The sequence below is a fragment of the Microcaecilia unicolor genome, chromosome 3 (assembly GCF_901765095.1).
Source record: "Microcaecilia unicolor chromosome 3, aMicUni1.1, whole genome shotgun sequence".
Classification (NCBI taxonomy): Eukaryota; Metazoa; Chordata; class Amphibia; order Gymnophiona; family Siphonopidae; genus Microcaecilia; species Microcaecilia unicolor.
Window position 1 is genome coordinate 512,323,768 of NC_044033.1, and position 246,799 is coordinate 512,570,566.

At 45.3% G+C, this 246,799-nt stretch overlaps 2 protein-coding genes across 9 annotated transcripts; one reads left to right on the top strand and one right to left on the bottom strand.

Moving 5' to 3' along the window:
- Window positions 1–9,776: 9,776 nt before the first annotated feature.
- Window positions 9,777–213,739, bottom strand: USP45 (ubiquitin specific peptidase 45). 8 transcript variants are annotated; one of them, XM_030199155.1, is made up of 18 exons: window positions 213,718–213,739; window positions 203,727–203,839; window positions 198,426–198,595; window positions 191,524–191,627; window positions 177,023–177,123; window positions 149,461–149,609; window positions 117,093–117,188; window positions 116,308–116,438; window positions 89,234–89,321; window positions 68,287–68,368; window positions 56,011–56,102; window positions 47,469–47,525; window positions 44,514–44,660; window positions 41,499–42,156; window positions 35,374–35,471; window positions 30,743–30,829; window positions 19,298–19,451; window positions 9,777–10,502 (listed from the first exon to the last, which is right to left on the bottom strand). In XM_030199155.1, the coding sequence occupies exons 2-18, from the start codon at window positions 203,827–203,829 to the stop codon at window positions 10,372–10,374; spliced, it is 2,448 nt and encodes an 815-aa protein (XP_030055015.1). In that variant the 5' UTR covers window positions 203,830–203,839; window positions 213,718–213,739; the 3' UTR covers window positions 9,777–10,371. The 8 variants fall into 8 exon arrangements, 7 of the variants coding, with proteins under 7 accessions (XP_030055015.1, XP_030055014.1, XP_030055011.1 ...); XM_030199154.1 differs by lacking the exon at window positions 213,718–213,739 and adding an exon at window positions 213,408–213,506; XM_030199151.1 differs by lacking the exon at window positions 213,718–213,739 and adding an exon at window positions 213,336–213,506.
- A 6,888-nt stretch (window positions 213,740–220,627) lies between these two features.
- On the top strand, window positions 220,628–241,647 carry TSTD3 (thiosulfate sulfurtransferase like domain containing 3). Its single transcript, XM_030195656.1, has 4 exons — window positions 220,628–220,758; window positions 224,422–224,595; window positions 236,715–236,874; window positions 241,519–241,647. Exons 1-4 carry the CDS (start codon window positions 220,656–220,658, stop codon window positions 241,583–241,585), a joined length of 504 nt encoding a protein of 167 aa, XP_030051516.1. The 5' UTR covers window positions 220,628–220,655; the 3' UTR covers window positions 241,586–241,647.
- The last annotated feature ends 5,152 nt before the right edge of the window (window positions 241,648–246,799 follow it).

A 246,799-nucleotide genomic window follows, 5' to 3' on the forward strand; every position in this document is an offset into this window, starting at 1 on the left:
ATGGTGTGTCCTGTACTCTAATATGGGTTTCTTGCAGCATAGCTATGTCCCAGTTCATTCTGCGCAACTCTCTAAAGATAACACTCCTCTTTTTCAGGCTATTTAAACCATTAAATATTCCACGATCCCACCCTCAGCCCACCTCCCACCCCTCCATAGGTTTATCCCACAACTGGCTTCCTCCCTCTCCAGCCAGTTTCACCCCTTAGGAAGTGAATCCTCACCCAGATCCCGGATATGCAACCTTTACAAAGAAAACAAAGTATATTCAACGCTCCCCCTCAGATTTCCCCTCCAAACACAATCCCCTCAACTCATAACTAAGAGATTTGTTTTTTTGTTTGTTTTTCACTATATTTTGTTTGTGTATGTTGAGCACGGTCCAGCCGGCCATTTTTTTGCTCAGATGTTTTTCGGCTCAGCTGTTAGCCGTAATTAGGGGCCGGGATGGATGCACAAGGGGCCGTAAAGTATATAACATAGTAGTAACATAGTAACATAGGCAGAAAAAGACCTGCACGGTCCATCCAGTCTGCCCAACAAGATAACTCATATTTGCTGCTTTTTGTGTATACCCTACTTTGGTTTGTACCTGTGCTCTTCAGGGCACAGACCGTATAAGTCTGCCCAGCACTATCCCCGCCTCCCAACCACCAGCCCCTCCTCCCAACCACCGGCTCTGGCACAGACCGTATAAGTCTGCCCAGCACTAACCCTGCCTCCCAACCACCAGTCCCGCTTCCCACCACCGGCTCTGGCACAGACCGTATAAGTCTGCCCAGCACTATCCCCACCTCCCAACCACCAGCCCCGCCTCCCGATCTTGACTAAGCTCCTGAGCAGCTGATTGTTTGCGGCTCTTTTCACAGCAACCCCATTTTGAGCCGTTAGCCTCGTTGGCTATGTGTAAGTGCAGGGTTTTTTTTTTCAGTTTCTTCAACGCAGTTTTGTAGGGTATGTGGGACACTGAACTGTTATTCACTATATGTTTTGGGTTTTTTTAGGACTGTTATTATCGGCCACTTCAGCAGTGATTCTTTATTGGGCGTCCTTTTCTCCTGAAGAAGCCCCTCTGGCGAAACGGGCCCGTTGGGCGGGGAAGCCCATTCACGATGCTGCTTTGAGCTAAGTGGTTGTTTTGTACTGTATGTTTCTTAAAGTTGTTGGACACACAGTGGATCTAGCATTTTCTTTACAAAAATGTCTTTAAAAAATATTTTTCCAAACTAAGGAAGATGGTTTGGTAAAGACCGATGATTGATTTATGGTGACCCTCTAGGGGTAATTCCAGCAATCTTGCTGTCTGTCACCTGTCTGAGGTCTCTTCCCCCCTTCTAAAAAAAATCCTACACTCTGCAAGAGTAAACTCGCTTGTACATGACTGTTGGATACAAATAAATAAATTGGACCAAATCGTCCACCAATACAGGGATTTGAGAAAACTCGTGGACAGGTGGATCACGTCTTCTAGATCCCCAGCAGCCTGAAACCACTGGGAAGCTAGGGTCCATTGAGCAGATCGCATGTGAAGGCGGGCCATGGGAGTCACATGAACTGTGGAGGCCATGTGGCCCAGCAATCTCAATATCTGCCGAGCTGTGATCTGCTGGGACGCTCGCACCCGCGAGACGAGGGACAAGTTGTTGGCTCTCGCCTCTGGGAGATAGGCACGAGCCGTCCGAGAATCCAGCAGAGCTCCTATGAATTCGAGTCTCTGCACTGGGAGAAGATGGGACTTTGGATAATTTATCACAAACCCCAGTAGCTCCAGGAGGCGAATAGTCATCTGCATGGACTGTAGAGCTCCTGCCTCGGATGTGTTCTTCACCAGCCAATGGTCGAGATAGGGGAATACGTGCACTCCCAGCCTGCGAAGCGCCGCTGCTACTACAGCCAAGCACTTCGTGAACACTCTGGGTGCAGAGGCGAGCCCAAAGGGTAGCACACAGTACTGGAAATGACGTGTGCCCAGCTGAAATCGCAGATACTGTCTGTGAGCTGGCAGTATCGGGATGTGCGTGTAGGCGTCCTTCAAGTCCAGAGAGCATAGCCAGTCGTTTTCCTGAATCATGGGAAGAAGGGTGCCCAGGAAAAGCATCCTGAACTTTTCTTTGACCAGATATTTGTTCAGGGCCCTTAGGTCTAGGATGGGACGCATCCCCCCTGTTTTCTTTTCCACAAGGAAGTACCTGGAATAGAATCCCAGCCCTTCTTTCCCGGATGGCACGGGCTCGACCGCATTGGCGCTGAGAAGGGCGGAGAGTTCCTCTGCAAGTACCTGCTTGTGCTGGAAGCTGTAGGATTGAGCTCCCGGTGGGCAATTTGGAGGTTTGGAAACCAAATTGAGGGTGTATCCTTGGAGAACCCACTGGTCGGAGGTTATGAGAAGCCACCTTTGGTGAAAAACTTTCAACCTCCCCCCCGACCGGCAGATCGCCCGGCACGGACACATTGATGTCGGCTATGCTCTGCTAGAGCCAGTCAAAAGCTCATCCCTTGCTTTTGCTGGGGAGCCGAGGGGCCTTGCTGAGGCGCACGCTGCTGACGAGAGCGAGCGCGCTGGGGCTTAGCCTGGGCCGCAGGCTGTCGAGAAGGAGGATTGTACCTACGCTTACCAGAAGAGTAGGGAACAGTCTTCCTTCCCCCATAAAAACGTCTACCTGTGGAGGTAGAAGCTGAAGGCTGCCGGCGGGAGAACTTGTCGAAAGCGGTATCCCGCTGGTGGAGCTGCTCTACCACCTGTTCGACCTTCTCTCCAAAAATATTGTCCGCACGGCAAGGCGAGTCCGCAATCCGCTGCTGGATCCTATTCTCCAGGTCGGAGGCACGCAGCCATGAGAGTCTGCGCATCACCACACCTTGAGCAGCGGCCCTGGACGCAACATCAAAGGTGTCATACACCCCTCTGGCCAGGAATTTTCTGCACGCCTTCAGCTGCCTGACCACCTCCTGAAATGGCTTGGCTTGCTCAGGAGGGAGCTTGTCCACCAAGCCCGCCAACTGTCGCACATTATTCCGCATGTGTATGCTCGTGTAGAGCTGGTAAGACTGGATTTTGGCCACGAGCATAGAAGAATGGTAGGCCTTCCTCCCAAAGGAGTCTAAGGTTCTAGAGTCCTTGCCCGGGGGCGCCGAAGCATGCTCCCTAGAACTCTTAGCCTTCTTTAGGGCCAAATCCACAACTCCAGAGTTGTGAGGCAACTGAGTGCGCATCAGCTCTGGGTCCCCATGGATCCGGTACTGGGACTCGATCTTCTTGGGAATGTAGGGATTACTTAAAGGCTTGGTCCAGTTCGCCAGCAATGTCTTTTTTAGGACATGATGCATGGGTACTGTGGACGCTTCCTTAGGTGGAGAAGGATAGTCCAGGAGCTCAAACATTTCAGCCCTGGGCTCGTCCTCCACAACCACTGGGAAGGGGATGGCCGTAGACATCTCCCGGACAAAGGCCGCAAAAGACAGACTCTCGGGAGGAGAAAGCTGCCTTTCAGGGAAGGGAGTGGGATCAGAAGGAAGGCATTCAGACTCCTCATCAGAGAAATACCTGATGTCCTCCTCCTCTTCCCACGAGGCCTCACCATTGGTATCAGACACAAGTTCATGAACCTGTGTCTGAAGCCGTGCCCGGCTCGACTCCGTGGAACCACGGCCACAGTGTGAGTGTCGAGAGGTAGACTCCCTCGCCCGCACCGGCGAAGCTCCCTCCGCCGACGTCGTCGGGGAGCCTTCCTGGGAGGCGACTGCAGTCGGTACCGCAAGCGGCACCGATGTCGGAGACCTCACCCCGGGCAAGGGGCCAGCCGGCGCCTCACTCGACGGTACCGGTGGCGCAAGCACCCCCGGTACCGGCGGGGAAGGGCGCAACAGCTCTCCCAGGATCTCTGGGAGAATGGCCCGGAGACTCTCGTGCAGGGCGGCTGTGGAGAAAGACATGGAAGCCGATGCAGGTGTCGAAGTCAGAGTCTGTTCCGGGCGTGGAGGCTGTTCCGGGCTGTCCAAGGTGGAGCGCATCGACACCTCCTGAACAGAGGGTGAGTGGTCCTCCCGGTGCCGATGCCTACTGGGTGCCGACTCCCTCGGCGACCCAGAGCTCTCGGTACCGACGCGGGAAGGAGACCGGTGTCGATGCTTCTTTGACTTTTTCAAACGAAGCACGTCACCAGAGCTTCCCGGTACCGACGAGGAGGACGTAAAATCCAGCCGTCGCTTCCTCGGGGCCGAAGCCGAAGAAGGTCGGTCTCGGGGGGGCTGTACCGCAGGAGCCCTCAGGGTAGGGGGAGACCCACCCGAAGGCTCACCGCCACCAGCAGGGGAATGGACAGCCCTCACCTGCACTCCAGTCGAAGCACCACCATCCGACATCAGCACTAGTGGAGGTCCCGGTACCACCGACGCCGACGCAGCCTTCCGATGTCTCGGCGCCGATGCAGAGGGCCGATGCTCTGATGCACTCGATGCACTGGCAGCCCAAGGAAGAAAGGTCTGGACGCTGATGACGGCGATGCACACGATGACCCCGGTGCCGATGCCGACGAAGAGAGCCCGAGGAACAAAACGTTCCCCTGGGCAATCTCGCTACTTGAGTCCGCCTTTGTAAGAGGGAACACAGACTACAGTTCTGGGGACGGTGCTCGGCCCCCAGACCACTGAAGACACGAAGAGGTGCCTATCAGCGAGCGAGATTACCCGGAGCGGCACTGGGTGCACTTCTTGAAGCCGCTGGAAAGGCTTCGATGTCATGGGCGGAAAAATCACGCCGGCGAAGTCAAAATCCGAAATGGACGAATTTGGAGCACCAAAACTTTAAGGGAGAAAAATCTCGACCGAGGCCGAAAAGAGGCCTACCCCGACAAACCCGAAAGAAAACTTACCGGGGCAAAACTGGAAATACGGGAAGGGGGCAAACGAAACCCAAGGGGGTTTCCCGGGACCCTTCTCTGAAATCCCCTTTTTTTTTTTTTCAAAGCGAAAAGTCAAAAGACACGCGAGGGTCAACTTAAGGGGCGCGAACGGCGCAAACACGACCGTACCGAGCGCGGACAAAAGAAGACTGACCAACACGAGCCAGTTCAGGCGGGAAGTCGGCCGTGCATGCGCGGTGCGCATGGGCGCGCGAGGACTAGCAAAGGCCTTTGCTAGTGAAGTTCCGATTGGAGGGGCTGCCGTGGACGTCACCCCATCAGTGAGAACAAGCAGCCTGCTTGTCCTCGGACAATATTGAGTTTAGCCCAGGGTGGGATCAACCTTTGTTCTTTGTTTCAGATGTGGGAAAGTGGGGGTTTGATTTGTATGTGATTGGTTTTTTTTGTTTGTTTATTCAGCGGGGGGGGGGGGGGGGGGAAGAGATGAGTTTTAAGGCTTTTCAACAGAGCTATGGCTTATTACCAAGAGATATTTTACCATACTTACAGGTTAAGCATTACATGCACAGTTCACAATCATTGACTAATATGTGTCAGGGGAAAGGTTATTTTGAATATTAGTTGGGGGTCAGTATACAGAAGGAAGTAATCTCTCAAATTTACCACTGTTTAAATAGTAGGGGTGCTAGGAAACTCAAGTCTTTGAAGACACATCTCTTCAACAAGGCCTACAAAGAGAACTCATAACCTTACACAACTATCTCACCAATCCACCCAATCATTAAAGTCCACCTTCTATCCTGCCTAACACCTTCCTCTTCTCTTACTCAATCTTTGTACATCACCAATTGTATCTGATATCATGGAATGATTATGTCATAAACAAACTCTGTAAGCCACATTGAACCTGCAAGTAGGTGGGAAAATGTGGGATAAAAATGTAATAAATAAAAATAAAAAGTACATGCAGGAGTGAAGAATGAGTATTGAGCGTGGAGGAATGGGAGGTAATTTGGCAGTGTACCAGGGGACTCAGCATATCTGCTCTAATAGTGGAAAATGGGTACAGGATACTATTGCATTGGTATTGTACACCTGTGATGCTTAAGAAGATGCGTCAGAGAGAGCCTGATAGATACTGGCATATTTGTGGGGAGTGAGGGATATATTGTCATATGTTGTGGTCCTTTGCTGGTGTGCAGCCGTATTGGAAACAATTTTTTTGGATGTTCTCCCAGATGTTACAGAGGGAGATCACATCCACCATGGATATTGCACGGCTCAATGGGTCAGTACAACAGTTGGACACTGCTGAGGCCACCCTGCTACTTTTGGGGGTGATGGCGGTAAAGGTGGTGTTGGCTGCTCACTGGAAAGTCAACCACTGGATTGGACACAGGCTATATTTAATCCTGAACAGTAGTATATGTACAGACTGACAGCACTCTGGCGTTATAAGGTGGGCCTTTTTGAGACGAAATGGTACTGCTTTCAGAACTGGAAGTGACACTATGGTTCCTGGGGGTGGTTTTATATATTTGTTTTAGTATATAGGGGGTGGGGGGAACAGTGGGAGGGATGACTATAATTATGGTTGTGAAGGGGTGGATGTATTGAAGAACCACTGTGCATCACTGTTTAGATGAAGATGTCACTTTAAAAAACATAGAAAATGACAGCAGATAAAGGCCACATGGCCCATCCTATGCTTTCTTGAATGTAGGTACAGACCTCATCTCCACCACCTTGAGCATGAGTTCGTTACATGCATCCACCACCCTTTCCATAAAGAAGAATTTCCTTAGATTACTTTTGAGTCTATCCCCCTTCAACTTCAGCTTATGCCGTCTTATTCTGGAGTTTCCTTTCAGTTGAAAGAGACCTGTCTCTTGTCACGATTGTGACTGTTTTCCTTGGCTGTGCTCACCTCGCCCTCTGGTGGCCAGAACTGGTGGCTGCCATAGACTGTTTTGCCGTCTCCCTATACATTCCAGACTTTCTTTCCGGTCCGGTCCAGATATTCTAGCCCTCCAGACTTGGTTTGAAGTTTGGCAGCTAGCCTCACCCTTAGTTGCAGCTGAGCCTCAGCTGCTGATGGGCTTTATTAACCACCTGGAAACTTTCTGCTTGGCCTTTGCAAACGCCAAAGGTCGTGGTTGTTTAGTACTGTTAGGAACACTTCTGCCTGCTTTGCTTGAGCTTCACTGATTTACCCTTTTGGCTTCCCTGCTTTTGCCTTTTGGTGCGGTTAGGAGCACTTCTGTCTTGTTGGTGTGCTGTTAGCACTTCTGTCTTGAGTTGTGCTGTTAGGAGCACTTCTGCCTCGCTTTGTCTGAGCTTCCCTGCCTTTCCCTTTTATCTTCCCTGCTTTATCCTTTTGGTGCTGTTTGGAGCTGTTTGTTGAATTGAGCACAGGCTAGTGTTTTTTTTTTTTAAATTTACAGTTCTACAAGGCCACTGCACTAACCATTAGGCCCTCATCTTTTCTCATCCCCTACTGTCCTCGTATTTTTCTAACTTCTTTGGCTAATTTATTTGTGATTCCATTGTTTTGGCTAAACATTTCACATTCCATGGTCTTTATTTGGCTCCCTTGTTATGGGAACTTGCTACCTTTGGAGCATTGGAGTCTGCTTATCATAAACTTAAGCTAGCTCTGAAGAATGGCTATCCTTACAGGTCTTCCCAGATTCTAACCCTATTATTTAATTTAGTGGCTGTTTTCTTGATCAGATTACATTTATCAGCGTTAATATTCCTTTAATTTCTTAGTATATCTTGCTATTCTGATTTGGTCTTTAAGGATATTATTGTTATGCTATGCACTTCCTTCTCTTATGTATGTTTGGTTTTGCACATTTTTGATTTTATTTTTGTTTTTAGTAGAACAAGACTTCTTTTAATGTTGTTTATTTAAATATTTAGGAGCCCTTTTACTACAGCATAGAAGCACTAACAGAGATTAGTGTGTGACAAGTGTCATGTGGACCATAGGTATAAAATAGGACACACGGCATTTAGAATGCACTACGCCATAGTAAAAGGGATCCTTGGTTCTGTGATTACATATATTTTTTTAACTATTTGGTTCTGTAAACTGCCATAATGGCTTTTGGTGATTGAGGGTATAACCAATCAAACATATAAACGGCAAGTGACCGACTCACCTGCAAATGCGCAGTAGAGTCGGAACACTGAGAGTGTAGAAGTCCGCCTCCACCAGCAGTACAGCCCAATAGGGAGGAGGGCTTGGACATGGGTGTGGAAATCAGAGGAGGGAGCAGGGAGGGAAGGAGGGGGCGGAACTAAGGGAAACAGACACTGGGGGGAGGGCAGAGGAGAGAGCAGGGTTGGTGGACAGTGGGGGGGAGGGCCATAGGAAAACAAAAAACTAGCCCATTGTTATGGGCTTAACGGCTAGTAACAAATAAATAAATACCTGTGGTCACTCCAACTAAACTCAAACTTTCCACATCTTTACCCTCTTAAGTCCCACCCCTCCTACATCCCATGGCTGATACCACTAGTCCAATGGGTCTGAAAAACAATACAAAGGTAACATGCAAACATCTTATTTCATGACTGTACTTTAGTGGCTATCTGATATTTGCATTGGAAGACTTTGAGGAGAAAGGGGTTTTGACCTGGTGGATCCTGCTGTTGCAGTGCTGGGTTGTTCTTATATCACTATCCTTTCCTCACCATACCTGTAGAGAGGTGTGGTAGCCGTGTTAGTCCACTCTTGAAGGTTATCAATAGAAATCAAACAAAATAAAACATGGAAAAGAAAATAAGATGATACCTTTTTTATTGGACATAACTTAATACATTTCTTGATTAGCTTTCGAAGGTTGCCCTTCTTCGTCAGATCGGAAGTAAGCGCTTATTTCCGATCTGACGAAGAAGGGCAACCTCCGAAAGCTAAATCAAGAAATGTATTAAGTTATGTCCAATAAAAAAAGGTATCACCTTATTTTCTTTTCCATGTTTTATTTTGTTTGATTTCTATTGCTCACCATACCTGTAACTGCATTCTAATGGCCAGGGAACATATGTCATTAAGGGGACCTTTTACAAAGGAGTGGTAATGTTTTTAGCGCGTGATAAACACTAGAGATGCCCTTAGGAATATATGGGTGTCTCTAGCGTTTAGCCTACATATATTTTTAGCGAGTGCTAAACACGCTAGTGCACCTTTGTAAAAGGGACCCTAAGTAAGTTCCTTTTTTTTTTTTTTTAAAGTGTACGTTAAAGGCAACTTTTAACAAGGCTTACAAAACTGATGTATTTGCAAATCACGCTTCATAAACAAAAAAAAATCAACAGTAACCAAAATTCTTGCATCACATGTTTTATTCCATTCGGACCTATGAAACATACCCTTAGCGGGAGGGTCCAAATTAGAAGAGCATGCACTTACAAGACGAGGTACCTCCCAGCAGCCTGATCAGAACACAACGGGGGCCTCTAATTCAGTGTACTGTGTCCAGCGCAGTCAGGAACCATCATGCTAACCTGAACTAAAAGTAACAAGAATATTCTCATCTCTACCATGTCAAAACAGATCAGCCAGCAGCCACCAAGAATACAAAATAAACGTGTGATGTTAAATGCCAGGGATCAAAAGATTTAGATGTTCCTTGAGACTGTGCATATATTAAAAACTCTACACATGAAGGCCTTAAAAAGATGGCTGCAATCAAGGAGGTATAAAGGTAAAGCTAAAATGTCTTTGGAGGCTGTAAAGGACAGCTCTAAGGAGCTTCTGGGACCATTCAACATCATAGCACAGGTGCCAGCAGTAATCTAGGTTTTGGAACATGGATTTTTCCACAGTTTTATTGCTTTCTCATGACTTTTGCATGTTATTTTCCATCTGAGACTTTCTTGTACATATGAAGTGAAGCTCAAAAAGAATGTGAGAAAATATTTATTTCAAGGCAGTATTCTTTGATGAAGAGTGGTAAACGACACTTGGAAAAAAGACTTCCAAAGCGGAGACTACAGGAGCCAAAATAGTGACACAATTCAAGAATACAAAGGGACCTTAGTGGCAGAGCAAGAGTGGAGGAGACAATGGAGAAGAGGATTGACTGGATGGGAAAAGTTGTCCATGTCTTCTGCTCTTCTATATTGTTATATTTCTGCTACTGATAGTAACCTGGCTTTTATTGATCAGCCAGCCATGTTTTATTTTGTGGCAAGTTTGTCAATGATGTAACATCCTGATTGACTCTTTAAATATTCCTGGTGTACAAATATTGCTGAGAAATAGCAGTTTTATCAATTAAAAAAATACATCCAAGTAATTTTTAAGGAATTCCACAGTTCCATTAAGTCCAATTTATTTCACCATGATCTTTTCCAAGGCTGCAGGGTCGAGAGTTCATTAGTTGGCAAGTTTGGCTGGACAAGGTCGGAAGATTGCATTCTGTTAAGCTTTAGGTGAAAGGCAATGGCCGCCTCATCATGTTTTTACTAGCTTTGCCTGGTAAGCTGGTGACTACTGCTATAACAGTCTTTCATAGAAGAGTAGATATGCCTGTGAGCTAAGCACTCTGGACTCGGGTACTGTCTGCACATGAGTGTCACTGACATACACCCACTGACCAACTGATGCTGCCATCGTTTCCCTGAAACCTGCAATGAAAGCACACAGTATCGCAATTATTAAGTATCAACATGATTCCTTATTGTATGTATGGGTTTTGGCCAGATGCTAGGATAAAGCTTTGATAAATTTACCCCTTCATTTGTAAAACCCTGGCTGTTTTCCAGTCCCAAAGTAACTTCCAAGCAGATAATGGAGAAAAGAGAAATATTTATAAAATTTGCCTCAGGAGCAGTGAAACACCTTTTTGTTAGGGTGGGTACATGTGACTCCCAGGCCCAGCATTAGATCCCTTTAACAACTCCTATCCTCAAGTCCTTGTGTTACCTCTAAGCTCCCATCTCCCATCCCCAGCATCAGGGCCCTTCTGCCCTCTCCTGTGTCCATATCCCTCCCCTTCTGTCCAGCATCGCCCTTCTCTGTCCCTATTCCTCCCCTTCTGTCCAGCATCACCTCTCTATGTCCCTATCTCTACCACTTATCCAGCATCACCCTGTGTCCCTGTCTCTCCCCATGTCCAGCTTCTCCCTTCACTCTTCCCTTACTCCCACACTGTCCTCTCCACTCCCCTGGGGCCCAGTATCTCTTCATCTCTCTTCCTTCCATCCTGTGCTCCCCCCTCATGGTCAGTATCTCATCTTCTTTCTACCCCCCCCCCCCACCCCCACCTAGGGGATCCAGCAAGTGTCCGTCTCGCTTTCTTCTCTACCACAGTTCGGCATCTCTCACTCTCTCCTTTCCCCAAGGCCCTTCAAACTTGACTTTGAGCAGCAGCAACAGTACTAAGGTCATGCTGTCTCCAGCCAGCCCAGTGCTTTCCCTCTGCTGCGTCCCATCTCCTCTGATGCAACTTCCTGTTTCCGAAGAAGTGGGATGCAGCACAGACCTGTAGATGGCATTTCTTTAGTGCTATTCTACCAAAACATACTTGGGAAAAATTAAACTAAATAACTATTCATACATCTAATCGTTAATATAATTATTTAAATTTAGATTGTGCTCAGTCCATATCCATTACACCCAAAGCGATCCCAGGGAAAGCATGTGGTAGTGTTTAGATGGAACCATCATAGCACAGCCTGTGTTCCACCTCCTCAAAATGTATGCGCACACACCTACTGTTACTTATAATGCAACTTGCAGTTAATGATGTTTCAAATTTTTTTTTATTTTTAAAAAAACAGATCTTATTAAGTCAACTATGCATTCAAACCATAAAGCAGTTAGTTCTTATTATACCCCACAACAAATAACTGCAGTTATAATATGAAACCTAATTATAAGTAACACTCACTTGTAAATCTCATACAGCTTGTGGTTACCACTAAATTCTACACATACCACAAATACATACTCAAAAAAAAAAAAAAAAAACCTGATTAAGTAAAAAAGAAAAATAACTTCCCTTAGGAACCCAGTGTGCTCGTGCAGGTGATTTAAAATTTCATCAAAAGTTCATTCGTGCTCTTCAACACCATCTCTCTTTTCCCTTTAGTGCTGCCAGCCAAAAGCGAAGTGAGAGAGGGAGTGAGAGAGCGAGAGGCCAAACTGCAGGGGCAGGGAGCCAATAAGTGAGGGGAATATTTTGGTGGGGCCAGGATAAGCCCCTGGTTCTAAAACCTATGATTTGCATTCTGAAATTCCCAAAGCATAATGCTGAAATGATATTAAATGGCAGGGGAGACAGGGCACACGATACCCTAAACAATGCAGAGAAAGTAGCATTATATTTTATCTTGACATTTTTTCAAATCACTTAAAAGTAAGCATTTACTACTAGTTATCGTTTCTATAATGCTACTAGACGTATGCAGCACTGTACACATTATATACAGGTACTTTCTGCCCTGCTTTTCATTCCTAATAATAAAATATTTTTTTGATTACTTAAGCAACACATTACATATGGTTACTCCACCATTCCTTTCTTTTGCTCTCATCACCTGGAAAGATCATTCAGACATTTTCCCAGGCAGAGAAAACTTATTTCCTCGCCTTTTCAATATATTTACCTGTATATCATTTGCTTGAAGCTCTTAGGCCCCAATGCTCAAAACTCCGGCGCTGTCCCGAATAGTGCTGTAAAAATATTGCTGGAACAGTGCAGAAGAACAACACCCTAACACTCAACACTAATGAGATGCAAACATAAGCACGCTCATAGCGTTGAGCATTAGAAAGTTCAGTGAGAGGACTGTGCTTTGGAGTGGGAGGATTGTGCTTGGCGCATGCACAGAAGAGTTTCGTGGTAAGCTCAGCTCCTGTGCACATGCGCCTGGTAAAACCCCAACGTCAAGCACACATTTTAGAATGGACACTTTAGACGCGAGAAACAGACACCAATGTGTGCTTTCACTTGGGTCTGCTGTTTCTCATGACCAGCGCTTAAGGGCCTGCATGGGCTTCCTTCTGCTTCCAAAAGCAATCAAAACCAGCAGATTTTGCAGAAAGAAGAATGAGAATCATGAGAAATCCTCTCTTCCAAGGTGCTCTGACCTGGCATTATTTTTTTGCACCAGGCTGTTTCGGGGGCTCTTTTCTGAGCATTGGGGAGGAAAACGAAATGACCTCATTAACATAAGCATGCTACTCTTCTGTGTTCGTCTGCGCACTCCGGGCCTCTGAACATTCTGTGCGGGTAAATGCAAGTGCTAGTACAGCACTAATGCCTCTAACGTTTTGAGCATCAGGGCATTAGGAAGCTAGTTTATCAGAATTTATCAGATAAAGACAAATATTGCACAATGTTACTCCATACAAATAAATTCCTTCACTTGACTGAGAATTTTAGGAGACATCATTCCTGGGAGAATCTTGGAATCTTTGTAGGCTGTGATACCTTTAATCAGACCAAGAGAAAGAGGTCATTTGTGGAACCTGAGCATCTTTTATTCTATTTATTCCCCAATAAAAGAGATCATAACCCACAAGGTGAAATTAGATCTTACCTGCTAATTTTCTTTCCTCTAGACCCTCCAGACCGGTCAAGACGCGTGGGTTATGTCCTCCTACCAGCAGAGGGAGACTGAGAAAACACTAAGCTTTTGAAGCCTGTATATATAACCTGTGCAGAACCTCCACTAGCCAGTATACCCCTGACAAAGCAGAGAAACAAAAAACACTAACAACAACTAGCAACCCTGTACGTGGTCACAGTAAACTGCAAAAACAAGAAACATCTTCCGCTTGCTCTTACAGAAACATGTTCCTTTGCCTTTGATAAAACAGTTGGGCTTCTACAGGTGGACTATCAAAGAAGAGCCCCACCTGTCCCGGACTCCTATCACAAAACAGAAATAAACAGTCTGCAATTAGAGAAACAACAATTTACAGCAGCCAAGAATTATCCAACAAACACACCTCCTGGCCTCCAATACAGACAGGGCGGGCTCTTGACCGGTCTGGAGGGTCTAGAGGAAAGAAAATTAGCAGGTAAGATCTAATTTCACCTTCCTCAGCGACCCTCCAGACCGGTCAAGACGCGTGGGACGTACCAGAGCAGTAACTAACTTATGGGAGGGACCTACTAAGGCCAGAGGTCAAAATTGCTGCGCCAAAGCGCACCTCGTCCTTTGCATGCACAGGAATCCTATAATGCTTCACAAAGGAATGCAACGAAAACCAAACCGCAGCCCGACAAATATCTAACAGAGAAATCATACTATTCTCCGCCCACGAGGCTGCCATTCCCCTAGTGGAATGAGCAGACCAGCCCCTAGGCACCACAGGACCCTTCACCAAGTAAGCAGATGCAACCGCCTCCTTCAACCACCGTGCTATGGTCACCTTAGGAGCCGCTGCACCCTTCTTTGGGCCACCATGAAGAACGAACAAACGGTCAGAGGCTCTGAAGTCCTGAGTTCCAGAGAGATAACAACTCAAAACTCTCCTGACATCCAGCTTGGCAATACCACGCTGCTCCGAATCTCCAGCCATATCACCCAACACTGGCAGAGAGATGACCTGATTAACATGGAACTCGGAAACCACCTTGGGCAAAAAAGGAAAGCACCGTCCGCAACGAAACCTTTCCCTCAGAAAGGACAAAAATGGTTCCCTAAAAGACAAAGCCTGAAGCTCTGAAACACTCCGTGCTGAAGTAATCGCCACCAACAAGACCGCCTTTAAAGATAAATCCTTACAAGATGCCGATACCAGAGGCACAAACGGAGGCCTGATCAAAGCATCCAAAACTAGCTTCAAATCCCACGGAGGCACCATCCGTCACTGAGGCGGACGCAGCAACTTAACGCCCTTCAAAAAACGCACTACCTCAGGCACAGACGCGAAGGACTTTCACTGAAGCTTCCCACGAAAACATGACAAAGCTGCCACCTGAACCTTCAGTGTAGACAAGGCCAGACCTCTATCAACACCATCGTGCAAAAATTCCAAAACTTCCGCCACCGAAGAGTGAAACGGCCGAACTCGATGGTCTTCACACCAGTGCTCAAAGATTCTCCAAACCCGGACATACGCCAAGGAAGTGGATCGTCTACGGCAACTCAACATCGTAGCAAAGCCACTGGACGAAAGCCCCTTCTTCTTCAACTTGTGCCGCTCAAGAGCCAAGCCATAAGCGAAAACCGAGCCGGATCCGGCATGATTATCGGGCCTTGACACAGAACTGATCCCAACAAAGGCAGGGCCGCCGCCCCTGCCAACCGCACCAGGTCTCCATACCATGGTCGACGCTGCCAATCCGAAGCTACCAGAATCACTCGACCGACTAACAGCCACAGAGGAAACACATACAGTCACTCCCGAAGCCAAGGCAACAGAAGAGTGTCGATTTCCTCCGCTCAAGGGTCTCTTCAGCGACTGAAAAAAAAAAATCTCTGAACTTGCGCATAGCGAGCCGGTGCCCTAAGATCACCGAAAGTCCCCAGACCGACACAACTCACTGGAACACTGACCGAAGAAAAGACCACTCTCTGGGATCTAGAGTGTGCCTGCTGAGATAATCTGCATCTATGTGACCTACCCCGGCCACATGCGCTGCCAAGAGAGCCTGAAGATGAGTTCAACTGCGCCGCCAAGGCTCTTTGTTCCCCCCTTGACGGTTGACATATGCTACTGCCATGGCATTGTCACAGAGCACTCGGACTGCCTTGTGGCGAACCACCGACGTCAAGGCCTGGAGCGCCACCCAAATGGCCCGAGTTTCCAGCCGGTTGATGGACCACTCTGCTTCTGCCCGAGACCACCGGCCTTGAGCTACCTGACTGAGACAATGTGCCCCCCAACCTTGCAGACTGGCATCCGTGACCATTACCAGCCCCTGTGGGGACTCCAACGGCATTCCTTTCCCAAATTGCGCGGACTGAGCCACCAGCTGAGACTGAGACGAGGGGCCACCGACAGCGGACAACACATTTCTAAGTCCTGCGACAGAGGGGACCAACGACTGAGCAGAGCTGACTGTACTTGACGCATGTGCGCCCTGGCCCACGGAACTACCTCTATGGTCGCCGCCATCAGGCCCAGGACCTGACGATAAGTACGGGCCGTCGGCGCCTTCTCTGCAAGGAACCGACGAATCGGACCCTGTAACTTGGAACCAAAAGGCTGCACAAAGGAAAGTGAAGATAAGCTTCCGTCAAATCCAGGGAAGTGAGAAACTCTCCTTTCCTGACCGCACCAGTGACCGACCGCAACGTCTCCATCCGGAAAGAGGGCACCTTGAGTGCCGCATTGACCCTTTTGAGATCTAAAATGTGACGAAAAGTGTCCTCTTTCTTGTGGACCACAAAATAGATCAAATAGCACCCTGAGCGTTGCTGATCTGAAGGAACAGGAACCACGGCTCCCAACGCGAGCAGCCACCGCAGAGTGTCCCTCACTGCTGCCCTCTTGCTCCAAGACCGACAGAGGGATTCCAGAAACACTTCGGGAGAACAGCTTTTGAATTCCAGCGCACATCCGCCTCGAAACACCTTGAGAACCCACTGATCTGACCTGATTTGGGCCCAACTCTGGTAAAACAGACTCAGCCGAGCCCCAACATGCACCAGAGCCTGAGCCCGCACACCTTCATTGGGAATTGTGGCCTGAATACTAACCTCCCGCGGAAAAGCCACGCCCTCCACGACGACTCTCACGAAAGAACTGTGTGCGCTGGAAAAACCGACCCCTAGAGGTCCTACTACTATTAAACATTTCTATAGCACTACTAGACTTATGCAGCGCTGTACAAATTAACATGAAAAGACAGTCCCTGCTCAACAGAGCTTACAATCTAAATTGGACAAACAGACAGCTAGGGGTAGGTCCCACTCGATCTGCCCGGCCTATACCGCTGAGCCTCCCTAAACCGTCCCCAAGAGGAACTAGTTCTGGCCCCTGCCTTGAACCGAAAATCTGGAAGCCATAGAACCTTGGTATCACTAAGACCTCACACTAACTTGTCCAAATCTTCTCCAAAGAGCATAGCTCCCTTAAGTGGCAGAGACCCACAACCATAGCCATATTTTTTGTCTGAAGTAGGCAACAAATCATAAAAGCCTCAGACAAAAAGGATGAACCCATGTCCAAGTCGGCTAACTCCTGACCCCCAGAAGAACCAACATCTACCGAATCATCCAGGAGCTTCTCGGCCCAACGAAAACATGCCCGAGCTACCAGACCCCCACAAACCGAGGCCTGCAGGGCTAGAGCCGACAAAACAAAACTACGCTTGAGAAAAGATCCCAACTTCCTATCCTGAGGATCACGGAGAGCCGTTCCTCCATCAACCGGGATAGCCGTAGCTATAATTACTGCCGTCACTACTGCATCTACCGTGGGAGCCTTAAAGGAATCCCTATCGTCCTGAGGGAGGGGATAAAGCCTCGCCATTGCCTTTGCCACCTTACACGGCAAATCCCATTCCTGACAAATCATCTCCCGGAGATCCTTGTTCATAGGGAAGGATCACGCCTGACGCTGAATGCCCTTCACCAACGGATCCTGGACAGTTTCCCCCAACGCCACCTCAGGACCAAACTGAAGGGTGGACGACACCTGATCTATGAGTTCTGACAGCTCATCTCTATGGAAAATCCGCACTACTGAAGGATCCTCTCCAGGAATCCAACAATCCTGCTCCTGAGAGCCGTCAATTCCATCTGACTCCCCCAGATCACTAAGCGCAGCTTCTGCAGCTACAGGAGAAAAACATTGCCTGTCCTCTGACCACTCTAACCGTGGTCTCTCAGCCAAGACGGAAATAGCCCCCTCTTCCAATTGGGGGGGGGGGGGGGAGGGGGGGTCCCGATCTCCAGGCCTGATACCGCGTCCAGACAAAATCTGGAGGAAAACCCACCATTCCTGGACCGTCATTAGGCCCTTTTGTGCCAAAAACGGAGGCCGCAGGCCCAAAACCAGCCGGCTCCATGGGCCGCGTCAGACTCAAGATGGTGGCTGTTCCCGCCGAAACTGTTCCCGCTGACAGCGGCCCTGCCTACGCTCCCGCTGACCCGGAGACTCCCGACACCATCGATCCCTCCGCGGTCAAGTCGGGGGGTGCCGCAGCCACCTTTATAGGTGCACCGCAAAGCTACACTGAGCGCCCGGCGCCTCTACCCCTCGCCACGAGCACGCGCGACATCGGAGGAGCTGGGCCGCCATAAACCACGAGGGAAGGGAAAAGCTGTTCCGCAAACGCGCCAAACCAAAAACTCACTCACACTGCAAAAGCACTGGAGAAAGCGCTGCTCTCTCGTTCCAGCAAGGAATCAAAACCCCCGTTCGGTCCGCTGAAAATAAAGAAATAAATGCCCTTAAAGGCACAGTACTCCAACTCTGGCAGCTGGAAATTGTAAGGCACTCAAGGCTACAATACTGAGAAAGCAGCCGAGGCACAAAGCTGCCAAGCAAAACGAAATAGAATAACTGACCTTAAAGGCACAGTACTCTAATTCTGGCATCTGGAAATTGTAAGGCACTCAAGGCTACAATACTGAGAAAGCAGCCGAGGCACAAAGCTGCCAAGCAAAACGAAATAGAATAACTGACCTTAAAGGCACAGTACTCTAATTCTGGCATCTGGAAATTGTAAGGCACTCAAGGCTACAATACTGAGAAAGCAGCCGAGGCACAAAGCTGGCAAGCAAAATGACATAGAATAACTGACCTTAAAGGCATCGTACTCTAACTCTGGCATCTGGAAATTGTAAGGCACTCAAGGCTACAATACTGAGAAAGCAGCCGAGGCACAAAGCTGCCAAGCCAACAGAAATAGAGAGCAGCACAGGGGGAGGGACCCAAACATAGGTGTAACACCCCAGGGGGAAAAACTGGGCCCCACCAGACCCAGGGCCCCAAAGCACTTTTTTTTTTTTTTTACACACACGTACAGGGTACTGCAACAGAATAAAGTTTGGAAGGAAAAAATCCTACCACCCAATGACAAACTACCTCACCAGATTATTGGAGACTGCACAGGCTGTCAACTGCTACCTCTGCTGAGACTGAGAAAATACTGGCTAGTGGAGGTTCTGCACAGGTTATATATACAGGCTTCAAAAGCTTAGTGTTTTCTCAGTCTCCCTCTGCTGGTAGGAGGACATAACCCACGCGTCTTGACCGGTCTGGAGGGTCGCTGAGGAAGGATTCAATTGTTCTCCAGGACCAAAACGACCACTTGAGATCTATACTGAGAAAGAACCATTCTGCTTATTTTTTTCTCCTGGCCCAGCATTGTTTTTCTACACATGTACTGTATCAAATTTAACACAGAATCTCACCTGTCATCTTTCAGCACAGGCGCAACGAAAAGCACACTTAAGCTGCTATGCGTACGACTGCTATTTCAATCTGACCACTCTTTTTCTGTAAGTCTCACCTTGAACATGTCTGGTGCCAGTGATGAGTTCCGATAGTTTTTTGCAAGGCATTCGGACTTTAACATAGGCAGCATAGTGACCACCCCTCATCGAGCCACTGTGCTCCACGATCCCATATAAGCTGTAGAGGACTCTCTCACCTTCTGTCACATTCTGCACACCAAGAAGCCAAGAGAAAGGAGAAATAAAAATCCAGCAACACACTCAGAATCTTGCTCCATCGTCATAAGCCGTCTCATTCCCTCTGTTCTCAATCTTGAACTCTCCTGATAGCAAAAAAAACCAAACAAACAAATTACTTCTCACCTATGTGGCCTCTCTCTATCCTGATCCTTAAATTCTCCAGCCATTTTTCCTACACCTGTCTCATACTTTTGTGATCGTTGGAGTTTCTCTACTGGGTCAGACAGCCACGTATTCTGCCTATTCCAGGTCACAATTATCCTGCAAAGTCCTAAAAGTAGCAAAATTCCATGCTACTTAACCCAAGGGATAAGCAGTGGCTTTTCCTAGGTCTACCTCAATGACAGCTTATGGATTTTTCCTCCAGGAACGTGTCCAAACCTTTTTTAATCCCAGCCTCATTGACTGCTTTTACCACTTGCTCTGGTAATGCATTCCTGAGCTTAACTATACATTGAGTGAAATATTTTCTCCTATTTAGATCTCTAATTAGAAAATGAATGGTATGTCAGGTGGTACTTGACGGAAACTCTGGCTGTAAAAACTAAGGCCAGTGCTGGACTGGCTCATACAGTGTATATCTCGCATATAGCAATCCAGTGTAGGATGGGCTGGAGAGGGCTTTGACAGAGAGGGCACATCCACACCTCCTCACCTTATGAGTACCTGGGACACCATGACCTCTCCTCACCATTGGTGGCATCTACCTTCAAGGAGGACTCTGTTCTGAAGTCTTTAACGGCACACATTTAGGACTGATAAAGAGCACTAAACCCAACTGACTTAAACTAGCTCCAAAAGCTATCACCATGAAGTGGCTCACATGGATTTGCTTAGTCCTTTGGAGCACGTTGGGTGGCAACCTACCAGATAACTTAGTGCCTAATCCTATATCTGTAATGTATAACCTATCCAGAAAATCCTGTACTAAGAAACATCCTAATTATGTCAGATATCTGCTAGACAATGCCAATACATATCGTCAGAACACCACTATTGTTACAGACCAAAACCAAATGGCTAACATTCGATGACCTAAAAAACCATGCAACCTTTTGCAATTATCCAAACAATTCTCTCCTTTGGAACACAATTCTGAACTGTACCCGCCATTTAAATCAACGCCAGGGGGAACAAGGCTCTCTTACTCAGGAATCTGCTAGAATCTTCAAATCTGGGCTGTTTTATCTCAGAAACATGGCTCACAGAAGTTGATAGTCCGATACTGCCCCACATCCACCCACCCAGTTATGGTGCTCTTATCTTTAAGAGTTTCTTCCATGTGTCTTTATTTAGTTCTGGGGTTTTCCCTGAACTGGAATACAAGCTGTGCAAATTCTGTGATCATTCAAAAAGAGACAAATCAAATCGCCCTACTCCTCATTTACCGTCCGCTGGGAGCTTGGTCCAAGGCAGAACCTCTACTTGAAGAAATTACTTCCTCTGCCATGTCACAATTTTCAAGGATTATTTGCCTAGGAGACTTAAACCTACACTTGGAAAATGATGCAAACAACAATGTCCACAACTTCAAATCATTCCTGAAGAACTGTGAACTAACTACATTCTCTGAGGGTGCAACTGATGAAAAAGAACACGTTAGACTTCATGATGTCATATCCTAATAGCTTGATTAGTTCATTCCAATGGAAGCCAGTACCATGGTCTGACCATTTCCAACTGGATTTCATCATTGATATCTGTATGTCAAGCTTAACCAGACACAAGTCATCCAAAATCATCTCCACCAGAGGTGGAGGAGTGGCCTAGTGGTTAGGGTGGTGGATTTTGGTCCTGGGGAACTGAGGAACTGAGTTCGATTCCCACTTCAGGCACAGGCAGCTCCTTCTGACTCTGGGCAAGTCACTTAACCCTCCATTGCCCCATGTAAGCCGCATTGAGCCTGCCATGAGTGGGAAAGCGCGGGGTACAAATGTAACAAAAATAAAATAGATACTATTGAAGATTCTACATGGAATGTTGCTACTATTGGACATTCTACATGGAATGTTGCTACTATTGGACATTCTGCATGGAATGTTGCTACTAGTGGAGATTCTACATGGAATTTTGCTACTATTGGAGATTCTACATGGAATGTTGCTACTATTGGAGGTTCTGTTGCTACTATTGGAGATTCTACATGGAATGTTGCTACTATTGGAGGTTCTGTTGCTACTATTGGAGATTCTACATGGAATGTTGCTACTATTGGAGATTCTACATGGAATGTTGCTATTCCACTAGCAACATTCCATGTAGAAGGCTGCGCAAGCTTCTGTTTCTGTGAATCTGACGTCCTTCACAGAAGCAGAAGCCTGCACGGCCACATTGGTGATCTGCAAGGGCCGACTTTTACATGGAATGTTGCTAGTGGAATAGCAACATTCCATGTAGAATCTCAAATAGTAGCAACAATGGAGGAGTGGCCTAGTGGTTAGGGTGGTGGACTTTGGTCCTGGGAACTGAGTTCGATTCCCACTTCAGGCACAGGCAACTCCTTGTGACTCTGGGCAAGTCACTTAACCCTCCATTGCCCCATGTAAGCTGCATTGAACCTGCCATGAGTGGGAAAGTGCGGGGTACAAATGTAACAAAAATAAAATAGATACTATTGGAGATTCTACATGGAATGTTGCTACTATTGGAGATTCTACATGGAATGTTGCTATTCCACTAGCAACATTCCATGTAGAAGGCTGCGCAGGCTTCTGTTTCTGTGAATCTGACATCCTTCACAGAAGCAGAAGCCTGCACGGCCACATTGGTGATCTGCAAGGGCTGACTTCTACATGGAATGTTGCTAGTGGAATAGCAACATTCCATGTAGAATCTCAAATAGTAGCAACAATGGAGGAGTGGCCTAGTGGTTAGGGTGGTGGACTTTGGTCCTGGGAACTGAGTTCGATTCCCACTTCAGGCATAGGCAGCTCCTTGTGACTCTGGGCAAGTCACTTAACCCTCCATTGCCCCATGTAAGCCGCATTGAGCCTGCCATGAGTGGGAAAGCGCGGGGTACAAATGTAACAAAAATAAATAAAACTAACGAGGCCACTTTCTGCTCGGAAGCTAACAGATTCCCTCACTACCACATCTCCTACACATGGTTCGATTAAATCCCGCTGGGATACCAAGATGAAAGCTATACTAGACAAAATTGCTCCATTTACCATTAAAAAGGTCAAGACATTCAGAAATTTGCCATGGTTAACAGAAGAGCTATCCATCCTAAAAAAAAGAATGTTGACGCCCTGAAAAGCAATGAAGAACAAAGCGCTGCGTATGCCTTGTAGCGCTATAGAAATGCTAAATAGTAGTAATAGTAGTAAATAGTAGATACTACTGATAAATCCAAATGGAAGTCAGCCTTCTGATGCTACAAAAAGAAGTTAGCTGACTGAAAACACTAGCTTTCACTTATAAGGATGAACATTCACAGAAAACATGTCCCACCACCCAAAACCTAGCTGATCATTTTGTCAATAAGATCCTCCAAATTTATTTATTTATTTATTGCATTTGTATCCCACATTTTCCCACCTTTTTGCGGGCTCAGTGTGGCTTACAATACGATATGAATGATGGAAATACAATTTGTTACAACTTAGTTATGGATTACATTGTGAAGAGTTATGCGAGACAATCAAAGTGTTGTTAAGGAATATAAACACTGGAATAAAACCTTGAAACATTAGAAGGAGATAGCGGGAAGCTAAAAGGGCATTATGTATGGTATACATATTTCTGTGAGTCAAGGTATGAGTGAGGTGAGATTACGGGGGATGAGAGTTCAGAAGTGGATGTATTGATGCATTAGTGAACAGTGAGTGTGGACTTTATGTGTTTTGGTTAGGCCCGAACTATCTAAAGCTACACCAACAGAGGAAAATAGTCCAACCCATAGCTCAACATTAATCACTGGAGATCCTACAACCCAAGGACTCAAAACTGATCAAAAGATCAAAACTGGGAACCTTTTCAACCACTAACAGTTGAGGATGTAAGATCAATGCTGTTGAAATGCTCCCGAGCCAACTGCTCCCTGTATCAATGCCGAAAACACCGACTCAAATCCATCCCTATGGAAGCAGTAAACTGACTACTCGATAATCTCAATGAGCTGTTAAAAAGTGTCTCTCTTCTTTCTGACATGGGCAAACTTGTTCTCACTCCACTACTGAAGGGATCTGGCCTAGACATAACATCGTGGGCAAACTACCCTTTTTACCAAAGTATTAGAAACCTACATTAGTAAACATCTCTCTTTATATCTGGAAAAATTTTTTATTTTACACTGGTCACAATTTGGCTTCAGATCGTCACACAGTACAGAAACATTGCTGCTAGATCTAACTACATATGTCAAACAACATCTATGCAAAGGCGACCAAGTAATTCTCTCCAACTCGATATATTGGCAGCGTTCAATGTGGTTGACCACACATCGCTACTCAAACACCTGGATCAGAGAGAAGTAACAGGGACTGTGTTCAAATGGTTCAGTGAATTCCTTTCAAATCAAAGCTATTCTGTCGAGCAAAACAACCAACTTTCCAACTTCTGGTCTCCTAACTGCGGGGTCCTGTAGGGATCTCCCCCCCTCACCTATCCTGTGACAACATCAAACATAGATCCAACTAAGTCTGTAGCGAATGGTATTGACTGCTGTCAGCACCTGGGCCCTGACCAATAAACTGAAATTAAATGCGCAAAAAAACAAGGTCCTGTGGTTCCGAAATCAGGGAATTGAGGTCCCATCAGCAATATTCTTGACCAATGGGCAAATCTTTACAGTCGAATCTGAAACCCCAGTACTAGGGGTCTTGCTTGACTCTTCACTCACCTTTGCTTCCCATATTAACCAGCTATGGAAGGAAACACTATTTAAAATGAGACAGCTGCGTCTAGTCAGATCATTCTTCGACCAAAAAGCCTTTGCACTACATGTCCAAATGTTAGTCCTACCCTACTTGGATTACTGTAACATTCTACTTCTTGGTATTAAGTTTCAATATCAGAAAAAAACTGCAAATTATACAGAACACAGCTGCTACATTAATATACAGATTGAATAGATATACTAGTGTTTCAACTCATCTAAACAAACTGTACTGGTTTCCCGTAGCAGAAAGGCTCAGGTTCAAAGCTGTTTATTTAGTTTTTCAAATCCTACAGGGCTTCACCTCTGAACTGCTAGGACTGCTTCACTATGTCTGGTCCAGTCTAACCGACTGAAACAACAACTGATGCTAGCATCACCATTCCAAAAGACAATTAGAAATCAGAAGATTTTCAGCTCTATATTCCCGGTTCTTGGAGTCAAAATATGGAACTCTCTACCTATTCCCATCAGAACAGAAAACAGCTACCTCAACTTCAGGAAGAGGCTAAAAGCCTTTCACTTTACAAAGACTGCTTCATAATAATCCATCATGATTTCTATCTCCTAGTTATCATCCATTATTCTTTCCTTAATGTTTTTAGTCTCATGCATTAATCCAATGGTCTCTAATGTTTCTCAAACCTCACACTAACACTATTTGCTTTTGTCTCACCTAGAATGTAAACCGCACTGCACCCTGGAAAGGGGATATTAACGGATTGATTTGAATTGAATTTGACGGAGACTCCAATCATTTGAAAAGTGAGGACAGTGCTGGGCAGACTTTTACGGTCTGTGTCCCATGAATGACAGATTTGGATAGGCTGGAGTGGGCTTTGATGGCAACTCCAGTAGTTGGAACATAAGGACTCAGCCGGATGGACTTCTATGGTCTATGTCCCAGAAACACCAAAGAAAGACCATGATCAAGTACATAATCTTTCATTCATTGTTGATTTTAATCTTGAATTGATAATGAATGTGACTGTTGGGCAGACTAGATGGACCGTTCAATAAAAAAAATGTAGGTCCCAACATTCAGCCAGTGGTGCTCAGTGTTATGCTGAATGCTGCAGGCGTGATGCCCAGAAATTCAATGCCAGGCTGTGTTCAGGTTTCCAGCATTGAATTTCTGAGCGTGCAGAGCCAGCTGACGCAGCGTGTGGGATATTCAGCACTTAACCGGCTATGAGGCACCTCATACGATAGGACTGACTTTTCTGCGGTCCTTTTGCCTGATTAAGTGCTGAATATTGGCACTTAACTTGCCAAGTTTCGACTCCGCCTCCAGAAGGACCCAAAATAGCCCATTTTTAGTTAGGTGCTTATCGGACATTTTTAGCAGGAGTAACTGGTTTACCGCTGAACAGGAGCAGTTAGTCCCGAACAGGTGATTTAACTGGCCAGGAGCTACTTCTGGACCGTTAAATCACTTTAAATATCAACCCGATATACAACTGGTATTTACATATGGAATAAAAAAAATCAGTTCCTAAAAGCTTTTTTTTTTGCATCATATTTGGATTAGCTAAATGCACTACTCAGACATATTTTAAGACTCTATGAGGGTAATTTTATAACAGGTCACCTATGTGTGAAGGGAAAATAGATTCCTATTTCCAGCCTATTTTATAGAAACACATGGGCACCTATGTCTTTATAAGCTATTAGACCCAACGTGGCAGAAATCATGACTGAAGTCGTGGACATTTACACCTGCTTGGAAGTAAACTTTTGCACATATTTTATAAACACCTATAAGTCATGACTCCGCCCACACTCCATCCAAACTCAGCTCCTGAACATGCCTAGATACAGGTTGCTTATGTTTAAACTGTTTTATTAACGATTATCACAATACAAAGTAGTGTAGAATATGCATATAGCATTGCTTGATATACAAAACAGCACTCTTGCAACATATTCAACTTCGCCAAACACTTTTCGTCCCCATTTTTCTCCCCCCTCCCCTCTCAACGATTCCCTGGCCCATGTTAACATTAGGTTTCAAATGACTCATGTTCCTAATATCATACACTTGAATACTTCATTAGGTAAGATAGTGCTTATCACAAATATCAGAAAATGAAACATTAAAGCTCTAGAGCACTGCCAGGCTTTAGCCATATACATCACACTCAACCCCTCCAGCCCCCCACCCAATACCTCCTCCCCCTTGCAAGCAGATCCACTCTAGACTAATTTACTACTACATGGTGCCCTTACTCTCCAATACACCGCTATTTATCAGGCATTGACAAGCAGACTACGTCCCCTTGGGCTGAGTATCTGCAGGTATGGTGTCCAAATCTGTAGAAAGCGCACTCTACGTTTAGGCGATTGTTTTGAATCCCTAGCCTCCCAAGAGGCCAGAAGATGCACCTGATTGCGCCAATGCCAGTAAGCTGGTCCTTCCGATGAGACCCAGTATTGCATAATGCATTTCCGCGCTACCAAGCTCAGCTTCCTGCATAACATTATAGCAGGGGCGCCTAATGGAGCAAACGCTCTTGGTTGATCCAACAGAAACTGCCGCTCCGTTCCTTGAACTCTGTTCCCCAATCGAATCAAAAACCCTCTTACCCTCTGCCAAAACATGTGCACCTTGGGGCATTGCCATAATGCATGATATAACGAGCTGGGACCCCCTCCGCATTTAGAACACCCCGAGTTGTCCGGCCCCAACATATGAGCCAGTTGTGTTCTAGACATATACCCCCGTAGGACCACTCTATAACCACACTCCCTCAGCCTCTCATCTGTTACCAACGCCCGGATGCCCTTCAAGGTAGCTGACACATCCCATGTTGCCAGGGAGGTCCCCAGATCTTGTTCCCATTTTCGCTTAAGATCAACATATTGCCTCTGGGACCTACGCCTAGCCAGTGCCCCATACAATGCTGATACAGATTGTTTCTCTATCTGCAACTCCTCAAAAAAAACCCTTAGCAGCTCCCCCATCCGCCCTCTCAGGGGTACTTGGCTCAGGGATTTCACATAGTGTCGGATCTGTGCATAGGCAAATCTATTGCCCCAAGCTGATCCCACTTTATCTTGAAGAGCGTCAAATGTTATCATTTCCCCATTGTCCAATAATAGGTGTTCCAATCTTGTGATGCCCAGCCCTTGCCATCTGCCAAATGTCGGGTTATCTATCCCTGCTTCAAAAACAGGATTGCCTACGATTGGGATTTGATCTGTAACGTGTGGGTGGCCCCCCATTTGCCGCATCCACCACTGCCACGCCTCCCGAAGGGGCTGCAGTATTATACTTTTTTTAAATTTAGAAGGGAGCTGACTACGAGGTAAATGGAGCAATGCTAATATGTCATAGGGAGCAAAAAAAGCTTCCTCCAAGCCCATAGGTGTGTAATACTGCGTGGCATTCACCACATCTCCTAAGTGGCGCAGCAAACACGCCTGATTATATAGGAACACATCCGGGATACCCATTCCCCCCTGTCTCCAGCTCCCTATTAACAGGTTTTGGCTAACTTTGGGCTTTTTGCCTGCCCAACAAAATCTACTAAAAAGACGCATCATCCGCCTCAAATCAGACCGCGATAGGCGTATGGGTAAAGTTTGAAGAACGTACAACCAGCGCGGAAACAACACCATTTGTACTACATGTATCCGTCCCATTAATGACAGTGGCAAACTCATCCAAGAGTCCAATTTAGCTTTAGTATATTCCAGTAAGATTTTAACATTCAACTGATATAAATCTAATGTATTCATTGTGAGTCGGATTCCTAAATATTTAAAAGACTCTCTAGCCCATCTCAACAGAAATTCAGGAACCCAGTCCCTCTGGTTCACCTCTGGCGAAGCCAGCGCTTCTGATTTGTCTAGATTAATACGGAAACCTGAGTAATCGCCATATTCACGAAAGGTTTCCAATAACGTGTCTAAGGATTCCCTTGGGTTTGTGAGATGTACCAAAATGTCATCCGCAAATGCTGAGATCTTAAACATGTGGGTCCCTAAGCCAACTCCCCGGATCAAAGGGTTTGCCATGATATCTCTGATAAGGGGATCTAAAACCAAAACAAAGAGAAGAGGGGACAATGGGCACCCCTGCCTTGTGCCCCTCCTAATACAGAAACTTTCCGATTCTATCCCGTTTACTCTCAGGGTGGCACATGGGTTGGCATATAAAGCATGAATTGCCTCAACAAATCTCCCTGAAAATCCATAATGTTCCAGCGTATCAAAAAGGAACTTCCAGTGAACCTTATCAAAGGCCTTTTCCGCATCAAAGCTGATCAGCAATGATGCTACCTTCGCCTGCGAGCTGTGTTCTAGTGATGTCAATATTGCTCTCAAGTTTTTACTCACTGCTCTACCTCCCACAAATCCCACCTGACTTTCATGAATCAACCTTGGGAGCAGCCTCGCCAGTCTATTAGCCAAGATTTTTGCCAACAACTTGGTATCATAATTTAACAGGGAGATAGGCCGGTACGATGTCGGCTCTAAAGGGTCCCTCCCCGGCTTCAACAAGACTATTATTTGAGCCCTATTCAAGTCTGGGGGTAACCTCTGTCTCTCTATCAGTTGGTTCAAAAATCTAGTAATTGCAGGTATAACTCCTCCTTCCATTAATTTATAGAATTCTCCCCTTAAACCATCAGGTCCCGGGGCTTTTAGTCGCGGGCTGCGGGCAATAACTAGACTGACTTCATCCTCAGTAATTAATTGATTGAGACTGTCCAACTCTTGTATTGTAAGCTTTGGTAAAGCCAGATTTTCTAAATACATCTGATTTAACAGACCGTCTTCCTCTGGGGAAGCGTACAGCCCTTGATAAAAGGCCCGAAAAGTTTCACATATTGCTTTATCTGATGTGTGGAGCCCTCCCCCCCTTTGCCTCAGTGCCAAAATGTTCTTAGTCCCTCCCCGGGGGTTAATTATTTTTGACATTAACTTGCCTGCTTTATTACCATGTTTATAAAGCATATATCTATAGTAGAGCTGTGACTTGTGTGCCCTTTCTTGCAAAAGTACATTTAAGGCGGTTTGAAGCTCTAACACTTGTTGTTTATCACCTATCGCGTGTGTCTCCCCATATCTCCTCCGTGTCTTACAAAGTTGGTTACTTAAACGCAAGATCTTCCTATCTCGTGTCTTCCTCACAAAGTGCGTGTGACTTATAACTTCGCCTCTAAGAACCGCCTTAGCCGCTTCCCAAAACAAAACTGGGTTAGATACAGGTTGCTTTAAAAAAACACACTTTCTTGTCACAGCATAACATATTTAACCCCTGGGGTAATTTTATAAAAGGCCTTTATGCATGAAAAATCCTTTATAAATGTTTTCTGTATATGAACTACCATGGGTCAAAATCTTTGGAGGAAAAGTCCACTGCTTATCTCTGGGATCGATGGCATAGAATCTTGCTACTATTTGGGATTTTATCTGGATTGGTCACTGTTGGAAGCAGGGGCTAGATGGAACATCAGTGTGACCCAGTATGGCTAGTTACATAGTAGTTAATGACAGATAAAGACCTGAACATTTCATCCAGTCTGCCCAACAGTCACATTCATTATATCAATTATCCACACCCATCCTGTTAGAATATCCATGATATGGTTTGATGTCCCCATGCATACCTCCGACCCACCCTGTCAGACTGTCATAGTAATGCTTGAATGTTTTCACTTATATACACTGTCAGCTAGCACATTTGCTTATTTCCGATCTGAAGAAGAAGGGCAACCTTCGAAAGCTAATCAAGAAATGTATTAAGTTATGTCCAATAAAAAAGGTATCATCTTATTTTCTTTTCCATGTTTTATTTTGTTTGATTTCTATTGATAACCTTAAGAGTGGACTAACACGGCTACCACACTCCTCTGATTAAACCAACAATGAATGTGGTGTAAAATACTTGATTCTGGTTTTTCTTTGCCATTTCTGGGGCATAAACCGTAGAGGTCTGCCCCAGCACTGTCCTTATGTTTCAACTACTGAAGTTGTCGTTGAAGCCCACTCCAGCCTATCTCATCTGTCTTGTCATATACGGGACACAGACCATAGACGTCTGCCAGGCACTGGCCTTAGTTCTTCACAGCTGGTGTTGACATCTAAGCACCACTCAATATATCAACACACATGCAACCATTTAAGTTTTGTTTTTTATACCATCCATTTTCTAATTAGGGATCCCCTTGAGTTCATCCCATGCCTTTTTGAATTCTAGCACCATTTTTGTCTTCACCACCTCCCTTGGGAGGACATTCAAGGCATCGACCACCATCTCCATGAAAAAGAATTTCCTGATGTTACTCCTACGTCTACCACCCCGCAACCACAATTCATGTCCTCTAGTTTTACTGTTTCCCCATCTCTGAAATATTCTTATAGTATAACATACCTTGCAGGATGCTGAACAAAAGGGCGCCAGGTCTAGGGTAAGTGGGAAATCCACATGTCTGTTGACTTTCCGTAGACTGAAACCAGCCTAAAAGAAAAGAGTTGATAAATTTATCTTGTAAATAAGTGCAAAGCAAAGCTTGGATAGCATGTTGTAGAAATTAACAAATACTGACTCAATGTGGTACAGTAAAAATAAGGAAAGAAAGAAAGGCAAGCAAAGAACAGTAAATTGTGGTGTATAAAAGAGGGTCCACATGATTCAGTGTAAGGTACAAGACCGCTTTATTATCTGTCTGTGTGTCTTCACTTTCACCATTAATGACTAGGTCTGCCTTCTCACTCCTGACACATCCCTATATCCTTCCAGGATGAGGCAGTGTCAGTGTGAGGACATGCAGGATAAGGTTTGGGCCACTGCATAAGGGGGGGGGGAATAAATCCAGGTGTTCCAAGGCATTTAGCTAAAAAAAAAAAAATCCTTGGTGTCTTGTTGGATAATCACTTGCTACTGGACAGCCAAGCTAAACTCATCACAAAAAGAATGTTCCACACCATGTGGAGGTTGAGGCGTGTTAGGCAATTCCTCACAAGAGAGCTCTTCTGAACCCTTACTCACTGGTTGGTTCTATCACATATTGACTACTACAGTAGAATTTGCCGAAATTTCATTCTGAAAAAGTTCCAGACTGCTCAAAACACAGCTGCAAGGCTAATACTAGGCAAATCACGCTTTGATCATGCACAGCCTCTTCGTTTTAACCTACACTGGCTTCCCATTATAGACCTTATTACCTTCAAAATCTGCTCTCTGACTCATAAGATAATTTATGGGGAAGCCCCTGCTTACATGCTAGATTTAATTGATCTGCCATCCAGAAATTCTTCTGTAACTGCTCGATCCTACCTTAATCTACACTATCCAAGCTATAAATCAGTTAAATAGAAACTGCTTTTTTCTTCATCCTTCTCCTACGTCAGCCCAAAGTCCTGGAATGTTCTACCAAGGCATCTAAAGGAGATTGACGATCACCAACTATTCAAGAAATCATTAAAAACATTTTTATTCGAGAAAGCTTATCCTACCAATTAACGCCTAATCCCCGACTATCTCTAATTGTCTGTACTCGTTTACTACTCCACCCTATTCAAGCATTCTTGTATAATCCTCCTGTTCTTTCCCATCTTTCTGACTTGTCCTGTCATTGTCCTTGGAGTGGAGGAGTGGCCTAGTGGTTAGGGTGGTGGACTTTGGTCCTGGGGAACTGAAGAACTGAGTTCGATTCCCGGCACAGGCAGCTCCTTGTGACTCTGGGCAAGTCACTTAACCCTCCATCACCTGCCGCATGGAGCCTGCCATGAGTGGGAAAGCGCGGGGTACAAATGTAACAAAAAAAAAAATGCATCAGTGTTTGCAAATACTTCCTCTAAATAAATTAGCTGGTAGATAAACAATTTCTCTTCTGAGGGAATGATAGCATTTGAAGTTTTTGACCAATTCTCTGTTATTTAAGAAAGCTTTTGGGGAGCTTTGTGAGAGTTAGGTTTGGGGGTTGCCTCCCTGGGAGTGGTCTGCTGAGTATCAAGCATGTAGCCTTTGTGTGAATGAAATTATCTTGCCCGTCTGATAGCTGATTTTTTTTACTTTTCTGTTTTATGCTTTTAGATTGTACACCACTTAGTCCTGTGCATCAAACTGACCGTTCAGCAAATCTAATAAATGATATTCTCTGCAGATTAGAGGCCTGTGTAGCATTGGCTCCTCTGAACTTCATGTAGGCAGCAATATATCACAAACAGAGAGAGAAAATTTCAAAACAAAGACAGCTAGTGGGGACTATGATTAAAAAGTAATTCTAAAGTAAAATAATGTAAGTTTCTTTGATTAAAAAGTAACGTGCCCTCTTTGGGAGCTTTTTTTTTTCCTTCTTATATTTCTATACAAATGCTGTATTACCAATCAACAATCTCACTGTATATTTGTTGATCCTCTACAGTTGGAGAAGTTTATTTAGATTGACAGGGACAGAATGTGACTAATGAAAGCTGAAATTTTTTTTTTTTGGGGGGGGGGGGGGGGGGATTAAATAGGTTTCTTATCAAATTCATTGGAACTTGAATTTCCATATTTTCTTAAAGTTTATTTTTCTTCTTAATTGATGCAAGTCTTCCCCCATTAATGTGGAATTCAGATTACTATTTTAGATTTTTTTTTCTTTATTGTGTATTCCTTATTGTTATCATTGTACAAAACACTATGATTGCCTAGATTTTGTTTGTGTAACAATAATAAAAATTTACCAATAAAAAACAAATGTAGAAAAGCATAAGAAAATATATCAGGGAAAAAAATGAATATGCAGGATTAAAATGAAGAGAAGCCAAAAACGGGAGAAATCAAAGTTATGAACAACTCAGCAGCCAAAAGTTCTAATTCAGTCAACAGCAGAAAGGCAGCTACCTTCTTCCAAACATAGCACGGCACGATGCTGGCAACAGTCCTTGCATGCATTTTCATCCCCACAGCTTTCAAGCCCAGCCAAAGCCTGCCCCAACTCTTCTTACTGCAATCCTCTACAAATTATCTTATAGTGGTCTATGAGGATAATAATACAAAATTTGTCAACTTCAACAAAATCCTCCTGAGGGGGCTAAGGGAGGGGATAACAATGTTAATGTCAATTCTTTATGGAATGTAGTATAAGGTTCTGAGATGTGTGTAAGTGAAGTTGACTTGTTCTCTTATCTTCAATAAAAATAACAATTAAAAAAAAAAAAAAAAATCTTCCCAAGTATATTGATATTTTTTTTGAAAAAAAATTTTTTTTTAAAGTTTTTTTTCATAGATTTTTTTATACATTAAACATCATACAGAAAAAGGAAGGAAAAGGCCTCATCTGACTCCTTTATCAGGGGAAGGGAAATGGGACTTGATAAACCGCCTTTCTGAGGTTTTTGCAACTACATTCAAAGCAGTTTACATATATTCAGGTACTTATTTTGTACCAGGGGCAATGGATGGTTAAGTGACTTGCCCAGAGTCACAAGGAGCTGCAGTGGGAATTGAACTCAGTTCCCCAGGATCAAAGTCCACTGCACTAACCACTAGGCTACTCCTCCACTCATTCCACCAATAAGAGCCAACCTCATCAGTGATGTCACAATGGGTTGATTGCCCAATACTTGGCTCACTTCTGATATTGTGATGTCATAAGGGAAAGGGGGAAAGGGAAATGGGACTTGATATACCGCCTTTCTGAGGTTTTTGCAACTACATTCAAAGCAGTTTACATATATTCAGGTACTTATTTTGTACCAGGGGCAATGGAGGGTTAAGTGACTTGCCCAGAGTCACAAGGAGCTGCGGTGGGAATTGAACTCAGTTCCCCAGGATCAAAGTCCACTGCACTGACCACTAGGCTACTCCTCTTACCTTCTTCACCACGTTAAACTTTTGTTCCACGAGCCCTGAAGGAGGTCACTGAAACCTTGGCCACAGTTGGCTGTGGAATATCATTACGAGAAGGAGATCTGGCAAAGCGACATGAGCTAAAAGCTAAGTAGTTGCTTGTTGTTCTCTGTTTTGTTTGCTTAAGATTTGAAATAAACACATTATTAAGGAAGATGGGAAGCTTTTTAGCCAATGATGACATTTTAGGTGTTTTGCCTGATAAAGGAGACAGATGAGGCCTTTTCCTTCCTTTTTCTGCATGATGTTTAATGTATAAAAAAATCTATTAAAAAAACTTTCAAAAAATATTAAAAAATATATCAATATACTCACTTGGGAGGATTTTGTTGAAGTTGACAAATTTTGTGAAACTGAAATGCCACAGCTCTTCAATCTTACGTTATCTCAGCTATTGCCCCAACACCTCTCAGAGCCGAGAGATACAAGTATGCAGCTCCTAATGGAACTTGGCACGCGTGTGCCCTGAAACAGCGCTACTTCCAGTTGAGATGTATGAGCGCCACTTCTCTGAGTGCTCAGAATCCAAAGCTGAGCCTCCCGCACAACAGTAAGAGCCACCACTCTGCTGTGCTACATTTAATGCACTTAAAATTTTTTTTTTTAACTGGTGCTATTTTGTTCCTTAATGCCGAACGAAAGCCTAAGAGAACATTTTCAGCCAGCTAATAGTGCTGGTGAATAAAGCTTATTCAACAACCACAGGCTAATCTTCATTCACCTAAATCTAGCAGCAAGAATTTGTATGCCTAGATTTAGACTGGTTTTTTTTTTTTTTTTTTTAACCATGGGCCACTTAGAGGCATATTTTCAAAGCACTTAGCCTTCCAAAGTTCCATAGGTTTCTACAGAACTTTGGAAGGCTAAGTGCTTTGAAAATATGCCTCTTAGCCATCTAACTCTATAAACCACTGTTAAGCAGCTAAGCCTTGTCCACTACCTTTCTCTCCTAGATCCTGGGAATGCCTCTGGGGCTGCCTAGCGTATCCAGTAGCTACTTCTAGTCATTGTGAGGAGATAAAGTCCCCTATGACTATCCCTGCTGGATCTAGCTACCTAACTCCATAGTTAGGCAGCTAGATTCTGTTGTGCCCGTACACATGGCATGCAAAGGCATAAAGCAATTTAAGTTTCTTTTCATCAAGGTAAGTGTTCTGTTCTACCTGATGGAATCTCTTCAGATGGAGAATTAAAATAGCTGGCACTGTAGAGATCAGCAGCTGTTTCCTGGCATTGGTGTACACACGTTCCACTCTTTTCTCTGTGTAGGACAGAAACTCAGAATAAAACACTAGTACATGTACACAAAAATAAAAGCCCAAAACAAATTACATTCACCTAAAAACCTGACCCAGAGGACTTCAATATACATTAAACAAAATTACATAAGAACATAAGAGTAGCCATACTGGGTCAGACCAATGGTCCATGTAGCCCAGTATCCTGTTTTCCAAACAGTGGCCAAGCCAGGTCACAAGTACCTGGCAGAAACCCATATTGTTGCACTATTCCATGCTACAAATCCCAGGGCAAGCAGTAGCTTCCCCATGTCTGTCTCATAGCAGACTATGGACTTTTCCTCCAGGAACTTGTCCAAACCTTTTTTAAACCCAGATACACTAACCATTGTTACCACATCCTCCGGCAAAGAATTCCAGAGCTTAACTATTTGTTGAGTGAAAAAATATTTCCACCTATTTGTTTTAAAAGTATTTCCATGTAACTTCCTTGAGTGTCCCCTAGTTTTTGTACTTTTGGAACAATTAAAAAATCGATTTACTTCTACTTGTTCTATACCACTTAGGATTTTGTAGACCTCAATCATATCTCCCCTCATCCTTCTCTTTTCCAAGCTGAAGGGCCCTAACCTCTTCAGTCTTTCTTCATACGAGAGGACTTCCATCCCCTTTATCATTTAGGTCGCCCTTCTTTGAACCTTTTCTAATGCCGCTATATCTTTTTTTGAGATATGGCGACCAGAACTGAACACAATACTCAAGGTGTAGTTACACCATTGAGCAATACAGAAGCACAATAGTATTTTCAGTCTTATTTACATCACTTTCCTAATAATTCCTAGCATCCTATTTGCTTTTTTGGCCACCGCTGAACACTGAGCAGATGTTTTCAGCGTATTATCTACAACACCACCAAGATCTTTTTCTTGAGTGCTGACCCCTAAGGTGGACCCTAGCATCAGGTTACTATCACTCAGATTATTCTTTCCAATGTGCATCATCTTGCATTTGTCTACATTAAATTTCATCGGCCATTTGAATGCCCAGTCTTCCAATTTCATAAGGTCTTCCTGCAATTTTTCACAGTTCACACGTTTTAACAACCTTGAATAGTTTTGTATCATCTGCAAATTTAATCACCTTGCTCGTCGTTCCGATTTCCATATCATTTATAAGACCTGTCACTTCTTCCTCTATAACATTAGCAAAATCCGCCCTTTCCTCTCTGAGCACACCACCCGTACTCTCATCCACTCTCTCGTTACCTCTCGCATTGACTACTGCAACCTACTCCTCACTGGTCTCCCACTTAGCCATCTATCCCCCCTTCAGTCCGTTCAGAACTCTGTTGCACGTCTTATCTTCCGCCTGAACAGATACATTCATATCACCCCTCTCCTCAAGTCACTTCATTGGCTTCCGATCAGGTACCACATTCAATTCAAGCTTCTGCTACTAACCTACAAATGTACTCGATCTGCAGCCCCTCCTTACCTCTCAACCCTCATCTCCCCTTATGTTCCTACCTGTAACCTCCGCTCTCAAGACAAATTCCTCCTTTCAGTACCCTTCTCCACCACTGCCAACTCCAGGCTCCGCCCTTTCTGCCTCGCCTCACCCCACGTGTGGAACAAACTCCCCGAGCCCATACGCCAGGCCCCCTCCCTGCCCATCTTCAAATCTCTGCTTAAAGCCCACCTCTTCAATGTTGCTTTCGGCAACTAACCTCTACACCTCTATCCAGGAAAGCTAGACTGCCCCAACTTGACATTTCGTTCTTTAGATTGTAAGCTCCTTTGAGCAGGGACCGTCCTTCTTTGTTTATTTTGTACAGCGCTGCGTAACCCTAGTAGCGCTCTAGAAATGTTAAGTAGTAGTAGTAGTAAATAGCACCGGTCCCAGTACAGATCCCTGTGGCACTCCACTGTTCATCCTCCTCCATTGAGAGAAATGACCATTTAACCCTACCCTCTGTTTTCTGACCAATAACCAATTCCTACTACACACCAGAACCTTGCCTCCTATCCTATGACTCTTTAATTTTCTCATAAGGAACTTTGTCAAAAGCTTTCTGAAAATCTAGATACACTACATCATTCTCTGAAAATGGAATGGAATGGGATGAAACTTAAGCATCTGGAAAAAAAAAAACAGTAATTGAGTTTGAAAATGGGCCAAGGGTTCCAGAGGAATGAGCCCCCTAAAAATATAGTCCATTGCCCCTATGATCTCTAAACTAGTCTCACTCACAACTGCCCCCACAGGCCAGAAAAATACCCTCTGATACACCACTCTGCAAACTAATCCATCCTAACCCCCCCCCCCCCCCCTCGCGAACCGCCTCATCCCTAAAACTATCCCATGACTCCTACCACCAAAATTTACCCATTGCAACTGCTACACACCCCACAACTACCACTTGTAACTGCCACACCAGCAAACTGTCCACACCCCCTAAAACTACCCAGATGTAAACTGCTCCACTCCAAAAAACTACTTGTACTGCTTCATAGTAACATAGTAGATGACGGCAGATAAAGACCTGTACGGTCCATCTAGTCTGCCCAACAAGGTACACTCATTACACATAGTATGTGATACTTCACATGTATATCTTACACCTTGATTTGTCCTTGCCATTTTCAGGGTACAGACCGTAGAAGTCTGCCCAGCACTAACTTTGTTTCCCAATTACCGGTGTTGCCACCCAATCTCCACTAAGCTTCTGTGGATCCATTCCCTCTAAATAGGATTCCTTTGTGTTTATCCCACACATTTTTGAATTCCGTTACTGTTTTCATCTTCGTGAAAAAAAAAAATACTTCCTGACATTATTCCTGAGTCTGCCTTCCTTCAAACTCAATTTATGTCCTCTAGTTCTACCGCCTTCCCGTCTCCGGAAAAGGTTTGTTTGCGGATTAATACCTTTCAAATATTTGAACATCTGTATCATATCACCCCTGTTTCTCCTTTCCTCCAGGGTATACATGTTCAGGTCAGCAAGTCTCTCCTCATACGTCTTGTAACACAAATCCCATATCATTTTTGTAGCTTTTCTTTGCATTGCTTCAAGTCTTTTTACAGCAAGATACGGCCTCCGAAACTGAACACAATACTCCAAGTGAGGCCTCACCAACAACTTGTAGAAGGACATCAAGACCTTCTTTCTTCTGCTGGTTTTACCCCTATCTATGCAGCCTAGCATACTTCTTGCCATGGCCACCGCCTTATCGCACTTTCATCACCTTCAGATTCTGGGACACCATCACCCCAAGGTCCCTCTCCTGAGCTTACCAATCTCTCCCCTCCTATCTGGTAAACCGTTCCACCCCTAAAACCTACCCCCTCCCCCCCACAACTACCCCATCGTGTCATAAACTACCTCATTCCCAAAAGTTACCTTGCCAACATACAAACTGCCCCACTCCCATAACTAGTCCCCCACAACAACCCCTACACACTGTAGTTAGGGCCAGATTAAGCTACTGGCAAACACTGCACATACTTTGTGTGTACGTTTGAGAGGGGTGGGGAGAATGGGCTTGTGAAATATGCTGAGGACTCAGGAGGTTAGTATTGCCAACCGTCTAGCTCTTTTTAGACATCAGTAGAATTTTAGATTAATATTTAGAAGGATGTGTAATATGTCTAGATTTCCATTCTTACTAGCATTTGTCTTCTGCGGTCCTACTCCTTGCCCTTCATCTGAACAAAGAACAGAAATATTTGTTGAGCAATTCTGCTTTATCCTTATCAGCTTCTATGTATTGTTCCTCTTCACCTTTCAGCCTCACAATTCTACATCTGCACTTCATCCTATCACTTACATCAGGGGCGTAGCCACGGCCGGGCCTGGACGGGCCCAGGCCCAGCCACTTTCCTTCCAGGCCCGCCCATCCAACATCCTGTGCGAACGGCAGCACTTTGCGACGGGCGAACAAGTAAATGCAGCGAAGCCTGGGAAGAAGAATTATTTTAAAAGGCAGGCAGGCAGGCACGCAGGCAATGCTGGTGACTGGCCGCAGGGATGAGACTTCTCAAGCCTTGGGGGCCTCCAGAAGATTCTTCAGCTGGCAAGGCCCAGAGATCCCCGCCAACCCAGGTATTTATCTTTACAGGAGGGGGATGGACAGAGAGGAAATATGTGGGTCATGCCCACCCAGTCCACCCCCAGGCTCACCCAACAAAATGAGGTCTGGCTACGCTACTGACTTACAAACCTAAAGAATGTCTGATCCCCAATTTTACTCAGGACTCAGGAGGTTAGTATTGCCAACTGTCTGGCTCTGTTTAGACATCAGTAGAACTTTAGATTAATATTTAGAAGGAAGTTTAATATGTCTAGATATTTTTCTAAGTTTAAAACCTCTTATCTGCGGTTCTCTAGCCCCCCACCCCTATGAGTCTGCCCTGCTTTCTTCCATTGTAACTAGAAGCAGAGACGTAGGTACTGGATCTAGTCAATGGGAAGGAGAACTGGAAGGCAGCTCTAGTCATAGGAAGGGAGAAAGTTTCTGTGATGTTAAAGTGAAGTTCCCATATGGGTTGGGGGTCAAAACAGAAATGAACCCCCTTCAAAAAAACATCCCAATACATTTCTGTGAGAGAAATACATACACTGATTCACTGTAACACTGTAAGGAATTTCAAACTGCCTTCTCCTCTCATTTACTTATTACAGACACACATAATGCAAAAACACACATGCAAGTACATGCAAAGGGATGGAATTAATTCTATAAACCATGTTTTGATTGCTTTTCCTGCTTGTTTCTGCTAATATTCAGAAAGCTATAAAGGCAACTGGATTTCCCAGGAATGGTGCTCCTATTCCCATTTAGAACAGGCCTTTGGAATGCAACTTTACATTTCTATATTAAAAAAAAATAAGGAAACACAAACGGGGGGGGGGGGGGGGGGGGGGATATGGATGTCAAAGAGGCAGCAAGGCCAGATGACTGGCAAAGTATGTCCTCAAACACTGGCAGTGCTCATGGCTTAATGATTAACTCTGTAGTGCCCAGGTTGTCTCCCAACTCAGTCTCCTCCTCCTTGTGCAGTGTTCAGGGACTGATAGGTGAAGGCTACTTCAAAAACTGTACTCCTTGCATCTAAAGCATGGATTACTCCACAGGGAGACACAGTCAAGCCCAATAACATGAGAATCAGGAGATCTATGAAAAAAATAATTTTATCACAGCATTACTTGTGGACAATCATGCCTCACTTTATTTTAATCTTTGCCATTTAAAAAAAAAACAAAAATGTGAACCTTTAAGATGATTACGACATGCCACACTAAAACAGCATGCAAATAATGCGGCTAACTGTGGCAAAAGAGAAAAGATCTGCAAAGGGACGTCACCAAGAACGTGCTGAACAGTCCCCTCTGCTACATTGTCTTACGAAAACAAGGAATGTCTCACTCTCCCCCACTTCTACCATCCTCCTCCCTTGCCCTTCTCACCTACCCACATCCAAATGACCACCTCTTCTTTCATTATATTACAGCTGCATTCATTCTACGTAAGCCGCATTGAACCTGCTAGCGAGTGGGAAAGTGTGGGGTATAAGTGTTACAAATAAATAAATAAGGAAGAGTACAGCTGGCCTGAGCCACCTTGTAAGAAGCCGCCAACATGTTACAGGAGGCCTGGGAAACAGCAGAGGTTCAAGCAGAAAGGGGCTAATACCATTGCCGAATCAGTATAATTTTGCTGGTGCAGCATCATTTGTAGACAAATGGAGACAATTTTAAATTTGCTACCCTTAATGGTGCCACACACAAAACGCTCCCTTATAACTAAGACATAAGGGAAAGAGAGAGGCTGAATGGTTAGAGCAATACGACAGACGACCACACAGGGACCCAAGATCAAATTCTCCTTCAACCACCAATATCTGTTGTGACCTTTCGCAAGTCACTATCTCGGGCATTCACTTAAATTAAGCTCTTAAAGGCAGGGATTCGTTGTACCCATATGAAATTTCCTGTGCCTAACATAGGGCAACTTGTAAATATAAAGTAAAACAAACAGAGCAGTAGGTACCAGTGTGGTCAGTCTTTTTTTGATACTTCTGCCTCCTCTCTGTGCAGGTCTCACACAGCAGTTTGTTGTTCCCTACCAGGAGCTCCACGGATGTGAAGTGGTAGAGACAGGACTGAATGGAACATTCTTTGGAGCTGGTGACGTAGGCTTGGGAAAGTGTCTGGAAAGAAGTCTGAGGGCTTTGAGACAAGATGGGTCTGCTTGCAAGTCCTGGTGACAAATTCCCGGCACAGAACCCAGTGCTTTCATGAGAAGCCTGATGGATGCAGAGATTGGAAACAGTGTCGGCAAGCATCTCGCTACCACAGTCTTTCGCTCTGCCACTGACAGGCAGGTCGTTAACATTGCCGGCACAAGGCATGAACACGGGCATGGCACTCCTGGGAACAGTTTGTTTAGAGGTGCTCTCGCAGTCCGAGGCCTCACTGTCTGCATCCATATTGCTCTCCGAGTGACTACCCTCTCCTCGTTCACTGCCATCAGATTGGCTGCCCATCATTGCGGACTCTCGAATTCCTTTCTTGTCCACTGGATTCAGGGTTGCACAACCACCATCCGTTTTTTGTGCTTCACTACCCTCCTGCATTATAACGGGGCTTCTTTCTTCGTCACCACCAGAGGGTGTTCTCACTAGGCTCCTCTCATGGTTCAACAGATTCTGCAAAATGAGATTGACGTGTCAAACTATCATTGAAAACTCTCACCCAGTGACAAAATTATTCAGATATCCCTAAAGAAAGAAACATCTGCAGTACAAATTGCTCTGGGAGAAAACACATATAGGATAATTAGGTTAAATACAACAAGACTGATATTCAAAAGCCCTTACCATGGGCAGCAACCTCAGGGAACATGGACCTAACATACAACAGCTATGATGCATCTATGCCAAGCAGCCCATAGTATCAACAGCTGCTAAGGCTCTAAGGCGCTGTTTTACTAAGTTAGAACAGGTTTTACCACTTGATAGCCATTAGCTTGGACCCGGTCAGGCTGCTAGCAATCAATGCTGAAAAGATGTTTGACTGCATCCATGAAGCCTTCATATCAGTGGCGTAGCTACATGGGGCCCGAGGGGGCCTGGGTCCCCATAGATTTGGCCCTGGCCCCCCTGCCGACGATCCCCTTAAACCCCCCTCCTGCCACCAACCCTCCCCCGCCGTTGCCGCCGCCGCATCAGATACCTTGTTTGCTGGCGGGGGTCCCCGAACCCCGCCAGCCGAAGAGAGTCTTCTTCAGCGCCGGAGTAGCGCCTTCGTTCAACTAAGTTCCTGGTGCGATCAACTGTTTCTGACGCCTTACGTCCTGCACCGTACATGTATCCCCGTGCAGGACGTAAGGCGTCAGAAACAGCTGATCACACCAGGAACTTCGTTGAACGAAGGCGCTACTCCGGCGCTGAAGACGACTCTCTTCGGCTTGCGGGGTTCGGGGACCCCCGCCAGCAAACAAGGTATCTGATGCGGCGGCGGGGCGGGCAATGACGGTGGGGAAGGGTTGGTGGCGGGAGGGGGATTCAAGGGGGTCGTCGGCAGGCTGGCAGGGCGGTCCAATGTGGTGGTGGCTCGGGGGGGGGGGGGGGGCGCTAAACAGTGCCCCCCTCCCACTTCGGGCTCTGGCCCCCCCTCCCGGCGAGGTCTGGCTACGCCCCTGCTTCATATTCAAGCTACTATAGAAGTTTGGGTTTGGATCACAGTATTGTACCTGGATTAAGGCAATATGTAAGGATTCATAAGCACAATGTTACTCAGAGCTGTTTTCTTGAGGAGGGGAAGGGCTGACCACTATCCCTCCCCTCCCCAGGTCCTTTTTTTTTTTTTTTTGCTTCATGATGAAGCCATTAGCAGACATTCAGGCAGAATGTGGACATCAGGGACATACAGGTCAAACACCAATCCCTTAAAATAACATTGTAGAGGAGTAGCCAAATGGTTAGTGCAGTAGGTTGATAACCAGGGGAACCCATTAAGGACAAAGAAAGTATATAGAAACTGGTTGAGGGTGGGTATGAACGTGTGCGATAATCATAGCCACACACTGCACTAAAATGAATAGTAATGAGGCCATTAACTATTCTCTCACAAAGCAAACAAAAGACTTAAGTGAAATATGTGAGAAATTTTTTGGGATGCCCGGGGCAGTATAGAAGGTTTGGTTGAGAGGAATGGGTGTCTAGCGGCACCTCCCCCTCCCCCCAACCTGACCTGTCTGCTCCTGATAGCTTTCTACATCGGTCCCTGGTATCTAATGGCCCTCTAATTAAAAATAAATACAAAAATCCCTGGTAGCCTAGTGGCCTCTTTCCCACTCCTGACCCAACTCCCCCTTTCCAGCCAACTTAAAAAAAAGAATTCCCTGGTATCTAGTGGCACCTCCTCCTTCCCCCCCCCCCCCCCCCCCCCCCCCCACAATTTAATGAAATCCCTGATATCTAAGTTTCCCTCCCATCCCCCAGTGACTCCCCCCAAGGCCCTTCTAAGCTGCCTCCCAAGGTGTACCTTAAGAGAGGCAGGAGCAGCAAGGGGGCCTCTAGACTACTAAGGCTATTGGGAGGGAGGTCATTTTGGGGTCTGAATCAGAAAGCGATGTGTTGAGGAGGAGGAGTCAGACTGGCAGGTCAGATCAGGTAGGGCTGGGAGGCTAGACAACGGTTTTGGCCAGCAGCTTTTTTTTTTAATGTTCCCAGTCAGTACCTGGGGAAAGGGGGACCTCAAATAACTGTCAGCCCAGCCCAGCCACTCTGGCAACCTGCAAAATTAAAATGACCTTGCTCTCCATCTTGTCTCCATGCAATAAAACATGTCTGTCATGCCCAGCCCACCCTCCTCCCACGCTCTCTTGCTCCCATCACATCTCCATCTTCCCCAACCCACACACTCTTCCAATATGTGATCTCCTCCAACCTCACCTCAGTCAGTTATCAGCCCCACTTACCTGTCCTACCAGTCAGTCTTCACCATCATGTTTCCATATTTCAAACTGGCTGAATGTGAAACAATCTTATTCTGTCCTCACCTTGTCTTTCGCTAAAGAATGTTTCCTGTTCAGCTCTGGCTGTTGGTTATTCATGCTGGGAACAGTGGTACAGTTGTGGTGATCGATGTCTGCCTCTGGTACGTTTTTGCCTTTACTTGTCCTTCCCAAGGGCACAGGCTTTGAAACCTTCACAGACAAGACACACCAATTTAGAGGTGGGTTGGAGGGTGAAACCCGCATTTTCAGAACTTTCCTCGCCACTAATGCAGTACTTCTCGGGGCATACCCAGCCAGTTAGGCTTTTGGGATATCCACAATGAATATGCATGAGAGAGATTTGTATACCTAAGAGGCAATGAATGACGTTCTCTCTCATGCATATTCATTGTGGATACCCTGAAAACCCAACTGGCTAGGTGTGCCTCAAGGACTGGGTTGGGACGCATTGCACTAGTACATGTACATCTACACAAACTTTAGGCCAATGAATTTTCGATCTGAGTTGCAAAGGGAAAGACAGAGAATTGTTGGGGTCTATGGTATTAAACCAGGAATGAAAGTATGGATAATAGATAGTTCTTACAGACCTTATCTGTGTTTCTAGGCTACATGCAAGTCCTTTTATCCTGGTTTTGTTCTCTGTGTGTGCTGGTTCTTCTGCTACATACATGCAAAATACATTTGTCTTCCCTGGCAACAAGAACTACTAAAGACTAATAAACACTGTATTGCACAAAAGAACAATCTCAAATGTGCACAAATTAACCTCATTGTATGCTAAAGAGCAAAGCATGAACGATATCATCAGTGTATATTCCTGGGTCAGCTGAGCAATAATTTAAATGACTAACGGCAGCCTACTTAGGATACAAACAGATAATTTACTGTGGGGCTCATCAGTGATTTAACTCAATCCCTGGCAACATTTCCTCAGGCTTTCGTTGTATCTTCCTTGCAACTTCATAGCATGAACCCTGGCCCCTGACTCAATTTCTAGGGAAAATTTCACCTTCCTTGTTGAAGTTTTCCCAATATTTGGAATGTTTCTTTCATATTCTCCCTTCCCTTCTTTCGTGTATTTTGAGCATCTTAAGTCTTTCTTTCTAGGGTCTGGGTTGCAGGCTTTATACCATTTTAGCATTTCTTAATATTTGATATCCTATGATTTACAATGCTCCAGTGATTGTTACAACATAAAAATCAATTAGCATCATATCATTACAATATAAAAATATTCCGGTTGATATTCAAAGTGAGTTAACCAGCTGTAAATGGCTGCCAACCGGTTAACTCGCTTGGTTGTGGCTATACAGTCATTTTCAGCGGCACTTAACTGGTCATCCTCGCTGAGAACGGCCAGTTAGCACCAAACTTAAAGCTGATTATGTCGGGGGGCGTTCTGGGGACGGAGTCCAGTTAGGTCCTGATATTCAGACCTAACCAGCCAGGTTTAGCGTATAAACAGGACTGCATAAATAGCTGCTCTAATTTTATGCACTAACCCATGGACGGTTAAATGTGAATATTAATATAACCAGTCATGCGCTAGAATGCTGAAGCCTGCACAGGGCCCGGCAAAGAATTTCCGATTTTAGAGCCAGCGGCAGACAAAAAAAAAACAAAAAACGTTGACCGCCGCTGGCTGAATATCAACCAATTTATATAATCCTAATAAAGTACAAAGAATCAAGATACACAGCAAATAGAAACCACCCAGCTCATTAACCCCCCCCCCCCCAGGTACTCCGTTCTGTAGGTAAATTTCTCTTATCTGTCCCCTTCTCCTCTACTGCTAATTCCAGACTCCGTTCCTTTTATCTTGCTGCACCTCGCGCCTGGAACAGACTGCCTGAGCCTGTATGTCTAGCCCCGTCTTTGGCCGTTTTCAAGTCCAAACTTAAAGCCCGGCTCTTTACCACTGCTTTTGACTCCTAACCACTACTCACTTGCCCTGTCCTTTTATCCTCACCTCTTTATTCCCTTACCCTTATTGTTCTGTTTACCTGTCTTATCTGGATTGTAAGCTCTTTGAGCAGGGACTGTGTTTTTGTGTATGGTGTACAGCGCTGCGTATGCCTTGTAGCACTATAGAAATGATAAGTTGTAGTAGTAGTAAACTCCCCCACATTCAACTATAAATGGCTCTAATAAATCTCCAAACAAACAAACAAAAAAAAACAGCACCACGGGCCTTTAAAAATGGAACACAGTTCTTTCATGAATGAGCCTTGACAAAAAGACCCGACACGGGCCGTGTTTCGGTGACTAGCACCTGCGTCAGGGGTCACAGTGATGACGTGGAAAACTTGGGGAATAACTCGAATATATTCCTCTACAATATATCCATTTGGATACAGAAAGTGAAAGTGCCTTGTTGCTTTGTAGCTTTTACTATATGAGACGTGGGGTAAGGAATAATATATTGTAGAGGAATATATTCGAGTTATTCCCCAAGTTTTCCACGTCATCACTGTGACCCCTGACGCAGGTGCTAGTCACCGAAACACGGCCCGTGTCGGGTCTTTTTGTCAAGGCTCATTCATTAAAGAACTGTGTTCCATTTTTAAAGGCCCGTGGTGCTGTTTTTTTTGTTTGGACTTTAGTTTGTACTTCGTTCCCTCTCTTTTGTTATATCTAATAAATCTGATCATCATATTCATCTCATTTCTTTTCTGAACTACATCCATCCGCTCAATGTCCTTACAAAGGCATGGCCTACATGAAGGCAGTATTACCTTCTTTTTCCTGCTGTTACCTACCTTTATGCAACTGAGCATACTATCGGATTTCTCAATTGCTTTATTACCTTGACAACCTCTGAAATAATTACCCTCCTATCTCTTTCTAGATCAACAGTTTCCAGTTCTTTTCTTTCTAGTTAATATGTTGATGGATCTTGCATCCCAAAATGCAACATTTTTTATTTTGCATCCTTGATTATTTTTCAAACCCTTGACTATTTCTCCAGTTAAAAAAAAAAAAAAAAGTTCCTACCCTCTCCTCTATAATTGGAAGCGAGAGGTCGATGAAAGGTTCCTTTACAGTAGAAATCTTCAATTTGCAGTAGAGGAGGAAAACAGAGAAACAGAAATTACTTTTCATGTCAATGTGGTAATAGTTAATATGCTCATGTAAAAACAGTGACCACTAATTCTCACGTTAACTACTTCATGTGCTTAAGTAAAAGTTACGTCAATTACATCTTTAAAAGAGACGCTACATTTCATCCAGTCAAACCATTGAGAGACTGCCACAGTATTTTCTGGGATTGTAAACTGCCATGATGATATCTTGCATTATGAATGGCGGTATATCAAATTCTAATCTCTCTATATAAAAGGCAACACCAACGTTCTATGAAGCCTCCAGCCGGAAGTGTGAAGGGGGCAAGATATCCGGTTTCCCTATGAGTGTCTGCCCCGCCCTCTCTGTAACACAGTCAGTGAAGGAAAACAGCAGAGCACGAAATCAAATCGCTGGCTCTGAAACAGTGAAGGACTCAGTGGGGGGAGGGGAGAGAGGCCAGAGGGCAGGGACACACACACTCCCACATGCACACAGAAGAAAACATTGCTAGCCCCGTTTCATTTGCATCAGAAACGGGGCTTTTTTACTAGTAATAAATAAATATAAAAAAATATAAAAAATATAAATATAAAAAAAACATTAAAAAATATATAGTATACAGAATTTTTCAAACAGGTTTTCTAATAAAAATATACTGTAAACAAAATCAAATTTTATAGCAGATCATCTAAACAAGTGGCGGATTTATTTTTAAAATATTCATATTCGGTATCATCCTATCTTTTACCCCTTTTGGATATATTTAGACGCAGGTGAGCTTGAATAATATTAATGACCACAACACTATCCTTTGTTCTGCTAATATTTAAAAAATTTTTTATATGTTATTATATTACATTGCAAAGCATCTACTTCACAAATGAAAAAAAACAGAAGGGAAACAAACATAATACAAAACATAGCACACTGAAGACAATTCTGATACCCCATAATGTCCACATAAAAGAGGAACAAAAGTGTAGAAAAGCCTTGAAGCGAGCACAAAAAAAAAAGGAAAAAGAAAACAAGATTCCACCTCTAAAATTAAAAACAGTAAATATTGCTGCCTCATAACTTAATTGGCAGCGCTTATATGCAGGGGCGTATCTGGAATCCGGCGGTAGGGGGGGCCAGAGCCAGAGAGGGGGGGTACATTTTTGCCTCCCTCCCCCCCCCCCGCCTCTCTCCACCCCCCTCCCCGCCGTCAACCCTCCCCCACTGCTTACTTTTGCTGGCGGGGGGCCCCAACCCCCGCCAGCCGAGGTCCGACCCGCAGTCTCCATATTTCGTCTTCCTCCGTGGCCATGCTACAAGGAAGTAACGCTGCAGTGCTGATTCGTTGAATCCAGTTCGGAGTCTGACGTCGCAGTGGGGGTTGGGGCCCCCCGCCAGCAAAAGTAAGCAGCGGGGGAGGGTTGACGGCGGGGAGGGGGGCCAGGGCGAAATCTGCGGGGGCCCAGGCCCCTGTGGCCCCCACGCAGATACGCCCCTGCTTATATGTATAGGTTTATAAAATGGCCAGTCTACATGTGGAAGCCACACCACTTAGATGTGGAAGTAGTCAATTTTGTGCCACTTATTTTTTCAATGTGCATACTTGTAAAAGTATAGTAACCAAACAACTCACCAATTACCTAAACAAATTCACAATACTATATGAATCACAGTCAGGATTTCGATCCAACCATAGCACTGAAACAGTGCTAACCACTCTCGTAACCAAATTTAAACAACTAATTGCAACTGGAAACAATGTACTACTCCTACAATTTGATATGTCCAGCGCGTACGACATGGTCAGCTACCAAATACTCTCGAACATCCTAGACTACTTCGGGATTGGAGGAAACATACTAAGATGGCTTAAAGGCTTCTTAACAGCAAGAACTTATCAAGTGATTTCAAACTCAAAAACGTCAACACCATGGAAACCTGAATGCGGAGTACTACAAGGATCACTGCTCTCACCAACCCTTTTTAACTTAATGATGACACCTTTAGTCAAATCGCTATCCAACCAAGGACTCAACCCGTACATCTATGCAGACGATGTCACGATATACATACCGTTCAAACAAGACATAACCGAAATCACAAATGAAATCACACACAGCCTCCAAATAATGAACTCATGGGCGGACGCATTCCAACTAAAGCTAAACGCAGAAAAAAACACAATGTCTCATCCTGTCCTCACAATACAACACAAACAAACCCAATACCATAAACACCCCAGACTACACCCTTCCGGTCTCAGAGCCCCTGAAAATTCTGGGAGTCACAACTGACCGAAATCTCACACTCGAAGACCATGCAAAAAATACAGCAAAGAAAATGTTCTACTCAATGGGGAAACTTAAAAGAATCAAACCTTTCTTCCCAAGGGAAGTATTCCGCAGCCTAGTACAATCAATGGTGCTAAGCCATCTAGACTACTGCAATGCCATTTATGCCGGATGCAAAGAACAAATCATTAAGAAGCTTCAAACCGCTCAAAACACAGCAGCCAGACTCATATTCGGAAAAGCGAAATACGAAAGCGCCAAATCCCTAAGAGAAAAACTACACTGGCTCCACCTAAAAGAACGAATTGAGTTCAAAGTTTGCACCCTGGTCCACAAAATCGTCTACGGGGAAGCCCCGACCTACATGTCAGACCTTACTGACTTGCCTATTAGGAACGCAAAAAGATCATCACGCACATTCTTCAATCTCCACTATCCTAACTGTAAAGGGCTAAAATATAAATCCACATACGCGACCAGTTTCTCATACATCTGCACGCAGCTATGGAATGCACTACCAAAGGCCATAAAATCTATTCCATATGCCTGGAATAGACTTCCTGAGCCGGTACGTCAAGCTCCATCTCTGGTCGTCTTTAAATCTAAGCTAAAAGCCCACCTTTTTGATGCTGCTTTTAACTCCTGACCCTTATTCACTTGTTCAGAACCCTTATTTTATCATCCTCACTTTAATATTCCCTTATCTCTTGTTTGTCCTGTTTGTCTGTCCTAATTAGATTGTAAGCTCTGTGGAGCAGGGACTGTCTCTTCATGTTCAAGTGTACAGCGCTGCGTATGTCTAGTAGCGCTTTATTTATTTATTTATTTATTTATTGCATTTGTATCCCACATTTTCCCACCTATTTGCGGGCTCAGTGTGGCTTACAATAAGACATGAATAATAGAAATACATTTGTTACGACTAAGTTATGGATTACATTGAACAGAGTTGTACGAGACATTCGAATATCAATGGGAGTATAACAATGGGACATCAACATAGAAACATTAGAAGGAGACAATGGGAAAAAAGGGCATTGAAAGTATCATGGTACATTGTTCCGTAGGTAGGTGAATGATTGACTGGATAAAGGGATGTGGGATCAGAAGTGGATGTGTATTGAGTTGGTGAACAGTGAGTGTGGTTTCTAAGTGTTTTGGCTTTTTCCGTAAGTTTGTTCAAACAGGTGAGTCTTTAGTAGTTTACGGAAGGAGGCTTGTTCGTTAGTCGTTCTTAGGTTGCGCGGTGGTGTATTCCAAGACTTCGTGCTCATGTAGGAAAAGGTTGACGCGTATATCGTCTTGTATTTCAACCCCTTGCAAGTTGGGTAGTGAAGGTTGAGGTGAGTTCGGGATGATCTTTTGGCGTTTCTGGGTGGTAGGTTTATTAAATCAGTCATGTACGCTGGGGCTTCACCGTAAATGATCTTATGGACTAGTGTGCAAATTTTAAAAGTAACGCGGTCTTTGAGTGGAAGCCAATGTAGTCTCTCGCGCAGTGGTTTTGCCCTTTCATATTTAGGTTTTCCGAGGATGAGCCTGGCTGCTGTGTTCTGGGCTGTTTGAAGTTTCTTCAGTATTTGCTCTTTGCAGCCTGCGTATAATGAGTTGCAGTAATCCAAGTGGCTGAGGACGAGGGATTGCACTAGGCTGCGGAAGACGAATCTTGGGAAGAATGGTCTTATCCTTTTCAATTTCCACATGCTGAAGAACATCTTCTTGGTTATGTTGTTTGCGTGGGTTTCAAGTGTTAGGTGGCGGTCGATAGTCACACCGAGGATTTTTAGCGTTTCTGAGATTGGAAGTTTTAGGTTCGGTGTGTTTATCACGTTGTATTCGGTTGTGTTGTATTGGGAGGTGAGTATCAGGCATTGGGTCTTTTCTGCATTTAGTTTCAGGCGGAATGCATCTGCCCATGTGTTCATGATATGTAGACTTTGATTGATTTCGTTGGAGATTTCTTTGGTGTCTTGTTTGAATGGGATGTATATTGTCACATCATCGGCGTATATATATGGGTTGAGGTTATGGCTTGATAGGAGTTTCGCTAGAGGGATCATCATTAGGTTAAATATGGTTGGTGAAAGAGGTGATCCTTGTGGGACTCCACATTCAGGTATCCATGCTTTGGACGTGGTTGAGTTTGATGTCACTTGATACGAACGCAGGGTTAAGAACCCCTTGAACCAGTTCAGGACACTTCCTCCGATGCCAAAGTATTCAAGTATGTGTAGTAGGATTTCATGGTCGACCATGTCAAAGGCGCTTGACATGTCAAATTGTAGGAGGAGTATATTGTTGCCGGTTGCAATTATTTGTTTGAATTTGGTCACAAGGGTGACTAATACTGTTTCTGTACTGTGATTCGAACGGAATCCTGATTGGGCATCATGCAGTATCGAGTGTTTGTCTAGATAGTTTGTGAGTTGTTTAGTTACCATGCCTTCGGTTATCTTGGTTATTAGTGGTATGGATGCTATTGGTCTGTAGTTCGTTATTTCGTTCGTGTTTTTCTTTGTATCTTTAGGAATTGGTGTGAGTAAGATTTTTCCTTTTTCTTTTGAGAAGAGTCCATTTTGTAACATGTAGTTTATGTGGTTTGTTAGGTTTACTATGAATTTTTGAGGAGCAGATTTCATGAGGCTATTCGGACATATGTCTAGTTTGCAGTTGGATTTGGCATATCTTTTGAGAGTTTTAGAGATGAGGTCTTCTGATAATAGTTCAAATTCGGTCCAGGTTCTGTCTGCTGGGTGTGTTCCTTCTTCTGGATCTAGGCAGTCTAGGAGAGTGGTGTATTCTATAGGGCTGGCAGGTGTTTTGTGTCGCAATAGTGTAATTTTCTCCTTGAAGTATTTCGCAAGGTTGTCGACACTTGGTATATCTTTGCTGTTGTTTGTAACAGGTGTGGTGTCTAACAGTTTGTTCACGAGGTTGAAGAGTTTATGTGTGTCTTTGTAGTTTGGTCCTATTAGTGTTTTATAGTGTAGTATTTTTGTCTGTTTGATGGTGTATTTATATTTTCTCCGAAGTTGTTTCCAGTCGTTTAGTGTTTGTTCGTCTTTCTTTTTGTTCCATGTTCGTTCAAGTCTCCTGACTTGTGTTTTCAGTTTTTTCAGTTCTTCGGTGAACCATGGATTTGCATTTTTCCTGTGTGATGTTCTGGTTTGGACTGGGGCGATTTTGTTTAGTGTTGTTGTGCTTATATCGTCCCATTCTTGGAGGAATTGGATGGTGTTGGCGTTTATGGTCCATTCGCTCTGGTAAATCTGTTGCCAGAATGTTGTGGGGTCTATTTTTCCTCTTGTTGTGTAGGTTTTTTGTTCATGTTTGTTGATTGTGTTTAGTTGTGTTTTTCGCCAGTAAAGAGTGACATTTGCTTTATGGTGGTCTGACCATAGTGTAGGTGTCCATCTTGTGTTAGTAAGTGTGATAGTTGAGTCCGGTTCGAATCTGTTTGTTATGATATCTATCGTGTGTCCTTTTTTGTGGGTTGGTTGTAAGTTGGGTGTTTGCAGGTCCCAGAGTTTTAAGAATTCTTTGAGTTCCCGTGTACTTGTTAGTGTGTCGTTTTCTAGGTGTAGGTTGATGTCGCCTAGTATGAGGATGTTTGAGGCTGATACGCAGGTATTCGAGATGAAATCCATGAGTTGTGTTTGGGTGTCTTGCCATTTTCCTGGTGGCCTGTAGAATAGGATTGTGTTAAGGTGTCCTATTAGGCTTGGATGGCTGATTCTGGTCGATGCAATTTCAAGTTGTGGTGAGGTAGATTCGCCTGTGATTGTGATGGTGAATTCAGGTTTGTATATTATCGCTATTCCGCCTCCTCTTTTTTTTCCATTTCTTGTCCAGTGCGTGATTTTGTATTCTGGTGGGCACGCTTGTAAGATGGCTGGGTCTGTGGGACTGTGGAACCAGGTTTCTGTGATAAATAAGAGGTCTAATTTGTCTGTGATGATCCAATCTAGTATGTCTACTGAGTTTCTTACTGCTGATCTTGCATTGATGTATCCTAGTTGGATTGGGTGATGTGGTTCCATGGTGGGGTTTGATGTGTTTATTTTTATTAATTGTCTGTTTCTTCGGTGGTTGAGATTACTGTTGTCATTATTTTCCTTGTTTTGCCGGTGGTGTGCATATCTGGGGTTTATTCCAGTTGGTTGGTTATTGTGTCTTTGATTTGGTAGGTTGTTTAAATATTGTGCGTAGGATTGGTGATATGTAGTTGGGTTGTGATGATTGTTGTTTTGGGTGTGCATTGTGTGTGTGTGAGTGTTGTGCGTATTGTGGGTGGTGGGGTTGTTGCTGTCGAGGTTGTGGGTTGTGTTAGCGTGTAAGAATATAGTAAGTATGATGAGACTCTGGATGGTTATGAGTGTGTTGCTGGTGTTCATGTCTATGTGTTGGGCGCTGAGATAGTTAGGCGTCTGGTTTACATTTGAGTGATTCAGTTTACAATTGCATTTGAGCTTGGCTACAATTCAAGCAAGTTAGTGCTAACATTGTCAGTTGAGCTTAGCAATAATTAGGTTAAAGCTAACATTTGAGCGATTCAAAGTTTACAATTGTATTTGAGCTTGGCTACAATTCAAGCGAGATAGTGCTAACGTTTTCAGTTAGGCTTAGCAACAGTTTAGTTTAAAGCTGGCAGCGGTTCAGTGCTAGGCATGCGCAGTAGTGCTTATAATTGTATTTAATTATAGCAACAATTTAATTTAGAGCTTGGCATCGGATTATTGCTGGGCAAGCCTGCACTGAAAGTTTGGCAACAATTCTTTATTAGGCAAATGAGGTAATATTTGCATTTGCATTAATCTTAACGGGAGTTTGATTTAAAGCATGGCAACAGTGGCTTTCAGTAAAAGTAAGCATAGCAAAACAGGATAAAGCGAGGATTTTTAAATTATGTTAAAGCTAAGCAGTGCATGCATGCAGTTAAAATGAGCAGGTATTTTATACTCAGTTCGGCCACAGCAGGTAGATCTTGTTCGGGCGGTTGACCCTCACAGTCGGTTTTGATTGTCAGCAGTCGTCCTTGGCGGCCCGAGCGGCGATCAGTAGCACGGTCGTTTGGTCAAAGGAGAGCTCGACCTGTTCCCCGCGATCCTCTGAGCTCGTTCCTGCGTCTCGATCAGTCTTCGGCGTTGCGTGGCCTCAGGTCGCCGGTTGATCATCTGTTTGCGTTGGGCTCGGTGGGTCAGGTCGTGCGGTCCCACTGGATTCAGCAGGGTCAGCTCTACGGCGAATCAGGCTCTGCAGCTCCGTTGCTCTGCGTTCGGCGGCGTCCTTTTCGGCAGATCACTCGGAGCCGCCTGGTCAGCCTCGGCTTGCTTGTTGTCTTCCCGCTGTTGGTCGTTCCTCGAATTGATAAGTAGTAGTAGTAGTAAAAACAACGCAAGACCTAACCATCTTCCGAAGACTACTGAAAACAGATCTTTTCAAGAAGGCATACCATAAACATTCATCTTAAATACTAAATAATATTATACACGATCTATACAAAACCGAACTCTTATCACATGACTGATTAACCTCTTTGCTATTAATGATCAAGCACAACCACTTTAAACCTTATTTCGAATAGGGTCTCTCTATAGTTGATGACCTAATGTATGCTACAATCCAATTTATTACTCAGGAACCTTCATGCAATACCATAATGTATTCTTCTTTACCATGTATGTATGCACATGATATATATATATATATATATACACACCATGATTTATTCCATATATGTTATGTTCCATGTATGTTACCATGTATGCATGCACCTTAACGCAATACCATTTGTAATTCTGTTACCCGGAAATGGCAACTGCCACTACGGCAAATGTAAGCCACACTGAGCCTGCAAATTGGTGGGAAAATATGGGATACAAATGCTACAAATAAATAATAAAATAATAAATAATAAAATCCCTGCTCCCACTGCACATGTAGGGAAATACAGGTTCACTCCTGCAAATTCTTATACATATTTTACAAAATGCAGAGCCTTTGCAAAATTATCACCAGAATTGATTATGTCCTGAACTGACATCTCAAGTCCTATTTTAACATTTATCTAAAATGGGCATTAAAGTATACTAGCAAACATTACAGACTAAAAACATAACATGTAGACAATGTGAAGGGGGGGGGGGAAGCAGCCACCGGGTGAGTGGTTCATACACAATACTCACATGTTCACATTCCTCACACATGACAGTACTGGTCAGTTCGCCAACAAAGATTCTCTCAATGAAGTTCATTTTCACACCCTCTCTTCCATAGGCTGAAAAAGAAATTGCATTTCTTTACAAAAGAAAGCCAAGGGAAGGTTGGATTCTTTGCAGGCTGAAACATGAACCAGAAGAAACAGCAAAACCTTTTCCCTATCTTTCTAAATTGGCTTGAGCATTATTCTAATTCTTCTTCAGATGCCTCTCTTTTTAATGGGTTGCATCCTCCAAGGTTTTATTTGGGTACCATGCTCTTCTCTATGTGGCTCTGGTCTTCTGATCTCTGCATTTCTTCTTGTGGATGATAAACAAATCATATCTCCTCCCCTTCCTTTGCCTCTTCTCACTTGATTTCTTGCCTCTCCTAATTTTCACCCTGGATGGTTCACCCTGTCTTCCTATGAAATCATCTTAGATTTTGTTTTCTCTTTGAATCAGACACACACACACATTATATATATATATATACTAGCCGTTGAGCCCGTGTAAACGGGCTCATTTTGGAATGGGGGGGTTCCGAGGCCCCCCCCCCCGAGGTCGCTGCTGCTCCGCCCCCCTCCCCGGCCCGAGCACTGTCTGTTATTGAATTTACATCGCACCACGCAGACGGCACATCAGCAAAGCTGCCATCGGGACGGCCTTCCTTCTCTGCCTGTGTCCCGCCCTCGTGTGACGTAACGCGGCGAGGGCGGGACACAGGCAGAGAAGGAAGCCCGTCCCGAAGGCAGCTTTGCTGATGTGCCTGCTGCGTCTGCGTGGTGCGATGTAAGTTCAATAAGAAAGACAGTGCTCGGGCCAGGTGGAGGGGCGGCGACTCCGGGTGGGGGGAGTGGTAGCAGTGACCTCGGGGGGGGGGGGGAGGGCGGAGCGGTTGCGAGTACGTCTGCGGCATGCACAGTAGAGACTTCCCGCTCTGTCCCGCCCCCCCCCTCATCACGTATTGATGCAGGGGCGGGGCAGAGAGGGAAGTCTCTACTGCGCATTTGCGAGTGAGTACGACACTCGCCTTTTATATGTTTCATATATATACCGTATTTTTCGGACTATAAGACGCACCGGACCATAAGACGCACCTAGGTTTTAGAGGAGGGAAATAGGAAAAAAATTTCCCTTCTCTAAAACCTAGGTGCTCCGGTGCGTCTTGTCCGAGTTCGGGATCGCCCTCCCCCCGAGTTCGGGATCCTCACGTCACGCGATGTTCCCTGGTGGTCTGGTGACGTCGGGGCAGGAAAGAGCCCCCTCTTTCCTGCCCAGCGCGCTGCTCTCCGAGTCTCCGTCCTCCTGTATGCTGCCTGACGGTCTCGGCGAGATTCAAAATGGCCGCAGAGACGTCAATTCTCGGCGGCCATTTTGAATTTCGCCGAGACAGTCAGTTAGGCAGCATACAGGAGGACGGAGAGCAGCGCGCTGGGCAGGAAAGAGGGGGCTCTTTCCTGCCCCGACGTCACTAGACCACCAGGGAACATCGCGTGACGTGAGTAGGGGAGAGCGATCCCGAACTCGGGGGGAGGGCGATCCCGAACTCGGAATTCGCTACCTTCGGACTATAAGACGCACCCCCCATTTTCCTCCCAAATTTGGGGGGAAAAAAGTGCGTCTTATAGTCCGAAAAATACGGTATATATATAAAAGTAGATGAAAAACAACAAAGCAGTGGAATACATATCAGTTCAGTTGGAAGTAGCAGATAAATGGAACTAGATTTTGGAACTACTAGTGTGTATGATATATTTACATACACTTTTGATAGTTTATACCCCTGACGCAGCCTGAGGGCGAAACGTGGCCACGTCGGGTATTGTTCCAATAAATACATTTGATTCCACTGCTTTGTTGTTTTTCATCTACTGTTTTGTAAGCAGTTGTGTGCCTTTTTGTTTTTTTTGTTTGATATATATAAAAGTTACAACCCTAAAGATCCTCCCTCGCATCTATGTAAACATTTCATGATCTCTACTCTAGTATGTTTATATGTATCAGTTTCTCTAATGTGATCCCATTTTAGAAGCTGAAAATTCACATGTCCCAGATGATGACCACAGCAAATCTCTGCTGCTGTTTTCCTCCACATGCTTGTGTGTTGCAGTGAGAGTTGAAATGCAAGTGAGGTGTATGAGTGAATTTCAAGTGTAAGTACAGGCTAGCACAAATTTTTCACTAAACCGGAAAATTTTTTTTTTTGGATGTAGCATCTTATCAAACGATCAGCCTTCATGGACTGCACTCCATAACCTTCCAAGTAGTAGGATCACAATGGTGGAATGCATTTCCCCTCGAACGACACAAGGCAGGATCACTGTTAATGTTTCGGAAGCAACTAAAAATATCTCTCTTACAAAGGTCGTCTCATAAATTTTTTTTTTTAAATTAAAAGTGATGTTATAATCTGTTTTAAGTCATTTGATGCATATATGAAAAAAGTTATTTAATGTTTTGTTATGTGCTATATTTTGTTTCTGATTATATGTGATCGTTCTCTGGGAAAATATGACTAAAGTCTAGTGACTTTATTCATGTTTTCCCAGAGAGGGTCACAAATGTTTTTGGTATTGTGCACGTTTAATTGTAATCTACAGAGAACTGTGGCTTAAATGTTTTTGGTATTGTGTATGTTTAATTGTAATCCACCGAGAACTGTGGCTTGTGCAGAACAGAAATGTCAAAAAAAGTAAGTTGGTAGGTAAGGTGGTAGGGGGGGATTGTAGGTAGTCAGGTGAATAAAAAATGGAGTACAGATGGAATGAAGGGTAGGCGAGTGGGGTGTCTGGGGTGTTTCACTGTCTGCCCCTTGCAGTCTTTGGTCCCTCAGGTTCTCTTTCCTCTGCACCATATCCCCCCTTCCCAGCTCCTACCTCAGTGTTAGCATGTAACACTCCACCACACTGTTGTGTTGTCCAGCCTGAAAGGCAGTGCATCCAGAAATGAAATTAAACTAAATAAAAATGTTCTCTTTTGTGGCCACTGAAAAGTAAACTCAAAAAATCTTTTTGTTCAGAAAAGGAGTGGAGGAGTGGCCTAGTGGTTAGGGTGGTGGACTTTGGTCCTGGGGAACTGAGTTCAATTCCCACTTCAGGCACAGGCAGCTCCTTGTGACTCTGGGCAAGTCACTTAACCCACCATTGCCCCATGTAAGCCGCATTGAGCCTACCATGAGTGGGAAAGAGCGAGGTACAAATGTAACAAAAATAAAATAGATACTATTGGAGATTATACATGGAATGTTGCTACTATTGGAGATTCTACATGGAACGTTGCTATTCCACTAGCAACATTCCATGTAGAAGCCTGCGCGGCCACATTGGTGATCTGTAAGGGCTGACTTCTACATGGAATGTTGCTAGTGGAATAGCAACATTCCATGTAGAATCTCAAATAGTAGCAACAGTGGAGGAGTGGCCTAGTGGTTAGGGTGGTGGACTTTGGTCCTGGGGAACTGAGGAACTGAGTTCGATTCCCACTTCAGGCACAGGCAGCTCCTTGTGACTCTGGGCAAGTCACTTAACCCTCCATTGCCCCATGTAAGCCGCATTGAGCCTGCCATGAGTGGGAAAGCGTGGGGTACAAATGTAACAAAAAAAAAAATGAGAACAGCACTCTACTGCTGTGCTTGCTTTCCTACTGATATTCTTTTAAATGTCAACTGCAAGTAACAGCAACTTCCCAGGCCTTTCCATGAATCTGTATAAGCAAAATGCTGTTGAAAGTTTAAATGCGTACTATGGTATGACTAAAGGAAGCAATTTCTCATTTGTACTAGGCCTGAGCTGAATTTGCTACCATATTTGTCCACTAGATGGCACTAGTATATCAAGCAAATCCTCTATGTGAGGGAGAGGGTACATGAGAAGAACAGACTGGCTGCAGAAACTCCCCTTCTAGGGTTAATGTCTCCAAATGGGTTTTATGCATCAGAAAATTAAATATAGAAATTAACCGAGAAAACTATCAAGCACCAAAATAATCAGTTTGTGCTCACAGAAAGGGTTTTGAGTTACAATGCGTACACAGAATATTAAACAAAAACCTCATGATGGTGCTCAAATTTTCTACCACATCTACCAGCTAACGAGGAACCATTATCATCATCAGTTTCAAGCAGAGGGGGAAAAAAAAAGGAAGAGTTGCAAAAAATTCCCAATGGGAGAAAAACAGCTATTGATAAATATCAAAAATAGGGCAGTGGGGCACTCAATAATCTCAAATCAACAAACCCCACTAGGCAAATTGATACGGTCAAATTCTTATCAGCAAAAAGTCACATCAATTAGTGTACACTGTGAGTGTTAAAGCAAATCAAAACAACTGTCAAAAATCTCAACAAAGGAGGAAAGGGAAATGGGACTTGATATACTGCCTTTCTGAGGTTTTTGCAACTACATTCAAAGCGGTTTACATATATTCAGGTACTTATTTTGTACCAGGGGCAATGGAGGGTTAAGTGACTTGCCCAGAGTCACAAGGAGCTGCAGTGGGAATCAAACTCGGTTCCCCAGGATCAAAGTCCACTGCACGAACCACTAGGCTACTCCTCCACTCAAAGAGGAAAAAGCCTTAGAACCCCATCAGGAGCTTAAGTCTCTAGCTCAAAGACTAGAAAGGATAGTTAAATCATAGGCTGAAAAAAAAGCCTCCTTCCTACCAGGGTACTTCACACACACACAAAAAAAAATTTAATTTAATGAATTATTTTTAACGTTCCATAAAAACACTTTATAGAGTCTTATGCAGAGACATGGACTGTACAAAATGAGTTATCTTGGTCCCACCGATGGTGGCCAGCGTTTCGCTTGGAGCTGCATCAGGGTGGGGACAGGATCAAAAATCAGTGTTAGTTTAAACACCAATTTGCTACATGTCTTCGCAAAGCCTATGACGTAACTACCCTTTCTAGTCTTTGAGCTAGAGATTTAAGCTCCTGACAGGGTTCTGAGGCTTTTTCCTCCCTTGTTGAGATTTTTTGACATTTGTTCTGATTTGCTTTAACACTCACAGTGTACACTAATTGGTTTGACTTTTTACTGATAAGAATTTGACCATTGCCTAGTGGGGGTTTGTTGATTTGGGTTTAGAAAAACAGCTATTCCCTAGAAAACCCTACTCCTTCTAAAGACCCAAAATTGTAATCACAAAAGCCTTTCGTAACACTCAAACCCAAAAAATGTTTCAAAAATCATTCCAAAAACACCGAGCACGATATTATATATCAAATCTTATGTAGCAAACACTTATCTTTTTCCACCCTGCCACTTAGTTTCCACTTGATCGCTTTAGTAACTGCAAATCAGAAAAGTGCACAGGTCACCCAACAAGGGGCCTTATTTCGTTTAGCTGCATCAGAAGGTACTCCTTTGGAACTTTCACTCGAAAACTGAAGCAAACAGTACCCAAAATAGCTACCGAGACTTAAAAGACGCCAACACATTCAGACCAATTAGCACACAGTTTGAAGATTTAAAGGAACCCTAAAAAAGGCATGACATTCAATCGAAGTATTCAGCCCATTAGGTTTCACAGTATTCAAATGATGTATCCAGGGTTGCTCCCTTCTCCTTAACATTTTTAAAATGTTGACACCTGTGATAATTAAATGCAACCGGTCAGTCACCATGTATCTCAATTGATTAAAAGTATGCTGGAACTGAACACAATGTTTAACAAATTGGGCTTTCCATCTTGCTTTTCCTTACAGGTGTTCGATAATCCTCATGTTAAACTGACAAGACGTTTAACCCACGTAGAGTATCTCATAAGGGCAATTAATAATGTAAACTACATTCGTAGACTCACAAGTAGTCAATTATTTCAAATATATCATCTGAATACCTGAGAAAGAAGAACCTTCAATAGTCTGTTCACAAAAAGCATTTTTCACATTTAAAATGTCCTTTCTCAGCCTCCAAATGTGTGGTCCATACGTCAGATTTACGTAGCTTGTCAGCCAAATTAGCATTACACGCATAAGACACCATACATCTCTGCTGGGCAAAAACATTATGAATCGATAACAGTGCCCAATGTCTTCTAATATCGCAGCCAGTTCGTTAGACGGTTTAGTGTATTTTAATATCCACACAAACTCATTCTCTCGGGCATTCCCGAAGTTAGCAGGTTCAAGTAATAACTTCCGATTAAAAAAGCTCTCTTATAAGCATTCTTAACTGTGTGTACAGGATACCCCGATCACTAAATTTGCCAGCCAAATCTCTTGCAGATTTCTCTAGTATAAAACCACATACGCTTCCACCTTTTCCAACTCTGCTGCCCATCTCGTCTTCCGACAGGGTCGCTTTACTCATACTACCCCTCTCCTCAAGTCGCTTCACTGGCTCCCTATCCGTTTTCGCATCCTGTTCAAACTTCTTCTACTAACCTATAAATGTACTCACTCTGCAGCTCCCCAGTATCTCTCCACACTCGTCCTTCCCTACACCCCTTCCTGTGCACTCCGCTCCATGAATAAATCCTTTTATCTGTTCCCTTCTCCGCTACTGCCAACTCCAGACTTTGCGCCTTCTGTCTCGCTGCACCCTACGCCTGGAATAAACTTCCTGAGCCCCTACGTCTTGCCCCATCCTTGGCCACCTTTAAATCTAGACTGAAAGCCCACCTCTTTAACATTGCTTTTGACTCGTAACCACTCGCCTCCACCTACCCTCCTCTCTTCCTTCCCATTCACATTAATTGATTTGATTTGCTTACTTTATTTATTTTTTGTCTATTAGGTTGTAAGCTCTTTGAGCAGGGACTGTCTTTCTTCTATGTTTGTGCAGCGCTGCGTACGCCTTGTAGCGCTATAGAAATGCTAAATAGTAGTAGTCTCTTGTAATCAGAGGTGATATTGTGATGTCATAATGCCTCAGGCCACCAATAAGAGCCAACCTCATCAGTGATGTCACAATGGCTTGATTGTCCTATACTTGGCTTACTTTTATTACATAGCTCTTTGAGCAGGGACTGTCTTTCTTCTATGTTTATACAGCGCTGCATACGCCTTGTAGCGCTATAGAAATGCTAAATAGTAGTAGTAGTAGTACATCAGCACTCATTTGTGGAATGCACCGTATAAATCTGTAAAAACGGTTCAAGATCATCTGACTTTCAGGATGATTTGGGCAAGCTACTTATTTGGGCAAGCTTACCCTAAAGATCCAGTCCTGCATCCGTGATTCCTCGTCTACAAATCCTATAAAGATTTTGTGAACTCAATTCTTACCCCCGTAACTTTATGCCATCCATATCACTTTCACTTTATTGTACTTTACTGTTTGTTTCCTAAATGTTGTAAGCAACATTGAGCCTGCCAGTGGTGGGAAACTGTGGGGGTATAAATGATATAAAATAAATAAATAAATAAATAAATAAATAAAATAAAATTGTTGTTGAGACCCACAGATCTGATGAAAGCATAAGAACTGGGAGAACGGTAGACTATTCCTTATATGATGCAGATGCATACTTTCATATCTCAAGAGGGTACTTCTATCAGTAGGCTTAGTACAAACACTAGGACCAAGTCCTTCACTTCTGCTCACTTGTACATCCAGAAAACTTCCGAAGGATGGCATGTACACTCAAACTTAATAGTCGAATGACGGCCATTAAGTTCTTCTACAAACTCAAGCTTGCCTAACAAAGTAACATAGTAGATGACGGCAGAAAAAGACCTGCACGGTCCATCCAGTCTGCCCAACAAGATAAATTCATATGTGCTACTTTTTATTTGTACCTGTCCTCTTCAGGGCACAGACCGTATAAGTCTGCCCAGCACTATCCCCGCCTCCCACCACCAGCTCTGGCACAGACCGTATAAGTCTGCCCAGCACTATCTCCGCCTCCCAACCACCAGCCCCGCCTCCCACCACTGGCTCTGGCACAAACCGTATAAGTCTGCCCAGCACTATCCCCACCTAAACTCGGCTAAGCACCCAAGGATACATTCTTTCTGAACAGGATTCCTTAATGTTTATCCCAAGCATGTTTGAATTCTGTTACTGTTTTCATCTCCACCGCCTCCCACGGGAGGGCATTCCAAGTATCCACCACTCTCTCCGTGAAAAAGTACTTCCTGACATTTTTCCTGAGTCTGCCCCCCTTCAATCTCATTTCATGTCCTCTCGTTCTACCGCCTTCGCATCTCTGGAAAAGATCCGTTTGCGGATTAATACCTTTCAAATATTTGAACATCTGTATCATATCACCCCTGTTTCTCCTTTCCTCCATATCAGAAAAATATTATTGATATACCGAAACCAGCAATGGACTTGTTGATAATGTGAAGACTTGTACACAAACAGGCATCCAAATTCAGCCATAAATAAATTGGCAATATAGGGGGCATTCTTAACTGTACGAACAGTTAAGAATGCTTATAAGAGAGCTCTTTTTAATAACTGGATTATTCTTTCAACCTGCTAACTTCAGGAATGCCCAAGATAATTTTAATCAATTGATATACACGGTGATTGACTAGTTGCATTTAACTATGAGAGGTGGCGACATTTAAAAAAAATGTTAAGGAGAAGGGAGCAGAGCTGGATACATCATTTGAATACTGTGGAACCCAATGGGCTGAATACTTCAACTGAATGGCATGCCTTTTTTTTTTTAGAGTCCTTTTAAATCTTCAAACTATATGCTGATTGGTCTGAATGTGATGGCGTCTTTTAAGTCTCGGTAGCCACCTTGGATCCTGCTTGCTTCAGTTTTCGAGTAAAAGTCCTAAAGAAGTACATCAATGATGCAGCTAAGTGAAAGAAGGTCCCTTTTTGGGGGTTTGTGACCTGTGCACTTTTCTGATTTGCATTTACTGAAGCGATCAAGTGGAGACGGAGTGGCACGGTGGAAAAAGATAAGTGCTTGCTACATAAGATTTGTTACATACCGTGTTTCCCCGAATATAAGACACTGCCTTATATTAATTTTTGCGCCCAAAAAGGCGCTAGGTCTTATTTTCAGGGGATGTCTTAATATTTCGGGGAAACACGGTTGGCCCGCCCACCTTCCCTCCGTCGCTCCTGCAACTACCGGTAACCCCCCACCCGAGGTCGCCCCCCCACCCGAGATGGCGCTCCCACCCGAAGTCGCCGGACCCCGCCCCCCTCCGTCGCTCAGAAACTAACCTGAACTTAAGCCTCCTTTCACTTTCCTTCCAGTTTGCAGGAGCAGCAGGGCAGGGCAGGCCTCTCCTTCCTTCCGAGCCCCACCCTCGCCTGACGTTACGTTACGTCAGGCGAGGGCGGGACACGGAAGGAAGGAGTGGCCTGCCCTCCTACTGCTGCTGCTTGCTGCAAACTGGAAGGAAAGTGAAAGGAGGCTTAAGTTCAGATTAGTTTCTGAGCGACGGAGGGGGGTGGGGTCCGGCGACTTCGGGTGGGGGCGCCATCTCCGGTGGGGGGGGGGGGCGACCTCCGGTGGGGGATTAGTTTCAGAGCGACGGAGGGGGGCCCGGCGATCTCAGGGGGGGGGGGACCCTACTTACCGGGAAAAACAAAACTTTGCTAGGCCTTACTTTCGGGGGAGGCCTTATATTTTCTAAGGGCACCAAAAACCTCGGTAGGTCTTATTTTATGGGGATGCCCTATTTTCAGGGAAACACGGTAATATCGTGCACAGTCTTTTTGGAACAATTTTTGAAATGATTTGTGAAACTTTTTGTTTTTGGGTGTTATAAAAGGCTTTTGTTTTTACATTTTTGGGTCTTTATTAGAAGGAGCAGGTTTTTATAGGAATAGCCATTTTTCTACCAATGGGTTTTTTGTTTTTTTTTGCAACTCTTCTTTTTTTTTTTCTGCTGTGATAAAATCACCTCCAGGATAGTTGGGTTAAGGCAGTTTCAGTCTGAAATACAAGTCCCAGAAGACATTGCAGGCAAGGAGCCAGAGGGGGAGATGAAGAACCCGGACTGGACTCCTAGCTGCAATCGGGGAAGACATGGGTGTAAGCTGGCAGGTTGTGTAGAGTGGCTGCCACTAGGCGGAAAGAGAGTTAGGAAACCCTGTGTGCAGGAGCTCATCATTGGTCTCATTAGTCTAATGCTTAACTCAGCTGGTTTGGGTGTGAGGAAGCTAATGGAAGGAAAATGATTGGTGGTGGTAGCTGAAGCCAGGGATTGATTAGGCAGGTGGGAAGGAGTCCCAGCGGTGGAGTTCAGTTCAGGAGAGAGAAGCAGTTGCAGGCTGAAAACCCTTGGGTGAGAGGAAGTCCCAAAAGTATTGAATTCACTGTGAAGCTGAGGCAGGGGAAAACCCTTGGGTAGAAGGAGTCCCTAAAATATTGAACTCTCCTGAAGGTAGAGAGGATAGAAGGTAGAAACTACTACTTGGTGACTGAACTGTGATGATGAACTGAAAGAACTGTTTGTCTTGGGAATTGAATTACTGTTTATTGGGCACTGGATAAAGAGCCCAGACTGGAGCCTGTAAGCCTGTATTGAATCCTGGTATGTGCTATGCTGCTGTGGGAACTGTGTACTAGAAATCTGCATGGAATAAAAGATCTTTAGATTGAAGTTACTGGTGGACATCTGTTTCTTCATTGTACCGGGAGCCTGTGGCTAGAGGAGATTGTTCTATCCTTGGCTGCACAAGAGAGGTACCTGTTTACACTGCTGCTTGAAACTGATGATAATAATGGGTCCTCCTTAGCTGGTGGATGCAGGGCCGTGCCTAGGGCCTCCGGCGCCCCCCCCCCCTTTGGCACCACGCCGCCGCCGCCGCTCCCCCCCATTGGCACTGCGCCGCTCCCCCCCCCCCGAAAACGATCGCTACACTGCCCGCCCTCTTCTCCCCAGATCCTTTTCCTTTTTTTTTTTGTTTAAATTTACCTCTGTCCGGCGGCGTAGCGTCAGTGAGAAGGAGGCGGCGCTCCCCCACCCCGACGTGTCTACTAGTCTTCTTCCCTTCGCTAAGTGTCCCACCTTCTTCTGACATCATTTCTGACGTCAGAAGGCGGAACACAGCGAAGGGAAGACTAGTAGACACGTCGGGGCGGGGGAGCGTCGCCTCCTTCTCCCTGACGCTACACCGCCGGATAGAGGTAAATTTAAACAAAAAAAAAAGGAAAAGGATCTGGGGAGAAGAGGGCGAGGTAAGCATGGTGCGGCGGGGCGCCCCCCCAGAGGATGGCGCCCTCCTGCCATGCTTACCTCACTTACCGTGTTGGCACGGCCCTGGGTGGATGCAGCAGAAGGTTTGAGCACCACCGTGATACTTTGAGGTTTCATTTTATTTAATATTGTGTGTATTCATTGTAACCCCTTTCTATGAACACAAACTGATTACTTTGGAACTTGTTTTGTGCATATCATGACAGGAATGTCAGGGTATGCCAGAGATTATCTTAATTTGTCAGATCCAGTGATAATGCTCATCTCAACATTTGTATAATACCAAAACGCCACCTACTAGAATGCAAAGTGTGTAATATTTACCAGCAATATCTCAGGGTGTGCTTGGAAATTCTTTTCGCACCATCTGTGGAGTCTCCTCCAGTCACTGCCTTCCACCAGCCAGAATGCCACCGAACCAACAGATTGTGGTTATGTGCCACAGAACACAGGAAGTATTGACATTCTTAGAAATGTACTCTCCCTTGTTTTTACTGTATTTTGAACAATAGTGCTGAAACCCTTTGAGAAGCATACACCAACATTTTCAGATTCTCTCTCTCCTAAATATAACTAGAAACACTCATCATGATAAAGGGCATGGGATGGCTTCCCTATAAGGAAAGGCTAAAACAGCTAGGGCTCTTTAGCTTGGAGAAGAGATGGCCGAGGGGAAATATGATAGAGATCTATAAAATAATGAGTGGAGTGGAATGGGGAGACATGAATTGCTTATTTACTGTTTCAAAAATACTAGAATTAGGGGGCATGCAATAAAGCTACTAAGTAGTAAATTTAAAACAAACCAGAGAAAATATTTCTTCACTCAATGTGTAATTAAACTCTGAAATTTGCTGCCAGAGAACATGGTAAAAGCAGTTAGCTTAACAGGGTTTAGAAAAGGTTTGGGTAACTTTTTAAAAGTCCATAAATCATTATTAAGATGAACTTGGGAAACTCCACCACTTATTTCTAGGATAAGCTGTACAAAAATCTGTTTTACTGTTCTGGGATCTTGCAGATACTTGTGACCTGGATTGGCCATTGTTGGAAACAGGATACTGGGCCTGAAGGACCTTCAGTCTATCCCAGTATGGTAATGCTTATGTTCTTATGGCCAAAAGACTGCTTACCTTTGACTTTTCTTTTGGTTTCTTCATCTGCCGTCTTAGTGGTTGGGTTATTGAAGGCTCTTAAGATGCCAGATTGGATACGCTGTAACACAAACCAATACACATTGGTCATTATGTAAACCTCACCTAACAGTGATATAGTAAGGAAAGATGGTGTCTGGCATCCACCCCCCCCCCCCTCGGTGATGGGGGGAGGGGTCTCTTAACTGCACTACCTCCAACCCCACAACCTTTTAAATAGGGTTACCATATGTCCAGTTTTACATGGACAAGTCCTCTTTTTGAGGACACTGCGGGGCACCTGGCCGGGTTTTGCCAGCCTGCCAGTTTGGCTGGGTTTGCGGGCGGGCTGGCGGACAGGCAGATGGGCCACAGGGTGTCCTATCCTCCCCTCCTTTATCTTATTATCGTGCACTGGCGGTCTAGTGGCCTCTTCGGGGCACAAAAGAGCCCCCTCTTTTCTGTCTGGCGTGGCTGCAGATCTCTTGCTCCCGGCGCCACTTCAAAATGGCTGCTGAGAGTTCAAGTAGCGGCCTCTTGAGACTTTGGCAGAAGTCTTACAAGGTCACTGCTTGAACTCTCTGCAGCCAGTTTGAAGTCGCGCCGGGAGCAAGGGATCTGCAGCAGCACTGGGCAGGAAAGAGAGTGCTCTTTCCTGCCCCAAAGAGGTCACTAGACCACCAGGGCACTACGATAAGGTACATGAGGGGAGGGGATGTGAATGGAGTCATGTGGGTAGAGGGAGGCTGGAAAAAAGATTGGGGAGGAGATATGCATGGGGGGAGAGGGAGGGAATCTGGTTTTTAGGGGCGGGGGGAGGGTTCAAGGTAACACTGCGGTGCAGGGGGTATGGCTGAATTATATTTTGTGTCCTTTTTTTCTCACAGCAAATATGGTAACCCTACTTTTAAATCCTTCTGTTCTTCACCAACACTGAGCAGGGGACTCCTATCTGCTCTTCACACCAGCTCGAGCCTTCCCTCTGACATAATTAAGGAGATTTGATTAACAGGAGATGATGTGACGTCACAAGGCTGAAGCCACTCCACCAAAGGAGATTTTCATTCTCCCGAATGCAGCTACCACCATCTTGATACACCCAAAACAATGTAATATGGTGACAAGCCCACCTATGAGCTTCAGGCCAGATAATTGACCAAGCCCGTCGTCTCCTGTTAATCAAACTTCCTTGGACATAACTTCCTGGTCCCACGAACAGGAAGTTACATCAGAGGGATGGCTTGGGGCCAGTATGAACAGCAGGTAGGAGTCCCTGCTTGCTGATGGCAAAGAATAGGATTTCAAAAGCACCAGGGGTGGGGGTGGGAGTGCAATTAAGAAACACTCCATGGCCGGGGGGGGGGGGGGGGGTAGGTGGGAGAGGAGAGATTCCGGGAGTCTTCAGCTGGCGGGGCTTCAGGAACCCCACCAGCCATATCGCTGCTGTGCTGTTGATGGGTGGCCTGCCCCCCTTACTATGTTACTGCCACCTAAAAACACAAATCAGCTTATTTTCAAAAGAGAAAGACGCCCATATTTCAACCCAAATCGTGAGATGGGCGCCTTTCTCTCATGGGCGCCCAAATTGGTATAATCGAAGGTAAAATTATGTATAATCATACCTGATAATTTTCTTTCCATTAATCATAGCTGATCAATCCATAGACTGGTGGGTTGTGTCCATCTACCAGCAGGTGGAGATAGAGAGCAAACTTTTGCCTCCCTATATGTGGTCATGTGCTGCCGGAAACTCCTCAGTATGTCGATATCAAAGCTCCATCCGCAGGACTCAGCACTTAGAGAATTACACCCACGAAGGGACACTCTGCCCAGCTCACCACCGCCGAAACGGGGGAGGGGAATTAACCCAGCTCATCCCCACACAAGTGGGGGAGGGGAATCCGTCCAGCTCATCCCCGCGGAGCGGGGGAGGGACACCACACCCGCCGATGCGGGGGGATCTGGCTTATCCTGCAACCGCAACCGCGGGAGGAGCTGACTGACCCTAACACCGCCGAAGCGGGAGGGGTACAAAGCTGCCCTACAGCCGCACGAAGCGGGAGGGAGTGCCGGCAGAATTTATGTCTCAATCCAGCCCCGTAAAACGGAGGGGAGAGGAATGCAGCAGCTCACTGTAACACAAACTCGTCTCAACTCTTGAAGAATCCAAGTGAAAGAAGAACTTGAACACGAAGTCCTCCTGAAGTAACTGAAGGCTAAACTTGAACCTAAAATTCAACCAGAATATAAACAGTACAGATATCTGGGAGGGGCTATGGATTGATCAGCTATGATTAATGGAAAGAAAATTATCAGGTATGATTATACATAATTTTACCTTCCATATCATCAAGCTGATCAATCCATAGACTGGTGGGATGTACCGAAGCAGTACTCACCCAGGGCGGGACATAGAAATCCCTGACCTCAACACTGAAGCTCCAAACCGGGCCTCCGCCCGTGCAGCCCCAGTCAAACGGTAATGCTTGGAGAATGTATGAGCCGAAGCCCACGTTGCCGCCTTGCATATCTCTTCCAAGGAGACGGATCCGGCCTCTGCCATCGAGGCCGCCTGAGCTCTCGTGGAGTGAGCCTTCAGCTGGATAGGCGGCACCTTCCCCGCGGCCACATAAGCCGCTGCAATGGCTTCCTTGACCCACCTTGCCACTGTAGGCTTAGCAGCCTGCAGACCCTTACGAGGACCTGCAAACAGGACAAACAGATGATCCGATTTCCGGAAATCATTGGTCACTTCCAAGTATCTGATGATGACTCGTCTCACATCCAGATATTCAAGAGCGGAGTACTCCTCTGGGTAGTCCTCCCTACGAAAGGAAGGGAGACAGAGCTGCTGATTCACATAGAAGCGAGAACCAAACTTGGGCAGGAAGGCAGGCACTGTGCGAATAGTCACTCCTGCCTCAGTGAACTGCAGAAAAGGCTCTCGACATGAGAGCGCCTGGAGCTCGGAAACTCTTCTGGCTGAAGTGATAGCCACCAAAAAGACTGCTTTCAACGTCAGGTCTTTCAGAGATGCCCTCGACAAGGGTTCCAAAGGCGGCTTCTGCAATGCTCTTAGCACCAGGTTGAGATTCCACGCAGGCACCACTGAGTGCAGAGGAGGGCGCAGGTGATTAACTCCCTTGAGAAAGCGCACCACATCTGGCTGCGAAGCCAGGGAAGCACCCTTCAGGCGGCCCCTGAAGCAAGCCAGAGCCGCTACCTGGACTTTAAGGGAACTGAGCGACAGGCCTTTCTCCAGACCTTCTTGCAGGAACGCCAACACTGAAGAAATTGGAGCAGTGAAGGGAGAAAGTGAGCCTGCTTCACACCATGCTGCAAAGATACGCCAAACCCTGGCGTAAGCAGTAGAAGTAGAGCGCTTCCTCGCTCTCAGCATAGTGGCGATGACCTTGTCCGAGAAGCCCTTCTTCCTCAGACGCTGCCGCTCAATAGCCAGGCCGTAAGACCAAAGGGAGAGGGATCCTCCATCACCACGGGACCCTGATGTAACAGGCCCTGCTCCACTGACAGCCGCAGAGGATCGTCGACTGAGAGCCTGAACAAGTCCGCATACCAGGGACGTCTGGGCCAATCCGGACCCACCAGGATTACCCTGCCGGGATGCTTTGCCACCCGGTCTAGCACCCTGCCCAACATGGGCCAGGGCGGGAACACATAGAGGAGCTCTTGTGTCGGCCACTGTTGGAGAAGAGCATCTACTCCCAGGGATCGAGGGTCCCGTCCTCTGCTGAAAAAGCGCGGCACTTGGCCATTGGCCGATGACGCCATCAGATCTAGGCTCGGCTGGCCCCAGCGCTTCGTGATGTCCAAGAACGCCTGAGCAGATAGTTGCCACTCTCCGGGCTCCAAGGTATGGCGACTGAGAAAGTCCGCCTTGACATTCATGACTCCGGCAATGTGGGCCGCTGAAAGCTGCTCCAGGTTCGCTTCCGCCCACTGGCAAAGACTCATAGCCTCCTGGCTAGAGGGGCGCTCTTGGTACCTCCCTGGCGGTTGATATAGGCCACAGCCGTGGCATTGTCCGACAGGACCCGTACAGGCTTCAACACCAGTACCGGGATGAACTCCAATAACACCAACCGAATGGCTCTGAGTTCCAGGAGGTTGATAGACCACTTGCCTCTGCAGGAGACTAGAGCCCCTGCGCTGTCCTTCCCAAGCAGTGGGCTCCCCAGCCCATCAAAGAGGCGTCTGTCGTGACGACAATCCACTCCGGGGTCACCAGAGGCAATCCTGCAGACAACTTGTCTGTCTGCGTCCACCAGCTCAGCGCCTTGCGCACTGCTGGGTCCTCGGGAAGGCGCACAGCATAATCCTCCGACATCGGAGTCCAGCGCAGCAGCAGAGATAGCTGTAGTGGTCTCATATGAGCCCTGGCCCAGGGCACTACTTCCATCGTGGCCGTCATAGAGCCCAACAGCTGCACGTAGTCCCAAGCCCAAAAGGAGAGGCTACTAGGAACTAGTCCACCTGAGCCTGAAGCTTGACAATCCGATTGTCTGGCAGGAACACTCTGCCCACTTGGGTGTCGAATCGAACTCCCAGATACACCAGGGACTGAGTCGGGCGCAGCTGGCTCTTCTTCCAGTTGATGATCCATCCCAGGGAGCTCAAAAGAGCAACTACCCGGTCCATAGCTTTGCCGCACTCTGCAGAAGAGGGGGCTCGGATCAACCAGTCGTCCAGATAAGGATGGACTTGTACTCCTTCCTTTAGCAGGAAGGCCGCTATGACCCCCATTACTTTGGAAAAGGTCCGCGGAGCAGTAGCCAACCCGAAAGGGAGGGCTCTGAACTGGAAGTGTCGTCTCAGGACTGTAAAACGCAGAAAGCGTTGGAGAGGAGGCCAGATGGGAATATGCAGGTACGCTTCCTTGATGTCCAAGGAAGCCAAGAACTCTCCTGCCTTCACTGCCGCTATAACAGAGCGGAGAGTCTCCATGCGAAAGTGCCTCACTTTCCAGGCCCGATTGACCCCTTGAGGTCGAGGATAGGCCGGACAGAACCTCCTTTCTTTGGAACCACAAAGTAAATGGAGTAACGTCCCTTGCCAATCTGATTTTTTGGCACCGGAACGACCGCACCCAGGCGGATCAGGTTGTCCAAGGTCTGCTGCACTACCACAGCTTGACCGGAGACTTGCAGGGAGAGAGTACAAACCCGTCTCTTAAGGGTTGGCAGAACTCTAGCTTGTAGCCGTCTCTGATGACTTCCAGCACCCACGCGTCTGAAGTTATAGTGGTCCACTCGCCCAGAAACGAGGACAGCCGTCCTCCAATCTGCACTGGGGCGTGGACCAAGGCCCCGTCATTGGGTACGAGACCCTGGGGGAGGACCGGAGGGAGCACCTCCGGGACGGCGGTCTCTGCGAAAGGAATGCTGCTTGGGGAGAAATTCCTCTTGAAGGAAGAGGGGGCAGAGGAACCCGACTTGCCCGGGCGGTACCGATGGGCTTCCTGCAACCATCCTCTGGAGGTATCGGGACGAGTACTAACCCGAGCCCTGACCTCTGGTAATTTCTTGCCCTTAGACGTGCCGAGATCGGTCACGATTTTGTCCAGCTCGACCCCAAAGAGCAGCTTGCCTTTAAAAGGCAATCTAGCCAGGCGGGATTTAGAGGCGTGGTCAGCAGACCAATGTTTCAGCCAAAGCCACTGCCGCGCAGAGACTGTCTGAGCCATGCCTTTAGCTGAGGCTCTCCAGACATCATACAGCAAGTCTGCCAAATAGGCTAAGCCCGATTCCAGGGCCGGCCAATCAGCCCTCAAGGAATGATCCGAGGGGGAAGCCCGCTGCACCATAGTCCGGCACGCCCTGGCCACATAGGAGCCGCAAACTGAGGCCTGCAAACTTAAAGCAGCTGCCTCAAAGGACGACCTTAAGGCCGCCTCCAATCTTCTGACTTGGGCGTCCTTTAGGGCCGTGCCACCTTCCACCGGCAACGCCGTTTTCTTAGTCACCGCAGTGATTAAAGAATCCACGGTAGGCCACAGATAGGCCTCACGTTCACTCACAGCCAAAGGATAGAGGCGGGACATAGCCCTAGCCACTTTAAGGCTCGTTTCCGGGACATCCCATTGAGCCGCAATTAAGGTGTGCATGGCATCATGCACGTGGAAGGTTCTAGGCGGGCGCTTCGTCCCCAGCATAATGGCAGAGCCAACAGGGGCTGAGGGAGAGACGTCCTCCGGAGAGGAAATCTTCAAAGTGTCCATGGCCTGTAACAACAGGTTGGGCAAATCCTCTGGGCTAAAAAGCCGCGCTGCAGAGGGGTCATCCGCTCCATCCGAGCGGGGATCTATCTCCTCCAAGGAATCCGCAAAGGATCGTTGGGAGACCTCAGACACGCTGCCCTCATCTACATCGGAGGAGACAAAAGTCCTCCAAGGCCTGGAAATCAACCCGAGGGCGTTTACCTCTGGGAACCTCAACCTCTTTATCAGAAGAGGGAGCAGGGGCAGCGTTTTGCATGAGGAAAGCCTGATGCAGCAGCAAAACAAACTCGGGGGAGAAACCCCCCAGACTGTGCACTTCCGCAGCCTGGGCAACAGCCCTAGACGCACTCTCAACCGGCTCGCAATAGCGGGGGAGAGACATGCTGCGCATCCAAAATGGCGTCCGGCGCGAAACTCCGTGAAGGAGCCGCGCGGGAAGAACGGCGCTTAACTTTAGCCGCTTTTGTGCCGTCGCCCAAATTAAGGGCGTTCATGGCATTAATGTCTCCAACCTCAAGGGCGGCCCCGAAGAAGCCGTCCGAGCCGCGTGGCCGGCCAAGATGGCGGAGGCGAGGAGCGGGGGATGGGCGTTTATGGCGGGAAAAAACCGCCACGCCGGAGGAACGACCGGGACATTCATCGGTCACTAAACTATCACCCATCAAGGGCGAATCAGGTTGTAAAACCCCCGCATCCCCTCTAGAAGCGCTCCAGCGATCCGGGGAGCGACCCTTTGCGCCCTCGCCCTCCGACGCCATTGCCACGAGGAGAAGAATCGGGGAACCCCCTGCCCGCTATAAAAAGGTAAAATTACCTGCTTGCCGCTCCGAGCTGTAACGAACTGGTGTCCCAGTGAGTAGCTGCAATGAACGTTTAAAGAAACGTCGAATTAAACGCCTTTAAAGACGTTTAAAATTTTTTTTTTTTTTTTTTTTAAACGGAGCCAGCGGGAGGGGGGAGAAAAGGAGGGACCTGGCACCACCAGGTTTGCACTTGCTCAAAAGAGCCCTCAACCCCAGGCCTCAACAAAACCTAAGGATTAGGCTTGGAGGCCTAGCCAGAGCTGCTGCTGTGTGTGACCACCACCTGCTGAGATAGAGAACATACTGAGGAGTTTCCGGCAGCACATGACCACATATAGGGAGGCAAAAGTTTGCTCTCTATCTCCACCTGCTGGTAGATGGACACAACCCACCAGTCTATGGATTGATCAGCTTGATGATATGGAAAGCCAATTTTGGGCGCCTCCAACTGCAGTCTGTCGTGGGAACGGATAAAGTTGACGGGGGAGTGTCGGAGGCGTGGTGAAGGCGGGACTGGGGCGTGTTTATCGGCCGAGAAGAGATGGGCGCGCTCGGCCAATAATGGAAAAAATAAGGGCGCCAGAAGCGAGAATTTGGGTCACTTTTTTTGGACCCTTTTTTTTCACGAACAAGTCCCCAAAAAGTGCCCCAACTACCCAGATGACCGCCGGAGGGAATCGGGGATGACCTCCCCTGACTCCCCCAATGGTCACTAACCCCCTTCCCACCAAAAGAAAGGGACATCAAAAACTTTTTTTTCCAGCCTGTATGCCAGCCTCAAATGTCATACCCAGCTCCATCACAGCAGTATGCAGGTCCCTGGAGCAGTTGTTAGTGGGTGCAGTGCACTTCAGGCAGGTGGACTCAGGCCCATCCCCCCCCCCCCCTACCTGTTACAGTTGTGCTGCTAAGTGGGAGCTCTCCAAAGCGCCCCCAAAACCCACTGTACCCACATCTAGGTGCCCTCCTTCAGCCATAAGTGCTATGGTACTGGTGTAGAGTTGTGGGCAGTGGGGGTTTTTTTTTTTGGGGGGGGGGGGGATTTGGGGGGCTCAGCACCCAAGGTAAGGGAGTTATGGACTTGGGAGGTATTTTAACTTTTTTTTTTTGTTACAAGTGCCCCCTAGGGTGCCCGGTTGGTGTCCTGGCGTGTGAGGGGGCCAGTGCACTACAAATCCTGGCCCCTCCCACGACCAAATGCCTTGGATTTGTTCGTTTTTGAGCTGGGCGCCTTCAAGTTTCCATTATCGCTGAAAACTGATACCGCCCAGCTCAAATCCGCCCAAATGCGATGCATTTGCCCGGCACAAACCATATTATCGAAACAAAAGATGGACGCCCATCTTTTTCGACAATACGGTCTGTCCCGCCCCTTCGCGGACCCGTCCTCGGAGATAAACGCCCATGGAGATGGGCGTTCGATTATGCTCCTCAAAGTGACACAGACATGCCCCATGACATCAGTTACAGTGATGCTATACAGTAGCACTTCAGCATTTCCTTCTTTGATTTTTACTCCTCACCTCCGTGTTCCTCTGAGCTCTCGCCTACCGGATCCACTTAAAAAAAACAAAAACCTTTAGCTCTTTACAGAAGAGCAAGGGGATAAAAGGCTTTTGAGTGTGCAAAGCCTGCTGGATTTTCAAAGCAAAGTATGTGCATGCTTCCACTCTTGAGACATGCAGTTTTTCAGGATTAAGTTACATGCATAAATACAGTAATCATAGTCTGAAAAGTATGCAAGTGAAGATCCCTCCCCAACCCTCTCCCTAAGTAACGTAAGGAACTTATATGCATACAAAGCTGTTTTACCTAAGAAAATGCTATTGAAAAATATCATCCCTTTGATTAAAATTACAAGAAAATATTTGTTCCGCAGCTGAGAATTCTTATTTATCCAACCCCCCCCCCCCCCCAAAAAAAAAAAAAAAAAAAAGTGTTTCAAAGTCCAACTGTAAGTCTTCACATAAAAGTCTCCTGGCAGTTTTCAAAACAATTTACATGGGTAAATGGGCCATTAAAAAACTGCCCTCCCTTGATACAGCTGAAAATATGAATAATACCACATACACAAAAAAAAAAGTATAAAGGGGCTGTGGGTATTTTATACTCGTATTGAGTTTCAAAGTATGCACGTATGTTCCCTTTGAATAATAGTGTGAACACTGCCTTTAAAATGTATTCACAGACTTTGCACCAGACAAGACATCACAGAAAAAAAAGACGACAGGCTACAATACCTGGGAAAGCTAAGAGCAGCTGGTAAAGTCGTCAGGTAAGCAAAGATGCAAATGGAAGAATAGCCAATAAGGTAAAATCAGGGATCAGACATTCTTTAGATATGTAAGTGATAGGATGAAGCGCAGAAATGGAACTGTGAGGCTCAAAGGTGAAGAGGAACAATACATAGAACCTGATGTAATGGGGCAATCTGATAAACTGAAGAGTAGCAAATCACCAGGACCGGATGGTATACAACCCAGAGTAATGATAGAATTGAAAAATGAACTTGCAGAACTATTGTTAGTAATATGTAATTTATCTTTAAAATTAAGCATGGTATCCAAAGATTGGAGGGTTCCCAATGTAATGCCGATTTTTAAGAAGAGTTCCAGAGGTGATCCGGGAACTTACAGACCGCTGAGCCTGACGTCAGTGCCGAGCAAACTAGTAGAGACTATTATAAAGAACAAAATTACAGAGCACATACATAAGCACAGATTGAGACAAAGCCAACATGAATTTAAGTGAAGAGAATCTTGCCTCACCAATCTATTACATTTCTTTGAAGGGGTGAACAAACAAGTGGATAAAGGTGAGCCAGTCAATATTGTGTACCTGGGTTTTCAAAAGGCATTTGACAAAGTACCTCATGAAAGACTCCAGAGGAAATTGGAAAGTCACAGGATAGGAGGTAGTGTTCTTTTGTGGACTAAAAACTGGTTAACGGATAGAAAACAGAGAGTTGGGTTAAATGGTCAGTATTCTCAATGTAGAAGGGTAGATAGTGGGGTTCCACAGGGGTCTGTGTTGGGACTGCTGCTTTTTAACATATTTATAAATGATTTAGAGACGGGAATAAATAGTGAGGCAATTAAATTTGCCAACGACACAAAGTTATTCAAATCGCAAGAGGATTGTGAAAAACTGCAAGACGACCTTAAGAGGATGGGAGACTGAGCATCCAAATGGCAGATGATGTTTAATGTGAGCAAGTGCAAAGTGATGCATATGGGAAAGATGAACCCAAACTATACCTACATGATGCAAGGTACAGCGGTAGGAGGCAACAACCAGGAAAAAGATCTAGGAATCATTATTGACGATACTTTGAAATCCTTTGCTCAGTGTGTTGCGGCGGCAAAGAAAGCAAATAGAATATTAGGTATTATTAGGAAAGGAATGGAAAATAAAAATGAAGATGTTATAATGCCTGTGTATCGTTCCATGGTGCGACAGCACCTTGAATATTGTGTGCAATTCTGGTCACCACATCTCAAAAAACATATGGTGGAATTAGAAAAGGTACAGAGAAGGGCGAAGAAAATGATAACGGGGATGGGATGACTTTCCTATGAGGAAAGGCTGCATAAAAGCCGGCTGAGAGGAGATATGATAGAGGTATATTAAATAATGAGTGGGGTGGACTAGGGGGTACACAATGAAGCTACAAAGTAGTAAATTTAAAACGAATCAGAGAAAATATTTCTTCACGCAACATGCAATTACAGGAATTCATTGCCAGAGAATGTGGTAAAAGCAGTTAGCTTAGCGGACTTAAAAAAAAAAAGTTTGGATAGCTTCCTAAAAGAAAAGTCCATAAGCCATTATTAAAATTAACTTGGGAAAATCCACTCCTTATTTCTAGGATAAGCAGCATAAAATATATTGAACTGTTTTGGAATTTTGCAAGGTACTTGTGACCTGGATTGGCCAGTGTTAGAAACAGGATACTGGCTTGATGGACCGTCGGTCTGTCCCAGTATGTCAACACTTATATACTTATGTACAAATGGCAGATGAAATTTAATGTGGATAAATGCAAAGTGATGCATACTGGGAAGAATAAACGGAATCCAAATCATAGTTACCTGATGCTAGAGTCCACCTTGGGAGTCAGCACCCAAGAAAAAGATTTAGGTGTCATTGTAGGCAATACACCAAAATCTTCTGTCCAGTATGCTGCGACACACAAAAAAACAAACAGGATATTAGGAATTATTAGGAAAGGGATGGTAAATATGACTAGGAATACTATAATGCCTCTATCACTCCATGGTGTGACCTCACCTTCAGTACTGCGTTCAATTCTAGTCACCGTATCTCAAAAAAGATATAGCGGAATTAGAAAACGCTCAAAGAAGAGCGACCAAAATTGTAAAGGGAATAGAACTCCTCTCATATGAGGAAAGGCTAAAGAGGTTAGGATTCTTCAGCTTCAAAAAGAGACGGCTGAGGGGAGATATAGTTGAGGTACAAAATGCTGAGTGATGTAGAATGGGTAAAACGTAAATTGATTTTTTACTCTTTCAACAAGTATATAGACTAGGGGAAATTCAATGAAGTTGCATAGAAATATTTTCAACAAAAATAGTTGAAAGTATTTTTTCACGCAATGGATAGTTAAGCCCTGGAACTCTTTGCCGGAGGATGTGGTAACAACAGTTAACATATCTAAGGTTTAAAAAAAGGTTTGGACAAGCTCCTGGAGGAAAAGTTCATAGACTGCTATTGAGATAGACAAGGGGAAACCACTTCTTGCCCTGGGATTGGATGAATGGAATGTTGCTACTATTTGGGTTTCTTCCAGTTAGTTGTGACCTGGATTAGCCACTGTTGGAAACAGGATGGACCATTGGTATGACTCAGTATGGCTATTCTTATGTAACCATTTAACCGTTCTTCAGACCCCTACACTGGTTCTCCATCCACTTCCAAATACAGTTAAAGCTTCTCCTACTCTATTACAAGTGCCTCCAGTCTTCATTTCCTTATTATCTCTCCTTTATTTATTTATGACTACATTTATAATCCGCATTTTCCCAAATAGAGTTCTGGTTCAATGTGGCTTACAATACAGACAATTTAGTACATACATATTATAGTTATAAATCTTCTGACAACGGGAAAAATGTTGAGTAAATCTTCTATACACGGCCATATGAAACTTTACAAAAATTAGTTTGTGAATTATATTACAAGGTTGTATTGTGTAATAAACATCAAATTATAAGCAGTTATACAGGAAAAATCTTTGAAACAGCATCTCTCTATATAAAAAGGCACCAACGTTCTATGACGCCTCCAGCCGGAAGTGTGAAGGGGGCGAGATATCCGGTTTCCCTATGAGTGTCTGCCCCGCCCTCTCTGTAACACAGTCAGTGAAGGAAAACAGCAGAGCACGAAATCAAATCGCTGGCTCTGTAACAGTGAAGGACTCAGAGGGGGGAGGGGAGAGAGGGCAGAGGGCAGGGACACACACACTCCCACATGCACACAGAAGAAAACATTGCTAGCCCCAGTTTCATTTGCATCAGAAACGGGGCTTTTTTACTAGTTTTGCATAAAACGTGATCTATCCCTACACTCTTAACTACTTTCACTCACAGGGCAAGATGTGTTTTATCTGTACTCTTTTCTTCACTGCCAAATACCAACTAGCTTTTCACCTTGCTGCACCATTTACCTGGAATAGCTTCTCAGAGCTGGTGCATCATTAGGCTCCCTCCGACTCCTGCAATAAAACCACCTAAAGACCTATCCTTTTGAGACTGCTTTTAAAATTATAGGTCTTTGCTCCTTCTGATGTCAGCCTCATAAATTTTAACCATGTTTATGATAAAATATATGTTTACTGAAACTTCTTGTCTTTTTATTTTTATTTTTTTTTAAGTTTCAACATTTTTATTGAAAACAGTATACAAGTAGTGCAAATATCATATACAAAGAAAATAAACAATCTCAAGCTCAATGCAAGTCGAAAAACATAATCAGTCAACATATTTTTTAACTTTTTGTCCCAACCCCCCACCCTATTCTATCAAGACCCCCTCAAAATTCAACTATCAACATAACAATCACCCCTCATAGGTGTTTGTCTTTTTAAAAGAGCATAATCCTTATGGAATGACTCTCTCATATCTCCAGTTGTAGATTGTTGTGTATGTTAAACAGCTATACACACGGAGGGGCATTTTCGATATGACATCTAAATCTGACTTTGGATGCTTTGCTGAAAACGTCCAAAAATCAAGTAGTGAAAAATGAACATTTTCAAACCAGAAAAACATCTATCTTTTTTTCTTTGAAAATGACCATTTCCTAGATGTTGTTGTGCTTAGTATGTCTATTGTTTTAGACCATTAAAAAAGAAAAAAAAAATGTCCAAGTTAAAAACGCACAAAATCAAGCCACTGGGACGTAGAAGGAGCCAGGTTTTCTAAGCAGACTGGCCCCAGCAGAGCAGTGGGGCACCCTAGGGGGACACTGCAGTGGACTTCACATAAAAGGTCCCAGGTACACATCTCAACAATACCCCCTTATATTCATTTATTTGTTACATTTGTACCCCACATTTTCCCACCTATTTGCAGGCTCAATATGGCTTACATAGTACCGTAAAGGCGTTCGCCAATTCCGGTATGAACAAATACAGTAATGTTGTGGTAGAATAAGGTTTGTGTGTACAGACACATTAGGGAATCGTAGAGAGGAAGAGTTATTATACGTCCATTATAAGAAGAGTATTGTAGCTCCCTATAGATGAAATACTTCAAGACCTGTACATATCCATTTGGTCAACTCCTAATTCAGTTAGACTAAACGAAATTCAGATGATAAATATTGAGTGTAGGACGTTTTAGGACATGGCAAGCAACAATTGTCTCATGTTTCTTTGATAGTCAAATCTGCAATGAGGAGGAACAAAACATCTAAAGACCGTATGGCCTTATTCTCCAAACAAGGACCTTAAATCTATAGACTTAATGGGTAAAAGAATGTACCAAATTTCCATGCTCGCTGCTCACATTGCAGTGTATAATTATCATTATGTACAATATTTACATACTATTATGGATAACTTGAATCAGTTAGTGGAAGGATTATCAGAAGCTAACAAACCTTCTTTTCAGTTGATTTTAGCACATTTTGAAGATTGTTCTAAGCAGATATTGTATGGTGAGCCCTTCAAAACATACGAACAACCTACTGTACCCAACTATACACCACTACAATAACCCTTATGGACGCAGGTGTCACCTATATGTGGGTACAGTAGGTTTTTGGGGGGGGGGGGGGCTGACACTTTGCACCACAAGTCGTCCCCCTTCTCCTCCACCGCTAACTCTAAGCTTCGTCCCTTTTCCCTCACGGCACCTTATGCCTGGAATAGACTTCCTGAGCCTGTACGTCTAGCTCCATCTCTACCTGTCTTCAAATCTATGCTGAAAACCCACCTTTTCACTGCTGCTTTTGGCTCCTAGCCACTACTCATTTGCCTCCCCCCCACCTTGTTCCTTCTCACCCAGTACTTCCCTCGCCCTTAATTGCCTTTGTCTGTCTGTATTATTTTTAGATTGTAAGCTCTATTGAGCAGGGACTGTCTCTCTATGTCAGGTGTTCAGCGCTGCGTGCGTCTGGTAGCGCTATACAAATGTTAATAATAAGTGTAATAGTTAGAATGGATTATGGGCCTGGGTCACCACTAGGCTATTTCAAGAACCTGATTGATGCTTTAATAGGACTGGCCATAACATCTGAAGCTGTTAGAGGCTGGTATGCACTGTTTCATTTACATCTTTTCGGGGTGGGATTGGGGGTCAGTGACCACTGAAGGACTAAGGGGGTATCATTTAGAGCACATTTTTGTGGCTTATTCGTTAATAAAATAGGTCTAGACCAAAACATCCAACTTATAGCCCTGGATGTTTTTGCTTTGTTCTATTTTAGCAGAAAAATGTCCGTTAGGAATGGCCAGATCCCGCCCTTAACAGGCCCATGTCATGCCCCTTTTATGATTTGAACGCACATCTGACGGACTATGTAGAAAAATCGTCTAAAAATTGGTTTTGAAAATACCACTTTGGACGTTTTTGTGAGAAAAAAAAAAAGCAGATTTATGCCACTTTTTGGACGTTTTTCTCTTTTAAAGATGAGCCATATAGCAAGCATTATCTATATGCACCACACTTTGAATTAACACCAAAATTAGGGAGCACGCAAAGGAAAAAGAAAAATATATACACACATATTTAACTACACTAGTAAGCAGAGACTGGTCAGCTACCTCACCTTTTGTTACAGTTACGTAAAATTCTACTTTATTTTGTTTAAGGCTGCCTATGAAAATCCATATTGAGCTGAGCACATAGGTAAAGAAAGCTTCACCAGACTTTGTATAGTATTGCTTCTTCTGTTTAATCATGTGCTTTTGTCCCCCCCCCCCCTGCTCCCCCCCCCAATCCTGCCCAATTTGAAGCCACAAACACATTAAAGAGATAATCCATAGGTAATTCACAAATTCGGTACCCCAAATGACTTTGAAGCTATAATTAATTAACTACTCCTTTTGTTGGGATCAGTGTGTTGAACCGTTTATTTAGGTCAAACAAAGACAAGGTCTTTGAATGGTCAGGCCTGAGGGTACAATGGCAGCAGACATTAATCAGTTTGTAGCAGGGTCCAACCCAATTGCTCCTTTTTTAAAGAGCCACCCTCTCATAAACAAGAGGGAGAGTAGGATTTTGAACTCGGACAGCCATGGAAGTCAGATATCCCCACCCCTTCCCATAGCACATATAGAAAAGTAATGCATTTGGAGAAATATTTGAACAGCAAGACCCATTAAATGGGATTGAAAGGCAAAAGGAAAGCTTTTAGTGCACCAAGTTAAAAAAAAAATAAAAGTGAAGAGACTCTACATCTATTTTTAAGAAATAATATATAAAGAAAATGTATACATAAAAATACGGAGGGCCCAATATTTAAAACATGTTATACATTTGCTGGCAGGTGTCAAACACATAATTCACTTATATTTCAGCCCTTATCTGTATAAAACTGGGCCATTTAACTGCCAAATTTTATCCAGAAACTAAGAGGCCAGGGTTTAAGGTGGTGGAGGGGGCAGGGACACAGCCAATAACTATCCATTTAGCAGTAACATAGTGAGTGACGGTAGATAAAGACCTGAACGTTCCATCCAGTCTGCCCAACAGTCACATTCATTATCAATTCATGATTAAATAAACAATGTATATCTACTATAATAAAACTCACCCTCAACGTTCTGAAGAGACTGACGTCACTGCAGGCACTCAGACACCGGTTCATAAGTTCATGGTGGTGAAGCCACAACACTGACCATGTCTCCGTGCCCCGCCCTCGCGTCACACGTGATGTCGTCAAGGGCGGAACAATTACAAAAAAACGAAAAAGAACAAACGTACTCCTCCCCTTCCAACAAATCACTGCAGACTGCCAAACAAAGAAAACCGGCCGAGGACGTGCCCAAACGAAGCCATCTCTCTCTGCTCATGTCTCCTAGCCCCGCCCTCACGTCTAATGTTATGACGCCGAGGGTGGAGACATGGCCAGAGAGAGATGGCTTCAACCGACGAACCCTACAGTGACCACAAAGGCCCAGCTAACCTCCAACCACCCCTCCACAAATGGCCCCGCCACAATCGCCGTCGTCATCGCCATCAACGCCGCTCCCACCCTCCACTCAGCCCTCTCCGTCTGCCACCGGAACGCCGGACAAAGTGGTGAGTTAAAGGGGAGTGGGAGAGGAGAGGGAGGACGGCAGGAAAGGAGGGCGTGGGACTCGGGAGACAGGGAGACAGCAACGGAGGGAGGGGGGAGCCCTTGCTAGTGCCTGTTTCATTTCACGCAGAAACGGGCCTTTTTTACTAGTAATATTATATACTTTATCACAAGTCTTTCTGGCACTGCAGTTAACATTCAGCTACTAAACAGAAAAGTTATCTGTTTAATGTAGGCCTTCCGAATAGCAGACCTACAATTTGGGGGCAGTTGTGAAAAATTACAAGAGGAGCTTACAAGATTGGGAGAATGGGTATCCAAATGGCAGATGATAATTAATGTGAGCAAGTGCAAAGTGATGCATGTGGGAAAGAGGAACCCGAACTATAGCTACGTGATGCAGGGTTCCACATTAGGAGTCATCGACCAGGAAAGGGATCTAGGTGTCATCACTGATGATACGTTGAAACCCTCTGCTCTGTGTGTGCTGGCGGCTAAAAAAGCAAATAGAATATTAGGTATTATTAGAAAAGGAATGGATGTTATAATGCCTTTGTATTGCTCCATGGTGCGACCACACCTCCAATACTATGTGCAATTCTGGTCATCGCATCTTAAAAAAGATATAGCGGAATTAGAAAAGGTACAGAGAAGGGTGATGAAAATGATAAAGAGGATGAAACTACTTCTCTATGAGGAAAGGCTGAAATGGCTAGGGCTCTTCAGCTTGGAGAAAAGACAGCTATGGGGAGATATGATAGAGGTGTATAAAATAATGAGTGGAGTGGAATGGAATCGATTGTTTACTCTTTCCAAAAATACTAGGACTAGGGGGCACGCAATAAGGCTACAAAGTAGTAAATTTAAAACAAATTGAAGAAAATATTTCTTCACTCAACGTGTAATTAAACTCTGGAATTCATTGCCAGAGAATGTAGTAAAAGCAGTTAGCTTAGCGGGGTTTAAAAAAGATTTGGATAGCTTCCTAAAAGAAAAGTATCACCAAAATTCGTCCTTTCCTTTCTGAGCACACTACCAGAACCCTTATCCACACTCATCACCTCTCGCTTAAACTATTGCAACTCCCTTCTCACAGGTCTCCAACTAAGCCATCTCTCTCCCCTTCAATCTGTTCAAAATTCAGCAAAACAACTTATATTCCGCCAGTGTCGCTATGCTCATATTAGCCCTCTCCTCAAATCACTTCAATGGCTCCCTATTTCCGCATACAGTTCAAACTCCGCTTATTGACTTACAAGTGCATTCACTCTGCAGCTCTTCAGTACCTCTCCACTCTCATCTCTCCCTACACTCCTCCCCGAGAACTCTGTTCACTGGGTAAATCTCTCTTATCGGCACCCTTCTCCTCCACTGCTAACTCCAGACTCCGTTCCTTTTATCTTGCTGCACCATATGCCTGGAATAGACTTCCTGAGCCTGTACGTCAAAGCTCCATCTCTAGCTGTCTTCAAATCTAGGCTAAAAGCCTACCTTTTTGATGTCGCTTTTAACTCCTAACCCTTACTCACTTGTTCAGCACCCACTTTTATCATTCCCACCTTTGTAACTCCCTTATCCCTTATTTGTTCTGTTTGTCTGCCCTAGTTAGATTGTAAGCTCTTTCGAGCAGGGACTCTCTCTTTATGTCCAGTGTATAGCACTGCGTACGTCTAGTAGCGCTATAGAAATGATAAGTAGTAGTAAAAGTCAAGAAAAGTCCATAAGCCATTATTAAGATGAACTTAGGGAAAATCCACTGCTTATTTATAGGATAAGCAGCACAAAATGTATTGTACTGTTTTGGGACAGTTAATGCATGTAAGTATTCTATATTCGATGTGTGCATTTGGCATGTAAATATAGATATTAATATGGTCTTTAGGGTTCCACTCAACAAATCTGATATTAGTACTATAAATAGTGGTCATATATTTATACCAGTCCGTAACTTCAAAACTTATCTTTACTTGCCTTTTCTGCCATGTGTGGGAAAGTGCGGGGTACAAATGTAATAAATAAATAAATAACACAAGCAAGTTTTAAAAAATGTTTTAGAAGTTATTTTTAAAATGTAAGTATAGATGTCAAGTTATAGAATGAAGGGGCAAATGGATACTTGCCACAGCAGTCACCATCTGTACATATATCTTGCAGTGCACTTAAAATGTACAGCACCACTGAACGTAAGAAAGGGTTAAAATCAGACCCATAACTTTTCAATCAGAATACATTTACGAAGAAATAAAATCTGTATACAAATTTAAAGCTAACTAATCCACAATTAACACTAACAGCCGAGGTCTCTCTCTCTCTCTCTTTTGAAAACAGTGTCCCTTATTATGGCAGCCCACTTTTAAAGCCACGTTGCTGCATTAGCTTTTTTTTCTGGGGGGGGGGGGGGGGGGGAGAGAAGGATGTGTGTAATAACTATACCTACATTTTTCCCCACTGGTAATGGTGGTAGTGGTGGTGGAGCGGGAGTGTTTCACCCCATTCGCTGTACACAGATGCTTTTCCTGCGTTAACCCTCTCATACTAAAAAAAAATGCCTTCAAAGCTTTACAACGGAGTCAATCAGTCCTGCCGAAATCAAACAGGGTACCTTTTTTTTTTTTTCTGTAGTTGTTTTTTGGCTACTTTGGTTCAGTAGCCTTTGCTATGCACAAACAGAAAACGATAGCTTTTCAGTTGGGATTTCATTTTCAGATAATGAAGACATTTTACAATAAAATTAAAAAGTAAACATGTAACTTAAAAAGTAGACTGAGAAGAGGAAGGTTAGTGGCTGTAATCTTTTTCTAAAGGGATCCTTGTGGCAGACATATTGCTACAGGCTTTCTTTGGTCAGGAAACACATGGCTCTGACACTCCACAACAAGGGCCTGGATCAGCAGCTGTGGTGTTCCCAGGACGGACAATGCTGTTACTGCCAGGACACTGGCTGCATCTGACCGGCATAACTGGCGCTGCTCACACAGATGAATAGATTCACAGACCCGACATATTAATTCTTTTACATCATCTACAGCCCTGAATAAACAGGAGAAAGAAACGGAGGAAACCCCCCCTCCCCCCCACACACACACTTATGTGTTTACTAGTAAGATCCCCTATGGTGCAACCTGGTGAGGAGGAGAGGGAGAGAATGGACATCAATACTAAAGCAAAACATGGGTGTTTACTTGTGGTTCAAAGTGGAACCACAGCACTACAAACAGCTCGGTGAATCAGTGATAACCTCACAAACATGTACACACTACACCTGGAGAAGTATACCTCACCCCCACCCCCCACCTAAATTGATCTCTATGCAGATATACTTAGAGTAAGGATATACTCCCAAAACTGAAGAAGGGATGCTGATTAAAACATTCACATATTTGCAACCTCTAATAAAATTAGTATCATCCACGAAAAAGAATCTCAAGAATGAAGTCATGAGAAATTTGCCTGTGAGGAGGAAATGCTTCTTTGCAAAGAGCAGGGGCATAGCCATGGGGGGGGGGGGGGTCACAGGGGTCTGGGCCCCCGTGAATTTTGTCCTGGCCCCTGTTTTGGCTGGCAGGGGTTGGGGACCTCCGCCAGCAAAAGTATTTGTTTGTGAGGGGAAGCGAGGCGGTGAGCGAGGAGGCGAGACGGTGGGGGGGGGGGGGGGGGGGGGGGCAGCAGGGCGGCACTCAAAATGTGCCCCCAACCTCGGGCGCTGGCCCCCTCCCACCGTGAGGTCTGGCTACGCCCCTGGCAAAGAGCAGTGACGGTCTGAACAGTCTACAATATAGGTAGCAACCAAAACTACGGCAAATTTCAAGCATACTTTGGACAAATAGAGGGGGCAGAAGAAAAGGCAAACAGAAGAGGTGACTGAAGATCTAACTTGTTGGACCAAAAGATCTTTATCAGCCAACTACTATGACTGCAGCGCCATCCTGTGGCAAAGAGAAGGTAAGAAAGATCAGAAGGGTGAGAGAGCAGGAGAAGCAACCCCTTCCTGAGCTGAAGCATGAATGGTGAGGAAAAGACCTGGAGGCTGGGAGTTTGGAGGAGAGGACTTGGGATTCCCAGTGCTGAGGAGAACAGCATCAAATCAATACAGCTACACACAGTTTTGAGGGGCATAAGGGAGAACATTAAAAGACAGTACCTTGGTTTCTTCTATTCTCATTGAGTCCAGCAAATAGTGGAGAAGCTCCTGACTGTCCTGCTGCTGGAAGGCCTTAAATCGAGGGGCTCTGTCAAACACAACAAGAGATCCAAGCCTGTAGCACATTTCAAAAGTCTTCCGGTATAAGCTATGCACAAAGAATTTTCAGAGCTTAACGCCAGCTCTGCAATATCCTCAAAGCAGTGAAGTCTACCAGCAATTAAGCACCTTTCCCCTCTCCCCAATGTAGTCAATCCCAGGCTCAAGTCAACAGCATAGAACTTAAAGAAAAAACTATTATTTGTATAGGCTTTACAGAGACATTGTTATAACAGTCCCCACTTTTTGAAGCTTAACAACTTAAGACAGATAAACACAGACAAGACCCATAAGGCCTTTAGATTAAAACAGAGAGTCAACTGCAACGGGTGAGGCGTTATGAGAGACCATCTAAGATACTAGCCTGTGGGCAAGGAAAGGAGGCCATGTACAAGATGAAACAGGTTTCAAATTTTAAACCACATCAAAAAAGGTCCACTTTCAGACTGCCAGTGTTCAAATCCCACCAATATGTCTTATGATCCTTGAGCAAGTTATTTAACCCTCCGTTGCCTCAAGTAGAAAATTAGATCATAAGCCTTCTGGGGACAGGGAAACACTTCCACTACCTGAATGTAACTCACCTGAGCTACTACTTAAAAAGACACGCACTAAATATTGAACCCTTAATGGCTGCTTTCAAAAAATATAACTATATATTTTTTCCTCACCTCACTTTCAAATGGAATTTACAAGATTTGCTCAGAAAACTGATACCAAACAAGTTTCGGGTGTTAACTTTTTAATGGACTAACACGGACACATGCACTCTGTGTGATACATATGGAATCTAGCTTGATCTTTAGTTAAGTGATCAGAAACATAAGTAGCAGCCTAACACACAACCTAATAGTGATGCAGCTTAGACAGTGATGATTACACACGTGCTTGATACTATGCTGAACACTGTTGAGAAAGCATTCAAGGGTGTTAAGTGATACAAGCCACTCTCTCTCTCTCCTAGGCTTATTATTTCTGCCAGAGAAACAGAATAGCTATATAAAAACCTCTAGGATCATCCAAGTCTGCACAATACCAGAGAACGAAACTGATATCCATCCAGCCTTAACAAAGCTATGTATCCTCTACATAGCTTTGGGAGTGGAGGAGTAGCCTAATGGTTAGTGCAGTGGACTTTGATCCTGGGGAACTGAGTTCGATTCCCACTGCAGCTCCTTGTGACTCTGGGAAAGGCACTTAACCCTCCATTGCCCCTGGTACAAAAATTACCTGAACATATGCAAACCGCTTTGAATGTAGTTGCAAAAACCTCAGAAAAGCAGTATATCAAGTCCCATTTCCCCTTCCCTTCCCCTCTATGCATACACTACATTTTCCTGAATTCTATTATCTCTACCCCATGATCCTCCACCCACATACATGCTTCCCTCACCCCCTTTCTGTGAAAAATCTGTATTAGTCCTGAGTTTAACTTTCCCCAGACATCCCGTCTTCTAAAATGTTCTGAAAGCTTAAGTGCAATGAAAAGCAAAGATACTTACCTCTAGCAGGTGTTCTCTGCAAACAGCATATATTCTCACATGTGGATGACATCATCTATAAAGGCCGGTACAGAGGACCAGCAGTATAGTACAAAAGCTAAGAAGATAACTCCAAGGGGGGGAGGGAGGCATGTGAGAATATTATGCCTGCTTGTCCTTGGAGAAAATAAAGATACTTACCTGTAGCAGGTGTTCGACAAGGACAGAACACCTGCTACAGGTAAGCATCTTTACTTTCTCCAAGGACAAGCAGGCATCTCACATGCAGGACTCGCTAGCTGCCAGGCTCACAATTTTTATATTAATAAATATGGACGTCCTTGTGTATAACAATTTACAATATCATATAACAACATACTTTATTAGAAAATGTGATAATTATAATTATGCAGAGACTTACATATGAAACTGGACACATATATTTAATTATAAAGCCCCCAACAATAACCTCATCCGCTAACACTTCGAAGTCCACTCTCTATTAAAGACACAATCACTCACAGGTAAAATATTGCCACTTATCTGCTGAAGAAAATGTTCAACTTATAAGGGAAAAAGTCTTCACTCAAGCACTGCATTCAACATCAGTGCAATTAAAGAGAACTCAATTCACAATACTGCTCCTGATGATATGTCCAGCCAGTAATTTCTCCAACCAGCATCCCGATCAAGCCAGTGTTTAAAATCATTATTTCAAATGTGCTCTGAACATGCACTCGCTGGCAATCATCCTCACAGATCTGAGTTCTGCTGCTCGCTTCCTCAGGAGGAATAATCACAAACTTGGAGAGCCATTTTCTCCAAGACCTGAACTTGTTAGTAAATGCCACAAAATGCTAACTCCCTATTTGTCCTGTTCATCTGTCTTGAACAGATTCTAAGCTCTGTTGAGCAGGGGCCGTCTCTTGTGTCTTTGTGTATAGTGCTGCATACGTCTAGTAGTGCTACAGAAACAGAGACATGATTTTATTTATTTGACATTTATATCCCACAGTATTCCCACCCAAGGGCAGGCTCAATGTGGCGTACAATAGTTAATATGCAAACAATAGTACAAAACACAAGGTCAGAAGAGGGAGAAAGAAATAACTGGAGGACAGGAAGAGAGGGGAGGTGATAAATTATCACAGAGAGAGCTGTGGGTTAAAAGGGCGTGGCACCAGAAGGGTCCACGGCATATGCTCTGCCAAAAAGGAAGGTCTTGAGTTGCTTCTTAAAGGTCGGGTGATCAGGAGTGAATTTAACCTCTCGAGGCAGCCCGTTCCACAATTGAGTGCTGAGATAAGGGAAAGAGGAACCATAGATGGTCTTATGATGGTAGATAAAGGCTAAATGATCCATCCAGTCTGTCCATCCACTATCTCCTCCTCTCCCTAAGAGATCCCATGTGCTTGTACCGCCATCGGGAGGCATATTCACCACCCCTTCTGTAAAAAAGTATTTCCTTATACTACTCCTGAGCATAAAACTTTTTAACTTCATCCCATGCCCTCTAATTCCAGAGTTTTCTTGCAAATTGAAATAGGCTTGCCTTCTTTGCATCAATGCCACAGTACCCCTCCAAATGTATGACTTTGTGGCTCTGGAAAAGAGGGCAAAGCAGAAAGATGCATAAATAGTGTTCTCGTCGATCCTCCACGTTGAGGGTAAAGGCCAAGGCAGAGCAGCTCGCATCCTGGAGATGAATATGTGGCTGTGCAGATGGTGTCCTCAAGAGCATTTTGGCTTCCTGGACCATGGGATGCTTTTCCAAGGGTTGCTGAGCAGAGATGGTGTCTATTTATCAAAGAAAGGAAGAAGTGTCTTCAGCAGCAGACTGGCTAACCTACTTAAGAGGGCTTTAAACTAGAATCGTTGGGGCAGGGTGATCAAGGACCCCAGGTAAGTGAAGCATTAAAACCCTCTACACAAATGGGGAAAAAGGGACAACGTCTGGAAAGCAGTTATGTACTAATGCCCAAAGTATGGGTGTGGTTTAATATTAAGACAGGTGTGGAGAGCGTTCATTCAAAAGTGAAGGTTCTAGACTTCAAAAAAAATCTTTGTTCAGATGGGGGATTATCTCAAGGAACTGTTGTCTGGATGAGACCAACTGGAAGAAGTTAGAAAGCAGTGGGCAAAACTAACGAGTTATTGTAAGAGCAACAAACTTATTTGTAAGGAAAGTAATTAAAAGAAAATGTTGGCCACCTTGGTTTTCAAAAGTAGTACTGTAGCTGAAAAAGTAAGGAAAGAGGTTAAACTACAAAAGATTTCAGAAAGAGGAAGGCAGGTGACAATATCTGGAAAAGCTAAGAGAAGCTAGTAGAGTAGTCAGGAAAGCAAAGATGCAAATGTGAGGGGACAAGACATTTTTTTAGATATGTTAGTAATAGGAGGAAGCGCAAAAGTAGCACTATGAGACTCAAAAGGGGAAGGGGAAGGAATATGTGGAAGATGATAATGATAAGGTAGAACTGCTTAACAAATATTTCTGTTCTGTGTTCACAGCTGAAGGGCCAGGAACAGGACCGCAGAAGACAAACACAAATAGGAATGGAGAGGAGGTAGTACCTGAAGGATTTTCAGAGGGCTGTGTTAGTGAAGAGCTTGCTAAACTAAAGGTGGACAAAGCGAAAGGGCTGGATGGCATACCTCCAAGGGTACTGAAGGAACTTAGGGAAGTTCTAGCAGCTCCACTGGCTGACCTTTTCAATGCGTCTCTAGAGTCGGGAGTGGTCCAGGAGGACTGGAGTGGAGCAGATGTGGTCCCTCTTCACAAAAGCAGAAATAAGGAAGAGGCTGGGAACTACAGGCCAGCAAGTGTGACTTCTGTGGTAAGCAAATGAATGGAAAGGATTTTAAAATAAAGAATAGCAAAGCTTTTGGAATCAAATGGATTACAGGACCCAAGATTAATTTCTTTGACTGGGTGACCAGAGAGTTGGCTAGAGGGAGAGCTCTAGATCTGATGTATTTAGATTTTAGCAAAACTTTTGACACAATTCTGCATAGAAGACTAATAAATAGTGCCCTCAGTATGGGCCCTGAAATGACCGACTGGGTTAGGAACTGATCGAGTGGAAAGCGACAGAACGTTATAGTAAATGGAGCTCCTTCTGAGGAAAAGGACGTTACCAGTGGTGTGCCGCAAGGCTCAGTTCTTGGGCCGGTTCTTTTTGACATTTTTGTAAGTGATATTGCTGAAGGACTGTCTAGTAAGGTTTGCCTCTTTGCAGACGATACCAAAATCTGCAATAGGGTAGACACCCCTGACAGTGTGGATAACATGAGGAAGCTAGAGGAATGGTAAGGAATTTGGCAGTTAAGATTTAATGCTAAAAAACGCAGGGTCATCCATTTGGGATGCATAAACCCGAGGGAACAGTACAGTTTAGGGGTGAGGAACTTTTGTACACAAACGGTAAGATGGGATTTGATATACAGTGCAATCCGCTTAAGTGCAAGGGTCTGGGACCAAAGAAATACATGCAGTTAACCGGAGCGTGCACTTAACTGTTGTGACCCAAAGAAGCTTGACATCTGATCAGCATAACTTTAACTGTCATTTTATTATTGATCCCGTTATAATTAATGCTTTATCTCATTTGTTACATATATCCTTCTGTAATTATTAATTGTATCTTTACTCTGCTATGGCAATAACCAGGGCGGAATATTGTAAGCCACATTGAGCCTGCAAATAGGTGGGAAAATGTGGGATACAAATTCAACAAATAATAATAATAATATGTACAGTACTGTTTATTATACGTACAGTATACAGTCTCCATTAACTGACGTTAGGCTTGCTTGAAGTAATCAGTCATAGTCCTCTGTACACTATTGTGTCTGTGAGTTCCATAGACTACGTCTGCCAGACGGTAAAAACTGCCATAGCACTGACATCCAGTGGCCTCCAGATAGGCCTGCACGGTGTTGAGACTCTCCAGCGCTCTTGCAAAAGTGACAGGAGGTTGTTGAATTTCGTCAGCATGTGCCTCGCTGCTCATTTCATCTATTTCATCATCAGCTGTTGCCTGCGTGTAGGCGCATATCTTGACATCAGTGCTGTCATCAGATGTTTGTAGATCGTAAAAAATGTTTTTGTACTTTTTTTGGGATCTTGCCAGGTATTTGTGAGCTGGATTGGCCACTGTTGGAAACAGGATGCTGGGCTTGATGGACCTTTGGACTGACCCAGTATGGCAATACTTATGTACATGATATGAGCCTTAAAGTGACTGGTTGGGTTAGGAACTGGTTAAATGGAAGGAAACAGAGGGTAGTGTAAATGCAGTTTGCTCCTAGGAAAAGGACGTTATCAGTGGTGTGCCGCAGGGATTGGTCCTTGGCTGTCACTTTTTAACATCTTTGTGAGTGGTAAGCATACTGCTTATCCCAGAAACAGTGGATTTTCCCCAAGTCCAATTTAATAACGGTCTTTGAACTTTTCCTTTAGGAAGCCGTCCAAACCTTTTTTAAACTCTGCTAAGCTAACTGCCTTTACCACATTCTCTGGCAACGAATTCCAGAATTGAATTACACGTTGAGTGAAGAACATTTTTCTCCGATTCATTTTAAATTTACTACTTTGTAGTTTCAACGCACGTCCCCTAGTCCTAGTATTTTTGGAAAGCGTAAACAGACGCTTCACGTCTAACCATTCAACTCCACTCATTATTTTATAGACCTCTATCATATCTCCCCTCTGCCGCCTTTTCTCCAAGCTGAAGAGCCCCAGCCGCTTTAGTCTTACCTCATAGGGAAGTCATCCCATCCCCTTTATCATTTTCGTCGCCCTTCCCTGCACCTTTTCTAATTCCACTATATCTTTTTTGAGATGCGGCGACCAGAATTGAACACAATATTCAAGGTGCGGTCGCACCATGGAGCGATACAAAGGCATTATAATGGCCTCATTTTTGTTTTCCATTCCTTTCCTAAAAATACCTAACATTCTATTTGCTTTCTTAGCCGCAGCAGCACACTGAGCAGAAGGTTTCAACGTATCATCAACGATGACACCTAGATCCCTTTCTTGGTCTGTGATTCCTAACTTGGAACCTTGCATGAAGTAGCTATAATTCGGGTTCCTCTTTCCCACATGCATCACTTTGCACTTGCTCACATTAAACGTCATCTGCCATTTAGACGCCCAGTGTACCAGTCTCGTAAGGTCCTCTTGTAATTTTTCACAATCCTCCCGCGATTTAATGACTTTGAATAACTTTGTGTCGTCAATAAATTTAAGTACCTCATTAGTTACTCCCATCTCTAGGTCATTTATAAATATGTTAAAAAGCAGTGGTCCCAGCACAGACCCCTGGGAAACCCCACTAACTTCCCTTCTCCATTGAAAATACTGACCATTTAACCCTACTCTCTGTTTTCTATCTTTTAACCAGTTTTTAATCCACAATAGAACACTACCTCCTATCCCATGACTCTCCAATTTCCTCTGGAGTCTTTCATGAGGTACTTTGTCAAACGCCTTCTGAAAATCCAGATACACAATATCAACTGGCTCACCTTTATCCACATGTTTGTTCACCCCTTCAAAGAAATGTAGTAGATTGGTGAGGCAAGATTTCCCTTCACTAAATCCATGTTGACTTTGTCTCATTAAGCCATGCTTTTGAATATACTCTGTAATTTTGTTCTTAATTATAGTCTCTACCATTTTGCCTGGCACCGATGTCAGACTCACCGATCTATAATTTCCTGGATCTCCTCTGGAACCTTTTTTTAAAAATCAGTGTTACATTGGCCATCCTCTAATCTTCTGGAACTCGATTTTAAGGATAAATTACATATTACTAACAATAGCTCCGCAAGCTCACTTTTCAGTTCTATCAGTACTCTGGGATGAATACCATCCAGTCCACGAGATTTGCTACTCTTCAGTTTGTAGAACTATTACATCCTCCAGGTTTACAGAGAATTAATTCATTCAGTTTCTCAACGTCAGCTTTGAATACCATTTCTGGCACCAGTATCTCTTCCAAATCTTCCTCAGTGAAGACCGAAGCAAAGAATTCATTTAATCTCTCCGCTATGGCTTTGTCTTCCCTGATCACCCCTTTTACCCCTCGGTCCTCTAGCGGTCCAACTGATTCTTTTGCCGGCTTCCTGCTTTTAATATACGTAAAAAGAAGTTTACTATGTGTTTTTGCCTCCAACACAATCTTTTTTTCAAAGTCCCTCTTAGCCTTCCTTATCAGCGCTTTGCATTTGACTTGGCATTCCTTATGCTGTTTCTTATTATTTTAAGTCGGTTCAGTCTTCCATTTTCTGAAGGATTTTCTTTTAGATCTAATAGCTTCCTTCACCTCACTTTTTAACCATGCCAGCTGTCGTTTGGTCTTCTGTCCTCCCTTTTTAATATGTGCAATATATTTGGCCTGGGCTTACAGGATGGTGTTTTTGAACAGCATCCATGCCTGATGTAAATTTTTGACCCTCGCAGCCGCTCCTCAGTTTTTTTTTTTCATTGTTCTTCTCATTTTATCATAGTCTCCGTTTTTCAAGTTAAACGCTAACGTATTTGATTTCCTTCAATCTGGCTTTCGCCCCCTTCATTCAACTGAAACAGAGCTTGCTAAAGTCTCCAATGATCTGTTCCTGGCCAGATCCAAAGGTCTCTATTCTATCCTCATCCTTCTCGATCTATCTGCTGCTTTTGACACTGTTGATCACAGCCTACTCCTTGATACGCTGTCCTCACTTGGATTTCAGGGCTCTGTTCTTTCCTGGTTTTCTTCTTATCTCTCCCAGCGTACCTTTAGTGTATACTCTAGTGGATCCTCCTCTACTTCTATCCCACTGTCAGTTGGTGTACCTCAGGGATCTGTCCTGGGACCTCTTCTTTTCTCCATCTATACTTCTTCCCTTGGTACTCTGATCTCATCCCATGGTTTTCAGTATCATCTTTATGCTGATGACTCCCAGATCTACCTCGTCACACCAGAAATCTCAGCCCAAATCCAGGCCAAAGTATCAGCCTGCCGGTCTGACATTGCTGCCTGGATGTCTCAGCGCCATCTGAAACTAAACATGTCCAAGACTGAGCTTCTTATCTTTCCCCTTAAACCAACCTCTCCCCCCATTCTCTATTTCAGTGGATAACACTCTTATCCTTCCTGTCTGATCAGCTCGTAACCTTGGGGTCATCTTCGACTCCTCCCTCTCCTTCTCTGCACATATTCAGCAGACTGTTAAAAACTGTTGTTTCTTTCTCTAAAACATCACCAAAATTTGCCCCTTCCTTTCTGAGCACACTACTAGAACCCTCATCCACACTGTTATCATCTCTCGCTTAGACTATTGCAACTTGCTTCTCACAGGTCTCCCACTTAGCCATCTCTCTCCTCTTCAATCTGTTCAAAATTCTGCTGCACGACTAATATTCCGCCAGTGTCGTTATGTTCATTTAGTAAAAAAAGGCCCGTTTCTGAACACAATGAAACGGGCACTAGCAAGGTTTTCCCCCAGGTCACCGCCGCTCGCCCCTCCACCCCCCCCCCCGAGGTGATCCAACAGCCCCCCCCCCCCCAAACTGCCTCGTGCATATTTCACACACCTTCCCAGTATCTCCCTCCCTCTGACTGTCAGGGTCCCCCTCCCTCCCTTCAGGGTCCCCCCTCCCTCCCTCTCAGTTCCAGGATCCCCCCTCGCTCACAGTTCCAGGGTCGTTGTGTCTTCCTTCTTCCCTCCTGTCCACTGCCAGCCCCCCTCCTTACGAATTTTTGAAGTCTCACTTACCCAGTCGGGGTTACGGCGTACGGCGGCAGCTGCATCGGTAAATGGCATACAGGCTCGGGCCGCCTCTGTCTCTCAGCTCTGGTCCCGCCCTCATTTCCTGTTTCCGCAAGGGCGGAACCAGAGCTGAGAGACAGAGACGGCCTGCACCTGTACGCCGTTTACCGATGCTGCTGCCGCTGTCCGCTGTAACCCCAACTGGGTAGGTGAGACTTCAAACATTCGTAAGGAGGGGGGCTGGCAGTGGACGGGAGGGAGGAAAGGAGGCACGACGACCCTGGAACTGTGAGCGAGAGGGGATCCTGGAATTGGGAGGGAAGGAGGGATGGAGGGAGAATCCTGGTAGTGAGAGGGAGACCCTGAAACTCGGGGATCTGGGGGGGGCATGGTGTTGCGGCGAGGGCGGGGCCTCTTGCTCCTGTCTTGTGGTTGGTCAGTGTTGCGGGTGACGTACCCCTCCTACTTCTGCTTTTTATTGCCAAGCCAATCTGGCGTCTCCTTTCCGGTGACGTCAGCGATCTACGGAGCCTAGCAGACCAACTCCGAAGGAGCCACGGTCTGAGGCAGCAAGATTAGAACATTGGAGGTGAGAATTATTATACAGGATTAGCCCTCTCCTCAAGTCACTTCACTGGCTTCCTATCCGTTTCCGCATACAGTTCAAACTCCTCTTATTGACCTATAAGTGCACTCACTCTGCAGCTCCTCAGTATCACTCCATCCTCATCTCTCCCTACATTATTCCCCGGGAACTCTGTTCACTGGGTAAATCTCTCTTATCTGCACCCTTCTCCTCCACTGCTAACTCCAGACTCCGTTCCTTTTATCTTGCTGCACCATATGCCTGGAATAGACTTCCTGAGCCGGTACGTCAAGCTCCATCTCTGGCCGTCTTCAAATCTAAGCTAAAAGCCCATCTTTTTGATGCTGCTTTTAACTCCTAACCCTTATTCACTTGTTCAGAATACTTATTTTATCATCCTCACTTTAATATTCCCTTATCTCTTGTTTGTCCTGTTTGTCTGTCCTAATTACATTGTAAGCTCTGTCGAGCAGGGACTGTCTCTTCATGTTCAAGTGTACAGCACTGCGTACGTCTAGCAGCGCTATAGAAATGATAAGTAGTAGTAGTACTATGTATACTTACTTCAAAGCTAATATCAAATCCGATTATATTTGTAATTTCTTTGACCGAGTGACCAATCATATTTGTCTGACAAGACCTTCCTCTAGTAAAACTATGCTGCCTTGGGCCCTGCAGTCCATTTGCTTCTAGAAATCTCACAATCCTCCGCTTTAGAAGCATTTCCATTAATTTACTCAAAACAAGGGTCAGACTAACAGGCCTGAAATTTCCAACCGCCCATTTACTTCTTTCTCTAGTCCTCTAGGACTACTCCCTCTAAAGAAGCATTGAAAAAGTCTGACAGAACTTCTCAGAGTTCCTTGAGTACCCTCGGATATATTCCATCACTTTGTCTACATTTAGTTTCGCTAGCTCCCCATGAACAAAGACTTCTGAGAATCAGTCCAGGTCTACCACACATCCATTTCCTTTAATTTTTGTTTTCTGTGGTCTTACTCCCAACTCTCCATCCGTGAACACAGAACAGAAATATCCGTTAAGTGATTTGGCTTTATCCATATCAGCTTCTACATAATCCTTCCTACCATCCTTGAGTCTCACAATGCCACTTCAACACTTCCTCCTATCACTTATATATTTTTTAAAAAGTCTTGTCCTCCAATTTTACTGTATTGGCTATAGCATTTGAATTTTCGCTTTCCTGACTACTTATCCAGGTATTGTTGCCCGTCTTCCTCTTTCTGTGATGTCCTGTAATTTATGAAGGCTAGCCTAATTTCCCTTACCTTTCAAGACACTACATTTAAGAACCACAGCGGCCTTTTTTTCCTCTTTTATTTACTTTCCTAATACAAAGGCTTGTATCTGGATTTTCAAAAGGCATTTGACAAGGTACCTCATGAAAGGCTACAGAGGAAATTGGAGGGTCATGGGATAGGAGGAAATGTCCTATTGTGGATTAAAAACTGGTTGAAGGATAGGAAACAGAGAGTGGGGTTAAATGGGCAGTATTCACAATGGAGAAGGGTAGTTTGTGGGGTTCCTCAGGGGTCTGTGCTAGGACCGCTGCTTTTTAATATATTTATAAATGATTTAGAGATGGGAGTAACTAGCGAGGTAATTAAATTTGCTGATGACACAAAGTCATTCAAAGTCGTTAACTCGCGACAGGATTATGAAAAATTACAAGAGGACCTTACGAGACTGGGAGACTGGGCGGCTAAATGGCAGATGACGTTTAATGTGAGCAAGTGCAAGGTGATGCATGTGGGGAAAAAAGAACCCAAATTATAGCTACGTCATGCAAGGTTCCACGTTAGGAGTTACGGACCAAGAAAGGGATCTGGGTGTCGTCATCATCGATAACACACTGAAACCTTCTGCTCAGTGTGCTGCTGTGGCTAGGAAAGCGAATAGAATGTTGGGTATTATTAGGAAAGGTATGGAAAACAGGTGTGAGGATGTTATAATGCCGTTGTATCGCTCCATGGTGCGACCGCACCTTGAGTATTGTGTTCAATTCTGGTCGCCGCATCTCAAGAAAGATATAGTAGAATTGGAAAAGGTGCAGCGAAGGGCGACTAAAATGATAGCGGGGATGGGACGACTTCCCTATGAAGAAAGACTAAGGAGGCTAGGGCTATTCAGCTTGGAGAAGAGACGGCTGAGGGGAGACATGATAGAGGTATATAAAATAATGAGTGGAGTGGAACAGGTGGATGTGAAGCGTCTGTTCACGCTTTCCAAAAATACTAGGACTAGGGGGCATGCGATTAAACTACAGTGTAGTAAATTTAAAACAAATCAGAGAAAATTTTTCTTCACCCATCGTGTAATTAAACTCTGGAATTCATTGTCGGAAAATGTGGTGAAGGCGGTTAGCTTAGCAGAGTTTAAAAAGGGGTTGGACGGTTTCCTAAAGGACAAGTCCATAAACCGCTACTAAACGGACTTGGAAAAATCCAAAATCCCAGGAATAACATGTATAGAATGTTTGTACATTTGGGAAGCTTGCCAGGTGCCCTTGGCCTGGATTGGCCGCTGTCGTGGACAAGATGCTGGGCTCAATGGACCCTTGGTCTTTTCCCAGTATGGCATTACTTATGTACTTATGTAAAATAGCTCCTTTCAGTTTTGCCCACTGCTTTTCTACTTCCCCCTGTTGTTAAGTAGTAGAACACAACCAGCTTGGTATATCTGACTGGGAAGAGGCTAAGAACTCACTGCCTGGGGGAGCTGGGAGAGATGGGGACAACTGAGGGGCAGCTGACCTGAGGTGCCAATAGCAAATTGTCCCCATATGGGACAAATATTTGATGCATTTACCGAATCCTTACCATGAATGTCACTAATTTTCAGATAGCAGAAAAAGCCCTCTAGAACCCACAGCAATGAGCTTTTGCAGGTGCGTATTTATAAAACACAATTTTGAATGTTGTGGCCCAATGTAACCTGTTCAATATTATCTTTGACACAGTCCTTGAAGGGGAAACCCAACTAGAGTCTGGGTTTACCTTGCTATTGGAGCCATGATTGATCATCACCATGTGATCACAAATAAGCTAAATTTTTTGTATTTCAAAATATTTTTTATAGAATGATGAAACTGAAAACCTCATCTAGATTATTTCCACTGCTAGCCCCGGGATTGGTAGCATGGAATGTTACTACTAACTGGATTTCTACCAGGTACTGGATTGGCCACTGCTGGAAGCAAGATGGACCATTGGTCTGACCCAGTATGGTTATTCTTATGTTCTTATGCATTAAGCTTCTATTTCTTAAACCAAACTATTATGTGATAGAGGGTGAGAGGCTGATACAGATAGGGAGAGGGACCTGGGGAGATAGTGTCTGAGGATCTCGTGGCAAAACAATATGATAAGGCAGTGGCCAAAGCCAGAAGAATGCTAGGCTGCAGAGAGAGGCAAAACCAACAGAAGAAAGGAATTGTTAATGCCCCTGTACAGTTTATTAGTGAGGCTCTACTTGGAGTATTGTGAAGTCCCAGCTTAACCAGTAGACCAGGTGAGGCTCTGGCCCAGGGTGCCAGCAATTAAGGTTGTCAAAATACCCAGATGTGGGGGAGTGAAAGAGGTGAGGGAGCAATGCCAGACCCATGGGGAGTGGGACAGAGGAAGGGGAAAGTTGTGAGAGTGGACCGGGGGGGGGGGGGGGGGGGGGGGGGGGAGACAGGGGCTGGCCAAGGGAGGGAGAGATGCTGAACCCACAAGGGGAGGGAGGAGTTCTAGAACCAATGTGATAAGGAAGGGGTGCTGTCAAAGAAAGTTGGCTCGGGCCACCACTATCCTTTGAGACGGCCCTGGTATTGTGTATAGTTTTGGAAGCTGTATCCTACTAATGACATAAAAAGACTTGAAGTAGTTCAGAGGAAGATAACAAAAATGGCATGAGGTTTGTGCCAAAAGATGTATGAAAAGAAACTTGAAAACCTGAAGAGGACAGACAGGACGGGGATGATATGATACAGACATTTAAACACTTGAAAGGTAGCCAGCCGTCAGGTGGGTAGGGGTACATGGTTGAAAGGGTAATTGCTTGAGGATTGGGGACGGCCTCCTGGGTTTCAGGGAGGTTTGTGTTCCTGAGTATTTTACGTCCATAATGGGCATTGTTAATATTAGAGGGAGGTAGGAGGGAGGGAGAGAGGGGGGAAGGGATGGGGGGGGGGGGTATTAAATGTTAGATCTGTTAAGCGGAAGGCTTGACCACCGCATGTTTGTACTACTACTACTACTATTTAGCATTTCTATAGCTCTACAAGGCATACGCAGCGCTGCACAAACATAGAAGAAAGACAGTCCCTGCTCAAAGAGCTTACAATCTAATAGACAAAAAAATAAAGTAAGCAAATCAAATCAATTAATGTGAACGGGAAGGAAGAGAGGAGGGTAGGTGGAGGCGAGTGGTTACAAGTGGTTATGAGTCAAAGCAATGTTAAAGAGGTGGGCTTTCAGTCTAGATTTAAAGGTGGCCAAGGATGGGGCAAGACGTAGGGGCTCAGGAAGTTTATTCCAGGCGTAGGGTGCAGCGAGACAGAAGGCGCAAAGTCTGGAGTTGGCAGTAGCGGAGAAGGGAACAGATAAAAGGATTTATTCATGGAGCAGAGTGCACAGGAAGGGGTGTAGGGAAGGACGAGTGTGGAGAGATACTGGGGAGCAGCAGAGTGAGTACATTTATAGGTTAGTAGAAGAAGTTTGAACAGGATGCGAAAACGGATAGGGAGCCAGTGAAGGGTCTTGAGGAGAGGGGTAGTATGAGTAAAGCGACCCTGGCGGAAGATGAGACGGGCAGCAGAGTTTTGAACCGACTGGAGAGGGGAGAGGTGACTAAGTGGGAGGCCAGCAAAAAGCAGATTGCAGTAGTCTAACCGAGAGGTGACAAGGGTGTGGATGAGGGTTTTGGTAGAGTGCTCGGAAAGAAAGGGGTGGATTTTACGGATGTTGTAAAGAAAGAAACAACAGGTCTTGGCAATCTGCTGGATATGAGCAGAGAAGGAGAGAGAAGAGTCAAAGATGACCCCAAGGTTTCGAGCTGAGGAGACAGGGAGAATGAGAGAGCCATCAACAGAAATAGAAAACAGGGGGAACGGGGAGGTGGGTTTGGGGGGGAAAATGAGAAGCTCGGTTTTGGTCATATTTAATTTCAGGTGGCGTTGAGACATCCACACAGCAATGTCAGACAAGCACGCTGAAACTTTGGTTTGGATGCAAGGTGAGATATCAGGGGTAGAAAGGTAGATTTGGGAGTCATCAGCATAGAGATGGTAGGAAAAGCCATGGGATGAGATTAATGAACCAAGGGAAGAAGTGTAGATAGAAAAGAGGAGGGGACCAAGAACAGAACCCTCAGGTACGCCGACAGGCAGAGGGACAGAAGTAGAAGAGGATCCACCAGAGTGAACACTAAAGGTGCGGAGGGAGAGGTAGGAAGAGAACCAGGAATGGACAGAGCCCTGGAATCCAAGTGAGGACAGGGTATCGAGAAGTATGCTGTGATCGACAGTGTCAAAAGCAGCGGAAAGATCAAGAAGAATGAGGATGGAATATTGACCTCTGGATTTAGCCAGTAATAGGTCATTGGAGACTTTAGTAAGCGCAGTTTCGGTTGAGTGGAGAGGGCGAAAACCAGATTGTAGTGGGTCAAGAATAGTATGTGAGGAGAGAAAATCAAGGCAGTGGCAGTGAACAGCACGCTCAAGTAATTTGGAGAGAAAAGGAAGGAGGGAGATGAGTCGGTAATTAGAGGGACAAGTAGGGTAGAGTGAAGGCTTCTTAAGGAGAGGTGTGACCACAGCATGTTTAAAGGCAGCAGGGACAGTCGCAGTGGAAAGTGAGAGGTTGAGAATGTGACAGATAAAAGGAATAAGAGCAGGAGAGATGGCATTAAGAAGGTGGGTGGGAATGGGATCAGAGGAACAGGTGGTACATTTTGAGGAAGAAAGGAGAAGTGTAGTTTCCTCAATAGTAACTTCAGGAAAGGAGGAAAGGGAATGAGGGGAAGGAGAGAGAGGGGAACGGACTAGTGGAAGGAGAGGTGGTGAGGTAGAGAAAGCAAGGTTTATCTTTTCAACCTTGTTGTGAAAGAATTCAGCAAGGGTCTGAGGAGATAATGAAGGGGGAGTTGGGGGAGGGGGCACCTTGAGGAGAGAGTTCAATGTGGTGAAGAGAAGTCGAGGATTAGAGCCAAGAGAGTTGGTCAGTTGGATATAATAATCCTGTTTGGCACGTGAAAGAGCAGATTGGAAGGAGGGCAGCATGAACTTAAAGTGTAAGAAATCAGCAAGGGCCCGAGATTTCCGCCAGAGGTGTTCGGCGGAGCGGGTACAGGAACGTAGGTAGCGGATATTAGAAGACAGCCAAGGTTGGGGTTTTGTACGCCTTACAGGGCGGGTGATCAAAGGTGCAAGAGTGTCTAAGGCAGAGGATAGAGTATTGTTGTAAGAAGAAACAGCCTCGTTGACAGATGTGGATGGTGCCACAGTAGAGAGGAGGTTTGAAACATGGGAGGATAGAGATGAAGGGTCAATATCGTGAAGATTCCTAGATAAATTAGATAAGATAGGACGGGACTGGGAGGGAGGAGATTTAAGTGTGAAAGTTATAAGATGGTGATCAGGGGAGGGAAGATCAGAGGCAAGGAAACTAGAGGGTGAACAGTTGGAGGAGAAGATGAGATCAAGACAGTGACCATTTTGATGAGTGGGGGAGGTGGAGCATAGTTGGAGATGTTTGTACTAAGAGTTGTTCATTATCAAATGCTGTTTGTTTCATTACCTTGTTGGAAATATCATTAGCCTAAACTTTACAATAGAGGGGGTGTGGGAGGGGGGTTTGAAATAAGGAAAATTTGGATGACAAACGGCATCACCGTGGACGTCACGAATGTATGGTGCTTTATAACCATTAGTGTATTAATTTTAAAGGCTGTATATTCCTTGCTGAGACATCAATAAAATGTTAAACCATAAACACTTGAAAGGTATTCATATACAAACAGATCTTTTTCAGAGTTGGGGAAGCAGTAGAACTAGAGAACATGAATTGAGGTTGCAGGGAGGTAGACTTAGGAGTAAACATCAGGAAATATTTTTTCATTGAGAGGGTGGTGGATGCTTGGAATACACTCCCAGTGGAGGTGGTGATTACAAAAACAATGATGGAATTCAAAAAATGAAGGGGATATACACAGAGGATCCCTGTGTAGAAATAAGATGGAACCAAAGTAAAATTAAAAGACTTTCACACTTTAAAGAGGGCACAGAGGGGTGTGAGCTTCTTAAAGCAGCAGGTGCAACTCTGGTCACTTTTTTGGAACCATCTTTACAAACATGTTACTGGACAGACTCCACTGCTCCAATCCATCTCAGCCCTCATAGCAATTTACAGGGACCAGTCAATTCAGCAGGAAGGGTTGGATTCTGTAACCCACTTTGCAGCCACAGAACCGCAGGAGAACAAGGGGGACTGCGTATGGATTACCCTTAAATGAACATTTCAGGACATAAAACATTTTGATTTAATCTGCCAAATGCAGGTTAAAGAGCAGCAAGGACGACACTTTTCCAAAGATTTTATAACAATGCTTCGAAACAAGGCTGGATGATTGGTTGGACAGGGAAGGTATGATAAGGAGAGAAATGGTATTTAGAAAAAAAAAAACTTGAATATCAGTCAAAATCTTTCCTTACAACTTTTGCTTTGTTTTTCACCTCAGGATTCTGTCTATTGTTTTTACTTTTACTTTTATTTATTACATTTCTTTGCTCTCCCATCTTTCCAGCCTGTCTACTTCAGTGTACAAGGAGTGGCTGCAGTGATAGCTCTGGCGGCAAATTATTTCAATAAAATGGCATCACTTGTCTGCTGACCTCTATTTTTACCATCCTCCTGGTGATCTCTCCCTTCAATATTCTCGTATTTCTTGCAATTCTTCCTTCCTTCTATCCTGAACTGCAGAACACTTATCACATTGCTATACTACTACTACTACTTAGCATTTCTATAGCGCTGCCAGGGTTACGCAGCACTGTACAAGTTTAACATGGGGAAGGATAGTCCCTGCTCAAGAGAGCTTACAATCTAAAGGTTACAAACTATGTAGTCAATGTAGGTAACTTACAATTTATGTAGTCAGTGTAGGTAGCTTACAATCTAGAGTGGAGGAGTGGCCTAGTGGTTAGGGTGGTGGACTTTGGTCCTGGGGAACTGAGGAACTGAGTTCGATTCCTGGCACAGGCAGGCTATACTCTGTTGCAGTTACATAAATACATAACCGAAATGAATACACAAGGGCATTCAACAACACGAAGATACGCAAAAGTATTCTAAAGAAGAGAAAGGTCTGAAATGTATTCCAAATGTAAATAAATTATGGTCCTACTGAAATCTACAGGAAAATCCTACTATCAGCATCCACTTTGCTATGTCCTCCTCACCACCATCTGAGCGCTTCTCATGACATAGTGAAATGAGATGAGGCTTTAAGGACTTATCATTCAGAACCTCACTAGTTTCTTCAAGGTCAAGGAAGCACGTACCAACTCCCTAGTTTTTAAGAAGAAAACCCCCTGCCTGTTCACTTATAGTGTTCTTTGAGTTTCCACCACCTCCTGCTCACAGACTTTTAGCAGGAAATGGAGGGTTTGCATCAAAGAGGAGAAGTACTGTAAGGAAGTGTTTCTCGACCCTATCACAAAGGCACACCTAGCCAGTCGGATTTTCAGGATTACCACAATGAATATGCTTGTTATAAATTTGCATATACTGGATATCTAACGCAGGCTTACTTTACTGTGTCGCCTAAGTTCTGGAAGCTTCCCCGGTGAACCTGTCTGTGAATGAGGAGCTGAAGCAGCAGCAGCAACAGCGGCAGCACCAGGAAGTTGGAGGAGGAAGAGGATCAGCGCACTTCCTCCGGCTAGAAATACCAGTGTCTCGTACGAGTTCCTGCGCGCCCCGGCAGGAGTATGAGGGCGCACCAGTACAGGCCGAGCCCGCAGCCACCACGGCAGGAGCAGGGGGAAGAGCCAGCCTTGCCACTGCACAGATGCACCTTTTTTTTATTCAAGTCTCTTTGGAAATGCATCTTCTGTCCTGAGTTGTGAAGTACCTTCCACTATAGCTGGTTCTGCTACACTGTTCTTCTGCATCAGTGTCCCAGAAAGAGTAAGGAAAAATTAATTAATTACCTGATAATTTTCTTTCCTTTAGTCCCAAAGGATGGGTCCAGACAAATGGGGTTGTGACCATCCACCACAGGTGGAGATAGAGAATTCTAATGAATTGTGCCTCAAACTCCTGCGCTTAGCAACCAAGCCAATATTTGATACCAAAGCAGTGAAAAAAAGTGACTTCCAGAGAAAAACTCCAGCCTCTAGAAAGAAAAAGAACTATGAAATAAAGGGCAAAACTCGTGCCTTAGAAATAATAGAACCAGAACAATACAAACATCTGAAATGACATAGAAACCGGAAAAACTGAAACTATCATAGAAGGGCAGGCTCTGCACTGATTCTTTGGGACTAAAAGAAAGAAAATTATCAGGTAATTAATTCATGTTTCCTTCCATTACATCCCAAAGGATCAGTCCAGACAAATGAGATGTACAAAAGCCTTCCTTAAGAGGGAAGGGATTCTGATATCCCTGCAGCGAGAACCGTAGTCCTGAAGGAAGCATCTGCTCGAGCAGACGCATCCAAACAATAATGCTTAACAAAAGAATGAGAAGACCACATTTCTGACTGACAGATCTCCGCCAACTAAATTGCCCTAGACTCTGCCAAAGAAATCGCCAAAGACCTGGTAGAATGAGCCTTGATGTGCGTGGAAGCAGATCTACCCCTCAGAACGTAAGCCGAAGAAATAGCCTCCCCTTAAGCCATCGAGCCACTGTCACTTTGAAGGCCGGCAAACCCTTCCGGGGGTTCCTGCAAAGAGGACAAAAAGATGATCAGACCTCCTGAAATCATTGGTAGTGGTAAGATAGCGCTTAAGGACATGTTTAAAATCCAGCAGTCGAAGGGAAGCATATTCTGCAGAATAGACCTCCCTGGAAAAAGAAGGACGAAACACAGTCTGATTGACATGAAAAGGAGATACAATCTTCGGCTAAAAGAATGGAACTGTCCATATGAAAACTCCCAAATCAGAAAAAGGGATCCCTCTGAAACTCCTGCTGCAGACGAAATGGCTACTAGAAATACTGCCTTTAAAGTAAGATCTTTGATAGCTGATGAATGAAGGGGCTCAAAGGGGGCTGACTAAAGAGTTTTAATAACCACTTGAAGACTCTACTGAGGACAAATATTGTGGAGAGTGAGATGCAGATGAGCGACTCCCTTGAGAAATTGCACTATATCAGGGTGACAAGCCAATGAGGCATTCTGTAACTTGCCTCTATGATACGCCAACGCTGCCACCTGAACCTTAAGCGAATTAAGAGCCAAGCCTCTTGTGAATACCTCCTGAAGGAAGGATAAAATTTGAGACAAGGAAACATGAAATGGAGAAACACCATTCTGTGCAGACCAGATCTCAAAAGTTCTCCACACTCTTGCATAAGACGAAGTGGACCGCTTTCGGGCTTGCAGCAAGGTAGTAATATCATCATCCGCGTAACCCTTCTTCCTCAATCACACCCTCTCAAGAGCGAGGCAGTAAGACCAAAGCAGGAGATATCCTCCATAAGTACTGGACCTTGGTGCAATAAGCCTATATGTGAAGGAAGTGTCAACCGAGGAGCGATCTGAAGTCGAATGAGGTCCACATACTAAGGACGTCTGGGCCAGTTTGGAGCTAAAAGAGCGACCCTCCGGGGTGACCAGCAATCCTGTGCAACATCCTTCCCATGAGAGGCCTTATATATATCCACCCGCCTTACTTTTTTCCCCTGTCCCTCTTCAAGCCACATTGATTCTATGTAAATCATAATTCCCTATTTTACTGTATTTCTCAGTTCCATGTAAGCCACACTGAAACAATACAAATTGGAAAATGTGGGGTAGAAATGCTGAAATAAAATAGATCTCTCTCATGCACGATCATTGTATTAATCCTGAAAACCTGATTGGATAGTTGTGCCTCCAGGAGAGGGTTAAAAAGCACTGCTATAAGGATCACTTGCTAATAGAAATAGTCTGTTTAAACAGTTATAAATGAGAGAATTCCTGCTGAATTGATAGAAGGCACAGATATGTAGTCAAGGGGAAAGGAAAGGGAAATGGGACTTGATATACCGCCTTTCTGTGGTATTTTGCAACTACATTCAAAGCGGTTTACATATATACAGGTACTTATTTTGTACCAGGAGCAATGGAGGGTTAACTGACTTGCCCAGAGTCACAAAGAGCAGCAGTGGGAATTGAACTCAGTTCCCAGGATCAAAGTCCACTAACCACTAGGCTACTCCACTGCTGCCATGGTCTTTATAAATGCTGCAGGTTAACTACACAGGTTGGGGGATGGGGTGGAGACATGGCCACCCTTCATTTCTTGCTCTTTTTCTAATGGTTACTTACTCAACAGTTATTGGGGGGGGGGGGGGGGGGGGGGGGAGAACAGCAGAAAAAGAGGGTTCTTGCATTAAGGGAACTTTAGAAAACCAAATTCTTTTTATATACAAGCATCAGATGCAGAGAACAAAATAAAAGCATATGAACCTCCTCTGGGGCAAACAAAAATATTAGAACAGAATATATATGTGTCCGTTTCTGAAAAAAAAAAAAAATAGACATTTTGCTGTTTTGAAAATGGCTTCATTTCCTATTCGCATTTGGGACGTTTAATGTAAAATGTCCAAAGTTCAACTTAGACATCTTATCGAAAATGCCCCTCATGGTAACCTATGCGACTTTGGGCCTAATTTTCAAAGCAAATAGACTTACAAAGTTACATAGATTACTATGGAACTTTGTAAGTCTAAGTGCTTTGAAAATACACCTCTTTGTATGTGCTTTGAAATGAGCCTCTTTATCTCCTATCCACCACTTAAACTAAGCTTTCTGCAGTATATATTTTACTTATCACCATACAGCACTGTATATCTAGAAATCTTATAAAAATAAATTATTAATAATAATTCTGATTATATTATACAGCTGGAGCTGAGGTCCTGCATTCATTGTGTAACAGGAACATATTATAGACGTTGTGCATAAGCATAACTAACAGAAAAATACTGCACAGTGAGGGCTATAAAAGTTTTTAATTGTTGTACTTAATTTTATAGATATTACATTGTTGGAAAAGAAAATTCCTTGGTATCTCTGTAATAAATAGGTTGGGAGTTAGGATTGGTTATAACAGTTTCATGTGACCTCTCTGGTTATCAATAGAAATCAAACAAAATAAAACATGGAAAGAAAATAAGATGATACCTTTTTTATTGGACATAACTTAATACATTTCTTGATTAGCTTTCGAAGGTTGCCCTTCTTCGTCAGATCGGAAATAAGCAAATGTGCTAGCTGACAGTGTATATAAGTGAAAACATTCAAGCATTACTATGACAGTCTGACAGGGTGGGAGGATGGGGGTGGGTCGGAGGTATGCATGGGGACATCAAAGCATATCATTGATATTCTAACAGGATGGGTGTGGATAGGTGAGGGGTGGAGAGAAATCAGCTTTATGGTTTATAATGGGCTAGGAACCCCAGATACTTGTTAAGTCCTTTCTGTTGGGTGTTAAAATATTCAATCATTCTGACTTCAAAGGTCTTACGTTCTTGTATGGTTTTAAAGTTACCTTTCAGGATTCTCACTGTGACCTCTCTGAAAGTACAGTAATTGCTTTAGGGAGGCTTTATTACCATCAAAGTGTTTTATATGGATATGGCTGATCATAAGAGCTTCAGAGCAATGGACCTCAGAGGTGTAATTTTAGAAGTCAATTTTTTTTTTGGAGGATTTACATATTTTGAACTCTACAAATCCTCCACTCTGAGGAAACTGCCATAATGCAAAGTTACCAGGCCTTCACTATTAGCGACATGGACACTTGTAAATTAGTTAACTTGCATACAAATATACTTGTGTATTGCAAAAGGGAGACTGAAGGGGCATAATAATCTGTGTTTGAGTTAGTGGGGAGGTTAAGGTTGTTTTTTTTTTACTGCTGCATGACAGAGGATACCTAGAATAGAATGTGTAGTTATCATTTACTGAGTTCTGTGCAAAGATTTTCAGACACAGCTTGAAGCTTCATGGGATATGTACAAAAATTTCAACACAATGAGGGTACTTCTATAACGAGCTGCCTAGTGTTGAGCAGTGATGTAGCCATGGTGCAAGGGCAGGGCAGGGCAGGGGTGTCCCCCCCCCCAAAAAAAAAAAAAATAGCGACTAGGGCTCTTCAGCTTGGAGGAGATATGACAGAGATTTATAAAATACTGAGTGGACATGAAAACAGTAACGGAATTCAAAAATGTGCGGGATAAACACAAATGAATCCTGTATAGAAGACTTGGAACCAAATAAGCTTAGCAGTGATTAAATGGCAACACCAGTAATTGGGAAGCAAAGCCAGTGCTGGGCAGACTTCCATGGTCTGTGCTCTCAAAATGGCAAGGACAAATAAAGATCAAGTTTACATATCATACCTTATACTATGAGTTTATCTTGTTGAGCAGACTGGATGGACTGTACAGGTCTTTATCTGCCGTCATTTACTATGTTATTATGTTACCAGTCTCTGGTTCCACTTTCCTCTATCTGTGCTCTTAACTATTTCCAGAGTGTTAATTGATGCTGATGCTTAGTTTTTTCTCTCCTCCGCCCCCCCCCCCCCCCCCATTGCATATGTATTTACGATTGTCGGTATGTGTGGGATTATGGTTTTTATACTGTCTTCATGTATCTTGTTAACCACACTGAAATCGATAAAGGTCGTAAATAAATAAATAACCCAAGTGTAATAAGAAAAGAGCTTTACATCTTGAAACTGCTTTATTAAATGTTCTTTCTGTGAACAAAAAAGCATTAATGAATGATCTGGCTACGGATAACATTAATGTATTTTGTATTACTGAATCATGACTGTGCAAGTGGATTTCAGCTTTTTGCTAAGGAACAATATGAGGGGGGTGGATGGGGAGCAATGATTCTGAGGCCATTCTTGAAATTGTGAAAACTTAATACTTGGGCATTAAATACTGTTGAGTTTTTATTAGTACAGTTGATAGTGAATAGAAATTTGGTTTAAGTATTGATTTACCATTCACCACACACCCCAATTTACCATGAGCTGGCAGATTTTGTTGAATTATTGTTTATGTACCCAAGGATCGCAGTCTTAGGGGATTTTAATTTGGGCCTTTTAGTAATGGAGATTTCATTTATAGTTCACCTAACCTAAATCTACTCAGAGCACAATCTCAAAACATACAAAACACACAACACAATGATTCTACAAAAACTTTAAGAAAACATACTACAGAAAGACATGATGGTCAATATGAGATTTGATCAGATAATGCAAGAACGGACACATTTAGCAGGTAATACATTAGATTTAAATTTGTGTTCCTAGGATGAGTGTGGGGACATGCAGGGTTGTTTGGGAATTTTAGGACCAGTAACAGTTTTCCCAGTCCTATGTTCCGATCACTATTTAATACAGTGTTCATTTTTTAATTCCATCACTCTGTCCTCACCAGCTCCACTGGGAAGCCATTCCAGGGATCTACCGACCTTTCAAAGAAAAAGTATTTTCTGATGTTGCTCTTACGTTTATCCTTGCAGCTTCATTTTCATGTCCTCTAGTTTTGTAGATTCCACGTCTTTGAAAATGATGTATTTACTTTTCATCTTTCTCATTAAATGATTACTAAAAGGCTATGAGGGGAGGGGGGGTATGTGAAACTGGTCAACCAAGAGTTAAATTCTTTATACTGATAAAAATAGTAGAAAATGTTGTTAATTTATATAAGACTAACTTGTTCTCTCTCAGCCTTCACCTTTAACCTCAGGATTGCACTGGCACTACAGGAAATAGCTAAGAGATAAGCTGTCTGTAGGAATGTTTACTTTTTCCCTTCTTAGGCACCAGAGTGATATATTTATGGTCCTGTGATTTTTTTTTCATCTGTTTTCTGTCTAATCCCCCCATCTTTGTTTTTGTTATCCCTTATTTGAATGGATATATTACATCATATGTAGTTTACGCTATAAAAATGAAATCACTTTGTACGATAGTTATGGGAACCTAGAGACTAAGGCCTCTGCTGGTATTCCTCGTTGTTAACAAGTAATGCAAATCTAAAATAAATTACTAATTCACATTGACCAGTTATAGATTTGGATTTATTTAAAGAATGGGAATCAACAGTATGTTAGTGCAGTGGTTCTCAAACCAGTCCTCGGGGGGACAGAGTTTTCAGGATATCCACAATGAATACTGTGACAGGACACAGTTGTGTCCTCTCTTAAGGGTGAAGTAGGAGTAAGCTGAAAACGAGGACTGCGTCTGAATTTTAAAAAGTGTGGGATCTCATAAGTAATGCCACACTGGGAAAAGACCAAGGGTCCATCGAGCCCAGCATCCTGTCCACGACACCGGCCAATCCAGGCCAAGGGCACCTGGCGAGCTTCCCAAACGTACAAACATTCTATACATGTTATTCCTGGAACTGTGGATTTTTAGGAAACCGCCTAACCGCCTTCACCACGTTCTCCGGCAACGCATTCCAGAGTGGGATCTCTTAGTGGTAGGAAGACATAGCAGATGATATGGATGAGTAGACTGCATGGGCCATCTGGCCTTTATCTGCCGTCATTTTCTCTGTTTCTATAAAAGCAGAAAAATGGCACTTTGCCTTAAGAAAGGAGGGAACTATAGGTCCCATAAAGTGTAGTGCTACAGTGGGTTACCCGTAAGGGGAAGAGCTCCTTCAGGAATAGTCCAGCCCACGGGGAAGGACCAACTGCAAGAATTATCCTAAAGGGGGTGGAGATATAGAACCCTGAAACCCAGAGGGGGGGGGGGGGGTGAAGGCTATATTGGGAAAAAGCAAAATATAAAAGGTACCACTGCCCTAGGAAGGGAGATTCTTCTGGTCCTGATTTATAAGAATGAATTAAACTATCTGATAGGCACAAGACTAATAAGGAGGGAGTGGAAATACCTTTCGAACCCTTAAGAACTTCTCTGAAAGAAGTGAAAGGGAAGAAAGGGAGACAGAAAGAGCCTATGACCCTGGGGACCTGAAAAGAAGTCTACCTGAGAGCACAACCTAGGAAGCTCTGAAATGGAGAGCCTAACACTTCTCCACTTTACCTATACTTGGAACTGTTTTCCTCTCATATCTGTTTGCTTAATCTTACTATGCCAGACACGTTCTCTATGTAATACCAACTGTTATCTAATCTGGTATGCGAATTGCCATAACGGTACACTGTAAGCCACACTGAGCCTGCAAATAGGTGGGAAAATGTGGGATACAAATGCAATAAATAAATAACTAAATAAATAACAAAGAAGAGCCAAAGCTTGGCAGAGATGGATAGCATTAAAAAAAAAAAAAAGGAACATGGTACTTTTTTTTTCCCCCCTATGAACTTAAGGATTGAACTGAGAAAGTGAAACCAGGCACGTGTTTTATTTTCTTGATACTTTCTTTTTATTAATAACAGCCGGGGGTGGAGGACAGAACTAAATGTTTTCAGAGTATGATACTATCCTAAGGGGAGGTGACTGTTAGGACGACCATTCCTAATGAGTAAAAGTGTGGAAACCAGCTTTTGCTCTAAAAGAATATAGAAAAAGAAAACACCACGTACTTAAGGACAGGGCAAAAATCTGAACAAAAAACAATAAAATAAATTATTCATGGGGAAGGGGGAGTAGAATAGGGGAATTTACACGTATTAAAACCTAAAAAACTTGAAGTAGAATTGGTGTCTATTATAACATTGTTAACAAATTGACGGTATTACTGTTACATACTCATGGAAAGGTTGAGTAGAAGTGTGCTATTGTGTATTGTATTGTTTTGCATTGAGTGGTTATTGTATTGATTTTGCAATGCTTAATAAAGACTTCTATAAAATTAAAAAAATAAATAAATTATTCATTTATGCCTTATAAACTTGGCAGTTGATCATGCATATTTAATAAAAGGACTCTCACTTCTGACAGAGCTGACCGAACAGCACCTTGGGCGACAAAGGGCTTTTCCCAGCTTCTTTCATACTGTGGAGGAACAAGAACATGGCCGACGTCAGTGGCCCTGGGCTCGAGAGATTCACCACCAAAGGATCCTTCAGAAAGGAATGATACACAGTACCAGTAAACAAGCTGAACATCCTTTGAGTACAATATTTTAAAAGACTTTTTTTTTACATTAAAAATAAAACATATCAAGAAATTAGTTTTGTTTCATCTCAAGAACACAGAACCACCAGACTGGACAGTACTGCTAAGACATGGCCAGTCAACTTTTTGAAGTACAAAGCGAGATGCATGCTAATTAAAATTAGCTCTTACATCAGGCAGCATGGAGCGGAGGAGTGACCTTAATGTTTAGTGCAGTTGTTTGAGAACCTGGAGAACTGGGTTCGATTCCCACTACAGCTTCTTGTGACTCTGGGTAAATCACTTAACCCTCTATTGCCCTCCATGTACAAAAACTAGATTATGAACCCTCTAGGGACAGAGTAAGTACCTGCACACAATAAATGTGACCAGCTACAATTGTACCACAGAAAGGTGGTATATGAAATCCCATTACTCTTTCTCTGTAACATTGGTTCTTCAGAAGATAAGTTTCTCTCCCTCAAAAAGAGCACATCCTTTGGGGTACTCAAACACAAATTATGCCCAACCCAAGAGACAGTAAAATGCAAAATCTCAACAGGTCAGCACGAAAGCCTTCTAGCTCATGAAATACACTGGGCCAAATGCTACATACTCACCAACTGTGTGTCCACAGAGTGACATATCTTCAGCTTTGTCCCCTTTTCCTTCATCTCATGCATCAGCTCATTCAACATGTGGGTCTGTGCCAAATTCTTCAAAGGAAAACAAAGATCCATGTTTATTGTCACAGGGTTAAAGGCAATAATTTGCGCTTGTGACTTGTGCATGTCACTGCTGAACCACCATACTACTACAAATAATTTAAATGTGAGAATATCGTGACTAGCACATTCATAAGATTTTGTGCAAAACATGACTTTGACACTACTAAATCTATTCCCTCAATCGAAACTGTTGTTGGTTTTTTTCTTTCTCCATGTGTTATTTTAATACTTTTAAAGTGACTTCTAAATTAAAAAAAAAAAAAATTCAGCTTGGGAGTTTACGTGCTCTTAACATGGTATTCCGTCACCGTTTTCATCTCCACCACCTCCCGCGGGAGGTGGTGGAGATGAAAACGGTAACAGAATTCAAACATGCGTGGGATAAGCATAAAGGAATCCTGTTCAGAAGAAATGGATCCTCAGGAGCTTAGCCGAGATTGGATAACAGAGCCGGTAGTGGGAGGCGGGGCTGGTGGTTGGGAGGCGGGGATAGTGCTGGGCAGACTTATACGGTCTGTGCCAGAGCCGATGGTGGGAGGCGGGGATAGTGCTGGGCAGACTTGTACGGTCTGTGCCCTGAAAAAGACAGGTACAAATCAAGGTAAGGTATACACAAAAAAGTGGCACATTTCTTGGGCAGACTGGATGGACCTTGCAGGTCTTTTTCTGCCGTCATCTACTATGTTACTATGTATTAATGCTACTTTCAGGGACACTTGTAGTCACTCACTTCTACTGTAAGGACTATGATTTTGGAACAGGCACTGTTTTAAACAGGAGTCCCTTTTATGTTATATACACGATAAGAAAGCCATCTGTTCCTGACAACTGTATCTATCTATGTCAGTTTTCATCTGCACATGCTCAGCCAGGTTACACCAGGTGAGAGTGGGGTGGTAAAAGAGGGGACAAGGAGAGGGACACGTGGTAGAAGTGAAAAATACCTTCTCTGTATCTTTTCTAATTCCATTATATCTTTTTTGAGATGCGGTGGTTAAGAAAGCTTACTTTAAAAAGAAAGATATGTTCTGTGGATGTTGCATGAGTTGTGCAACTGCCGAGGAAGTCCTTTCCTTCCCCAAGGTCTAGGTTACTTGCAATAGGGGCAACCTTGTTTGAGGTTTCATTGAAAGTACCTGATAATCTGTCAGGTGGGGGAGAGGTTGTGTTGTTCAATCCTGCACGTCTGGAGAAATTTGTTACTGAAAAAGTAAAGTTGTATAACATGCCAAGTGATAAGTATAGTACTTTAGTTAGGACCTCAATAAATTATCTGGTTTGTGAGAGGAACATGTACAGCTACGAAGTTTTTCTGTGATTATTTTTGATTATGTTATTCCTCTCCTCTGGATATGAGCCATGTAATTCTACTTTTTTTATTGAAAGTTAACATAAATTTTTCTACTGTTTATGGTTGAAATGTAAGTTTCAAAATTTCAATTAAAAAAAAAAAAAAAACACTAATGGTGGAAATTTAGTTGACTGAGTTGCTGCAAGAACATAGCTCCAAAATGTCAATGATGTTGATGAAGGCATACAACTCCATAAATACAACTGTAACGTTGTCACTGAAGCTAAACTCCTCCCTTGTTGGGAACTGCAACGTTCCCACTAGAGGAACTTCATGCCTACAACAAGATTAAAAAAGGCAAGTTCACTCCACTAAGGTACTACTTTAGAAATACAAAAACAAGAAGGGAAATTGTTGGAGGGGTTGTGAGCAACTGGGAGGATAATACAGGGCTGATTTTCTTTAAAACCATCAAGGCCTACCTTCCAGACTCAACTTAAATTACTTCTTCTTTGTTACAGCAAAATACATGGACTATATCATCTTTAATTATCTTTGTTGTCTTATACGTTGCATATTCGATTACTATTTTATTATTACATTGTTAAATTGTATTTTACTATCTGTAGCCTACACAATTCTATTTGTATGTTATGTTTTTAGACCCCTGATGAAGGCTCTATAGCCAAAACAAGGACCGTGTAGGGTCCTAATAAAGTCTATTTGGAGTTCTCATTCCGTGAGTTCTGACTGGTTTCTTGGATTGGATTTTCTTCCACTCTGCATTTGTTTTCCTTGTTGGATTTGTGGAAGGTGTGAACCCCTTCTTTTTCTTTCTTCCTTCCAAACCATCTACTACAGAACAGCCGTCAGTAAGACTTATAGCCAGTGAGTGGTGATACAAGAGACTAGATTGAGTGTGGGCCCCCAGAGAAAGGCCCTGTGCTGGCACTGAAAAGGCTTCACAGCTTCGGGAACAGGTACCGTTGAAAGCGTCAGCACAGTAACCTAGTAAAAGACCTGCATGGTTCATTCAGCCTGCCCAACAAGGTGGCCCAAGTTGTATCTGTGTACAGGATCCACATCTTCATGATTAAACATTGGCATGCTTAATCTCTATTTCTCCCTGTCAATGTTGGGGCACAGACCGTAGAAGTCTGTCCGGCACCAGTCCTATTTCCCAACTACTGGAGTTGCCATTGATGCACACTCCAGCCTTGATCCTGATTTGTCTTTGCCATTTACGAGACCCAGACTATAGAAGTCTGCCCAGCATGGGGAAGGGATGCTATACTTGCAACTGCTGTGGCAGGTGTGTTTTTCTGTCCCTTAGCCCCCACTGGGAGAGAAAGCACTACAGCCCCAACAGCTGTAAAAATAAGAAAGAGAACTTAGACTCCGTTAGGCGCAGTCAGTAATTACCTTTATTATCACAGAGCCAAAAAAATACAAACAATAGTTCTCTCCCTGAAGCAGGTTGTCAGTCAGCAAATGTGCATCCTGAAAGACAAGGACTGCTCAGCTAACACCTCCCGGACATCACATATATACTGTTGCAAATTCCATTTCTCATAAATCATGTGATTTTTCCCATAAACTAGCACCATTAGGTTGCCTTATACCATATATGGATTGTTCCTGTATTCTATCCTGTAGTCTCTCCTGATGGGAGTTCACGTGCAAAATCGGTACCTATTGGCTAGTCAGTTATCTGTTCTGCGTGCACAGTCAGAACAATACTCTTGTGTCCTCTCTCTGTCTCTCTCCACAAATGCAACATACTGGTAGGCTTCACTGTGTCCTCAGTCCCTTAGCAACTATCAAGGTTACATCCACCTTATATGAAAAACATACTCAGCTGCAAACAAATGTTATGAAGTATCAGTTCTCAGCTCCTGAGAAGGCAATGATTGTTACACAAGATGCTGAGTTAGTAGGCTAACTTGTGAGAACCAAACAGTACAGGCCTTAGGTCTAGCCCTTAGTAACAGGCCTAAAAAGAGGAAAGAATATACATTTCCCTCTTGAAAGGCTGAAAATAGCGAAGAGCATGAAGCCTTTCACACACTAGGAGCATACACAGAGGTGGTAAATAGGACTGGGTTCTTCAGAGCCAGTGTTGCAGAGAGAAAAGGTCACAAGGGTTGATTATGCTAAAAAACTAATGATTAAAATAAAAATAGAATTTAAGGACAAAAATGGGGTCCAGGAGAGAATGATATGTGTAAAGGGAAACATAAAACAATGGCATGGTATCATGAGTAAAATTAGGCCAGGAACAATTAAAAGTATGGTGGCTTATGTCTTACACAAGAAACCTGAAAAACAATCTTCAACAGATAAAAAAAACAACAGGATGAGCAGATATACAGTAAATTAATAAATTGAAACATATAATATCAAAATTTCTTGAAGCCACTCAGCAGGAGTAGCAACCTGCAAACCAGGCGTGAAGAAAGAAACTACATCAAGGGAAGTGCTAGAAAATAAAATTCAGCAGGAATAGAAATCAAGCACACAGGTGTACAGATACCAGAAGCATTCCCAGGAATACCTGGGTATAAGGGAGTGGAATAGTGCCAGAAAATATACATAAAAGGAAAAACAGCACAAGTAAAATTAAAAGGAAGAAGAACTGTCACAGAAGATAATACTTAAGTGTTGACATGTACCAGAAAAGGAAATACATAAACGGGCCAAAATAAGAAGAAAAGCTGCAAAGACAGGAGAAAGGGATAGGAGACAATGAATAACACTAATAAAGAATTCAGGACAGTTAACCGTAATACAAGAAGAGTTAAGCAGAATAGCAGCAGACAGCATAGCTTTAGAAGACTATTCAACAGAAGCTGCAGACATGACATATGAGAACTGGTATGAATATGAAGAGGAAAAACAGTTGAAAGAAAAAAAAACAAATTCATCATTATGGGAAATAGTTCAGTATGGCAAAAGTCCAAAATATAAAATCCACAATGTAAAGTCTGTCTCAAGTTCCAGACAAAACAGTAGGTGAAGGGCAAAGATCAGATAGATGGTTATAGGAAGAATGTTCTTCAAATAAAGCAGATGTTGAGGTAGGAGTCCAAATGCAAAAGTGTCCAGATTACACAGGAGCAGTGTAAAGTTTGTGTAGTACTTAAGCAGCAGGTACTCAGCATCAAACTTGAGTGAAGTTCTCCAGCATCCGATTGTAGTGGACTTGAGAATTATTACTGTCTTGTGGGTCATTTGGATCAGATGTTAAGGCTTCCATTTGAACCCTAATTTCTCACTTGGGTTGTCGTTTGCTTCACCGGTTTGAGACAAGGGTTCCTATTGAAGCACCTCCCCTGTGCAGCCGGGCTTACCCTTGCAAGAAGGTGGTCTACTCTGGTTACCCAATTTTTCCCTCTTGATGACCTTGATAAGGACCCAGTCTCCTGCTTGGACCTAGCCAAGCTCAATAGGTTCAGGATCTGTGAACACCAGTGACCAACAACAGAAAATGAAAAACAGTTAGGATGGAGGCGGTAAAGGGATGGCCCCCCCAGTGGGTTTGTAGGAACAATTTCAAACAGCTCAAAACAATCTCCCCATTTGCCTAAAAAACAACCAAGGGCGTGAATCTCTATCTAGTATCTGATATGAGACCAGCCAAAAGTATACTAATTCTCCCGTATTAGGTCTAGGTCAAGTTTAAGTAGGACAGTCCCATAGAGGTCAATAGTTTCTAAAATAAGAGCCCCTAGGCCTGTGGTCCAACTGTCAAGTAAAGGTTCACAGAATATAGACAACCTGAGGTAAGGACTCCAGGCAGTGTGATCATCTTGACCAGGATCCTAACTCAAAACAGACATGAGAGGATTAAAATGTTATAGCAATTCTTTCACAAATAGTGAAGTAAAACAAAATGTAAATTCTCTTTTTATCAACAAAACTGTTGTTAGCAAGGTAGTGAGAATAATGACAAAAAATGAAATACATGAAAAATCTAGAACCATAAGTCCCCAATCATACAGTATGAAGTATGGCTGAGTCAAATTTTGTAGCAGACTTCAGATATCTGAATCAGGAAGTATGATTTTGCAGCTTTACAGCCGCGGCTAACAAGGCCTCAATTTGCTTCCAAGTTATGTGTGTAAACTGATCTGGAATGACATTAGACAGAGAAGTATTGGGAAAACTGGTATGCTGTGAATATTCTTGTTACCATCCCTCTTGTGGACTGCCTGATCCAGGAAGGGTACTTCTTTATCTATCTGTAAAAGACTGTCATATAAAGGGACAGTTAGTGTATCTATTATGGGCTGCAGACTCACAAATGGCTAATCTGCCCAGAAGGAAGACAGCAGCCAGTAGGTGAATAATAAGAGGGCATATACAGAAAAGTAGAAGCAAAAACATGTGGAAACATATGAGTGTACAGCTGGTAAGCAGACAGAAAGCATTATAACTAAAAATGGAACAGAAATTACATAAAAGCAAAGATCCTGCAATCATAGCAATAGTTTTGACGTTTGTGGCATGCGCAGAGCAGCCAGCATAACGCTTGGCTGCTCTGCGCATGCCTTAGGGGACGATTACTGACGGGGATTGCACCAATTTGACATGTCTTTGATGCATGGTACTTTACAATACCGTACCGAGCATTGAAGACTTGTTTTTTTTGTGCATTCTTCGTTCTTTAAAATTCGTTGTTTCACATTTTTTTACGTTTGGTTGATGCATCTGGCCCTGAGTCGGAGAGAGAGAGCTGTTTTATAGCCTATTGGCTGGCTATATCTGACTGATGGCTCTGAAAGCCTACCTCTTTAACATTGCTTTTGACTCCTAACCACTTCTATCCACTCGCCTCCACCTACCCTCCTCTCCTCTTTCCTCTACACATTAATTGATTTGTTTGCTTTATTTTTTGTCTACTAGATTGTAAGCTCTTTGAACAGGGACTGTCTTTCTTCTATGTTTGTGCAGCGCTGCGTACGCTTTGTAGCGCTATAGAAATGCTAAATAATAGTAGTAGTAGTAGTGTAATCACTGAGGTAGAGTTCAACAGTTCATCCAGTAAATGGAGCAGGTCTTTAATCATACAAATGAGTCCAAAATTCTCCTTCCAGTAATACAGCTGTAGGTGTCACTGTAGATGTCACTGTTTTCAGACTAGTCTCGTAGCATGCTTCAAAAGGATGCCAACTCAGAGTAAATAAGGGGCCTTTGAAGAAAGACAGTAATACAAGATAAACAGAGCAGAGCCATGAGGACTTAATAGTAGTTCATAGACATGAGGTCATAAAGGTCAGAGTTCCTAACGTTAAACAATCTACGTAATGTGTGGCCAGTTCTTAAACAAAATGGCATAAGCAGAAAATGGCATGAGCACGAAAATATTCTCAGGTTTGATACATTATGCAAATGTAATTGAAGTTAATTTGGAATAAAAAAATACAAAAGAGTATACCATATACATTTCCCTGTATAAACAGTATAACATACGTCTACACCGTCATTCACGTGCTCCGATCATCTAATCAACTTGCAGTGTTCTTTCCAGATATTGTGCCATGTGACTTTCCAACAATGCATTCAACTGGCAGCAAACAACTTTGACAATGTTTCATTCATTAGTAAGTGGAACATCCCTATAAGCTTTCACAGAATTACCCAAAAAGGAATAGGAATTTTTCATCCATCGATATCGCAATTAAACTTCCTGCAATGCAAAACATAACTGTAAATCATTATTATGGTAGCTCCCTCTGGTGGCTAAAATAAGTAGTAAAACAGTACTCTTTAGCTACTAAAAGTTTTTTTAACATTGCCTCCCCTGGGAGTATTGATCTGCAGTATCACTATAAACCTAAGATCTTCATCTTGATGGTTAGCCATGATCCAGTGGTTTGTCTACCAAGGGTGGTCTCAAAGTGCTCAACTCTAAGATTGCTTAAATGTTGAGCAATTTGATATTTAATCTTATGTTTAGTTTCCCCCAATATGCCATTTTTGACATGAGTATCGGGTGGCTTAAACTACTTGTTGTGATTCACAATACGTTCTTGATTTATAAAAAAAAATAAAATAAAATCCCTTTATAAACGGGCCACTCATACTTTATCTGCCACAATGGACAATCGTAATAGATGATCATATAGGAATTGCAAATTTTAAAAAGTATCATTCTTTAATTCCTCTAGCAATGTCTCAGGGGAGGAAAGTAATTCTGTCCAGTCACAAGTAGAATAAAAAGTTTTCAAATTCAAATAATACAAAACAAAGCGGGAAAGTGTGCAAATAATGGTAACAAGTTATCTATTATGCAGTGAAATAGAAGGCAAATAAGAGCAGCACAAATTAATTTCAAGCAAGGTACATAAAAAACTAAACAACATCATAATAAGAACATAAGAACATAAAAGTAGCCATACTGGGTCAGACCAATGGTCCATCTAGCCCAGTATTCTGTTTTCCAAACAGTGGCCAGGCCAGGTCACAAGTACCTGGCAGAAACCCAGTTAGCAGCAACATTCCAGAACCCCAAAGAGTAACAAGATTCCGGAATCCTCAAGAATAGCAAGATTCCGTGTAGAACCCCAATGAGTAGCAACATTCCATGCTACCAATCCCAGGGCAAGCAGCTGCTTCCCATGTCTGTCTCAATAACAGACTACGGACTTCTCCTCCAGGAATTTGTCCAAACCTTTTTTAACCACTGTTACCACATCCTCCGGCAAAGAGTTCCAGAGTTTAACTATTCATTGAGTGAAAAAATATTTTCTCCTATTTGTTTTAAAAGTATTTCCATGTAACCTCCTTGAGTGTCCCCTAGTCTTTGTATTCTTGGAACGAGTAAAAATCTATTTACTTCTACTTGTTTTACACAACTCAGGATTTTGTAGACCTCAATCATATCTCCCCTCATCCATCTCTTTTCCAAGCTGAAGAGCCCTAACCTCTTTTGCCTTTCCTCATACGAGAGGAGTTCTATCCACTTTATCATTTTGGTCGCTCTTCTTTGAACCTTTTCTAATTCCGCTACATGTTTTTTGAGATACGGTGACCAGAACTGAATTCAGTACTCAAGGTGCGGACGCACCTCGCATGGAGTGATAAAAAAGGCATTATAGTATTTTTGGTCTTATTCTCCATCTCTTTCCTAACAATTCCTAGCATCCTGTTTGTTTTTTGGGCCACTGCCACACATTGAGCAGAAGATTTCAGCATATTATCTACAACAACCCCCAAGGTGGACCCTAGTATCAGGTAACTATGATTTAGATTATTCTTTCCAATGTAAAAGCTCGTTCAGGTCCAATGTTCCTTAGCGACCTAGGATACAGAACATACATAGGCATAACACTATCATGAGAATTAAACACATTTAATATTGCAGTATACGACAGATATGTATTGTAACAAAATGTAAAGAGAATTTAAACCAATTGGGGCAAACTAGGTGCTGTCCTCGTTCTGGGGCAGTACAAAACATTTCAGGTTGCAGGGTACACAAAATATGTTAACTTCTTCTTGATCTAGATTTACTGGGCCTGTGAAGCAGTTTCTCTTGAATCTGAGCTACGTAAGGTAGAGTGATACAAATATTAATAAACTAAACACTTTAAGTAAAACAGGAACTGCAGCACAAAGTTTAGCATGTGGACAGAACAGAAAAACCAGGCAGGAACTTTACAGTAAATCTCCCAGTGAATGTAAAATGTATCCCAAATGTATCCTTGTAAATCAAAATCCACCAGTGAATGTTAAGTTTTGAAATCAATATAAGAAAGTTAAAGGTAGTTGCATACAATCTTAGTAGGAGGAATGAAACCAACCGGGAATAAGAAAACTGCATTACAAAAATTAGCATGCCATCAGAAATATGATTTAGCAACACGTAAACTCGGTCAGGTGTACTGTGGGCGGCGCCACCGTGATCGATGGTATCAATTTAGACAGGGCTGCACAAAACCATTTGTCATCCCAATACATTTTCACAATAGGTATCCGACACTGTTTCAGCTTTAAGAATGCTGCCCCATACAAAGAATCAGGCTTTAATGTACGAGTATAGTTTGCGGTACAATAAGACGAGCCATTTGGAATTGGATCCAGACTACAGAAATAAATGAATGATTTTACAGCCGGTATTACAAATGCGCCGCATACCATGGAGGATTGAAAAGAATTAATGAAAACAAGGCAATTATCAGAAGAACATGGCTACATATGCTCCCTAAAAGAAAGCATAAACTGGGGAAAGATAAAAAAAAAAACATCAGGACATAATTTCAGTGAAGACTAGTACGAGCAGTGGGTCACATAGTCAAGGTTCAAATGATGTAATGTCCTGTCAATGAAGGTGAAAGGACAATTTTACGAACCTGGGAAAAAAAACTGCAAACAAAAAAAAAATCAATTAAACAATGAGGGCCTCTGTCTAGGCCTCAAGTAACAATTCACATAATGTGTGCACAATTGCTTAACTGGGTAATGAGATATGTTACCAACAAGCTGCCGCTTAAAAATCATTAGACAGACACGCCTCATTAATTTGCACATTTGAAAATCGAATACTGATATGACTATTTATTCCCTTTTGTTTTGCTCATTAATGACCCTTCTCCACCACCGCCAACTCCAGGCTCCGCTCATTCTGCCTCGCCTCACCCTATGCTTGGAATCAACTTCCTGAGCCCTTACGCCAAGCCCCCCTCCCTACCCATCTTCAAATCTTTGCTCAAAGCCCACCTCTTCGATGTTGCTTTCGGCACCTAACCTTTTCAGGAAATCTAGACTGCCCCAATTTGACTGACTGTACATTTGTCCTTTAGATTGTAAGCTCCTTTGAGCAGGGACTGTCCTTCTATGTTAAATTGTACAGCGCTGCATAACCCTAGTAGCGCTTTAGAAATGTCAAGTAGTAGTAGTAGTATGTTGCTACTCCACTAGCAACATTCCATGTAGAAGGCTGCGCAGGCTTCTGTTTCTGTGAGTCTGACGTCCTGCACGTATGTGCAGGACGTCAGACTCACAGAAGCAGAAGCCTGCGTGGCCACATTGGTGATCTGCAAGGGCCGACTTCTACATGGAATGTTGCTACTATTGGAGATTGCTTGGAATAAACTTCCTGAGCCCTTACGCCAAGCCCCCTCCCTACCCATCTTCAAATCCTTGCTCAAAGCCCACCTCTTCAATGTTGCTTTCGGCTCCTAACCTTTATACCTTTCAGGAAATCTAGACTGCCTCAATATGACTGACTGTACATTTGTCCTTTAGATTGTAAGCGCCTTTGAGCAGGGACTGTCCTTCTATGTTAAATTGTACAGCGCTGCGTAACCCTAGTAGCGCTTTAGAAATGTCAAGTAGTAGTAGTAGTAGTAGTAAGGGGAAAAAGTTTTAAAACAATAACTGGTGAGGGCAAGTTAAACAAATATGAGCAAACTTAGGCAGTTGCCTAGAAATGCACTGTAAGAGTATGAAATACTGTACTGTAAGGTATATGAAAAAAGCTTAACAACAATTCCTGGTTTTGTTTTGATATATGCCTTACAGTCAAATTTTAGTATACAGAAATAAGACTATAATACAAAAATTAGGGTTCCAATTTTAGTATATGTGCTGCCAGTGTAAGTGAAACGGAGAGCACCTAAACATTTATCGGTTCTCCTGCAAGGAAAAAAAAAACCCCCACATAAAGACAGATGAACAATTGAAAGTCAAGGAATTAAGAGGTTATAATTTAGATTATGCTATAGAAATGCAATAGTGGGCATGATTTTACAATGGTTCTTGTAGTATAGCAGCACCTGCATTCTTTGCTGTAATAGTATCAGAGGAGTGGAGGAGTGGCCTAGTGGTTAGAGTGGTGGACTTTGGTCCTGGGGAACTGAGTTCAATTCCCACTTCAGGCACAGGCAGCTCCTTGTGACTCTGGGCAAGTCACTTAACCCTCCATTGCCCCATGTAAGCTGCATTGAGCCTGCCATGAGTGGGAAAGTGCAGGGTACAAATGTAACAAAAATAAAATAAAAATAGATACTCTTTGAGATTCTACATGGATTGTTGCTACTATTGGAGATTCTACATGGAATGTTGCTATTCCACGTGCAGGACGTCAGACTCACAGAAGCAGAAGCCTGCGCGGCCACATTGGTGATCTGCAAGGGCCGACTTCTACATGGAATGTTGCTAGTGGAATAGCAACATTCCATGTAGAATCTCAAATAGTAGCAACAGTGGAGGAGTGGCCTAGTGGTTAGAGTGGTGGACTTTGGTCCTGGGGAACTGGGTTCGATTTCCACTGCAGGCACAGGCAGCTCCTTGTGACTTTGGGCAAGTCACTTAACCCTCCATTGCCCCAGGTACAAATAAGTACCTAAGCCGCATTGAGCCTGCCATGAGTGGGAAAGCGCGGGGTACAAATAAAAAAAAAAAATTAATATTGCATCATCAAATACATTACACAGGAAAGTAATTTCTTTATTGCCAACCATAAGGGTTATGTGAGACAACACATGACTTTTAAGATAATCATAAACTCAGGCATACAAGGAGTACAACATTCATAAACTGTAAAGGTTGTTTTTTTGGTTTTTTTTTTAAAGGCAGACCTTGGGAACAGCAGTGTGGTATTTAGCTTTGAAAACCAGGAAAAACAATGCTGGCATGAGCCTGTTAGCTAGCGAAGAAACATACCACAAAGAATTTAATGATAAGATTTGAAGGCAATCTAATGAAATTAAGCTATAAAAATATCAGGCAAAAAAGAGCCTATAATTTAGAAATTAAAAAGGTAGTGCATTCAGGGTTACCATACGGCTGTGCATCTTAAAGATTCATCTGCTCTTGTAAATCAGGGCCCTTGAATCACAACGCAGCTGAAAGGTAAAATGCAATAGGGACTGCCGTAAGACTTGAGTAAAATAAACAGGACATAATTAATGGTCGGACAAATCTGCACAGCTAAAATAAAGGAGCAAAAAGGCAGGAAACCCAGTTGGTCTGTGTACAATAAAGTTACAAGCAGCGGAATTCTTCCTGAAGAAAAAAAAAAAAAAAAGTTATGCACACACGCCCACACAAACTGGCCAGTCTGCACGCACACACATCACAGTTATGAAACAACAGAAAGGAAAGAAAAAAATAAAATAAAATAAACTGGTGCTTTAAAGAACAGTACAACCTCTGCCAGAAATAGAGGAAGAGAGAAAGAAAGAAAAAAAAACCCAGCTGTGTTTTTTTTTATTAAATTTGTTTATTAATTTTAAACATTACAACAAGAAAATACTTCTTATTGAAATACAGCCATGATTCATAAGAGGAAATTAAACAACATTTAAGGAAATATCGTACAATTATACAGATATACAAATCGTATTCTATCAAATTCCTATAACATAAATTTTTTTGCTTCATTAGACCACATTAAGGTGAGAGAGGGGTCGGTGAAATTTAGAGAGGATTTAAAACAAGTATTTATTAACAAAATTAGGAAAAAAAAAAGATAGTGGCTTAACATTCCCACGTTATATTTATATCGTTACTGCTGCCTTGAATCAAGAAATGATTTAAGGTGTTCAGGTGAATAAAAGATGTAACCTCCGTTCACAGGATAAATCCCTCCTCTCAGTACCCTTCTCCACCACCGCCAACTCCAGGCTCCGCTCATTCTGCCTCGCCTCACCCTATGCTTGGAACAACCTTCCTGAACCCTTACGCCAAGCCCCCTCCCTGCCCGTCTTCAAGTCTTTGCTTAAAGCCCACCTCTTCAATGCTGTGTTCGGCACCTAACCCTTACCGTTCAGTGAATCCAGACTGCCCCAATTTGACCGCCCCTATCGGACCGACCGTTCACTTGTCTATTAGATTGTAAGCTCCTTGAGCAGGGACTGTCTCTCTTTGTTAAATTGTACAGCGCTGCGTAACCCTAGTAGCGCTCTAGAAATGTTAAGTAGTAGTAGTAGTATTTAATCTGACCCAATTTAACAATGCATTTACATGGAAATGCCAAGAAGAAGTTCCCTCCTATATCAGATGTTTTTGATTTTAACGCAAGGAAAGCTTTCCTTCTTTGTTGGGTAGATTTCGCTACATCAGGGAAAATCTGAACCTTAATTCCCCCAAAACAGGTTTTCAAATTCTTAAAATAAAGTTTCATTATATTATTCAAATCCTGTTCAAAAATGAATGACACAATTAAAGTGGATCTTTCAGTATTTTCATCCAATGTCTGTTCCAGTATTGCTGAAATATTATTTAAGTCCAGATTGACTTCTTGAAGCTCTTGTTTTTTCCCTTTCTCTCCCTTAGGAACAGGAATATAATATAATTTGTTTACTGGCGGAATAGCTTCCAAAAGAATTTGTAAAACTTCATTCACATATCTTTTGAACATATCATAGGGAGTAATCTCAGGGAGATTAGGGAAATTTAACAAACGTAAATTTAGTCTTTTATTGAAATTCTCAATCTGTTCCATCTTTCTCCGAATGTCTATATTGTCTTTAATCACAGATAATCTAAATTCCTGTAAGGAGTCAACATTCTTTTGAACACTTTGAATTCTTTCAACAGTTTCTTCTTTAATTAAATCCACTTTAGAATTAAGTTCTTGAAATTTACTATTAAAGGCTCTAATTTCACCTGATGTCTGATGTAAAGTTGTATCCATTTCATTCAGCTTCTTCCAAATCATCTCAAGATTTACCTCCGGTTCTTTTCCTGAGGCTCCTGCCTCTGCTCTTAGCGTCTTCCTCAACGTTTCTTGACCCTCACTGGGAGTAGCAGCCAAAACACTTCCGGTAGGCTGCTGCTTCTCAACCAGACTCGTCGATGACGCTGGGCACGGAGGTTTCAGCATTGCTGGTGGTGAAAGAGACACCTCCTCTCCCAGCATGGTCTCCGCCTCTCCCGAGGGCCGCGCAACGGGATCCATGTCTCTGTTTCCGTGGGAAAGTGGCGAGAAGAAGCGCTCGAGCCCCGTGTGGAACGGGGAGGACGTCGAGGTAGGTGGGGGAGCTAACCTCGTAGACCCCTTTCGTTTGGTATGAGGCATCGTCGCGGAAAAAACTTTAGCACCAAACGGGACCCCAGAGCTGCCTCTCGACGCGTCCTGCTATGCCGCCATCTTGGTTCCGCCCCCCCAGACACGTCAACCCAGCTGTGTTTAACCAAATGTTTAAGGACACAAAACAGTTATCCTAAGGAACAGAAACTAACGGGGCTACAATGAAAAATCTGTAGACAGAGCAGATTTAAACCAAGCAAACTGTGCCAGAAATTTTGGGGAAAAAAAGTACAGTTAATTTTTTCAAGTAACACAGACTGCAACTAAAAAATTTCTCTCTCTCTTACTAAAATGACGTCACAAGAAACCCAGAGAAAGTCTCCCTGTCTGTACAAACACTCCAGCACTTTAAAGAAATACCTGCTGTGACAAAACTCTTAACCATCTCACAAACAAAACTACAAGAGAAGCGGGGCAGGAGAAAAAAAAAAAAAATATATATATATATATATATATATATTCCTCCTTAAACTTTATACAATTTATGGCATTTTACAAAGTACAAGGGAAGAACAATACTTAAGCAAACTACAGATACTGAGTTGTTATCCTGCTCCAATGTTAATAAATCATTCACAAAAGGTTTCTGCAATAAGGAATTAGTGGTGCGCACAAATTAAAATATACAATCTAGCTCCTGTTGTCAGTGAAAGCAGTTGATAATTAACAATTAACATCCCCCATGAAAATAAAAAAATATATAATACTTACAGACGTCTTAAAACAAAATTCCAGACCTGCACCACTTGTGCAGCCGACGCGTCCACACCCAGCTCACCTGCACTTATGCTAGGGACCGCAGCCACCACCTAGCCCTTTGCAGTGAGATTCAAATACAGCCTGCAGGTTCTTCACATCACTTCATATCAAACTCCGGAGTAATCACAATCTCCACAGTCCAGCTGTGGAAATAGCTCAGACTTCTTTCTCCTTTTTTTTTTTTTTTTCTTTCTTTACCTGGTTTTTTTTTTCCTTTTTTTTTTTCTGATTTTTTTTCATCATTTTTTTCGTTTTTTTTGTTTCATATTTTTTTCTTTGATTAGTTTAGAGGGCTATTAAGGCTAATTACAGGGCAATCAGGTCCCTGTTCGGAGACCGCCAAAATGTGTTTTTCTGTCCCTTAGCCCCCACTGGGAGAGAAAGCACTATAGCCCCAACAGCTGGAAAAATAAGAAAGAGAACTTAGACTCCGTTAGGCGCAGTCAGTAATTACCTTTATTATCACAGAGCCAAAAAAATACAAACAATAGTTCTCTCCCTGAAGCAGGTTGTCAGTCAGCAAATGCGCATCCTGAAAGACAAGGACTGCTCAGCTAACACCTCCCGGACATCACATATATACTGTGGCCTAGTGGTTAGGGTGGTGGACTTTGGTACTGAGGAACTGAGTTCGATTCCTGGCACAGGCAGCTCCTTGTGACTCTGGGCAAGTCACTTAACCCTCCATTGTCTGCCGCATTGAGCCTGCCATGAGTGGGAAAAAGTGCGGGGTACAAATGTAACAAACATAAAAAAATAAATCATGTGATTTTCCCATAAACTAGTACCATTAGGTTGCCTTATACCATATATGGATTGTTCCTGTATTCTATCAGTCTCTCCTGATGGGAGTTCACGTGCAAAATCGGTACCTATTGGCTAGTCAGTTATCTGTTCTGCGTGCACAGTCAGAGCAATACCCTTGTGTCCTCTCTCTGTCTCTCTCCACAAATGCAACATACTGGTAGGCTTCACTGTGTCCTCAGTCCCTTAGCAACTATCAAGGTTACATCCACCTTATATGAAAAACATACTCAGCTGCAAACAAATGTTATGAAGTGTCAGTTCTCAGCTCCTGAGAAGGCAAAGATTGTTACACAAGATGCTGAGTTAGTAGGCTAACTTGTGAGAACCAAACAGTACAGGCCTTAGGCCTAGCCCTTAGTAACAGGCCTAAAAAGAGAGGAAAGAATTACACAGGAGAGAGGTAGACCACAGGGGAGGAGAGGGAAGGAGAAGGGAAAAGCAGCATAAGCGGATAAGGCACTAGAAAGACAGGCTAGTAGACTCTTAAATAGGCTCACTCCCACAACTTCTGAGCTTAAAAAAGGCAAAACATTCTAGTCTGATCAGAAACCCTCGGATCCGCTGCCAAAATGCACGCACTTTTGGGCATTGCCACAATGCATGGTAGAAGGAGCCTGGAACCCCCCCCACACATTTGGAACAGGCAGTACTAACCAAACCCAACACATGAGCCCGCTGCGCTGTGGACATATAACCCCCGAAGGACTATCCTGTACCCACATTCTCTTAACCTTTCATCCTTTACTAACTGCCTTAATCCTATTAAAGTAGCCTCCACATTCCATGATGTCAAGGAGTATCCCAGATCTTGCTCCCATTTATGCTGTAGGGAACGGAGGGCCAGTTTTTGCTTGATCGACCAAGAGCTTTTTCCCCTTTGTGTGCTCCAGCAACTCTGTTATGTAGAAAGCTGAGTTTGGTGGCTCGAAAGTGTATAATGCAATATTGGACCTCACCGGAAGCACCCGCCTACTGGCATTGGCGCAATCAGGTGCACCGATTAGCTTCTTGGGAGGCTAGAGATTCAAAATTATCGCCTAAACATAGGAAACAATTTCTTCAGATATGGATGCCTTATCTTCAGGTGGAAGTTTGCTTATTAATGCTCAATGAGGATGGTATGGTAGGGGAAGCTGGATTAGATTTTAGTTGAGAAGCTGGAGGAGGGAGGAGTGTACGCGCCCGCCCTCTATGCCTGATCACTGGGAATTTTTTTTTTATTTTTGTGAGGGGGAGGTGAGGGGCTGGTTGTTGTTTAGTTTGTGGGGTGCCCCGAAGTATTGTAATTTTGGTTCTGATGTATTTACTTGTAACCACTAAGTTAGCAGTAAGCAGGTTCCCGAGACTAAGTACTAGGGGGGAGGAGGGGTTGGAGGGGGTGTTGGGGGGGGGGGGGGGGGGGGAGGGAACTTTACACGTTGTATGGTTCAACCGAGATATTCTATTGACTGTATGTAGGATGTTATGAGTATGTTGAGTTGTTTACCTTTGTTATAACAATAAATAAAACTTAAAGTAAAAAACAAAAAGGCAAAATATTCTGTGACCTATATGCGAGTAAGCGAAGATACTTACCTGTAGCAGGTATTCTCCAAGGACAGCCATTCATTCTCACACGTGGATGACATCATCCATGTTGTCCAGTGCAGAGCATTTAAAAAAAAAAGAAGCTCATACAGCTTTAAGAGCACATGCAGTGTCCCTAATGCGCATGCACGAGTGCCTTCCCTCCCACTGCGAGTGTGGGTCCAACAGTACAGTACAATAGCAATTATGATAGGAGACAACTCTAAGGGGAGGAGGGAGGGTGTGTGAAAATGAATGGCCTGCTGTCCTCAGAGAAAGTGAATGATACATACCTGTAGCAGGTGTTCTCCGAGGACAGCAGGCTGATTGTTCTCATGACTGGGTGACGTCCGCGGCAGCCCCCACCAACCGGAAGAAGCTTCGCGGGCGGTCCGCACGCAGGGCACGCCCACCGCGCATGCGCGGCCGTCTTCCCGCCCGTGCGCGACCGTTCCCGCCAGTTGAATGACAAGCAAAAAGATGAAAACGCAACTCCAAAGGGGAGGAGGGAGGGTAGGTGAGAACAATCAGCCTGCTGTCCTCAGAGAACACCTGCTACAGGTATGTATCATTCACTTTCTCCGAGGACAAGCAGGCTGCTTGTTCTCACGACTGGGGTATCCCTAGCTCTCAGGCTCACTCAAAACAAGAACCCAGGTCAATTGAACCTTGCAACGGCGAGGGTACAACAGAAAATTGACCTACGAAGAACAACTAACTGAGAGTGCAGCCTGACCAGAATAAATTCGGGTCCTGGAGGGTGGAGTTGGATTTACATCCCAAACAGATTCTGCAGCACCGACTGCCCGAACCGACTGTCGCGTCGGGTATCCTGCTGGAGGCAGTAATGTGATGTGAATGTGTGGACATGACCACGTCACAGCCTTGCAAATCTCTTCAATAGTGGCTGACTTCAAGTGGGCCACTGACGCTGCCATGGCTCTAACACTATGAGCCGTGACATGACCCTCAAGAGCCAGCCCAGCCTGGGCGTAAGTGAAGGAAATGCAATCTGCTAGCCAACTGGAGATGGTGCGTTTCCCGACAGCGACCCCTAGCCTGTTAGGGTCGAAAGAAACAAACAATTGGGCGGACTGTCTGTGGGGCTGTGTCCACTCCAAGTAGAAGGCCAATGCTCTCTTGCAGTCCAATGTGTGCAACTGACGTTCAGCAGGGCGGGTATGCGGCCTGGGAAAGAATGTTGGCAAGACAATTGACTGGTTAAGATGGAACTCCGACACCACCTTCGGCAGAAACTTTGGGTGGGTGCGGAGCACTACTCTGTTGTGATGAAATTTGGTATATGGAGCATGAGCTACCAGGGCTTGAAGCTCACTGACCCTACAAGCTGAAGTAACTGCCACCAAGAAAATGACCTTCCAGGTCAAGTACTTCAGATGGCAGGTATTCAGTGGCTCAAAAGGAGGTTTCATCAGCTGGGTGAGGACGACGTTGCGATCCCATGACACTGTAGGAGGCTTGATAGGGGGCTTTGACAAACGCAAGCCTCTCATGAATCGAACGACTAAAGGCTCTCCAGAGATGGCTTTACCTTCCACACGATAATGGTAAGCACTAATCGCACTAAGGTGATTCCTTACTGAGTTGGTCTTGAGGCCAGACTGATAAGTGCAGAAGGTATTCAAGCAGGTTCTGTGCAGGGCAAGAACGAGGTTCTAGGGCCTTGCTCTCACACCAAACGACAAACCTCCTCCACTTGAAAAAGTAACTCTTTTTAGTGGAATCCTTCCTAGAGGCAAGCAAGACACGGGAGACACCCTCAGACAGACCCAACGCAGTGAAGTCTACGCCCTCAACATCCAGGCCGTGAGAGCCAGGGACTGAAGGTTGGGGTGCAGCAACGCTCCATCGTTCTGCGAAATGAGAGTCGGAAAACACTCCAATCTCCACGGTTCTTCTGAGGACAACTCCAGAAGAAGAGGGAACCAGATCTGACTGGGCCAAAAGGGCGCTATCAGAATCATGGTGCCGTGGTCTTGCTTGAGCTTCAGTAAGGTCTTCCCCACCAAAGGTATGGGAGGATAAGCATACAGGAGGCCGGTTCCCCAATGGAGGAGAAAGGCATCCGACGCTAGCCTGCCGTGTGCCTGTAGTCTGGAACAGAACAGAGGCAGCTTGTGGTTGGTCTGAGAGGCGAAAAGGTCCACCGAGGGGGTGCCCCACTCTCGGAAGATCTTGCGTACCACTCTGGAATGAAGCGACCACTCGTGCGGTTGCATGACTCTGCTCAGTCTGTCGGCCAGACTGTTGTTTACGCCTGCCAGGTATGTGGCTTGGAGAAGCATGCCGAACCGGCAGGCCCAACTCCACATCCCGACGGCTTCCTGACACAGGGGGCGAGATCCGGTGCCCCCCTGCTTGTTGGTGTAATACATTGCAACCTGATTGTCTGTCCGAATTTGGATAATTTGGCAGGACAGCCGATCTCTGAAAGCCTTCAGTGCGTTCCAGATCGCTCGGAGCTCCAGGAGGTTGATCTGCAGATCCTTTTCCTGGAGGGACCACAGACCCTGGGTGTGGAGCCCATCGACATGAGCTCCCCACTCCAGGCGAGATGCATCCGTCGTCAGCACTTTCGTGGGCTGCGGAAATTGGAATGGACGTCCCAGGGTCAAATTGGTCCGAATGGTCCACCAGAGCAGTGAAGTGCGGCAACTGGTGGAGAGGCGGATGGCATCTTCTAGATTCCCGGTGGCTTGGAACCACTGGGAAGCTAGGGTCCATTGAGCAGATCTCATGTGAAGTCGAGCCATGGGAGTCACATGAACTGTGGAGGCCATATGACCCAGAAGTCTCAACATCTGCCGAGCTGTGACCTGCTGAGACGCTCTGGTCTGCGAAGCCAGGGACAGGAGGTTGTTGGCCCTCGCTTCGGGAAGGAAGGCCTGAGCCGTCTGGGTATTCAGCAGAGCTCCTATGAATTCCAGAGACTGGGTTGGCTGGAGATGGGACTTTGGGTAATTTATCACAAACCCCAGCAGCTCCAGGAGTTGAATAGTGCACTGCATGGACCGGAGGGCTCCTGCCTCCGAGGTGTTCTTGACCAGCCAATCGTCGAGATATGGGAACACGTGCACTCCCAGCTTGCGTAGATACGCCGCCACCACCACGAGGCACTTTGTAAACACTCGTGGGGCAGAGGCGAGCCCAAAGGGCAGCACACAATACTGAAAGTGCCGTGCGCCCAGGCGGAATCTGAGATACTGTCTGTGAGCTGGCAGTATCGGGATGTGAGTGTATGCGTCCTTTAAATCCAGGGAACATAGCCAATCGTTTTTCTGAATCATTGGCAGAAGGGTGCCCAAGGAAAGCATCCTCAACTTTTCTTTGACCAGGAATTTGTTCAGGCCTCTCAGGTCTAGGATGGGACGCATCCCCCCTGTTTTCTTTTCCACAAGGAAGTACCTGGAATAGAATCCCTGCCCTTCCTGCCCGGATGGTACGGGCTCGACCGCATTGGCGCTGAGAAGGGTGGAGAGTTCCTCTGCAAGTACCTGCTTGTGATGGGAGCTGAAGGATTGAGCTCCCGGAGGACAATTTGGTGGCAGGGAGGCCAAATTCAGGGCGTATCCGCACCACACTATTTGGAGAACCCACTGGTCGGAGGTTATGAGAGGCCACCTTTGGTGAAAAAATTTTAACCTCCCCCCGACCGGCAGATCGTCCGGTACGGACACTTTGAGGGCGGCTATGTTCCCGTGGATCCAGTCAAAAGCCCGTCCCCGGCTTTTGCTGTGGAGGCGCAGGGGGCTGCTTAGGCGCACGCTGTTGACGAGAACGAGCGCGCTGGGGCTGTCCCTGTGCCTGACGAGGCCTTCGGGCCGGCTGGGTGTACCTACGCTTTGCAAAAGAATAGGGCACAGCCTGCCGGGTCCGGGAAAAACGTCCACCTGCTGAGGTGGATGCTGAAGGCGCCCGGTGGGAGAGCTTGTCGAGGGCGGTTTCCCGCTGATGCAGTTGGTCCACCAGCTGCTCGACCTTCTCACCAAAAATATTATCCCCCCGGCAAGGGACGTCGGCCAGTCTCTAATGGGTGCGGTTGTCCAGGTCAGAGGCACGCAGCCATGAGAGCCTGCGCATCACTATACCTTGGGCCGCAGCACGAGATGCCACGTCACAGGTGTCATAGATACCCCTGGACAGGAACTTTCTGCACGCCTTCAGCTGCCTGACCACCTCCTGATAAGGCCTGGATTGCTCCGGCGGGAGCTTATCGACCAGGTCCACCAGTTGCTTCACATTGTTCCGCATGTGGATGCTCGTATAGAGCTGGTATGACTGGATGCGGGTCACGAGCATGGAGGATTGGTAGGCCTTCCTCCCAAACGAGTCCAGAGTGCGAGACTCCCGCCCCGGGGGCGCCGAGGCGGTATCCCTCGAACTCCGTGCCCTCTTGAGAGCAGAATCCACGACCGCCGAGTCATGGGGCAATTGGAGCCGCATTAACTCTGGGTCCGAGTGGATTCTGTACTGGGACTCTGCTTTCTTGGGGATGATGGGATTAGATAGCGGTCTCATCCAGTTCCGAAGCAGTGTCTCTTTGAGGACATTGTGCAACTGCACCGTGGAGGACTCTCTAGGTGGTGATGGATAGTCGAGGACCTCGAGCATCTCAGCCCTCGGCTCATCCACAGAAACCACGGGAAGGGAATGCAAATAGACATATCCCTTACAAAGGAGGCAAAGGAGAGGCTCTCAGGGGGTGAGAGCTTCCTCTCCGGTGAAGGCGTGGGGTCAGAGGGAAGGCCCGCAGACTCCTCTGAGGAGAAATATCTGGGGTCCTCCTCTTCCCCCCACGAGGCCTCCTCCTCGGTATCGGATATAAGCTCATGTAGCTGAGTCCTTAACCGGGCCTGGCTCGACGTCGAGGCACCGAGGCCTCGGTGTCGTCGAGCGGTGGACTCCCGCGCCGGCGGGGACGAAGCTCTCTCCATCGACGTCGACGGGGACTCCACCTGCGTGGCGGTCGAGACCGGTGCCGCAAGCGGCGGCGGTGTCGACGGCCTCGGCACCGGGCTAGAGCTCGCCAGCGCCACAGTCAATGGCGCCGAGGGCGCAAGCACCCCCGGCGCCGGCACAGCCTGGCGCATCAGCCCTTCCAGGATCCCCGGAAGGATGGCTTGGAGGCACTCGTCCAGGCCCGCTGCCGGGAAAGACGGGGGGGCCGGTAGAGGTGTCGGTGCCGGAAGCTGCTCAGGTCCAGGAGACTGCACCGAAGTGCTGGGACCCTGACGCGTCGGTACCTCCACAACCGAAGGGGATCTCTCCTCTCGACGTGGACGCTTCAGCGTCGACTCCTCGCCGGTACCAAAACCCGGATGCATCGAAGGCGACCGATGACGGTGCTTCTTGGATTTCTTCCGGTGCCCGTCATCGGTGCCCGCAGGGATGGAGGAGGAGGAGGTCGATCCCCCTCGGTCTCGAAGAACCGGGTCAGACAGGGTTCGGTCCCGCGGGCCATGGGCCGAGGGAGTGACCGGGGCCGATTGCCCACGCGGCCTCTCACCCCTACCCTCTCCGGAGGACCGGCAGCCCAGCGGGACCTGTTCTCCTGGGGTCGATGCCATCGGTGCCGATTTCGCAGGCATCGATACCGGTACCGAAGAACCGGCCGTCGATACCAATGCCGTCAAGGTCGACGTCGAGGGGCTGGCGCAAGTTCCAAAAAGACGGTCCCGAAGAACTTGCCTCGCAACCTGAGTCCGTTTCCGGAGACCAAGACACAAGGAACACGACTCGATATTGTGCTCCGGCCCGAGGCACTGGAGGCACCAAGCGTGGGTGTCGGTCTGCGAGATAGGCCGGCCGCACCGAGCACCCTTCTTAAATCCACTCGGGACCTTTGAGGAGATCGACGGAAAAATCGCGTCGGCGAAGTTAAAGTCGTCGATGGTGGCGGTAATCACACCTCGAAAAAATAAAACGACCATGCGGCCACTAGGCCGCAACGCGACGCCCCCGCTAGAAACGAGGGAAAAAGGAAGCGCGTGCTCTCTTTTTTTTTTAAGGGAAAGAAAAAATGGAGCGCGCGGCAACAGAATAAAACAAAGAATTCGCGTAAACGCAACGGTTTTTCCGGGGCTGACTCAGAGAGAGCGGCGATCGCACGACTCTCTCCAGCGCGGAAAAAAAGGAACTGGCGGGAACGGTCGCGCACGGGCGGGAAGACGGCCGCGCATGCGCGGTGGGCGTGCCCTGCGTGCGGACCGCCCGCGAAGCTTCTTCCGGTTGGTGGGGGCTGCCGCGGACGTCACCCAGTCGTGAGAACAAGCAGCCTGCTTGTCCTCGGAGAATACCTGCTACAGTAAGTATCTTCGCTTTCTCCGAGGACAAGCAGGCCATTTTCTCACATGTGGGAAACAGAGCTACCAGGCTCACTGAAAACAGGCCAGAGGGTGGAGTTGGATTCTAGACCCCAAACAATTTCTGCAGCACTGTCTGCCCAACCCGACTGTTGAGTCAGGTATCCCGCTCAAGGCAGTAGTGAGATGTGAATGTGTAGACTGAAGGCCAAGTTGCAGTCTTGCAAATTTCTTCAATGGAGGCTGACCTCAAGTGGGCCACCGAAGCAGCCATGGCTCTGACATGACCCACCCTCAAGGATCAGCCCAGCATGGGCATAAGTGAAGGAAATGCAATCTGACAGCCAATTAGATATTATGCGTTTCCCTGATGGTGACTCCCATCCTGTTGGGATCAAAAGAAACAAAAGGCTGGGTGGACTGTCTATAGGGCCTAGTCTGTTCCAAGTAAAAGGCCAATGCTCACTTGCAGTCCAAGGTGTGCAGTATGCTTTCACCAGGATGGGCACAAGGACTGGGAAGAAAGTTGGCAAGACAACTGACTAGTTCAGATGACAGCAAACCTCGCATAAAGTGAACAACTAAAGGCTGCCCAGAGATGGGCTTACCTTCTACACAGCGATGGAAAGCACTGATTGCACTGAGATGAATCCTTACAGAGTTGGTCTTAAGGCCAGACTTAGAAAGATGCAGAAGATATTTAAGCAGGGTTTGTGTAGGGCAAGAAAGAGGATCTAGGACCTTGCCCTCACACCAGATGGCAAACCTTTTCCATTTGAAAGAATAACACCTCTTACTGGACTCTTTCCTGGAAGGCATCAAGACCCTGGAGACAACCTCTGGAAGCTCTGAACATCCAGGCTTTGAGGGCCAAAAACTGGCCAGAGACTGGCAGTGAGATTCTGTATGATGAGGGTTGGAAAACACTTTGATCTCCAAGGTTCTTCAGAGGACAACTCCACAAGAAGAGGGAACCAGAGCTGCCTGGGCCAATATGGAGTGATGAGGATCATGATCCCACGGTCTTGCTTGAGTTTCAGCAAAGTCTTCCCCACAAGAGGGGAATGGTCCCCTAATGGAGGAAGGTATCTGAAGCTAATCTGTTGTGGGCCTGGAGCAGTACTGAGGGACTTTGTGGTTGAGCAGAGTGGCAAAGAGATCCACCAAGGGGGTGCTCCACATTCAGATGATCTCGCGGACAACAACCATGCTAAGAGACTATTGAGGTTGCATGACTCTATGGACCTATTGCACCAGCTACAGCACTTAAAACCACTGGGAAACTTCAATGACATGGAAGGTAAATGGCAGTGTCTAAATCAAAAGATGGTGCCAGAAAAAGGAGCACAGCACCAGAAAAATACAAGGACAAGCTTGACTGGAGCTCAGGCCTAAGAGGGCCTACCAAACGTGGTAAAATTAAGGAAACCTAAAAGTGGGGGGGGGGGGGGGGGGGGGGGGGGGGGGGAAATAACTAAAACAATAAGGGAAGGGAAAAGAAAAGGTTCCAAAGAAAAAACAATTATGAAAAAGACGGAAAGGCACAAAAAATTCTCTAAAAACATGTACTCAAGCACCAGACATTGTGAGGAGTGTGAGACAATGCGTTCTCTTCTCACGAAGAGCATGTTGGTTCCATGCTCTTGCAGCAGGCGGGAAGGCACTCGTGCATGCTTTTAAAGCCGTATAAGCTTTTTTTAATGCTCTGCACTGGGCAACGAGGATGATGTTACCCACATGTGAGAATATGGCCTGTTTGTCCTTGGAGAACAAGCCCCTTGCAGCTTCATTTTATGTCCTCTAGTTCTACAGTTTCCCCATCTTTGAAAAAGATTTGTTTTTATTAATACCTTTCAAGTATTTAAACGCTTGTATCATATCACCCATGTTCTCATCTCCTCCAGGGTATACATAATTCAGTTCTTCAAGTCTCTTTGTATATGTCTTGCACAAATCCCTTACCATTTTGGTTTCAGTCCTCTGAACTGCTTCAAGTCTTTTTATATCCTTAGCAACATACAGCCTCCAAAAATATACTTTGGACTCCAAGTGGGGCATCTTTAATTATGTGTGCAGGGTCTTAAAACCTCCTGCTAGTTATACCTCTCTCTATGAAGTCTAATATCCTTCTGGCTTTGGATGCTGCCTTGTCACGCTGTTTCACTATCGTGAGATCCTCAGACACTATTACACCCAGGTCCCTCTCCTGACCTGTGTATAATCAGCCTCTCTCCTCCTATTGTATACAGGTCCTTTGGATTTCTGCAACTGTGGTTAGGGTGGTGGACTTGGGGAACTGAGGATCTGAGTTCGATTCCCACTTCAGGCAAGCCTGCCTGCGCGGCCACATTGGTGATCTGCAAGGGCCGACTTCTACATGGAATGTTGCTAGTGGAATAGCAACATTCCATGTAGAATCTCAAAAAGTAGCAACAGTGGAGGAGTGGCCTAGTGGTTAGGGTGGGGGACTTAGGTCCTGAGGAACTGAGTTCAATTCCCACTTCAGGCACAGGCAGCTCCTTGTGACTCTGGGCAAGTCACTTAACCCTCCATTGCCCCATGTAAGCCGCATTGAGCCTGCCATGAGTGGGAAAGCGCGGGGTACAAATGTAACTAAAATAAAATAGATACTATTGGAGATTCTACATGGAATGTTGCTACTATTGGAGATTCTACATGGAATGTTGCTACTACTGAGATTCTGTTGCTACTATTGGAGATTCTACATGGAATGTTGCTATTCCACTAGCAACATTCCATGTAGAAGGCTGTGCAGGCTTCTGTTTCTGTGAGTCTGACGTCCTGCACGTATGTGCAGGACGTCAGACTCACAGAAACAGAAGCCTGCGCGGCCACATTGGTGATCTGCAAGGGCCGACTTCTACATGGAATGTTGCTAGTGGAATAGCAACATTCCATGTAGAATCTCAAATAGTAGCAACAGTGGAGGAGTGGCCTAGTGGTTAGGGTGGTGGACTTTGGTCCTGAGGAACTGAGTTTGATTCCCACTTCAGGCACAGGCAGCTCCTTGTGACTCTGGGCAAGTCACTTAACCCTCCATTGCCCCATGTAAGCCGCATTGAGCCTGCCATGAGTGGGAAAGCGAGGGGTACAAACGTAACAAAAAAAAAAAAATGCATCATACTGCATTTCTTTGCATTAAAGTTTAACTATCAAGCTTTAGCCCATGCTCCTATTTTTTTCTAGATCACTTCTCATGTTCCATTGTTCTTCTCCACTGTTCTATTCCCTTAACGATACTTTGACTTTGTTTTCGCATAACTCCTCACAAATGTAATCCATAATCGAGTTGTAACAAACTGTATTTCCACCATTCACAATGTATTGTAAGCCACACTGAACCCGCAAATAGGTGGGAAAATGTGGGATACAAATGCAACAAATAAATAAAATAAATGTTGTCTACTCCCTCTGTGTGTCCATTCTGTTGCAAATCTTTGTGTCATCCACAAAAAGGTAAACTTTTCCTCCTAACCCTTCTGCAATATTGCTCACACACACTGAACAGAATCAGTCCCAGGTCAAATCACTGAGACATAGCATTATGCACACCTTTCTTTCTTCTGAGTAAATCCGTTTACCACTACCCTCTGTCAATCAACCAATTTCTGATCCAGTTCACATCCTTGGGACCCACACCCTGAACACTTTAGTTTACTTATAAGCCTCATGAAGAACAGTATCAAAGGCTTTGCTGAAGTCTAAGTAGATTACATCCAACACATATACCCTCAAATCTAATTCCTCTGGTCACCTAGTTGAAGAAAAAAAAAATTAATCAGGTTTGTTTGGCACAATCTTTCTTCGGTAAAACCATGTTATCTCAGATCTTGCAAACCATCTGATTCTAGAAAGTTCACCTACCAATCTATAGTTTCCCATCTCCTCTCTGTTACCACTTTTATGAATAAGGACCACACCAGTCCTTGGAGTGGAGGAGTAGCCTAGCGGTTAGTGCAGTGGACTTTTGATCCTGGGGAACTGAGTTCAATTCCCACTACAGCTCCTTGTGACTCTGGGCAAGTCACTTAACCCTCCATTGCCCCTGGTACAAAAATCAGTACCTGAATATATGTAAACCACTTTGAATGTAGTTGCAAAAACCTCAGAAAGGCAGTATATCAAGTCCCATTTCCCTTTTCCCTATTTGAGATTCTAGATGGAATGTTGCTACTATTTGAAATTCTAGATGGAATGTTGCTGTTGCTACTATTTGAGATTCTAGAATGTTACTACTATTTGAAGATTCTGCATGGAATGTTGCTAGTGGAGGAGTAGCCTAGTGGTTAATGCAGCGGACTCTGATTCTGAGGAGCTGGGTTCGATTCCCACTGCAGCTCCTTGTGACTCTGGGCAAGTCACTTAACCCTCCATTGCCCCTGGTACAAAAATAAGTACCTGAATATATGTAAACCGCTTTGAATGTAGTTGCAAAAACCTCAGAAAGGCGGTATATCAAGTCCCATTTCCCCCTTTCCCTTCTCTAATCCCACAGAACCTCTCCCATCTCCAGGGCTCTGTTAAATAGATCATTTAGGAGGACCTACCAGAACCTCTCAGCAATCTCTCAGCATCCTAGGGTGTATCTCATCCAGTCCCATAGCTTTGTCCACTTTCAGGTTTGCAACTATTTCATCAAATCAAATCAATCCTTGTATACCGCTAATATTCCCTTTTCCAGAGTTCAGTGCGGTTTACATTCTAGGTGAGACAAAATGAACACTTTCTTCTGTGAATGGTGTGGCATATAGACTACTCCCACACGTGCCTCTGTCAATCATTTGCAGTCCTTCTCCAGGATTTTCTACCATGAACATCAAACAGACGTATTTGTGTAGCATTTCTACTTTTTCATGATCACTCTCCACACAATACTCTTCAGAATCCCTTGAGACTTGCAATTCCACCTCTAGCCTTCCTCTTCTGCCCAACAAACCTGAACAAAGTCTTATCACCATGCTTTATATTTTTAACCATTTTTATTTAAGCATGAGCTTTTGCCATCCTGATTATATTATTTTTTTAAGTGTCATTCCACTCTGTATGGAGTGGAGGAGTGGCCTAGTGGTTAGTGTGGTGGTGGACTTTGGTCCTGGGGAACTGAGTTCGATTCCAGGCACAGGCAGCTCCTTGTGACTCTGGGCAAATCACCTAACCCTCCATTGCCTGCCGCATTGAGCCTGCCATGAGTGGGAAAAAGTGCGGGGTACAAATGTAACAAAAATAAAATAAATAAAAATATTGATTTATTTTATCTTATGTGATGAAAACTGCTTGTGACGAAGTAAAGCAATAAGCCTCAGAATAGAAAAAAAGAGCCAGTCATGTTTTCAGAATATCTGCATTGAATATTGATGGGATAGATTTTCATGCTCTACCTCAACTGTAAGCAAATTTCTTTTATGCACATTCATTGTAGTTATCCTAAAATTCCAAACAGGTTTGGGAACTACAAGAATAAAATATGCACTAAAATCAACATATAAAAATTTGAGAACATTAACAAAATACATATCGAACATGACATCCCCCCATCCATCTAAAACTGCACTTTAAAAATTCACTTAGAACTCGGATAACACCAGCTCTGCCTCCTGCAATTGTTCTACTATTCACAGACTAGACCTGTGTTCAACCATAACCCTCCTCCAACCTGTCTCTTTCACCTGTTTTACTTATTCTGTGTTACAGTTTTCCTTTGAAGCTTACAACAAGGAAAAAATGCAATAACCTCCTTCCAATCCCTTCTCTTTAATGAGAAAGTCTGTATCAATAAAGCAAGCCCCTGCTGTTTTGTTTTTTTTTAAAGTTTTCAATGATGTAAAGTATTTAACTTGTGCCTGCAGGGAATGGAAGCAATGCATTAGTCATAGTTAAATAGTCATCTGCCATAAGACTCTGCTTGTTTGTGGAGTTATTGGTGAATCCAGTTACAGTGGCAGCTGAGCTAAACCTACGCATGAATGCCAAGAAACAGACTCTTGACATTTCCCACTGTTGTCCTCATTATCCAGGCATTCAACGGAAGAAGAAAAAAAAAACCCATTTGTTTGTTTCTAAATTCAAGGGAGTTGTGCCTGCGGCACAGCATGAGAACTGAATGTCCAAGTATGTCACGATGAAAGCCTTAAACACTTACTGTCAAGTGTTAATTTGTTTTGCTTGCGGAGGTGGGATGGGGAGAGATTTGTAAGATTTACCCAAGCTAGGAATACTCCAATATGGAAACAAGGATGCTACCGGGCAGGCAAGCCAAAAGAGGCACAGAGAGGTCAAAGTACTTTTGCATGAATATGGGCTTGATATGGGTTTGGTGATTCCATATACCTGCAGCTCTATGGCAACTAAGCAGTGAAGAGACTGCAAGCATCAGAGAAGGTTGGCTGGAACTGGGTAGGTAAGAAGGATAGGGTAGTTTGCTGTGAAGGAACAAGCTGGCTCTGACACGGTTTGGAGGGTTCATAGGATTGATGGAAATGATAGGTGGGCTGGTTGTGGAGACAAAGACATGGGCATCTAATTCACGGCTTTTTCGGTTGATATCACTTGACCACATGTCACAATGAAATATAGCTGAGGCGAGTGGAGGGTGGGGGGGTGTGATTTCCATATTCACAAGAGCAGCACCGGTACACAGGACTTCCGGAGACAGGAAGGTGGTAGAACTAGAGGACATGAATTGAGGTTGAAGGGGGGCAGACTCAGGAATAATGTCAGGAAGTATTTTTTCACGGAGAGGGTGGTGGATATGTGGAATGCCCTCCCGCGGGAGGTGGTGGAGATGAAAAGGTAATGGAATTCAAACATGCGTGGGATAAACACGAAGGAATCCTGTTTAGAAGGAACAGATCTACGGAATCTTAGCGGAGATTGGGTGGCAACGCCGGTATTTGGAGAGTAAAACTTCTACAGTCTGTGCCCTGATCGTGACTGAATAGATATGGATGGGCTGGAGTGTAAATTTTAAGGGGCTTCGACATTAGCTTCAGAAATTTTAGTATAGAAATGATAAGTAGTAGTAGTAGTAGTACAGGAACAGTGCTGGGCAGACTTTTACGGTCTATGCCCTAAGGCAGGGACAAATCAAACTCAGGTATACATATAAAGTATCACATACCATGTAAAATGAGTTTATCTTGTTGGACAGACTGGATGGACCGCTCAGGTCTTTATCTGCCGTCATTTACTATGTTACATGAGGCTACTATTTAGCATGACCCATGTGCACAACTGTCAGCAGCAATGACATTTCCAAAGAAAGCTGGAAAAACAATAACTAAATTTACATTTTATGAACAGCTAACAACGGAAGCCCTAGCTATATAGTCCAACCAGTAAACAAACAAACATGGAGTTAAACAGATATTTTCGAAAACAGCTTCACTAGTTTTGGTGGCTGTCTGTATTAACGCAACCTGCTGGCAAGAAACATGAGGGGGCCCCTGGGTGCTGGATTACATAAAAGAGACTTGTAAGAATCAAAGAAAATGACAAAGTCTTGAATGATCTTACAGCAAAGAGAGGGGGAGGAAAACGTAAATGGAATTTACAAATGCCTGGAATGGGTGCACGACTTTTACATGCTGCTGTATGAGTGCCGGACTTTTGGACACCCAAATGGCGGTGTCTAAATTGCCCTCGATGTACTTCTCCCCCTCCCCCACACTGACCTCCAGTGCACGGAGCTGGGCCGGCAACAACAGGCAGCGGTCCTTGGAGCAGAAGGGAGCTCCTAGATGCCCCAGGCAGTGGTTGAGAGACAGGTTGGAACAGGCCCCTTGGCTGTACCGCCCCATATAGCACCCAAAAGTCTGGTATCAGTGCCACATGGAGGCACCCAAAAATCGTGCTTTGGCTTGGGACAGATATATCAGGAAGAGACAAGAACAAGGTTGGGAGGTTGAATAAAAGATTTGGGGTGAGAACTTGTAATGGTTTAAGTATGGGGATTTATGAGGGCAGTTTTAGGGTTGTCTGCTTTTATTTATTTATTATTAGAATTTCTCTCATGCCTTTTCAATTATAGCTCAAGGCAAGTTACATTCTGGTACAGTAGTTATTCCCTGTCCCTGGAGGGTTTATTTGGGGGGCAAAGTCCGTGGTTACCCCTTACCAGTGGATTTTGCACTAAACATGTGTGTTTTCCTTCTGAAAAGTGCACCTGGGAAGTATGCTTAAAGGGTATTTGGATTTACCTCACACCTCAGTAGTTCAAGGTGAATTATATTCAGGCACTTTAGGTATTATCCTATTCCTGGAGGGGCTGCAATCTAGGTTTGTTACTGAGACAATGGAGGGTTAAGCCCAGGATCACAAGCAGCAGCAGTGAGACTTGAACCGATTAAAATATCAAGACACTTAAAATATCCCCCCCCCCCTCAAAAAAAAAAAAATCTAGTCAAGACTGAACTTTAGCTCTCTTTGGGAATATAAGCGAAAGGATTCAGAACTCACTTGAATAACAGCATTGAAAAAACAGGTATTTCCCAGGTTATTTATTCCTTTAACAGGTACAGATGTATTGTTGGCCAGTACTTTCGTTTTTGATATCCCACAGGCTTCGGGGTCCTCCTCACAGAGATGTATCACTTTTGCTGAAGAACCTATGAAGGGGGAACAGAAAATGCAATCTAATTCGTACCCACTCACATTAAAAAAAATAGCTAACAAAACATGAATGTCCTTGTTTGCCGACCTGCATCATCTCAAAAACAGAGTTGGGAGGGGGGGCATAAGATCTCATGCGATTTCCATTCCCCCCCACTCCGGCCCCATCATAAGGAAAGCATAACTGTTCCATAAACAGCAGGATAAAGCCAGACACACAATGGGTGACATTATCTGATAGTGCTGACAAAGACTAGCTTCCTCAGCATAGGCGGTCGGTGGCCCAACTGTTTGGGGAGGCTAAAGGGGGCCAGGGGTGGAGCTTAAATCCATAATTGTCTGATAACACACAGAAAAAAATAAATAAATAAAAAATAAAAGTCACAATTAATACATTTTATTAAATGTAGATATTAGATATGTATCATATGTCAAAGAATAAAGTGGTTGCTCAAAGCATATACTAACCACAATCGTAACTACAAAACACTATGCACAACTTTGTGCAAAAACACACTCAGAACCTTACTGTACCATACATATTACACTGGGCAGAACCTAATACACCAATACGGAAAATGCAGACCATCAACAATATGAAACAAGGATCATAATATCACAATTCTCATGTAGAGCCACAAAACATCCTAATTCATGTTTAATGTGGGATAAAATGCCATAAGTAAGTAAATAAATATAAACTTTTAATGTTGAGCACCTGATTCTCAAAGTGGACATATTCCAAACACTATAATGAAAATAAAATGATCTTTTCTACCTTTGTTGTCTGGTGACTTTTTCTGATCATGCTGTGCTGGCCCAGTATCCGTTCTGCTGCTATCTGTCCTCAGTGCAGGTCAGGAAGTCATCCTCGTTAAATATCTCCCTGGCAACCCAGGACACCTCCAGCCAACCCCCCCTGCTTTCCCAGCAGTAAGGTAAACAAACCATAAACCAATTTTTACAACTGCTAGAGGGCTTTCACTGCAGCTCCTGCTGTGAGGATGGAGGTAAATCAACAATTTAATCCCCTCAGAGCAGCTGGACTCCACAGCTGATCCATTCTGCTGCAGCAGGGGGGAGGCTTAGCCTCTCCAAGCCTCTTATACCGGGCGCCTATGTTCCTCAGAGATTTTTCAAGAGAAAGACACTAGCTCTCTCAGAGTCTCCTTCAACTGAGAGGAAGCACTGAAATGAAGGACAATATGATGAAGGTGAAAGAGGATACACTCAAGAGTAACCTAAAGAAACAATTTTTTTAACAGAAAGGATGCTGGTGGATATATGGAATGGACTCCTAGAAGAGATGGTGGAGATGAGGACAGTTTCTGAATTCAAGAAAGAACTAAGGACAAAAATCTCATAAGAAAGAGGAAGGGGTTTTTGACCTTAATAGTTGGAATAGATGGGCAGACTGGATAGGCAGATGACCTTAATCCGCCTTAACTTTCTCCGTTTCTGTTTCCCACATAGTCGCTACATCACGAGTCCTCTCAATCCAATACAAAGAGGTCAATATCCTAGGAAGGTTGGCAGATATATATTAATGGATTCATCCTACTTTCTACAAAGTATCTTTAGTACAAGTAAGCAGCTATACTTTCTCCATCTACACGCAGAATAAATCTAGTCACACAACTGGGGAATCCCATACCTGATGGCTGCTCCTTTTTTATTTATTTGATTTTGTGTACTCTGGGCAAGTTGGCCAAGAAGTTGTTGGGAGGCATAGGCAGCGTAATGGTGTGGACCATAGGGGCCAACGGGCTACCAAACATTTGCCCCTAACACACCATCAGCAACTAGAGAGCTTGGAGGCAGGGCTACAGATTGGTTTGTTTGGTCCCTCTAACCAAAAAGGTGTTCCTATTTCAGACTCTGCCCATCCCGGCCCCCAAAAAGGGAATTACTTAAGATACAGGCAGAATTGGGGGTGGGGGGGTGGGATTGTGTGGGAGGGACGCCCAGAGCGACTGTCGCGGAAGATTATGTGGAGCGCGGTGGAACAAGGGGGAAGAAGCATGCCTAACGTGCTCTGGTATTATTGGGCGGCTCAACTAAAACAGATTGGGGAATGGAGCAGGGTGGACTTATCCCCAGTGATAAGGCTAGAACAGATTTTTGTACAAGAGGGAAAATTAGATGGGCTATTATGGGCTTCATTCCCTGTGAATAGCTATAGGAGAATGACATTAAATCCCTTTGTACTGCACTTATTGGAGCTCTGGGGAAGCCTCAAAGGGAAACTAAGGAAATCTCAGAAAAGATCAACGTATGCCTGGATTACCCAAGAACCCAGGTTTCCAGCGGGTGGAGAGGGTAAGGTGTTTAAGGTGTGGGCACAGAAAGGATTGATTTGTTTTCGGGAATTAATGGGGGAAGGGGGACTCAAAAAATCTGAAGAGCTCCAGACAGAATATAATCTACCGGAGGCGGACAGATTTGCTTATCTTCAGATTAAGCATTATGTAATAAAGGAACAATGGATAAAAGAAAACCCATTAGAAGGGGAGAAATTTGAGAATCTATGGGGGCTGGTAGATGGTGGAGGGAAAGGGATTTCTAGGTTGTACGGGCATCTTAGAGGGGTAGAGTTGGTTAAACTTCCCTTCATGTTAGCATGAGAACGGGATTTAGGCACAGAACTTGGTATCTCTGATTGGAAGAGAGTGTGCGTGGAGGTTAAAAAGGCATCAGTATGCGTGCTAATAAAGAAGAACGCTTATAAGATTTTAAGTCGATGGTATTATACCCCAGATAGATTAAAAGCAATGTATCCGGAAGCTTCCGACAAATGCTGGAGATGTGAAAAAGCAACAGGCACATACTACCATATATAGTGGGAATGCACATTACTGCAGGAATTCTGGGGAGAGGTGACAGGCTTACTCACTAAAGCATTGGGAGTATTGTTCCCCTGTGACCCCAAGTGGTGTTTACTAGGCTGGGGCAATAGGAAGGGGAAGAGATGGCAATGTAGAATTAAGCGGATGGGGCTTTCGGCGGCAAAAACTATCATAGCTTTAAATTGGAAGCAGAAAGAAGGCCCCACCATACACAATTGGATAATGAAATGAAGAGTGATATCCTCAATGGAAAAGTTGACAGATCGCCCTTGGGGAAAATATAATTTGTCAGCGGATGAATGGACACATTTGAATGTAATTCTTAAATCATTGAACCTGAATAGGGGCTGGGAATGTTCGGAAAGAGCAGGGGGGGATTAGAGGCGGGGGGGGGGGGGGGGGGGGGGTTATATATAAATGGAAAATTATTGATGAAGGAGTGAAGGGTTAAATGTTTATAACTATGTTACATGACTGAATGGAGGGGAATTCGAAATTTTGTAGGTAATGTTGAATCATCAATAAAAAATATATAATTAAAAAAAGAAAAGCTGATACCACTTCTGGTAAAAAAATAAATAAATAAATTAGAGCAAATACAAAGGATTACCCTCTAGTACCAATGCCTAGTAAAAACCTATCTTTTTAGTTTAGCTTACCTAGGCTACTCAGTCCCTTGCAGTACACTTGAGGTCCTGACCGCACTGCTCCCCTCCCCTCTGTTGGTTTTGTCTCTTTTCTATTAAATACCTGGTGTTTCAGTTTTCTATTTCCTTCTATTTATTATATTTTATTGTGAACCGCCTTGATGTTCTGTACAGAAGGCACTATTATCAAACCTTATAAGCCATATTCTCTAATGAATTCTGGGGTATAAGAGCCGCACTGTCACACAGCTCAGGGAGCAATTGTCTCTTTTGATATCAGACATCCACACTTTAGCATGTACAAGTCCCAGAACTCTGACTCCAAGTACTAAGTACATAAGTACATAAGTAGTGCCATACTGGGAAAGACCAAAGGTCCATCTAGCCCAGCATCCTGTCACCGACAGTGGCCAATCCAGGTCAAGGGCACCTGGCACGCTCCCCAAACGTAAAAACATTCCAGACAAGTTATACCTAAAAATGCGGAATTTTTCCAAGTCCATTTAATAGCGGTCTATGGACTTGTCCTTTAGGAATCTATCTAACCCCTTTTTAAACTCCGTCAAGCTAACCGCCCGTACCACGTTCTCCGGCAACGAATTCCAGAGTCTAATTACACGTTGGGTGAAGAAAAATTTTCTCCGATTCGTTTTAAATTTACCACACTGTAGCTTCAACTCATGCCCTCTAGTCCTAGTATTTTTGGATAGCGTGAACAGTCGCTTCACATCCACCCGATCCATTCCACTCATTATTTTATACACTTCTATCATATCTCCCCTCAGCCGTCTCTTCTCCAAGCTGAAAAGCCCTAGCCTTCTCAGCCTCTCTTCATAGGAGGGATCAGTTCCACAAAACAAACTCCAGAATCCTAAAAATGTAACCAGGGTTGCTTCCTACAGAACATAAGCAGATGCAGGGCGGATAAAACGGGCTCACACACATGTAAAAATAATGATGATGATGATGGTAATGAAAAACATGAGTTTTAGGGTGCCACAGTTGTTGAATGTACTGATCAGCATTCAAAAACTTCTGGACAGTGTTTCAAAATAAACAATGTTCAGAATGACCATCTGGGCAAAACTGCCAGAAGGCAAGAACTGAAACAAAAGCATATGGAAAAGCAGATTTTTCTTTTCCCTTTAGCAGTACAGGGTAATGACTGTCAGCCCTGGATTAGGTCATGCTTCACTGTGTTGAGACTCACAGAACCACCTGGCTCCCCTCACATAGCCACTAAACCTGTACAGCCCTACCGGAGTGGACTGTAGCCACAAGGCAAACTGCAGCATGGAACTTCTCTTTCAAGGTTAAACGGCAGCTTCACTCAAGTAGGGGGTATGTGTGTGCCTGAGAAGACGACGCAAGGGAGCACCTTCCTGCCCTAGCAAACATAAAATATATCTGCAAACAGAAAGGAAAACGCAGCGTGGCCTAGTGGTTAGGGTGGTGGACTTTGGTCCTGGGGAACTGAGTTCGATTCCCACTTCAGGCACAGGCAGCTGCTTGTGACTCTGGGCAAGTCACTTAACCCTCCATTGCCCCAGTTACAAATAAGTACCCGTGTACAATATGTAAGCCGCATTGAGCCTGCCATGAGTGGAAAAGCGTGGGGTATAAATGTAACCAAAGAACAAGCAAACTTCATGTTAAAAATGAGGTTTATTGCTCAGCCTGAGCCATTGTATGCAAGGAGAGGAAGTTTAAAAATGTTAAGAGAACAATTAAGCGCTTGAAAAAGAACAAAAGGAAAGAGCAAAACTATTGAGGGAACCTATTGTATGAATTTTTGTATCAATGCCCAGCAGCATCTCTCAATAAAAATCTGCACAAACGCACTCTCGCTAGTAATAAGACACTACATGCTCTTTCACTCATCTTGCTCCCCACAGAATATGGGGTTTGATGGGAGCCTGCTCTTAAGTGATCTGCTGACTATTTAAAGGGCAGAGTCCAGTGAAGAGGTTATAACCCCTGAGATATGACCTAGATCCATTCTCATCTTGAGCACAAAGAGATTAAGGTGACTGTTTGCACTAGATAAGCAGTACTGCAGGATTTCAAGTTTAGGGCTATCAATAGAAATCAAACAAAATAAAACATGGAAAAGAAAATAAGATGATACCTTTTATATTGGACATAACTTAATACATTTCTTGATTAGCTTGATCAGACTGTCATAGTAATGCTTGAATGTTTTCACTTATATACACTGTCAGCCAGCACATTTGCTTATTTCCGATCTGACGAAGAAGGGCAACCTTCGAAAACATTCAAGCATTACTATGACAGTCTGACAGGGTGGGAGGATGGGGGTTCCCACACCTGTTGGGTCAGCATTTTACAGGACCAGTAGCTCCCCTGACTCCCTCTTCCCCCACACAGTCCAGCACCCCCCCTCTAACTCTTTATTCCCCTCCCAGTCCAGCATCTCCCCTCCTACTCCTTATTCCACCGCACACACAGTCCAGCATCTTCCCTCTGACAATCTGTTCTTCCCCATGCAGTCCAGCAACTCTCCTCCATCTCCCTAATCCCCTCCCATTCAGTCCAGCAACTCCTTTCTCTCTTGCTCTCCCCAAAGATGATCCAGCATCTCCCTCCCCCTCTTTCTCTCGCAGTGGCCACTGTATCTCATCGGGCCTGAAGCAGCAATAAAACAAAACAGTAAGCATGCAGCCTTTAATCCCCTCAATGCTCCGAAGATCCTTCCACATCCTGTCCCAGAGGAGGTGGGATGTGGCAGGCATGGGCTTAACGACTGCACACTTACTATTTATTTTACTGCCATCACTTCTAGTGGCCAAAAGAGTGCAAAGCTGCAGCCATGAATGACGGAAAGGGCGGGGCAGAATTTTCCCTTATGAAAAACTGTACCTTTTCCTTTCCCTTTTTTCCTTCTGTTCCTTGTCTTTCTCATTGGTTTTGTTTGTTATTGTTACCCCACCCTCTCTTTATTTTAATATATTTTTTTTATTTGTACCCTGCGCTTTCCCACTCATGGCAGGCTCAATACGGCTCAGGTACTTATTTGTACCTGGGGCAATGGAGGGTTAAGTGACTTGCCCAGAGACACAAGGAGCTGCCTGTGCCTGCAGTGGGAATCGAACCCAGTTCCCCAGGACCAAAGTCCACCACTCTAACCACTAGGCTACTCCGCCACTGTAAATGGCTTAGATTTCTTTTATACATAGGCGGTATATCAAATAAAAATTCACCTTGACCTTCTGTATGAATTCCAGCTATATCTATATGGGCTTTTTGGAGGCACTTGCTGCCACCCCCAAAAATCTGCATAACATTACCTAATGTAGAGTTACTCCTTCGTGTGACTTTAAGGTATGAGAAAAACAGAAAGCAAAGCTGTGAATGGGAGTAAAACTAGGCTCAGAAGAAATGAAAAACAGCAATGCGTACGATCACAAACATAGAAGAAAGACAGTCCCTGCTCAAAGAGCTTACAATCTAATTGTCCCGTTCCGGGCCCTTACCTGGCACTCCGCGGGCCGGAGCGGGAGGATGGGGCGCCCGGGGAACGCGGGTCGACGGGCAGAAGCTGCCAGGGGGATCGCCGCGGCTACAAGTTGCTCCGAGGCCGGCGATCCAGGAGAACTAACGCCGGCCTCGGAGAAGGGTATCCGCCGGCCAAGATGGAGGCGCCGGCGGCGGCGTCCTCCTCGCTGCAACAGGATCAGCGAGGAGGCTCCGCCCACACGCGCCGGATTGGCGCATCCCCTTAGGAACTCCGCCCATTGGACGGAGGAACCAATCCGGTTCCCGCTGCCGGCTGGGGCGCAGGGGATTGGCCACAGCTGTTCTCCAGTCAGGAGGAGCGGGGGATTTAAACGGAAGCATGGAGGGGAACCAGTGCTTCCGTTTTCTTGTTTGAAGCCATCCAGTGAAACCTTCCAAGCCTGTGTTTGTTCCTCGTGACTGCTAGCTGTCCTGCTAGCGAATTCCAAGCCTGTGTTTGTTCCTCGTGACTGCTAGCTGTCCTGCTAGCGAATTCCAAGCCTGTGTTTGTTCCTCGTGACTGCTAGCCGTCCTGCTAGCGAATTCCAAGCCTGTGTTTGTTCCTCGTGATTGCTAGCCGTCCTGCTAGCGATTTCCAAGTCCGTGTCAGTTCCTCGTGACTGCTAGCCGTCCTGCTAGCTATTTCCAAGACTGTGTTTGTTCCTCATGGCTGCTAGCCGTCCTGCTAGCGATTTCCAAGACTGTGTCTGTCCCTCGTGATTGCTAGCCGTCCTGCTAGCTATTTCCAAGACTGTATTTGTTTCTCATGCCAGCTAGCCGTCCTGCTAGTTATTGCCACTTCAGCGTACGTTCCAGTTGTCAGCTAGCCGCCCGGCTAGGCCACGTTACCAAGGACTCTGTATCCACTTCCAGCCAGGCCAGCCGTCACCCCGTGGTTCCAGCAGTCCTGCTGGCCGCCCGCAGCTGAGGGCTCAACCCTCGGTGAACAGCGGTCGCCGCGGGTGAAGAGTCGGGGTGCTCGGTTATCTCCTGGGACTAGTGAAGCTCGGGAGAACTCGAGAGCTCACCTACACCAAAGTGGCATCAGGGCCGCGACAGAAAACGGAAGCCATGAGCTTGCCGACGCAACCTGATCTACGGGACCTGGCCAAGGTTCTCCAGCAGCAACAGGAACAGCTTAATGCCCTGTCTGGGGCCCTCCAGAATGTATGTTCTCAACTTTCCACGCTTCAGGTACAGAACCAGGCCGCTGCGGTCCAAGAGGCCGCAGCAGCTCCCCGTATGGGAGGGTTCCGTGTGGGACCTCGGTTCCCTGAGCCAGCACGATACGATGGGAACCCGGAGGGTTGTCGAGGGTTCCTTCATCAGTGTAATCTGGCCTTCCGGATGCAGCCGGAGGCCTTTGCTTCAGATCAAAGTAAGGTAGGCTACGTTATGGGCCTGTGTACGGGAAAGGCCCGGGACTGGGTGGTCCCTCTGGACGAACAACATGATCCCATTTTGGGGGATTATAGCGAATTTCAGCGCCGCTTCCGGATGGTGTTTGACATTCCGGGAAGACCCTCCTCCGTGGCATCGGAGCTGCTCCGGATTCATCAAGGAGAGGGTACAGTGGCCGACTATGCCATTCGGTTTCGTACCTTAGCCGCGGAGCTGCGGTGGGATCCGGAGTCCTTGACGGCCATTTTTAGGGAGGGATTACACGAACGAATCAAGGATGAATTAGCGGGACGAGAAATTCCCGGACCTTTGGATGCCCTCATCTCACTCTGTATCCGGGTGGACACTCGATTCCAAGAGCGAGCCAGAGACCGGATGGAGCGGCAGAAGTGGGTACGAGGGGCCTCCAAGACGAGCAAAGGGCCGTCGTCTCGCCAGGTGAACCGGGACTCTACGGAGCCCGGGGAGGAGCCCATGGTAATGGGTCGGCAACGGTTGACCCCCGCCGAGAGACAGCAACGACAGGCTAAGGGACTGTGTTTCTATTGTGGGCAGGCTGGGCATTTCCTCCGGACTTGTTCCCTCCGGCCGGGAAATGCGCTCCCCAAGGCACCCTGAGGGGAGGGTTCTTGGGGCACTCCGCTCCCCTACAGGAGACCTTGCTCATCCTATCAGTGACCTTACGGTGGCAAGAGGCCACGGTGCAGACCCGAGCCCTGGTGGACTCGGGCTCTGGGGGCAACTTTATTGGGCTCGAACTGCTGCAGCAAATGGGCTGGCCCACGCTTCCCCGGAAACCTACGCTGCGGATAACCTCCATCCAGGGAACTACCCTTCCCCAGCCGGTTACTGAGATTACACCTATGTTGGGTCTGCAAGTGGGGGAGGGTCATCGGGAGGAGGCCGAGTTCTTAGTATTACCCCGGACCATCCACCCGGTGGTTCTGGGATTGCCATGGCTACGATACCACAACCCAGTTATCGACTGGACCGGGGGAAAGATTCAAGCTTGGGGCAACTCCTGTCAAGAGACCTGTTGTAAGGATCGGGCTGGCAGCTGTCCGGCCTTAAATACCTTGCCCAGGGAGGGACCCAGTGAACTGGGCTCCCTGCCTAGGGATTATAGAGACTTTGCCGATGTGTTTAGTCCCAAGGAGGCGGAGGTATTACCGCCGCATAGGCCTTTTGACTGTGCTATTAATCTGAAGACAGATACGGTACCTCCACGGGGCCGCCCGTACAAACTGTCCCGAGGAGAAGTCAAGGCTATGCGAGAGTATATCCATGAGAATCTACGGAAAGGGTTCATTCAGCCGTCTACATCTCCCTTTTGTTACCAAGAAGGATGGAACTTTGAGACCGTGTATTGACTATCGGGGATTAAATGCCATCACCGTGAAGGATCGGTTCCCGTTACCACTCATTCCCGAGCTCTTGGACAGACTGCAAGGAGCTCAGATCTTCACGAAGCTGGATTTGCGGGGAGCCTACAATCTAGTACGAATCCGCTCAGGGGACGAATGGAAGACGGCCTTCAATACCCATGAGGGGCATTTTGAATATCGGGTAATGCCATTCGGTCTCTGTAATGCCCCTGCGGTGTTTCAACGGCTCATCAATAGTGTACTAGAAGAATTACTCAATTCCACGGTGATTGTATATCTGGACGACATCCTGATTTACTCTAAGGACCCCAGGGAGCATCCGGGCCATGTACGTGCGGTGCTGGACCGCCTACGCCAAGCCCATCTATTTGCGAAGCTGAGTAAGTGCGCCTTCCATCAGCGCTCGTTACCCTTTTTGGGGCATATCCTGCTTCCAGGGGGGTTACAGATGGAACCAGACAAACTCCAAGCCATTCGAGAGTGGCCTCAACCGAAGGGTCTGAAGGCCTTACAACGATTCCTGGGCTTCGCAAATTATTATCGCCAATTTATTCCACAGTATTCCCGGTTGACCACCCCGTTGACGGAGCTCACCCATAAGGACGCCAGGGTCAGGGACTGGCCGCCAGAGGCGCAAGCGGCGTTCCAGCAGGTCAAAGAGGCTTTTGAGTCCGCGCCTATTCTGCTGACACCCGATCCTGAGAAGCCCTTCACGGTAGAGGTGGACGCATCCGCTCTAGGGGCCGGGGCAGTCATTTCTCAGATTAACCCCGAGGGCCGGCGCCAACCGTGCTCCTTCTTTTCACGCAAATTCTCTCCAGCCGAGCGGAATTATACGGTTGGGGATAGAGAACTCTTGGCCTTGAAACTCGCACTGCAAGAGTGGAGACACTTACTGGAAGGAGCGGAACACCGGTTCACGGTCATCACGGATCATAAGAACCTCCTCTACCTCCAAGAGGCCCAGCGGCTGAATCCCCGACAGGCCCAGTGGTCATTATTCTTTTCTAGGTTCCATTTTCAACTAGTGTTCCGAGCGGCCTCCCAGAATACCCCGGCAGATGCGCTCTCCCGGGCCTTTGAAGTACCAGAAGAAACTAAGGAGACTCATCCTATGCTAGACCCCGCTTGCCTCAGTGCGGCCACAGGGGAGGTTGCCCAAGTCCCGAGATTCATGGCGGTCGCTGACCGGAAGAGGGTTTTGCAATGGAAACACTCGTCTAGGTGGGCGGGGCACTTCGGGTACCAAAAGACCCTCCGGTTCATCTCGAGACAGTATCGATGGCCACAGATGAGACGAGATATCCTCCAGTTTGTTACCTCGTGCCCAGTATGTGCCCGAACCAAGCCAGTAGGAGGACCCCCCGTGGGAGACCTACAACCTTTGCCCATACCGACCAGTCCTTGGTCGGAGATATCCATGGATTTTATCACGGATTTACCTCGGTCCCAGGGGCATACTGTGATCTGGGTGGTGATAGATCGATTCTCTAAGATGGCTCACTTTGTTCCCTTCACAGGCATTCCGACAGCAGCATCTCTAGCTCAAGCGTTCATTCACCACATTTTCGACTACATGGACTGCCCATTCGGGTCATTAGTGACTGAGGACCCCAATTCACCTCTCGCTTCTGGAGAGGTTTATGCAAGGCCTTGGGGATGGAGAATCATTTTTCATCCGCTTACCATCCTCAAACCAATGGCATGGTTGAGAGGTTAAACCAAACCCTGAAAAACTTCTTAAGAGCCTTTGTCAACCAACGACAAGATAACTGGGTTTCTCTACTTCCATGGGCCGAGTTCGCCTATAACCAAAGTGACCACTCATCCTCAGGACAGTCCCCGTTCTTCCTGGTATATGGGCGACATCCGCGGCTTCCAGGGCCGTTCCCGACTACCGCCGCGACCCCGGCTGGGGACCAAGTAGTAGCCGACCTACAAAGGGTTTGGAGGATGGCTAGGGAACAATTACAGAAAACCGCGACCAAGGACAAGCTCTTTGCAGACCGCCACCGGCGGCCCGCCCCCGTGCTCCAACCAGGACAAAGGGTATGGTTAAGCACGAAACACCTGAGACTCCGAGGATCCTCCCGAAGACTGGGACAGCGATACGCGGGACCCTATGCAATCCAAGAACGAATTGGGTCAGTAACATATCGATTGCGGCTACCCGCCACCCTACGAGTGAATAACGCCTTCCACATCTCGCTACTGAAGAGGTTCCGGGAGTCCAGGTGGCACCCGCCTCCAGCCCAGGAGAAGGATCTCCAGGTGGCTCCAGACCCGGAGTACGAGGTAGGAGAGATTCTCGACTCCAAGTGGCGGCGGGGAAGACTGTATAATTTGCTATCCTGGAAATCGTTTGGCCCCGAGGATAATTCCTGGGAATCCGTGGCTAATGTTCATGCTCCAGAACTGGTCAAAGCCTTCCACGCCCAATATCCGTCCAAACCCGGGCCCCGGAGGAGGGGGTCTTCCGGGGAGGATACTGTCCCGTTCCGGGCCCTTACCTGGCACTCCGCGGGCCGGAGCGGGAGGATGGGGCGCCCGGGGAACGCGGGTCGACGGGCAGAAGCTGCCAGGGGGATCGCCGCGGCTACAAGTTGCTCCGAGGCCGGCGATCCAGGAGAACTAACGCCGGCCTCGGAGAAGGGTATCCGCCGGCCAAGATGGAGGCGCCGGCGGCGGCGTCCTCCTCGCTGCAACAGGATCAGCGAGGAGGCTCCGCCCACACGCGCCGGATTGGCGCATCCCCTTAGGAACTCCGCCCATTGGACGGAGGAACCAATCCGGTTCCCGCTGCCGGCTGGGGCGCAGGGGATTGGCCACAGCTGTTCTCCAGTCAGGAGGAGCGGGGGATTTAAACGGAAGCATGGAGGGGAACCAGTGCTTCCGTTTTCTTGTTTGAAGCCATCCAGTGAAACCTTCCAAGCCTGTGTTTGTTCCTCATGACTGCTAGCTGTCCTGCTAGCGAATTCCAAGCCTGTGTTTGTTCCTCGTGACTGCTAGCCGTCCTGCTAGCGAATTCCAAGCCTGTGTTTGTTCCTCGTGACTGCTAGCTGTCCTGCTAGCGAATTCCAAGCCTGTGTTTGTTCCTCGTGACTGCTAGCCGTCCTGCTAGCGAATTCCAAGCCTGTGTTTGTTCCTCGTGATTGCTAGCCGTCCTGCTAGCGATTTCCAAGTCCGTGTCAGTTCCTCGTGACTGCTAGCCGTCCTGCTAGCTATTTCCAAGACTGTGTTTGTTCCTCATGGCTGCTAGCCGTCCTGCTAGCGATTTCCAAGACTGTGTCTGTCCCTCGTGATTGCTAGCCGTCCTGCTAGCTATTTCCAAGACTGTATTTGTTTCTCATGCCAGCTAGCCGTCCCGCTAGTTATTGCCACTTCAGCGTACGTTCCAGTTGTCAGCTAGCCGCCCGGCTAGGCCACGTTACCAAGGACTCTGTATCCACTTCCAGCCAGGCCAGCCGTCACCCCGTGGTTCCAGCAGTCCTGCTGGCCGCCCGCAGCTGAGGGCTCAACCCTCGGTGAACGGCGGTCGCCGCGGGTGAAGAGTCGGGGTGCTCGGTTATCTCCTGGGACTAGTGAAGCTCGGGAGAACTCGAGAGCTCACCTACACCAAAGTGGCATCAGGGCCGCGACACTAATAGACAAAAAATAAAGTAAGCAAATCAAATCAATTGTGTATAGGAAGGAGGAGAGGAGGGTAGGTGGAGGCGAGTGGTTACAAGTCAAAAGCAATGTTAAAGAGGTGGGCTTTCGGTCTAGATCTAAAGGTGGCCAAAGATGGGGCAAGACGTAGGGGCTCAGGAAGTTTATTCCAGGCGTAGGGTGCAGCGAGACAGAAGGCGCGAAGTCTGGACTTGGCAGTAGTGGAGAAGGGAACAGATAAGAAGGATTTATCCATGGAGCGGAGTGTACGGGAAGGGGTGTAGGGAAGGACGAGTGTGGAGAGATACTGGGGAGCAGCAGAGTGAGTACATTTTTAGGTTAGTAGAAGAAAGTTGAACAGGATGCGAAAACGGATAGGGAGCCAGTGAAGCGACCTGAGGAGAGGGGTAGTATGAGTAAAACGACCCTGGCAGAAGACGAGACGGGCAGCAGAGTTTTGAACCGATTGGAGAGGGGAGAGGTGACTAAGTGGGATGCCAGCAAGAAGCAGATTGCAGTAGTCTAAACGAGAGGTGACAAGGGTGTGGATGAGGGTTTTGGTAGAGTGCTCGGAAAGGGGCGGATTTTACGGATGTTGTAAAGAAAGAAACGACAGGTCTTGGCGATCTGCTGGATATGAGCAGAGGAGAGAGAAGAGTCAAAGATGACCCCAAGGTTTCGAGCTGAGGAGACAAGGAGAATGAGAGAGCCATCAACAGAAATAGAAAATGGGGGGGGGGGGGGGGGGGGGGGGGTGGGGTGGGGGGGGGGGGGGGGGGAAATGAGAAGCTCGGTTTTGGTCATATTTAATTTTAGGTGGCGTTGAGACATCCAGACAGCAATGTCAGACAAGCAATCTGAAACTTTGGTTTGGATGCAATGTGAGATATCAGGGGTAGAAAGGTAGATTTGGGAGTCATCAGCATAGAGATGGTAGAAAAAGCCATGGGGTGAGAGATTAATGAACCAAGGGAAGAAGTGTAGATAGAAAAGAGGAGGGGACCAAGAACAGAAAACTGAGGTACGCCGACAGGCAGAGGGATAGAAGTAGAAGAGGATCCACCAGAGTGAACACTGAAGGTGCGGAGGGAGAGGTAGGAAGAGAACCACGAAAGACAGAGCCCTGGAATCCAAATGAGGACAGGGTATCGAGGAGTATGCTGTGATCGACAGTGTCAAAAGCAGCGGAAAGATCAAGAAGAATGAGGATGGAACAGAGACCTCTGGATTTAGCCAGTAATAGGTCAATGGAGACTTTAGTAAGCGCAGTTTCGGTTGAGTGGAGAGGGCGAAAACCAGATTGTAGTGGGTCAAGAATAGCATGTGAGGAGAGAAAATCAAGGCAGCGGTGGTGAACAGCACGCTCAAATAATTTGGAGAGAAAAGGGTCGAGTGAAGGCTTCTTAAGGAGAGGTGTGACCACAGCATGTTTAAAGGCAGTAGGGACAGTTGCAGTGGAAAGTGAGAGGTTGAGAATGTGACAGATAAAAGGAATAAGAGCAGGCGAGATGGCATTAAGAAGGTGGGTGGGAATGGGATCAGAGGAACAGGTGGTACATTTTGAGGAAGAAAGGAGAAGTGTAGTTTCCTCTATAGTAACTTCAGGAAAGGAGGAAAAGGAATGAGGGGAAGGAGAGAGAGGGGAACGGACTAGTGGAGGGAGAGGTGGTGAGGTAGAGAATTCAAGGTTTATCTTTTGAACCTTGTCATGAAAGAATTCAGCAAGGGTCTGAGGAGATAATGAAGGGGGAGTTGGGGGAGAGGGCACCTTGAGGAGAGAGTTCAATGTGGTGAAGAGAAGTCAAGGGTTAGAGCCAAGAGAGTTGGTCAGTTGGATATAATAATCCTGTTTGACGCGTAAAAGAGCAGATTGGAAGGAGGTCAGCATGAACTTAAAAGTGTAAGAAATCAGCAAGGGCCCGAGATTTCCACCAGAGGCTTTCGGCGGAGCGGGTACAGGAACGTAGGTAACGGATATTAGAAGTCAGCCAAGGTTGGGGTTTTGTATGCCTTTATAGGGCGGGTCATCAAAGGTGCAAGAGTGTCTAAGGCAGAGGATAGAGTATTGTTGTAAGAAGAAACAGCCTCGTTGACAGACGTGGATGGTGCCACAGTAGAGAGGAGGTTTGAAACATGGGAGGATAGAGATGAAGGGTCAATATTGTGAAGATTCCTAGATAAATTAGATAAGATAGGACGGGACTGGGAGGGAGGAGATTTAAGTGTGAAAGTTATAAGATGGTGATCAGAGAGGGGAATATCAGAGGCAAGGAAACTAGAGGGTGAACAGCTGGAGGAGAAGATGAGATCAAGACAGTGACCATTTTGATGAGTGGGGGAGGTGGAGCATAGTTGGAGGTTAAAGGAGGATGTTAAAGCGAGTAACTTGGAAATATAAGAGTTGGAAGGATCATTAGCAGGAATATTAAAGTCACCAAGGATGAGAGAGGGGGAGGAAGGATCATGGAAGAAGGCAAGCCAGGCATCAAAGTTGCTGAGAAAGGATGAAAGGGACTTATCAGGGGGACGCTAAATGACCGCTATTCGAAGAGGCAGAGGAGAGAAAAGGTGGATAGAGTGGACTTAAAAGGAGGAAAAACAGTGAGATTGAGGTGTAAGAAGGGGTTGAAATCTGGAGGAGGGATAGAGAAGTAGTCCAACACCGCCCCCGCGAGCAGCTGGGCGAGGAGTATGTGAAAAAACATAACAGCCATGGCAGAGGGCTGCGACTGAAGCAGAGTCATCAGGGCAGAGCCAGGTTTCTGTTATGGCGAGCAGATGGAGGTGACGCGAGATAAAGAGGTCCTGGATATAGGGGAGTTTGTTACAGATAGAGCGGGCATTCCATAGGGCGCAAGAGAAGGGCAGAGAAGAGGAGGGGAGTAGAGGAATAGAGATGAGGTTAGAGAGATCGCACACACACTTGTATGTCCCAATAGACAGAACAAAGATATGGTATATAGAAAAACGTTAGTCAATCATAATGTATAAAAAGTGTTGAAAATAAAGAAGCACCAAATTGAAGATTCATCATGGCCTATTGTCCTTTAAATACCCTTTTCTTCAAATCCTTTTTTTTTTAGTGAATATTCTTGAGAAAATTTGCATATAATGGAGATGACAGGCATGCAAATTTGTCTCAAGTATAACCACTAGGTTTATCCTGAAAATCCAACTGGTTTGTGATCTGTCAGGACAAGTTTGAGAACCACTGTTCTACAGACATGACACAGAATTTAATTTACAAAGATTTATTGCAGAATTCTATGTACTCCATAGTATAATCTACCATTGGGCTCCAGCAGAAAAACAGCAGGGAAGGGACAACAGGACTTGAGTTTATCTTAATAGTCTGAAGTGTTCAGGAGGAAGAGAAGAAAAATAATCAAGAAAAAATGCAAAATGACGACATAAGACCTGCAAGTGTTTGCAATCTTATTAAAATTGAATACAACTAAGAACACAGACATGGCCGGGAAGTGGGAGGGGGGGGGGGGAAGATATGCACCTACTCTTCACCTTAGCTAGAGGCTAAATGTTTATGCTGATCCAGTCTCTCTGTGACAATATCTTTTCATAAGTTTTTTTTTCCTTTAATTAAGACTGCATTCCCAGAATGTGTACCCCTCTGCCAAGGTCAAGCCTTCCTGCTACTGAATATATTTCTCCGGTACTTCAGTGAAAGGTCTTCATGGTAAGAGCTACATCAATAGCTTTCTTTTCTTTAACAAGCACTCTTGTACTATATTATAAAAATGGTACAAAATCTTCTAGCATTCTTTAAAAAAGAAATTATATACTGTACATATCTGCATCAATGCACATATACACACACACACATACATATACACACAGCATATAAACTTTTTTTTATAATTACAAAAACAATTTGTACCTGAACATTTATCCCTAGGTGTGGAGGGATGGACAGATGAAGGGATGGGAGGGACTTGCCACAGTTCTGCACAAAGGCTGCGGATAGACCCACAATTCTTCTTCCATGTTTCATATGGTATAGAAAAAAAAACAGCTCTGGGAGGGCATGACATCCCTGCAACAAATAGCACAGAAACTGCGCTCTGCCTCAACCCCAAATCTAAAGAACAGTCTAGTATGCAAAAAAAAAAAAAACCCCAAAAAACTGGCACTAAGTAGGGTAACAGCTCATCCATCAGACTGAATCACATATGGCAGTGAGAAAGAAGATCTATATAAAAGCCTTCACGTACACAAGTGCAGCTGAGACCCCAAAACACAAGTCAAAAATGGCAGTGGTGCCACAAAGGCAGTAGAATTGCAAGCGAGAGCAAGAATGAGCACAGTCCAGCCCCCGAGGACAGCCAGGTGTCACGCTCCTCACCCGCTCCTCGCCTCCGCCTCCGTGAAGGGAAGCGTTGGCCATATTGGCTGAACCGACGCTCCGACACCACACTCCTCGACCCTGCTTGCGAGCACCGGCTGTCGTGGCTGCGCCGGCGCTGTTGCCCATCGCTGCTCCCACAGTTTGGAGTGCCGGCCATTTTGGCAGTGCCAGCGCTCCAAGGATAGTTCTCCTCCTCTTCCGGGCGCGGGGCCCAGGAACGCGGGAACTCCTGCTCCGCCTCCGATGCTCGGATTGGCCTCTCGCATCCAGGCTCCGCCTCCTCCTGCTGGCTAACCAATCAGAATCTCCCTTGCCAGCTGATCCCTTTTGTTCCTGATGGTGGGGGCTACTTCAGGAGCGTCTGTTCTCCACTTCATTGCTTCGGCTTCTACTTCAGTAGGTTTTGCTTTGCACTTTGGTTTGTTTCTTTAGTACCCTCGTTGCCGACTCCTCGCGACCTGACTACTGCTTGGACCCGGATTTCTCTATGCTTGCTGCCTGACCTGACTACTGCTTGGACCCGGATTTCTCTCTGCTTGCTGCCTGACCTGGCTACTGCTTGAACCCGGATTTCTCTCTGCTTGCCACCTGACCTGTCTACTGCTTGGACCCGGATTTCTCTCTGCCTGCCACCTGACCTGTCTACTGCTTGAACACAGACTTCTCTTTGCTTGCCGCCTGACCTGACTACTGCCTGACCTCGATTATCCCTCTGCTCACAGTCAGTCCAGTCCACGCCCTGAACCCGAACTCCTCTCCGGCTGCTGCCAGCCTCTGCTCTCTGCTTGAACCCACAGTCCTCCTTGCCTGCCGCCTGCAGCCGCTTAACCCCTGCCGATATCCGCACCTAGGGGCTCAACCCTCGGGGAACGGCAGTCATCACAGGTGAAGCCTCGGGGTTGCCCGGCTGCCCAATACAGCGCAGGTTCGAGTCTTCATCTTTGTGCTCCGCCTGGGCACAAGGACTCACAAACGCGACACCAGGCTCCAGATAAGGTGGAAATGCTGAGGTAGTCTGAGGACATTAAAAACAGAGATTATCAATATATAGGGTGATATACATAACAAGCTGAGGAACTGATGTGGTGTCATGCTGGGAAGTGGTCGCTGAAAACACAGAGCTTCTGCACTTCCTCCTGGTTCTAACTCCCTAATCCTGCTACAATTGTGTTTTTCTTTCTATAACCCAGGCACAGTCTGACTAGAAATAATAAACCGGGCGTATGTTGGTAGGATCTCAGCGAGAGTGCACGCTATTGCAGCAAAATTGCAGAGAAAAGACAAGGACCAGGAGTATGGCCTCTGAGAATAAGATGGTGGACCCGCAGATCTTACAAGGCGATTCTATTTGCTCCACATGGACTGCGGAGATAACCGCGGAGGTCACCACCACAGTGGAGGCTGCTTTAGACAAGAAACTACAAGCTCTATTCGACCGTGCTGAAGCCGAACATGAAAGATTGGATGGCTTTCATTTGGATTTAGATAATATGCAACAGAGGGTAAGCGACATCGAAGATGGCATGGCGGAAGTGACGGGACCAGTGGAGGTGCTGCAGAAAAGGCTGGCAGACTTGGAGCTGAACCTACAGACCTGAGAACAATCGACGAAACAAATATCTTTCGCAAATCTCTGAAGACATATCTCTTCAACAAGGCACACAATGAGAACTAATACCCACACTAATTCACCCGACAACCCACTCAGTCAAGATAGCTCACCTAATATAACTACCTTAATCACTCCTTTCCTTCCTCTTTCTACCCTTATTTAACCTCTGCACAATATTAAATGTAACTGTCACCCTGCAATGACAATGTTAACAAAACTATGTAAGCCACATTGAGCCTGCAAATAGGTGGGATAATGTGGGATACAAATGCAATAAATAAATAAATAAAATAAATAAATAAAACCTGGATTTAGAAAACTGGTCCCACCGCAATAACTTGCGCTTAAATTGGTCTCTCAGAAAGTTTAAAAGTTTTGAAGTTGGTGAGTTTTCTTGAACGTTGGATCCCTCAGACCTTACAACTTAATAACCTGCATGGCCCATAGGGTGGATCCTCGGCGACAGCAAACCACTAGACCTCGGGCAGTGATTATGAAAATTTTACGTTATGGCCATAAGCAGGCTATCTTGCACACCATCTGCTCAGGTCTTGCGTTGTCCCATGAAGGTCAAAAGGTATTATGCTTTCAAGATTATTCTGCTCAGGTAGCTACAGCTCAAAAGGCATTTGCGCCTGTATGTGAAGCATTATATGAGAAGAAAATCAAGTTTTCCCGCTGTACCCCACCAAGCTGAAAGTGCAGTATGAGGGAACGGATAAAGTTTTTGAATCTGCAGACTCTGCAAAAGACTTTGTCAAAACCCTCACCCACCCAACTACTGGATGACTCTTATAGGAAACAAGTCATTTGGCTCAGTGTGTTCTTGGAAGTGGATTTACTGACGCTTAAGCTTCGGTTATATGATATCTGAAGCTTCAATTTTGCATTGCCAATGTTCCGTTTGACTGTTTATTGCAAAGAAAATAATTCAGTGTTTGGTTCTACTTTGAATAACTGCGTACATGTTCTTACAGTGACTTAAATACAGTAAGCATCATACGTCACCGATGTCTATGGGGGACACGTATGGATTTTTTTCTTCTCTCTCTCTCTATTGTAATATTGTGAATTATTTCCTATTTGTTCTTGGATGGGCTTTTAAAGTCCAAATTTCATGTCGGTAGGTATTATAAAGGGCCTTTAATCCTTTCATGTTTGTACCATAGCAATACCTCAGCTGAAACAATTTGTAGTTCATTCTCACTCAGTTGGTGGGATTAGATTAGGAATTTGCCCCTTAGAGGGAGCTATGCGGGCTGTAGCCTGAGCAAGACTGATTATTTCAGTGTACCCTTCTGTTTGATCATTGGTTGATTGTCCACCCCCTTTTTTTTTTTTTTTTAATACCTGTATCTGTTGAACAGGTGATAAGATTACTGCAAACACAGTGTTGAAATTGTGGTATTAACGTTCATAAAGGGATGTTTCCTGAATAGTCCTCCAATATAAGTTTATGTACAACTGCCCTTATCGTCTGAGTGTATCTCCCCTTCCTTTTTTCACTTTTCCTGATGGTTCTTGCACAGGTGGACAGTCTTGTAACATTTGCGGTCCTATACTTACTTTATTAAGTTTTTAGGGGGGGGGTACCAATACGTGATGAGTTCATTTACTGAGCTCCTAGGGTTAGGGAAGAAGGGGTTGATGAGATTAGGAAGAGGGGTGGGTACACTCCATGGTCAGATGTGGTGTACTGGGGGGGGAGGGGGAAGGTTATTGGGTTCCATATTACTGTTCTTAACTGGGGGGGGGGGGGGGGGAGTATAGGCTGGGGCACTCTTCCTCTGTCCTCTGAGGGGCATCACCTCTCCTATCAAATGCAGTAAAATCTTGCAGGAAGCTCAAATAGCAATGCTTCAAGAGACTCACTTGACTTCCTTAGAACATAAAAAACTATGTCGATTGTGGGTTGGAGATTATATAGAGGATCCGACGCAAACAAGAAAAGCAGGGGTCATTATCCTATTTGCAAAGGACTGCTAGTTGAAAAACAATGCTCAATAGTGGTTCCCATGGGCCACTATAGTACAGGCACGCTTGTTGTTAGTTAATATCTACACACCTAACCAGTACGATAAGAGTTTTTTTCCAGACCATCAGACATGTGCACTCCTTTGATCAGATTCCAATTGTTATGGAGCGGTACAACGGCATTATAACATCCTCACACCTGTTTTCCATACCTTTCCTAATAATACCCAACATTCTATTAGCTTTCCTAGCCGCAGCAGCACACTAAGCAGAAGGTTTCAGTGTATTATCGACGACACCCAGATCCCTTTCTTGGTCCGTAACTCCTAACGTGGAACCTCGCATGATGTAGCTAAAATTTGGGTTATTTTTTCCCACATGCATCACCTTGCATTTGCTAGTCTGTCGTGGGCCTGAAGTCTGGAACAGAATTGAGGGACTTTGTGGTTGACCTGATCGGCAAAAAGATCCACCGAGGGGGTGCCCCACTCTCGGGAGATGTTGCGTACAACGCCCAAGTTGAGCGACCACTCATGAGGTTGCATGATCCTGCTCAATATGTCGGTCAGACGGTTGTTCACGCCTGCCAGATAAGTGGCTTGGAGAAACATGCCGTAATGCCGAGCCCAAAGCCACATCTGGCTGGCTTCCCAACACGGGGCGAGATCCGGTGCCCCCCTGCTTGTTGATGTAGTACATGGCAACCTGATTGTCTGTCTGAATTTGGATAATTTGATTGGACAGCCTATCTCTGAAAGCCTGTAGAGCATTCCAGACCGCTCGCAACTCCAGGAGATTGATCTGAAGACCTTTTTCCTGGAGGGACCAAACTCCTTGAGTGTGAAGCCCATCTACATGAGCTCCCCACCCCAGGAGGGATGCATTTGTTGTCAGTACTTTTTGTGACTGAGGAATTTGAAAAGGGCGTCCCAAGGTCAAATTCGATCGAATTCTCCACCACTGAAGAGAATTGTGAAAATCGGTGGACAGCTGGATTGCATCCTCTAGATCCCCTGCAGCTTGATACCACTGGGAAGCTAGGGTCCATTGAGCTGATCTCATGTGAAGACGGGCCATGGGTGTCACATGGACTGTGGAAGCCATGTGGCCCAGAAGTCTCAACATCTGCTGAGACGCCATGGCCGTGCTGAGACGCCATGACCATGGAAACTAGAGACAGAAGATTGTCTGCTCTCACAGAGCTCCTATAAATTCCAGTTTCTGAACAGGGAAAAGATGGGACTTAGGGTAATTTATAACAAACCCGAGTAGCCCCAGCAGTTGAATAGTCGTCTGCATGGACTGTAGAGCTCCTGCCTCTGAGGTGTTCTTCACCAGCCAATCGTCGAGATAAGGGAACATATGCACTTCCAAGTCTGCGCTGCGACGCTGCAACTACTGCCAGGCATGTTGAAAAGACCCTGGGCGCAGACGCCAGACCAAAGGGCAGCATACTATACTGGAAGTGCTGCGCTCCCAGACGGAATCGAAGATACTTCCTGTGAGCTGGAAGTATCGGGATGTGTGTATAAGCATCCTTTAAGTCCAGAAAGCATAGCCAATCGTTTTCCTGAATCATGGGAAGCAGGGTGCCCATGGAAACCATCCTGAACTTTTGTGGGACTAGGAATTTGTTCAGGGCCCTTAGGTCTAGGATGGGATGCATGCCCCCTGTTTTCTTTTGCACAAGAAAGTACCTGGAATAGAATCCCAGCCCTTCTTGCCCTGGTGGAATGGGCTCGACCACATTGGCGCTGAGAAGGGCGGAGAGTTCCTCTGCAAGTACCTGCCTGTGCTGGAAGCTGAAGGATTGAGCTCCCGGTGGGCAATTTGGAGGTCTGGATTTCAAATTGAGGGAGTATCCTAACCGGACTATTTGAAGAACCCACCGATCGAAGTTAAAAGTTTTAACCTCCCTCCGACTGGTAAGTCGTCCGGCATGGACACTTTTACAGTGGCTATGCTCAACTGGAGCCAGTCAAAAGCCAGCCGTCCCTTGCTTTTGCTGGGGAGCCTCAGGGGCCTGCCTTGGCGCATGCTGTTGACGAGAACGAGCGCGCAGTTGCCCCAGTTTTCTGGAGTCATTGGTCCACTTCCCACTTCTTCTGTGTGTTTGGGAAGCTAGGCCATTTTTATTTTACCGTGGTCGGGGAAAAAGAGCTTTTTTTTAAAAAATGGGTTGGGAAATGGGTGTGCACTGAAATTAAAACTAGCATGCGCCTATTTATGGCCTAAGACCTTACCGCCACCCATTGTCCAAGCGGTAAGAGCTCACATGCTACCCACACAGTAACCATGCACCTGGGAACACCCCCGTGGTAGAAAATTATTTTCTACCACGTAATTCAGCGCGCACCAAACTCAGAATTACCGCTGGACAAACAAGCTAGCCCAGCAGTTGTGCCAATTTGGAGTGTGCTACCCACGCGTTAGCCCTCCTGTACCTTAGTCAAAGGGCCCCAAAATTTGTTTTGTGCCTTGCATGCAGAGAAAGCCACTCACTCAGACATCCGCGCACAGCTCTACAGCAAGCTTTTGAGCATCTGCCCCTCTCTCTAGAAAGCAGGCTCATATTTTTCTCCTCACCTCTTGTCAGATATGTAATCTTTACACTAAAGTAACAGGCATTTCATGTCTGCCTATTCCCAAGGTAGGTAACTCACTAACAAAGCAGCATCTGAAAACGATCCAAGTGGGGGTTTTTTTCACCAGGTGACGTGTTCGTGCAGCACACAAATATGCGAATGCCCTCCCTCCTCACCCCAATAAAGCTCCACTGCCCAGCAATACGTTCCTCTCCCTGGACACATTCACATACGTTTATGCATATTGTATAAATTCCCAGTACAAACAGAAGGGGCCATCGTGTCCATAAACACCAACAGGTACCATGGACAGCTCTTGGTAAACCAATGATTTCTCTGCAACGACTGTCGTAGCAAAACAGAAAGATTATAGGGAGACAAATGATGAACGTCCAAAACTGCTGTCTCCAAAACTTAAATCATTGCACATACATTAATGAAAAAAGTTCTTTAGAAAAAAAAAAACAAACAAAAAAAAGATTATGTTTTTCTTTTTCTTTTTTTTTTTTAACGGAGCCAGCGGGAAGGGGGAGAAAAGGAGGGACCTGGCACCACCAGGTTTGCACTTGCTCACGAAGAGCCCTCAACCCCAGCGACTCAACAAAGCCTAAGTAAATAGGCGTGGAGACCAAGCCAGAGCTGCTGCGTGTGACCACACACCTGCTAGACAGAGATAATACTGAGGATTTCCTGGTAGCACATGACCACATATAGAGAGGCAAAAGATTGCTCTCTATCTCCACCTGCTGGTAGATGGACACAACCCACCAGTCTATGGATTGATCTGCTTGATGATATGGAAATGTCTTGTTTATTTTTTTTTACCTGACGTTCGACAGGAGGACACTGACCCTTAGCTAATGAGGGTGGCTCACTCAGCGACCACCCTTTAAAAGGTCAAACTTCACACCCATTACATCACACAACCACATGGCAAGGGAGAACACCTACCCCAAATCAATGACATATTTATTTTCTATAACTTTATACAACCAACACATATTCACAGTAGCCTTCTGCTATTCCCCCGGAATCCATGTCCAGATAACCGTCACAAATTATTTCTCATGGAATAGAATCTGATTGGTTCACACAGTATGTGCTGTACCCTTAATGACATTATAGTCAACATGGACTGATCTGTCCCTCAGGAATGGAAAAAAAAACCCCCAAGTGTCAAAATTTGGCCACATCCAAGAAGAGAGTTGCTGTGGCTAGAGGTTGCCCACTACTGCCAGCTATGTTGACAGCGAGAGAGAGGGAAAAAGCCAAAGGGAAGTGGGAGAGGGGAAGAGAGGAAAGGACAACAAAAATGTAAAAAAAAAAAGTAAAAACACAAAAGAAACCAAAATATCTAAGGCAAAAGAAAAAATAAAGGAGCAAGAGAGCAGCAAAAAGAAAAGTTTCAGATGGAAAAGAAATTTCCTTGGCCCCTAAAAGTTTTTGGTTAGTGCCTAAGCCAGTGATGGGCAACCTTTTGAGCTTGGTGTGTCAAAATTTGCCAAAAAACCGAGCATAACTCGGGTGGTGTGTCACTTCGAGAAAAAAAACCATAATTTCGCGATATTTATAGTTTAAATAACAAAAATGTATAATTGTAATATATAACTGTATTTAATAAACCAAAACTTAATTATTTAACTTACCTGCTTAGTGACTTCTTTGTTCATCTGTCAATCGGTTTCTTTTGTTGGTCTTGATATTATTTAACTTGTGTGGGGTGCCGTGAACTAAGATAAGTGAGGGGGAGGGGGAATTCTTTAACTAATCTGCCTATTAGTGACTTTTTTGTTGCTGAATTTCATTGGCTAAATCTTCAATTGAAGGTTGGTATTTTGTACACTTCAAGCCCAAGCAAGCGCTACTAACTTCATCTGTCAATCTGTTTCTTTTGTTGGTTTTGATATTATTTAACGCTGAGAATAAGGTTTCACAAAACTACGTAGAGGGAAAAATTGTGAGTAAAGCCATTGCTATATTTTTCAGGGTGCTAAAAGTGTCTGGTAATCGGATCCAGGCACTCCAAATTTCCTGGTAACTCAGATATTCTCTTAATAATTGCATCTTTATTCTGCATATCGTGAAATAGAACTGGTGCACATCTTAGGAGAGTTTCTTTAATAAATTCTCCCTCACTGAGTGCTTTTCCATGCTGAGCTATGGAGTGAGCAATGCTCAAACTTGCAGATGTTAAATTTGTAGAACCTTTTACAAATTTAAGGATGGACTTAGATTGGCTCTTATAAAAGTGTAGCTGCCTGGAAATGTATTCCTTCCTTTCATCCTCACTTTTTTTCAAGAGCTGGGAATGATTAGTTTCAAAATGTCTATTTATATTCCACGTTCTGCTTACTACCGTTTCAGTACATAGAACGCAAAATGATTTGCCATTTTTTTCTATAATGCCATACATCTCGGTCCATGTCTCTTGAAAGGGTCGGCTACTGCTACTACCACTTCCTTTACTTAACCTTGGTTTTTTATTTTTTGGGTTCTCCATCAGGGGGGCAGTGACAGAAGATAAAATTATAGATAGCCTGTTAGCCCTGCAGGCAATTAGGGGTTAACTAGCCTAACTGACCACCTTATGTAAATTAAGATGGCTGCCGCTATTTCTAATGGCGGGAAACGGCACCCATAGCACATGCCCTCGCCTCTCCCAGCCTCCCCCTCACCTATCTCAGCAATGATGGTCAATTAGAAATCCACGACACCCCAGAACAGTAGATTGGATGATGGTTGCTGTGGTTATGTGGTAATGGCGATCACAGGGCCCCCAGAGATGCGTCCCCCACGGCATTCCGCTGCTCTCTGCTCCGCCGGCTGGAAGTGAGGTCAAACGGCCGTGCAGGAGGCGGGGCAGAGGGAGCAGCAGGGAGGGAACGAGCGGAGGACTCGGAGGGAGCCAATAGGAGCGCACACGGCACCCCCCCCCCAGCGGGTAAACATGCACCGGGGGGGGGGGGGGAGGTCGCGCTGCACCTGGGGGGGGGGACGCATCGGCGATCCGCCCCGGGGAACGCCGCTGCTTCTCTGTATGCGGCCACATGCGGCCGCGTGTCACCAAAAATGGCTAAGCGTGTCAGTACTGACACGCGTGTCATAGGTTCGCCATCATGGGCCTAAGCATTCTGATTATTTCCCATTGTGCAGGTACAGCATTTGCAAGGTAACTCACAAGAGGGTTCCAGAAGCGGGTGCTATAGGAGCTTAAGGGATGCCACAAAAGTTAATCAGCTTACAAAATAAACCATTCATTCCACTCCTGGCACTGAATACCTAAAAAGTGCCTAAAATATACAAGGTGGAGGGAAGGGGGGACTTTAAATGCTGAGGACACCATACAATAGGATTGTTGTCTGTACATATCAGGGGAGAAAAATACATCACACACACACAAAAATGCAACTTACTAGAAATGAAGCAACATACCTGTTTCAGCTCTGCTGGCATGTTTCTGAAGAAAATCCACCATCTGAGCCAAGGACTTCTTGTTGCAGTGTGTCGAAAGCTGTTCGTTGCAATCATAACACCTGACAAATTACAAAACAAAATGCTGGGAAAGATGTTGGGAATAAATGGCTAGCAAAGCTGGGAACATTTTGGAGGCTTGATTTTATAGTTTAGTATTTTTTTTTTCATACAGAAAATTTTAAAAAGCAATTCTGTGGGTAAAACAGTGCTCTATGCACGGTAATAGTCTGACAGGAAACTGCCCACCTGATACATGAACAAACTTATTCCCATGCAGCCTTCATAGTCCTAAGGTTACTCACTGAGGCAACATCCCAGAGGCACATGAAGAAACTTATCTGTAGCAGGTATTCTTTGAGGACAGCAAGATTCACATTCTCACAAATGGGTAGACAATCTGTGTCGCCCGGGATTCGGCACATTAGGCAGCAAGAAAAAATTTCAAGAGCCTTCTGGGGCGCGAGCCATGTCCCACCACGCATGTGCGGAACACCTTCCGCCTGCAGCACATCTGCTTCTCTTCTGTTTAATACAATAGCATAAAAATAAAACAAATTATGAAGAAACAACTCCAAGGAGAGGTGGGCGGGATTGTGAGAATGTGAAGCCTGCTGTCCTAGAAGAATACCTGCTACAGGTAAGTACCTTCGCTTTCTCCGAGGATAAGCTGGCTTCCAATTCTCACAAGTGGGGAATCCCTAGCATCCAGGCTTACCCAACACAAGAAACAGTGGTCAACTGGGCCTCGCAACGGCGAGGACATAACACAGATTATTCTGAAACAATAAACAAACTAGATGAGAGCGCAGTCTGGTACAGAATAAAACGGGCCTAGGATTCTAGACCCCAAACAGATTCTGCAACACTGACTGCCCAAACCGATTGTCGCATCGGGTATCCTGTTCAAGGCAGTAGTGAGATGTGAATGTGTGGATTGAAGACCACGTCGCAGCCTTGCAGATCTCTTCAATGGAGGCTGACGTCAAGCGGGCTACTGACGCAGCCATGGTTCTGATATTATGAGCTGTGACATGACCCTCCAATGTCAGCCCAGCCTGAGCATAAGCTAAGGAAATGCAATCTGCTAGCCAATTGGATATGGTGCGTTTCCCGAAGGTGACCCCCCATCCTGTTAGGATCAAAAGAAACAAAAAGCTGAGCGGACTGTCTGAAGGGCTTCATCCGCTCCATGTAAAAAGGCCAATGCGCTCTTGCAGTCCAAGGTGTGCAAGCTACTTTCACAGAATGGGCATGAGATCGGGGAAAGAATGCTGGCAAGACAACTGACTGGTTCAGATGGAACTCTGACATCACCTTTGGCAGGAACTTAGGGTGCTTGCGGAGGACTACTCTGTTGTGATGAAACTTAGTATAAGGTGCATCCACTACTAAGGCTTGAAGCTCACTGACCCTAAGAGCTGAAGTAACAGTCATCAAGAAAATGACCTTCCAGGTCAAGTACTTCAGATGGCAGGAATTCAGTGGCTCAAAAGGAGCTTTAATCAGCTGGGTGAGAATGACTTTGAGATCCCATGACACTGGTGGAGGTTTGATAGGGGTCCTTGACAAAAACAAACCTCTCAGGAAGCGAACAACTAAAGGCTGTCCAGAGATAGGTTTACCTTCTAAACATTGATAAGCACTAATTGCACTAAGGTGAACCCTTATAGAGTTGGTCTTGACTCTGACAAGTGTAGAAGGTACTCAAGCAGGGTCTGTGTAGGACAAGAAAGGGGATCTATGGCCTTGCTGTCACACCAGAAGGCAAACCTCCTCCATTTAAAAGAGTAACACCTCTTAGTGGAATCTTTCCTGGAAGCCAGCAAGACTCAGGAGACACCCTCCGAAAGACCCACGGAAGCAAATTCTAGGCTCTCAACATTCAGGTTGTGAGAGTCAGAAACTGGAAGTTGGGATGAAGAAGCAACTCCTCATTCTGAGTGATGAGGGTCGGAAAACACTTCAATCTCCACGATTCTTTGGAGGACAATTCCAGAAGTAGAGGGAACCATATCTGCCGGGGCAGTACAGCGTGATTAGAATCATGGTTCCATGGTCTTGCTCGAGTTTCAACACAGTCTTTCTCACCGGAAGAAAAGCATCTGACGCTAGTCTGTCGTGGGCCTGAAGCCTGGAGCACAACGTACTGCTATAGATTTACAACCTGCTTCACTGACACAGACTATTCAATAATTACTGTGGATTCTTTTGGATTTGTATTAGGTAAATGAGACTTTTATTAGAGGTGCTAAAATCTACAATGATTAAAATATATGCAATGATTAAGCTATATACACAAAATGATTAGCTATATAACTAAAAAGAAACAATACCTATCTATAAACAATCATTACCTCACTGGTCCTCTACATCTAAGCAATGCTTCCTAGACCAGGAAAAGAAGCAATAATATACTATAAACAATCATCACTGATCCTTACATCATCCAGGCTCTTATCAGCTGGGGGGGTCCTGTTCACAGCGAAAGCCAGGAGTTTCTTTGACCAGGGAACATGGTTCTCTGCGCAGTCTGTATGTTACTCACAGATGAGCTCCCAATTTCACTGAAAGAAACTCCCCTTTTTATTAGGCTTAGAACTCATGTTCAGAGCTAAGGAAAATTATAGGATGCTTCTCCATTTAGGTAAACAAGCCATACTGTGGGAATGTGGTCACATGTTTCCTAGTCCAGGTGGCCAGTCTGAACTCGAAAATAGGCCCTATCTTTCCGTTCACATAACAAATTAATTAGAGCTGTGTCTTATCTTCTACATTCCAACTTATTTTCACACAAAGTTAAACAATCATTTCCAAACAGAACCACTTCTAATAGAAAATATAGACCCAGAGTGCACTGGTCGGTCAAGGCAGAGTTGAAAAACAATCTTTAAAATTCACTTTAAACAACAACTGAGGGACCTTGTGGTTGATCTGAGTGGCAAAGAGGTCTACAGAGTGCCACACACTCGGAAGATCTTGCGGGCTACGCCCATATTTAGAGGCCACTCATGTGGTTGCATTATCCTGCTCAGCCTGTCGGCCAGGTCGTTGTTTACGCCCGCCAAATAAGTGGCTTAGAGACACATGCTGTGTTGGTGAACCCAATGCCACATCTGGATGGCTTCCGGACAGAGGGCGAGATCCAGTGCCCCCCTGCTTGTTGATGTAATACATTGCAAACTGTTTGAATTAGAATAATTTGATGGGATAGCCAATCTCTGAAAGCCTTTAAAGTGTTCCAGATCGCTTGAAGCTCCAGGAGATTGATCTGAAGATTAATTTCCTGGAGGGACCAAGCTCCTTGAGTGTGAAGCCCATATACAGGAGCTCCCCATCCCAGGAGAGATGCATCTGTCGTCAGCACTTTTTGCGGCTGAGAAATTTGGAATGGAAGTCCAATGGTCAAATTGGACCAAATTGTCCACCATTGAAGAGAGCATACAATCTCCGGGGACACTTGGATGACACCCTCTAGATTTCCCGTGTCTTGGTACCACTGAGAAGCTAGGGTCTATTGAGCAGATCTCATGTGCAGGCGTGCCATGGGTGTAACGTACACTGTGGAAGCCATGTGACCCAACAATCTCAACATCTGCCGAGCTGTGACCTGCTGCGATGCCTGAACCTTGGACGCTAGGGAGACAAGATTGTTCACACGCATCTCCGGGAGGTAGGCTTGAACAGTCCTCTTGTCTAGCAGGACTTCTATGAACTCCAACTGTTGAACAGGATGGAAATGGGACTTGGCGTAGTTTATAACGAACCCTAGTCCCGAATAGTCATCCGCATGGACTCCTGAGCACTGTCCTCCGCGGTGCTCTTCACCAGCCAATTGTCGAGATAAAGGAACACATGAAATCCCAGTCTGTGAAGCGACAATGCGACTACCGCTAGACACTTGGTAAAGACCCTGGGAGCTGATGCAAGGTCAAAAGACAACAAGTGGTACTGAAAGTGATGTCCAAAACTTAAGATAGTTCCAGTGGACTGGAAGTTTCAGGATGTGTGTATATACATCCTTCAAGTCCAGAGAGCATAGCCAATTGCTTTCCTGAATCATGGGAAGAAGGGTGCGTAGGGAAACCATCCTGAACTTTTCACAGACTAAGAATTTGTTCTGGGCCCTTAGGTCTAGGATGGGATGCATCGTCCCCTGTCTTTTTCTGCACATGGAAGTACCTGGAATAGAATCCCTGCCCTTCTTCCCCTGGTGGAATGGGTTTGACCGCATGGGCCTTGAGAAGGGCGGAGAGTTCCTCTGCAAGTACCTGCTTGTATTGAGAGCTGAAAGAATGGGCTCTCGGTAAACCATTTGGAGGTTTGGCAAGCAAATTGAAGGTGTATCCGAGCCAGACTATTTGAAGAACTACCGACTGGAGGCCACCTTTGGTGAAAAAAAACTTTAACCTCCCCCCAACTGGCAAGTCGTCTGGGACAGACAATTTGACCGTGGCTATGCTCTGCTGGAGCCAGTCAAAACCTTGTCCCTTGCTTATGGCTGGGGAGCAGCAGGGGCCTTAGGCACATGCTGTTAATGAGAACGAGCACGCTGGAGCTGAGCCTGAGCAGGCTGGCAAGCCACAGGAGTGTACCTACTCCTCGAATAGTAATAGGGAGCAGGCCGCGACTTGCCAAAATATCTCCTGGATGGGAAGGCAGATGCAGAAGATGCCCGCGGGAGACAGAAGCTATAGTATCTGTATGCTTCTTGATTTGGTCAGCGACCTCCTCAACCTTCTCTCCAAGACGGTTATCCCCCCCAGCAAGGGGCATCTGCCAACCTCTGCTGAATAGCATGTTCCAGATCAGAGACACGAAGCCATGAGAGTCTGCGCATTGCTATACCTTGGCAGAGATTCTGGATGCCACGTCAAAAGTCTCATAAGTGCCTCTGGCCAAAAACTTATGACACGCCTTCTGCTGCTTGACCAACTGATGAAATGGCTTGGCCTGCTCCGGAGGGAGCGCATCGACCAGGTCTGACAGCTGCCTCACCGAGTTCCGCAAGAACATGCTCGTGAAGAGCTGGTATGACTGGATATGGGCAATGAGCATAGATGCCTGATACATCTTTCTCTCAAAAGAGTCCAGGGTTCTAGCTTCTCTGCCTGGGGGAGCTGAGGCATAGTCCCTAATACTCCCGGCTCTCTTGAGAGTGGTGTCCACCACCATGGAATCATGAGGTAACTGGGACCTCACAAACCCAGATTCACCGTGGATCCTATACTGGGTGTCTTTTTTTTTTTTTTAAGACAAAAGTGAGTGGGTAGAAAAAAAACACAAAAGGAACCCACAAAACAAAGAAACTCTCTGACCAGGCGTGTGAGGAGCCACCACAAAAAGCAGCTACTCCTCATGCGGAAAAGGCGAAACTGAAGCGCAGGCGAGAAGGCACTCGCGGCAGCTCTAGTTTTATTTTATGGCCAGGCCTGGTGACGCAGGACAGCATCTACCCACTTGTGAGAATAACAGAGCTTGCTTGTCCTTGGAGAACAGTTGCTGCCTGGATCACTGGGTCAGCACCTACTCCATCCTGCATGTCAACTTTATTTAAAAGGCTGATCATGCCTGTGTCTTCTTTCAAGTGTCTGGGCATTATCTTAGATTCAGCTCTCTTTCCTTTTCACCAAAAGTTTCTGCTATATTTAAGACGGGATTTTTTTTTCTTTTTACGTAAATTCAGAACAATCCATAATAATCTGTACATTGATTCTCTTCACTCTTTATTCTATGTCTATATCAACTCACGATATGACTACTGTAATATTGTGTACGCAGCCAGAATCTTATGTAGGGCAAAGCGATGAGATCATTTCACACCGCTACTGAAACAATTGTATTAGCTACCTACAGACTGCAAAATTCAATCCAAAACACTGACTCACACACAAAATATTCTATAATAATAAATCTGACTATTTAACATCTCTGATCATCCCATATATTCTATCATGCACATTGTGCTCTTTGATTGACAAACTAGTCTTACCTCACCCTTCCAAGGCTAAATAGAGTCCACACGATCGAGTGCTTTCTACTTTTTAGCCCCAGCTCTGTGGAATTCTCTACCGCAGTAACTTTGACTGGATACCTCTTATACCTTATTTCAGTCTGTGCTGAAGACCTATGTATTCCAGCTAGCATTTGACAATTGTTGACCCTGATGATCGAGTCTGGGAGCAACAGGTGACAATCCCGAAAGACTATTAGTATCTGTGTGAATGATTCTATCTATACTTTTTTGAGTGTGTGGATAAAACTTTTTTCTCCGAGGACAAGCAGGCTGCTTGTTCTCACGACTGGGTTGACGTCCACGGCAGCCCCCACCAACCGGAACAAAACTTCGCGGGCGGTCCCGCACGCAGGGCACGCCCACCGCGCATGCGCGGCCGTCTTCCCGCCCGTGCGCGACTGTTCCCGCTCAGTCTTTTCTTTTCCGCGCTGGAGAGAGCCGCGTTCGTCTCTCTCTCTGTCAGCCCCGGAAACCGGATCGCGCTTTCGCCGCGAACTTTTTACTTTTGTTGTTCTCCGTTTTTCTCCTTTCTTTTGTGTTAAAAAAAAAAACCGCTGAACTTTGTTTTTTCCCTCGTCTTTTAGCGGGGGCGTCTCGTTGCGGCCTTGTGGCCGCGCGGTCGATTTATTTTCGAGGTGTGATTTTTACCGCCACCATCGACGACTTTGACTTCGCCGACGCGATTTTTCCGTCGATGTCCTCGAAGGTCCCGAGTGGATTTAAGAAGTGTGGTCGGTGCGGCCGGCATATCTCGCAGACCGACACTCACGCTTGGTGCCTCCAGTGCCTCGGGCCGGAGCACGATACCAAGACGTGCACCTTGTGTCTCGAAACGGACTCAAGTAGTGAGGCAAGTTCTTCGGGACCGTCTTTTTGGAACTTGCGCCGGCCCCTCGACGTCGACTTCGACGGCATCGGTATCGACGGCCGGATCTTCGGTACCGGTATCGATGTCTACGAAATCGGCACCAACGGCATCGACCCCAGGAGTACAGGTCCCGTCGGCCCACCGGCTCTCCGGAGACGGCAGGGGTGAGAGGCCGCGCGGGCAATCGGCCCCGGTCACTCCCTCTACCCAGGGCCCTCAGGAACGAACCCTGTCGGACCCGATTCCTCGAGGCCGAGGGGGATCCACCTCCTCCTCTTCTATCCCACCGAGCGCCGATGACGGGCATCGTAAAAAAGCAAAAAAACACCGTCATCGGTCGCCCACGACGCATCCGGCTCCCTGCGCCAGGGATGAATCGACGCCGAGGAAGCGGCAGCGTCGAGGAGAGGTCCCCCTCTGTCGTAGAGGTATCAGCACGTCAGGGTGCCAGCACTTCGGTGCAGTCTCCTGGACCCGAGCAGCTTCCGGCACCGACACCTCTACCGGCCCCCTCGTCTTTCCCGACAGCGGGCCTGAACGAGTGCCTCCGAGCCATCCTTCTGGGGATCCTGGAAGGGCTGATGCGCCAGACTGTGCCGGCGCCGGGGGTGCTTGCGCCCTCGGCGCCGTTGATAGAGGCGCCGGCGTGCTCTAGCCCGGTGCCGAGGCCTTCGACGCCGACGCCGCTTGCTGCGCCGGTCTCGACCACCATGCAGGTGGAGTCCCCGTCGACGTAGGGAGCTTCATCCCCGCCGGCGCGGGAGTCCACCGCTTGACGACGCCACCAAGGTCTCGGTGCCTCGACGTCAAGCCGGGCCCGGTTGAGGACCGAGCTGCAGGAGCTCATGTCCGACACCGAGGAAGAGGCCTCGTGGGGGGAGGAGGAGGACCCCAGATATTTCTCCTCAGAGGAGTCTGTGGGCCTTCCCTTCGATCCCACTCCTTCACCTGAGAGAAAGCTCTCGCCACCTGAGAGCCTCTCCTTTGCCTCCTTCGTCAGGGATATGTCTATCTGCATTCCCTTCCCCGTGGTCTCTGTGGATGAGCCGAGGGCTGAGATGCTCAAGGTCCTCGACTATCCATCACCACCTAGAGAGTCCTCCACGGTGCCGTTGCACAATGTCCTCAAGGAGACACTGCTTCGGAACTGGTTGAGACCGCTATCTAACCCCACCATCCCCAAGAAAGCGGAGTCCCAATACAGGATCCACTCGGACCCAGAGTTAATGCGGCCCCAATTGCCTCATGACTCGGCGGTCGTGGACTCTGCTCTCAAGAGGGCACGGAGTTCGAGGGATACCGCCTCGGCGCCCCCGGGGCGGGAGTCTCGCACTCTGGACTCGTTTGGGAGGAAGGCCTACCAATCTTCCATGCTCGTGACCCGCATCCAGTCTTACCAGCTCTACACGAGCATCCATATGCGGAATAATGTGAAGCAACTGGCGGACCTGGTCGACAAGCTCCCTCCGGAGCAGTCCAGGCCTTTTCAGGAGGTGGTCAGGCAGCTGAAGGCGTGCAGAAAGTTCCTGTCCAGGGGTATATATGACACCTGTGATGTGGCATCTCGTGCTGCGGCCCAAGGTATAGTGATGCGCAGGCTCTCGTGGCTGCGTGCCTCTGACCTGGACAACCGCACCCAGCAGAGACTGGCCGACGTCCCTTGCCGGGGGGATAATATTTTTGGTGAGAAGGTCGAGCAGTTGGTGGACCAACTACATCAGCGGGAAACCGCCCTCGACAAGCTCTCCCACTGGGCGCCTTCAGCATCCACCTCAACAGGTGGACGTTTTTCCCGGGCCAGGCAGGCTGCGCCCTACACCTACAACAAGCGTAGGTACACCCAGCCGGCCCGAAGGCCTCATCAGGCACAGGGACAGTCCCAGCACGCTCGTTCCCGTCAACAGTGTGCGCCTAAGCAGCCCCCTGCGCCTCCACAGCAAAAGCCGGGGACGGGCTTTTGACTGGATCCATGGGAACATAGCCGCCATCAGTCTCCGTACCGGACGATCTGCCAGTCGGAGGGAGGTTAAAACTTTTTCACCAAAGGTGGCCTCTTATAACCTCCGACCAGTGGGTTCTCCAAATAGTGCGGTGCGGATACGCCCTGAATTTGGCCTCCCCTCCTCCAAATTGTCCTCCAGGAACTCAATCCTTCAGCTCCCAGCACAAGCGAGTACTTGCAGAGGAACTCTCTGCCCTTCTCAGCTCCAATGCGGTCGAGCCCATGCCACCCGGGCAGGAAGGGCAGGGATTCTATTCCAGGTACTTCCTTGTGGAAAAGAAAACAGGGGGGATGCGCCCCTTCCTGGTCAAAGAAAAGTTCAGGATGCTTTCCTTGGGCACCCTTCTGCCAATGATTCAGAAAAACGATTGGCTATGTTCCCTGGATTTAAAGGACGCATACACTCACATCCCGATACTGCCAGCTCACAGACAGTATCTCAGATTCCGCCTGGGCACACGGCACTTTCAGTATTGTGTGCTGCCCTTTGGGCTCGCCTCTGCCCCACGGGTGTTCACCAAGTGCCTCGTGGTGGTTGCGGCGTATCTACGCAAGCTGGGGGTGCACGTGTTCCCATATCTCAACGATTGGCTGGTCAAGAACACCTCGGAGGCAGGAGCTCTCCGGTCCATGCAGTGCACTATTCACCTCCTGGAGCTGCTGGGGTTTGTGATAAATTACCCAAAGTCCCATCTCCAGCCAGTCCAATCTCTGGAATTCATAGGAGCTCTGCTGAATTCTCAGACCGTTCAGGCCTTCCTTCCCGAAGCGAGGGCCAACAACCTCCTGTCCCTGGCTTCCCAGACCAGAGCGTCTCAGCAGATCACAGCTCGGCAGATGTTGAGACTCCTAGGTCATATGGCCTCCACAGTTCATGTGACTCCCATGGCTCGTCTTCACATGAGATCTGCTCAATGGACCCTAGCTTCCCAGTGGTGCCAAGCCACCGGGAATCTAGAAGATGTCATCCGCCTCTCCACCAGTTGCCGCACTTCTCTGCACTGGTGGACCAATCGGACCAATTTGACCTTGGGACGCCCATTCCAAATTCCACAGCCCACGAAAGTGCTGACGACGGATGCATCTCTCCTGGGATGGGGAGCTCATGTCGATGGGCTTCACACCCAAGGACTGTGGTCCCTCCAGGAAAAGGATCTGCAGATCAACCTCCTGGAGCTCCGAGCGGTCTGGAACGCACTGAAGGCTTTCAGAGATCGGCTGTCCTGTCAAATTATCCAAATTCGGACAGACAATCAGGTTGCAATGTATTACATCAACAAGCAGGGGGGCACCGGATCTCGCCCCGTGTCAGGAAGCCGTCGGGATGTGGCGTTGGGCTTGCCAGTTCGGCATGCTCCTCCAAGCCACATACCTGGCAGGCGTAAACAACAGTCTGGCCGACAGACTGAGCAGAGTCATGCAACCGCACGAGTGGTCCCTCCATTCCAGAGTGGTACGCAAGATCTTCCGAGAGTGGGGCACCCCCTCGGTGGACCTTTTCGCCTCGCGGACCAACCACAAGCTGCCTCTGTTCTGTTCCAGACTACAGGCACACGGCAGATTAGCGTCGGATGCCTTTCTCCTCCATTGGGGGACCGGCCTCCTGTATGCTTATCCTCCCATACCTTTGGTGGGGAAGACCTTACTGAAGCTCAAGCAAGACCGCGGCACCATGATTCTGATAGTGCCTTTTTGGCCCCGTCAGATCTGGTTCCCTCTTCTTCTGGAGTTGTCCTCCGAAGAACCGTGGAGATTGGAGTGTTTTCCGACTCTCATCTCGCAGAACGATGGAGCGCTGCTGCACCCCAACCTTCAGTCTCTGGCTCTCACGGCCTGGATGTTGAGGGCGTAGACTGCGCTTCGTTGGGTTTGTCTGAGGGTGTCTCCCGTGTCTTGCTTGCCTCTAGGAAGGATTCCACTAAAAAGAGTTACTTTTTCAAGTGGAGGAGGTTTGTCGTTTGGTGTGAGAGCAAGGCCCTAGAACCTCGTTCTTGCCCTGCACAGAACCTGCTTGAATACCTTCTGCACTTATCAGAGTCTGGCCTCAAGACCAACTCAGTAAGGAATCACCTTAGTGCGATTAGTGCTTACCATCTTCCTGTGGAGGGTAAAGCCATCTCTGGAGAGCCTTTAGTCGTTCGATTCATGAGAGGCTTGCTTTTGTCAAAGCCCCCTGTCAAGCCTCCTGCAGTGTCATGGGATCTCAACGTCGTCCTCACCCAGCTGATGAAACCTCCTTTTGAGCCACTGAATTCATGCCATCTGAAGTACTTGACCTGGAAGGTCATTTTCTTGGTGGCAGTTACTTCAGCTCGTAGGGTCAGTGAGCTTCAAGCCCTAGTAGCTCATGCTCCGTATACTAAATTTCATCACAACAGAGTAGTCCTCCGCACTCACCCAAAGTTCCTGCCAAAGGTGGTGTCGGAGTTCCATCTTAACCAGTCAATTGTCTTGCCAACATTCTTTCCCAGACCGCATACCCGCCCTGCTGAACGTCAGTTGCACACATTGGACTGCAAAAGAGCATTGGCCTTCTACTTGGAGCGGACACAGCCCCACAGACAGTCCGCCCAATTGTTTGTTTCTTTCGACCCCAATAGGAAAGGGGTCGCTGTCGGGAAACGCACCATCTCTAATTGGCTAGCAGATTGCATTTCCTTCACTTACGCCCAGGCTGGGCTAACTCTTGAGGGTCATGTCACGGCTCATAGTGTCAGAGCCATGGCAGCGTCGGTGGCCCACTTGAAGTCAGCCACTATTGAAGAGATTTGCAAGGCTGCGACGTGGTCATCTGTCCACACATTCACATCACATTACTGCCTCCAGCAGGATACCCGACGCGACAGTCGGTTCGGGCAGTCGGTGCTGCAGAATCTGTTGGGGGTTTAAATCCAACTCTACCCTCCAGGGCCCGAATTTATTCTGGTCAGGCTGCACTCTCAGTTAGTTGTTCTTCGTAGGTCAATTTCTGTTATGCCCTCGCCGTTGCGAGGTTCCATTGACCTGGGTTCTTGTTTTGAGTGAGCCTGAGAGCTAGGGATACCCCAGTCGTGAGAACAAGCAGCCTGCTTGTCCTCGGAGAAAGTGAATGATACATACCTGTAGCAGGTGTTCTCCGAGGACAGCAGGCTGATTGTTCTCACCTACCCTCCCTCCTCCCCTTTGGAGTTGCGTTTTTACTCATTCTTTGCTTGTCATTCAACTGAGCGGGAACGGTCGCGCACGGGCGGGAAGACGGCCGCGCATACGCGGTGGGCGTGCCCTGCGTGCGGGACCGCCCGCGAAGTTTTGTTCCGGTTGGTGGGGGCTGCCGTGGACGTCAACCCAGTCGTGAGAACAATCAGCCTGCTGTCCTCGGAGAACACCTGCTACAGGTATGTATCATTCGCTGTCCTATCAATTGATGGCATTCCTTTCTATGTTTATTTATTAATTTTATAAGATAAACAAACTTGTCAGAGTTTAGCCCTCATGGGCAGCAAACAGGCCAGATTTTCAAAATATCCTTAATGAATATGTATATACCTTGGAGGAAAGGAGAAACAGGGGTGATATGATACAGACGTTCAAATATTTGAAAGGTATTAATCCGCATACGAAACCTTTTCCGGAGACGGGAAGGTGGTAGAACTAGAGGGCATGAATTGAGGTTCCAGGGGGGCAGACTCAGGAGTAATGTCAGGAAGTATTTTTTCACGGAGAGGGTGGTGGATACGTGGAATGCCCTCCCGCGGGAGGTGGTGAAGATGAAAACGGTAATGGAATTCAAACATGCGTGGGATAAACATGAAGGAATCCTGTTTAGAAGGAATGGATCTATGGAATCTTAGAAGACATTGGGTGGCGACGCCGGTATTTGGAGAATAAAACCGGTGCAGGGCAGACTTCTACGGCCTGTGCCCTGAGAAAGGCAGGGCCAACTCAAACTCGGATATACATATAAAGTATTACATACCATGTAAAATGAGTTTATCTTGTTGGGCAGACTGGATGAACCATTCAGGTCTTTATCTGCCGTCATTTACTATGTTACTATGTAATATGGATGAAGCAGATTTGCATACAGTAGAGGCAACAGGCAGGCAAATCTCTCACATGCATATTCATTGGGGATATCCTGAAAGCATGCCCTGTTTGCAGCCCTCAAGGACTGAACTTGGACAAGCCTTAGAAACCTGTCATAAGTATTTTGTTTGCACCTGCTTTTCTGTGCAAGTCTTTTTTTCACTGAAAATGACATGCATAGAATTGAAAATGCAGTCTACACGTATACTTTTCCTCCTGTGACCTAAATCCACCCCCCACCTCCCTCACAAATTCCTCCTCTAAATGCAACTAAAAAGTGTGCATGAAGTGGTACAATATTCACTTCTAGCTGAATTGAGGGAGGGCAACTTTCAGATAGGGATTGGCAATTTATTTGCGTAAATAGTTTTGAAATATGCCCTGTGTGTTCGTGTCATTTATTTGGATCTGGATTTAGCTCACACCTTTTTCAGTAGTAATTCTAGCTGCATAACATCCACATCCAGGTACATTAGGTATTTTCCTGTCCCCGGAAAGCTTATAATCTAAGTTTATATCTGAAGCAATGGAGGGTTGAGCAACTTTCAAAAGGAACGGCACCGGGATTTGAAGCACGCTTCCCTGGTTGTCAGCCTGGTGTTCTAACCTCCAGGCTACTCCTCCACTCCTGAATACCTTATAACCTGAATCTAAGCAAGAAACCATTCCTTCAGAAGAACTACTCCAAGACTGAACGTGTGTCCTGCCTTTAAGTGGGCAATAGAAAGTCAGACGTCTTACTTTCAAGGAAGAACTTTCACCTTCTGACCAACCACATCTCTCCTTGATAGCTACAGAAGCATGACCGGCACACTCATAAAAAGTGATGAGGTTTGCAACAAGGTATACAGATTAAAAAAAAATGAACAGCCAAATAGTACAATCTGAATAAAGTTGGGGGACCATAAGTACATAAGTAATGCCACACTGGGAAAAGACCAAGGGTCCATGGAGCCCAGCATCCTGTCCACGACAGCGGCCAATCCAGGCCAAGGGCACCTGGCGAGCTTCCGAAACGTACAAACATTCTATACATATTATTCCTGGAATTGTGGATTTTTCCCCAAGTCCATTTAGTAGTGGTTTATGGACTTGGGACAAAGAGTATGGAGAAAAGAGTTCAGGGTGGAAATTTAGGAAGGGCAAAGCATCACCATCCCCGACATACTGCAAGGCTAGAAAAGAGGAATAAGGAAAGGTGAGAAGAGGGTGCTAACATGCTCTCCTCGAAAGGAGGAACATTTCAGAAGGAAGAAACAGACCAGCAGTAGTAGCAGGACCACACTGAAGGACCAAGGAAGATATGGGGCCAACCTTACCACAAAGTCCATGAAGGTCAAGAAGGATGAAGAAAGAGGGTTGGTAAAGACTATTCTTCATTATAATATTTCCTTTCCTCAAAGCCATCTCCAATTCCCCACTAGCTTTGTTTATTACTATGGAACCATCGTCTTAGACAACAGAAAGCCTGAAAAAAAGAGAGTGAGATGACTAGCTGTGCAGCATCTTACCATATAATCCAGGTGCTGAGGTTGATTACAATGCAGTGAGGCTCCGAGTTCAGCACCTGGAAGTGCTTCAAGGAATGCTGACCATCTACATTCCGACTACAGCCCTAGAGTCCAGAAAAAAAAAAAAACCAGGAGGACAATGTCAAGAATATTCTGCTGTAAACCAACCACTTAATGCAGGCACGCAATTATTTTTTCCTGTACATCACGGTAAAACTGGATGGGATGTGTGTGCCGCTGTACATTTAATTTATTTACTTAGTTTGTACGATACAGATTTAAAGCCATAAACTGGAAATTTATTTTGGGAATGGGAGGCTGCAAACCTTTTTCTTCTGCATGCAAAATCCACTTACAACTTTCTACAATGATAAATATACTGATATGAATGTATTAAGTACCAATGGTCCTGAAGCCATATTGCATGGTAGAGATACTTGCCAATGTGGTTCTATACAATTACTTTTGGTGCGCAATATCTGATGAGGAACCTGTCAGATTTCCCACTAACTACAACTGTCATACATACATACATACACATAAATATAAAGGGTAAATGGTCATAGGTTTGACAAACCGCCTTTCTGTAGTACAACCAAAGCGGTTTACATATATCATATGACGGTACTTTCTTTGTCTCCAGTGGGCTGACAATCTAAGTTTTGTACCTGGGGCAATGGAGGGTTAAGTGACTTACCCAGGCCCGGATGCATCAGTAACTTTTACCAAGCCTTTGTGCATTAGGCCCTTAGTGAAGCTAGAGGAATGATCTGCAATTTTGCAGCTTAGATTTAATGGTAAAAAAATGCAGGGTCATGCATTTCAGCTGCAAAAACACAAGGTGAGGATGAAGAAATTTTGAGCATAAAGAGGAGCGGGACTTGGGTGTGATTGTATGTGATGATCTTAAGGTGGCCAAACAGGTAGAAAAGGTGACAGTGAAAGCCAGAAGAATGTATAGGGAGAGGAATGGCCAGTAGGGAAAAAGAGGTGATGATGCCTCTGCATAAGATTCTGGTGAGACCTCATTTAGAATATTGTGTAGAATTCTGGAGCAATCCAAAGAGTGGAAGACTCAGTTTCAAGAAATGACAGAAGTCAATAAGTCCAATATCTTCAACAGAAAAGTTTATTCTCCAATAAAAGTAACATAAGTTGTCAGTTCTTGGAATTATTTCTTCCACTCTTTGGAATGCTTGTTGTGTTGCTGTGGATGCACTCTCCCACCACCTTTGGTTTGACGTACAATTCTGGAGACCACCTTCAAAAAGATATAAACAGGATGGAATTGGTCCAGAGGGTGGCTACTAAAATGGTCAGTAGTCTTCATCATACGGAGACAAAAGATCTCAATATGTATACTTTGGAAGAAAGGTCGGAGAGGGAAAATATGATAGAGACACTAAATACCTATGTGGCAGAAATGCACAGGAGGTGAGTCTCTTTCAACTGAAAGGAAGCTCTGGAACGCAGGGGCATAGGATGAACATGAAAGGGGACAGACTCAGAAGTAACCTAAGGAAATACTTCTTCACGAAAAGGGTGGTAAATTCATGGAATGGTCTCCCAGTAGAAATGGTGGAGATGAAAACAGTATCTAAATTCAAGAGAGCTTGGGACAAGTACATAGGATCTCTAAGGGAGTAATAGGGAGAGCAGATGGAATAGGCCATATGGTCTATACCTGCCTACATTTTCTGTTTCAATGTTATCCAATCAACAAATCGATACATCTGGCCAAAGGAAACAAAGAACTCATGGCCAACAGCAGTACCATCTATAAACTAGTATGAGCTGATAGAGTATCTCAAAGTCAGTCAACAATCATATGTATCGATCTCTATTCAGCGTGTTGTAACTACATATTCTCACGTATTCTGGAAGAAAAGCCTCAAACACAGATCAGTACTCCTATTGTTGATACCAACTTAAGGGAGCACCATCCAATCATCAACAGCAGTACCAGACAGGTCAGAACAAAGCTTATCTAAAACAGGTATTTTATCACTAAGGCACATCACATATTTCTTGTACTTACGAATTCTAGCTTAAGACTCACTTGCAGCACACTTAGGTGCCATTTTCAGGTCTGATAAATATGCCAGTAGCAAGGACGACCATTTTCCCAGCAAACTAGTGTCACCAGTGACTCCTTTCAGTTCTGATATAAATGCCAGCAAAGTGAAAGTAAGAACTTGTTTTAAAATGTACATGTCCATGATTAGCCGGGAATGCAGAACAAAAGGCGATTTTGTTGGTTACACACAGACGACTGTAAATGCTCAAAACCACAAATTTTTAACGTGTGAACAGCAAGAATGCACTGTACTTTCCATTCTAAGGGACTCGTTTACTAAGCCGTGCTGTAGGCAGGCTAACGTTTTAGTGCATGCTAACACTAGAGACACCCATAGGAATGTTAGCGCATCTTAGTAAAGAGGGCCCTAAATATTGAACTTTGCTTGTGTGCGTTAATTGCCACATCTCTGCAACTTTCTGTCACAAACCGCACTAAACCCTGCAGTACATGTACAATGTTGCCTAAAAACTCCCTGATTTTACAGGGTACAGACAGAGAAAACTAAAAAATGTTCTCTGGGCACCTGGAGGCTAATTTTATACTAGGAGGCATATTTTCAAAGCAGTTAGACTTACAAAGTTTCATAGGTTACTATGAGGGGCATTTTCGAAGGAAACGTCCAAGTTGCGATTTGGACATCCTTGCAAAACGGCGACATCCAGGGGCAGAGAAACCCGTATTAAAAAAAAATATATATATATATATGGACGTCCATCTTTTGTTTCAAAAATACCGTCAGAGACGTCCAAATCCTTAAATTTGGAAGTCCCTAGATTTGGATGTCCCTAGACATGGACATTTCTGACTTTCAGCGATTTTCAAAACCAAAGACATCCATGTCAAAAACATCCTAATGCAAGCCACTTGGACGTCGGAGGAGCCAGCATTTGTAGTCCACTGGACCCCTGACATGCCAGAACACCAAATGGGAACCCTAGGGGCACTGCAGTTGACTTCATAAAATGCTCCCAGGAACATAGTACCCTTACCTTCTGTGCTGAGCCCCCCAACCCCCCCCCCCCCCCCCCAAAACCCACTACCCACAACTGTACACTACTACCATAGCCCTTACAGGTGGAGGGCACCTATATATGGGTACAGTGGGTTTGTGGTAGGTTCTGGAGAGCTCGCTGTTTCCTCCACAAATAACATGTGGGGGGGTATGGGCTTGGGTCCGCATGTCTGAAGTGCACTACAGTACCCACTAAAACTGCTCCTGGGACCTTCATGCGCTGTCATGGACCTGAGTATGACATCTGAGGCTGGCACGACATATTTTTAAAGATGTTTTTGAGGGTGGGAGGGGGTTAGTGACCACTGAGGGTGTAACGGGAGGTCATCCCCGATTCCGATGGTCATCTGGTCATTTCGAGCACCTTTTTGTGCCTTATTCGTAATAAAAACATGTCCAGGTGAAAACGTCCAAGTGTTTGTCAGGGACGTCCTTGTTTTTTTCGATTATGGGTCAAAGACGTCCAAAGTGTTAGGCATGCCCAAGTCCCGCTTTTGCTACGCCTCTGACATGCCCCTTTGAACTTTGGACGTCCTTGCGACGGACTGCAGTTGGAGATATCCAAAATCAGGTTTCGATTATACCGATTTTGACGTCTTTGGAAGAAGGATGGCCATCTTCCGATTTATGTCGAAAGATAGACGACCTTCTTTTTCGAAAATCAGCCCATTTCCTACCACCGACGCGAGACTTACCGGTCTGTAGTTTCCCACTTCTTCCCTGTCTCCACTTTTGTGAAGAGGGACCACATCCGCTCATCTCCAATCTTGTGGAATCTCTCCCGTCTCTAAAGATCTATTAAATAAATCTTTAAGAGGTCCCGCCAGGACCTCGCTAAGCTCCTTCCGTATCCTGGGATGTATCCCATCCGACCCCATAGCTTTGTTCACCTTCAGATTCTCCAGCTGTTTATAAACTCTTTCTTCCATAAACAGCGAAGTATCCACTCCATTCCCAGACGTTCCCTTGGCAGCCAACCATGGTCCTTCTCCAGGATTTTCCTCCACGAACACCGAAGAGAAATAATTGTTTAGCACATTTGCTTTATCTTCATCGCTCTCCACACAGCCACTCTCATTATCTTTCAGTCTCGCAATTCCATTCCTATCTCTTCTACTTTCTCCAATATATCTGAAAAAAGTCTTGTCACCTCTCTTTACATCTTTAGCCATTTTTTCTTCTGCTCATGCTTTCCGTATTTCCCTCTTCGCTTCTTTCAGTTTAATCCGATAATCTTTTCCGTGATCCTCTTGTTGCGTTCTTTTGTATATCTTGAACAAAGCCTCTTTTGCTCTTATTTTTTCAGCTACTCGTTTGGAGAACCATATAGGCTTCCTGCTTCTCTTGTTTTTGTTTACTTTCCTCACAAAAAGATCAATCATCATATTTACAGCAGCCTTCAGCTTGGACCACTGTTTTTCCACTTCTCCTACACCTTCCTACGCCAACAGCGCCTTCTTCAGGTATTCCCCCATTTTATCAAAATCAGTATGTCTGAAATCCAGTACTTTGAGTTTTGTGCGTCCGCACTCCGCCTTCACCCTTATATCAAACCATACAGTGTGATGATCACTATTACATAGGTGGGCACCCACCTGGATATCGGAAACACTAACTCCATTACTGAGCACTAGATCCAGCATTGACCCTTCCCTCAAAGGTTCCGTCACCATTTGTCTGAGCAAGGCACTTTGACAGGCATCCACAATCTCCCTACTTCTTCCAATGAAATCACCTTTAAGATAATTCCAGCATAAAAAGATGAAATCACTAGCACAGATATTCAAAACACAATTCTCTAAAATTCCTTTAAGACAATACCAGCATAAAAATATAAAATCACAGTGCAATAAAGGCAATAGGATAGAGACAGATAAGGAACTTATAGAGGGCAGACCCTCTGCAAGTGAAAGGACAGGTTTTTTTTTTTTTGTTTTTCGTGTTAATAGGATAGAATAAAAAGGGAGTGAAATAGAATAAAGGAATCAACAGTTTATCAGGAAGATATTAAGAGATATTAAAAGCAGGACACAGGTAACCTCAGTTACCAATCAAAGCAAGTCTGTAAATGCCCAGCGCAGCTCCCAGCTCACAAGGTAAACTTAGGTTCTACTACCAAGCTCAAATCAAAATTGCCCCTCCTCCAGAGCTATGAGTCAACAGATGCAATGTAACCAAAATTGATTTAATTAAGTCTCTGGCAGTGTAGATTCAACACACAATTCTAATGAAAACAGACACCAGATTCAATGTCACCACATTTAAGTCACAGGTTTAAAACACTTGGAACAGGTTAAAACACAGTTCCAATGAAAACACCTTTAAGACAATTCCAGCATAAAAAGATGAAATCACTAGCACAGATATTCAAAACACAATTCTCTAAAATCCCTTTAAGACAATACCAGAATAAAAATATAAAATCACAGTGCAATATAGGCAATAGGATAGAGACAGATAAGGAACTTATAGAGGTCAGACCCTCTGCAAGTGAAAAGACAGGGCTGTTTTTTTTTTTTTTTTGTGTTAATAGGATAGAATAAAAAGGGGGTGAAATAGAATAAAGGAGTCAATAATTTATCAGGAAGATATTAAGAAACTAGTAAAAGAGGCCCGATTCAGAGCAAATGAAACGGGCGCTAGCAAGGTTTTCGTCGCCAACACCCCCCCTCCCTCCCTGGCCAACCCCTTCGTTGTTCTGCCATTGCTCCGCCCCCACCGTCATGACGTTTGACGCGAGGGCGGGGCCCAGAGCGATTCCCCCCCCCCGCGCCTCCCTGCCTCCCTCCCTGCCAACCCCTTCGTTGTTCTGCCATTGCTCCGCCCTCGAGGGCGGGGCCCGGAGGGATTTTGGTGGCTTCACCACCACGAACCTTCGAACCTTTTTGAAGGAAGTCAGGGCTTGGCTTCACTGACGTCAGTGTCCTCAGAACGTTGAGGGTGAGTTTTATTATAGTAGATATTAAGAGCAGGACACAGGTAACCTGTTACTAATCAAACCAAGTCTGGAAATGATCAGCGCAGCTCCCAGCTCGAGCTGCGCTGGGCATTGTGTGCACCCAAGTCCCAAGAACGGGACACCTCAGACCCCAGAAGCTCGACTAAAACCCTGGGGACCAGGCCAGGAGCCAATCAATCCAGAGCTGCACAGATATGACCACCCACCTGCTAGATAGAGAGAATATAAGTCTCTGGATTGATCTGTGGGATGCTATGGAATTGTGGATTAATTTTTTCTTTTATAGATAATGGTATGAGCACACAAATTCCCCTGAAGAAGCTGTGAGGTGAAACAAGAACCCTGTAGAGATTTGTAAAGATAACGTGCTTCCTTCATATATTTTTTTTTTCACTTTTTGATACAGTAGAAAATAATGACTCATGAATATGAGTAGAAAATTGTAAAAACTGGAAGGCGTTTTTTGGCCAATTATTATAGGGAGGCTGTTGAGACTAAAATAATCTGAATCAGATACGAGTCCACAGAAAATTTCTGAGGTCTTTTCCTCCTTTCCTTAAAAATTTTTTTTTTTTTTTTAAATTTTTGGAGCATATCATTCATTCATGTTCATTGTTTGTGTGTAACTATTGTTTGTTTTGAATAAATTCTCATTTTTTTTTATTTTTTAATTTATGAACTGTCTAGATTTTAGGATTATGCAGAATACAATTTTTTAAAAAAATAAACAGTAATCTTGGATATTTAAGCAGTTGTTTTCCATTATTATTGACTTTCATATAACTTTTCAGGAGTTTGACCCTTGGTACTTGTCACTGCTGAGGAAAAGCTTCCCCTCAAAGATCACTTGCCTGATGGCCGCACTTGAGGCACAGCCAGATATCCATGGGTGACACCGGCTCACCATTGTTGATCTTTCTCTCCTTCAGACATTCTGCACATATGGACCAAACATTCTGGGCCACTGCCCTTTTTACCCGATTCACATCCACGGCTCGGCTCACATGCTGGCACGTCAAACCTGAAAACACAGCATGTTATCAGTTCATTTAAACACTGCATACAAATACCATCTATGAAGCAAAGCTACTATGGTGAAATTACGTCTTACCTGATAATTTCCTTTTTATTTATTTTATTTGTTGCATTTGTATCCCACCTTATCCCACCTCTTTGCAGACTCAAAGTGGCTGAGAGTGAGTGGAGGAGTAGCCTAGTGGTTAGGGTGGTGGACTTTGGTCCTGGGGAACTGAGGATCTGAGTTCGATTCCTGGCACAGGCAGCTCCTTGTGACTCTGGGCAAGTCACTTAACCCTCCATTGCCTGCTGCATTGAGCCTGCCATGAGTGGGAAAGTGCGGGGTACAAATGTAACAAAAAATAAATAAATAAAAATCATGAATAGTGGAAGAATGTTAGTTAATAAACATTTAGTATTGCAGGGTTTTGGTCAGCATGATGATAATAAGACAGAATAATAGTGTACAGATATTAAGAGACAATTCTAAATATAGATAGGCGATTTGTACATATTCACATTGGTTGATCTTTGTGATAGGCTTTATTAAAGAGGTGGGTCTTCAGTAATGAGCAGAAGTTCGTTCTTTCATAGACCGATTTCAAGCTGCGCGGTAGTGCACTCCATAACTGCGTGCTCAGGTAGGTGAAGTTTGATGCATGCATTAGTTTGCATTTCATTCCTTTGCAGCTGGGGAAGTGCAGATCAAGGAACGTGCGAGATGATCTTTTGGTATTCCTAGGTGGTAAGTCGATCAGGTCTGACATGTAAGCTGGTGCGTCTCCATGGATAATTTTATGGACTAATGAGCATACCTTGAAAGCGATATGTTCCTTAAGTGGGAGCCAATGTAGTTTTTCTCGTAAGGGCTTAGCACTTTCAAATTTTGGTTTGCCGAATATAAGTCTAGCTGTAGTGTTCTGGGCTGTTTGGAGTTTCTTGATTATTTGTTCTTTGCAGCCGGCATATAGTGTGTTGGAATAGTCTAGATGACTGAGCACCGTTGATTGTACCAGGTTGCAGAAAACACTCCTTGGGAAGAAAGGTCATATTCTTTTTAATTTCCACATTGAGTGGAACATCTTCTTGGTTGTGTTTTTCGCGTGGTTCTCTAGTGTTAGGTGTCGGTCAATGGTCACTCCAAGAATTTTTAGGGTTTCTGAGACAGGAAGGTTTAGGGTTGGTGTATTAATGGCGGTGAATTCTTTCTTGTTGTGTTGGGAGGTGAGTATTAGGCATTGGGGTTTTTCTGCGTTGAGTTTTAGCCGAAATGCGTCCGCCCAGGAATGCATGATATCAAGACTTTGGTTGATGTCATTGGAAATTTCTTTTAGGTCTTGTTTGAATGGGATGTAAATCGTTACGTCATCCGCATAAATGTATGGATTAAGGTTTTGATTTGATAGTAATTTTGCCAGGGGTATCATCATTAAATTGAATAGGGTCGGCGAGAGGGGGGATCCTTGTGGTACTCCGCATTCAGGTACCCATGCGGCTGAAATAGTCGAGTTAGATGTTACATGGTATGATCTTGTGGTTAGGAATCCTTTGAATCAATTGAGGACGTTGCCTCCGATTCCGAAGTATTCAAGGATGTGTAATAAAATTCCATGGTCAACCATGTCGAAAGCGCTTGACATGTTGAACTGTAGAAGTAGTATGTTCTTACCAGATGTTATCGTTTGTTTGAATTTAGCCAAGAGAGTTACTAATACTGTTTCAGTACTGTGGTTAGACCGAAATCCTGATTGGGAATCGTGAAGTATTGAAAATTTATCTAGATAGTTTGTAAGTTGCTTGATCACCAACCCTTCCGTTAGTTTGGTTATTAAGGGAATAGATGCTACTTCTTTAGTCTGCTGTGCCATTCTGAACAATTGGGTTGTTATCCTCTCCAACCAGCAGATGGAGGTAGAGAAACTGACCTTTTCCAGTGAACTCACCAGTATAACCTACTGATGCTCAGTAAAAAGCTCCAGTATGCAACTGCCAAATTAGCATTTTTCCTTTGTAATGCACAGCCATGCCCCATCAACCACTGCAGCTGCAATGATCATCAAGCAAGCATAACACCACATCATGGCACTCGCTACCCTGAATACTCCAGAATTCCTTTTTTTTTTTTTTTTGCAATACTGAAAAGGAAAAGCACTAAGCACCCCATGAGCCCTGGGCCTTAGGCTTCCAAGGGCAGGTTTCAGCATAGTACAGCTGACCAAAGGAGAGGAAATTATCAAGACAGACACAATTTCACCTTGTCATCAATTGTACTGTTCTGAACAATCGTGGTGTACCAGAACAGATCTACTGGGTGGAAGACAAAGCCCCCCCCCCCCCCTAATGACTACTCTGCCATAGTCTGAACGGGCCCTGGCCAGCTCATCCAACCTGTAATGCTTCACAAAGGAATACAGCAACCATATCACTGCCCTACAAATCTTCTCAAAGGTCACCTCCCAGGAGGTCACTTGTGCCCCCATTAAGTGGGCTCTCAACCCTGGAGGCACCTGATGAATCTTATAAATGTAGGTGGTCTTAGCAGCTGCCTTGATCCACAGAGTAATAGAGGCTTTGGATACCACCTTGCCCTTCTGAGGGCCATGGAAAAGGACAAAGAGATGATCAGAAAGACAAAAGTAATTTGCTGCTTTTGGGTAGCACAGCAACACCCGCTGCATCTCCAGCTTGTGTAACCTTCAATCCACAGGATTGGAGCCCTCTGCTAAAAAAAAGAGGTATGGGTCCTGGCAAGACAGAGCCTATGTGTTACAAACGTTGCCTACCTGGTTAGCACGACGGGATCTGGCCGCTTCAGAGGATGGTGTCATGGTACTGCTGGGGAGGCCGGAAAGCAAAGATGAGGTGGCAGTACTTGACGGGAGCCCAAAGTGGGAGTGGAGGAGTGGCCTAGTGGTTAGAGTGGTGGACTTTGGTCCTGGGGAACTGGGTTCGATTCCCACTGCAGGCACAGGCAGCTCCTTGTGACTCTGGGCAAGTCACTTAACCCTCCATTGCCCCAGGTACAAATAAGTACCTAAGCCGCATTGAGCCTGCCATGAGTGGGAAAGTGCGGGGTACAAAAAAAAAAAAAAAGGGTGGGAGGGTTGGGGCTTCCTGATCTTCGGAAATATAACCAAGCTTGTTTGCTTCGACATCTACGAGGCTGTTATTGGGTTCCACAACGTATACAGATATAGGATTGGAACAGGCTTATTTTGGCTCATGGCATATGAACTCGCTGCTTCATACTCCCAGGGGGAACTTACCCGAGAGACTGCGCGGGAGTGTTCTGCTTAGACCCCTCTGGTTCCTAAGGAGAGCGGTACACCTGTTGTGGGGCCAGCGCCCTCTTAGCAGTGTGTGGTTGCCCTTACAGGGGAATTTAGACTTTACACCGGGAGGAGAGAATAGGGTTTTTCATTTCTTGAAAGAGAAGGGAGTAACTCACCTAGAAAATGTAATTAAAGAAGACGGGACCCTAATGTCATTTCAAGATTTTTTAGCTCAATGTGCACAGGGTCCGGCCACAATATTTGCCTATCGTCAACTATCTCATTACGTGTGCTCTTTGCCAAGAGACAGTTTACTCCCACGGTTTGGTCAGCAGCTGCGAGAAATTTTAGAAGGGGATGCGGCGGGCCAAATATCGATTTCTTGGTTCCATGGTGAATTATGTAAGAGGGCTCAAACGAGGGATTTACAAATGGTGGCTGATAGGTGGGCAGGACAGTTTCAGCGAAGTTTTTGCTGTCCTCTCTTCAGAGTGGTGTTCTTTTGGTACACAGTGCGAAATTGCAGGAGTGCCACTTTCGGACAGTACACAGGGTATATTTCTCTCAGAGGCAGGCTTTCCATGCTGGGGTGTCGGAAACGTTATGTTGCAACAAGTGTAAGAGGGCAGAGGTAACGTTCTTTCATGGTATGTGGCAGTGTAGGCCAATTTCTCTGTTCTGGTCGGCAATTGCTCAATTTCTTCAGAGGGTGATAGGAAGGGTAATTAGGTTATCGTTCGAGAAGGCTATGTTCAGTGAGCCACGATTGTGGCAAGAGGGTACAAGAGGAGAGAAGTTGTTTCTGGGGAAATCATGTATACTGGGGAGGAAATGCATTCTTATTTATTGGACTCAGGATCGCCCCCCCTCCTTCTGGCACTGGAGGAATAAGTTGCACAAGTTGATGACTTGGGAATCTAGGTGGGCACGTTTGTCTCCTGGAAGGCAGCGGAGGTTCCTCGCAATCTGGGAAGCTTATGTGAACAAGATATCGCTGTGGGCGCGCAGTAAAGTTTTGAATGGGCTCCCTTGGGGAGGTTAGGAATAACTGGGGGTGTAAGAGTGGGGCACTGCACCAATATGGAAGGGTAGGGTGGGGTGAGGGGGGAAGGATTTTGTTTGGGACATAATGTGGGGGGAGACCCAAGAGTTGTGGCTTCCCGTACAGATTATGGTTGTATTGCCAATGTTGTAAGTGGAGGGGAGAGTTAATTAGTTTAAGAAGCGTTGGGGGGATAATAGTATTTGAGATAAGTCTTGGAGGCTATCCTTTCATGCTTGGACAAGATGGGAGGCGGGGTGTTTCCTTTAAGGAGGAGGGTGAATCACATTGTTCTATCTTGTTGTATTGAAATAGCTTGTCCTGGATTGGTTTGGGTACAAGTCTGGATGGTGGGGGGGATACAGGTGGGGGGGGGGGGAGGGTGAGAAAAAATTTGGTAAACCTTTGAGGATTAAATTCCTTTTTCTATTCTGTACTGTTTTATATGCTGGTCATTTCTGTTGACTCATACAGAGATTGTTGAAGTTGTACACTTTGCTGGTTTCTCAATAAAAATGTTGAAACATAAAAGGTTTCACAAAAAAAAAAACTCTCATATATCGTTATTAGACAAAGCCAGCATAGTGATTTACATAGTACATAATCAAAATTAAGTACAGACAGAGAAGAAGGAGAAAATAAAGTTACAATTTAAATCAAGAAAGAATAATACAGAAACTAAAAGGCTTAATTATATAGTTCATGCTACTGTTCATCGTGTTATCCTATTATCATAAAAACTATTCTTACAGGATTCCTCTCTGTGGCAGATTAAGAAAGCCATGTTTTCTTCTCTTTCTTTTGACTTGACCCAGGCTCACCTGCAACATCATCAGAGGAATCTTCATCAGGAGGCTTCTTTGGCTTCTTATCCCGTTTCATTTTTTCCGGGATCACATACGATGAAGGGTCTTTTACCCGCATCTGTTACTCACTGAAGACAGAAGACAAAACAGAGATGTCTTTCAGTTTACACAGCCAAGAAATGCATTCTTTCCCTAAGTGTAAGAAAACAGGATCCTACAAACAATGGCAAATCTTTAAATGACAATACTGTCCTAGTTCCTGGTTTTCTTCACACAGTTAAGAATACATTGCCTAACAAGAGGGGGAACAATTCTAGACCTAGTCCTTACTGAAGCGCATGATCTGGTGCAGAAGGTAATATTGCTAGGGCCACTTGATAACAGTGATCATAACATGATCAGATTTTATATAACCTCTGGAGTAAGTACACCGAAAATCCAATGTGTTAGCACTTAATTCTCAAAAAGAATATAATAAAATTAGAATGGTAAAAAGTAAAACAAAACAAAACCAAGGAGAAGCTGCAAAGGTCAAAATTTTACATCAGGTGTGGATGCTATTCAAAAATACCATCCTGGAAGCCCAAACCACATATATTTCATTAATTTAAAAAGGAGGAAAGAAGGCCAAACAACCAACATGGCTAAAACGTGGGGTGAAGGAAGCTATCAGAGCTAAAAGAAAATCCTTCAGAAAATGGAGGGATCTGACTGAAAATAATAGGAAACAGCATAAGGAATGGCAAATCAAATGCAAAACGCTGATAAGGAAGGCAAAGAAAGACTTTGAAAAGAAGATTACCTTGGAGGCAACAACCCATAGCAAAAACTTTCTTTTAGGTATATTAGAAGTCGGTAAAAGAATCAGTTGGACCACTAGATTACCAAGGGGTAAAAGGGGCACTCAGGAAAGTCAAGACCACAGCGGAGAGATTACATCAATTCTTTGCTTCAGTTTTCACCAAGGAAGATGTGGGAGACATACCAACGCCAGAAATGGTTTTCAATGCTGATGAGCCAGAGAAACTGAAACAAATCTCTGTAAACCTGGAAGATGTAATGGAGCAATTTGACAAACTAAAGAGTAGCAAATCACCTGGACCGGATGGTATACAGACCAGAGTGCTGATAGAATTGAAAAATACATTTGCAGAGCTATTGTTAGTAATATGTGTCATGGCCCCAAGCTGTGTTTCACACACTGACTCACCTGTGGGCCTAGGCGGGGAGTCGGGGGTCGGGTCCATGGCAGGACCAAATATCCTGTACCACAAGCAACGCTCCATCCAGGTCCGTGGCTGCTGAACTCCGTAGGCGCGCAACAGGGTCTCTTTAGTTCTCACAGTAGGTGGGGCACCTCATGATGATGTTGGGTCCTGGGCCCATTAAAGGCAGGGATGTGATATTACACACTGCCTTCACAATGTGTCTTTGGGTCAGCATTCCTATTTCCAGTCCTGCCTGAGTTCTTGTCTCCAGTCCTGCCTGCGTTCCCGTCTCCAGTCCTGTCAGTGTTCCTGTCTCCCATCCTGCTAGCCTTCTTGTCTCCCTTCTTGCCTAGTTCCCATCTCTATTCCAGCCTGCGTTCCAGCCTCCTGACCTGCCAGCGCTCCTGTCTCCAGCTTCTTCTCCAGGTCCTGCCTGGTTCACCAGGCCTGCCCCCATGGGCTCTTTTCAGAGCCACTCAGGTCCTGGTTCACCAGGCCTGCCCCCAAGGGTCCTTTTCAGTGCCACCCAGGTCCGGGTTTGCCAGGCTTGCTTCCAAAGGCCACTCACTACCTCTTACTTCTAGGGATGACTCGCTTGCCACAACTGGGACTCCTTCCCCTACCACCTGCCCCTAACGGCTCACCCTCATCTGTGACTCATTGCGAAGGCCAATAGCTCGGGCGAGTCACCGGCCTTGCAGTTGCTCCAACAGCTGACATTCCAGGATCTGACCTTGTGTATGAACCACCTTCAGAGGCCTGCAGCCCCCCAGACTTTGGCATCCTTACCCTCGGAAGCTGGTCCAGGCCTGTCAGCTGCTCTGGCAGCCTCTGGGATCTGACTTGTGCCTCCACCCCCGGTATGAGGGGAATCCTAAGAACTGCAGGGGGTTTCTCAACCAATGCTGGATCATCTTCAAGTTACAGGCACGTGACTCCCTTTCTGACAAAACCCAAGTGGCATATATCATCTCACTTCTCTCAGGTCCAGCCGTTGCTTGGGCTTCTCTGGGAGCGGAATGATCCTGTACTGAACAACCTGAATAAGTTTCTGGGCCAATTTCGTAGGACCTTTGAGGAACCTAGGAAGGCCTCTTCCACAGCTTCTGAACTTTTGAACCTGCGACAGGGGTTGCAAACGTTGGGTACTTATTCCATCCAGTTCCGGACCCTAGCATCAGAGCTGGACTGGAATAATGAAAGTCTAGTTGCTGTGTTCTGGCAGGGACTGGCATCCCAGATTAAAGAACAGTTAGCTGGGCAAGACCTTCCAACGTCGTTGGATGATCTTATCCACCCATGTGCCTGGGTGGACGGACATCCGGTTTCAGGAGCGGGCTCAGGAGAGGCAGTCTTTTTGCAAAATGGTCCATCTAGCACCCCGTTTTCAGCATGCCCTCTAAGACTTCCTCACCTGCCAATGTTGGGAAACCCATGCAAATAGACCAATCCACCCTCTCTGACCAGGAGAAACAGCGATGTCTATCCCAGGGTCTGTGTTTGTATTGTGGGGTGAGAGACCACTATACTCTCAGATGCCCCCCCCCACAAAAAAAAAAAAAACAGGAAACTGCTGGGCATAGCCTTGGCCAGGGAAACAGCGTTAGGCCTCCATGTACGGATTCCCCACACTCAACTGATGGTTCCCGCTTCCCTAGAACTGGACCAGGTGTCACTCATCACCAAGGCCTTCATTGATTCTGGAGCAGGAGGAAGCTTCATCGATGAGGTGCTTGTCCAACTCAACAATATCCCAACTCTAGAGCTCCCCAAGCCCATACTGGTCTTCTCGGTATATGGAACCATCCAGGGGCATATCAAGGCTAAAACAGTGCCTCTACGCCTGAGAATCGGAGTCCTTCACAGAGAAGGTAGGTCCTTCAAATAGCAGTTAACCCCATTATCTTAGGACACCCCTGGCTTCAAAAACATAATCCTGAAATTAACTGAGACATGGAGGCGCTCTCTGCCTGGAGTGTGTCTTGCCAACATCGTTGCCTCAATGCAGTGCTTCCACCCATCCCTATCGCCACCAGTGGAATGGAGACTCTGGTAGGGATAGCCCAGGCTTACAGGGCCTATGCTGATGTATTTTCTACAAAAAACAAGCCGAGACCCTTCTTCCACATTGGAAATATTATTCCCCATCAACCTCCTGCCTGGGAAGATGCCCCCCCAGGGGAAAAGCTTATCCACTAGCCATCCCCGAGACTTTGGCTATGTCGGCCTACACCACAGACAACCTTCAGAGGGGTTTCATTTGGCCCTCCTCCTAATGGGGCGGGTTTTTTCTTTGTGGGTAAAAAGGAGGCTCCATGCACCCCTGTATTGACGACCGTGGCCTGAATACCATCATGGTCAAGAACAAGTACCTGCCTTCCCTGATATTTGAGCTGTTCGACTGCTTACAAGGGGCACGAATCTTTACCAAGCTGAACCTCTGAGGTGCCTATAACCTGATTTATATCCGCGAAGGTGATGAATGGAAGACCACATTCAACACCAGGGATGGCCACTATGAATATCTAGTGATGCCAGTCTCTCAAATGCTCCACTGGTCTTCCAAAATTTTGTAAATGACATCTTCCATGACTTGCTACAGAAGTGTATCCTGGTGTACTCAGAAGACATCTTCATATTCTCTAAGACACTAGCCCAGTAAGATAAACAGGTCCTGCAATGCCTACATGAGAATCAACTTCATGCCAAACTTGAGAAGTGTGTCTTCGAGCACAAGTTGCCTCTCGTAGGTTATATCATATCAGGCCAAGGTCTGAAGTTTGATCCAGCAAAGCTCTCTGCCATCCAAGACTGGCCTCGCCCCCAGGGACAGCAAGCTGTGCAACCGCGGGAGGTGGTGGAAATGAAAACGGTAATGAAAACGGTAACAGAATTCAAACACGCATGGGATAAACATAAAGGAATCCTGTTCAGAAGGAATGGATCCTAAGGAGCTTAGCCGAGATTGGGTGGCAGAGCCGGTGGCGGGAGGCGGGGATAGTGCTGGACAGACTTATACGGTCTGTGCCAGAGCCGGTGGTGGGAGGCGGGGATAGTGCTGGGCAGACTTATACGGTCTGTGCCCTGAAGAGGACAGGTACAAATCAAAGTAAGGTATACACAAAAAGTAGCACATATGAGTTTATCTTGTTGGGCAGACTGGATGGACCATGCAGGTCTTTTTCTGCCGTCACTTACTATGTTACTATGTAACAGTTCCTGGTTTCGCAAATTACTACCACCAGTTCATCCAAACCTATTCCTCCATTGCTGCGCCTCTGACTGACCTGACCGGAAAGGGGACAATATCCAGGACTAGCCTGAAAAAGCTATCGCAGCCTTTGGTTTTCTGAAACAGGCCTTCATGACAGCTCTGATCATTCGTCACTCAGATCTGGAGCAGCTTTTTTTCATGGACATCGATGTGTCTTTCATTGGGGCTGGCGCCATCCTGTCTCAGTCAGACATCAAAGACAAGTTGCTGCCTTGTGCCTTTCCCAGACGTGGGAAGCAATTGCTTGCCCTGAGATTTGTAGTATGGAGTGTTGCCACGATTTTGGTTTCTGCCAGGTACTTGTGACCTGGCTTGGCCACTGTTTGGAAAACAGGATACTGGGCTAGATGGACCATTGGTCTGACCCAGTATGGCTACTCTTATGTTCTTATGTAATAATCCGTAGTTGGGGGAGGAGGTACTGTAATGGCCTCACCTGTGGAGAGTCAGAGTCGGGTCCACTGCAGTGCCGTGTCTCCTGCACCACGACCGATGCTCCTTCTGGGTCATCGGCGGCTGCGGAATTCCCTAGGTGCTCGTATGTGCACGACAGGATTACCCCACTGCAGGTGGGGCGCCTCGTGATGACATCGGGTCCCGGTCCCATTTAAGGCAGCTGTGCACTCTTACACCCTGCCTTCGCAACGTGTCATTGGGCCAGCATTCCTGTTTCCAGTCCTGCCCGCATTCCAGTTTCCAGACCTGCCAGTGTTCCTATCTCCAGTCCTGCCAGTGTACCTGCCTCCTAACCTGCCAGCGTTCCTGTCTCCAGCTCCTCCTCCAGGTGGCAACCCATAAAGAGGGCCATGCTCTAGAATTTTTATAGCTTATACACAAAGGAGAGGCGATACGGCTTTAACAGGACATCAAAAGTGGGAGGCTGTAGGCTGGACAGATCACTGTGTATTAAAATGTTTATTTAAGATCTTTTAATAAAATAAAGACAGGGCCTGAGGTAAGAATGTGTAGAAAACAAAGTAAAGTAAATGCTGAGATTTTTTGGCAGAGGTTTGGAGAGTAAATTAGAACAAACAGAATGCCAACTGGAAGAACAACTGCAGATATGGAATAATGTTGTGTCTTCAACTTTGGATGATTTAGCGCCTCTAAGAATGGGTGAAAGCAGAATTAAACAGGATCCATTGTTAAAAGAAGCTCTGGAGATTAGAAAGATCTTGGATTAAATCTAAGGATTCTGAAATATATTTAAGGTGAAGTCAAGAAATTGGGTTATATAAAAAATCAATTTCAGAGGCAAAAAAGGATTATTTTGATAAACTTATAGTGGAGGCAGGTAATTCTTCGAAACATCTGTTCCAGTTATTTAACTCCATAACATCAATAGATAAGGTTCAGATGATTTTCTCTGAAATACAACCTGATGCGGATGATTTAGCAATTTACTTTCAGACTAAGGTCGTTAACATTAGGCAAAGTTTTATTTTTAATAGATTGATCGACAGCAGATTCAGGTAGAGGAGGAGAAGGAGAAATGTGTGTCTAGTGATCTACAATGGAATCAATTTTCAAAGGTGGATGTAAAAAACTATTGTTGTTTATCTTAGGAGGTTGTCTAAGAAATCTAGTTTTCTGGATGTTTGTCCCTCTTATTTATTGAAGGCAGAACCCTTCTGTTTTTACCATCTGTTGACAAGGTTTGCTAATTCTATCTTGAGTCTTAAGATATACCCTTCTGACCTAACGCTAATTCCAAAATCAATGGGGGCAGATTTATCTAAAATAGAGAACTATTGACCAGTCACAAGCATTCCTTTCAATTAACACGGCAGAAAAAGACCTGCACGGTCCATCCAGTCTGCCCAAGAAATGTGCCACTTTTTTGTGTATACCTTACTTTGATTTGTACTTGTCTTTTTCAGGGCACAGACCGTACAAGTCTGCCCAGCACTATCCCCGCCTCCCACCATTGGCTCTGGCACAGACCGTATAAGTCTGCCCGGCACTATCCCCGCCTCCCAACCACCAGCCCCGCCTCCCACTACCGGCTCTGTTATCCAATCTCAGCTAAGCTCCTGAGGATCCATTTCTTCTGAACAGGATTCCTTTATGTTTATCCCATGCATGTTTGAATAAGTGGTGCAGTGGTTAGAGCACGGGTCTTGCAATCAGAAGGTGGCTGGTTTGAATCCCCCTATTACTATATCAATTAAGATCTTTATTGTAATACCACTGTATCTCTCACTCCGGAAGTGGCGATTGCCATGACGGAACAATATAAGCCACACTGAGCCTGTAAATAGGTGGGAAAATGTGGAATACAAATGCAATAAATAAATAAATGTTGCCATTAGTGTGTGGCCATTTGTTTTTTTTACATTTGAGCATGACCATTAATACAAAAAACAAAAAAACAAAAAGAAAATCAGCCATTTTACAATTGTGGTAAAAATGTCCTTAGCAAGTGGGAAAGATCTGCATAAGAGTGCAAGCCACTTTTTACTTCTGCTTAGTAAAAGCGTCCCTGTGATTTTAAGCTTCACGACTTTCTAAAAACAAACCCCTGAGCCTTTATTTTCAAACACGGCAATCAAATCAGTCAACATAGTAGCCCGAAACTTCTTTAAGGAATTTTCACAGGTTTCGCGATTTGTTTTGGAGTAAAACGTGTGTTGTGTGATAGAGAAATGGAACAACCTCCTGGTGGAGGGTAAAAACATTTACAAAAAAACAGTAAAGGAATTCAATTCCAGAAAGCCAAGGATAGGAGTACAAAGGGATAGAGACGGCCAAAGATGGACAAAAAAAAATCAATCTGGATCTACAGAGCTACAGCTGTAAAGGACTAAAATACAAGCTGATGCATGCAACTACCTTCTCTTACATGAGCACGCAGCTGTGGAATGCATTACCCACTACCTTGAAAACTATTGACAAAATAACCAACTTTCGTAAATCTCTGAAGACACATCTCTTCAACAAGGCCTACAAAGAGAACCCATAACCTTATTAAATCACCTCGCCAATCCACCCAGTTATGAAAGTCTACTTTCTATACCTATCCGCCTAAATCTTTTCTTCTTTCCCTTATTTAATAGTGCCAGAGGCGGGGCGGGGATAGTGCTGGGCAGACTTATACGGTCTGTGCCCTGAAAAAGACAGGTACAAATCAAGGTAAGGTATACACAAAAAATGGCACATGTGAGTTTATCTTGTTGGGCAGACTGGATGGACCGTGCAGGTCTTTTTCTGCCGTCATCTACTATGTTACATCACTAACAGGATTAATTAGTGATGTAACATTAGGGGTGGCCTAGTGGTTAGGGTGGTGGACTTTGGTCCTGGGGAACTGAGGAACTGAGTTCGATTCCCACTTCAGGCACAGGCAGCTCCTTGTGACTCTGGGCAACTTAAGAGCGATCCACGAACAAGCATCCTTCCGCAGATTACTGAAAACCCATCTATTTGAATCAATTTACGGAAAGAACCAAAACACAGAGTCCACACTCACTGTTCATCAATGCATCATACATCCACTTATGATCTCCCATCCCCCATAATTCCACATTACTCATACATTTACTCACAGAAATATGTACACCATATGCCTTTGTGTCTTAACACTGCCCTTAAGCTTCCCATTGTCTCGTCTCAATGTTGATGTCCCATTGTGATATTCCTAATGATAATTCGATTATCTCTCATAACTTGTACAATATAACCCATAACCAAGTTGTAACAAATGTATTTTCATTATTCTTATCTTATTGTATGCCACACTGAGCCCGCAAAGAGGTGGGAAAATGTGGGATACAAATGCAAACAATAAAATCACTTAACCCTCCATTGCCCCATGTAAGCCGCATTGAGCCTGCCACGAGTGGGAAAGTGCGGGGTACAAATGTAACTAAAATAAAATAGATACTACTGGAGATTCTACATGGAATGTTGCTACTATTGGAGATTCTACATGGAATGTTGCTACTACTGAGATTCTGTTGCTACTATTGGAGATTCTACATGGAATGTTGCTATTCCACTAGCAACATTCCATGTAGAAGGCTGCGCAGGCTTCTGTTTCTGTGAGTCTGACGTACGTCAGACTCAGAGAAACAGAAGTCTGCGTGGCCACATTGGTGATCTGCAAGGGCCAACTTCTACATGGAATGTTGCTAGTGGAATAGCAACATTCCATGTAGAATCTCAAATAGTAGCAACAGTGGAGGAGTGGCCTAGTGGTTAGGGTGGTGGACTTTGGTCCTGAGGAACTGAGTTCGATTCCCACTTCAGGCACAGGCAGCTCCTTGTGACTCTGGGCAAGTCACTTAACCCTCCATTGCCCCATGTAAACCACATTGAGCCTGCCATGCGTGGGAAAGCACGGGGTACAAATGTAACAAAAATAAAATAGATACTACTGGAGATTCTACATGGAATGTTGCTATTCCACTAGCAATATTCCATGTAGAAGGCTGCGCAGGCTTCTGTTTCTGTGTACGTGCAGGATGTCAGACTCACAGAAGCAGAAGCCTGCGCGGCCACATTGGTGATCTGCAAGGGCCGACTTCTACATGGAATGTTGCTAGTGGAATAACAACATTCCATGTAGAATCTCAAATAGTAGCAACAGTGGAGGAGTGGCCTAGTGGTTAGGGTGGTGGACTTTGGTCCTGGGGAACTGAGTTCGATTCCCACTTCAGGCACAGACTCTGGGCAAGTCACTTAACCCTCCATTGCCCCATGTAAGCCGCATTGAGCCTGCCATGAGTGGGAAAGCGCAGGGTACAAATGTAACAAAAATAAAAATAACTGCATCTGACATCCTGGAACGACAAAGCCACAATAGGACTCTGTAAGAAGCCACATTGAGCCTGCAAATAGGTGGGAAAATGTGGGATACAAATGCAATAAATAAATAAGTGGGCCTTACACTCCCTATGTGAAGGTGTCAACACTCCCGGGACTCCGAAAGGTAAACAAACATATTCACGGGCGTCACTGCATTTATTTCATAAAGAAGATACTCGAACTTTTCTGCGACTGCAGTTCGGGACCCGGTTTGGCTCCTAGTACCTGGAGGGGGGGGGGGGGACCGAAGAAATTTTGGGCTTGGCTTCCCCGTCCCAAGAGAGTCGCCGAGTGCTTGAACTGCAGACAAGGCCCAGCCGTCACTTCGCCACCCACCTGCGCTTCTCCTGCCCAGCTCGCGCGCCGCTGTACAATCTTCTCTCCGCGTGCAGAACGCAGCGCGCTCACCTCCAGTCGCGCGGGCTCCTTGTCTAAAACGCAGCTCGCGCGAGCCACGCCACCTCTGTCTGCAGGGCTCTCAGGGAGGCAGGCAACACGTGCCAGGCAGCCCCCCCCCCCCCCAATCCTGGGATGAACGTATGCCAGACGGAAGCCGGCGAAGACCAAAAGAGCTCAGGAGGCAAGCGGTCGAACGGAAAATCTGCTCACCAGATCGTTTTTATTTGGTATCATTCATAGGATGAGTTTTTACATGTGTAGCCGAGCTAATACATACAATACTTGCCGTAACAGTAATAGATTAGGGCAATAAAAATACCTTTCAGTTTCTGTTGGTGGACTATGAGATCTCTGGTGAGTTCTTCAGAAGAACCCGATTAAGGCACATTACTACTACTACTACTTAACATTTCTAAAGCGCTACTAGGGTTACGCAGCGCTGTACAATTTAACATGGAAGGACAGTCCCTGCTCAAGGAGCTTACATCAAACTAGGCATGTGCTTGGGGCCTAAAGGGTGTGTGGGGTGGGGGGGTATGAGATGTGCTCGGGATTCAACAGGAGACTGACACTGTCTGGATTTTTTTTTTTTTTTTCAGGTTTCCAAACCTGTTGTCAAGGATGGCTGAGTGTGTGGATTTTTTTTTTTAGCCCACTACAGCCCCCTGACGTCACCTCTGACGTCGTTAGCCCCGCCCCTGATGTCAACCCTACCCCAGAAAAGCTTCTATTGGACCAAATTGGACCAATAGAAGCCCCCGAAAAAAAAGCGCAAACCCCGCACAGCTGCAACGAAAAAGAAGCCCAATTTCCCGCAGCCTTCGAAAATTTCCAGCATCCTGGCTTAAAAACCAGCCCAGTTGGGTGGGAACCCCACCGGAATCCCACCCATCTGGCAACACTGCGTCCCATTTCCTTGTTTCTAGCTCTGTCCCTCCAGTCCACCCATGCCCCCGCCCCTAAATTGCAGAGCTGGCTATGCCCAAAGAGAGAGCCTGTTGTTAAAAATTTACCAGCACACCCCTGGTTGAGATCCTGGGGAATCGGGTTCAATTCTCTCTGCAGCTCCATGTGACCCGGAGCAAATCACTTAGCCCTCCATTGCCCTAGTTATCTAATATAATAAAACGCACCGTGAACGTTCTGAAGCCAACGTTCTGTGAAGCCGGAAACTTGAAGCCGGAAGCTTCAAACCCTGAAGCCTTGAAGCCATCTGACGTCACTCCCAGGCTGAGGCTGAAGGGTTCAGCCTGCCGTCTCTGCCCCGCCCTCGCGACAAAACAAACAAATCCGGAAGCGAAACGTCAGGGAAGGAGGCGGCGCTCCCGACGTCTAGCCTTCCCTTCGCTGTGTTCCGCCTTCAAAACAAGGCGGAACACAGCGAAGGGAAAGCTAGACGTCGGGAGCGCCGCCTCCTTCCCTGACGCTTCGCTGCACGAACCGCCACGGAGGTAAAGTTAAAAAGAATAATAAAAAAAAAAAGATGCATGGATGCGAAGGGGGGGGGAGAAGAGGGCGGGCCAGGCTGGGACATGGGAGAGAGCGTAGCATGGATGCAAGGGGGGGGGGGGAACATGGAAGGGCGAGAGGGGACTTGCTGGAAAAGAATGAATGGAGGCGGCAGGGGACAGAGGAGCATGGATGGGCATGGATTGGGAGGGCAGGACTCAGGGAGAGAGGGAAATTGCTGGATAGGGAAAAATGGAGGGGCCAGGTGACAGATGAGCATGGATGGGCATGGATTGCAAGGGCAGGACTCAGGGAGAGGGGAATTGCTGGATAGGGATGAATGGAGGGGACAGATGGGCATGGATGGATATGGATTGCAGAGCAGGCCTCAGGCAGAGAGGGAAAATGCTGGATAGGGAAAAATGGAGGGGCCAGGTGACAGAGGAGCATGGATGGGCATGGATTGGAAGGGCAGGACTCAGGGAGAGGGGAATTGCTGGATAGGGATGAATGGAGGGGACAGATGGGCATGGATGGATATGGATTGCAGAGCAGGCCTCAGGCAGAGAGGGGAAATGCAGGATAGCGATGAATGGAGGGGGCAGGTGACAGACAAACATGGATGGCCATGGATTGGGAGGGCAGGGCTCAGGGACAGAGGGGAATTGCTGGAAAAGGATGAATGGAGGGGGCAGGGGACAGATGGCCATGGATTGGGAGGGCACGGCTCACACTCTCTCTCTCATATACAATGTCTTTCTGACTCTCACTCTCACACACTCTGTCTCACACTGTATCACATTCACTCTCTATGTGCCACACAGTCACTCACACACTCGCTTGGTCTCATACACTCACTCAAACAGAGAATCTGTGTCTCACACACACTCTCTCTCTCGCCCACACACACACACTCTCACTCACACTGTGTCTCACATACACACTTGCACACACTCTCATTCTCACACACACACTCTCTCACAAACACACTCACACCCAGACTCACGCTCTCTCTCACACAATCACACTTTCACTCTGACTCTCAAACAGACACTCTCACATACACTCTCCCAAACATACACACTCCGAGGAAAACCTTGCTAGCGCCCGTTTCATTTGTGTCAGAAACGGGCCTTTTTTACTAGTAATATATAACTTTCATTGTGAGCCCATTAGGGACAGTTGAAAGTACCTGTAATAGACATTGTAAACTGCATAGTCACCTTAAGGATCATTTGCAGTATATCAAGTGCTGAAAATAAATACAAATAATCAGTGTGTCATTTCAAGCTGCACCCTAGCTCTAATCTCCCACAGTTCCCTCTAACCCTGGACCCCTCACCACCCACAGTTCCCCCTAACCCCAGAGCCCTCACCACCTGCAGTTCCCTCTAATCCCGGCGCCCTCAATTCTGTGTCCCTCAAGTACAGATGCACCACGCATGAGCATTTCCTATTATTTTTACGTAGAAATATCTTTATTGTAATCATAAGAAAAAATAAAGGAATATAGCGCAGCACTAAAATCTGTAATACAGAACTGCCAATAACAAAACAAGTTCTGGAGCACTGACAAAAACATTTTGAATATAATCCTCCCGCCCCTTCACAGACCCCCCCCCCCCCCCTTATAATCCTCTCAACAGAGAGAATGCAAAACCTAGGAGGTTTAATAACATAATATAAATCTCACAATTTTACAATTGGTTTCAATCATCGAGGTTTGATTGAGAACAGGAGATGACATCATGTGAAAAAGTTTAAGCCACTTAAGTTAGTCGGCTGCCGAGGGAACGTCTGGAAATGGAGTGTATACTGCACCGTTTACGGAAGAAAGAGTTTATAAACAGCTTGAGAATCTGAAGGTGGACAAAGCTATGGGGCCAGATGGGTTACATCCCAGGATACTGAGGGAGCTCAGAGAGGTCCTGGCGGGACCTCTTAAAGATTTATTTAATAGATCTTTACAGATGGGAGAGGTTCCATCGGATTGGAGACGAGCATATGTGGTCCCTCTTCACAAAAGTGGAGACAGAGAAGAAGTGGGTAACTACAGACTGGAAAGTCTCATGTCGGTGATAGGAAAAATAATGGAGTCGCTGCTGAAAGAAAGGATAGTTAACTTTCTTGAAGCCGACGGGTTACAGGACCCTACTACTACTACTACTTAACATTTCTAGAGCGCTACTAGGATTACGCAGCGCTGTTCAGTTTAACAAAGAAGGATAGTCCCTGCTCAAAGGAGCTTACAATCTAAAGGACGAAATGTCAAGTTGGGGCAGTCTAGATTTCCTGAATAGAGGTGTAGTGGTTAGGTGCCGAAGGCAACATTGAAGAGGTGGGCTTTGAGCAAGGATTTGAAGATGGGCAGGGAGGGGGCCTGGCGTATGGGCTCGGGGAGTTTGTTCCAGGCGTGGGGTGAGGCGAGGCAGAAAGGGCGGAGCCTGGAGTTGACAATATGACTTTACCAAAGGAAAATCCTGCCAAACGAATCTTATTGATTTCTTTGACTGGGTGACCAAAGAACTAGATGAAGGACGTGCGCTAGATTCAATCTACTTGGATTTCAGCAAAGTCCTTGATGCGGTCCCCCACAGAAGACTTGTGAATAAGCTGAAAGGGTTGAACTTAGGACTGAAAGTGGTGAACTGGATAAGAAACTGGTTGACCGACAGGTGGCAGAGGGTGGTGGTAAATGGAATCCGCTCAGAGGAAAGGAAGGTGAGAAGTGGAGATTTTCAGGGGTTGGTGCTGGGGCCTATTCTTTTTAATATATTTGTGGGAGATATTGCTGAAGGGTTGGAAGGAAAGGTGTGCCTTTTTGCGGATGACACAAAAATAGCCAATAGAGTGGATACCCTGGAGGGAGTAGAAACAATGAGAAGGATCTCCGAACCTTAGAAGAATGGTTGAGGGTCTGGCAGTTAAAATTGTATGGCAAGAAGTGTAGAGTGATGCACTTGGGGTGCAGAAACCCAAAGGAGAGATACCGAATAGGAGGGGAGAAATTAGTAAGCTCAACTCAGGAGAGAGACCTTGGGGTGTTGGTGTCGGAGGATCTAAAGGTGAAGAAATAATGCGACAAGGCGACAGCCGTGGCCTGAAGGATGCTAGGCTGCATAGAGAGAGGCGTAACCAGCAGAAGAAAGGAGGTTTTGATGCCCCTCTACAAGTCGTTGGTGAGGCCCCAATTGGAGTATTGTGTTCAGTTTTGGAGGTCGTATCTTGCTAAAGATGTAAAAAGACTGGAAGCGGTGCAAAGAAAAGCTGCAAAATTGGTATGGGATTTGCGTTGCAAACCGTACGAGGAGTGACTTGCTGACCTGAATATGTATACCTTGGAGGAAAGGAGAAACAGGGGTGACGTGATACACACGTTTAAATATTTGAAAGGTATTAATCCACAAACAAACCTTTTTCGGAGACAGGAAGGCGGTAGAACTAGAGGACATGAACTAGAGGTTGAAGGGGGCAGACTCAGGACTAATGTCAGGAAATATTTTTTCACGGAGAGGGTGGTGGATATGTGGAATGCCCTCCTGCAGGAGGTGGTGGAGATGAAAATGGTAATGGAATTCAATCATGCATGGGATAAACACAAAGGAATCCTGTTTAGAAGGAATGGTTCTGCAGAATCTTAGCAGAGATTGGATGGAAACGCCAGTAATTGGGAAAAAGATGGGAGCTGGGCAGACTTCTATGGTCTATGCCCTGATCATGACTGAATAGATAGGGATGGGCTGGAGTGTAAATTTTAAGGGGCTTCAACGTTAGCTTCAGAACTTAGTACAAGAACAGTGCTGGGCAGACTTCTACGGTCTGTGCCCTGAGAAAGGCAAGGGCAAATCAAACTCGGGTATACATATAAAGTATCTTGTTGGGCAGACTGGATGGAACGTACTGGTCTTTATCTGTCGTCATTTAGTATGTTACTATGCCAATATTTCCTCTTCCCCTTGCAGCCGTTGTTCTGTATATACTCAAAACAAACAAACAAACCTATGAGCAGCTGCATCCATGTTCTTTATTGTTGGTAGCACTTACATTTTCAAACATGCCAGCTTGTGCATCGTACAGATGTACACAGAGGAAGTATAGTAACTTTTAATAGGTAGAGTAGTAATTTGTTATAAATTGTAATCAGTGTGTCATTTGGAGGGGCTGGTTATAGGGACACCCTAGGATGTGTTATATTCATGCAGAGATTTTTTTTCTTTTGGTAAGAGGCCACTAAAACAGACATCATGTTATGAGAATCAGGTGCTCAACATTCAATGTTTCTATTTAATTATGTAATTATTTTAGTTACATTTGTACCCTGTGCTTTCCTACTCATGGCAGGCTCAATGTGGCTTACATATACAGGTACTTATTTGTACCCGGGGCAATGGAGGGTTAAGTGACTTGCCCAGAGTCACAAGGAGCTGCAGTGGGAATTGAACTCAGTTCCAGAGGACCAGAATCCACCACCCTAACCACTAGGCCACTCCTCAATTATATCCCACACTAAACATGAATTAGTTTGCAACCCGGGAGCATTTTAAATCCTTTTTTTTTTCCTATGTCTAGATTAAAAGAGAAAGATGGTTTGTGGGAACTAGCTCCTTTTGTTTTATGGAATGCAGTGGTATATTATAAAAATGCACTTATTATTGTTTATTACTACTATTTAAAATAAAGATATTCAACAATTAGGGTAGAGCTACCTTCATGCAGAAGTTCAGTCTAAATGTGCCAACATTTTCCAGTTCTGTGATATATATTTATTTCTTCTTCAAGTCAGTTTTCAACAGCATTTTCTCAGTTATTACCTAAATGTGAACACAATTATAATGCTAATTAATACATTTTGGATGTTATTGAATTCTATTATTCTGTCTCACTGTATTCCCAGTTTTGGCACAGTGTAAGTCATCACAAGGACAAAATATAAGAAATCCAATGGACTGTGTTAGGGATTGATAGCCCATTTAGTTATGTGTAAACAAATGAGAGATCTGCATTAAATAAAATATTAAATTTTATTGACTTGTCCCAGAAAGATGCTCAAAACGGAATAATCCAGTTGTACAAAAGAGATGAGGTGAAGATGTGATTCCATGTGACCCAATGAAGGGCAGTTTAATTTCACATTAAATCTTTATAACACCAGGCTTCCCAAGGCAGATTACAACAACAGTTAAGAGGAACCCCTCAGTACACAGGATATCCTCTCTAAAATGTGGCCATGTATTACTCAGTGTAGAGAAATGAGCACAAAATACAGCCGTTATTTGTGCTGTTTTCCACCAGCTACAATCATTTTTAAGCTGTTGTAGTGATATTCAGTTTTGATTTCATGATATTTATATCTACATATGGGACACATTTCAAACAAATTAAAAAAGCTGTCAAATAAGTAAAAAAAAAAATTGTGTCCTCCACCTTTTAAGACACTGCCTATCCAACTGGAACAGCTTTTGACTTTTTACAGATGGACCTGCATAGGCAGTCAATTATTTCTAATAATCTTTTAGTATTGCTTTAAATATAGCGCTAGCTATTGTTTTGGTTGTACTTGTGACTCCGCCTACAGACAGAAAGCTACGCCCACTGGCTTCAACCCATATAATGGGCTAGATAGCCTCGTACCGTTAGGCTCAAGCTGTCTCTTGTCATTAAACCTCCTTGGGTTCCCTAGCTGGCAACAGGTGGCTGAGCACTGATTGGCTGAGGAGTTCCTCCCTGTGCACTGATTGGTTGTCTGGCCGGAGGCGCGGCTGGGTGGGCATCTCTTCTCGTCCCGGACGTAGTGATTCGGGGTGGCACATGGCGGCGAGGTTGAGCCTAGTTTGCAGCGTCCGGTTGGCCGGGAGGTGCAGGTGGTCAACAGCGGGGAGGTGCACAGGGGAGAGGAGGCAGCGGATTGGCGGTGAGGATGATCGACTCGTAGTGAATGATGGGAAAGGGGGGTGGGGGGGCTTTGCTTTCAGATTACTATGTTTAGGTAGCGGGGTTTGTCTGCTTCTTGAAGGAGCATTTAGTAAACATAAGGACACTTTTCCTGCTCCTTATGTTTAATAAAAACAAGAAACAGGTGTTTGTGTTTTATATAAAATTAGGATCAGCCAAATTTATTTATTTTATTTTTTATTTATTTATTGCACTTGTATCCCACATTTTCCCACCTTATTTATTTATTGCACTTGTATCCCATATTGTCCCACCTTATACCTTGTTGCCAAGCTCATGTGCACCTCAACCTCCCCAAGGTCCCGAGTTGGTGTGGGGAAAAGGTTTGTACTTGGTGGCCTGTTTCATGCTGTTGCCTGCTATAGGTAATGCCTATATATACCCTAGGGAGCTTTTCTTCCTTTCTGAGCTAACCACATTGTACCCTTAAGTCTTATGTAAGAGGAAAATAAATCTGCCCCTGATATGCTAAAGCTGTGTCTGCAAGCTCTGAAGGAAAGAATGAAATAAATGATCCAACCATGAGGACGAAAGTCAAAGTTAAAAACAGTGAAAGGATCTGGGTGAGGCCTTGGGGTGAAGTTCGCATAGTTCTGTTGTCAATACTTTGGAGCCCTTACCCTTGCAACAACAGACAAATAGTAGAATTTCTCCAGATCTTGAAATAATGAATGTACAGTCAGCCTGTAATTTCCACTGTGGATAGACAGAGAAAAAAAAAGAGACTTCCTAATTACACATTAGCTTTGGCTCCTGGCATTTTGTATATGAGTCCTGTACTTAATATAATAGAGAATTGGGCAGAAGTGGATAAGGATCAAAGTCTATCATTGAAACCGAGGGTTGCTGCAGGCCCTTTCAGCTTGGTTAAATTAAATTTAGATAAGACATATTATATGTAGTTCACTAGACTGCAAAGGACTTTGATCAAGGTTCCTTTTTTATATGAGGTAGTAGTGTAGTGTAAAATTTGGGAGTGGTTAGATAATGCCTTGACCTTTTAAAAACCAGTTTTCTTCTGTAGTTAGCGCTTTTTTTTTCAGTTTAAAGTTAATCTGCTGTGTATATTTGCTTTTAGAGCAGAAAGAGCTTTTATTTTGGTTGCATGCATTTATTCTTTTGAGACTAGATTATTGTGTAATACACTGCGGTCTTCTGAAATATTAAATTAAGCAGGTTCGGTTGATACAGCACACAGTGGTTCATCTTCTACAAAATAATAAAGCTTTTGATCATGTTACCCCTTTATTTATTTATTTATTGCATTTGTATCCCACATTTTCCCACCTCTTTGCAGGTTCAATGTGGCTTACAGAGTCTTGTTATGGTTTTGTCATTCTAGGATATTAGATATGGTTAGTGATGTAACAATATTAAGTAGGGAAAGGAGAAAAGGTTTAGGTGGGTATGTGAGCCTGTAGCTTTTTAAAGTGTTAAGTTTGACTTATCAATCTTTTTATGGTCTAACCTTTTGCTAATTAAACCACAGTTTAGCCGTTGTCTTCATGTTCAGCATCCTATATAATAAAACGCACCTCCAACATTCTGAAGCTGACTGCATGGCTGAGGCATTCCTGCTCTCTGTACCCATCTCCTGAATTGACATCACGTACTTCCGGGTTCGTCACAAGCAGAAATGACCAACCACACAAGGTTTCTTGGCTTCAGAATGTTGGAGGTGCATTCTAATAAATAGGATTGGTCAGTTCCTTGAAGCACAGCCAGAGTTCAGCGTCCTGCACAGTAACGCTCAGACACCAGAGAGAGAGAGAAGGAGGGGGGCCCTGACACCAGAGAGAGCGAGGGAGGCCCTGACACCAGAGAGAGGGGGGGGGGGAGGTATCTGTCACTCTCACACACTGTGTCTCACACACTCTATGTCTCACACTGTATCACATTCACTCTCTATGTGTCACACAGTCACTCACACACTCTCTTGGTCTCATACACTCAGTCTCACAGAGAGTCTGTGTCTCACACACACTCTCTCTCTCGCACACACTGTATCTGTGTGAAACACACTCTCTCTCTCTCTCACACTGTGTCTCACAGACACACTCGCACCCAGACTCACTCTCTCTCTCTCTCTCACACACTCGCACATTCACTCTCTCTCTCACACACAGTCACTCTCACATACACTCTCTGAAACATACACACTCCGAGGAAAACCTTGCTAGCGCCCGTTTCATTTGTGTCAGAAACGGGCCTTTTTTTTACTAGTCACTTAATATTGCATTATCCATCTGTTAAGGGTTTGCACTTGGTAAACTGGTAAGCATATGCATGTTTAACTCTTTTTTTTTTTTTTACTTTTTAAGTGACTTCTTTTTGGAATGACTTACCTGTATTTATCATAGCTGAACTAAGAGGCCCCTTTACAAAGGCGCGGTGGGCTCTACATGCATGCAGCATGCGCTAGAACGAGACTACTGCCAGGCTAGCATGCCACCCTGGTGGTAATTTCAAATCCGGTGTGCTCCCACAATGCTGTGACAAATTATTTTGTTATTTCCTACCGCCTGTGGCTTTTCCATCGTTAATTGGCAGTTGGTGTATGCCAACCGGTCACTGCGCATGTAGAGCGTGAGCCCTTGCCGCTAGATCAATAGATGGCATTAAGGGCTCAGACCGTAAAGAGGCACGTGCTGGTTTCAATGTTACCGCAGGCCCTTTTCCAGGCCCATTGAAAAAAAAGCCCTTTTTCCCAGACGCGGTAAAAACTGGCCCGGTGTACGCCAAGTTCATGCACCCACACTACTGCAGGCCACCTTCTGCCACTGCTTAATAAAAGGACCCCTAAATTATTAATCATTTTGGAAAAAAATGGAAACTTTTTTTATTTGATACATTTTATATATATAATATATATATATATATATATATATATATATATATATTCTTTTACTGTATTACTGTTTCTTCCCAGTTTGTCTGTTATTTTGTAAACAGCATTGGTCTTTCTGGCATAAAGTGGTTAATAAGCTGTGCATTGTATTATATTGTTACCTGCCTCAAGCTTATTTGGTGAGACGAGTTATTTCATTCCATGTCAAGTGGTCTGGTGGTCCCTGCGCGAAGGCTGCAATATGGGGTCAAACAGATTACTATATCTCAGCAAGTATTGCATCGGCAAACGTAAAACTTTACCAATATTCATTGGGGACATGTATTAATGTTCACAGAAGATTTCATCGAAATCAGTGATGGTCGCGCAGGGACCACCAGACCACTTGACATGGAATGACCCTTAAAAGGGACGATCTGAAGTGGGGTTACATGTCATAAAAATCACCGAGGGGTCCTTTTTAAAAGGTGCGCTAGCAGTTTTAGTGCACGTTAATCAGCTCACACTAAACACTAGCAACACTCATAGAAATATAGGGGCGACTAACATTTAGTGCCTGCTAAAAACGCTAGCATGCCTTTGTAAAAGGACCCCTGAACTCCTTGGTAGCACTGTTAGTTTCCAGTCCAAGACTGTGTATGTAGCTGCATTGTGATAGTTTACAAGGTAACGATTAAGAAACTCCTCCCCCCCCCCCAAAAAAAAAAACAAAAGCATCATATTGGTGCATAACAACTTAGAATTAAATCAAATCCTATTCATTGTGTGTTACAGCTTGGGGATCCAGAAATTCTCTCTTCTGCGCTCTTAGCACCGCTCCTGGGAAAACAGTCTCTTATGAACAACTGAAAGACTTGTTGAAGTCTCCCAAGACAGTGCTAGTGGATGTCCGGGAGCGATGGGAAATGAAAGAATATGGAAGTATTCCTGGGGCTCTTAACATACCATGTATGTATAAATTTTTGTGTAGTAAGGAGCTTCAGACACAACAATGCTGACTAAACTAGCATTAGTGATGTCTCAAAACACTTATTTCTATAGTTTTGTAAATCGTTATAAAAGGGAGGCACATCAAACCACACCACTAGAATTTCACAATACCAGAGTCTCGCCATAGAGGGACCTTTCTTGGGGGGGAAGGGGGGGGAAGCAAGATTCCATCTCTCTGTCATATCCCACTTTTTTTTCCCCACCATTTTTCTCGCTCCTGTTCCCCTTTTCCCACCCTTTGCACAACCTCCCTTGGTGTCTCCTTAGACTGAGTCAATGGAAGATTACAGCCCATGGGAGCTAGCAGTAACAGTTCACTTGGGAACGTGGGACGAGGGTGGCAGCACCAGGGTCAGCTACCGGTTAAGAAATGCGGCTGTGATGGCTCTGGTGGCACAACAGGAATAAGGAATCCACCTAGGTGGGTGAACAACAAAATCCAATGGAACCAACAGATAACAAAGAGATGTGGACCAATGATTCCAGAGATTGGGACAGGACAGCTGGATCAAATACGACATACTTTTATTACAGACTCGATAGAGATCTGTGTTTCGGCCACAGGCCTGTCTCAGGAGTCTCTATGGTGTGTATGATAAGATAATGTGCCACAGGAAGAAAGGAAATAACGGTCTTGAAAAAGACCTTGAAAAAAGACCTAGGGCTTAAACATGCAACAGCGCGTCACGCAGCTCTGTCAGCAGAGCACATTATCTTATCATACACACCATAGAGACTCCTGAGGCAGGCCTGTGGCTGAAACACAGATCTGTGTTGAGTCTGTAATAAAGCATTTTGTATTTGATCCACCTCCCTTTGTTATCTGGTGGCGCAACTGGTGTGCAGCTCATACGTGTGGTGATCGTCCTCCCTTCTGAGCAGGCAGAACATTTATTGCATGTTGGCTGCTCGAAACAGGACCAAAAAAAACAGGAAGAGCCTCCACGGAAAATCAAAACGAAACAGCAAAAGTAGAGCCTGACAAATGTACAAACCAATAGGGAGATAATATCAAAAACAGTTTATTCAGAATATTCATATCTTCCTGTCACAAGGTGTTGTTTGCTGATCGGTTTGCTGGTTTTTTGTTCTCTCCGTGGATGAACCTGTTTTACAACCACGAGTACACACTAAGGATTTATTCAAGCCAATCAGCTACTTTTAAGAGAAAGTTGTTTGTGACCCCTGAGGCAGGTGCTTTGGCGCCGAAACACGGACCATGTCTGGTCCTTGATATGAATATTCTGAATAAACTGTTTTTGATATTATCTCCCTGTTGGTTTGTACATTTGTCAGCCTCTACGTTTGCTGTTTCGTGCTCAAAACAGGAGGCAGCCAGACAGGTTGGCGTGCTTTGGAGTTGGTGGAGGACTCCCATAGTGCACAAGTTCTACATGTTAGCACCTGAAAAACACCCCAAAAACATATGTATCTTGTGAATGCCAGTTTGCCATCATTTTACTACAGGCAAAAATTACTATGGCATGCTGGGATGGAAAGATACTTTGAAAACTTAGGTGCAATCAGAATTTTAAGAGCCAGGGAAACTTGTTCCTCACTTTAATAGTTTTGTTGCTATTTGGCTTGATTTTTCTGTGTATATTTTTATTTGTAACTTTTTGCATTTAAGGCATCCAGGTGATCTCTCTTCTGGGATCTTTCCAGCCCTGGGATAGGTAGCGTGGAATGTTGCTACTCTTTGGGATTCTGGAATCTTTTTACTCTTTAGGATTCCAGAATCTCGCAATTCTTTGGGGTTCTACACTGAATGTTGCTACTATTTGGTTTTCTGCCAGGTACTTGTGATCTGGATTGGCCACTGTTGGGAACAGGATACTGGGCTACATAGACCATTGGTCTGACCCAGTATGGCTATTCTTATGTTCAAATAGTTTTCTCACTTATTTGCTTGTAAAGACGCATAAAGAAATGAGTAGAAGTTGGAATAGGGAGGAGGGACAGCGGCAGTGCATGCTAAGGCTTACTTCTGTAAACTTCAGTGTACTTTACCCGTCAAAGTATCAGCAGAGCAGTCCATGATGGAGGCATGGATAGCAGTGCTACCTAAGCCAGGCAAAGACCACCAAGAATGTGGTTCTTATAGACCTATATCGGTCCTAAACGCAGATGTAAAATCCTGGCTAAGGTGTTGGCAAGTAGGCTGGCACCTATTCTCCCAGTGCTCATCCATCCTGACCAGGTGGGTTTTGTCCCTTACCGAAAAGCGATGGACAACATTAGGAGAGTGGTGGACATTATGTATCTGGCAAAGAGAAACAAGAGACCGCTCTGTCTTCTAAGTCTTGACGCGGAAAAAGCCTTTGACCGGGTTCACTGGCCCTTTATGTACAAGGTCTTGGAAACCATGAGGTTTGGGGTACAGTTCCGGAGGTGGATTCAGGCTTTCTATGAGTCCCCAAGGGCCTGTGTCCGGGTCAATGGTGGTAATTCCGAGATGTTCACGTTGTACAGAGGCACCAGACAGGGGTGCCCACTGTCACCCTTGTTGTTCGCTATGGTGATGGAGCCCTTTGCGGCTCATGTGCGGCTGGATCCTAATATCTCAGGAGTCAGAATAGCAGATAGAATCCACAAAATGGCCCTTTTCGCGGATGACGTCCTGCTGATGATATCTCGACCTCTCACCTTTCCACACTTAGAGAGCGTCATAGAGGAATATTCGGCAGTGTCGGGATTCAAAGTTAACATGGCAAAATCAGAAGCTTTGAATGTGACACTCCCAGATGCAGTGGTGGAATCCTTAAAGATCTCTTCCTCTTTCCGATGGGCACCTAAGCAAATTAGATACTTAGGGGTTAACCTGACTAGGGAGTTCTCTGAACTTTTTAATGCTAACTACAAAGGAATAGGCAAAACTATCGGGGAAGACATAGAGCGCTGGGGAGATTTGGGAGTCTCATGGTTTGGAAGAATAGCTATCCTCAAAATGAACATACTACCCCGCTTGCTGTATCTCTTTCAGGTGCTGCCTGTGATGATGCCCAGGCGATTTATAGCTTCATTGCAAAACAAGTTAGTGCGGTTCGTCTGGGCAGGAAAGCATCCAAGGCTAGCAAGGGCACTGCTATATAAAGAACGGAAGAGAGGAGGGCTGGGGGTACCCAATCTCACCTGGTATTACAGAGCAGCACAAGGGAAGGCCGCTCTTGAATGGCAACAAGACTACCCGGACCGACAGTGGGTGCACATAGAACAACATTCCTTAGGGGACACACCGTTGAACGCACTCATGTGGCTACCGAAGCCTTTTAGAACCTTGGAGGAACGAGCATGCCCATCAATAGCGGTGACACTTTACTACTGGGACAGTTTATTCCCTAAGAGAAAATGCGTTCTCACCCGCAGCACCCCTATAGCTTTTAATCCTTTATTTTTACCAGGTACTACAAAAGGGACTTTTACTGTTTGGTACAAGGAAGGGGTGAGAACCTGGGGCCAAATGTTTGAAGGGGACTCACTGCTGTCTTTAAATGCACTGAAGGACAGGTTCCCGGGGATAGAAGGGGGTGAATTTGCATACTGTCAACTAGCACACTTCCTTCAGACTAAAGCGGTGAGGGAGGTGATGCAACGTCAAACATCAGAGTTAGAAAAGATGTGTGAGAAGTTTTCTTCTTCTCGTGGTCTGATCAGCCACCTGTACCTCCTCATCAGTAAACAATCACCTTGCAGTGGTGAGCACAGGCAAAGATGGGAAAGGGAACTGGGTGTGAAGTTGGGAGAACCTGAATGGGAGAGAATAGAAAGAGGTGTAGTAGGGGTATCGACACATGTCCCCATACAGGAGAACGCAGTGAAAGTACTATATAGGTGGTATCTTACACCTGCCCGCTTACAGAGGATGTTTCCATTGGCCCCAGGTATGTGTTGGAGGAAGTGCGGGCATAAAGGCACAATGGGGCCAGGGCCGTGCCTAGGGTCTCTGGCGCCCCCCTGCAGACTATCAGTTGGCGCCCCCCCCCCCCCGGTGAAAATGATCGCTCACCACTTGCTACACTGACAGGAATTGTCAGCAATATTCTTAGAAACAAATTGCTATACATTGCAAAATAAGATAGCAGATGTAAATTCTCAAAGTAGACATATTCCAAACGCTAAAATGAAAATAAAATGATTTTTTTCTACCTTTGTTGTCTGGTGACTTTCTTTTTCCGATCATGCTGGCCCAGTATCTGAGTCTGCTGCTATCTGTCCTCTTAACTCCATTTCCAGGGCTTCCTTTCCATTTATTTCTTTACTTTCCTCCTTTCTTCTTCATTTCTTGCTCTAGATCCATTTCCAGCAATTTCTTCTCTCTCCCTGGGTCCTGTCCTCCCATCCATGTCCATCCTTGTCCCTCTCTGCCCTTCCCTCCTCCATCCATAGCCAGCAATCCTCCTCCCCTCCCCTCCATTTTCAGCAATTTGTCCTCTCCTTGGGCCCCCATGTCCATCCTTGTCCCTCTCTGCCCTTCCCTCCTCCATCCATAGCCAGCAATCCTCCTCTCTCCCCTCCCCTCCATTTCCAGCAAATTGTCCTCTCCCTGGGCCCCCATGTCCATCCTTGTCCCCCTCTGCCCTTCCCTCCTCCATCCATAGCCAGCAATCCTCCTCTCTCCCCTCCCCTCCATTTCCAGCAAATTGTCCTCTCCGTGGGCCCCCATGTCCATCCTTGTCCCCCTCTGCCCTTCCCTCCTCCATCCATAGCCAGCAATCCTCCTCTCTCCCCTCCATTTCCAGCAAATTGTCCTCTCCGTGGGCCCCCATGTCCATCCTTGTCCCTCTCTGCCCTTCCCTCCTCCATCCATAACCAGCAATCCTCCTCTCTCTCCCTTCCCCTCCATTTCCAGCAAATTGTCCTCTCCCTTCACGCGATTCGCGAACCGCTTAGCACTGCTTAAAAAAAAAATTACACATCAGCAGGAACAGGCTGCTTCAGCCAATCCCAGGGGCCTTCCTTCAGCGTGTTCCGCCCAAGGGCTGAAGGAAGGCTCCTGGGATTGGCTGAAGCAGCCTGTTCCTGCTGACGTGTAAATTTTTTTTTAAGCAGTGCTAAGCGGCAGCGCGGTTCGCAAATCGCGTGAAGGGGGGGTGGGGGGGTGGGACGACGCGACGGCAACGAAGAGGAGAAACAAGAGAAGTGCTGCGTGTGCCGGTAAGCTGCTCAAAGGCACAGGGGACGCCGTCAACACTGCCAGGTGGGGACCGGAGCCGGTTTTAAAGGTCATGGTTGGGCTGGGGAGGCTTAGCCTCCCCAAGCCTCTTATACGGGGCGCCTATGCCTCTGCTCTTTCCTCCGCACCCTGGGGCCTTTAAATCTTTTACTTCCGGTCGCAGCAGCGTCAGTGAAAGCGGAGCGCTGCCGACATCTCCCTTCGCGCTCTTGGTTCCCTCAGTGTCCGCCTTCTTCTAGAAGGCGGGACACTGAGGGAACCAATGAGTGCAAGGGAAGGGAGACGTCGGCAGCGCTTTCACTGACGCTGCTGCGACCAGGTAAAAGATTTAAAGGCCTCGGCGGCGCGGGGCGAGAGTAAGCACCGCGGCGGCGCCCTCCAGAGGTGGGCGCCCCCCTGCGGCGCTTACCCCGCTTACCGCATCGGCACGGCCCTGAATGGGGCACATATGGTGGGATTGTGTCAAAATTCGGGCATTCTGGAGGGCGGTCCACTTTAGGTTGCAGAAATGGCTGGGGAGCGCAATACCGTGGAATCCTGAAGTGTTTCTGTTCTCAGCTCAGATTGCAGGCCTAGCAACATGTAAACAGATACTGGTGAAGCATGTAGTAGGAACTGCAAGGGTGGTTGTGGCCTTTCACTGGCGGCGCGAAGGGGTCCCTCCGATAGCAAGATGGCTAAACAAACTGTGGTATGTGCGTGAAATGGAGAGATTGAAGGCTGAGCGCAAACACCAATTGGGTAAATGGAACCTAATATGGAAAAATGTTACTTCTGAAGCTCTGTCAGTTTAGAATGTATGATGAGAGAGTGAGCGGATAGTAGGTGGCCAGCCGAGTCCTTAGGGAGGGAGGGTGGGAAGAGGGGGGGAGGATGGGAGGGGGGGGAACGTTTGAATTCACAACATTACAAAAAAAAAAAAAAAAAATTTTGAAGTTCTGTTATGATGATTATTGAAGATTAAAACTGTTAAACATTGCAGTATTGAAAACATTTGCAGACTAGTTGTATTAGCAATGGAATAGTACTTTTATTTTTATAGCTGTGTTGCATGTGCAATGTATTTTAAGTCCTGTTTTGTTGGATAATAAAGACTTCTTACAAAAAAAAAAAAAAAAAAGTATCAGCAGAGCAATAAAATTCACCAGGATAAATGCAAACTGGTTCAGATCTGTGAGATATGCAGAGAAGTTAAATTTATGATTTGCCTACAGAGTGTAAAACTGGTTAAGACGAGTTAAGTAATAAGCTCTAGGGTGGGACAGAAGCAGTGTGTTTTTCCTAGTGAAAAAGGTTCCGGTACTCAAATGCCAAGCCACCCTTCAGGGGTGGGGTGTTCACCGAGAGACCCACCCCACAATAGCCAGGCCTCCTGCAATTAGTCACAGAATCTATGACAAGGCAGAATTGGTGTGTAGAGCCTGAGCTCTTTCATTAAAACTCGGGGACCATGGGTCAATTTTAACAGACAATGGAAAAGGTGCCGGTACTCAGAACCCCCAAGTACCCCCTCAAAAAAACGCCCTGGATGGAAGAAAAGATTGCTCAAGGGTGAGAGCAGAAATAAGTACCTGTTCCTTACGTAGTAAATGACGGCAGATAAAGACTCAAATGGCCTGTTCATTTTACCCAGCAGTGACTTGTCTACTTGGGTAGATGCACATTCCCATACGGAACTCAACACCTACTATTTCTGTTCCTCCACCTTAGCCGACCTCTCATGGTTGTTCCACTGTCTTTGTAGAGTGGTAACCAGGGCTGAGGAGTCAGTCAGTCAGAAGCAATTTTGGTGGAGTGGGAAAAAAGCTACTGACTGCAACTTCAAAATAAAAACTTACTATAATATATGGTAAATTTATTATTTTATACTTTACATATATATTCATTGTTCTAGATCTAAAGTACTGGTAAATATAAGTTATATTAGATCCAGAACAACCCCCCCCCCCCTAATATCAGTTGGAATCAGACAATAGAAAAATAGATGAATCTGAGTCAGTCAAAGGTTTGGGGCACTGTCTCCATGGCCCTGGTAATAATTGTACTCAGTATGCATTAACCCAGTACCTCATTTCCATCTTTTTACCACTTGTGGTTCTTTGTGACTACCTTCTGCTTTTTTGAATTCCATTATTTGTTTCTACCACTTTCCTTTTTTGGGGGGTGGGGTGGGGTGGGGGTGGCCATTCTAGGCATTCACGTTTTCTATGACAGAATATTTTCTGTGGTTTCCGAGTCTGTCCATCTTAGAGATACATAACCTAACTCCTAGTTCATCAACTTCCCTTCTACCGAGAAAAAAGAATTATTTTTTTGAGCGTTAATGCCTTTTATTTTAATGTATCTCATATATCTTCCCGGAGGAAAAGTCCATAGTCTGATATTGAGACAGACATGGGAAGGAACTACTTGCCCTGGGATTGGTAGTATGGAACGTTGCTATTTTGAGATTCTGCACGGAATCTTGTCACTCTTTAGGATTCCAGAATCTTGCTATTTTTTGGGGTTCTACATGGAATGTTGCCATGATTTGGGTTTCTGCCAGGTACTTGTGACCTGGCTTGGCCACTGTTTGGAAAACAGGATACTGGGCTAGATGGACCATTGGTCTGACCCACTATGGCTACTCTTATGTTCTTATGCCTGTCCTTTAGGGTATATATATATGTAGGTTTTCAATTTGGGCTCCATTTGTCTAGACTGCATCTATCCTACCGCTGTCCATTCAGCATCCCTCTAGCTTTAAAATGTTTAGTTTATTAACATTTGCTATACTGCCTTTTTCATACTAGCACTGCCCAATGGCTTAGGGACTACGCAAAATGGGTGGTTGATAGAGACATGCGTTTGATTCTGTCTTTGCAGCCTTTTGAATGGGAGACAATACTCAGCAGGCACCAAATACAAAGGTCAGAAGTGCCTGTTCTTACAGTGTTGATATGGTGGGATGCATAGTAGCCAACTTTTCAAAATGATTGGGGGTGCTGATTTTTTATATTTTTTTACAGGTGGTGCATTCCCCCTCCCCTTTCCTCCGAGTTCCAGGCACACCTCCCTCCCTCCTAGTTCCAGTCCCTCCCAGTTCCAGGCCCCCCCTCCCTCCGAGTTCCAGGGTCCCCCCTCCCTCCCTCCCTTCGAGTTCCAGTCCCCCTCCCTCCGAATGTTAAAAGTCATCTATCTTACCTCATCGGGGTTAGGGCGGTAGCAGCGGTAAAAACCATGCAGGCTTGGCTCGGTGCTTAGTTGTTTTCCCTTCTCTCTCTCTCAGCTCTGGCCTCACCCTTGCGGAAACAGGAAATGAGGGCGGGACCAGAGCTGAGAGAGAGAAGGGAAAACAACTAAGCATCTAGCTGAGCCTGCATGGTTTTTACCGCTGATGCCGCCCTAACCCCGACGAGGTAAAATAGATGACTTTTAAAATTTGGAGGGAGGGGGCCTGGAACTCGAATGGAGGAGGGAGGGAGGGAACAAACTTCCGGTGGGTGAAATATTGGGGGTGCTCAAGCACCCACAGCACCCACGGAGTCAGCGCCTATGGTGGGATGTATGTGCGGATGGATAGTAGATTACCAAGATGAACATCGTGACTTTCTAGGTTCTGAGTCCCTATCTCTGTTCTGGCCCATCAGTCCCACCTGGCCCTTTTTGGGTTTCTAATCAGAAGTTTATTTAAACTGAGCTTTGTTGGCCTTCAGAACTACTTATTTCTCATTCCCACCCTGTAGTGGGATATATGCTTTTTAACATATTTATAAATGATCTAGAGATGGGAATAACTAGTGAGGTAATTAAATCTGCTGACGACACAAAGTTATTCAAAGTTGTTAAATCGCAAGAGGATTGTGAAAAATTACAAGAGGACCTTACGAGACTGGGCGTCTAAATGGCAGATGACGTTTAATGTGAGCAAGTGCAAAGTGATGCATGTGGGAAAGAGGAACCCGAACTATAGCTATGTGATGCAAGGTTTCACATTAAGAGTCACCGATCAGGAAAGGGACCTAGGTGTCGTCATTGATGATACATTGAAACCCTCTGCTCAATGTGCAGCAGTGGCTAAGAAAGCAAATAGAATGTTAGGAAAAGAATGGAAAACAAAAATGAGGATGTTTATAATGCCTTTATATCTCTCCACGGTGCGACTGCATGTCAAGTACTCTGTGCAATTCTGGTCGCCACATCTCAAGAAAGATATAGTGGAATTAGAAAAGGTACAGAGAAGGGCAACTAAAATGATAAAGGGGATGGAAAAACTTCCCTATGAGGAAAGGCTAAAGCGGCTAGGGCTCTTCAGCTTGGAGAAAAGACGGCTGGGAGGAGATATGATAGAGGTCTATAAAATAATGAGTAGAGTGGAACGGGTAGATGCGAATTGCTTGTTTACTGTTTCCAAAATTACTAGCACGGCTTAGTAAACAGGGCCCTTAGATTGAACAGAGATGTTTTTCAAGTGCTTTGTATGCACAAAAGAGTGGGACTTTGGTGTGATTGTAACTGGCAATATTAAGGTGGCTGAACAGGTAGAAGGGCAACAGCAAAAGCCAGGAAGAGACTTGGTTGCATAGGGAGAGGAACGGCCGGTAGAAAAAAGGAGATGATGGTGATGCCTCTGTATACGTCTCGTGTGAGATGTCATTTAGAATACTGTGTACAATTCTGGAAACTGTACTTTCAAAAAGATATAAACGGGATGGAGTACAATATCCTTACTTCATAAAACAATATCAGGATGGCTGCCCCCCAGGGACTATAGACAACTGAGGAGTGCTTGGGAAAAGGAATTGGGAGTTGTAGTGACTTCGTGGGACATCACTAAATCAATAGCACGAATACCCCTGTTAGTATCAGATGCTCGTTTGAGAGAATGTGCCTATCGTTGCATTCATAGGGGATATGTAACTACAGCTCAACTAGCACATATGGGAGGAAATCGTAGCCCGGACTGTCTTAAATGTGGAAGACATCCTGGCACAATGCTGCATATGTTTTGGAGCTGCCCAATTTTAAAAAGGTTCTGGACACGAGTCCGAGGTTTTTGGGAGGAGCGGTTGGGGCTGCGGATCTTGGGGACAGTTGAACAATTGATTTTAGACATTCCGGGGTCCTTTAGAGGGCGGAATCGCTTTGAAACATTAATGCTCCGTAAGATGAGCCTATTGGCCAGGAAATGTATCTTACAGTACTGGACGGTCAAGGATCCTCCGGCATACTGGCACTGGAGAAACCAGTTACATCAGCTGGTGTCTTGGGAGGCGGGAGAATCTAGGTTCTCACAGAAAATGAGAGTCACATTTTTGGCTATCTGGGGCCCTTATTTGCAAAGTCTAAGCCATAGAGGCTGTAGTTTACTTTTAAATACAGGGTGAACTCCACGGGCTGATACTGAATGGTTATCCAGGTCTGGGGTAAAGGGGGGGGGGGGGGGGTAAGGGAGGGAATGGGAGAGGGCGGGGGGAGGGTTGGTATATTTGATGGGGTAATAATGTTGGCAAAAAATTTACAAATGCTGTATTTTAGTTAGCAATTGTTGTATATTTAGATTGAGGCTGGATGGACGTTATATGCAGAGCTTGTATGACAATGTTGGTGTTGATACAATGTCAATAAAAAACGTTTGAACATAAACGGGATGGAGTCACTGGTCTTTACCATGAAGCAGGGGCGTAGCCAGACTACAGATTTTGGGTGGGCCTAGGCAAGAAGTGGGTGGGCACCAAGTGTTCTTCCCCCCCCCCCCCCCCCCCCAAAAAAAAAAAAAAATCTCAGCAGGTGGGAAAACGCTTCTTTCCACCTTTTCAGTCTGCAGCAGGCATGTGCAGAAAACAGAGCATGAGCAGGTGCCAGTATCAAGGAGAGTACTGTTTTTGTTACCATCAAGGGGAAATCTTCAGCTGGCTGAGCTTGGGATCCCCACCAGCTACCACCAAATGTGTGCTACTGTTGGGTGGGCCTGAGCCCTAAGTTGGTGGGCCCTGGCCCACCCAGGCCCACCTGTGGCTACGCCACTGCCATGAAGCATATATATATATATGAAGACAGACAGGGACGGTCTTAGCAATTGCAGGGTCCTGTGCAGACCAGTTCTGTGGGTCCCCCCTCCCACCCCTCCCCCCCGCCTGCGTTCACCACAAGCCATAAATGATCAGAGTTTAAAAGGAGGTTTAGAGCTCTCGGAACCCCACCTCACGTTTCAGTAGAGAGCGGCAGACAGCGGCAGCGATTTTCATATCCCGTCAGCTGACAAGCCCAGAGCCTCCTTGCTGCCGCATCCTGCCCTTGCAGAAGCAGGAAGAGACATCAAAAGAGGGTGGGACGCAACAGCAAGGAGGGCTCCGGGCTCGGCAGCTGACGGGATATGAAAATCGCTGCCACGGCCTGATGCTCTCTACTGCAATATGGATGCACATGAAGGTACAGAGCAGGGAGTTGTTCCGAGAAAGGAGGACAGATGTGCCAGAGATGAGTGTGGGGCCCTGTATACTTTGGGGGAAAAGGTGTGAATTTAAACCCCTCCCTGGTATAAACACACAGGAGGTGGGTCTCTTGTCACTTGAAAGGAGATCTGGCAGGAGAGTGACATGAGATATTTGTTCAGGTTACGCCTTTTCCAGAAAGGGTGGTGGATGTGTAGAACAGCCTCCTGATGGAGATAAGGATTATATCTGAATTTTAAAAAGTATGGGATAAGCATGAAGGCTCTCTGAAGGACAGCTTTAGTAGTTTGTACGGCCGGATAGGCCTTATAATTTTATTTATTTATTTATTTATTTATATTTTGCCCGCACCTTTTTCAAGAGTAGCTGAAGGTGAGTTACGTTCAGGTACACTGGGTATTTAACTTTATCTGCCTTCATTTTCTATTTAAACACAATCAACAATTTTTTTTTTTTTGCTTTTTTTGCAGTGGGTGAAATTGTGAATGCCCTACAGATGAACCCCAAGGATTTTGAAAAGAAGTACAATCAAACTATGCCATCTAAATCGGACTGTGTGGTGTTTTCCTGTTTGGCTGGTGTGCGGAGCTTGAAGGCGTTTGACTCAGCAGTGTTGTTGGGTTACAGTAGGTAAGCAGATGTAGATATGGTCGGTATTAGTACTTTTTATTCCTCAACCTTTTTATCCAATCAAGAAAAACTCCACGGGCAGTTAAATATCTGACATTACACGGTGTGGTCCTTTCAGGGAAGACTTTAATATCAAACAGGTATGTAGAACATAATTTTTTTTTTTTTAATTTTTGTTACATTTGTACCCCGCGCTTTCCCACTCATGGCAGGCTCAATGCGGCAGGCAATGGAGGGTTAAGTGACTTGCCCAGAGTCACAAGGAGCTGCCTGTGCCGGGAATTGAACTCAGTTCCCCAGGACCAAAGTCCACCACCCTAACCACTAGGCCACTCCTCCACTGTTGCTACTATTTCAGATTCTACATGGATTCTACTAGCAACATTCCATGTAGAAGTCGGCCCTTGCAGATCACCAATGTGGCCGCGCAGGCTTCTGCTTCTGTGAGTCTGACGGCCTGCGCAGCCTTCTACATGGAATGTTGCTAGTGGAATAGCAACATTCCATGTAGAATCTCCAATAGTAGCAACATTCCATGTAGAGAATCTCCAATAGTAGCAACATTCCATGTAGAATCTCCAATAGTATCTATTTTATTTTTGTTACATTTGTACCCTGCGCTTTCCCACTCATGGCAGGCTCAATGCGGCTTACATGGGGCAATGGAGGGTTAAGTGACTTGCCCAGAGTCACAAGGAGCTGCCTGTGCCGGGAATCGAACTCAGTTCCTCAGTTCCCCAGGATCAAAGTCCACCACCCTGACCACTAGGCCACTCCTCCACTATGAGGCACGATTGCTACCGCAACAGCAACATCTGCTAATATTGGACTTTCCTTTCAGGGAAGAGGCATATTCTGGAAAATTCCAGGATGGGCTGTTGGTAGAGTCAGGGCCGCCGAGAGGGGGGGACGGGGGGGGGGGGGGGGGGACAAAATTCCCGGGGCCCAGGCCTCCAAGGGGGCCCGGCGCCGCAGTCCCACTCGCCACCGGGCCCCTTCCACCCGAACCCCCGCCAGCAGAAGTGCTGTCTTCTGTTCTGATTCCGATGTGCGCGGCCCACACAGACGCGCTCCTCTCAGCTGATCTTCGCTGTACTCTGCAGGGCGTCTGTGCATCTGACGTGCAGGACGTCAGACGCACAGAAGCCCTGCAGAGTACAGCGAAGATCGGCTGAGAGGAGCGCGTCTGTGCGGGCTGCGCACGCCGGAGTCAGAACAGAAGACAGCTGCTGGCGGGGGTTTGGGTGGAAGGGGCCCGGCCGGTGGCGGAGGCGGTTGGGACTGTGGCGCCGGGCCCCCCTCGGGGGGGGGGGGGGCGACGACAACCTGAGGGGGGGGGGCAGTGGGGGGTGGGGCCCAGGGGCGGCCTTGTCCCGGTCCCGGCCCAGTCTCTCGGCGGCCCTGGGTAGAGTGCACATTGATCATAAGGCAGGAAAGACCCTGTGTAATTTCATATTTTATTTAAACCCCATTTAGGGTATTTGAAAACTTCTGAAGTTAGTTGAGTGTTGGCTGAAAATGTTCAGGAAGCATGCTCATATTGTGAACCTTTATGGTTACTCACGCCTTGACATAGCATTACTAGCGAAATCTTGGCCGAAGTCGGTGTGTTTGACCGATGACCCAGTTGTTGCTTTGTATCTGCACTTGAAAGCTAAGTTACTCTTTTGACTTTCACATGCTATATGGATCCCGAGCTGATTCTGTCGAGCTTTTAGCATCTTTTCATTCATTTTGGAACTAAAAGGGTTTTTGCCTATGATGATATAACTCCCAGCAGAAGCTTTCTCAACCCTTGTTATTACTAAATGACTACTGTATATATTATTATGTCTGCCTCTTCTGTTTGGGCAGCAGCGGCATGGGCTTTCTACTAACCTGGAAAGAACTGCATATCCCCTCTAAATACTTACTCTAACCTTGTATCTGCTCTGTCAGATTTACAGTCTAGGCAGTAGCAAATTCAGTAATTAGAAGGAAACCCAGTATTCAAAAGATATAATAAGATATTTATTAGCAAAAGCATCTTACCCAAAGATAGTACAAGCAGTTCAGACATTCACATGGTAGAACAACACTTCACGACTGATGACGTGCCTTCAAAGGTTGCTGGCTTCACTCTTCTTCTCCGAAAACACTGCTTAGGTAGCAGACCTTTTATACATTTTTGGTCCCATAGATCCCTATGAGCATTTCACTTTCCCACCTGCACTTTCGTCATAATTGGCACATATATCCAATTATGCCCAAGTTCTAACTTTTCTTATCTTTCGTCCAATTAGGACCGAGTTTCAACCTTAGCAAGTTTGCTTATCTCTTATCCAATTATGACCAAGTTTCAGCTCTCCTATCTCCAAACTTCGCTTACCCTTAAATTGAACTTTTCTTCACCTGGCCCAATTATTTTTATAGTTTCTCAGTATGCCTATGTCCAGCTATACACAACCCTTGCCAACTTTGTAACTCTGCCAAGGTTAAGCAGGCTGTCACATTTCTTTAGTGAAGTATCAGGACTGAGAGATGCTGTGATTTTAGAGGCCTAGTTTTACTTTAGAAAGCCTGAACCTGTTTTTCACTGCATTCAATTTGTGACAATTATTTACACTACTTGGGTTGGAGGTTGGAGGCTTTTCCCTTAATTCCCTTTAAAACAGATGCACGCCACAGAATCTTTAGTCTATTGTTGAAATTACTATTTTTTGCCATTACATGAGAGAGTTTTGTTTTGTTCTACATTTATATATAATACCCTCTCACCCTCGGATTGTGACATATGAAAATGTTCAGGAAACATCTACCAATATGCCAGTCATGTAAAGCACAGTTGCATCCTGATAGTAATCTTGCTGCTTTATTTTGTTTTAATATTTGTGGTATGCTGTTTGTTTGATTTATTGATAACCGACTTTTGAGTGTTTGCAGATGAAGCGAGAGAGCGGTTTACTATTTGGGTTTCTGCCAGGTATTTGTGACCTGGCTGGGCCACTGTTTGGAAAACAGAATACTGGGCTAGATGGACCATTGGTCTGACCCAGTATGGCTACTCTTATGTTCTTATATCTTGGCTTTGAGCAGTACTGAATACTTGTAGCAGAAGCAATTTTTCTTTCACTGCTTCCTTCCTCTTGTTATTGTCCAGCCACAATTTTTAAATTTAACTGGAGAATAAGGGCTGGCCCAAGTGTATGTGAATGCCCTATGTAAATCGTTAGTTAAGGGGGAGGGGAATATGGCATAAGCACAGCCTTCTCTCCACCCCTGGCCCGACGTGGCCAGTATCTTTCCTTGTTCTGGGCTGCTGCTGCCACCAGTCTGGCCCAAAGCTTAAAGACTGGCAGTCCGATGATCAAAGGTAAATGCGGGTGGCTAGAGCCCACTAGCACCTGCATTTACCTTTGCACCCATGATCATCGGGCAAACTGTGCCTACGCCCCTCAATGCCACAGAGCTCATTTCATTCCGCCCCTGTGATCAGAGAATAGCACTGATTATAGGGGTGGCATAGTGCCTTAACCCTACGCCAGCTCAGAGTTAGGGTTAGGGCGCTGTTCTCCCCCCCCCCCAACCAGACTCAGGCAGCCTGGGCTGCCAGTGTGTCCTGCGGGTCCATTGCCTCCCCCCCAATCTTCGCTTCATGCCTGGAGGCCTAGTGCTCTCCTGGCACAAGGCTCTGCGGAAGCTGAAGATCTGGTGGATCTCCAGCCCCCGTCACACCCAAAAATAAAATCCCTAGTGGCCCAAGTGGGCTGCCAATGCAACTCCCCACCCACCCTGGTGCTCTAATGGCCACCCCCCTATACCTCCTTAATGGAGAAGTAGCACACTCCTTCTCTTCCAGCACTGCCTTCAAAATGGCGGCACCCTGCCCAGTGCATCCTGGGATGTGCTAGGCAGAGCTTCCCAAAGCAGCACACTGCCATTTTGAAGGTGGTACTGGAAGAGGAGGGAGTGTGCTACTCCCTCCTCCATGGGGGTAGAGGGTTGTGGTGGCAGCCCACTTGGGTGACCAGGAATGTTTTTTGGGGCGTGAGGGGCTGGTTAGTGGGTCTGGAGATCTCTAGCCTCTGTGCCTTGTGTTGGGGGGGGGGGACTGGAGGTCTGCTGGACCTCTAGCCCCATGTAACTGTCTGGGGAGGAGGCTTGGGGGGACACTGGGATGAAGCGATGGTAGGGGTCCAATGGACCTCCATCTCCTGCACTTTTACCCCTATGATCAGAGCTAATAGCTTAAATTTGCATGCTATTAGCTCTAACCATAGGGACGTTGTTGCCCTCACTGTTCCGGCACTAATTTTAGAGCGCTGTTTGGAACAGCACGGGGCTTCTGATCATCAGCGTATGGCCCATGCTCAAGGAAGGAAGTCTACCTTGAAAAAAGGTGTGTGTAGGGGGGTGGGGGAGGAAGTGACATGTCAGCGCTTCATCATGGGCCTGAACTTACAGGGCCCATACAGCGCTTGGTCTTGTCTAAGCCCCACCCCCACCCAGACTGGTAAGGGAGAAGGGAAGTGGAGAAAAGACTCATGTATTACAGCTGCGGTGCACTCCCCCCCCCCCCCCAAACAAAAAAAATAATAATTTAGCTGCACAAGGCATGTTTGTCACATTACCTCTGCCACTAACACCCCATTTGTCTGCTTTCAGATCACAGCACTACAGTGGTGGCTTTGAAGACTGGATAAAACATGAAATGCCAGAGAAGCGACACTGAATTACTCACTATGAAGTTTATAAATTCAGTTTTATGAGAGATTTTTCTATTAGAATATATAATCTAAAATGTACCTCATTTGCAATGTGAATCATGTTCTGCCACTTCCATGGGGAAAGATTTTGGTATATTGCTTCCAATTAGCAGTAGAAGGCATAAGTAATACATTCGCAGAGGTGGCACACTGTCCAATGATGTACTAGAATAGACCATGCTGTAGCTTAGGTTACTAGTCCCTGCTCATCCTTCTACACTGTGCTTGAGTTTCTATACTCCACTGCAGTGGTTAAACGTGCTGTATATTCTATGGCAGCCATTTTACAAGCACTATTTGTGCTTTAAACATCTCAATACTGGCACTAAGCTTTTGTGGCCAAATGTTTAAACCCTTAAAAAGCATAGGGCTGGTGGAGGCATGTTGGAGGTGGTCTGTCCCTGATTCCGGATAGCGTGCCGGTGTACATCCAATTCCAGATGGTTGGGGCTTAGACCATCTTTAAATCACAAATAAGCCACTGCAGCATCAACCTGCGCCTTTTGTGCATTGGTGATGTCTGAGCCTGATTGCTGTTTCTGCGCACCTAGGGCTGTTAACATATGCCAAAGAAAGAGAGCAGTGGGATGGCTGGAAATGTTGCTATTTTGTACTTCTAAATTTCTGAAATTGCTGGCTGCTCGAAGCCTGCCATTTTCCAAAGCCAGCAGCTTCTCTGGCTCAGTTCTGAAACATGAGGCAGAGTTGTTTATAGATTTGGGTAGTACAACAAACTTGTTATTTCAATTGCTTTTGGTGAGTTGATGGCCTTTCTAGTGTATTTGTTGATGCTGAATGCATACCTTGTTCTGTTTTGGTGCAATGCTGAGTAGATAAAGCGGAAATCTGAAGACAAGATGGCGTCTATGAGAGGAGACGTCTGCTGAGAGCTCCTGAATACCCTCGGCGAAAGCTTCAAGGAGAAATACCTTTTCCCCTTCTTGAATGGGGAAAGGGAAAACCGGGGTGAAAGCCTCACCTAACCTCGGAGATAATCCTGCTCTTAGACATTTGAGCGATTTAGATCTCAACCATTGGGTATGCAAACGCCCGCTTTGACCGGCTCTTCCCAGTTTGTGGAGGACCCCCAGCATTGAAGCAGCTTCGTTAAGCCCGCTTCTCCAACTACCACCCCCGAGACCAGGAAGCAGAATGATGGCGGCAGCTGAGCTCCGAAGCGATTTTCCCCGAAGTTGGTAATCATACCTCGGAGGCTGGGATTTGAAATCAAGAGTGCTTGCTTTGAATGGGACTTTTCTTTTAAAATTTGCCTATAGGTGTTTAGTTTCTTTAAATTCGATAAATTATGTTTTTTTTTTAACCAAGGAAAATGCAGGAATTTATAATATCTCATGAACGAGGAGACGTTCGCAGTTTGGATGCACCAACAGATTAAATGCTGGGAATCGCTAGCAGACTTTTTGCATCCTCCCTCTTAGTTCAGTTATATTAAATTACTATTATGTTTATTATTTCCTTGTATCTTGTCCAACCGTATTGTGGACAAATTTTTATGTAATTTTCAAATATTATTTTATTTCCTTTTAATCTTGCTTTTTTGCCTTAAGCATTTGTTATCATGAAACTCATAAATAAAGAATTAAAAAAAAAAAACAAAGAAAGCCCCCTGCTAAATGTTTTGCACTTCTCTGAGGGGGATTTGAACCAGGCATCCCAGGATGTCATAAAAATGTAACCATTGCCTTACTGGGACAGACTGAAGGTCCATCAAGCCCAGTATCCTGTTTCCAACAATGGCCAATCTAGGTCACAAGTACCTATCAAGATCTCAAGAGAAAAACAGATTTTATATCCTAGAAACAAGCAGTGGGATTTTTCCAAGTCCATTTAATGACTTTTAGATAATTTCATTAAAGAAAAGTCCATAACTTTTATAAACCCTGCTAAGCTTACTGCTTCTACCACATTCTCTGGTAATGAAGTCCAGATTTATTTACAGGTTGAGTGAAGAAATAATTTCCCCCCCATTTGTTTTAAATGTTGACTTAGTAGCTTCATTATATGCCCCCCCCCCCCCCCGTCTTAGTATTTTTGGTAAGAGTACACAAGCGATTCACATCTACCTGTTCCACTCCCTTCAATCATCTCTTCTCCAAGCTGAACAGCCCTAGCCACTTTATTTATTTCAGTACATTTATACCACGCCTTTTGCCACAGTGTTGCAGCCCCAAAGCGGCTTACAATGAACCAATTAAAATAAATACATTACAGTTACATTTTAGAAATTAGAGTGGGAAAACAGGAAAAGAAGAGAAAAAGGAATGGAGGCAAGGGGAGATAGAGATGAACGTCGAAAGTCCTGGCGGGCCAAGGGAAGAGATGAAAATCCCAGGCTGACACAGACAGGACCAGCAAGATGATCCCCATTTGGGACTGCAACAGGGCCCAGGTGGAACAAGTGAAGCTGGAGACAGGCATCCTCAGCGATGGAGTCAGCAGAGCAGGAAACAAGATGGCGGACCAACGGTCATCCTCCGCAGCCTCAACCGTTGGGGCACTCCAGCCAGGAACCTCCACCACTGCAACTCCAACAATCCGGCCGAAGAGGAAGAGCCAGGAAACTAAGCTGGCTGGTTGCCACATCGCGAAGGCAGCAAACTCCCCAACAGCTAGGATGATGAGTTGGGGGGGGGGGGGGGAGGCAACAGCATAGCATCCGGCAGACAGCCTTTCTACTACTACTACTACTACTACTATTTAGCATTTCTATAGCGCTACAAGGCGTACGCAGCGCTGCACAAACATAGAAGAAAGACAGTCCCTGCTCAAAGAGCTTACAATCAAATCAAATCAATTAATGTGTACAGGAAGGAGGAGAGGAGGGTAGGTGGAGGCGAGTGGTTACGAGTCAAAAGAAATGTTAAAGAGGTGGGCTTTCAGTCTAGATTTAAAGGTGGCCAAGGATGGGGCAAGACGTAGGGGCTCAGGAAGTTTATTCCAGGCGTAGGGTGCAGCGAGACAGAAGGCGCGAAGGCAGTAGTGGAGAAGGGAACAGATAAGAAGGATTTATCCATGGAGCGGAGTGCACGGGAAGGGGTGTAGGGAAGGACGAGTGTGGAGAGATACTGGGGAGCAGCAGAGTGAGTACATTTATAGGTTAGTAGAAGAAGTTTGAACAGGATGCGAAAACGGATAGGGAGCCAGTGAAGGGTCTTGAGGAGAGGGGTAGTATGAGTAAAGCGACCCCGGCGGAAGATGAGACGGGCAGCAGAGTTTTGAACCGATTGGAGAGGGGAGAGGTGACTAAGTGGGAGGCCAGCAAGAAGCAGATTGCAGTAGTCTAAACGAGAGGTGACAAGGGTGTGGATGAGGGTTTTGATAGAGTACTCAGAAAGGGGTGGATTTTATACTACTACTATTTAGCATTTCTATAGCGCTTCTATGTACCTTTTCTTATTCCAGTTCCCCTATATCTTCTTTTGAGATGTGGTAACCAGAATTGCACACATTAGTCAAGGTGCAGTTGTACCATGGCGCAATACAAAGACATTATAACATTCTAATTTTTGTTTTCCATTCCTCTCCTAATAATTCCTAACATTCTATTTACTTTTTCTTCGATGTCACCGCACACAGAGAAGAGATTTTCAACGTATTATGAACAATGACACCTGGATCCTTTTCTGGACAGTGACTCCTACTGTAGAACCTTGCATCAAAAGCAGCTACAGTTTGGGTTCCTCTTTCCCACACACATCACTCTGTGCTTGCTCACATTCAACATCTGCCATTTGGTTGCCCAGTCTCATAAGGTCTAATTTGTCATTAGCAAATGTAATTACCTCACTGGTTATGTCCAACTCTAGATCATTTATAAATGTTAAAAAGTCCCAGCACAGACCCCTGGGGCATCTACCCTTCTTCATTGAGAATACTAACCATTTAACCCACTCTGTTTTCTCTTGTAACCAGTTCTTAATCCACAATAGGACATTACCTCCTACCCCATGACTTTCTGATTTCCTCAGGTGTTGTTCATGAGGTATTTTGTCAAATGCCTTTTGAAAATCCAGATACACAATAGCAACCGGCTCACCTTTATCCACTCATTTAGAAATGTAGTAGATTGGTAATGCAAGATTTCCTGTCACTAAAGCCATCTTGGCTTTATCTCATTAATCCATGCTTATGTGAGCACATCACACCATTTTTGCAAAAACTTCACTGGGTACCAGTACAATACAGAGCCAAATTTAAAACTCTGACATTAAAGGAAATGGCCCAAAGTACTTGAAGGACAGGATCTGCCCTCTACACCCCTTCAAGGTCCTGAAGGTCCTCCCAGTGGCATAGCTATGGGTGGGGCTGGGTGAGCACAGGCCCACCCAGTGTGGCTTTCAAAATAGTTCAGTAGCAGTGTTGCCAGGTGGGCGGTTTTACCGCCCAATTGGGCGGTTTTCCGCGACCCGCCGCGGGAAATTTTTGCCCGCGGCGGGTTGCGGTTTTTTGGGCTGCTTTTTGGGCTTCGGGCGGTTTTTTGGGCTGCTTTTTCGGCCGTGGTGGGCGGGGTTAGCGACGTTTTTGGGCGGGGCCGATGACGTGGAGGCGGGGTTGATGACGCGGGGGCGGGGGTGTCAGGGGCGGGGTTTGAGTTTGGGCGGGTTTTGGGCTGGATTTTGGGCTCCTTTGGGCTGGAAAAATATTTTCCACCTGGCAACCCTGTTCAGTAGCGGCTGCCTCACTCCCCTCTCTCCCTTTGCTCCAGATCTGGCATTTGCCTCCCACCTGCAGCTCCACAACACACTCCTTCCCTGTTCTACCTCAGCACCTTCCCTTTGCCATGCCCTGCCCTCACATTCTGTTTCCTCCCTGGCAAGACACGGCAGAGGGAAGACTGCAGGACTGGCCAGGCAGTGGATTGCTGCTGTTGAAAGTACTGAGGTATGGGGGTAGTTTCATAGAGGGGGAGAAAGATGCAGGACAAAGGGGGGGGGGGATTTTGGGAGACCCCCCCCAAAATAAAAGGTTTTGCTATGCCCCTGGGTCCTCCCAAGGAGTTTCCCTAACCACACCCTCTCCTGAGTAGCCCCCACACTCTGGAAGGCTTCGCTTAACACAAGACCACCATCTCAACTTCAGGAAGCAGGTGAACGTTTGGCTCTTCAACCAGGCCTTTAATGGAAGTAGTAGTAGTACACTATGCCATACTTTGTAGTGTT

Excerpts from the sequence above, each read along its gene's own strand:
- USP45 (XM_030199155.1), bottom strand. The coding sequence starts at position 203,829 with ATGCGGGTAAAAGACCCTTCATCGTATGTGATCCCGGAAAAAATGAAA. Across the intron at positions 44,661-47,468 it reads TTCCAATTATAGAGGAGAGG|GTTTCAAAGCCTGTGCCCTT; the intron begins GTAGGAACTTTT and ends TTGTCTGTGAAG. Across the intron at positions 42,157-44,513 it reads ATTCTTTAGCGAAAGACAAG|AATCTGTTGAACCATGAGAG; the intron begins GTGAGGACAGAA and ends CTCATTTTGCAG.
- TSTD3 (XM_030195656.1), top strand. The coding sequence starts at position 220,656 with ATGGCGGCGAGGTTGAGCCTAGTTTGCAGCGTCCGGTTGGCCGGGAGG. Across the intron at positions 224,596-236,714 it reads TGGGGCTCTTAACATACCAT|TGGGTGAAATTGTGAATGCC; the intron begins GTATGTATAAAT and ends CTTTTTTTGCAG. Across the intron at positions 236,875-241,518 it reads GTGTTGTTGGGTTACAGTAG|ATCACAGCACTACAGTGGTG; the intron begins GTAAGCAGATGT and ends GTCTGCTTTCAG.